The 258,453-nt window shown below is 47.3% G+C and overlaps 4 protein-coding genes across 7 annotated transcripts; 1 reads left to right on the top strand and 3 right to left on the bottom strand.

The window, feature by feature from the left end:
- Positions 1-66,439: 66,439 nt before the first annotated feature.
- Positions 66,440-71,086, bottom strand: SOCS1 (suppressor of cytokine signaling 1). Its single transcript, XM_079954054.1, has 2 exons — positions 70,853-71,086; positions 66,440-67,645 (listed from the first exon to the last, which is right to left on the bottom strand). The coding sequence occupies exon 2, from the start codon at positions 67,568-67,570 to the stop codon at positions 66,953-66,955; it is 618 nt and encodes a 205-aa protein (XP_079810180.1). The 5' UTR covers positions 67,571-67,645; positions 70,853-71,086; the 3' UTR covers positions 66,440-66,952.
- Positions 71,087-110,883: 39,797 nt separating this feature from the next.
- Positions 110,884-135,293, top strand: NDE1 (nudE neurodevelopment protein 1). The gene is given in 10 exon segments (XM_079954104.1): positions 110,884-111,044; positions 119,097-119,207; positions 120,451-120,604; positions 127,053-127,201; positions 127,463-127,599; positions 128,817-128,993; positions 130,399-130,490; positions 131,636-131,759; positions 131,762-131,763; positions 135,040-135,293. Coding segments are annotated over 9 exon segments (1,014 nt in total). The 5' UTR covers positions 110,884-111,044; positions 119,097-119,121; the 3' UTR covers positions 135,133-135,293.
- Positions 135,294-137,664: 2,371 nt separating this feature from the next.
- On the bottom strand, positions 137,665-236,945 carry MYH11 (myosin heavy chain 11). Of its 4 annotated transcripts, XM_079953658.1 has the most exons (42): positions 233,326-233,447; positions 227,732-228,093; positions 221,623-221,779; positions 209,541-209,568; positions 200,447-200,549; positions 198,912-198,932; positions 196,299-196,391; positions 195,095-195,158; positions 190,931-191,029; positions 189,733-189,876; positions 185,633-185,728; positions 184,566-184,684; positions 184,253-184,405; positions 182,705-182,878; positions 181,129-181,302; positions 180,183-180,297; positions 179,868-180,061; positions 176,991-177,112; positions 176,108-176,177; positions 175,527-175,687; positions 173,588-173,696; positions 172,486-172,617; positions 171,374-171,580; positions 165,745-165,882; positions 164,135-164,430; positions 161,816-162,028; positions 160,550-160,694; positions 157,665-157,871; positions 157,127-157,231; positions 156,883-157,035; positions 155,564-155,812; positions 154,171-154,383; positions 153,241-153,453; positions 151,394-151,555; positions 149,613-149,741; positions 147,929-148,017; positions 147,055-147,178; positions 145,665-145,873; positions 144,925-145,033; positions 142,757-142,929; positions 141,135-141,167; positions 138,246-138,410 (listed from the first exon to the last, which is right to left on the bottom strand). In XM_079953658.1, exons 2-41 carry the CDS (start codon positions 228,074-228,076, stop codon positions 141,143-141,145), a joined length of 5,832 nt encoding a protein of 1,943 aa, XP_079809784.1. In that variant the 5' UTR covers positions 228,077-228,093; positions 233,326-233,447; the 3' UTR covers positions 138,246-138,410; positions 141,135-141,142. The 4 variants fall into 4 exon arrangements, with proteins under 4 accessions (XP_079809782.1, XP_079809781.1, XP_079809783.1 ...); XM_079953656.1 differs by lacking the exons at positions 141,135-141,167; positions 233,326-233,447 and adding an exon at positions 236,930-236,945 and having other exon boundaries at positions 137,665-138,410; XM_079953655.1 differs by lacking the exon at positions 141,135-141,167 and having other exon boundaries at positions 137,665-138,410.
- A 4,742-nt stretch (positions 236,946-241,687) lies between these two features.
- On the bottom strand, positions 241,688-246,295 carry CEP20 (centrosomal protein 20). Its single transcript, XM_079954087.1, has 5 exons — positions 246,170-246,295; positions 244,981-245,178; positions 244,193-244,277; positions 243,374-243,494; positions 241,688-241,787 (listed from the first exon to the last, which is right to left on the bottom strand). The coding sequence occupies exons 1-5, from the start codon at positions 246,195-246,197 to the stop codon at positions 241,761-241,763; spliced, it is 459 nt and encodes a 152-aa protein (XP_079810213.1). The 5' UTR covers positions 246,198-246,295; the 3' UTR covers positions 241,688-241,760.
- Positions 246,296-258,453: the final 12,158 nt, after the last annotated feature.

The raw sequence follows: 258,453 nt of genomic DNA, 5'->3' as shown, positions 1-258,453 counted from the left end.
TGGATTAGATATAAAGATCTGCTGGAAAGTAAAACCCCCAGGTGGGTGTCACCAATGGAAGCCAGGGAAGTAAAAAAGCTTAATATGGACTCTAAATGGCCAAAATATCATGAGATTCTAGAATATGATGGTGAAAGGGTGAAACTTCAGAGTTATGAGAAACTAAAGCCTAAGGTTCGAGATTGGTTGCATTACCATCAGATAAATGAGACATTTAAACAGGACAGGAAAATAGGATTTCAGAAAGAGAAGTCAAAACTAGAAACAGAACTGTTGGAACCCAATACTAAGAACTTATCAAAAATGTATAACTTGCTGTTGAAATGGAATACACAGGATGAAACGGTGAAATCAGCAATGATTAAATGGGCACAAGATATTGGTCATGATATTATGTTTGCTGACTGGGAACAGTTATGGACCACCGGTATTAAATTTACTGCATGTAATGCTTTAAAAGAAAATATTATGAAAATGATCTATCGGTGGTACATGACCCCAGTCAAGCTTGCAAAAATTTACCATTTGCCTAATAATAAGTGTTGGAAATGTAATGAGACTGAAGGCACTTTCTACCACCTTTGGTGGACCTGCCCAAAGGTTAAAGCTTTCTGGGAAATGATCTATAATGAAATTAAGAAGGTCCTTAAGTGGACTTTTCCTAAGAAACCAGAGGCTTTCCTCTTGGGCATGGTTGGCCAAGTGGTGTTAAGGAAGGATAGGATTTTCTTTATGTACGCCACTACAGCAGCAAGAATTCTACTGGCAAAGTATTGGAAGACGCAAGAACTACCTACTCTGGAAGAATGGCAAACAAAGGTGATTGACTTTATGGGACTGGCCGAGATGACGGGCAGAATCCGTGACGAGGGGAAAGAGACAGTGGAAGAGGACTGGAAGAAATTTAAAATATATCTTAAAAATAATTGTAAAATTGAGGAATGTTAAGATGTCAGGGGGTAAGAGGTAAAGAATTGCAGCAGTAATCAAAAAAACTAAAGGAATCTTTATGAAAGGGAATTAAGATAATGGACCTAAGGGTTGCTAAAGAACCATCAAACAAGGATGCAGGGATGGGGAGGTATGGGGAAGTCAAAAGAAAGAAGGGTATGAAATGATGAGTTTGAAGTTATATTGTTTTGTATTGTTTTTGTTATCTGTTTGAAAAACGAATAAAAATTATTAAAAACAAAAACAAAAAAAACATCAGACATTAAAAACTTCCCTAATAATATAAACTAGAGGGGATGCTAAACTGTGGCCTTCAAGACCTTGCTGGGCTACACCTCCCATCAGCCTCCAGCCAGCATGGCTGATAATCTGGGATGGTGGGAGTTGTAGTTCAGTGACACCCAGAGGGACACATGTTTCGTACCTCTGTTTTAAATACACATTAAATGGTGCCAGAGCCAGGCTCTGCAATTGAGGCTTACAGATCCATTTGTCCTGGGTCTGGAGTGGGCGGCGGGCAGCAACCTTGCTACCTAGCTTAGCAGTGTGGTTAAGGCCAGAGATGCAAGGACACATATTTTGATGGGGAAGAGTCCAGCTCTCTCAGACTTCACCCAGAGGTTGTTGTTGTTGTTTAGTCATTTAGTGGTGTCCGACTCTTCGTGACCCCATGGACCAGAGCCCGCCAGGCACTCCTGTCTTCCACTGCCTCCCGCAGTTTGATCAAACTCATGCTGGTAGCTTCAAGAACACTGTCCAACCATCTCGTCCTCTGTTGTCCTCTTCTCCTTGTGCCCTCCATCTTTCCCAACATCTGGGTCTTTTCCAGGGAGTCTTCTCTTCTTATGAGGTGGCCAAAATGTTGGAGCCTCAGCTTCAGGATCTGTCCTTCCAGTGAGCACTCAGGGCTGATTTCCTTCAGAATGGATAGGTTTGATCTTCTTGCAGTCCATGGGACTCTCAAGAGTCTCCTCCAGCACCATAATTGTACTCCAGCACCATAATTCAAATTCACCCAGAGGTAGCAGAAGGGAAATACCTTCCCCCTGAGTCATTTGCAGTGTCCAGTTTCTGAGTGTTTTCTCGTTGGCAATTCTTAGCTTTCGTTTGCTCCGAAAACTTTGGTGAGTAAGATTGCTGGAGAGAAGGGGGAGGGGGAGAAGAAATTTGGCTGGTTTGAACACCGCAAAACGGAGCCTGCTTAGCTTTCTTTTTCCTGGAAAAGGGGAGTCAGTAAGCAAACTCAAAAGCCTGTGGTCAACTTCAAGAGCAAAGGACTGTCAGCTGTGCCCCAGCTGACGGAGGGTTTAGGGTCTCGGTAGAGATGGCAGGATCTCTCAGTTTCGATTCTTTTGCTTTCTCGTTTTCCCAACCTTGATTTCTCCAGCAACTAGAGATTCCCTTTTAAAGCCCTGGCAATAATTCATCAGTGTTTCAACACAGGCTTCTCTGAATGTGCCCATTGTTACGAAGTAACTGCCCCAGCACCCCCTTAGATAATGCATTTTGGGAAGTTGTTTCCACTAAACCATGCATTTATATGCACAATTTTCTGTGGCGTGTGCATTTGAATACCCATGACTCTTCTGGAGAACTGCGCTGCAAAAATTAGGAGAAGTGCAAATTTCAAAGTACAGCTGTGTTTCGATCTGAACGCTGTTTCAAATTTGCAAAGTGCAAATTATAGAAATAATCATTTGAATGCGAACTGGGTTGTTTTCTTAAAAAAAAAAAAAAACTTTCATGAAAATTATTCAGCGTTTCAATATGAATTTCTCCTAATAAATTTATCACAGGATCTGGGGCAGTTCATATGGGGAGAGATGGTCTTTGAGGTATTGGGGCCCTGAGCCGCAGAAGGCTTAATGTTAAATCTAACCTTAAATTTTGTTCTCGCCATCTCCCGCTCAGTAGGTGATTTCAAAAAGAAAAGAAAAGAAAAGAAAAGAAAAGAAAAGAAAAGAAAAGAAAAGAAAAGAAAAGAAAAGAAAAGAAAAGACTGCATGAACATTCATGTTTATTTCCCTATGCAATCTCGCCTAGTGCCCACAATTCTTTGGCAAGAAAGTCCCCCTAAGAAAATGCATGCTTGTGCATTATTTTCAGGAACAAGAGAAACTGCCTTATCCTTAGTCAGACCAATGACCTGTCCAGCTCATGTTTGTGTGCGCTGACTAGCTAGAGATGTCAGGAAATGAACCTGGGCAGGGTCATAGTGGGAGGGGGATGGGACGATGGCCCTAGGCATATTTTTCTGGAGTGCTGCTCACACCTTCCTGCCATCCCTGCAAATTATTCAGATCAGATCCCAGTATTGCAAAGCAAAGCAGCTGAGGGCTGGCATCACTCTGGTGGCACCGGCAGCAAGGACCGGGCTGGCACAGTGGGCTCCTTTCACCCTCCATGCCCTGTCCCTCTAGCACATGCACGCACCCACCCCGGGCACTAGCAAACCACGCTACGCCACTGAACCCGGGACCTCCTGCATTTCAAGCAGATCCTCCCTGGCCCTTCTCACGAATGCACACACTTTTTTGTGCACTCTTTATTTGGGGAATGCATTTTTTTTTGCTTGGAGAACTGCATAGCAACATTTGGAGAAGTGCAAATATCCAAAGGCTAGTTGGGTTTCAGTCCATACATTGTGGTGCCGACGAGACAGGTTTGCATATGGATGGGGACCAAACGAATTTCTTCCTCTTGTGACCTGCTGTGCCAGGAGGTGAGCAAGCTAGCTTATGGGGGTCTCAGGGGTAGCTGCTGCCCTGCTTTCCCCCATCACCTGCTGTCAGAGCCGGGTGTCAGTCATGCCCAAGCAGCCTTAAGCAACTTAGATTTCTCAAGTGTGGGCTTGCATCCAGCATTCTATGCACGAGACACTTCACACGCAGCTTTCGTTTCCCTTCAAGTCTCCCCAGCCCCCAACGGTCTCTTCTGTTTTGAAATTTTAGGCTGGCAAATGCACAAGGGGGTGTGTACGAACAGCTCCAATCCCCGGACTTAGCTAGGATGGGCAAGTCACCTCCTCAACAAATCCTGTTATGCCAAAGGCTCTGTTCTCTACGAGCCTGGGAACTTCTGCGAACACGTTAAGTTTCACTTTCAGGTTCCTGGAATTCCTTGCGTTGGACAACCGCAGCTTATAAGGACAAAACAGCTGCCGGGACAAAGATATCTGTGGCATTCCCTTTCAAATGGTGCACGGCTACCAAGATCTGCAGGGAAAACACTGATCTCCTTTAAATAGGAGATCATAGAACTATGCTATGAACTCCAACATGGTTCATCCTCATCCCTTCTTTTAATCGTTTGGCAAAAACACTGCTGCATTTTGAGCACGCGTTTCTCTTAAAATACACATTTTGCTGTGCAATGTTTTTGCAAGCACTTTCCTCTAACTTGATGCAACCTTGTATTTTTTTTTTAATGCACATATGCATTTTTGCACGTGCCTTTGAAAATGATAATTTCCTTTAATTTTGATAAAATATGAACCGAACCAAATTTCTTCCTCATTCCCTCCATCCATCTAATGGAAAAGGACTAGGAAAACTTTGCTCTCCTTTTCTGCGCTTTTGGCAGGATCTTATAAGCTCGCATTTAGCTTGCAGGATTTCATCTGGCGGCCTTCAACCGCTTACAGGTGAAATCTTGCCAGTTAAATGCACGTAAGATGCGATTGTGCTGTATCTATTGGTGGTTTGCCTTTCTGTCCAAGTGTACGCTACAGGTTCAGCCGCCTCTTGAGATCTCATTGCCGAATTTGGCACGAGGGTCCCTGAGGTGGGTGCGGCAATTTTCATCATTGCTGGGATGCTCAGCAGTGAGTTGGCTTGAAGCTCCAGGTGGGCAATGTACGCAGCTTGTGCATACAGCTTGCATGCGTCAACCTAGCAAGAGCTGGCTGCAAATTACAGTCATACCTCGAGTTGAATGTGCTTCGGGTTGAGCGCATTCAAATTGTGCTCCGCGGCAACCCGGAAGTAATGGAGCGCATTACTTCCGGGTTTCACCGCTCGCACATGCACAGATGCTCAAAATGACATGCGCATGTGCGGCAGTGGCAAGACGTGACCCGCGCATGCGCAGACACGCTGTTGCATCTTGCGTTCCGTTCGGGATGCGAACGGGTCTCTGGAATGGATCCCGTTTGCATCCCAAGGTACCACTGTATAGCATGCACAACTGGGGGGCAGAAATCTGCCTTCCTCCCCTCTCCCAATTAACCTCCATCTCCAGGGGCTGCCCCATGACATCATCAGGAGGCATCCCTAGGTCTCAGGTTTGGGCCCTGAAATCTCAGGGTCTAGGGTGCTCCTGACCTGACAACCCTAAGCATGTCTACTGTGCCCCCCCCTTTTTACCACTGTTTCTTAAACTGATGCACATTTGGGCAGGCATAAAAATTGGCTGTGTTGGGGGCACATCAAGCCCTCTGGGCATGGGGTTAGCCACCTCTGTTCTTTTGGATCAGGGCCTTACTCAAACATTAAAAACTGCACAATGAAGGATTGCAACATTTGCTTAAGTTTGGGGCAAAGATGAGAGGGAGCCACCCTTTTGCCCTTCGCTGGAATTCTATTTTGAAACCGTTCTTGCTTAAACCTGCCTGGGTATACAGTGGGCATGGGCTTTGGGGTGTGCCCCAAACAGCGGGAGTTGAGGGCAACTCCCTGGCCCTCTGTGCCCACATCTCTGCGTGGTTATAAATAACCCCACAATTTCTGTGAAAAGGAAATGTTTGTTTTTCTTTTTGCTCTCTGGCAGAAGGCCATACAGAGACACACACCCTTCTGGCTGACGACCAACTTCCCTTAGACATCCTTGAGATCCGATTCAGGGATTGGCGATGGGCATAAAGGCAAGATTGTGCTTGGCATTCTGGGTAGGAAAGAAAACGGAAAAGAACCAGGGAGCCAAAAAAAAAAAGCTAAAGGAAGAAACAAGATAAGCCAGAAACAAGATAAGCTGAAGATATCAAAGTGGGGTGAGGCATGGATGAAAGATTCAATACAGTTTGCAAAGGCAAAAATACCTGATCTGCACCTTCTGAAACAACCTGCAAGCCAAAATGCACCCACACTCTGGCATTTCAACTTCTCTGAATTTTGCAGTGATGCTCTTCAGCCAAGCACTGCATGCAAAAATGCACCACGCACTGGGGTAAATTGTGCATCAAAATGCATATTCTGATGCAATGCAATTTGCAAAGCTGTGTTATATGGAGGAAAATATGCTTTACAAAAAGGTGCCAAAATGCACACACAAGTGTGTACACATTTGGGGAAATTTGCAGCAAAATGCAGGTGAATTTTCATGGGGATTATACACACACACATACACACAGACATATATATATATATATATTGAACGGATGTGAAAATGTGGAGAACTGAAGAGTGGGGGGAAATAAGAAATCAGGCAAAACAGATTTGCCCATGCCTATGGCTAAAAGCAAAGGGGGAGCAGATTCCACCCCAATTCACTTCCTCTTGCACTCAGTTGTAGGTCAGTTCCATCCCATCCCATGCAGATTTTCCAAATGAATGCACAGAATGTTGCATTTAAGTCATATGCCTGATTACAAGCATTTTATTGTGTTTGTGTATTTCTTTAAATAGAGATCCCCCCCCAAAAAAATTGTTGTACTCTATGTGCATTATAAAAAATGATATCTGTCAGAGCTGCCCCTAGGTCCCAGCTCACAGAGGACCAACGCCAGGCTGTCGTTATGTACAAAAGTCTTTATTGAGGTTCATTTTCTATTTCAAAGCCGCAGCGCGTAGCTCTACGTCTTAAACCCTAGACCGGCGAAGTCCCGTCTGAATCTCCTCCCCTCTGACACCAGTTTAAGATCCTAGCCCTGCTCCACCTTTTCCGCTGCTCTCTTCTCCTCTGGGTCCTCCTGCCCGCTGGGGCATCCCCCTTTCTGGACTCCTCAGACGCTGAGTCGCTTAGCTCCTCCCCCTGCCTCCGGCGGGCTTTAGGACCCGGTTCCCAATCCTCATTCTCTGCTGTCCCACGCTCCTGTACATTTGAACTTGCCTCTCGCGCCAACCCAGTGACCTTCCTCCTGACCGTTACACTACTTCTGTCACTGCTTCCCTCTTCCGGGATACTGGCCGGATCTGACCTCCCCTCCGTTGCCTGACTCTCTGATGGAGGCGTGGTCAGCCCTGACTCCTCTCCTCTCCCTGCTGGGGGAGACGCTACTCCCGATACCTGTGACTCTTCCCCCCCACTATGCTCTGGTGGGGAAGCTGGTCCTGATTTCCAACTGCTGCTCTGGGAGTCCCCGCTGGCCCCTTGCTTCTGGGGTGTCCCCCTTGGGACCCCCCTTGCCCTGGCCACCGGCGGCCCCTTCTGTGAATCTTCCGATTCGCTGGAGAGGCTCATGGAATCTCTCGGGCCACTGTCATCTTCTCCTACGCTGCCCTCAGATTCTTCCCCTTCGCTCTCCATCTCCCCTCTTCCCTGTGCTTCTGCTCCTGAACCCCTGACAATATCCAATAAAACAAATTTGTTGTTGTTGAGTCGTTTAGTCGTGTCCGACTCTTCGTGATCCCATGGACCAGAGCACACCAGGCACTCCTCTCTTCCACTGCCTCCTACAGTTTGGTCAGACTCATGTTTGTAGCTTCGTGAACACTGTCCAACCATCTCGTCCTCTGTCGCCCCCTTCTCCTTGTGCCCTCCATCTTTCCCAATATCAGGGTCTTTCCCAGGAAGTCTTCTCTTCTCATGAGGTGGCCAAAGTGTTGGAGCCTCAGCTTCAGGATCTGTCCTTCCAGTGAGCACTCAGGGCTGATTTCCTTCAGAATGGAGAGGTTTGATCTTCTTGCAGTCCATGGGACTCTCAAGAGTCTCCTCCAGCACCATAATTCAAAAGCATCAATTCTTCAGAGATCAGCCTTCTTTATGGTCCAGCTCTCACTTCCATACATCATTACTGGGAAAACCATGGCTTAAACTATATGAACCTAAAATCAACAAAACAGCATTATAAAAGCTTATTCTTCGCCGCCTCCATTGCATCTGCAAAAAACAGCAGCAGGAGACTTTTTCAGGTGGTTCGCAGTTTATCGGAACCACCTGTACCACCGGGGCCTGGTAGGGACCCCAAGATCTCCTGCAATGCTTTTGCAAAGTTTTTTGCAGATAAAATCGCTCAGATTCAGAAGGAAGTAGACTCCACAGTGGGAGCAGGGCCAGGGCGGGAGAGTGCTAGAGTTCTGTCTGGTCCTGTTATATGGGATCAATTCCAATCTGTTACCTCCGAGGATGTGGACAGGCTGCTTGGACGAGTGAAACCGACCACCTGTCTTCTTGATCCTTGCCCATCCTGGCTGATAAAAGCGAGCCGGGAAGGGCTGGGCGATGGGCTTTGCGGGGTGGTGAATGCTTCCCTCTGTGAGGGAGCCTTCCCAGACCCGCTGAAAGAGGCGGTCATTAAACCGCTTCTTAAAAAAACATTTTTAGACCCGGCCAATTTGGCCAACTATCGCCCAGTCTCAAATCTTCCATTCTTGGGCAAGGTGATTGAGCGGGTGGTTGCTGAACAACTCCAAGCACGCCTGGAGGAAACGGACCATTTGGATCCCTTCCAATCGGGATTCAGGCCTCACCATGGGACTGAAACTGCCTTGGTCGCGCTGGTTGATGATCTCCGGCGGGCTAGGGACAAAGGTGAGAGCTGTTTCCTAGTTCTGCTGGATCTCTCAGCGGCCTTTGACACCATCGACCATAACATCCTTCTGGACCGTCTAGAGGGGCTGGGAGCTGGGGGCACTGTTATACAGTGGTTCCGCTCCTTCCTCCTGGGCCGTGTTCAGAAAGTGGTGGTGGGGGATGAGTGTTCAGACCCTTGGGCCCTCACTTGTGGGGTACCTCAGGGTTCCGTCCTCTCCCCCATGCTTTTTAACATCTATATGAAGCCGCTGGGAGAGATCATCAGGGGGTTTGGACTGGGTGTTCATCAGTATGCAGATGACACCCAGCTCTACCTCTCCTTTAAATCAGAACCAGTGAAGGCGGTGAAGGTCCTGTGTGAGTGCCTGGAGGCGGTTGGAGGTTGGATGGCGGCTAACAGATTGAGGTTGAATCCTGACAAGACAGAAGTACTGTTTTTGGGGGACAGGAGGCGGGCAGGTGTGGAGGATTCCCTGGTCCTGAATGGGGTAACTGTGCCCCTGAAGGACCAGGTGCGCAGCCTGGGAGTCATTTTGGACTCACAGCTGTCCATGGAGGCGCAGGTTAACTCTGTGTCCAGGGCAGCTGTCTACCAGCTCCACCTGGTACGCAGGCTAAGACCCTACCTTCCCGCGGACTGTCTCGCCAGAGTGGTGCATGCTCTGGTTATCTCACGCTTGGACTACTGCAACGCGCTCTACGTGGGGCTACCTTTGAAGGTGACCCGGAAACTGCAATTAATCCAGAATGCGGCAGCTAGACTGGTGACTGGGAGTGGCCGCCGGGACCACATAACACCGGTTCTGAGAGATCTGCACTGGCTCCCAGTACGTTTCCGAGCACGATTCAAAGTGTTGGTGCTGACCTTTAAAGCCCTAAACGGCCTCGGTCCTGTATACCTGAAGGAGCATCTCCACCCCCATCGTTCAGCCCGGACACTGAGATCCAGCGCCGAGGGCCTTCTGGCGGTTCCCTCATTGCGAGAAGTGAGGCTACAGGGAACCAGGCAGAGGGCCTTCTCGGTAGTGGCGCCCGACCTGTGGAACGCCCTCCCATCAGATGTCAAAGAGATAAAGAATTACCTGTCATTCAGAAGACATCTTAAGGCAGCCCTGTTCAGGGAAGTTTTTAATATGTAATGCTGTATTGTTTTTAACACTGATTGGGAGCCGCCCAGAGTGGCTGGGGAAACTCAGCCAGATGGGCGGGGTATAAATAATAAATTATTATTATTATTATTATATAAGCAAAACAACATCAAAGATTGGGAGATTCTCTAAGACATTAAATCAGGCTCCAATCTTAAGGGCCAGGAAAAGCCTGGGGAAAAAGATACGCCTTTACAAGACGTTTGAACTCTGAAGCAACTGATTGGATTTCTGCTTGATGTATTGCAGAGAGCAGGGTCTTCCACAATGCTGGGTAAGAATAGAAAATGTCTATTGCCCCAAGTTCCCCCAAATATGCATTTTCAATGTGTTTCAATGCCTTGCCATTGAGCATACAGTTTGCATATGCACTTAAGCAGTTGAAATAAAATTTATGCCCCAAAAACCTTTGGCACAAAGTCCAGTTTCTTTCCATTTCCGTTAGCAAGTTCTGGACGACTGACCTGAGTCAGTCCACTGTGAAAAGCAGACCCAATGAATTTCTCCTCTTTTCCTGCTGAGAACAACCTGTCTTTCTCCTTCTGTTTATAGAGAAGTTTTGGAATAGCTTGACTTCGCTTCCACAGAATAGTTTAATACACAGACAGAACGTCGGAGGAATCCCAGCCAAGTGATACTAAACCCGTCTTTCCTGAGGCTAAGCAGATTTGGGATCTGGTCAGTGTCTGCATAAGAGGCCGCCTAAGCAATCCAGACCAAGTTGTTGCCTTGGAATTCCATGGAAATGGCAGGAGGGCAAGATGTGATTGCAATATCATAAATAAGGCGAGCTGTCAGTCAGCCATCGTCACCTTGATTTGACTAGCCTAGGGTTTTGCAGCTTATCAAGTTGTCATCAAGCCAAACCTGAATTCTTAGGAACTGAGATGAAACAAAACTTAATTGGTTAAATTATTTAAGTCGTGGTTTAAAAAGTGAAACTGCACCTGAGAATCCTAATATACAGTGGTACCTTAGCTCCCGAACGGCTTGGCTTCCAAACAAATCGGCTCCCGAATGCCACAAACCCGGAAGTAAGTGTTCCGGTTTGCGGATGTTTTTTGGAAGCCGGATGTCCGTTTTGGCTATCGCCATTGCTTCTGGAGCCAATCAGGCAATCGGAAGTCGCGTCTTGGTTTGCGAATGTTTTGGAAGTCAAACGGACTTCCAGAACGGATTGAGTTTGGGAACCAAGGTACCACTGTATTGTGGAATCATCTTACTAAATGCAGAGGTTCTTCACTGGCAATGGAGGTGCCCTCTGCCCATGCCCACGACCTTGATTTCTAAAATTTGCAGTGCAGTTTTTCACTCCGTAAGAATCTTTCCCACCCTTTTTGGGCTCCCTTTTGACCTCCACCCTAGACCTTTATTCACTCTCAGCACAGTCCCATCAGGCCCAGGGGGTCATAAATACACAAGAAAAGCACTGCAGGATCAGGTCTAGTGGAGCATCGTGTTCTTGCACCGTCCGGACCTAATGCTCCAACGTGAAACTAGCCAGCAGGACCTGAGCCCAAGAACCCTCTCGCCTCCTGTGGTCTCCAGCAACTGTGGAAAGCTGGCTTCAGGCATCAGACCAACTCTGCATTGCAAAGATGCCTGCAAACAAGAGAGGAAGGCTGGCAACATCAACACTGCCACGTGAGAATCTCTTGCAGACAACCACAATGCTGGGAGACAGGCAGTCACGTTGTGCATCCATAGCAGTGACAAGAGAAGGAATGACAGCTGAAAGGAGTATAGAGAGAAGACGCTCCGTGATGCATCTGCAGCAACATACATTCCAACATTTCTCCGATGAAAATACGTGGTGAAAGATGGAGGGCGCAAGGAGAAGGGGACGACAGAGGACGAGATGGTTGGACAGTGTTCTGGAAGCTACAAACATGAGCCTGACCAAACTGCAGGAGGCAGTGGAAGACAGGAGTGCCTGGCGTGCTCTGCTCCATGGGGTCACAAAGAATCGGACACAACTAAACGACTAAACAACAACAACAACAACAAACGGTCAGGGGTCCCTTTTTATCTAGCTGCTATACTCAGGGTAGACCGACTGAACTGGACGGACCTGAGTAACTGAAGTCCACCGACTTCTGTGGCTGCACTCTGCAAGTTGTGTATATTCCATATTTGCCATTCTTCTTTGGATGGGACCTCGCTCATTTTCCATGCTGCTCCCAGCTCTTGACCTGATGGTACAATTCTCTATTTCTCAAAATCAATTCAACAACAACAACAACAACAACCCTCCTAACACAAAAATCCATTACAGTTACTACCACCCTGAAAACTTCATTCATTTCAGCAACATAATGGGGGAACTGCTGTTATACAATTTTAAACAGTTTTGTCAGTGATAAATCCTGGCTGATCTTCAAATTTCCCAGACATCTGAGGCTGGATCCCAATCTGCCCCCCCCCCCTGCCCTGCATTAACTATCCCAGATTATATTTCAATTTCTCCAAGTTCCTTTGCAGCATCAGCATAGAAGGCTTTTCTATTGGACGCCGGGGGGGAGGAGGACGCAAGCATTCTTGATTGGAACAAGATGTTAAAGGCTAAACAAACCGTTTCGCAATAATGTTCCCCTTTCAGTTACACACTCCATCTGGCTCAAGTTACAAAAATATCACTGGGAGAGGGGAACCTGTTTGCATTCGTCACACCGACATCGCAAGAGGCATGATTTGAAAGAGTCGTTCAAGAGGGGCAGCACCGTGTAGTGGTTAGAGCGCTAGACTAGGACCTAGGAGACCGAGCTTCAGCCATGAAGCTTACTTGGGTGATCCTGGGCCAGCCACTCACTCTCAGCTTAGCCTGTCTCACAGGGTTTTTCTGAGGGTAAAATTGGGTGGGGTGGAGCACTATGCATGCCACCTAGAGCTTTCCTTGGAAGAAAGGTGGAACATAAATGCAGGCTCACATCCCTCAGAGGCGGACATGGAGTTGGTGTTATTTACAATGTGCTGAAAGGGGCATTGTTGCTTTCGTACGAGGCTCAACCGCTCAGGGACTTCTCCAATTCCCATTACACAGAAATGAAAACATTGGCACAAGGCTGGTGAAGTTGGCCGGGGGCCTTAGCCAGAGCTGCTTGATGGGCAGGCAGTGATTCAAGCACATTGCAAAAGCATTTCCTGACCCCTTTTCCTTGGCTTTTCCTGTGGGTCAGCTGCAGGGCACACTCGTTGCATAACGGGGATGCCTTCCTGCCTTATGAAACGGCCGTACCTCGCATCCATTTAACACCTGAAGGGTTGCAAAGCCTCTGCGAAGCTTACCACGGCCTCGGCATTCAGCAGCAGCCATGTGAAGGGAACTCCGTACGGGTGGAGAAGCGTTTTTGACTCAAGGGGTGCATTCCCTTATAAGCAGCCTTTTGGAAGTGCAACAGCAGGGATCATTCAGTTTGCAACTTAAGGGTTAATTCTCCTATAACCCTGCAATGGGGAAACAGAAGCAGGAGAGTGGAATGAGGGAGGCCAAGAAGCATGAGATGAGTCTGGCTGGTGAAGATTCACGGGTGTCTCCCTCTACTGCTGCGACAAGCTCCCTTCCCTCCTGGTCCCCCAGAACCAGAAGAGGCATGAAAAGGGCGGAGGAAAGGTTAGCTGCATGCAGGCATAGTCTCCTATTGCCTGGGAAAAGCCCTGGAGAAGAGGGGGCTTAAATAGCTGTGAGGAAGCGGGGACCTTCAATCTCAGCAACTGATTTCATGAAGAAAGACCCACCAGGTCTGTGAAGATCGTGTTTTTGCTAACCAAGTGTTAACTCCAGCTTTGAGCAGTGTGATTTACTGCCGGCTCGCTCTTTGACTCCAAAGCTGGACCCATAACAGCTAGCCAAAAGCTCTCAAAGAGAGCAAGAAGCAAGGACAGTGAGGACTGTGGCCTGGTGACAGTTCCAAGGGCCAGATATATAAGCCTAAGGGGCCACATTCAGCTCCTGGGGGCCAAAGTTCCCTACCCCTGATACAGCCCTTGGGCCTAATCCAGAGCAGCAAATCTTGTTCTGGGATACTCTTTAGGGGCTTTGGTTGGCAGAGGAGGTTGTTGTTGTTGCTGCTGTTAGTTTTTTGTATCTTCGTTTTGGATCTTATGATTCATGTGGACATTGTTCAGTTTGGTTGTGATTTTTCTGGATGTTTTGTCTATGACTACTTTTATTATGTTTGTAGTTATGTATTTTTTTTCTGTCACGAGCCGCCTTGAGCATGGTTTTAAAAATGCTCCCAGGCAACTTCCTTGGAAGAGCTTAAAGAGGTTGTCTCTACCCATTAAACAGTTCAGTAACTTTGGACAGCCATTAAATGTTCTGAGGAAAGAACACGGATATAAAACAGGGGCTGGGCCATGTGCCCTTCCTGCCCGTGGCTCATGTCAGCGCATGTTGAGCTCTCCAGCTCTGAAACCATTTATTAGATTCCACCATTCCTGTAAGGCCCCATCTTGAATTCCCAGAGGATTCTGGGAACTCTGACAGACCTCAGCGCCCTTCACAAACTACACTTCCCATAATCCTTTTGGGGAAAAACAAAATAAAAAAAATCCTTCCAGTAGCACCTTAAAGACCAACTAAGTTAGTTCTTGGTATGAGCTTTCGTGTGCATGCACACTTCTTCAGATACACTGAAACAGAAGTCACCAGACCCTTCTATATAGTGAGAAGGTGGAGAGGGGTATTACTCAGAAGGGTGGGGAAGCCGTGGCTGTTTAAGGTGGTATGGCGTCCAGATGGGGCCTGAGTCACAACCCCTCCAGCAACAGCCAGGGTGGAGAACCTTTTCTGAGGGCCTTATGCCAGAAGTGGGTGTGGTCAAAGTGGGCATGGCCAACACACATACCTACATACTCAACCCAGATATAGAGTAGACACTGGCAGAGGAAGAGGAGTGCGGGGGGAGCACACCACCCCGGCAGTGCGATCCTGGTGGGGTGCCATTGCGGCTGCCCCCCGCCCGTATTGGGCACCACGCCCCTGCAGGCTGCACACCCCGCCCCCGCCTGCTCTCCACACACACACACACACCCCGGTGCCGGAGCTTGAAGCTCCGCTACTGAGTGGACATCCCAACACTGGAGGTGTTGCCTAGCAACCAGTCAGAACGGCACAGCCCTTGCTGAGGCAACTAGTGCTCTGATTGGCTGTGTAGTCCTGAGGAAATTTCCCCCTGTACGCTTGGTTGTTGCGTCTTTCCCTGCTATGAACAAGTCCTGACCTAAGGAAGAAAGGCAAAACCTCATGGTTTGTTTCTCAAGTTATGCGCTGTTCTTGTTCATTTTGCTGAGCAAAATATTATCAGTTTCTTTTCTCTCTGGACCGCATCCATGCTATCAAAGCGACTTCTCTAATGACAAGCTTGCTTAAGTGACCATTTCACCTTTATCTTCTGCGGACCTTCAGTTACAGGGCTAAGATGAAGGGGTTCTGCTAACCGCACTCCAGCCTCTGCAATCAATACAATGAGTGTCAGTGGCTGGTGGTTGCTATAAGCTCTAAAGCCTGTGCAATAGGTCTGTCCTAACTGAGAAACACCTCTGGACACTGGGCAGTCAGCCACCCCACTAAAGCTGCAGCAATCAAAAAAGGTGAATTCATTGCTGCCATCCCCGATAGCCACTCCACTGAAAATTAGAAGGGCGATCCATACTGTACTTGGACTGAACAAAACCCAACACTATTGAGAAGGCCTATAGCAGGGGTCAGCAAACTTTTTCAGCAGAGGGCCGGTCCACTGTCCCTCAGACCTTGTGGGGGGCCGGACTATATACTTTTTGGGGGGGGGGATGAATGAATTCCCGCAAATAACCCAGAGATGCATTTTAAATATAAGGACACATTCTACTAATGTAAAAACACGCTGATTCCCAGATCGTCCGTGGGCTGGATTTAGAAGGCGATTGGGCCGGATCCGGCCCCTGGGCCTTAGTTTGCCTACCCATGGCTCAGTCCCAAGGTGACGTGCTGAAACAACATCCATATCCTGCCTCCAGCTTAAGCTTTGAATGGAGCTGTCCAGGGCGCTTAGACCTCTTTCCTAGCTGGAACCCAGACCAAGGTTGTCTAGCTGATGGCCTTCCAGGTGCTATTGTATGCCCCACTCCCATCAGCATCTCCAATGGTCAGGGACGATGGGAGTTGTAGTTCATCAGTCTATGGAGGGCCACAGGTGTGGCTGCTGCTCAGGTGTGCACCTCTTGGGAAAAGGTACATGCACAATCTGCAATAAGTGATCCAGAGCCCATCCAAATACTGAAGGGATTTGAGGAGGCGGGTGTCTCAGGGTGCCCCATTATCTCCCGGAGCCAACGCTTGGCTGGCTTGAGCTTCTGCGCTGGCGCTGAGCACCCAGACCGTCTGGAGCCAAGTCAACCTGCTTTATCAGCTGGGATCTCGTGTTAGCCTAAAACTCCACGCTCTCTATCTGAAGCTGTCACAGACATTAGTTTGTTCTGCAGCTTACTAAGCAGGTTGGTGGCGGTTTGCTTCAGGTGCGCGACGGATTCTGGCTCCAGCTACTCCTCAAACATTGTTTTCCTTGGCAAAGCTGCCAAATTGCTTCATCTGCTGTTTCCAGCTATGTTTACCTCCGTTTTCTTTCGATAATCACTTTCTTTTCTTTTGAGGTATTAGCCCTGCACCAGGAGGGAGGGGAGGGGGAAATAGGATCCGTTTGGTATTGTTTACATTGGCTGCGGCACGCAATGTGAGCCACGCTGACATTCGCTTGAGCTTGCCAAACTTGCATCGCCTGTCCTAGAGGTCTTGCGCCGACTTGCAAGGCCCTGAGCACAGCTGATATGAGCATTTGTGGAAAAGGTTTCTCTTTTGCTTGGAGAAAAGAGGAAGGAAGGAATAGGGGACGTGACAGTTCTGCAAAACTGGGTGGATAAAGAGAACATTTTTTCCTAGGGAATTGAACATAGGATCTTCTGCACGCAGAACAGATGGTTTGCAACCCAACTATGGCCCTTTCCATCTGCTGAGGGCTGGACCAGATGAGCAAGGTGTGATTAGCTCTGTGCATGGACAGACGTTAACTAAAGCAGTTGTCCTTTTTGTTTGCGGATATATTTGAAACACACCATTGCTATAATTGTGCAACGCACAACATTGGTTGGCACCTTGTTGCAGACTGCAATGGTGCAGTTCCTCCTGGAGCAACAACTTTGCGCCACAGTGATCCTATATTATTATTTTTTCCTTGCTTGCAATCAAAATAATTCACAGGGCAGTTGTTATGGAGAATAAATCCTCCCAGGAAAGGTTGCAGGAACACAGCATGTTTAACTAGGAGAAGAGAGCGAGAAGACAGGATAGCAACCTTTAAATCAAATGTGGGGAACCTTTCGCCTTCCAGACATTGTTGAACTATAACTCCCATGAGCAATGGCCAGGGGTTATGAGAGCTGTAGTTCCTCACACCTGCTTTAAACGTCTCAAAGGACGTAAAGGTAAAGGTAAAGGTACCCCTGCCCGTACGGGCCAGTCTTGACAGACTCTGGGGTTGTGCGCCCATCTCACTTAAGAGGCCAGGGGCCAGTGCTGTCCGGAGACACTTCCGGGTCACGTGGCCAGCGTGACATTGCTGCTCTGGCGAGCCAGAGCCGCACATGGAAACACCGTTTACCTTCCCGCTGGTAAGCGGTCCCTATTTATCTACTTGCACCCGGAGGTGCTTTCGAACTGCTAGGTTGGCAGGCGCTGGGACCGAGCAGCGGGAGCGCATCCCGCCGCAGGGATTCGAACCGCCGACCTTACGATCGGCAAGTCCTAGGCGCTGAGGCTTTAAACCATAGCGCCACCAGCGTCCCTCTCAAAGGACGTAGAAGAGGGCAAAGACTTGTTGTCCGCTCCCCCAGAAGGCAGGATGAGATCGAATGGGTTTACACTACAGGAGAATAGATTTGGGTCAAATATATTTTGTACATGTAATGGTTCTAGGGGTTGTTCCTGTGTAAGTCGTCACCACACCTGGCTGAGTTACCTGGGTGAACCCTATTCTGTCCAGACATCCACTCACCCGTGGCTGTCTCAGTCGCTGGCAGAATCCGTCAGTGGGCGTTTCTTGAACTTCTTCCAGCAAAGAAGCTCTTTGACCCCTAGTCTCCGCCTACTCTCCCTGCACGGAAGCCTTCTGCGCAGGGAGGGTGTGGGCAGCGGAGGACCCGTGCTCTCCCCACTGGTCTCCGGCGAGGAGTCATGGAGCCACCTCGCCGATTCCCCCATCTGCCCCCCTTCTCCACTGGTGCTACGCTGATTTCCCTCCCCAAAAGATGGGCTGCTTCTCTCCCTCCCGGGACGCTCTCCGGAATCCCTCTGGGGCCCTCCCTCTCCCTCTGGCTCTGATGGCAGTTCCCTGACAGTACAGGAGCACAAATTTGGGGTGAACATTAGGAGACAAGATCGACAAGGCTGGGTAAGGGTGAAAAGGGTAGCTTACTGCTGCTAAAATACTGTAAATAAATGAACTTTTGTGCCATGAGGGAGAAACCCTACCCAGTTCTCACTGCACAGAATAAAACACAGCCATCCTTCGGAGTTCTGGATTCTGCCATGCAGCTCTCTCACCAAGCAGTGTGCACAAAAACACATATACTAAGGGAAGATATGCAACGAAATGCATTTGTTAGTTAAAATAGCATCCAAAAATGCATTACAGTCATACCTTGGGTTACAGATGCTTCAGGTTGTGTTTTTTCGGGTTACGGACCTGCCAAAACCCGGAAGTACTGGAATGGGTTACTTCCGGGTTTGGGGGGTCACGCATGTGCAGAAGCACTAAATTGCACTTTGTGCATGCGCAGAAGCACCGAATTGCAACCCGCGCATGCACAGACGTGGTGCTGTGGGTTGCGGATGCTGCGGATTGTGAACGTGCATCCCTCATGGATCACGTTCGCAACCTGAGCGTCCACTGTATCTGAATGTCCATGAGGACTTGGAAGGAAGGAAGGAAGGAAGGAAGGAAGGAAGGAAGGAAGGAAGGAAGGAAGGAAGGAGAAGAAGAAGAAAAAGAAGAAGAAGAAGAAGAAGAAGAAGAAGAAGAAGAAGAAGAAGAAGAAGAAGAAGAAGAATTAGAATTCAAAGACTGATATAGAAATATGGAAAATTGAGCTCCGGGTTGGAAAAAGGAGAAACTAAATTGGATATCTGTAGCAACCACACCATGATTTCACCCAGCTTCTGGGTCTGCAGAAAACAGTCGAGACCACATCCCGTAGGCCCCTGAGCAACCCTGACTCGCAATTAATTTTTCTTCAGAGTTTCTCAGGGACCCTTAAGAACCATAAAACACTTTCATTACAGGGCGGGGGAGGAGGATGTGGGGAAGGATGAAGCGAAAACGGGGCTGACCAATATTTTCCACACAGCTCTGAATGCAAACGGTGCCTGAGGGTCTTCTTCCCACTTGGTAAGAAAATATCTGACTGTATCTGTGAACGTGTGGTGCAGGGTTTGCAGAACGGGGAGGGGGGAGTCTGCCGCTGGGAAGCCTTTCAACACAGCAGATTCCTGGTGCAGCTAGCCATTCGCACAACCCTACATGTGTTGTGGTTTGTGCTGTTTCCAACGTGGTGGGTTCCTCCGGATGTTGGGGAGGGAGATCATTCAGTCTGCAATCCCCTTTAGATCTTTCCGTGCGCAGTGGGACTTACTTCTGAGTGAAAATGTGTCGAAACAAATTATACATTTCAAGGAGTATCCTATCATTGCTTCCCCCCAAAGGATCCTGGGAAGTTTCATTTCCTATCATTGCTTCCCCCCAAAGGATCCTGGGAAGTTTCATTTCCTTAAGGGTGCTGAAATTTATTAGGAGATTCCCAGTGCTTTTTTTCTGAGGGTACACAGGGGTACACATACCCCTAAACATTTGGGGAATCTAAGTTTAGCCTCGTTGAGGGGCAGTATTTCAATATGAGTAGGAAAATGAGAGTACCCCAAACATTTTTTTTTTTAGAAAAAAGCGCTGGTTATTCCCTTCACAGGGCTACAAATCACAGGGCGGATTATGAAACCACACAGGGAATTATATGCCTGTGAGGGGAACTGGGGTCTCTAACAACTCTCAGCACCTTCAGAAAACTGCAGTTCCCAGGATTCTTTGGGGGAAGCTATGGCTGTTAAAGTGGTGTAAGGGTGCTTCAAATGCATAGAGAGGATGTGGCCTGTATCTGGTCAGAATACGGAATGGGAGTGGGGCACCATCTTGTCCTTTGCCTCAGGTGATGAAAAGTCTTGGCCCTGAGGAAAAGGAGGGTGAAAAGGCAGAGGCCATTGAGGAGAGGGTGGCCTGAGGAGAAAATAGAAGTAAAAAATAGAATCTGAGGGCCAGATAGAAGCCCAAAGGCCCACACTGAGCCATTGAGGTTCTCCATCTCCGCTGGACAGGATGAGATAATCTCAAAAGCTTTGTCGTCCTCAGAAATGGTTTATTTGTATGAAATTGTTACAAAAACCAAAAGGCATAGGGTGCGGCAGAGAAATTGGAAAGCAGGAACATGTCCCAAAAAAGGAATCACGCAAAAAGTAATGGTGATGATATTTAGGGGTGCTCAAGAAGCTTCACATTAGCTCAGCAATCCATGCAACAGTCCTAGAAGGAAGGGCAGAAATAACAACCTCCACATCCATTTCGTGTTTCTCCACATTTCTGGGGCACATTGTGGTGAGAGCCAGGATGGTGTAGCTCACTGTGTATAACCTCAGGGCCAGTTTCTGCGTTTCTCAGCCTAACCTACCTCACAGGGGTAAATGAGGAGGGGGAAGAACCACGCATGCCACCTCGAGCTTCTTGGAGAAAAAAGCGGGATAGAAATGCAGTAAAAATAATAAAGATATTTAAAACACAGAAGGGCAAAGACGTCCCTTTCCATGTTCTCTTCTCCCTTTTTAATGGGATCAGTTCTGATGCAGAAAAAACTTCCAAGGAAATAGCTGTGCGAAGCAACTTCAGAATAAACAAGGGAGGTTTAAGCAGCCTGGGAAAAGTTAGAATCCTTGTACGAGCTGATGAAACACCAGCCGGTTCTTTGTGGTGGTGAGGCAAGATTTGGCCACCCAGCAGAATGGGCTAATTTCTGGGCAGGGCGAGCTTTTCCAGCGAATTTTCGCAGAGCCTCTTAATTGACAAGAAGCCATTTTATCTGTTTACCTATGCAGAACAGGGCCAAGGGCATCTCACCTGCCAACACCTGGGTATTTAATATTGGCTTTCTGTGTGAAGCTCATTGTGGCCCATCCCATCCCAGAGGTCACATAGGGCGGCAGTTTGTTTACAGGCATTGGTGCGCATAGTAGGGAGCATGGAAAAAGGGATATCTAATTCAGCACACTGTTCTCAACAGTGGCCAGCCTGTAGGAATCGGGAGGCCCCCAAAACACCACTGGCGTCAACACACCATTTGAATAGCAATGCCCATCACCTTTCGGGGGGCCTAGTAAGGTAAAGGTAAAGGGCCCCCTGACCATTAGGTCCAGTCACAAACGACTCTGGGGTTGCGGCACTCATCTTGCTTTACTGGCCGAGGGAGCCGGCGTACAGCTTCCAGGTCATGTGGCCAGCATGACTAAGCCGCTTCTGGCGAACCAGAGCAGCACACAGAAACGCCATTTACCTTCCCGCTGGAGTGGTACCTATTAATCTACTTGCACTTTGATGTGCTTTCGAACTGCTAGGTTGGCAGGAGCAAGGACCGAGCAACAGGCGCTCATGCCATCACAGAGATTTGAACCGCCAACCTTTTTCTTCTTCCTCTTACTTACCTATTCTTTAAAACAGCCTTCCTCGGCCTTGGGTCCCCAGATGTCGTTGGACTACAACTCCCATCATCCCTAGCTAGCAGGACCAGCTGTCAGGGATGATAGGAGTTGTAGTCCGGCCACATCTGGGGGCCCAAGGTTGAGAGAGGCTGCTCTAAGCTAACACACACTCACATTACAAAGAACTCATAATCCACTTACCCCCAGCAGCTAGCAGTGTTTTAACTAGACATTGGGGGGGGGGGACCTATCAGGAGTGGACCCGTAGGTGTAGCATGGGAGGGCCACAGGGGCGTTTGTCCCAGGCACAAAATTGTTAGGGGATCAAAATTTCAACCACCGGTGCTGCCTCAATGCAGCTGTGTGCTTCCATCACTGGGCTCTGTTGAAAATGGCTCCTCTATGCGAACTAGGAAGTGACCTCTCCAGACAATGGAATGACTCTTCTTTTCTTATCTTTGTAGCTATGATCTCCTGGGTGTCACAGACACCGTTAGGCATCTGAATGTGTGTGTGTACTCCATCCATTTCCCTCCCTCCCACCCCCTCCGCACAGCCCCTGGGCTCTGGCAACTCATGCTACACCACTGACTGCCACTCTACTAGAAAAGACATGGGTGGCGCTGTGGTCTAAACCGCTGAGCCTCTTGAGCTTGCTGATCAGAAGGTCAGCGGTTCAAATCCCTACGACGGGGTGAGCTCCCGTTGCTCTGTCCCAGCTCCTGCCAACCTAGCACTTCGAAAGCATACCAGTGCAAGTAGATAAATAGGTACCCATGTGACGGGAAGATAAATGTCGTTTCCATGCACTCTGGTGTTTTGTTGCACCAGAAGCGGTTTAGTCATGCTGGCCACATGACCCGGAAAGCTGTCTGTGGAAAAACGCTGGCTCCCTCAGCCTGAAAGTGAGATGAGCGCCGCAACCCCAAAGTCACCTTTGACTGGACTTAACTGTCCAGGGGTCCTTTACCTTTTTGCTAGAAAAGCTAACAAACAAACTGAAAATAGCACAGGGTCAAACAAAGGAGGATGCCTTCGCCCTGATATGACTCCCCTTTTATTTACATATACTGGCTTATAAAACAATTACCAATTCGTCCCAACAGCATACGAATCGATGAGGCTAATCTGACTCAATAATAACCCCCACTCTCACACTGCAACCAACCATGCCTTGGGCCCTCTGGCCTCTTGCACCACCAGCAAAATCAAGATTCCTATTCACGCAATGCTGGCACAGAAAGCTCTGCTCACACTCTGTGTAAATGATTGTTTACTGTCTCCCTCCCGCTTCTTCTTCCTCCCCTCTGTCCCCCCACTTCTCTTTTCCCACCCAATCCTGCATACAGCAGCAATGTCTCACACTAGAGAAAGGACTCTATGATCTGTAAACAGAGGCACTGTATGTACTTTTGTTACCCCAAAAAATCTTCTAATAAAAACATGGTTTTCATATTATTATTATTTTAAACAAAGCACCAAATGCTGCAACCTTTCCTTCTAGAGTTGTTCCATCCCCATGATCATTCCGGCTGCCCATTTCCTGAAGCCTTGGGAAAGACTAAAGCATTTCCCATAAATCCCTTAGTTCAAATCCTTTTTTTAAACTCCTTGGTGATTACTTGCAGCCATTGTTTCCCCTCTTTGTTGACTTTCATACAGCTGGAATTGAGCCTCCTGTACAAAAGTAAGATTACTCCTTAATCCATTACTCCTTAACTCCCTTTGTGGTGGGCATGTGGCCCCCAAAAGTCCCCTGAGGAAGGAATGTGGCCCTCACTCTGCTCCCGGACCCTGGGATAAATGCACAAGAGGAGCCCAGCTGTGTTGTTCCAAATACGCCCAACTCATTGCCCCTGGAAAGCTCCAAAAACCTCCTACTTTCTTTGTTCCTTGGCAACTGATAATTGAGGTAGATGATGTTTGAACGTGGAGGCTCCATTCAGTCATAGTGGGGCAGTGCCCAGTTTGCCCTAATGGACTGTCCCCCACTGCTCTGAATGTAGCAATGCTGGGAACACCCAGCTGCAAACACCAGCACTCGCACGACAACTTTTTTTGTCGCTGCTGCATGGGGAAAGGATCGTCTGGGGTGATCACACCCACTTTTGGCCGCAGCCACCAATAGCACATAGCTTCCAGAAGGTTGCCCATGAGCAGAACACAGCCCTCAAGTTAATTTTTTTTAAAAAAGTTATTGCTATATGAATAGAAATGTAAGGCTGTCGTCACGCAGCCGCCGTCGGAGGACTTGCTGTGCCGCATCGCAACTGGGGATTTGCATGAAATCAAAGCACAGCCCCACCGTTGGAGAACTTGCGGTGCCGCACCACAATCCTGGATTCTCATGAAGTCAGGGGACGGGAGCGAAAGAGATGGCAGGTTTCGAAATGGCAGTTTTAAACAACAGCAGATAAACAGGAATGTTTAAGTGAAGCAGGAATGGAGAGGCACAGAGGGGCTATGGGTGTGCTGAAAGAGTTGTGAGGATATGGGTGGGTCTTGAAGCAGCTGAGGGGGCTTCGGTGCAGTGTGAATGGAGGAGGTGGGGGTTGGCATGGAGGGGTGAAGGTAGGCAGGGTTGATGAGCAACACAAGCAGCGGTGGGAGCGCCTAGTCGGCGTCACTGAACTAAATGGACAAAGTGCCAAACTCCGCTGCCTATGACTCTGTGGCTTCCTGGCTTATTTCCTAGAAAGGAGCCCCTTGCAGAGAAAACACAGCGCCCTGCTCCAGAGATGAGAGATTAGATGGCCTTCCCAGAATGCTTTTCTTTCGGAGAAAGGGGCTATGAAACCCTTATCTGGTTAGAACACAGAAGGGAGGGGGAGAAGGTTTGATAAACAAAAAAGCTAAATGGGGACAGGTTGCGGCGGGTGACTAGGAGGGAGCACAGAGGAGAAAGCGAAAGCTACGGAGGGGAGGAGAAAAGGGACCATTTACAGCAAACAGCTGCAGAGTGAAACAGAAAGCGACCTTGTCCTGCAGTCACTCTCACACACAAACACAGAGGTCATCTCAAGGAGAGTCGCATTTGAGTCCATTCAAGGGAGAAGCGAGCAGCAAAACTCTTTTTATTTTTTAATGCATTTGTGGAGGAACTGCAGGAAAAGCAAAGGAAGGAAGGAAGGAAGGAAGGAAGGAAGGAAGGAAGGAAGGAAGGAAGGAAGGAAGGAAGGAAAGAAGGAGCGAGCCCACATCGTTGTCCAAAGAGTTCTGCTGGTTTAAATGGCTTGGCCACGCCAACCATTTCCATGTTACTGCTTGAAATTATTTATCTGATTGCAAGTTCCCTGAGTAGCTTATCTGACCGGCCGGCCTGTGATATATCTCCATTGTGAAATACCACATATTGATTTCAAGAAACACCCTCCCCCCATTTTCCCAGTTTGCTTGTCAATAGAGGCTCTTGCCCTGTGATGCTTTGGGAGGGGAAATGTGGACGTGAAGACAGAGCTGAATAGCTATTATTGAGGTTTTATTTGCTCCTGGGAATGCTGTTGTGGCTGACATCACTTTCTGGAACATGGGCTGGAGGAGCCTCAGTGTCTGGTTTTCTGGGAAATGGGCTGTGTTTCACCCCTTGATCCCTGGGATGGGGGTTCAGTGGCCAGGAGTGCCCACCTTATTGAGCGCATCCAAGCAGGGAGACGGGACCCATTAGTCCCATTTATTATAATTTAGTGCTCGCTCTTGATCTTTCCCCTTCTGATGTATAAAACTCACATAATGCCAATGGAGCAAAGAAACAAGGCAAGCGATAAAATCACTGGAACCAAGTCGTGCAACACAGAAGAAACAGCGGGCCTAAAATTAAAATTAAAAAAATATAAGACGCAAGTGATGAAGGAGATAAGAAATGGAAAAGGGAGAGCAAGTTCCCGGAAGGACGAACTCAGAGATGTGAAGGACGGTGGTGAACGGCCAGATTACTCCAAAAAAAAGACCTTGTACAGCATAACTCCATCCCCTTCGACATTTCTCCAGTGAAAGTAGAGACATTCTAAGGTGAAGTGGGACACTCCAGGATCAAATCACAAAAACTGGGACGGCTTCTGAAAATCTGGGACTGTAAATCTGGGACTCGGGGGGGTCTGGCTGTGAAACTCTGATCTGGTTAGAATGCAAAAGGGAGGGGAAAAGGTTTGATAAAGCAAAAAAGCTAACTGGGGGGGCAGGTCGTGGTGGGTCACACAGAGGAGAAAGCAAAAGCCGTCAAAGGGGCTGTTTATAGCAAACAGCTGCAGAGTGGAACAGAAAGCTACAATGTCTTACAGTCACACACACATACACACACACACACAGGTTATCTCAAGGAGAGTCGTATTTGAGTCCATTCAAGAGAGCAGCTAGCAGCAAAATTCTTTTTAATTCTTTTTTTTTAACGCCACCCTTATGACATCTTTTGCCTAACAATAGGAGCGGCCCTGCGTGTTTATGAACCAACCCAGAGACTGCAGTTATCATCTGAGGCCCTTGCTTCCTCCATGAGACGTCCAGAGGGTGGCAACACAACAACAGGGCCTTTCCTGCAGTGGCTCCCCATTTGTGGAATGCCTTCCCCTGGGAGACTCACCTGCTGCCTTCGCTACATATCTTTGGGTGCTAGGCAAAAATGACCAGGAAGGCCTCTGGCCTTTAACTACCTGTGGCTTTTAGAAGTGGGCTGGGTTTCCTTACTGTATTTCTATTTTCCTTTCGATTTTAATGTATTTTGGGGGATGGGGGTTGTCTGTCTGTTGTAAGCTGCTTTGGGTTGCCCTGGGCAAGATAAAGTGACTAGCAAATAATATTAATATTAATATGTAGAAAGGATGTGAGAGTGTTGAAAATCCCCTGCCGTTCCACACGTAACCTATAGCTGACGCAACAGCAGCAAATGGCTATTACTGGAATTCAGCGGATTGAAAATATGATGGATTATAGCAAAAGGGCCCTTTGCCGATCTGCCTTTGGAACGAACCTGGCCGGTTTTGAGTTATAATCAGATTTTTTTGAGTCCTTCGGGGCAGGAGAGTGGAGCGTTGCTGCTCAAAACAGCCTCCTACACTTGGCCAGGTCCACCCCCAGTTTCTAAGAATACTTTGTGGTACTTTCAGCTTTTCCGTCTCTGTCTCTCCAGGAAATATTTTGGTGGCTTAATACACCAGCCAACATCTTTGAAGTGTGAATCTCTCGTCAAAAGGTGTCTCTTTCTCTGTGACGCCTCGGAGGGCAAGGCCTCACAAACGCAAAAAATAGCATTAGCCATGAGAGATGCCGTTTCACCTCAAGATTACACTTCACCCCACACCACCTCACTCATTTCGGGATTCTCTTTCTCCCCTTTATCTGACAGCTGCAGCCTTCTCTAATGCTTTGCCCAGAGAGACAGTGTGGTGCAGTGGTTAGAGTGTCAGGCTAGGACCTGGAAGAGGCCAGGGTTCGAATCCCCACTGGGTGGCCTTGGGAGACCAACCACTGCTTTTCTCAGCCTAACCTACCTCACAGGGTTGTGGCGGCGATTGAATGCAGAGGGGGGGAACCATATGCAACACCTCAAACTTCTTGGAGGAAAAGGTGAGATACAAATGCAATAAATAAAACAAAAATAACATTCTAAAGCACTGTTCCTCAGCCTGGTGCCCTGCAGACGTTTTGACTCTGCCAGTTTTGGTTTCTCTCACATCCCCCCCCCCCATCTTAACTTTAATTCTCCACCTTTCCTCACCAATTCAGCCAAATAAGCACATTTTTGCAAATCAATTTCCCCTCATATAGTGCGCGGTTACATGCTTATTTTACTAATATAATATGAACAGTTTTGTACACGTTGCTTGGCTGGAGAAGGGCACTGTAAAATTCAGAGACCCGTGAATCTTGAAGGATGGCTCTGTTTCGGTTTGCTTCTTGTTTCAGAAAGTGAGACTTAGTACAGTGGTACCTCAGGTTACATACACTTCAGGTTACATACGCTTCAGGTTACAGACTCTGCTAACCCAGAAGTAGTGCTTCAGGTTAAGAACTTTGCTTCAGGATGAGGACAGAAATTGTGCGGTGCGGCAGCAGCAGCAGGAGGCCCCGTTAGCTAAAGTGGTGCTTCAGGTTAAGAACAGTTTCAGGTTAAGAACAGACCTCCGGAACGAATTAAGTACTTAACCCGAGGTACCACTGTAAAGGCTAACTGAATAAACTTTCTCCTCCCTCGCTAACTACAGCACTCATCAGCCCCAGCCCCACACATCTTGCCGTGTGCTTGTGTGTTATCCTGGGCACATTCTCCAGGGTTTCCTCCAAGTAATCGGAGACTGTGCCTGCATTTAGCCAACCTCTCCTCTGCCCTTTTCATGCCTCTTCTGGTTCTGGGAGACAAGCAGAGAGGGGAGCTTGTCGCAGCAAGAGGGAGAGACACCTGTGACTCTTCACCAGCCTGACTCCTCTCTGCCTCTGGACCTCCCTCCTCTCCTGCTTCAGCTTCTGCCTCTGATTTTGGACTGCTCTCTGCCACAGACTCTCCCTGCTCATTTAGTCCTGTTATCCCTTCAGCTTCCGACACATCGTCCTCCCGGTCTTCTCCCTCTGACCACTCGCCATCGTCCCACCACCAATCCCCGGGCTCTGAGCCTGTTACCATTGGGGGTTCACCAGCTGGTTCCCCCCACTATTCCTCTGCGTCCAACCAGTCCATGACAGATGAGAGGTGGGCGGAGGGGGATTTGAGCATTACACGGGGCATCACTGAAATTTGAGCCACCAAGGTCCACCATTGCTAGACAGGCCCAATGGCCTGGCTCAGTATAAGACAGCTTCCTATGTTCCTAGTATTTGTTGTTGTTGTTTAGTCATTTATTCGTGTCCGACTCTCCGTGACCCCATGGACCAGAGCACGCCAGACACTCCTGTCTTTCACTGCCTCCCGCAGTTTCATCAAATTCATGTTGGTCACTTCTACAATACTGTCCAACCATCTCGTCCTCTGTCATCCCCTTCTCCTTGTGCCCTCCATCCTTCCCAACATCAGGGTCTTTTCCAGGGAGTCTTCTCTTCTCACGAGGTGGCCAAAGTATTGGAGCCTCAGCTTCAGGATCTGTCCTTCCAGTGAGCTCTCAGGGCTGATTTGCTTAAGAACGGATACGTTTGATCTTCTTGCAGTCCATGGGACTCTCAAGAGTCTCCTCCAGCACCGTAATTCAAAAGCAGCAATTCTTCGGCGATCAGCCTTCTTTATGGTCCAGCTCTCACTTCCATACATCACTACTGGGAAAACCATAGCTTTAACTATACGGACCTTTGTTGGCAAGGTGATGTCTCTGCTTTTTAAGATGCGGTCTAGGTTTGTCATTGCTTCTCCCCAAGAAGCAGGCGTCTTTTAATTTCGTGACTGCTGTCACCATCTGCAGTGATCATGGAGCTCAAGAAAGTAAAATATCTCACTGCCTCCATTTCTTCCCCTTCTGTTTGCCAGGAGGTGATGGGACCAGTGGCTGTGATCTTAGTTTTTTGTTCCTAGTATAGGACAGGGTCATCGTTCAGTGGCAGAGCATCTCTCTACAGGCAGAGCTTTGCTGTGTCCTGGCTTGTGAAGAAAGATGGAAATGATCCCACTTTACAGTCAGGAAGATTGTGGCGCATAGATAACGTGTTGACCCAAGGACACGCACAGCAAGTCCATGGCAGAAGTGAGGTCAGCACTTTCCCCAACTCCCCAGCCATCTTTGCCCATCTGCTACATTACAACCTCTGGAATTTACCGAAGAAGGAAGTGTGATTCTTGCTAGCCAAAGAATCAGAGAAGTGAAGTTGAGTTAGTAATAGTAGCCAGACAATTCATTGCAAAAGAAGAATTTGGGAGAAGTGAGGTAGGGAGTTTCCACCTTTTGCTTTCTTCCCGTCTGGTCAATGTGATACAACCATCAATGGTGTATTCATTAGAAAATGGATGTTTCCCCCCACTCCTATTGTTCCTTTAACAGTAAAAGAGAAATGAAAGGCTGAACCAGACCCATTTCTGGCTAAAGGGGTGTTATTTTTAAAAGGAAACCAACCGATTTGGTTGAATTTTGAGATCCTCTAAGTCACTGCCACCTCAAGATGTGTGACCCTCAGCATGTGTCTGGGGTGGAGGGTGTTCTGACTCCCAGGCCTTCGTCTTGGGACAAGAGTGCCGCAGGCTGAGTCGTATCAGGCCCAAAGCAAAGGCTGCTTTCTAAGCTTGGAGACAGAGCTTTCCTGTCAAGAACATGAAATGTCATTGTTTGGGGAAGGGCTGTGGCTCTGTGGAAGATTATCCACTTTCCTTTCTGTGTGTGTGTGTGTGTGTGTGTGTGTGTGTGTGTGTGTGTTTAGATCTTCATTGGTTTTAAAAATACATCACATCCTTCTCCATCCAAAATATACACAAAAGAAATACTGAAGTGTTGGAAATAAAGTAAAGTTGTACAGTGGTACCTCGGGTTAAGAACTTAATTCATTCCGGAGGTCCGTTCTTAACCTGAAACTGTTCTTAACCTGAGGTACCACTTTAGCTAATGGGGCCTCCCGCTGCTGCCGCGCCGCCGCCATGTGATTTCTGTTCTCATCCTGAAGCAAAGTTCTTAACCCAAGTTACTATTTCTGGGTTAGCGGAGTCTGTAACCTGAAGCGTCTGCAACCCAAGGTACCACTGTGTAATGAAGTATTGAGGTTTCCCTCCAGCCCCACATGGGTCCTCTGCATTTCTGTATTAACTGCATATTGAATAATACCTAGTTTATATTTATCCGTTATTTCCATAAGTTGTGTCACAATGCAGGAGTCATTCAAGACCTGCCCGAGATTTCAGGTGTTTACAGTGATCTTCTAGGTATTGTCTATATTCATCCCACTCTCTGTTTCCATGCTGAAAGTCCCAGGTTCAATCCCCGCTGTCTCTCGGTAGATTTCCTGGCAGAATCCCTGTCTCAAATCCTGGAGAGCTGCTGTCAAATCCCGGAGAGCCAGTGTGGTGTAGTGGTTAAGAGCGGTGGACTCATAATCTGGTGAACCGGGTTTGCTTCCCCGCTCCTCCACATGCAGCTGCTGGGTGACCTTGGGCTAGTCACACTTCTCTGAAGTCTCTCAGCCCCACTCACCTCACAGAGTGTTTGTTGTGGGGGAGGAAGGGAAAGGAGATTGTGAGCCGCTTTGAGACTCCTTAGGGTAGTGATAAAGCGGGATATCAAATCCAATCTCTTCTTCTTCTCTTCTTCTGTCAGATGACACTGAACTGTGTGGGCTGGTGGCCTGACTTGTGCTAAGGCAGTTTCTGACAGTACGAACCATTCAGCACTGAAATGGACCCCTTAAGAACGTGGCGGACTCTTCCTCAGTGGACGTTTTTGGCCAGAGGTTGCATGGCCAGCTGTCACCGGTGTTTTCATTGAGATTCCTGCAATTCAGGGGGGGTTGGACTAGATGACCCTCGGGACCCCATCCAAACTTGACAGTTATATGATTCTGTGTTGTCATACCACATCATTCCCTAGCCATACGTCAAGCTGTCTGAAGCTGATAGGACTTCTAATGACACCAGGAAGGTCACGGGTTGCCAACTTCTGGCTTATTGTGTTGGATATTTTGCTTCAAATCTCCACTCAGCCACAGAGTTTCATGGGTGGCCTGTCCTATTTCACAAGGTTGTTGCAAGGATAAGGTAAAGGTAAAGGGACCCCTGACCATTAGGTCCAGACGCAGACGTCTCTGGGGTTGCAGCGCTCATCTCACTCTATAGGCCGAGGGAGCCGGCATCCAGCTTCCAGGTCATGTGGCCAGCATACTAAGCCACTTCTGGCGAACCAGAGCAGCGCACGGAAACGCCGTTTACCTTCCCGTCGGAGCGGTGCCTATTTATCTACTTGCACTTTGACGTGCTTTCGAACTGCTAGGTGGCAGGAGCAGGGACCGAACAACGGGAGCTCACCCCGTTCCGGGGATTCGAACCGCCGACCTTCTGATCAGCAAGCCCAAGAGGCTCAGTAGTTTAACCCACAACACCACCCGCGTCCTGTTGCAAGGATACTAAAAATAATTTATTATTGATACCCATCCTGTCTGACTTGGTTTCCCCAGCTACTCTGGGCAGCTCCCAACAGAATATTAAAAACATGATAAAACATCAAACATCAAAAACTTCCTTAAACAGGGCTGCCTTCAGATGTCTTCTAAAAGTCAGGTGGTTGTTTATTTCCTGGACATCTGATGAGAGGGTGCTCCACAGGGTGGGTGCCACCACCGAGAAGGCCCTCTACCTGGTTCCCTGCAGCCTCACTTCTCGCAGGGAGGGAACCGCCAGAAGGCCCTCGGAGCTGGACCTCAATGATTGGGGTGGAAACGCTCCTTCTGGATTGAGGGTGATTAGGGCTTTAAAGGTTAGTGCCAACACTTTGAATTGAGCTCAGAAGCATACTGGGAGCCTGTTATGTACTGAGTCGAATAGGATTCAAACTGCAGCAGTCTGATTGGTCCTAGAACAATAGGATTCAGAATGCAGCAGTCTGATTGGTCCTAGAACAATGCAGCAGTATGATTGGTTGGCAGGAACCACCCAATCATGCTCCAGATAGAAGTGAATCCACAACCTGATTGGCTTACAGTAGAATTCCGGAATTAGCCAATCATGTGCAGCCCATTGTGTAAATAATGTATATAAAGCAGATACTTTGAGGGGACTTTCATTCATTCCTCCTCACCACTGTGAGCTGAATAAAGAGCATGAAATCACCTTGCGACTCTGAGTATATTTCAGAGCCAATGTAGGTCTTTCAGGCCGGTGTTATAAGAATGCAATAAGAGCCGGCTGCATCAGGCCAGTGGCCAACTGAGTCTGGCACCCTGCCCTCCCAGTGGCCAGCAAGTTGCCCATTGCGAAGCCCAAAATCAGGACTTAGCAGCCTCTTCAACTGTGATTCCTAGACATTCAGAGGCTTCTTGCCCTGGAAAGAGGATAAAATGGGAAGAGGGAGAAGGGCAGTTGGCCACGAGTGTTTTCTTCTGTTGCTATTTTTTAAAAAACCTAATACTGTTTCAACAAGATGGGGGCAGCGAGTGCTTATTCAACTTATTGCCAGTTTCCGTTTTGGTGGCTGACCTCCTGTCATGAGAGGGAGAGGCGGAAACCCCTCTGCTCATGGGATTCTTTGACAAGGGAAAGTGGAAGATCCAAGTCTGAGCACCTTTCTCCAAAGATGAGGAAATAAGCTCAACAAGGGGAAGCCTACTTTTCCGGGAAAGTCTTGCAGCCCAGCGGTAGAGCAGATGTTGAAGTTCCTGGGTTCAGTCTCCAGCATCACCAGTGTTGTGTACTGAGTTGAATAGAATCCAAAAGGCAGCAGTCTGATTGGTCCTAGAACAATAGGATTCAGAATGTAGCAGTCTGATTGGTCCACAGGAGCCACCCAATCCAGCTCCAGGTGGAAGTGAATCCGCAACCTGATTGGCCTACAGGTGAATCCCGGAATTAGCCAATCACGTGGGGCCCATTGTGTAAATAATGTATATAAAGCAGACATTCTGGGGAAACTTCCATTCCTCCTCACCACTATGAGCTGAATAAAGAGCATGAAATCCACTCTCAATTCCGAGTATATTTCAACCAGTTAAAAAGAGCAGGTAGCATAAGGCAGTGAGCCTCAGGCCTGGGTGGACCCAATGAGGCCACTCCAAGTCTCCCTTTCTGGCCCTCGGGACTCTCCCCACCCCATACCCTTCACTGGCCCTCCACCGCTCCCTCCTTGAATGTTTATGCCTAGCTGCAATGTGTCCTTGAGCTCTGATAACACCTCTTGCTTGCCTAAACGGAACATCAGGGAAAGTGTGTGTGAAAGGGAAGCCACCACAAAAAAGCCCCCGTTCTCGTGTTGACATACTGGTGTCGGACTGTTTCCTCAACTTATTTCTGGATCATGTTTTGCAGCTCGGCTGATTCTGTGTACTTGACTTTGGGTTGAATGCTCCTCTCTTGGGGGGGAGGGGGGAACTTCCTCACCTTGGAAGAGAACGATCCAGTTTGCTTGGAGACCCTGAAGCCCTGCCACCAATCAGAAGAGACAACACTGGGCCAGACAGGCCAATGGCAGTTTCCCATGTGTTCTCTCCAGCTAGGCCCTATGCAGGGTAGACCCACTGAAACCAATGAGCCCAACTTAGTCATGCCTGTTAACTTCAATAGGTCTACTCTGAGTAGGGCTAACATTAGATAACAGCACTACCGTTCAGTTTCTCGACACCCTACGGTGCACAAAAGCTTCCAACCTTTCCTTGGCACGAAAATTCCTTTCATCGTTTCTCTTTCTCTTTTCAGAACTTTGGCCACTTCTCTTAAATCCGTATCTGAGAGCCAAATTACGCAATAGTCTAAAGTGTGTGGTGGCAATCAGCGTGTCTTGGTTCTTTTATTGCTTTTATTTTTATACAACAGTCCTGCTGTGCAGGTTTCTAACCTCCTTCTGTCTCGCCAGGACTGCAGCCCCAACTAAAAAACAACACACACACAAACACACACACACAAATACACTCCTGCTCTTTGCAATGGGGGGGCGGGAATCCTAATGGCCCCAGTCCCCCGACCCCAGGGAAGAAAACAGGAGCAAAACACTAAGGGGCGGTGATTTAGCAGGACTAAGAAACAAAGAATCAGAGCTAATGATTTTGGTGTCAATAAAATGTACCGTATTTTTCTGTGTATAAGACGATGCTTTTTGCTATTAAAAAAAAATACGCAAAAATTGGGTGTCGTCTTATACACGGGTAGTGAATGCAGAGGGGGGAAATGTGTGATTAATGGCAGCAGCAAGCAGGAAATTGGCAGCAGCGATTGGACGGGTGATTGGTGGCTGCGGCAATTGAGCAGGCGATTGGCGGCTGTGGCGAGGCAGGCAGGTGATTGGCGGCTGAGGCAAGGTGTGCGATCTGCAGTGGCTGTGGCAAGCAATCAGCAGTGGCAGGCAGGCGGGTGAGCGATTGGTGGAAGTGACCTCCCCCACCCCCCCAAAAAGCTAAACAACTTAATTTGGGGTTTAAAAAAATAAGGGTCATCTTATACATGGGGGTGTCTTATACACGGAAAAATACGGTAATTTGCAGATTGTCTTTAAGACACTTTGAAAAGCCCTGGGTCAGAAAAAGACCGTTTGTTGTTGATTTAAGATGACAATGCAAAGTAAACAGCAGAGCTGGGTAGAAAGCGAAAATGACTGTTTTACTGGAAAACATTAAGGGTTTTTCCAGCCGTATGGACTTTTGTGGCAAGGAGATACCAGAGATACCGGAGCCCAAAAGCCTGGTTAGGGGGTGTAGGACAGCACAGCAGGGTTTTGCTTTTGGCGGAGTTGCCAGATGACCGTAATCTGAGCAAATTGGGCCGAGGTCATAGCTGTCAACTTTTCCCTTTTCTTGAGAGGAATCCTATCAGAAGAACTGAATTTCCCTTAAAAAAGGGGAAAACGTTGATAGCTATGGTCGAGGTTGGTTTCCACGTTTTCCAAACGGGACGAGCGATTGTCAAGATGCGAAAAGGCTATAGAAGAAGAACGAGAATTTGGGCAGAAAGCCTGCAGTGAGGAACCATGTTTCTTGCAGGCCTGGTCAGGGGCGGGAAAGCTTTACACCCCAGCCAGAGTGAATGGAGATTGTAGAGAGGACATGAAGAGAAAGGGAATTAGCAACAGATATCTATCTATCTAAGGGACGCAGGTGGCGCTGTGGGTTAAAGCCTCAGCGCCTAGGACTTGCCGATCAAAAGGTCGGCGGTTCGAATCCCTGCGGCGGGGTGCGCTCCCGCTGCTCGGTCCCAGCGCCTGCCAACCTAGCAGTTCGAAAGCACCTCCGGGTGCAAGTAGATAAATAGGGACCGCTTACCAGCGGGAAGGTAAACGGCGTTTCCGTGTGCGGCTCTGGCTCGCCAGAGCAGCGATGTCACGCTGGCCACGTGACCCGGAAGTGTCTCCGGACAGCGCTGGCCCCTGGCCTCTTAAGTGAGATGGGCGCACAACCCCAGAGTCTGTCAAGACTGGCCCGTACGGGAAGGGGTACCTTTACCTTATCTATCTATCTATCTATCTATCTATCTATCTATCTATCTATCTGTTATGTAGTGAAGTTTCACCCTGGGCCAGCAGGGGGATACTGTAGATAGTTTTCACTCAGGTCTGTAGATAGTTTTCACTCAGGTCCACATCAGTTATTTTAGGCGGGAAACTCTGGGTTATTGTTGCTACAATGTTGACAGCCGGCTGCCTATAAAAGCAGGCCGGCTGAGCTGTTTGCTAGTCAGTTCTATTCCAGCTTACAAAATAAAGAACTGCTTTGGAGAAATCGCTGTGTCGTCTGCTATGTTCGCCCACAACTTAACACTATCTATCTATCTATCCATTCAGGGTTCGTGTAAAAGCTGCCAAAATTGTCACAACAACCTTCCCTTCCTCTGGAGTTGTGGAGGGATGTGCAACCTCAGAGGTGAAATATGCCCTCCTCGTGAATGTCGAATATGTGGGGATGTTTAGGGAGGCAGGAGAGGATATATTATTTTATGATATCCTTCCTAACTATGTCAGCAAGTTCTATGACTCAGCAGAGTTGTTAAACAATCCCCCTTTTAAATTACACAGCGGTTAACTAGTTGCAGGCTCGTCTCACTATTTAGGATTCCTGCTTTCCCTTTTTATATCCCTCCTAAAAGAATAGACACGACCTTCTGGTTAAAGTTAACATAAAACTAGTTTACTTATAATCCTCCAGTTCACAACAAGGTCCCTGAAGGCGGACTTAATTTACAGAAGAACATATAACTGTGTGAACTGTGCCATAAGGGAAATAGTCTCAAGTGACTGCAGCTCAGCAGTCACTTCTCCTAACTCTCAGGAACACAAAATGGAGAACAGACAGAGCAGAACATGGAGGCCATGTGCTCCTCTGTCCAAGAAGAGGCCATACCCACATTAAATCACCTGCAAATGAAGTCTGTCCCAGGAGGAACTAGGAAATTTTCTCCTGAGTGATACAAATCATTCCCCAGCACGTGCATTGTATTTTATTTTTTAAAAATAATCTTTATTACTTTTCAAACTTACGGCAGACAAGAAAAAAGAACAAAAGAAAAAACAATACAATAAACAATACAAAACACAACCTTAACACTAAATTAAACAAAACAAAGCAACAACAACATATAGCATACCATTTCATTAGTCTATCTTTCATTCCCTTATTTCATCGACTTCCTCTCACCTCCCTTTTTGTATTCCACTTCTGTTACTTGTTTCAGCAAATCCTTTCCATCTTTCTCTATTTTTATCATTATGAATGTCTTAACATATTTTTAACCTTATTTTCCATTAATACTAAAGTACTTATTTATACTTAACTCCTTATAGCATTTCTGCTAAAGCCATAAAGTTTCATTCCAACAATTTTCAAACACTCATTAATTTTACAATATTTCTATGTACAAACTTTAAACTTTCCCAGTCTTCTACCACCATCTCTTCTCCCTGGTTCCAGCACGTGCATTGTAGGATTGTTGTATTTGACTGCAATGCATATTTACACCCCACAGGATAAGCTCCCAGAATGATGTTCTCCACACCATTCCTGTCTCTACTGGGTGGGGAGAGGTGTCCACAACTGCCAATAGCCATGTATTTGCTAACCGTATCACAGAGATGGGGGATAGAAATTTTGTTCCTTGGGATGTTGAAAGAGTTGTGCTGGAAATATAGCAAGAGGAGGAGGAAGGGGATACTCTGCATTTATGAAACACAGGGGCAGAAGGTGGGGAGAAGGGGCAGAAGGTTGGGCCCATGTAGGGGGGCCAGAGGTGGTCCACCATTTTTCCTGCGTTCCAAGGGTCACGGTTTAGTTATGGGGGCTCAGGAAAACGTACATGGGACACACGCAGCTCTGTCCTCCAACGGAAGGATATAGGAGGAGGAGCCAAGGCGGTGCCCCAGCATCTGCCACCTGAGGAAGTCACCTCAAGCTGCCCAATGGTAGGGCTAGGCCATGCATTAAAGAGTTGGGTGGATCCTCTGTTTTAACTCCGCTTCCAGTTAAAATTGCCTGAGGAGCAAGGGCTGGGTGGAAATGTACAGTACGTCAGAGGTTGCTGAGCTGTTTGGGCCACTGGGCAGATGTGGAATTTTGAGGCAGCTTCGTGGGCGCCAGCCGCAAAATGGCTGCTGCAGGGTCTGTGGCACGGTACAAAATGGCCGCCACATCTAAAAGAGTGGAAGCAGAGTAAGGACCACGGATTGGTGCATTGGCATGTTCCTTGCATCAGCCCACCCCCCCCCCCCCCCCCCGTGGGGCAGGGGGAATCAACTGTGTTAGGCACGGCCATCCTCACACGTTGAACTTCTGGCCTACTCAGAACCAGAAAGAAGAAGGATGCCGAGTCCTGTCACACAGTGAAATGTGGGCATGTTTATAGGGATGCATTTGATGCAGAAGAGACCAAGACACTGCAAGCAGTAGCCAAGCAGGAAGACCCATGCATGGTGGATTTTTGAGCGGTTATTTACTCATGGTACTGGTAGATACATTGAATGCATGTGGGCACCACATTGCCAACCCCTGTCGGGCCTAGTAAACCTCCTGGATTCCCCGCAACAGAAGTGGAACTGCAATGCATAAATAAAGAAGTGCTTTTTTGAGTGAAACGAAAAATTCTTTGGAAAGACCAGGGGAGGGAATGTGTTAGAAGCGGTTCCAGAGAAACCATGATGCTTTCTGCTTTATTTATGCAGTATGGCTTCTGTTCTCCTCTGGCCAGCGTACAAACAGGATCTGGCACACATCCTACAGCTGCCTTCTTCTTCCCCCGACATGCCAAAGTCAATGAAAGGAATTTCCTTCTACCAGAAAAGGAAAACAGTTTCAGGAACAGATTGCTGTGCAAACCGGAATGAGTGAACAGCCACAGCTCAGGGGCTGGCTGGTGCCCATTGAGATGGGCAGGGCAGAAGGAGGTGGCTCTGGAACCAAGGGAAGGCAAAGCTGGGATGAGACCAAGAAGGAGGAAGCTGGCAGTCAGTGGGCCAAGGCTCTACTAAGAAGTAGGGTTGTCACGCCAGCAGCATCCCAGACCCTGAGATTTCAGAGCCCAAACTTGAGACTCTGGGGAGGCCCCTGGTGATGTTATGGATAAATCCCCTGGAGACAGAGGTTAATTGGGAGAGGGGAGTGTAAGAGGGCAGAACCCACTCTGGAGGGTCTATGCTATAATTTGCAGCTGGCTCCTGCCAGGCTGAAGCATGCAAGCTGCATGCACAGTCTTCTGAATAATTCTTAAAAGGCTCCCTCGGCCACCTAGAGATTCAAGCCTTCTACCCGTCACCTGGAGGGGGCCATGCAGGTCAGACCTAGAGGTCCGACAGTCCTAGTGGGAAGGCAGATAGGTGGGGGCTGACTGAGGACCAGCTGAAGCAACTCCTACTAGTTATAGGACCAACTCCTACTGGTTATAGGACCAACTCCTACTAGTTATAGGCCAGGGCTGGGGAATCTGGTGGCTTCCAGATGTCGGATGCCTCCACCAACCCATCAGTCCCTCCCCAGCCAGCATGGCCAATGGTCAGGGATGATGGGAGTTGTAGTCCTGTGGAGCTTTCCATCAAAATTGATAATCCAAGGTTCCCTGAACAGCAGACGGCTTGTTTGTCTCCGGGGATACCGTCTATGGAAAAGTCACTTTGCCGAAACTGTGAGCTTTCAAACAACGCATCGGTGCAAGCGAGCAATTAAAGCCCTCTACAAATCACTGCTTTATTCCCTTATTTGTTTATTTTTAAGCATAACGTTTATTGATTTTCAAAAAAAACCCAGCATGCAAACAATAAAGAAGCAAAGCACGACAACTGTGTGGAGCACATTATGGCAGCTGGAATAAAACGAACAGAAGGTTTGGTTCGCTTCTGCAACCGTCATAATAAAACAGAGTTTTGTAAGTCAGAGCACATATCAATAAGGTAGCATCGCCACATAGAGGCAGGTGTTGTTGGGGGCCTATGAAGTGTGTGGTTTTTATTTATGAAGCATGCAAATGGGTATCAAAATGGTCTTGTTTTCAAACACCACCATGAAGTTTCCTGTGAAGCTCAGTCGAATGGTCAGCCAAGGCCATGCCCCACACTAACCCAAACCATCCATCCCTAGAAGAGCTTGATACGGGCTTCCAACTAGAGGGGCCAACTTGCAGAGAAGATTGGGGGGGGACAATGTTGTTGGGGTGTTGTGCAGCGTCAGGGTCTTGGGAGGAGCCAGAGCCAAATGTGGCGGCAGCAGCGCTTCGGCAGCTCATCGCCCCCCAGAAAAATTGGGGGGCAAAAGAGCTGGTCCCCTAGGAGCTGGTGCCTTTGCTTCCATCATTAGGCAATGTTGCACCTGACATAGAAGGGTTTCCAAGAGACGCCTGAAGGTCAAAAGTGACAATGCCTATCTGTTGCACAGTCCTCTTGTACTCATACAAAATCCTGCAGAGGTGGGAATATAGCCAGTCTAGCTGAGCAGATTGTTCTGATTTGTTTGTGGGGAAGGTTATAGGAGGATAAAATCCTGCAGTCGTCCTGATTTCCCAATGGGATGTTTATACTGTACACCGCCCCATTAATTATTCCTTCATTCCTCACTTTCCTAACTGCAAACACACCCTGTTTCTTTGTTTAAGTAGATTTGTTGCAACGAGGTGTCAGGCCGCTTTAATTGCACAAACCTAAATTTCATGATATGTGCTTGAATCCCTCCCGCACAATGCAGACAGACCACGTTGTTTCCAAAAGCATACACTGCAGCAGGTGTTTCCTTTGTGGCACAGTGAAGAAGACGCGGAAATCAAGTGTGCCAGAAGTGCTGTAAGAAAGGGATTGACTCAGCGAGGGCCTACCCTACCATTAGGCAAAGGGAGGCAGCTGCTTCAGGCGGCAAACTATTTGCGGCAGGGAGAGTTGGCGAAACCTTGGAGGACAGAGCTGGGTGGCCGCCCATTCTGTTCTGCACTTCCTAAGCTAGCCTGCTGGCTTCACGTGTGGCTGAAGCCACCAGCGTGAAAGTGAAGCCCCATCTGTAACAGAAAGCCCCATCTATAACTTCAAACCAGTATGGTTTTCCTCCAAGGAATTCTGGGAACTGTAGTTTCTAAAGGGTGCTGAGGCTTGTTAGGAGACCCCTATTTCCCTCATGGGAATAGGAGTCTCCTAATAGCTCTCAGCACTCTTAACAAACTACAGTTCCCAGAATCCTTTGGGGGAAGCCATTGCTGTTTAAAGTGGTGTGACTCTGCTTTAAATCTGGAGCGCAGATGGGGCCTAGGATTCGACAGCCAATCTGACTGGCTTCTGTACACAGAACTGGGGATTGGAGTGGGGCGACTTCTTGTCCCTTGTCTCGGGCAGCAAAATGTCTTGAGCAGCTGCCAGTCAGTGTCAACAAAACTAAGGTAGATTCCTTTGTCAGATCCGGCCCATTATGCAGGCATAACTAAATCAGAGAGCCAGCATTCACCTTCTTGGCCATTTTCCCATTTGCTGTTGGCAGGTTGTCTCCCCTTGGAAAGCTCAGAAGCTAGTCTGGAGGTTTATTAATCGAAGAACTGGGTCAAACTCCAGATTTATCTGGATCACTCTCTGAAAGGGGCTATGAGGTAAAATCTCTCTGAAAGCATAAAAAGGAAGGAAAGAATTGCCTTCTTAAAACAGCCTGAGCCCTTTCACTCTCATCACATCTGGGCTCGCCATTAAACAAATGATTTTTTGTTACAGCTGAAATAACCCGTCCCAGATTTCATTTGTCAGAGAAGTTCTTTGGGGTTATTTTTTCCTCCTGCCAATGCAGAGCAACAGTGAGATTGAAGCAATGTGATTTCAAGACCAGGAACCGTTTCATCAAGGGACCGTGGGCCTTGGTACACAGGGCCTGATCCTGCTAATGTTCAGAACCTGCTAATGTTCAGAACTTCTAAGGCTGGCTGTGGTCGCAGCCACACAACACCTTTGAAACACTCTTATACCATTATAGAACTTTACGCAGTCATGGATTCCTCCAAGGAACGGCTAGCAGTGGGAATCATTAGATTCAGGGTCAGTGCACAGTGACATTCGCACCACCCTCTCAACAGCATGATGGTGCCACCTTAAACAACCATAGTTTCTCCCAAAGAATTATGGGAGCTGCAAAGGTCTGGTTGGGCGCTGGGAGCTAGTGTTAGGAAGCAGCTAGGAAACCAGCAAGGGAAGAAGGCTCAAATTCCAAAGAGAGGTGGTGGGACAATGAGGAGCGGTCAGAGGGAGAAGACTAGGAGGAGGAGGTGTTGGAAACAGAAGAGGTAACAGGGTTTAGCGGGCAGGGAGAGTCTATGGCAGAGAGCAGTCCAGAATCAGAGGCAGAAGCTGAAGCAGGAAAGGAGGGAGGCCAAGAGGCAGAGATGAGTCTGGCGGGTGAAAAGTCACTGGCGTTTCCACCATCTCCCCTACCTGCTGCTCTCCCAGAACCAGAAGAGGTCTGAAACCAGTGGAGCAGACTGCACATAGGCACAGTCTCTGATTGCTTGGGGAAATCCCTAGCGAGGAGGGGAGTTAGGCAGCTGGGGGGAGGCAGGGACCTTCAGTCTCAGCAACGGCTTCATGGGGGCAAGACCTACTTGAAGCAGAGGATCCTGTGCAGAAGAAGAGGATCCTGTGCAGATCCTGTATTTGCTAATAAGCAGCTACTTCCACAGTGTGATTTACTGCTGGCTCACTCCTGTCAGATGCTGTGTTAGGAGACCCCTATTCCCCCCACACAGCGGCAGTTCCTAGAGTCCCCTGGGAAGAGGGGTTGATTTCTTAAACCACTCTGGGAAGGAGGAAAGGGGTCTCCTGGCAACTCTCAGCACCCTTAATGAACTACAGTTCCCAGGGTTCTTTGCGGTGGAACCCAAGCCTCCTGAAAGTGGTATAATGGCGCTGTTAAATGTATAGTGCAGATGGGACTTGCATGTCTCCTCTTTTTAGCACACTCAGTGCTCCTAGGTTGCACTTCTGACATAGGTTGCTTCCAGACCTGTTTATTGAGCCTTCGCCCAGATTTGTTTGCACAAAGTTAGCTAGGAGGTGAGCTGGTGTTACATGAAGCCAATGTTGTCCTGTATCTTCCTGTCACTTTCCTTACTGCAAGGGGTCTATTGCTGCTGTTGGTTCGGAGTGCTGGTAGAATGGGTTTGCTGCACAAGATCTCCACATCCATTTGAATTGCGCAACCTAATTGAATTCTACTGAAAATAGCAACTGTCTGGGGAGGCCTCATAATCATACTGACATTTCCTGGCTGCCAAATTGCAACATTTAGTTGTTGTTGGAGAAGGGCAATTGCTGAGAGTCCCCTGCCCTGTCTGTGGTGCTACCCTTGGCGCTGGGTGAAAGGTGATTGACTTAGGATAGCCTTCGTCCGGAGGACACTGAGGACAACGACTTGCATCAGTCCCAGGCAGCACAACCATCAAGGCTTTGTGGGTCCTGTTTCTCAACCCCCTTCCCAAGTGCCACTTGGTAAAACTCTTGAAAACTGTAGGCATTTATATATACTTTACCTTCTTCGGCTCCATGATCACTGCAGATGGTGACAGCAGTCACAAAATTAAAAGACGCCTGCTTCTTGGGAGAAAAGCAATGACAAACCTAGACAGCATCTTAAAAAGCAGAGACATCACCTTGCCAACAAAGGTCTGTATAGTTAAAGCAATGGTTTTCCCAGTAGTGATGTATGGAAGTGAGAGCTGGACCATAAAGAAGGCTGAACGCCGAAGAACTGCTGCTTTTGAATTATGGTGCTAGAGGAGACTCTTGAGAGTCCCATGGACTGCAAGAAGATCAAACCTATCCATTCTTAAGGAAATCAGCCCTGAGCGCTCACTGGAAGGACAGATCCTGAAGCTGAGGCGCCAATACTCTGGCCACCTTATAAGAAGAGAAGACTCCCTGGAAAAGACCCTGATGTTGGGAAAGATGGAGGGCACAAGGAGAAGGGGACGACAGAGGATGAGATGGTTGGACAGTGTTCTTGACCTTAGACCCATTTATCAAGGAATTGCATAATCTGTTCTTGGAGAATCGCTTCATGCAGCCAAGAGTGAAGATCCAATGTTGGCTAATGTAAACAGAAGTTACCTAAAGCAGGAAGTAAAAAATAAATAAATGTAATAAACGGTTCATCACTTCTTATAAAACACCATGTTATCGATTCGTTTCCTATTCTCCGGTTCAGGGGAAATTGCAATTTAGCAATTTCCTTGGGAATAACCCTACCAAAGATTCCTGCTCGCTTTGGGTTAATCCATTCGTCTACAACAGTTCCTGTTAACAGTGATGAAGATGTCAATTTTCAAGGCCAAGGTTTCAACATGACAGCCCTCACACCAACTGGCTTTAGCCAGCTAAGTTGTACTCAGAGTAGACCCATTGAACATCCATCAGAAAGTGAGCAGAAATTCCCAGTTTAATTCACACCAATTAATACGAGCAGCAATTCCTTTCATTCACTATTGTGCCAGCGAGATGGTCTTACACCAACTCGGATGTACAGAACCAGGATTCCTACAGATGTAACTTATCTGTTTCATGTTTATAATAAACCAATTTTTGTGTTTTGCAGCATCTGGAACTTGCTGCCTGTTGATAGATAAGTAAACAGGTGCCTTCCCTGTCATTTTTTCAGCATCTGCTAAAAACATTTTTGCTTAGGCAAGTCTACCCAAATATCTAGAATGTTGCTGGATGTTTTCATCTGGGTGTTTTAAGCATATCGTTGATTTTGTTTTTGTATGTTTTGTTTTTAAGGTTGTTGGTTTCCCCCCTCCCCCAATTATTTTATTATTTTATTCTTTTTTGTGAAAGGAGGGTTTTAATATGTTTTTAGTTTGCAGCTGCTTTTAATTTTCTTTAAAAAGTCTTAAATAGTTGTATGGAATGTTTTATTACTTCATTCTTTTTGTAAGCAGTTGTGTGTGTGTGTGTGTGTGGCTGAAATATACTCGGAGTCGAGAGTGGATTTCATGCTCTTTATTCAGCTCATAGTGGTGAGGAGGAATGGAAGTTCCCCCAGAATGTCTGCTTTATATACATTATTTACACAATGGGCCCCACGTGATTGGCTAATTCTGGGATTCGCCTGTAGGCCAATCAGGTTGCTGATTCACTTCCACCTGGAGCTGAATTGGGTGGCTCCTGTGGACCAATCAGACTGCTGCATTCTGAATCCTATTCTAGGACCAATCAGACTGCTGCCTTTTGGATCCTATTAAACTCAGTACATAACAGTGGCAATCAAATTTTATGAGAGGAATGAAATACTATTCGGCTTCTTAAAGTCTACAATGTCAGTGTTTGAAAAAGGAAAAAGGCTCTTGCTTCCTTTGCCTGGTCCTTGGACCCTAGTCGGCACAAAGAAAGAAAGACTACTTTGCAAAATGCTGCTTTTATTCTTAAAATCTTCTCCAACAACGACCAACAGCTTTTACACACACCAAACTCAGCCAACTTCCAACCATCCCAACCCACACACAGTCAATGACCACTCTATGTCAGGTATATGTAAGTAAAAGGTTGCATGAGTCATGCAGGCTTTACCAATTAATTGTAGGCCGCTGACTCATGCTGACTCAGTTCCTTTTGTATTAAAGAAACAGCAGCTAATTTTAAGCTGTGATACCCCTTATGTTTCTTAAATGCAGAAACATATACAGTCATATCTCTTGTTGCATTTGCTTTACGTTGCGGCTTTTCGGGTTGCGAACACGGCAAACCCGGAAGTGTATACTTCTGGGTTTCGCCGCGCACGCATGCGCAGAAGTGTTCTACACGCTTCGTGCATGCGCAGAAGTGTTCTACACGCTTCGTGCATGCGCAGAAGTGCTCTATCGCGCTCCGTGCTTGCGCAGAAGCACCACTCTAGTTGCGGACTTTTCAGGGTGCAAACGGCACCCCGAAACGGATCATGTCCGCAACTAGAGGTACCACTGTATACACTATTTACCTGAAACCAATTTTGTCATCAGTTCATTATGACATGTTGCTGACAAAGGCTTGATAAACAAATCAGCTATATTATCTTGTGATTGACAATACTCCAGTTTGATTACCCCATTCTGTACACAATCTCTAACATTTGCATGACGAATAGCAATATGTTTTGATGCGGATTTCATTATTTCTGAGCTCGCTAATGCAGTGCACGATTGACTATCTTCATACACTTGGATGGGCAAATCTACTTTACAATCTAGGTCTTTTAGTATCTGGACAAGCCACATGATTTCATTACATGCTAGCGACAGACTCCCATATTCTGCCTCACAGGATGAGGTTGCGACAAATCCTGTTTCTTTGACCTCCATCCTATTGGCAAACATCATTACCATTCCGCTTGTGGATTTTCTGCTTGCTACGCAGCTCTCCCAGTCCGCATCAACAAATACTTCTAGCCTCACATCTTGTGTACTAGATATCTTTAAACATACACTTAATGTCCCTTTTAGATATCTGATAAGCCTTTTCATAGCACACCAATCGGCAGTACTGGGTTTAGATACACGTTGGCTCAGAACATTTGTAGCACACGCAATGTCTGGCCTTGACCACTGGCTCAAATACAACTGTGATCCTATTTTTGAGTGGTACAACGTAAATTATTACGTTATTTTCTGCATTGTTTCTGACTTTCCTTTCACTGAAATTAATTATGTCATTAACTGCGGTTGCAATCGGGCATAAGCAGACAGCCAGACAAAAAGCATGGGGTTTAACAGAAGCCGAACTGCTATCTGCCCACAGACTGTCTTGCCAGAGTGGTGCATGCTCTGGTTATCTCCCGCTTGGACTACTGCAATGCGCTCTACATGGGGCTACCTTTGAAGGTGACCTGGAAACTACAACTAATTCAGAATGCGGAAGCTAGACTGGTGACTGGGAGTGGCCGCCGAGACCACATAACACCGGTCTTGAAAGACCTACATTGGCTCCCAGTACGTTTCCAAGCACAATTCAAAGTGTTGGTGCTGACCTTTAAAGCCCTAAATGGCCTCGGTCCAGTATATCTGAAGGAGCGTCTCCGCCCCCATTGTTCTACCCGGACACTGAGGTCTAGCACTGAGGGCCTTCTGGCGGTTCCCTCACTGTGAGAAGCCAAGTTACAGGGAACCAGGCAGAAGGCCTTCTCGGTAGTGGCACCCGCCCTGTGGAACGCCCTCCCATCAGATGTCAAAGAGAACAACAACTACAACAACTTTTAGAAGACATCTGAAGGCAGCCCTATTTAGGGAAGCTTTTAATGTTTGATGCATTACTGTATTTTAATATTTTGTTGGAAGCCGCCCAGAGTGGCTGGGGAACCCCAGCCAGATGGGCAGGGTATAAATAATAAATTATTATTATTATTATTATTATTATTATTATTATTATTATTAGTTAACTCCATTCTTTGAATTGTGTGATTGCTGGCTGGCACGCTCCTGTGACAGCAATCTCATTACACATTTTTATATGCACTAATAAGACAATCAGTGGGTCCAGTAGCAAGCCAGTGCCTGAAATTTTCTTAATTTCAGTCCCAAGAGAGGCCCACGTTAGGCAGGAGTGTGTTTGCGTGTGTGCAAGTGTGTCTTAAACACCAGGTGCTTGGACGAACCCTGTTGCCCCAGGAAAACCCATCGTTCCACCCGGGTGCCTAAACAGAGAGACGCTTCCTCCATTTACATACCACACCAGGAAGACTTGTCATAACCCTCTTAGAAATTGATTTTTGTGTAAATGCAAACAGCTGGGGGATTGCTAATGAGGATGCACATTCAGCAGCAGCTCTGACTAAGCAGCAGGTGGTTTGGATGAACTGAACCATGCAGATCTGGGAAACCGAAAGTACACAGCACGGAGAGGAAGGTCTGGGCTGCATTCAGACAGCACTTAATTTCCCTGACATTTAAGGACCTGGCGATTCCTGTGTTTTGTGTGACCCTTCTTCGTGGGACGCAAAAAAAAGCCACTTCTGGAAACTCAGCGGAATGTCGTTGAAATTTGGCGCTCCTTTCCATGTTATTTGCTTCTGGGAAAAGAAATCCGTTTGCAACGCTGTCAGTCCGAAAAACCGCAGGGAGTTTTGTGTTGCAATTTCATGTTGTGAAATTTGGACCGGTATCCTAGCAGACGGTCCTTTCCTGCCATTTTTATTTTGGTGTGATGAGGCGGTGTATCGATCAAAAAAGCCACAGTTCCGTAATGCAACTGGTAAAGCCATATTACCAGTTATCATTTGGGGTTATAATCAGGAAATCCCATGCAGTAATCCCCACATCTGAATGCACCGCTAAAGTCAGCCCCTTCCATCCTTGCAATGTGGCTTCTAGCCATGATGGCTATGGTCTGCCCCGATGATCAGAGCCAGTGTGGTGTAGTGGTTAAGAGCGGTGGACTCGTAATCTGGTGAACCAGGTTCGATTCCCCGCTCCTCCACATGCAGCTGCTGGGTGACCTTGGGCTAGTCACACTTCTCTGACGTCTCTCAGCCTCACTCACCTCACAGAGTGTTTGTTGTGGGGGAGGAAGGGAAAGGAGAATGTTAGCCGCTTTGAGACTCCCTAGGGTAGTGATAAAGCGGGATATCAAATCCAAACTCTTCTTCCTCTTCTTCTGAATACTGGTTGCTAGGAACCATGGGAGGGCAGAGAGCTCTTCTGCTCAGATCCTACTTGCGAGTTCCTCACAGGCATCTAGTTGGCCACTGTGAGATCAGGATAGGTGGGCCATTGCCCTGATCCATCAGACCTCTCCTTGTGCTCTTAGGATCCTAGTTTCTTTTCCCATTCGAACGGTGCAGCAATAGCTCAAATTACGTTCAAGCGTTTTGGAAGAATCCAGCTCTTCCATTTCACACGGGATCTCAGTGGTCTAGAGAAAGCTGCACACAGCACTGTGCAGATGGTTTTGTAATTACAACACCAGAAAGACAGGCAATGCTTCCCCCTCTCCCCTTGTTTACTGGGATGGCTTGTGGTCAGAGTGAGGAAAACACACCTTTTTTTTTTTTTTAACGAGACGATTCTCTGCTGCCAGCGAAGCTCTGAGAAAGATCTGAATTCTAACACTGGTGGAACAATAGGTGTGTGTGCGTGCGTGCGTGCAGAATTGTTCTGGAGCCTCCCTCTCTCTCTCTCTCTCTCTCTCTCTCACACACACACACACACACACACACACTGCATCAGTTGCTTCCCGGTTCACAACAATTCAGATAATACGTGTTATGTTTGGGCTGAAAGACAGGGTAAGGATGTCAGCACAGTAACAGAGACTGCTGCCTTCTCCTGAGTCAGAGCATTGGTCGGCTAGCTCAATATTAGTCTACATTGCCTGTCCCCAGATCTTTGGAATTTCAGGCACGGAACATTTCCAGCCCAGAGAAACCAGGGATTGAACCTGAGGCCTCCCCTATGCAAGGCAGATGCTGTACCACTGAGCTACAGGACGCGCTTCAAAATCCATGTTACACGTAGCAAGAGGGGCTGGTTGGGACGGAAGGTTGTATCTAATGCTAGTCCTACTCAGAGGAGGCCCGTTGAAATGAATGGGCATGGCTAACTTATCTCCATTCATTTCAGTGTAGGATTCGCGCTGGATACAACCCAGAGTCGTCTTCTCTGTAGGGTAAACATGAGATGGAGTTGGGGGCTTGAATTGGGGTTCTAAGAAGCCAGGTTCTGACCTCCTGCAAGCCATGCGCCAAGCCTACCAGACTGAACTCTATGGTTGGGGTGGTATCACCTAGGCTGCAGTGGCTACTTGAACATTCTGTCAGCTGATTCCCAAGAGCCAATCCCTGCCCACTAGGCTCTATAAAACCCCAACCTCATCCCTTGCTCTTCAGTTTGAGGAGCTCATCTCTGGTGTGAGGTCACTGCCTAAACTCTTGCAGTGCTGATGTGGCACCTCTGGGTGCCATGGTGCTGTTGACATTTCCCACAAAGCCATTTTATATATATATATAAAAAACCCTGCCAACACACATGCACCACCTGCTTAGTCACGAGTTGGTGAGGGTGGTGGTGTTTCACCTCCTCTCTTAAAAACTACATAAAGTTGAAGAAGGAAGTTGGAAGTGTGACTTTCTTCCTCTTCCAGCCCTATGTGCTTTTCGGGGCTCAGATTAGCTCTGCGAGGTCCAACTTGTACCCAGATCCCTTGAAAATGCAAAATGTGTGCACAGGCAGCAACCTTTCTCAGTCTCTTGAGGTGATGGAGACGTGACCAGACAAGGTGGCACCCACAATACTCCTTCAGAAATCCAAACATGCCTGTAGGGCCGTGGAGGAGGACTCCTGCTTTAGTGAATTGCTGGCGTGGAGTTTAACCCCCCAGAGGCAGATTTAAGAGAGTGCAGCCGGTTCTTCCGCACTGGGCGCTGAGCCAAGAAGGTGCCCACAGGTGACACTTTGACACACACTGATGCAGAACGGAAGGCGGCAGGTTGCGGGGGCACCAAATTTTGGCATCACACAGGGCGCAGCTGAAATTTGAAGGGCCAAAGTCTGCCACTGCTGACTCCTGCCTGCCTGGTTTTACTTGATTTGATTTCTTTTCTTTACTTCATAACCTGCCTCCACTCCACTAGGATGGACTTTCGACTCCAAGATCCTACGGCCTGGAGCTTGGCTCCGACTGAGGCCTGATGTTCTGCTGGGGAAGCATCTTTTCAGCAACAACCTCTGGGCAGCGTAAGGAGGGAGGGCATCCTGGGAGGAAGGCAGCAAAGCCAGTCCCTTCCCCCACCCACCCCTCATCACATATACTCCCCCTTCACCCCTCAGCTGTCTCTCGCTTCTCAGAAATGTTTATAGTTACTTATCTCCTTGGTTTGAGGGAATAACATAACTCCATCCCCTCTGGCATTTCTCCGATGAAAATAGGGATGCCCTAACATACCCTCCAAAATTTCACTGATGAAGATAGGGACGCGGGTGGCGCTGTGGGTTAAACCACAGAGCCTAGGGCTTGCTGATCAGATGGTCGGCGGTTCAAATCCCCATGACGGTGTGAGTTCCCGTTGCTCGGTCCCTGCTCCTGCCAACCTAGCAGTTCGAAAGCACGCCAGTGCAAGTAGATAAATAGGTATAGCTCCGGCGGGAAGGTAAACGGCGTTTTCATGCGCTGCTCTGGTTCGCCAGAAGCGGCTTAGTCATGCTGGCCACATGACCTTGAAGCTGTACATCGGCTCCCTCGGCCAATAAAGCGAGATGAGCGCCACAACCGCAGAGTCATCAGCGACTGGTCCCTAATGGTCAGGGGTCCCTTTACCTTTTTACCATACCCTCCAAAATTTCACTGATGAAGATAGGGACGTCCTAAGCAAAAAGGGGACATTCAGTTTCTGAGAAGTGAGAAACGGCAGAGGGGTGAATGGGGAGAGCATTTGTGTTGAATTCAGGGCCATTTGGAAAGGGGACTAGCATAAACTGCCTCTGCCCACGTATGGAGGGGATCCGGGGGGGTTATCAATGCCGTCGGTGGCAGATGCTTTTAAGGTACATGCTGGCGTTTTCGATTACCGCAAGTGGGCTGAAAACCAGAACGTACGGGATGTGAGTGAATTGAGAAAGGATTAAATACTTGCTGACGGGTATTGATGGCTAGGTACGGTCAGTGTGTGTGTGTGTGTGCGCGCGCGCGCGCAGCGCGCGCATGTACTGTCTGACAGAATGTGCTTCTCTCTCTAGTTTAACTAGCGAAAGAAAGAAAGAAAGAAAGAAAGAAAGAAAGAAAGAAAGAAAGAAAGAAAGAAAGAAAGAAAGAACAGCAGCATCATTCGCAGGAACTGCAAACTCAATTCTTGTAAATGACCTCAGTCATAACAGGATTACTAAGACCACAGGTTTGAACCAGCAAGGGAAACTCATTTTCTTTGCACAGCAGCTTTTATGAGGGATGCGAAACTGCCATGGTTTGGCTGAGGACAGAGGTGGCCAACGGGTGGCCCACAAGGACCACCTCCATTTCCCCCTTTCTCCTTTCGTCACCTCCCCGCAGGCAGGGCTGACACCCTCAAGTGGTTGCTTGTTTTCTTCCCTAGTGAGGATCCTATGACAACCGCAGGCAGAAGTTTGACGGGCAAAAGGTTCTCCATGGCTGTGCCTCTGTGCTTGCAAAAGCTTTCCTTGCTGAATTCCTGCCTTCCACGGAGCCTTGGTGGACACGGGCATCTTGCCAGGGGAGCAAAACGTGATAGTTGTATCAGAGATGTTCCCCACGCTTAACACTAAATATGGCACATGGTTTCAAGAGTGCAAAGGTCACAGGGTCAGCCTGGAGATCAGTTATAGAGAGGCTTTTTCAGTGTGGGTGGGGCCAGAGACAAAAGTGGGTGGAGAAATTAATGTAAATTCTACCTTTGTAGAGTAGGCTAGTTTCTGCACATATCCACACACCCCTTTCTAGCCTCCAAAGCAAAGAATATGCATTCTTATTCTGATTACCACTACTACTATTATTTCATTTCCCACATAAAATTGAATTGAATTTTATTATTACGGTCACAGACCAGTTACAATATCAGGAAAATCATAAAACACAACAGGAATACATTGAATTGTAATTGGGTATATAGCGGCAGTTAAAAATATATATTAAATCTTGATCACTAAAATATAACCTAAAATTGCCATTTAAAACCTTAATCATTTTGGTAGTACAGCTTGTTCCCTGAGTTTTATGGCAGTCGCATAGAATTTGGCCACCCTTAGCGTGATCTCTAGATCCTTGTCCTCTACCAGGAGTTTTAGACATAAAATGGTTGTTTTTATCTTTATCATCTTTATCTTTATACCACACCTGTCTGGCTGGGTTGCCCAGCTACTCTTGGGGGCTTCCAACACATATAAAAGCATAATATACTGTATTTTTCCATGTATAAGATGCATCTGACAGGCGGGCATTCTACAGGGCGGGCGCCACCACCGAGAAGGCCCTCTGCCTGGTTCCCTGTAACCTCACTTCTCGCAGCGAGAGAACCACCAGAAGGCCCTTGGCACTGGAACTCAGTGTCCGGGCTGAACGATGGGGGTTCAGAGGCTCCTTCAGGTATATAATTCCCATTATCTCTGGCCTTTGGGCAAGGGCTGATGGGAGAAGTCTAATGATGGAGGACTGCAGGTGGGAATGGGGTAGAGATTTGATCCCGTTCACATTCAAAGGTGACCGTTCCCCATTCGCACTTTGCAAAACAATGCGAAACGTGAGTCGTCTTTCAAAATTTCACACTTCTCCAAATTTTGCAATGGAGTTCTTCAGCCAGTTGATGTACACAGAAATCCATACACAGGGGGTAAAGCATGCATTGAAATGCATATGGAAAATAACATAGAAAAATGCAATGTATTGGGGACAGTTGTTGCAACAACAACAAAAAGTGTATATTAGGCCAAATTGCATACACAAATATGCAATTTGTATTAGGAGAATTTTGTACCCAAATGCTGATGAATTTTTGTGAGTTGTAATCAAATAGCATCCAATAACAACCTTCAAATATCTCAAGGGCTTTCACATGGAAGAGGGAGCCAGGGGCGTACGAAGTGGGGTGCGGAGGGGGCGATCTGCCCGGGTGCCACTTGGAGGGGGTGACAAGATGGGCCCTGCCTCCCCCAGCTGTAGAGCAGCCAAGGGTGCATGCAGTCACTATGGGCGCCATTTGCGGGGCATCCGTACAGGCTGCCACTTTTGCACACCGTCCATATGGGCTGCCTCTCACACAATGACCATACGGGCTGCTGCGTGTGCACACTCTTTACAGGATGCCGCACATGCGCAGTCCGTACGGATGTCGTGTAAGTAGTAGCCCGTACGGACGTCGCATGTGGGCCACTGGGCGATTCGCCCCGCCCTTCAGTGTCCTTCCCTTGGTGCCAGAGTGGGTTCCTCTGCCACTGGAGGTAACAAGCTTGTCTTCTCCTGCTCTGGTGGATAGGATACAAACCAATGGAGTCAAATGGTAAGAAAGAAGTTACAGTGGTTCCTCTGGTTGCGAACGGGATCTGTTCTGGAGGCCCATTCACAACATGAAAAGTCTGCAACCTGAAGCGCCGTATCTGCGCAGGTGTGCAGTGTGATTTGGCGCTTGTGCGCATGTGCAAAGCACGATTTAGTGCTACGGCACATGCGCGAGCAGCGAAACCGGGAAGTAACCCTTTCCGGGTCGCCGCGGGATGCAACCTGAAAAAACGTAACATGAGGCATGACTGTAGACATTTGGAAGAAATATCTGACAGAGCTGTTAGACAGTGTAACGGTCTCCCTCAGAAGTAGGTGGACTCTGCTTCCTTGGAGGTTTTTAAGCAGAGTTTGGATGGCCATCTGCCGTTGATGCTTTAGCTGTGATTCCTGCGTTGAAGGGGGTTGGACTAGATGACTCTGTGGGTCCCTTCCAACTCTACAATTCTATGATGCTTTGGTTCTACTTGGGAGTCATAAGCAGGGCAGCCAGGGAAGTGAAGGGCGAATTGCATTTGGCCCTGTTCTGTTCTCTTCCAAACTTCCCGAAGTTCTGATTTAGCTTCCCCAGCTCGGTGTGAACCAAAAAGGTTGGGGGGGGAGGAGGGGGGTTAATCCATACCAGTGGCAATGCACAGTTTTGCAATTAGGCTAATATACTGAACATGGTGGAAGAGGGCACTGCGATTAAGTAGACTCCCAGGGAAGGAAGTGGCTTTTTATCACCTAGATCAGAATATTTATGAACCCTTCTTCGCTTCTCATGAGGTTATTGTATCTCAGGTAAGGCGAAAAGTAAGGCTCGCTTTCCCGACCATGATTTATAAGAAGGATGGGAGGGGTTTCCATGTCGCTGGCGGAGCAGGCCTTGCCTCTGCCAGAGGAAACATCCTTACAGTTCGGGAGGGGTCAGACGCGCACGTGGAACAAAGGAAGCTGAATCAGACCATCAGACTTCAGTGCCAGGCAGTGTCTCTCCAAGGCAGGAGACTCTCCAAGCCATGGCTGCAGTTGCTGGAGACTGAGCCTGGGATCATCTGAGAAGATGCTCCACCACCTTCATCTAAAATTAAAGTATTTTTCGCTCAATGGGATGCACCTGACCATAAGACGCACCTTGTTTTTAGAGGGGGAATGCAAGAAAAAAAAAAATTAGGGGAGCGCTGAGCAGAGCCCGTATGCATCCCAGGCTCTGCTCAGCGCTCCCTTTCACGAGCCGCGTGGAGCGTGTGTGCGGCGCTTGCAGGCTTTCCCCCGAGGAGGCTTTTGGGGGTTTTTCCGGGAAGTGGGAGAAGGGACTGAGGGGCTAAGCCAGAAGCTAGAACAGCAAGAGGGAGCGCTGTGCAGCGATCCCTCTCACTGTTCTGGCTTCTGGGATAGCTGCGCAGCCTGCATTCGCTCCATAAGACGCACACACATTTCTCCTTACTTTTTAGGAGGGGAAAAGTGCGTCTTATAGAGCGAAAAATACGGTAAGGTTCTAGTCCTCATGGTTCTGTGTAAACAGCTACATTTGACAAGGCTACAGAGAGCTGCTTTGCTCCGAAGTCAGACTGTTGGATCCATATTAGCTCAGTATTGTCAACACTGACCGGCAGCGTCTCTCCAGGGTTTTGAGCAGGAAATCTTTTCCAGCCCTACCTGGAGTTGCCATTGGGGATTCAAACCTGGGACCTTCTGTACACAACCTCCAGAGGGAGACCGTTGGCTTCAAAGGAACCGACAGCGCAGGTGGACTCACTCCATCAGACTGGGCTTCACTGCTAAAGAAATTTTAGGTTTTCACCAAACCTCTTTAATATATATATATATATATATATATATATATTCATTTTTCTTTTTCATTCATTACATACATCTCAAATTCTTAACATTTACTATATATTCCTCCCTCCCTCCCCTCCGAGGCTTCCCCCAACTGGTTTGTTTCTCTTTTCACCCATTTTGGTATCTCTTAACAGAAAAAGTTATTACAGTGGTACCTTGGGTTACATACGCTTCAGGTTACGTACGCTTCAGGTTACAGACTCCGCTAACCCAGAAATAGTACCTCGGGTTAAGAACTTTGCTTCAGGATGAGAACAGAAATCGTGCTACCGTGGCGCAGCGGCAGCGGGAGGCCCGATTAGCTAAAGCGGTGCTTTAGGTTAACAACAGTTTCAGGTTAAGAACGGACCTCCAGATTGAATTAATTACTTAACCAGAGGTACCACTGTAATAACATAGATGCTCCAATACTTTGGCCACCTCCTGAGAAGAGAAGACTCCCTAGAAAAGACCCTGATGTTGGGAAAGATGGAGGGCACAAGGAGAAGGGGACGACAGAGGACGAGATGGTTGGACAGTGTTCTCAAACTACCAGCATGAGTTTGACCAAACTGCGGGAGGCAGTGGAAGACAGGAGTGCCTGGTGTGCTCTGGTCCAGGGGGTCACGAGGAGTCGGACACGACTAAACAACTCGACAACAACAACAACAAAACCTAAAGACATTAAAATAACAGTAAATACACCATCATCTTTCACTATCTTCTAAACATTTTCTGATGCTAATAATGTGAATGGTACTGGGCACGGAGTCCTCAGAGGATGAATTGGACTCCCTACAGGTTGAGGATTTTGAGGAGCTGGCAGTCAGAGGCGGAGCTAGCTGCTCTGGCACCCGGAGTGGCACACATGCTGTGCACCCCGGGGCTGGGCGAGCTGCCCGCAGGGGCAGGACTAGCCACCCACGGGGGGCATGGCAAGCGTCCCAGGGGGCGACTCCCATGGCAAGCATCCCAGAGGGGTGGGGCAACGATGACACCCAGGGCGGACTGCACCTCCCGCATCCCCTCCCTCCGCCAGTGGGCAGTATCCTCTGGAACCTGTGCTTAAAATCCCCTTCAGGATACCTCTGGCTGGCAGGAAACCTGACAAAGAATGCTTGGAGTTGTGGAGCCACCACCACCCAGACCCCGAGAACAGTAACGCTCAAAGGTCTGGGTTGAAGAGTGATGAGATGGCGTGCATCGAGAAACCCAGTTTATGAGTAAAGGGCCTCCTCAAGAGTAAGGGCAGGGCCTAGGGCCAGCCTTCCTCAACCTTGGATCTGAAGCTATGGTTGGACTACAACTCCCAACATCCGTAGCTGGCAGCTTAGGGGTGATGGGAGTTGTAGTCTGACAATAGCTACAGATCCAAGGTTGAGAGTCCTACATTGGTGGGGGTGGGGCTGGATGACCTTTGGGGTCCCTCCCAACAGGCCTGGAAGACTAGAGTAGTGGCACCCTCCCTGTGGAATGCCCTCCCACCAGATGTCAAAGAGAACAACAACTACCAGACTTTTAGAAGACATCTGAAGGTGGCCCTGTTTAGGGAGGCTTTTAATGTTTGATGTACTACAGTATTTTAATATATTTTTTGGAAGCCGCCCAGAGTGGCTGGGGAAGCCCAGCCAGATGGGCGGGGTATAAATAATAAATAATAATAATAATAATAATAATTAAAAAGGTAAAGGTACCCCTGCCCGTACGGGCCAGTCTTGACAGACTCTGGGGTTGTGCGCCCATCTCACTTAAGAGGCCAGGGGCCAGCGCTGTCCGGAGACACTTCCGGGTCACGTGGCCAGCGTGACATCGCTGCTCTGGCGAGCCAGAGCCGCACACGGAAACACCGTTTACCTTCCCGCTGGTAAGCGGTCCCTATTTATCTACTTGCACCCGGAGGTGCTTTCGAACTGCTAGGTTGGCAGGCGCTGGGACCGAGCAGCGGGAGCGCACCCCGCCGCAGGGATTCGAACCGCCGACCTTTCGATCGGCAAGTCCTAGGCGCTGAGGCTTTAACCCACAGCGCCACCTGTGTCCCATATTATTATTATTATTATTATTATTATTATTATTAGTTCATAAGTTCTCCTTCAGGAGCTATTTAGTTGTGGGAAACATCAGACGTAATCAAACCCCACTGAGACACGATACAGATGAATTGATTAATAACCAATGAATAGATAAATGAGTAACAACGCTGCTCTTTAGCCCATCTTTGTGAACCCAGAATGTTTGCGCAGGAAGGAACAGGAGGCACACATTAGCGATCTCCAGCCCTGGACTTTTCCAGCTCCAGGGTCTTTGGCTCCCGGGTAACTCATTGAGCAGAATTCCTAGGAAATGTTGCATAATAGAAAGTTGAAGGGCATTCGTTGTCTCCAGATCTCATTATAGTTGGCTGGTGCAAGGCAGTGTGGGGTGGGGTAGATCATAATGTTTATTTTGTTAAAAGGCTGGCTGTGGTCCCAGTGGGGCTTATGGAAGAAAAGGGGGAAACCTCCTGGTATTTCATTTTATGCTTTTGCTATTGGAACATGGGAAGCAGCTTCAAATGGAGCCAAACCATTGGTCTATTGAGATGAGTGTTGCCTTATAGGTGGGTCTTCAGGTTGTTGGGACGTGGGTGGTGCTGTGGGTTAAACCACAGAGCCTAGGACTTGCCAATCAGAAGGTTGGCGGTTCGAATCCCCGCGACGGATTGAGCTCCCATTGCTTGGTCCCTGCTCCTGCCAACCTAGCAGTTCAAAAGCACATCAAAGTGCAAGTAGATCAATAGGTACCACTCCGGCGGGATGGTAAACGGCGTTTCCGTGCGCTGCTCTGGTTTGCCAGAAGCAGCTTAGTCTTGCTGGCCACATGACCTGGAAGCTGTACGCCAGCTCCCACGGCCAATAAAGCGAGATGAGCGCCACAACCCCAGAGTCGGCCATGACTGGACCTAATGGTCAGGGGTCCCTTTACCTTTACCTTTACCTTACCTGGTGATGCCAGAGGTCAAATCTGGGACATTCTGCATGCAAAGCAGGTGCTCTACTACTGAACTACACCTCTGCTGTGATGGCAGTTTTGTTTCTCCCATCGTTTCAGAAGATGCAGATTTGACAGGTGCGCCTTTAAATGCAAGCTGAATTGAATATCTCCTCTTGAAGCCCTCTTCTTCCAAAACAAGCAGCAGAGGGAAAATTTAGCAGGATTTTAGACATATTGGAAAAGGAAGTTTCAGATTTGAATGGTACACTGGCTGGGACAATGGAGGCAGGAATTCTGACTGTAGCCTTGCAGGTGAGACCTGCCAGCAAAGAAACTGGTGATGGTTTGGAGGTGCAGTGGTACCTCGGGTTAAGTACAGTGGTGCCTTCCAAGACGAAATTAATCCGTTCCGCGAGTCTCTTCGTCTAGCAGTTTTTTCGTCTTGCGAAGCAAGCCCATTGACGGCTTAGCGGATTAGCGCTATTAGCGCTATTAGCAGCTTTTAGCGGCTTATCGGCTTAGCGGATAAGCAGATAAGCAGCTTAGCGGCTTAGAAAAGGGGGGGGGACCCGCAGGAACTCGCAAGACATTTTCGTCTTGCGAAGCAAGCCCATAGGAAATTCATTTTGCGAAGGACCTCCAAAACGGAAAACCCTTTCGTCTAGCGGGTTTTCCGTCTTGCAAGGCATTCGTCTTGCGCGGCACCACTGTACTTAATTCGTTCCGGAGGTCTGTTCTTAACCTGAAACTGTTCTTAACTTTAGCTAATGGGACCTCCCACTGCCACCACACGATTTCTGATCTCCTCCTGAAGCAAAGTTCTTAAACTGAGGTAATATTTCTGGGTTAGCGAAGTCTGGAACCTGAAGTGTATGTAACCTGATGCATATGGAACCTGAGGTACCACTGTACATCAAGACAGTGGTAGGTCTGAACTTGCAAAGTTCCCGTCAGATTCGGTAGCTAAACAATTAAATGGCATCTATCAAGGTTGGAAATTGAACTCAAGTCCTCCTTTCACACCAGTACGGATGCTCATTTCACATTCGTGACATAGGCTTCAGATCCAAGGCTACTAATGGATATGCCGATAATCTGCTTGCTACCTTCCAAGGAATTGATCTTGGGTGTGCATGGACTGGGGGGGACCCTGTATCCCCCTTTGCTGTTCCCCAATTAACTCCTTGACCCTGAACTATTGCTACACAGGGAGCTAGCTGCCTGTGTTGCCTCTTGGGCCGGACCAGCACTAAGTTAAAAGCCAGTGAGTTATGAGGCTGGCAAGCCAACAGACTCTCTGGAAGTGGGATGCGGAAAGCAAAATGACCCAAAGGCTACAATGCACTCACCAATTCCGGTGCTTTCAGTTGTGTGTGGAACAAAGTGCAGGAAGCCAACATCTCTGCTTATTTGTTACTTTTTGCATGCCGACTGTCCTCCAAAGACATTTGGAGCAGCAAACAGGGCCTTCTGCTACCTGCACGTCAACCCTGCGAGGTAGGTAAGGCTGAGAGGAGGCAACAGCCCCCCCTGGTCGTGCAGAAGGTTTTTCAAGCAGGGATTCAGACCTGGGCAGTGTGAGTGGCGATCCTGGTCTGCCCATCTTGGCCTCGCTGATATGGTCCAAAGCAAAGCAGAGCAAGATGTTTGGCACCACCTTGGCTGCAGGAGTTGCTGGGATGATGATGATGATAATAATAATAATAATAATAATAATAATAATAATAATAATAATAATAAATTTATTATTTATACCCCGCCCATCTGGCTGGGTTTCCCCAGCCACTCTGGGCGGCTTTCAACAGAATATTAAAACACGGTGGTCTGTTAAACATTAAAAGCTTCCCTATGCCGCTAGGATTCTCGTGGCCCAGAAATGGAAAACCCAGGAGATTCCAACTGTAATGGAGTGGCAGACGAAATTGTTTGAATATGTAGAACTGGCGAAAATGACTTACAAAATTCGATACCAAAAAGTAACAAAGTTTGAAGAGGAGTGGAGTAAATTTGTTGTGTACATACGGAATAGCTGCAGAAGTTTAAAAACTGTAGCAGGGCTAATATAAATCTTGTGACGTGGATAGTGTATAAATAAGAATCTGTAAGAGAGGATGTAAATTGTGAAAACCGAAGCGGGGAAGGAAGGAAGTCTGGGCGGTAATTGCGCAGGGTAAATAAGAAGATACAAAAATGTTGAATGTATAAGTTTACGTTTGATTTATTTTTGTTTTAGAAAATCAATAAAAAGCATTATGTAAAAAAATAAAACATTAAAAGCTTCCCTAAACAGGGCTGCCTTCAGATGTCTTCTAAAAGTCTGGTAGTCACCGGCAGAATCCGGGACCAAGGAGAAGAGTCAGTGGAAGAAGATTGGAAAAAATTTAAAGCATATCTTCAAAAATATTGTAAAATTAAGGAATGTTAGAAAGATGTTGGAAAAAGAAAATTAGGTGGTTTTGGTAGAAATAATATAAAGGGTTAAGTAAAAATGAGTTGATGAACTTGATGAAAGAGAGGACGTTAAATTATAATATAATAAATTAAATTACTTAAATGAAAATAAGGTTGGAAGGATTTGCTGAAATAACGATTTGAACTAGAATACAAAATTGGGAGGTGAGGGGAGGTCAAGGAAATAAGTAAAGGAAGAAAGTTATGTAAAGGTTTAATCAGTTCTTTTTATATTTTTAAGTGAATGTATTTTTCATTTTCATTTTTATTTTTATTTCTTTGTCGTTGTTGTATTCTTTTGTATTTTGTATTGTTCTTTTTTCTATTTGTAACTTTTAAACTCTGAATAAATATCACTAAAAGTCCGGTAGTCACCACCCCACAGCCTCTCCATCCTTTATCCAAGCAAGCAAGGGGCATTAACACAGTTCAAGCACACCTTCCAGCCAAGATGGAGCATGAGAATGCAGAGGTGTGTCTTGCAGAGAATCCGGGGGGGGGGGGGGCAGCATTTGACACACACACACACACCCCAAATCTGAGACTCCCCACTCCTGGATAAGGTGGTGCAACCGCTTATTCTCCCTCCCTCCCACCCCCAGTGCGTCAGAATGGAAGCCACAGGCTGTTAATTCATTGCTGGGAAGTTAATCTGCTCTGTGGTTTCGGCTGCCCTTATTCTTTAAATGCACAGCTGACGACGGTGCAGTTCTGTGCATTTTGCAGCCCATGTGCTTATGTCCATGTTAATGGGCAGAGAAACCTAAGCAGCTGCCTAATACCGAACCAGGCTACTGGTCCATCCAGTCCAGGATTGCTTGCACCGACTGGCAGCCTCTCTCTACCTGGAGATGCCCAGGATTCGATCTCAGGATCTTTTACGTGCAAAGCAAGTGTTATTCCCAGCTGCGTAGGTGGGCAGTGCAGCAGAGCTCACTGGTTCTGAAACAGGCAACCTGTCTCCACCAGGTAGATGAGGGGAGATTCAGCCTTTCCTCCTCCTGGACCCTACGTAAATTTCCATTTGGTTTGTCCTTATGCTTTTAAAAAAACAAAAATACACTTTGGTGTGCTGCTATTTTCTTCTTTTTTACTTTGCATTCGTTGCATTTTGTTGATCAGCCAGCTTCTCTTAGCCACTCCGAGCATCTCTGTAAAAGGTGAATTTTGTATTTATAAAATAAAAATAATTATAGAGAGAGGTTTGCAAGGCTGCACACAGAGAGACAAGCACAAATGCCGTGGATCAGTGAGAGACCTTCTAAGCAGGAGCACTGTAGGCCTGGAATGTTTGCAGGTTCTAGACTGCAGGCTGCTCCCCATGTTTTTTGCTTTGTGCAACCTGTGGCTTTCCAGGTGGTTTTGGACTACACCTCCCATGAGCCCTTGCCAGTGGTCCGGGATGATGTCAGCAGAGCAGGTTCCTCGCCCCTGGTGCAGTGGAAGGACGGCCAGCCCCTTTCCCTTGTCCTCTGCAGCTTGAACTGGCAAATGTCTGTTCCCAACAGCCTCTGCCCTGAGCCACGCCCTGCCTGTCTCCTTGGAAAGCCATCCAAGGTTGCAATCCTGACCCCACTTATCTGAGAGTATGTCCCACTGAATGCAACAGTACTTCTGAGTAGATGTGGCCAGGCTTGCGCGGTAAGCTACTAAAAGTCACTGCGTCCAGTGGCAGTGAGTTCCGCAGGTGAACGGTGTGAACGTGTCCTTCCTGGGGGAAGGGGCAGTAGCTCAGAGGTTAGACAATCTGCTTTGCCTGCAGAAAGTCGCAAGTTCAATCCCTGGCATCTCCAAGTAGTGGCTGGGAAAGATTTCATGATTAAAAGCCTGAAGATCTGCTGTGAGTCAGTGTAGACAATACTGAGCTAGGTGGACCCAACTGTCTGATTTGCAGTGTCCTTATTAATTTTTGCCTTTTACACAGAGCCATGGGGACTAGAATCTTACTTTGATTTTAGGGGAAGGACCATAGTGCAATGACAGAGCACCTATCTGCTTTCCAGGCAGAAGGTTCCCCAGTGGCATTCCCACATAGGGCCTGAAGTCCCGGGGAGCTGCTGCCATTCAGTACGGCCAGCTCCACGCTGGGTGAAGCAATGGTCTGTTCCTTTGTTCCTCTGTAACATCAATCATGGGGGCTGCCCTAGTTTCCCTGCATCTTTTCCAGCTGTGCGTTGTGCAGTGACTATTCGCAGTATTCCTAGCGCAGCCACAGCACGGATTTATATAACAGCACAGCGATACTGGCAAGTTTTATTTCCCACCCCTTCCTTAAGGATTCCTAATATGGCCTTCGCCTGTTACAGGGCTGAGTCAACAATTCCCTTTCCTGGCCAATGACCATCAGGTCAGACCCCCCCCCCCCCAGCAGTGTACATACCAAGTTAGGCAAATTTGGGTTTCGTTTCGTTTCTCCCTTCTTCTCCATCCACAGAGTTTGGAGGGGGTGGAAACCAAGCCTTTTGGAGCAGACTGCAGCCAGCTTGGAGTTTCAAAACACCCACTTCTCGAATGGGTGAAAACTCAGGAGGCTTAGGGAAGCTTTTAATGTTTGATGTTTTATCGCTTTTTTATTATTAATAATATTCTGTTGGGTGCCGCCCAGAGTGGCTGGGGAAACCCGGCCAGATAAGCGGAGTATAAATAAATCATCATCACCATCATCATTATCTTACAAAGAGCCCTAAGGGGGGTCTCTCTTTTTCTCTCTCTAAAGTGAGTATATAGGGAACAAAAACTTAATATAGGGAAAATAGGGAACAATTCTTAATCTTTTGTTGGAAGCCGCCTAGAGTGGCTGGCGAAACCCAGCCAGATGGGCGGGGTATAAATAATAAATTTATTAGTATTAGTATTAGTATTAGTATTAGTATTAGTATTAGTATTAGTATTAGAACAACAGCTCCAAATGAACCTAGGAATCTGCCTTGTACTGACTCAACTGATGCCACAATCCTCATGCTAACGTCCACTGCATGCTGACTTTTTGCCCAGAGGGTCCCCAGCCTTTGCCCTCTGGAACTGTATGCTCAGCGCAAAAGCGCACACATGGATTTATCCCGCTGCCAAGTTCCTCGCTCTCTTCCCGAGACTGAGCATGCCCAGCCAGCCACAGCAGAGGCCATGCACCCTGCGACAGATGGGGCCGTTGGAAGCCGTTTTGCTCCAAGCCAGGTGGTTCATCCATCCAACTCAGCTGGCAGCAGCAGAGGCAGCTCTTTCCTACCCCTTGGGCTTCTGGTCCTTTGAAATGGAGAGGAACCAAGGGCCTTCTGCAAGTGAAGCAGGTGTCCTGCCACTGAACTAAGAGCCCTCCTCCCCTCCTAGCTTCGCACAGGGTCTTTCCAGCACTGTTAGCGCAATTCTACAACTGGAGGTGTCAAGAATTGGACCTGGGAATCTTCCGCATTCTGGGCTCTTATTGTACGTTAGGCGTGGGGAACCTTTGGCCCGCCGGATGTTGCTGAACTACAACTCCCATCAGCCCCAACGAGCCCAGCCAATGGCAAGGCATGATGAGAGCTGTGGTTCAGAAACATCCCATGGGCCAAACCTTTGACCCCCAACTCCTTTGGGTGCTCTGAACTTTGTCTCTTTGAATCAACCTTCTCCACCAAAACGTGGTTAGACAACACCTCGCATCACCCCTGAGCATCCGTCACAGCGCTTGTGAGCGATGGGAGCTGGAACCCAAAATACCCAGCAGACACACCGGGTCAGGAAAAGCCTCTCTAAATATTTTGCATCGCCAGGTCTTCACCAGAGGGGAGACGATGGTGTCAAGATACACCTTGAGATCTGCGTCTGCAAACCCACATCCTGCCAGCTTGAGACTGTTGGGGAAACTAGCTACATAAAAAGGACCCTCAGGTTGTTTTGTTATGCGTTCTACCATTCGCACATCCCCAAATGGGAATTTATTAGCATTCCACGTTGTTGTTGTTTTTGCAAAGAGTGGGAAGGAAGACCTGAAAGTTCAATGGACATGTGGAAAAGCTGCTGCATCTATCTGTGCCCAGGACCTCTGGGGACATTCTCCACAAGGTGGATGTAGGACTGAGAAGCTGCCCCCAGGAGACATTGTGTTTGTCCTTCAGACCATGGCCAACCTGCTCTCTGCTTGTTATTTGCCATAGATGATCTGGACAGAAGACTTCCAGGTCTCCACCAAACATTACCCTTCCAATACATGGAGAGAGCAGGCAATGGAATGTCAACATGGCTCTGTACTGCAGTGTCAGCCATGAATTTAGAAGGAGCCTCACTGTAGAGCAGAGCTTCCCAACCTTGGGTTTCCAGCTGTTTTGGGACTACAACTCCCATCACCCCTGACCACTGGTCCTGCTAGCTAGGGATGATGGGAGTTGTAACAGCTGGAGACTTAAGTTTGGGAAACTCTTGCTTTAGAGTACAGGTTGTTAAGAGAACTACATGGGGCCACCATAGCTTTCAGAGCACCGTCTCCTTTTTGAGACCACACTGACCACCAAACAATGTCCTGCAAGGAGTTCTGTTCTTTGAGGAAGCGAGATACACCTAGTACATTCTGCCTGAAGCCGAGATAGGGCGGCTACCTAGCAGGGATGCTGTAGAAGTGGTTTGACTTCACCCCCAGAGGCACACTCCATTGTCTCTTGAGACAGATGGATGTCAACAAGTAGCAGCTTTCAAGCATTGGTTGCGGGTTGGACTAGATGAGGGATTTTCAGGACCCACTATTGACCCAAACATGCATTTGGGGACCCATTTCTTAATCTCTTGCCATCTATTTCCATGGTGGCAGTGCTCCTGGCTTCACTGTTGCTCCTGTTAAACCACCTTGGACTTACTCATGGATCCCATCCCACGAATTGAAGACCAGTAGACTAGATTACCTGGGAGGTCCCTTCTCTCTCTAGGATTTTTGTTATCCACAAGCAGGGCCTTATCTCCAGGGACTTGGACAAGATCCAGTTGGCTGGGTCCAATTTCAACTTTCAGAAAAGACCTTTGGCAGCTTTCTAACACCTCCATGCAGAGTCAGTGGACCTTATTATAGAATCATAGATAATGGTTGAGTTAGAAGAGAGCCCCCAAGGGTCATCTAGCCCCAAACCCATGTAACACAGGATCTTTTGCCCAGCATGGGGCTCGAACACACAACCCGGAGATTAAGAGGCTCACGCTCTACCGACTGAGCTACATCCCAGGCCTTGTTCATTTCAGAGGTCAATGTATTATGCTTCTTTAAGGTGAAACTCTCAAGAAAGTGACTTGATATTATCTCCAGGAGGGGGGTATTGCTCTGTGCCCAAAGGAGAGTCACAAATGAAGCCAGAAGCAGATAATGAAGCCCTAGAGCAGTGTTTCCCAACCTTGGGTCTCCAGCTGTTTTTGGACTACAACTCCCATCAACCTTAGCTAGTAAGACCAGTGGTCAGGGATGATGGGAATTGTAGTCCGAAAACAGCTGGAGGCCCAAGGTTGGGAAACACTGCCCTAGAGAACCTCTGGTCCCCAGAAGTTGCTGAACCACAACTCCCAACATTCCCGGCCATTGGTCATGCTGGTTAGGGCTGAGGGAAACTAACTCAGCGACGATGGGAGGGCCAAAAGTTCCCCAAATCCTGCCCAAGTCTGTGGCCTTGCAAAAACTAAATATCCACAGCCCACAAAGAGACTAGAGTTCTGGGTTTTTTTGCAAAAACTTTTAGAATAAGGTTTATTACCCCGTTTAAAAAAATAGATATAAAATAACAGCACGTTCTGCCCAGCAGAAAACATTATTGTCAAGACTTTCCCGTAGCCTCGCTTTGTGCAAACAGTTTTTCAGTTATGAGTTATGTAAACATTAGAAGTCAAGTGTTCAAGTTCCACCCCTCCTCCACATACAGTAGAACTGCTACAAAAATAGATATGTTCATGACTGACACGTTTCCAAAAATCCCGACATCCGCCTGCATCGCTGCAATCCGCACAGCCCAACAGTCACTGCGCCAAAGCTATTCCAAGCTTTCCGTCACAACCGCCTCTTCGCCCTGAACAGGGCTCTCCGGGAGCGAGCGGATCGCTTCCGGCCGGCCCTCAAGGTCATAGCTGCGCGCTATTTTAAAAGCGGCAACAGACGAGAGCGACCTCTGGGGACTTGGTTTCCTCTCCCGTCATCGCCTTCTCCCAGCCGCACTGGCCGATTTAATGCAAGCCCCTTACAACTTGAAAGGGAACGATTCCAAGTAATCCTTTAAGACCGGGTTGAGAGGGATGTGCCTTAAGTTCTCTCTGCCGTACGTCGCCACGATGTTTTTCCGACAGAGTTCCTGCAAGGACCGCATGCGCTCCTTGCGCAGCGGGGCGACCAGGGCTTTCCGCGGGGAGCTGACATAATGCTCCAACAGCTGGAAGAGACAGTCAAACACTTCTTTGCTGCCGTCCAGGCTGAAGCGGCCAGCCTGGAAGACCACGCGGATGCTCGTGGGTCCGGTGGCAGTCTTAACGCTAATGGTGAAGAAACAGTTCTTCTGCCGGCTGTCCCGGATGAGGAAGGTCCCCAGCGGCTCGCCTTTGAGTTTCTCATGGGCCGCGTTGACCGACAACGGTCCCCAATAAAACCCGCACTCATCCAGCAAGGCGCTGGTGCGAATGATGGTGCTGAAGTCCGCCTGCGAGCGAAAGGTGTGGAAGTGGGTGTCCCGGGGCGCGGCGCTGGCACAGCCGAGAGCGTGAGGGACTCGGGCTTGCAGGGCGTCCCGCAGCGGGGGCTCAAGTCGACACCTCAGGCCTGTGGCGATCCCATTCTCAGGCGTGACGCTGCTATGTGCTACCATCCTACAGACTTGGCCCGCCGGTGTGGTCTTCCATAGCCTCCGGGGCCTGGGAAGCGCTACTGCGACGGGGCTCTCCTGCAAGGCAAAAGAAAGAAGCCACAAATCAGGAGAAGGTCTACCAGGAAGGAACAGCCTCTTGAGAAAAACCACAAAGCTTTGGCTGATCTGCCCTAAGTAAAGACAACACTCAGGTCTGAGCGAGCTCATTCATGTCCTTCTCTCTCTCTCTCTCTCTCTCTCGTTTGAAAAGGGAAAAATGAGCACCAGGCTAAGTAACATTTACACATGCTCGCAAGTGGTTTCCTCTCCTCAGCCACAGAATGCATCAGAGGCCCACTGATGGGAACCGCCGGTTCAGAAGCCCGCCTTTCCCATCAGTTGATTAAACCCGATAGCGCTGTTACTTACACAGCGCTAGAATTTATCTCCGAGGCTGCTCTCCGGCCAGGAACAAACTCACCCCACACACAAAAAAGGTGTCACTTCTGAGTAAATTATTTCACCCCTCCTGCCCCACCGTAGTAAGATGATGTAGTCCACGCTCTCCCTTTTTTTTTTCCAGACCCTCCCCCCTTGGTTTTGCTCTGAATGTTTATGAAGAGAAGGAGGAGGAGTTTTCAGAGAATTTTATATATGTCTCTTTCTGAATGAATAAATGCAGGGCTCTAGAACAGCAGTTCTCAACCTGTGGGTCCCCTGTTGGACTACAACTCCCATCATCCCTGAGCTCTGGTCTTGCTAGCTAGGGGTGATGGGAGTTGTAGTTCAACATCATCTGGGGACCCACAGGTTGAGAAAGGCTGCTCTAGAAGAAGAGGCTGTGGCTTACTGGGGCAGCTGTATGCTGCAGTGGGGAGGGGAGTTGGAATCATGTAATTGTTGCAAGGACACCCCAGGGTCATCTAGTCCAACCCCCTGCAACACAGGAATAAATGTGGAGTTGTGCAAGAGAATCATGCCCCACCATTTCTGCTCTTGCAGCAACCTTTGCTGGCCTGGGACTCCCCCCTCCAGATGTTTCTGCAGCGCATCTCCCATCCGCACTGCTCTGCTGGCTGAGGCTGGTGGGGGTTGCTAGCTCCAAACATCTGGAAGCCCCCAGGTCAGCAAAGGGTGCTCCACTTCTGTGTTTCAAAGCATGGGAACTCAGGAAAGAGTGGGATTTCTCCAGTTTGGGATCAAATCCCCCAGAGCAGAACACAGCTTGCCAATATGAATAGATTCCTTTGTGCAAACCAAAAATAATAATAACGTGTGGTTTGCCTGCTTGCCAAATCACTGAGTAATCCTAGATCGCCCTCTAGGAGAAGTGCTTCCCCTCCCTCCTGCTTCGCAGTGCCCCCCCCCCAATCTCATGGGATCTTAAGGCTATAATCTCCCCATGCACACACAAATCAACCCCTGTGAACTTGTAAAGCATTATTCCACTTGCTCTTAGACTCTCTCTCTCTCTCTCTCCCTCTTTTTTAAAAAGAATTGCTTGCACTTTAAGTGGTCCAGTTTAAATGGCTTCCTATTATTGATATATCTTCGGCATCCACCGGTGGGGAGGCAGGCAAAGCCTTTGCCCAGCCGAAACTGCTCGTAACTGCCAGGGATGAGTTCCTAGCTCCCAGCATCCACTAACCCCTGACAGCTCACGGGTCGATACATCTCCTTCACCTGCCTTGACCTTCCTGGCAAGCATAGATTTTAGGATTTATCCCCCCCGGTCAGTTTATAGATCTCGGTTGGCACGTCACTGAGAATGCACAATGCATTCTCAGAAATCGAGCCTCCCAGTTACGCCTGGAGGTCTGCAGCCGGTCAGATTCTGAGTCGTCCGCAACGTGACACAGACTCTCTAATTGCTTCCAAGTTGAGGGGAAGCAACAGCTGGCATCTGTAGAGGCTCCATAAAGTGCAGGATTCGGATCTCGCTGCAAGACCGGTGTCAGCAACTACCACTGCCAGGCAGTGATGAATAATATTAGGAGTCATGAAAATTTTACGGGACCTCACGAACGGGAAATGACTGATCTGACAAGGCGCTGAGCTGGCAGCTGGTTGCCGGGACCACCGTAGGCTCAAATAGGATGGAGCAGGAAAAGAATTATCTCAACCCTCTCCACCTCACTTTTCGGCACCCAACATGCTATCACAAGAAAAGCGGTCTGGACCATGTGGTATGATGCTACCACGAAGGTCTCCCATCCATGCCCTCCAATTCTGCAACATTCTTTCTCCTCCAAAGTGCCTTGTGCCACTCCAAAGCTTGCTTCCCTTAACCTGCCCACAAAGGAGCCCTGTGTCACTCAAAAGCTTGCTACTTTGCTCCTGGAAACGGCCTGTGTGGTTTTATTTTATTATATAGCATTGCAATAAATCTGTAAAAGGCCTTGCCTTTGAAAGAGGGCACAGGGAATATTTGGGGCAAGGCAAACAAGGACAGATTATACTGCAGTAGGTGGTTCTTATGCATGACAGGTACATCACTGTAACCCAAATACTAATCCTTTTCTGGACAAGTGTGGAAGGCAACATTTAACTGCCATGTAGTTCATTTACATACAGAGGATGAGGTACAGCCTGTTTCTCCAGAATTTTAAGGGTTTTGGGAGGGAGGGGGGAAGGCTGAAAGGAGCGAGCTATATCTACCAACACTTCATTAAATCTGCAATAAGACTTCTAAAGAAGTTTGGCACAAACTTCCTAAAGGAGGAAATCTTCAGGCGAAGGGGCAAAGGAAAGCAGTTGGGGAAGAGCTTAGTTTTCATAAATGCAAACAAAGGCGCCCTCCCCAAAAGACCTCTCTCTCTCTCTCTCTCTCTCCTTTCCCCACCAACCTCCGTTTGGGAGGCACCGCGGGCCGCTTGCGTTTCAAAGCGGTCACCCTAACGCAAGAGAGGCGACCGAAAAAGAGACGTTTCAAGGCGGCGCCTCTTGAAGCGGCGCTCCAGATCTCCGCGGCTGCTCCGCTCCACATTTGCTAAAGGTCGCTGCGATCCGTTTCGGGTTGTGTGTGTGTGTGTGTGTTTTAAGTGCGCCTGGGGTTTTTTCCTCTCCAAGCTGCAATCCTGCGCTTTGGGGAGAGGGGCGCGTTTCCTTCCAAGCAAAGCAAGCTCGGCTTTTTATTTTCTATTTTTTTTGTCCCCGCTCCCTAAAATACCCCGCTCCCTAACTTCGCCCTCCCCGCACCAAAATGGCTCCAGAATCCTGCTCTGCCTCTCCCCCCCCCGGGGGGGGGGGTTGGAGAAGAGAATCGGCATCTCTACCTGGCGCAACCCGGAGTGTCTGCCTTACCTCGGGGACGCGCCGCTGCTTCTTAACCCGAGGGGACCGGCACTCCGGAGAAGGGTGGCCGTCGCCCCCGCCGCTGCAGTCGCTGCTGCCGCCTCCCAGCCTCCGCTCGGAGCTGCTGCTGCTGCTGCCCTGCCGGGGCTCGGCAGCCGCATCATCCGCTCGGGCCGCCGCGAAGCCACGTCGAGGGGCGCTGCTGCGCGGGACCGAGGCTGCTGTTCCTGTCGAGGCCGCGGCCGTCTCTCCTGATCGCCGCAGCTGATGGCTTTTTAACCCGCCTCCCTCCTCCTCGGTGCTAGCACCGCCCTCCCTGCCTCCCTCCCTCCCGCGGTTCTGCGAAAACACGTGCCTGCGCCTCTTCGCCGAACACTTTCGCTTTCCGTCCTGGCCACATCAAAGGCGCCTCGGGAGGGGAGGGAGCTGGAGGTGGCGCGGACGCGCCCTCTGCGCCCCTTCGCTCGCTGCGCGCAGGGGGCCGGGGCAGGGCTCCAACCCACCTTTACCTGCAATTGCCGGATTTACGGATGAGCTATGCATGCTATAGCTTAGAGCCCCACTCTCTTGGCCCCCCCCCAAAAAAAAAAATTAAAGGAAAAAAAGAACTGGACGTACCTTTCCAAAATATAAGATAAAAAACAAAGTAAAACCTGCAAATGGCTTACCTATTAGGTCCATAAAACGCCATATATAGCATATATTCAACACAAAAAACAGAGGCAGTTTGTTGTTGGCAAAGAACAGCTGGACATATAAAGGGCCCCATAACCTTCACTAGTTTATGGCCTCCCCAAACCTAAATGCGGCCCTGCCTGCAACCCCAGAGGTGCAAACCTTAAGGAAATTTGGTGCGGGGGAGCAGGGCAGGTAAGCCCTGCCCCACACAATCGATCGCATATCGCACTATTTGAATGGCAATGCCCATCGACAGAGTTGGCTCCCATGCGCCCCCCCCCAACTCCTGTTTCTCCCCGGCGCGCCCAGCCCAGAATTCGGGATCCGGCGCAAGGGCTCCTGAGCGCGTGCAGAGTGCATTCCCTCACCTCAGCGGAGAAGCCGCTGCAAGCGGGATGGCACCTCCGGCATGGCACCGGTCCATGGCACGCGCGAATCCCCGCAGCCCTTTCCCGTCCCCAGAGAGGTGCGCACTTACTCGGGAGTAATCCCCGTTGCACTCGGCGAGACATGCCTCGGCTGGATTTGTCGTGTTTGCTTAGTAGGGGGCTCCGAGCTGCGACTGCAGCCCTCAGAAGAGGGAACAGGTTCTCCTGGCCGAGAGGGGGACTTGCTCCCGAGTAAAACCTACTCCGGGTTTGGGCTCCCCGGGTTATAAATAGAGGGCGTTTTCAGCGACGCCCGTGCGCATCTTTCTGGGGTTGTGCTGCATAAGAACAGGTTGAGCGGGGCTCTGAGCACGTGCAGAGTGCATTCCTTGCATTCAGAGAGCTGCAGCCGCTCTTCCAGGGAAGCTTGCGCCGGGGAAGTGTAATAGAAATGCACTGAAATGTGCAGGAGAAATGAATGGTGGCCTAGATGCATGACAGCTCAGTTGGTTAGAACGCAGTGCAGATAATGTCAAGGTTGCAAGTTTGATTCCCCTATGGGACAGCTGCATATTTGGGTTGGACTGAGATGATCCTCAGGGTCCCTTCCAATTCTATGAATAAAGAGAGGCACCATCTGACCTCCACGTAAGCAAATCAGGAGGACGAATGTTCAATAAATAAATTTGATATAATCTTTTAAAAATGTTATGGAAAGAGATTGTTTTTAATTTCTATAAAAGGAGGGTCTCCTGCAGAAGGCAGCTTTCTGTTTGAATCTGGAAGTTCTCCCGGTTAGGGAAGGACTTCTCTGCAGTTTTCAAGGAGCAAGAGGAAATGCACTTTGCACATGCATAGAGGTCCTTTCAAGTGTTCATTCAAAATACGTGTGTGTGTTGTTGTTGTTGTCCTTGAAGAGAAAACTACTCCAGGGTGGTTTCTAGAAAAGCACAAGCCATAATAAAATATCACCAGGCTAGCGATTAATAATATAAATGGCCTGAGATTACTAACGCCTGGCAAAACCAGCCTCTGAGCAAGTGATGTGCAAGACAATGAAAGGAGTCTGTTGTCTTCATGGCCCAAAGTGGACCATCAATTCTGCTGGGCTGGGATTCAGAAGCAGGCCGCCCACGATGCTCCAGTTAGCCCTCATGAGGACTACTAGTAGCAGTTTATATATTTTTCTCATAGCGTTTTTATTAGGTCTCCAACAATATTTCAAAGCATTTCTCATCATGTACAATTTTTTAAGCATACAATTTTCTTGACATCCCATCCTACCTTTCCTGACATTTTTGCTCCTTTTTATCAGCTGATTTATAACATATAAAAGGTAAAGGACCCCCTGGACGGTTAAGCACAGTCGAGTTTGACTGTGGGGTGTGGCGCTCATCTCCACTTTCAGGCCGAGGGAGCCGGTGTGTCTGCAGACAGCTTTCTGGGTCATGTGGACAGCATAGCTAAACCATTTCTGGAGCAACGGGATACTGTGACGGAAGCTATAGTGCACGGAAACGTCGTTTACCTTCCCACCACAGCAGTACCCATTTATCTACTTGCACTGGCGTGCTTTCGAACTGCTAGGTTGGCAGGAGCTGGGGCAGAGCAACAGGAGCTCGCCCTGTTGTGCAGATTCGAACCGCTGACCTTCCGATCGGCAAGCCCAAGAGACTCGGTGGTTTAGACCACAGCATGCATTTTTATTATCTAAACCCCGCTAATGTTAAATCTTTCAGTAATCAACTACTTATATTTCAAATCCTGCCTGCAACTTCATATGTTGGCGATAATTGGGTGGGTAATCCATCTGCATTCCTCCTTAAACACTTCGTCATTTTGCCCTCTTAATTTGGCAGCTAATTTCGCCATTACAGCATATTCCATCCATTTCATAAGCCATTCCTCCTTAGTTGGTAATCCTTTCTATTTCCACTCGACAAGTAGACATTTATAGACCTTGTGGTCGGCATCCGTCTGTCTCGAGAGACAATGGAGTGTGCCTCCATGGATGAAGCCAAACGGCTGTGTTAGCAGCATCGAAGTGACCTGCCTGGGGCACAAGCCTGGGCAGTGTGTCTGGAGCTCTTAGGGTCCCCCCAGGACAAGACCCCCCTCTCGGCCTCACCGATGGCAGGCAGCATCAGAGGAAATCAGAGCAATGGATTTGGCCCCAGCTGGGGTGCAGGAGTTGCCAGAAGAAAGCGTACAAGACACCATCCAGTTGTCTTAGGCACACACTGGAAAATTAAAAAGGTAAAGGTAAAGGACCCATGAAAGTTGAGTTCAGTCATGAACAACTCTGGGGTTGCGGTGCTCATCTCACTTTACTGGCCAAGGGAGCCGGCATTTCTCTGCAGACAGTTTTTCCAGGTCACGGCAAAACAAGAGCAGTGCACGGAAACGCTGTTTACCTTCCCGCCAAAGCGGTACCTATTTATCTACTTGCACTTTGACATGCTAGGTTGGCAGCAGCAGGGACCGAGCAACAGGAGCTCACCCCGTCGCAGGGATTCGAACTGCTGACCTTCTGATCGGCAAACCCTAGGATCAGTGGTTTAGCAACTAAGGTTGGTGCGATTAACATGGATTTTTACATGTTCCATTTTCCTAGTGCAACAAATCTGCTTAGTGGAAAGTGGGGGGAGATCTGCCCTTTGCTCTCTAATTGTGCCACTCAGGCATCACTTTCTGTTCTTCAGAACTAAGGACCCAGTAAGTCCAATATAGATCCAAGAAACTAGACAGAGGCAAGGGAAAGGAACGGAAAGAGAAACCAGGTCAATTTATGCTCAGAACTGCAGATTCTTGGAAAGCTTTGAGCCATTCAAAACTATCATATCAGTCCCTGCTGACAAATGTCATTATATTTCTGTTTTTAATTTTTTTTCTCTTTCTGTTCATGCAGGAGCACCAGCTTGGTCCCACGACTGTGGGTGACCAGGGCCGTGGGTGCCAGGCAGCGTGCATGGCCCTGGTGCCGCAATTTGTGGGTGCCTGGCCCCTTCATGGGGAATTTTGTGGGTGCTTGGGCACCCAGGGCCCCAGCACCTATGTATTCATGCATTATTTTTCCTTGGCAGTGAGAGAGGTTGCAGGCAAGGGCACTGTCAGTTGTCTTTATCTGACTGCAGTGAGAGTTGTTTGCGTGTGAGAGGGGGGAGAAAATGTTGGGTCAAGTTAGCCATATTGATTTGTATGTTTTCAGTGGGTCCTTGTTGTTCTCCTGTCAGGCTGCGTATGCAATAAAAGGGAACTACACTGGGGTGAAGGAATCTTCTTTTATATGTCCCCGTATCAGTTTCAGTCTGTTGATTAGATTATTTAGCAAGGCTGTTTCCCATATGATTTGGTACCAGTGATATGTCTGTCAGGGGTGGGAGAATGTTTGTACAGTGGTACCTCGGGTTAAGTTCGAAAGTAATACCTCGGGCAGTTCGAAAGCACATCAAAGTGCAAGTAGATAAATAGGTACCGCTCGGGCGGGAAGGTAAACAGCGTTTCCGTGCGCTGCTCTGGTTCACCAAAAGCAGCTTAGTCATGCTGGCCACATGACCTGGAAGCTGTACACCGGCTCCCTCAGCCAGTAAAGCGAGATGAGCGCCGCAACCCCAGAGTCGGTCACGACTGGACCTAATGGTCAGGGGTCCCTTTACCTTTACCTTTACTACCTCGGGTTAAGTACTTAATTCGTTCCGAAGGTCTGTTCTTAACCTGAAACTGTTCTTAACCTGAAGCACCACTTTAGCTAACACGGCCTCCCGCTGCTGCCACACCGCTGGAGCACAATTTCTGTTCTCATCCTGAAGCAAAGTTCTTAACCCTAGGTAATATTTCTGGGTTAGCGGAGTCTGTAACCTGAAGCGTCTGTAACCCGAGGTACCACTGTATTATTCTTAGTCCTGCTGAAAAAGCAACACTTTCTAGGGCAGCGGGTGGCCTGACAGCATGAGCTGTGTGTTCGGCCATTTATCAAATGCAAAAAAAGGGTGTTTGGCTATTTTAGTAGCCTAAGCAAATCGGCTTCTGCTTCTTCTTTAGAAGCAAGTTCCTAGTCCATAAGGATGCCCAGATAGGCTTGTAAATCTGTGAGCTTTGCTTGGAGAAGAAAAATCGAGAGCGAAGGACTTAGCAGCACGGTGTTCATTGACCGGGTAACCTGAATGCCCCACATAGCTCTCCTGCGGGACAAGTTATGCAACGAAAACCTAATATCTAAATCTGGATGTCAGTCCCTCAAATAGCCAACTCAGAAAGCGAGTGCTGGCCGCTGGTGGTGCAAGCACTGAGCCGCTGAGAAACAAAACCCAAACTGTGGAGTCGGTAATGAAACAAGGGGCAAAAAGGAGAAGGTGAGGGTTCGCTGCAGCTTTGTGTTGCAGTTTGCACTTTCTGTTACTGCCGCAGGCCACAGAACTTGACTTCTCTGCATGCAGAAGAAGGGCTGCCTCCCAGGGCTTATAGAAAAAGAGGGTCTGGCGCAGCAGTGTGGCTCCAATGAAACAAAACACCTGAGAATTATTTCCTGGGTGTCCCATAGCACGGCCTGTGTGTAACTAGTGTATATGGTCCAGAATAGCACTTTCCATCTTTGGAAGCCTAACCACTTGCCAGCTCCTTTGAACAGTTTGATCTGACCATCAGATGCCTTACTGGGAAGAGCGAATCGGGGAACAGAGAGCTGCGTCGCAGATCCTGTTAAGAGAGTATGCACTGGTGAGAACATCTTGGTAACCATAAAATGCTCAGATGTAGACAGACACCATGTCCGCTGAGATCAGGTGTGCCAAGCAGAAACTGAGATTGAAAGTGTTTCTGCTAAGAGAGTTTAGATGAGAGGAAATGTGCTTCAGCAGATGAGAAGTGAGGCCATTCATTCCCAGAACATGCTGCGTTGAATCCTAGAAGAGAAAATGAGAGAAAGGCATTGAGTGGGGAACCTCAAGCTCAGTAGCATAAAATCATAAAATTGTAGTCCAACCCCTTGCAATGCATTAATCTCAGGTAAAGCTGTCATCATCGCCCTTGAGCCAGTGTCACCAACTGGACTCATGCACTTCAACCCCGACTGGGCTAGGCGAGCTGGGTAGCACTTCCAGAGACCACCAGGTCAAAGTGCTGTGGACTCACAGCTTAGAGTTGTGAGCACCGGATTCACTTCCACAATACAATCGTCGCACAGCAGAGTATAGCAGAGTCTAGCAGTGTATAAACAACTTGGAGAGCAGCTCTGTAGAATATCTTCTTTTATTCTATAACTACAGCTATAATACAAAACTATAAAGGTAAAGGTAAAGGTACCCCTGCCCGTACGGGCCAGTCTTGACAGACTCTGGGGTTGTGCGCCCATCTCACTCAAGAGGCCAGGGGCCAGCGCTGTCCGGAGACACTTCCGGGTCACGTGGCCAGCGTGACAAAGCTGCATCTGGCGAGCCAGCGCAGCACACGGAAACGCCGTTTACCTTCCCGCTGGTAAGCGGTCCCTATTTATCTACTTGCACCCGGAGGTGCTTTCGAACTGCTAGGTTGGCAGGCGCTGGGACCGAGCAGCAGGAGCGCACCCCGCCGCAGGGATTCGAACCGCCGACCTTTCGATCTGCAAGTCCTAGGCGCTGAGGCTTTAACCCACGGCACCACCTGCGTCCCTCTAAGCATAAGTGAATGCTGCACTGAGTGTCTGCAGCTGCTCTTAGCAGCAACCTTATCTCTACGCACGATCTCTAACACTCAGTGTCTCTCTCTCTCTCCGACACACTGACTGACTGACGGACTGACTGACTGACTTGGTGCTGGAGCTGAATAAGTAGAAAGCAGTACACTGCTCCTCCTCTCTGGAGACTCAGCAGACTCGTCAGGAGATTCTTGGATATGGGAGGGGTGAAATCTCCTCAAAAGCATCCTTGACAGATGGCCTTCCAACCTCTGTTTAATTATCTTTTTTAGGATTTTTCCTGGCATCAGCATCAGGTTGACTGGTCAGCAGTAACCTAGGTCTTCTTCCCCCCCCCCTTTTGAAGATAACATTTGACCGCCTTCAGTCTGCAGGCACCTCACCTGTTCTCCAATAATTCTCAGAAGCTCTGAGATTACATCTGCAAGCTCTTTTAGCCTGGATGCAGCTCGTCAGGCCCTGGAGATCTAAATTCATTTAAAGTAGCCAGGTGTCCGTCCCTGTCCCCCCACCATTTTTCCTTACCTTGGGCTCCTTGCATCATTTATTCTGTTATCACCAGGTTGAGCACTGCTTTTGGGTGAAGGCAAAGGCAAAGGTAGGTGTTCTCTGTCCCTCAGTAGCACTTATCCATCTTCTCCACGCACAGGACCTACCACTTTGTTCTTCCTCTTGCTTCGAACGTAGCCAAAGAAACCTGTTGTTATTACAGTGGTACCTCAGGTTAAGAACTTAATTCATTCTGGAGGTCTGTTCTTAACCTGAAACTGTTCTTAACCAGAAGCACTGCTTTAGCTAATGGGGCCTCCTGCTGCCGCCGCGCCACTGGAGAACGATTTCTGTTCTCATCCTGAAGCAAAGTTTTTAACCCGAGGTATTATTTCTGGGTTAGCGGAGTCTGTAACCTGAAGCGTCTGTAACCTGAAGCGTATGTAACCTGAGGTACCACTGTATTTCTAACTTCTCTTGCAAGCCTGAGCTCATTCTGAGCTTTATTATTATTATTTTTTTTAATAATATTTATTGAACATTTTCAAATATAACAGAAAAAAGAAAAGAAATAAAACATCCATTTTATAACCTTATTTCCATTGGCATCTTTCCAGGACTTCCCCACCCCACCCCCTCTTGTATTCCAATTCCTTCAAATAGATTCAACAAGTTCTTACCCCAAATTTTAAACTTATTATAATTAACCCAATGTTAAAAATGTTTTTCCATCCCCTAAAATCGACCCCGCTCCCTTCCACGAGTTCCCCTCTTTAATATGCAGAACAGATTAAAATAAAAGAAAATAGAAAATAGAATAAAATATAATTTAACACCCTTTGGATTCCAAATTTCCCTCCCCCCTTTCCCGGTTGCGTTCCCCAATGTCCATCAATGCCTGTTGTCATCCTGGAGATCCCACATCTAGGCTGAAATCCTTCACAGGTCCACTTTGCCGTCTTTTTAATAGTCTTTGCCGTCTTTTTAATCATCTTTAGTTTCGAGCGTCCAATCTCAGAAAAACTCTATCTCAAAAAGGTCCATTTTTTCCATCCAGATCTCTGTATTTAAGAGTAAAACTCCAATTTTGTTTCTTTAAACCTTTCAAATCTGGATGTCCCAAATGTTCCCACTTCCAACTTTATCCAATTCTTGTTGTTCATGTTGTTCTTATTATTCTCTCTCCTCACTTTCCTCTAGTTTCTTTTCCTGCTCTCCTGCAAAAATGTTCCAATTCCAAAAGCTTCTAAATCCCCTACAGAGGCTTTGTTATTCAGGAACAAAACTTTACGTCAAGTCCCTTCCATTCTTCAATAGATAAATCTATTGTCTCCTTTAGTGTAGAGACCTCTGTAGACAAAATAGTGTTCCATTTCTGCAGTTTCCCAGGAGATAAAAAGTCCAATTCAAATTCCATGCCAACAATACTTGTAGTGTCCCACAGCCCCTCTAGAGGGATTATAGTAACTCAGTTTCCTTCCAGATCACACCCAACAGTCAAAGTAATTTGTTATTCCTTGTTTTAAACAATTTATATCTAATTTGTAACAAATGTAACCGGCAAAGTCCTCATAACAAAATTCTCTTTTTATTCTTCAGCTTTGACAGCTCCTTTGACAGCTGTCAAAGCCTCTGTTTCTCCTCTCCCGGCGCTCTCGCAGATCGCTCCTGGTTCCCAGGGGGGGGGGTTGCATTTTAGCTCACGTTCTACTTTTCTCCTCCAGCCCAGTCTTATAATTTTCCATCGTGAAATTAGTAACTTTATCAAACCAAGGTAGCACTCGATCTTAGTTGTTAAATCCTTTGCTTTAAATCCTCTATGACAGGGGGGAGACGGACTTCCTCTTTGCACCTCCCCCGCTCGCTCCAAACTTAATTTTTTCCCCCTTTTTAAGTCCAGTTTCCAATTACTCACGGGTTATTCTTTTTAATCCGAATTTTCAATGGAAGAAGTCAGCGCTCTCCGCCAAATGGCATGCGGCTTCGCTCGGCAGGGGAAGTGAAGGACTCATAGCACCACACCCCCCCTGGCACCCGCTCCGTAGCCTTTAAAAAGGCTCCTTCGCGGGTCGGGGGGGCGCAAATGGTGCCCGCCGAGTCACCATGCCCATGGGTTTCAGCGCCCATGGTTTTTGAGGGTCCCCGCGATGCCGACGCGGTAGAACCCAACCCCTGCCGAGCAGGCTCCCTCCGGAGCTCGGAGGGAGTCCGCCATTCGGCGATGGCGCCAACCCGGAAGTTCTCCATTCTGAGCTTTAGCCCCCCTGACCTTCTCCCTGCAACTGTTGGCTACTCGTGTATACTCCTCCTTTGTGATTTCCCCTTTCTTCCATTTCTTATACCTGCCATTCTTAAATCTCAGCTCATCTACAAGCTCCTTATGCAGCCACACTGGTTTCCTTAGATGCCTCCTGCTTTTCTTTCATGTTGGTATTGTCTGCATTTGGGCCTTCAATAGTCCACTGTCAAGAAACTCTCTTCCATCTTTGACCCCCATCTTTTTGGGTGTTTCTGACCGTGAGATCTCTCCCAGTAGCTCCTCAAGCTTTTTGAAACCAGCTTCCTTAAAGTCCAGAGTGCACGTTCGACTGCACTCAGCTTTCCCTTGCCTCTGCGTCATGAAACCCAAGAAGTGTGGTACTAAATTCAGAAGTGATGGGTCCCTTCTAAGATTATGCCACCTTCTTAGATTATACAGTGCTGTTATAATTATACAGTTATGCAGTAATAATAATTATGGATGCTTGACTCATGCACATCTTCATGTCTTGCCTTTCAGCTAGATCTTTTCTCTCTCTCTCTCTCTCTCTCTCTCTCACACACACACACACACACACACAGTTTTATTGCAGTCCATAGACTCAAAATACACAGTAAATTCATTCATTCATTCATTCATTCATTCAACAGTATATATCAACAGTTATTAAGGTGCAAGAACGGGCTAGCTAGCGGACAGAGGAGCATAAGCCTAGGTATAGGTAAAGGTAAAGGGACCCCTGACCATTAGGTCCAGTCATGACCGACTCTGGGGTTGCAGCGCTCATCTCGCTTTATTGGCCAAGAGAGCCGGCGTACAGCTTCCGGGTCATGTGGCCGGCATGACTAAGCCGCTTCTGGAGAACCAGAGCAGCACACAGAAACACCATTTACCTTCCTGCTGGAGCGGTACCTATTTATCTACTTGCACTTTGACGTGCTTTTGAACTGCTAGGTTGGCAGGAGCAGGGACCGAGCAACTGGAGCTCACCCCGTCGCGTGGATTCAAACCACCGACCTTCTGATCAGCAAGTCCTAGGCTCGTGGGTGGCGCTGTGGGTTAAACCACAGTGCATAAGCCTAGGGTTGCCATATTTCAAAAAGTAAAAACCAGGACACCCCCAAAAGTTGTTTTTTTAGACAAATCCCAAAATTGTTGAGCTTTTCCCCCCAAAAAAATGCAAACCCCCCTTTTTCTATTTTTCTATTGACCTGCCAAAGATCCAAGACAAGGTGCCGCCTTTCGGAAATTCCCCCCCGGATGTCAATTCCGCCATTCAAATCCCGGTAATTTCCGGGGAAATGTATGGCCACCCTACTTTAGCCTGTACATGTTGGTTTCTGATTCTGACTGCCTCTGAGAGGAATTTTGCGGCAGCCAGTATCGATCTAATTCTCAAGAAGAACATGGTCAAATGACTTGGTGCGTTTCAACATCTATCGGAGTGATTTGTGCCTTCTGTGAAACTTCATGGTCCATAGCAGAACTTGCATGCCATTCTCTTGAAACTTGAAGCATTTTGTGTTTTTAAGTGTTCCTAAATGCTTGAACAAACTCCTTCTCCACAGTGACCCTAGGAGCCCATCCTCAGTGACTGACTCGCCTCTATTCACCCTGATTGTCGGGATACTTCTCAATGGCTAAAAGGCTCCCATTTGAGAGCCAGTGTGGCGTAGTGGTTAAGAGCGGTGGACTCGTAATCTGGTGAACCGGGTTCGCGTCCCCGCTCCTCCACATGCAGCTGCTGGGTGGCCTTGGGCTAGTCACATGTCTCTGAAGTCTCTCAGCCTCACTCACCTCACAGAGTGTTTGTTGTGGGGGAGGAAGGGAAAGGAGAATGTTAGCCGCTTTGAGACTCCTTAGGGTAGTGATAAAGCGGGATATCAAATCCAAACTACTGCTACTACTCCTACTCCTCCTCCTTCTTCTTCTTCTATGCTCTCAGATGCTGGAGGCAGGGACACTGATGCAAAAATGATAATGGGACTTTGAGCCCCCACACCTGTGGACCTCTACACCACTGTTCTCCAGTCCACAACCCTCTCCCCAGCCCACACCCCTCACCATCCTTGCTTCCCATCCTCTCCAAGTGGATTTTCCTGGCTGGAATGGTTCCTTGAGCTCTGATAATGACTCTTGCTTGCCTGAATAGAGGGCAGGAAGCAGGGTGTGGAGTAGAAACTTAGCCTGCTATGCAATTTACGTTATTGGTTACTGCACCCACCTTTGTCACTGACCCCCACCCACCTCTTCTGTGTGGCCCCCCGGAAGGGTCTGTGGCCCTTGACGCAGAACATTGGGCGACGGAAGCATCGTAGCCAGACACTGGAGAGACCTGTCAGGAGTAAGCATGGACCAAAGGTACCAAATAGTATGGGAAACAGCCCTACTACAAAAATTAACCAATAAACTGAAACTGACACGGGGACAAATAGAAGAAGACACCTTCACCCCGGTATGGCTCCCCTTTATCACATACACAGTCCAACAAGACAACGACAAAAATCCACCAACAGCATACAAATCAATATGGCTAACCTGATCCAAAACACCCACCCACCCCACTCACACACCAAAACAAAGATCACCACAGCCAACCACAAATGAATAACCACACCCTAGGCCAACCCCAATCTCTCTCACAACCAAAGGAACACAAGCGAACAGCAGAGAACCTGCACAAGCAACGCTGACACCAAACCCTACATACACTAAACATAATAGAAACATCGCCACCCGACCCCCACCCCCATCCATCTTCCCCCCTCCACCTCTTTCCCCCCTTTTCTTCCTAATGTCTCAACAAATGAAACTGATTTGTAAAAATGTTACATGGGGGGGGATACGAGAGAGAGACATTGCAAACACTTTTGTAAATCAAGAAAATCTTTAAAAAAGAAAAGAAATGCGTGGCATCGTTGCACTGGTGGAAGAGGAACCGCTGTTTCGATCGGAAAAACAGCAAACAGCGAATGGGAGGAAGGCAAGGCAAAAACAGGTGAGTTGATAAGCGAGTGGGACTTTTCAAAACTTCTGGCAACGAGATAAGATACTGGGCAGGGCATAGGCACTAGCTGAGCTGGAATGGCTATAAGGAACATGTCAAAATCTCGGGGGGAAGAGGGAAAAACCTCAGGGCATAGGCACGATCCTGGCATCTGAGTCATGGGATCTAAGCTCTTCCCAGGTGCAATCGAGTTCCACCCTCTTAGGTATTTTTGCAGGGGACTCCCCCATCTCGTAATTGTCCTTTGCGACACTTGCTGAGTCAATCAACTTATCTGAATCAGCTTGACCAAAACTGAGGGCTTGGTTTATCTGATCTATCGCTTATCTGGCTGGGGAAGGGCCCAGGGCTCAGAGTCCAAGCTCCGAATGCAGGTCCTGCCCCCAGCCAGCAGGTGAGAGTCTCAAAACTCTCTTAATCAACGTTTGTCTTGTTTTGTAAGCTAAAGGGACACATCCTGGCTGCAAATCTCCAGTGGGGGGCTGGCATGGAGGCAAGGGGTGCAATTTCCTCCCTGATGGATTTACATTTCCAAAACGCCCCACCGCCCAGATGTTTTTAGTCCCATGACTATTGATGGAAGAATCTCTCGATTTGTGCTCTCTCAGTTTCTCATGTTCCCAATCTTAAATTCACTTCTCCATGTGTTGCAGAAATCTATAATATTAAAAAACCTTGCAATAATCCTTCTGCATTTAGTGTAGATTTCTCCAAATAAACATAATTTTATGTGCATTTTTGACGTAATGCATGCATTTCGGCAAGCAATTCCCCTGAATAAAATGCATGTTTTGCATGGTGTTTTGCATGGTGTTTTTAACCTAATATCTTTATTTTAATGCACATTATCCCCAATATATTCATTTCTGAAAACATTTTTTGGCGGTGGCAGGGGGGGACTCCTCTATTGCAAAATCCATGTAATAGTGAATTTTGGAGGAAAGCTGTTTTTCAGTTCTCATACTATGGAGCTACCTTTGAAGGTGACTGAGAAACTAATTCAGGATGCAGCAGCTAGACTGGTGACTGGAAGTGACCTCTGGCACCATATAACATCGGTCCGGAAGGAACTACATTGGCTCCCAGTACGTTTCTGAGCACAATTCAAAGTGTTGGTGCTGACCTTTAAAGCCCTGAACGGCCTTGGCCCTGTACACCTGAAGGAGCATCTCCACCCCCATCTTTCAGCCCCGACACTGAGGTCCAGCTCCGAGGGCCTTCTGGCAGTTCCCTCCCTGTGAGAAGTGAGGTTACAGGGAACCAGGCAGAGGGCCTTCTCAGTAGTAGTAGTAGTACAGTGGTGCCCCGCAAGACGAATGCTTCGCTGTAGCACCCTGCTTGTGGTTAACGCTTAGCTGGAATGAAATATTCAACGCAGCAATAGAGAAATTAAAATAATAATTTATTTGTTGGACAAATAAATATGAGGCACAGTGGTATATGGTTACCAAGCTCTGGCCTGGCCTCCTGCCATTCTGGCCAGCACTTATATTTCCTTAATCCAGCCCCCTTGCTCCTCCTGTGGCTGCCTCTGTCCAATCAGCCTGGTTGAAATTCCTATTGGCTGTTTGCTAGAACCAATCACAAAAGATACACCCATTTCCTCTTGCCTTTTATGGGAAACAAAAAGCTATATATTCTTCTATCTATAAATGACAAATAAGTAGTCATTTATCTTACATTTGTCTCAACAAGGAACCTTAATTACCAGGTCACCTCTTGCCCTCCTTGCCCTATTGCCCTCCAAAACAAATGGTTAATCTTAAATTTTTATCTTAAACAGATGTCAAGGATCTTGAGTTCACATCATCATTGAAAGATCTCCTTCTTTTGGAGGTCTTTAAACAAAGGCCTGACAACCATATGTGTGCTCTAATGATGTTTCCTGCTTGGCAGGGGGGCTGGGCTGATGGCCCCTGTGGTCTCTTCCAACTATATGAAATAAGAATCTAGCATAAGGATTTAACATTTCTTGGTTTCTAAATCCTTTGCATAATTACATTTAAGCTAATATATTTCATACATTATCATAGATAGCCTTTTAGGAGAATAAACCTTCTCAAAGTAAAAAAGGAAGGAACATTTTACAGCCTCAAAATAAAATAGAAAGAAAACCTTTTCTTCTCTTTACACTCCCCTTCTCCAGCCAAGCCAGTCTATTTGTTCTTGGCCTTTTAACCTTAGGAAAATATGGCTCAAGTTTAATGGGAGGCACATGGTTTTATTTTACTATTTATCAACTCTTAATTATGTTTATCTCTTTTTTTTATCTTCTGTAATATGTAGGGTCAGTGTAACCTTGGCTGTCAGCCTGTAATTCCCTTTTTACGACTTTGAGAATTGTTTTCTGCTATAAATCAGGGGGCCCCCTTGTCCAGGAGGATAAACATCTTGCCAAGGTTCTTAGGCAGCTGGTCTTCTGCCTGGCATTTAACATTTGAAAATCTTTAAGCTCATTTTAAAATGCAGGCCCTGATCAAGCCTTAATAAAAATGCAGGCTATGATTAGATGCCTCATCGCAAGATGAAAAACTCGCTAGATGAAAGGGTTTTCCGTTTTTTTGAGGTGCTTCGCAAGATGAATTTCCCTATGGGCTTGCTTCGCAAGACGAAAACGTCTTGCGGGTTTTCTTCCTTTTTCGTAAAACCGTTAATACCCGGGGAATCCGCGCTCCGCAAGACGAAAAAATCGCAAGACTAAGCAACTCGTGGAACGAATTAATTTCGTCTTGCGAGGCACCACTGTAGTAGTAAATTTATTTATACATACATACATACATACATACATACATACATACTTACATACCCTGCCCATCTGGCTGCGTTTCCCCAGCCACTCTAGGTGGTGTTCAACAAAATACTAAAATACAATAGTGGCGCCTGCCCTGTAGAACGCCCTTTTGTCAGATATCAAGGAGATAAAAAACTATTTGACTTTCAGAAGACATCTGAAGGTAGCCCTCTGTTGAGAAGTGTTGAATGTTTTACTGTGGTTTTATAATTTGTTGGAAGCGGTCCAGAGTGGCTGGGGCAAACCAGTCAGATGGGTGGGGTACAAATAATAAAACTGCTGTTGTTGTTGTTATATGCATAGGCAATCACATCTATAGAGGACAAATTCATACCACCTTTACTCCAGGCAAGAGAGGCCTGGGCTTCCCTATACATTTAGGTCCTCAAGCCTAAGATTCCCCACTGCTGGTTTAAAAAGAAAGATCTCCAAGGAGGCTTTGACATTGCCCACCAGCAGCTTGCATCTGTATAGTGAACTAAGCAGGCCGACGGGTCACCTGCTGGCAGCCTTCCACGCGATGGCAAGACGCACTGCATGTCGACATGTGCAAACATCATGCAAATCTGCACCTTCATTTGCCCTCCGTCTTGGGGGTGGGTAACTTGGCCACTTCAGTGGGGCCGGTCTCCTGACCTTGCATAAAGCACCTCCGTATGCTGAGCCCTCTGCCCCCCCCCTCCAGCTACCAAAGGTCGTTTCCTATTAATGTGCCCTGTGCTCAGCAAAAGGTTCAGATCTGTTTACGGCTGGCACCTTGCAATTCCCAGAAAGCATGTGCTCTTGTTGCACCGGTTCAATCTCTGCAAAGGTTTCACTTTTGCTTTCCGCCTGAGCTCTCAAAAGGACAAGCGAAGATTTCACAGGCGGCATTTAACAGCAAAGATGGCACGAGCTGCGTTTTCCCCATCTGACACCTGGCAGCAGCTGTTCATTCCCTTGAACTGCAGCAAGAGGCAAAAAGAAGTCCATAGCATCAGCTCTCAGCTCTCCCTCTCCTTGAACTGTTTCCATCCTGGCTTCTTATTAAGAACTCAACTCAACTTTAAGAAGCGACGCCTGGTTTGGCTGCTTTTCCTCTTCCCTCCCCCTCCCTTTTTTCCTTTCATGCTGTGCCTTTTAGATTGTATTCCTGAAGGCAGAGTCTCGTCTTGTTTTCAACAGATCTTACATAAGCGTCTCTGGGAGGGCTTTTTGGCTAAAGAGCTCACATTTGCGTGTGTTGGTGCTTCAAATAAATAAACACCCCCTCGGTCAAAGAGCTGGGTGCTAAGATTCACACCATCTGCCTGCCACCGTTAGACCCTCCCTGCCAGCAGCAGAAATTGAAAGATGCCCTTATAAAAGGGAGAACATCCAGGATTTTAGCACAGCTTGCTCTTGTCGTTATCTTTTCTTATCGGGTGCCCTTTGCGGCTCTTCAAACCGAGAGGCGCAGGAGTACACCCATCTCTTTTTGGGGAGTTGACCTCAGATGCCCTCCGTTGCCCTCGATGTTTCCAAGGAAGATGGTTTGTTAACAGTGCAAACAACTGGCCAGCAGGTTACTCAACCGTTCTGAGGAATCTGGATCTCTTCCTTTCTAAGAACAACGTGTTGCGTTGACTAAAAGATGCCGTTGCACCCTCCCCAAACACCCTCCCACCTTTGCACCCAACATAATGTCATAATTTATTTGGGCTGTCCTAGAGTTTTGTAAGGACCTATTGGCTAGCGCCAGTAACATCACAGGTGAACAGCAGCACTCCTCTCCATAGGCCTGCTCCCTACTGATGACCTTTTTTTGTGCAAGAAGCTGTTGGGGGAAGGCACATCCTCAGCTTCTGTCCTTGAGATCAATGGCCACTGAAACAAACCAGAAATCCAGCTGCAGGCGGAAATCTCTTTCCAGAGACATGTTTCTTGAGCAGCCGTTCTGATTTGTTCAAATGCAAATGGGCGCTTTTCTGAAGAACTGTTTCCCAAGAGGCGCCTCTGGTAAAAGAGACTGCAGAAAACCAGCTTCCCCCTCGACCAGTTACAAAGAATGGGTAGGCCTGGAATCCAAAAGTCCTTTATCAACTGCTGTGCATGGTATCAGTTCCAGATCGCTGTCACCATCTTGAATTCTAACGAAAGCCCTTTTTGGGTGGAAACGGCTTATCAAAAAGCCCAGGGAGATGCAGAGTGATAGATCATTTGAGAAGGAAAGGGGAGGGTGTTGGTTCTTGTGGTCCTTCCTGAAAGAAGGTTTCTCCATCTGCAGGTCTGAGCACTCCTGCTGGGAAGAAAGGCCCCGTTGAACCCTGCAGGACTCCTTTCCAAGCAGTCGTGCACCAGCTCTTTCATCTTCAAAGAGGGCTTGTTCCAGGCAGCCCCGGCAGATATGGACCTGATTCCCTGTGCAAAACGGGCAGCTGAGCTCTCAGCCCTTCTAGGTTAAGACAGGAAGGATTTCAACAGGTCGTCTCTTCCAGGCATTGATGCAACTTGCATTCTGAGAAATCTCAGGCCATAACAGCCCAGCAGGATCAGGCCTAGTCCAGCATCCTGTTTTCGCAGCGAGCACAAAGATGTCCCAATGGGAAACCCACAAGCAAAATCTGAGTGCAACAGCACTGTCCCCACTTGCGATTTGCACCAACTGATATTCAGAGCATGCTGCCTTTGTGTTATCCTCTTTTAAAGCCATCCAAGATGGCGGCAAACCGGCGGCTGTTTGGAGCGAATTGGACAACGCTGGGTTTCGGGGTGATAGCAGCACCCGCGGTTTTAATATCAATTGCTCCATTTGTGGGGTGCTGCAAAACGTGGGGTTTCCACTGCAAAACTCTTGCCAAACTTTGGACGCTCTTGTGTTTGGGGGCATCAACTACGAACCCCGGGTTTGAGGTATCAGTTGCTCGGTTTGTGGGGCGTTGCAAAACACGGGGTTTTTGCTGCAAATTGCTGAAAAACCATCCCTAACATGGAATATACCTTTCTGCAGCTGCCACACACTGGGTCAATAACTTAACTGAGCAATCCACTGCAACCCCAAAGTCTCGTTCCCAGTCAGCTACCACCAGCTCAGCCACTATGAGCCTATATGTGCGAAATTAGGATTTTGTGTCCCAGTATGCAACGCTGCACACCTCTCTACACTGCTGACGTAGTGTAGCGGTTAGAGCAGGGGTTGGCAACCTAAGGCCCATGGGCTGGATGCAGCCCAATCGCCTTCTCAATCCAGCCCGCACGCGGTCCGGGAGTCAGCGTGTTTTTACATGAGTAGAATGTGTCCTTTTATTTAAAATGCATCACTGAGTTATTTGTGGGGCCTGCCTGGTGTTTTTACAGGAGTAGAATGTGTGCTTTTATTTAAAACGCATCTCTGGGTTATTTGTGGGGCATAGGAATTCATTCATTCTCTCCCCCCAATATATATATATATATATATATATATATATATATATATATATATATAGTCCAGCCCACCACATGGTCTGAGGGACGGTGGACGGGCCCACGGATGACAAAGGTTGCTGACCCCTGGGTTAGACCCCTGGGCTGCGGCCTGGGAGACCAGGGTTCAAATCCCCACTCAACTATGAAGCTCACTGGTTGACCTTGGACCAGTCCCTCACTCTCAGACTAACCTACCTCACAGGGTTGTTGTGGGAAGAGAGAGCCATGTACACTTCCTTGAGCTTCTGGAATGAATAGGTGAAATATAAATAACGATAGTGATTCATCATAATATGGAATAACCGGCTCTTGGCAGCCATTGATGAGATCGCGCCTAAGCGCCCTCTGCGACCCCGTCGAAACCAGGCCCCTTGGTTTACTGAGGAGCTCCAGAAAAGGAAGCGGGATCTCAGACGGCTAGAGCGAGTATGGCGACGGACTCGTGACGGAGCCTCAAGAACATCTTATAGGACGCTTATGAAAGCCTATGAGATGGCTTTGAAAGCTGCTAAGAAATCTTACTTTGCAGCTTCCATTGCATCCGCTAGCTCTCGCCCGGCACAACTTTTTAGAATAATTAGGTCAATAACGTCCTTAGGAGGACAACCAAATTTAAGCACAAATTCGACCCACAGCTGTGAGGCATTCGCGAACTTTTTTGCGGAGAAAGTCCTGTTGCTCCGCCGTGACCTCCCTGCCAATTTAGATACAGTGACTGAACTGGAGGCCCCTCGCCTCGACTGACTTCAGGTCCAGTGTTGGACCATTTCGATCGGATACTCCCTGCTGATGTGGATAGATTCCTCCAAGTTGGTAGGCCCACCACCTGCCTCCTTGATCCGTGCCCATCTTGGCTGATTAGGGAGTGTCCAGATGTTGCGCGGACCCCCCTGGTTGAAATTATCAATTTGTCCCTTGACACAGGGACATTCCCAGGGGAACTGAAGGAAGCAGTAGTGTGTCCACTCTTAAAGAAAACTTCATTAGATCCCTTAGACCTATCCAATTACCGCCCAGTTTCAAATCTTCCATACCTGGGTAAGGTAATTGAGAGAGCGGTTGCTGAACAGCTTGGTAGGTTTCTGGAGGAAACATCGGTTTTGGGACAGAGACGGCTCTGGTTGCCTTAACAGATGATCTCCGTAGACAACTGGATCGAGGCGGGTCAGGACTGCTGATCCTTTTAGATTTGTCAGCAGCCTTTGACATGGTCGATCATGATCTTCTGGACCACCGCCTCGCAGACGTGGGGATACAGGGCATAGCCCGTAACTGGCTGTGCTCTTTTATCTCTGGTCGGGGACAGAGGGTGGCACTAGGGAGGGAAATGTCGTCATGCCACTCCTTGGTGTGTGGAGTGCCGCAGGGCGCAATTCTCTCCCCGATGCTTTTTAACATCTTTATGCACCCCCTTGCCCAGATTATCCGGAGCTTTGGGCTGGGCTGTCACCAGTATGCTGATGACACTCAGCTCTATCTGCTGATGGATGGCCACACCGACTCGGCCCCGAACACACTGACCAGATGCTTGGAAGCTGTGGCTACATGGTTTCATGGGAGCCGATTGAAACTAAATCCTTCAAAGACAGAGGTCCTATGGCTGGGTCGGGATGGCATGGGGATGAGGGACCAACTCCCTTCTCTTGCGGGGGCCCAATTAGTGCCATTGCCTTCCGTTAAGAGTTTGGGTGTAATCCTTGACGCCTCCCTTTCCATGGAGGCGCAGGTTACAGCAACAGCCAAGGCGACATTTTTCCACCTTCGCCGCATCAAGCAGTTGGTCCCTTACCTTTCCCGCCCCGACTTGGCCACAGTGATCCATGCGACGGTCATCTCCAGGCTTGACTACTGTAATTCACTCTACGCGGGGCTGCCCTTGAAGCTGTCCCAAAAACTCCAGCGGGTATAGAATGCTGCAGCGAGGCTCCTCACGGGGTCTCTGCCATGGGAGCATATTCACCCAGTGCTTTTCAAGCTGCACTGGCTCCCGGTGGAGTACAGGGTCAGATTTAAGGTGCTGCTTTTGACCTTTAAAGCCCTTCACGGCCTAGGACCCTCGTACCTACAGGACCGCCTCTCCCGGTATGCCCCACGGAGAGCCTCAAGGTCCATAAATAGCAACACCCTAGTGGTCCTGGGCCCTAAGGAAGTTAGATTGGCTTCAACCAGAGCCAGGGCCTTTTCAACACTGGCTCCGGCCTGGTGGAACGCTCTGCCTCATGAGACCAGGGCCCTGCAGGATCTGATTTCTTTCCGCAGGGCCTGTAAGACAGAGTTGTTCCGCCTGGCCTTTGGCTTGGAGCCAATTTGATTCCCTCCCTCCCTCCCTCTTTCTCTTTTTTTCTTTCCTTCTCCTCCTGCGTTGAGGCTACATTTTATTTTAATGTTGTAATATTTTAATGTTGTATTTTAATTTTGTTTTTAAGTTGTAATCCTTCAACTTGTTTTTATTATTGCTTGTAGCCACTCTGAGCCCGGCCTTGGCTGGGGAGGGCGGGGGCGGGGTATAAATAAATTATTATTATTATTATTATTATTATTATTATTATTATTATTATTATTACAATGCTACAGCTCATTCGCCTAATTTGGAGAAATCTGTTGGGAGCTCCCCACAATCACTTTTTGTTTCAACCGTCCAGAAACCAGCACCTGTCGAATTTTTGCCTGCTCTGCAGATGTTGTCGACGCAGAGCCCCTGCCCGCAGATAGGCGCCGGAAGATCAGGGACAGATTGTTCCAATGCAGCAGACCAGATCGCGGTGCAGGTTTTCTGGCCGCTGACTGGCTGCAGGCGGTTGTGTGTTCTTTCCTCCGACGTATCGACTCCTTTTTTGTCGAGGGAGGTGTGCTTAATAAATATCTCTACTTCCAGTGACTCTTGCCATCAAAGCTGTTTCCTGAACTAGGTTTCTGATCCTCTTGAGAGATTGAAACTGTGGTTTCTGACTTTTTCTGAAAAAGCTGATTTCGGGGAAATTGAACCACACGCATATGAAACTGTAGAATATCAGCTCTGCCCATGGACCGCCGAGAGGGGTCCCTGATTCCTTCCAACTCCCAGTTTCTCAGCAGAGACAGAGACGGGAACAACTTGCTCATGTTCTGTTGATGCAGTTGCTTAGGGTTAAAGCAGCTCAAAGGAAAGTCTAGGTCTCTGTTGGGTATCCCCTGAGATAACATCATAACACTCATTTAAATCACTCTTACATCACTTTTAACAGTCATGAATCCCCCCCCCCCCAAGAATGCTGGGAATGGTAGTTTGTTAAAGGTGCTGGCATACAATTGTAATAAATAAAATAAAATAAAATAAGACTGCAAAGCGATGGCGGCCAATAGCCATTGGGGCTGGTAGGGTTAAGCAGTGTTAGAAACTGAGATATGCATGTTAGGCACCAAACGGCTCCTTAAACCAGGGTTATAGTCACCAAAACTGAATCCCTGGTTGCCATTTTGGGGCCAGGCGGCTAAAAAGTTGTATTTTTCAATATAACTTTTTGGTTCCCGATATTTCTTCTGATTGCTCAGATAAAATATCACGGATAGAATTCTACAGGATGTGTTGCTGGCGGGTGAAAACAGTCAAGGTCCAAGGATCCCCGGTTGGTGGGGATATCGGGCACCATCCTGGCACCCGGGCATATTCACTGGGTCGCAAGTTGCCCATAAAAGGTAAAGGGACCCCTGACCGTTAGGTCCAGTCGTGGCCGACTCTGGTGTTGCGGCGCTCATCTCGCTTTACTGGCCGAGGGAGCCGGCGTACAGCTTCCAGGTCATGTGGCCAGCATGACTAAACCGCTTCTGGTGAACCAGAGCAGTGCACGGAACTGCCGTTTACCTTCCCACCGGAGCGGTATCTATTTATCTACTTGCACTTTGATGTGCTTTCAAACTGCTAGGTGGGCAGGAACAGGGACCGAGCAATGGGAGCTCAACCTGTCGCAGGGATTCGAACTGCCAACCTTCTGATCGGCAAGCACTAGGCTCTGGGTTTAGACCACAGAGCCACCCACGCCCCCAAGTTGCCCATAGCCAGGTGCAAAATGCGCCTGGCAAATTTCGAACACTGTCCATAAATCACTGACCCCTGAACATCCTGTGCCACACACTCCTCAGAGCCCTACCAACCCCTGGCTGGACGCAAGGAAGAAGATAGGCGTGTGGGGGCTGCTTGAGAGCAAACAGAGGTGCATAGTGCATTGCCCATTTGCTGTAATAGACCAGCCTCCCCTGCCATCAAGCACTTTGCAAATTATATCTCATAAATGTTTTGGGGGAGTAGGGGCAGACTGAACATCCGCCGAACACACAGCCATAGGTAAAGGGACCCCTGACCATTAGGTCCAGTCATGGCCAACTCTGGGGTTGCGGCGCTCAATTGGACTCTGGGGTTGCGGCTTTATTGGCCGAGGGAGCCAGCATACAGCTTCCGGGTCATGTGGCCAGCATGACTAAGCCACTTCTGGCAAACCAGAGCAGCGCACGGAAAGGCCATTTACCTTCCCGCCAGAGTGGTACCTATTTATCTACTTGCACTTTGACGTGCTTTCGAACTGCTAGGTTGGCAGGAACAGGGACCGAGCAACGGGAGCTCACCCCATCGCGGGGATTCGAACCACCGACCTTCTGATTGGCAAGTCCTAGGCTCTGTGGTTTAACCCACAGTGCCACCTGCGTCCCTACACACAGTCATAGGGTTGCCATATTTCAAAAAGTGAAATTCCAGACACTAAAGTTGTTGAGCTTTCTCTCTCTCTCTCCCCCTTCTCGCCCAAGTTATTTTTTGAGCTATTTTTTTTAGGAAATTTGCCCACAAAAGCAACACTTCCGACTTGGGTTGCCCTACACCCCAATTTCCCCAGACATTTTAACCGGTTTGTGGAAATTCCACCCGCACGCTGTTTCTGGCGGATGACTTCCAGATATGTCCAGGAGATTCTGGGTGTATGGCAGCCCTACACAACCATAGTTTAGCCTGTTTTTGGAATTCTCTGCCTGGGCAGAAGCAAAACCCACGCTGCCCTAAACCGACGCAGATTCGACAGGAAGAGCTCGATACAGTGGTGCCTCGGGTTACATACGCTTCAGGTTACAGACTCTGCTAACCCAGAAATAGTGCCTCGGGTTAAGAACTTTGCTTCAGGATGAGAAGAAAAATCATGCGGCAGTGGCACGGCGGCAGCGGGAGGCCCCATTAGCTAAAGTGGTGCTTCAGGTTAAGAACAGTTTCAGGTTAAGAACAGACCTCCGGAACGAATTAAGTTCTTAACCTGAGGTACCACTGTACTAACATGGCTCAAATTGTTAGAGCACGAGGGTCTTCACCTCAGGGTCGTGGGTTTGAGCCCCACACTGGGCAAAAAATCCCTGCATTGCAGGGGGTTCAGCTAGATGACCCCTAGGGTCCCTTCCAGCTCTACACTTCTATGATTCTGTTATTCTACTCTTGTGTGTGTTGTGCCCCAATGAAGCAGGCAAGCGGGTTGCGCACGCATGCACAAGCACACAGCTGCAGCTGTTGCACCACATACAAATGTGGGGAGCGCCGGCAGTTGCAAATCACCTTTGCCACACATTTTTTACCCAGCCGAGCGACAGCCTGTGCAGTCATCACGGCAGACATATGCAAAGTGAGTGTGATGAGCGATGCGGCAGAGATTTCCTCCCCTGGCTTTGCCCTCACCCTGCCCCCCCCCCCCCCCCCCGCTTGGGAAACAGAGAAGCAGCCCATCTGAATCGATTTGCTTATTTCTGGGGCTTGTCTTCCGAGGAAGCGCCGCTTTTATCTGCAGTGCTTTGCCAAAGTTCCCATAATTAGATACTTGGGTATTACTCAGCTTCCAAAGAAACACACACAGACACATGGTTTTGTAAGAAGTGGCAGGCAAAGGAGGCCTGTTCACCTCTTGCCATCTGCTGGACAAAAGTCTCGTACGCCAGAAGTTCGCTTTTTCTAAAAAGAGAGGAGTGCGGGGAATGAAATGCTACTTCAAGAGAAGGGAACAGTTTTATAAATAGAGTTAACATTCCCTCAGTTTCCCAGGAAGAGGAGTTGGTTGCTAAACCACTCTGAGCATTGTAGCTCTGGGAGGGGAAACAGGGGTCTCCCAATAGCTCTCAGCATCCTTAACAAACTTCGGTTTCCAGGACCCACAGCAGCCAAGTCCTGGTTGGCATCTGTCAGTCTTGAGAGACAATGGAGTGCACCTCTGGGAGTAAAGTCAAACCACTGTGTTCGCAGAACCAAACTGACCTCCCCAGGGCACAAGCCTGGGCAGTGGTCAGGGATGAGGGGAGTTGTAGTCCAGCCTCTGGGGTTCTGCAGGTTCCTCAGCCCCAGTCGACCCTCGACTGGTCAGAAGCTGGTAAATGCTTTGATGTCGTTTAGTCGTTTAGTTGTGTCCGACTTTTCGTGACCCCATGGACCAGAGCACGCCCAGGCACTCCTGTCTTCCACTGCCTCCCACAGTTTGGTCAAACTCATGCTGGTAGCTTCGAGAACACTGTCCAGCCATCTCATCCTCTGTCATCCCCTTCTCCTTGTGCCCTCCATCTTTCCCAACATCAGGGTCTTTTCCAGGGAGTCTTCTCTTCTCATGAGGTGGCCAAAGTATTGGAGCCTCGGCTTCAGGATCTGTCCTTCCAGTGAGCACTCAGGGCTGATTTCCTTAGGAATGGATAGGTTTGATCTTCTTGCAGTCCATGGGACTCACAAGAGTCTCCTCCAGCACCAGAATTCAAAAGCATCAATTCTTCGGCAATGATCCTTCTTTATGGTCCAGCTCTCATTTCCATACATCACTACTGGGAAAACCATAGCTTTAACTATACGGACCTTTGTTGGCAAGGCAATGTCTCTACTTTTTAAGATGCTGTGTAGGTTTGTCATTGCTTTCCTCCCAAGAAGCAGGTGTCTTTTAATTTCGTGGCTGCTGTCACCATCTGCAGTGATCATGGAGCCCAAGAAAGTAAAATCTCTCACTGCCTCCATTTCTTCCCCTTCTATTTGCCAGGAGGTGATGGGCCCAGTGGCCATGATCTTCGGTTTTTTGATGTTGAGCTTCAGACCATACTTTGTGCTCTCCTCTTCCACCCTCATTAAAAGGTTCTTTAATTCCTCCTCACTTTCTGCCATCAAGGTTGTGTCATCTGCATATCTGAGGTTGTTGATATTTCTTCCGGCAATCTTAAATCTGGCTTGGGATTCATCCAGCCCAGCCTTTCGCATGATGAATTCTGCATATAAGTTAAACAAGCAGGGAGTCAATATACAGCCTTGTTGTACTCCTTTCCCAATTTTGTGATCCGCAATAATAGTGGGCACGATGAACATGTGTAATCTGTTGCTTTCAGTTCCTCTCATTTCCCCACATTTCCACATCGGTTTGCAATGATTAAAAATAACAAAGCCCTCATGAAAGTTCATCAGCATTTATTTGCTATATATATACATACATACTATGCTTGACCCACACATTTTTGCAAAGCAATTTCCCCATACACCAATATACATTTTTATGCACACTTTACTCTATCCACTGCATTTTTTGCACACATGACACGGGCTGGAGAACTGTGCTGCAAAATTCAGACGTGCGTGCATTTCAAATGATGGCTGTGTTTCGGCTCACATACTTGTTTGGGGAGCTGCTCGCAGAGAGGATACTTCGAACAATCCCCAGTGCGCTCAAACACCCCTAAGCTGTAGAGATTCTCCATAGGTTGGCTCCCACACCTGTAGCGTCTCCTTGTGCTGGCGAGGGGGCACTCCAGGCTGCGCACTGCATTGGCCCTGGTCCACAAAAACACACACACTGTTTTGAGTGTGTTTTTGTGGCCGGAACAAGTTCCTGAATTGTGCTTATGCATCTTGGCGGCCTGGATGGAGAGATGGGGCACGCACAGCTGTGTATTGAAACCTCTGGCTTTTGAGCGCTCGAAAGTGATTTGCCCAAAGATGGAAGGAAGAAAAGGTCCCAACGAAAAAGGAATTGCAACAGGTACAATTGGACTATGCAGAAATGACGGAGCTTACCAGAAGAAAAGGAAATCGTTTATTGACTACAGTCATACCTCAGGATAAATACGCTTCAGGTTGAGCGCTTTCGGGTTGCGCTCTGTGGCAACCCAGAAGTAACGGAGTGCATTACTTCTGGGTTTCGCCACTTGTGCATGCGCAGACGGTCAAAATGATGTCACGCGCATGCGCGGAAGTGGCGAAACACAGCCCACGCATGCGCAGACGAGCTGTCGCATCTCGCATTCCATTCGGGATGCGAACGGGGCTCCGGAACGGATCCCGTTCGCATCCCGAGGTAGCACTGTATTTACAAACGTCTTGCAAACAGATTAAGACATTGGCAGGATTGATGTAAAGACATGCAGTGATATTAAACAACAGCTGATTATATGTGTTAAATAAGAAATAGGTTCAATTTGAAAATGCAGTAAAAATATTATATATATGTATAAGTAACTGCAGAAAGAAGGGGTGAGGAGTCGAAATATGATATAGTGGTACCTTCGTTCTCGAACATAATCCATTCTGGAAGTCAGTTCAACTTCCGAAATGTTCCAAAACCAAGGTGTGGCTTCCGATTCGCACAGCCGCTCGGGAAACAATAGCCCACAACCAATTGGGCGTTCGGCTTCCAAAAAATGTCCAAAAACTGGAATACTTACGTCTGGATTTATGGCGTTTGGGAGCTGGAATGTTTGAGTACCAAGACGTTCAAGTTTTGTTGTTGTTTTTTGCTATTTCTTTGTTGTAAAATGAAAATTATAAATAAAATTATGATTATTATATATATATATATATATATATATATATATATATATATATATATGAAACCTCTGGCTTCTTATCATGGAATGCATCCCTTTTGTGCAAAGGTAAGAGGCAAGTATGGGTCGCGGGTGGCGCTGTGGGTTAAACCACAGAGCCTAGGACTTGCTCATCAGAAGGTCGCCGTTTCGAATCCCCGCGACAGGGTGAGCTCCCGTTGCTCGGTCCCTGCTCCTGCTAACCTAGCAGTTCGAAAGCACGTCAAAGTGCGAGTAGATCAATAGGTACCGCTCCGGTGGGAAGGTAAACAGTGTTTCCGTGCGCTGCTCTGGTTCACCAGAAGCGGCTTAGTCATGCTGGCCACATGACCTGGAAGCTGTATGCCGGCTCCCTCGGCCAATAAAGCGAGATGAGCGCCGCAACCCCAGAGTCGGCCACGACTGGACCTCATGGTCAGGGGTCCCTTTACCTTTAAGAGGCAAGTTTGTTGCTTTGCCTGTTCTGCCTCTGGCACAGTCCACCCCTGGCATGTGCCCAAGTTAACCATTCCCACCCTCCGAACCGAAGGACAAGGCAACGGCAGTGATGAATGGTGGCAGTTAAGGTTGTCGGCGAAATATTCTATGTCCTCCCCCCTTGCTTTTCAGTTGCCAATGAAAACAGAGCGACGCCTGAAAGATCCTGAGAGCTCAAGGCAAAGTCCTGCAGTTGCAAAAAGGTGACTTTTATTATTTTTGCACAGTTACCTTTTGCAAAGATGCAAAAATCCATCTGTGGGGGAGAAAAAATCAAAACGAAAAACAACCCCAGCTGTGACATTTGGGGGGGGGGGGCGTCCTGCAAAATTCTGCACTGTTTGAAAAATTGTTCAAAGTGCCTTGTTAAATTAAGCTCTGAAAAAGAGAAAGAGGGAGGATGGTTGAGACTCATGAGTGGGCTTCATGCTAATAAATCCATTTTTAAGTGTTTTAACGTAATTATATTTCAGGCAGGGATGTGAACTCATTAAAGTTGCCTGTAATATACTGTGAGAACAGTGTGTATCCTCCAGAGGTTAAATGAGCATTTAATCTTAATTACAACTTCCATTGAAGGGTAAAATTAGAGAGGGTTTAGCTCTGTGCAATGTGGAAAAGCAGGCTAGGATTCTAAGACATGGAGCATGGGCTGTTTGAACTGGGCATCGCCCTCTTAAATTGTTTTCAAACACAATCTGTTACCTTTTTTGTTTCAGCCCACCAGAATGTGTTGTCTGTGAGTCCCTGAATGTTCAAAACTCTGTCCTAGCCTCTGGGCTGTCTCATTGCTGGGTTTCTTCAGAAATCGTAGAATCGTATTTACACTTCCCAAAAGGTAACACAAGCCAGCCACTGAAATTCACTCTCCTCCAAACTTTGTGATTTAGTTCTCTGGCAAGATAGCGCATATAAAAATGCACAAACAGTTGTGCCTTGGTTCTCAAATAGAATGTGTTCCGGGAGTCAGTTCGACTTCTGGAACTGTTCAAAAACCAAGACGCAACTTCCGATTGGCTGCAGGAAAACTGTTTGAAAATGCTCACTACGAGTTCCAATGAGTATGAAACTGCTGGCAAATTTTCATGGGCACCCTTTATTTAAATAAATAAATCAATAAATAAATAAATAATAAATGATGATTAAAAAATTATAATTGTGTCTCCGCTTTCAATTCACAGAGTCTTTTTCACGGTTTGTTGACATTCGGTATGAATTCGGTTTACATTCAGTCATAGACATTGGGGAGGAAAGAGAGGAGGGATAATGATCTCCCCTCATTTTTAAAACAAATTCTCTTTATTAAAGAATTTTGGGGTGACAAAGGTACATACAAGCATTCCTGCTGTCAGTTCATTGAGTTCTTTCTGCAGATCTTTCATATTCAATGTGAGGCACTAATGTTAGAGACAGAATAAAGTTGTGGAGAGAACAAAGTGATGGGGGGGGGAGAGAAGGGGGAGGAACTATAAGAGCTTCATTAAAGTACCAAGGGTATTAAAATCCAAGGCCATTAAAATGAAAAGTTGTGCTTGGGCGCCTCCTCTCTGCAATACCATGAACTGCATTGGGAAAGGGAAAGAAAACAGGACCGTGCTGAATGTAAAAGAAGAAACAGGCCTCAAAATAGAGCTTTCCAAACTGTGTGCCGCAACACGGTAGTGTGTGGGCTGCAGTTTGTAGGTGCATCTCATGAACGCTCCTCCTGGGGCTGGAAAGGGGTTAGTTTAACCTCCGGTTTGACAGTAAAGCTGGATTACTGTGTCGCTGCATGTCTAAAAAGTGCGTCACCAGCATGAAAAGTTTGGAAAGCTCTGCCTTTAAAGCTCCCTGGTTCCTTTAGGGATGAGTAGAATCTGTGGCTCTCAATATATTGTTGGACTCCGATTCCCATAATCCCTTCTCATTGTTCATGCTGGCTGGGGCTGAAGGGAGCTGAAGTCACAAGAACATCTGCAAGGCCACAGATTCCTCACCCGGCAACTTAGCTTTACAGTTTCCAAGAGCCTTTCAAGCCTGAATTTTTAGTGCTGTTGCAGGAATTTATGTATAGGTTGGGGGGGGTTGCCCCTCCAGCAGATATCATGCACATGCAGCCCACTACCAAAATCAGCACAATCACTTTTGTGACTTTTGTGATTTGTCCCCACAAAACACTTCATCACAGTTTCTTCCTATCTATTCAAAGGGCCTTTGATACCAAATGAAAAGAATTCACTGATAGATGTATCTATGTACTGGCTCACTGGGAAAACTTCAGAAATTCATATAGACATGTGAGCTCAGCTCCTCAGCAGCCCCTCTGCCTGAGTGATAATCCCTGGCATCCTGATACCTGAGTGCTAGATAGGTAGCCATTTCAGAAATAACAAACCCAGTTGAAGACAAAAGGGTGTGATTAACTTGGCTGGGAAACAGGGAAATGTTAAGATCTCTTTTGTTACACTTGATGGGTGTTTGGTGGAGGGCAAGGGGAACCATGGGGCAGAGTCCAGGATGCTCAGATTACTGCCACCAGACCTCCCCTTTCATGATGTAACCATGATGCATTAGTGATGTAGTTTGGGGGGTATAACATGGGGATTAAAGGTAAAGGTAAAGGTACCCCTGCCCGTACGGGCCAGTCTTGACAGACTCTGGGGTTGTGCGCCCATCTCACTTAAGAGGCCAGGGGCCAGCGCTGTCCGGAGACACTTCCGGGTCACGTGGCCAGCGTGACAAAGCTGCATCTGGCGAGCCAGAGCTGCACACGGAAACGCTGTTTACCTTCCCGCTGGTAAGCGGTCCCTATTTATCTACTTGCACCCGGAGGTGCTTTCGAACTGCTAGGTTGGCAGGCGCTGGGACCGAGCAGTGGGAGCGCACCCCGCCGCAGGGATTCGAACCGCCGACCTTTCAATCGGCAAGTCCTAGGCGCTGAGGCTTTAACCCACAGCGCCACCTGCGTCCCAACATGGGGATTAGCGGCTAATAAAAGTTTGGGTTCTCTTTTGTTTGGGGCTTCCATCTTGTTCCACCTTGTGGCAGGTGGGAGTCCTGTCGTGACAGTCTCCAATAAAGACCAAGCCTATCGGCTGCTGTTTTGCTCTGGTATTCCTGGCTGGTGTCCTTGGGTTTTTTTTGTCCAAGGGAGCCCTCAGATTTCTCCGTTAACAGTGCACACAAGATGTGCCGAGGCAGCATGGTCCAGCTGAGCTAGAAACCATTAGATGGATCCAGAGGGTAGCCTGCTGATTTTTGCATGAAGGGCGTTATACAAATTTCATAGAATCTTAGAAGAAGCGGAAGGTACCCAAGGCTCATCTAGTCCAACCCCCTGCAGTGCAGGAAAATTTGATAAATTTAATAAATAAAAAATAAAATAGAGCATGTCAAGGTATGGCTGGGAATATCCCCTTCCTCAAACCCTGGAGATCCTTTGCCAGTCAGTGTTGACGATACTGGCCAGCTGGACCAATGGTGTTGTAGGGCAGCTTACGATGTTATTAAGGCTGCGTACAAAGCATAACTTTGCAGCACAGTCTTTCTCTCAAAGAATTATGGGTACTGTAGTTTGTTAAGGGGAAACGGGTGGTGCTGTGGGTTAAACCACAGAGCCTTAGACTTGCCGATCAGAAGGTCGGCAGTTCGAATCCCCATGACAGGGCGAGCTCCTGTTGCTCGGTCTCTGCTCCTTCCAACATAGCAGTTCAAAAGCACGTCAAAGTGCAAGTAGATAAATAGGTACCTCTCTGGCAGGAAGGTAAACAGTGTTTCTGTGAGCTGCTCTGGTTCGCCAGAAGCAGCTTAGTCCTGCTGGCCACATGACCCGGAAGCTGTACGCCAGAGTCGGCCATGACTGGACCTAATGGTCAGGGGTCCCTTTACCTTTACCTAGTTTGTCTAGGGGTCAACTTTCCTTTTCTCCCTCTGCTGCGGTCTGGGGGGGGGGTGAAAGACTTCTCCCAGAACTTCAGTATCTTTTAGTAATATCCACTCTTTCATCCAACTCCAGCTTGCTGCTTCAAAATATCTTTTTAAGTCTGGGTCTGCAAATCCCCCAATTTTTTTTGTTTTTTTTTTTTGTTTTTTAAATAATATTTATTGAAAATTTTAAGGGTTACAAAAAGCAAAAGTAAAAACACCATATTAAACAAAAACAAAACAACACATCACAATAAGGAAAAAAGAAGAAAAGAAAAAAACAACAACTAATATTCCCATAACTTATCTTTCATTTGCTTGTTTCCTTGACCTCCTCACACCTCCCTTTTTTGTATTCTAATTCGGTTAACTATTTCAGCAAATCCTTTCCATCTTTTCCAATTTTTGTTCTGTAATTTATCTCAATATGATGTAACTTTACTTTCCCTCCTTTCACCAATTAACAGTCTATTTTTTCCTAAACCCTTATAACATTTCTGCTAAAACCACATAACTTCATTCCAACATCCTTCTAACATTCATTAATTTTACAATGTTTCTGTAAATAGTCTTTAAATTTCTTCCAATCTTCCTCCACCGACTCTTCTCCCTGGTCTCGGATTCTGCCAAATCCCCCAATTTCAAATCCCGGGTGTCAGGTGAGGGGAAAGAGGCCCTATGGAAGCCTTAAACAGCAGCATGAGTCTTGCGTAGCATGGGGGGGCGGACACAGGGGGCGGGTTGCCCCAGGCGCAAAATTTGTCAGGGGCGCAAAATTTCAGCGCCTGGTACTGCCACAATCCAGCTGCACGCTTCCATCACTGGGCTCCGCTGAATAATGCAGCAGTGAGTTCCGCAGGCTTAGGTTGGAAGGTAAAAGTTGGAAGGTTCCCCACAACACCCTTAGTAAAACATCACACTTTTGTCTTCACTGTGTCATAAATTGGGAGGGGTTTTCTGGCAGAAACCTGAGCACCAGGCTTGTCCTGTCCCTCACAAGACCGCCACCTTCCAATCTTCAGGTGAAACAAAAGTATTTGCATGTTCCTGTTTTCCCAGCCAAGTTAAGCACACCCTTTTGTCTTGACGGAGACCCCAATCCACTGAGGTTGGGTTTGGGATTCTTCTTGGAATGACTACCTGTCTGGCATTCAGGTGCCAGGATGCTAGTGGTGATCACCCAGGCAGTGGGGTTGCTGAGTACAGTGGCGTCACACTTTGGGGATTACGGATGCCCCTACCCATGTCCCAATCTCCTCCCCTGCTAGCCATTTTCCTTCTGAGTAGAACAATGTTGGAATGGTGTAAATCCGTCGCTGGAGTGATTTTATATGAATTTCTAAAGTTTTCCCCTTGAGCCAGTACGTAGATACACTTATCAGCTATTTGCTACATTTGGTAATCGAGGGTGGCACTGTGGTCTAAACCACTGAGCCTCTTGGACGTGCGGTTTGAGCTCCCATTGCTCTGTCTCAACTCCTACCAACCTAGCAGTGTGACAGCACACCAGTGCAAGTAGATAAATAGGTACCACTGCGACGGGAAGGTAAACATTGTTTCCGTTCGCTCTGGCTTCTGTCACAGTATTCCGTTGTGCCAGAAGCGATTTAGTCCTGCTGGCCACATGACCCGGAAAGCTGTCTGTGGACAAACGCCGGCTCCCTCGGCCTGAAAGCGAGATGAGCGCCGCAACCCCATAGTCACCTTTGACTGAACTTTACCGTCCAGGGTCCTTTACCTTTACTTTAATTGCCACATTTGGTAATCGAGGCTCTTTGTCTTTGCCTCATAGTGTGGAGAGGCAAGGCTTGTGGGGCACGGGGTGGGTAGGTCTCTCACTCCCCTTCCAATTTTCTGGTAACAATATGGCTTCTCCATGCTAACCAGGAAGTGATCTCTCCAGCCAACAGAACAAATCTTTTTATCTCTGCAGCTGTGATCTCCTGGGTAACACAGATGCCGATAGGCAGTTGAATGCGCATGCATACAGTGGTACCTCGGGTTAAGAACTTAATTCATTCCGGAAGTCCGTTCTTAACCTGAAACTGTTCTTAACCTGAAGCACCACTTTAGCTAATGGGGCCTTCCGCTGCCGCCGCACAATTTCTGTTCTCATGCTGAAGCAAAGTTATTAACCCGAGGTACTATTTCTGGGTTAGCGGAGTCTGTAACCTGAAGCGTATGTAACCCAAGGTACCACTGTAATAATAATAATAATAATTATTATTATTATTATTATTATTATTATTATTATTATTTATACCACACCCATCTGGCTGGACTTCCCCAGCCACTCCAACAAAATATTAAAATACAGTAATGCATCAGACATTAAAAGCTGTACTCCGGTACCACTGTACTCCGCTGCCCTCCTTCCCAACCACCATTAGTGGCCTTCCCCTCCATAACTCTGTCCATTCCTTTTTTGAAATCATCCAAGTTGGTGTTTCATGTTCTATGGCGGATTTCTCCAGGTAAGCCTCTCTCTCTCTCTCTCTCGCATCTCTTCTTACCACCCACAATTTTAACATTATAATTTAAGACAACAAAGGCTGTCACTAGGTGTGTCCGGCACCTGCTTCCTGAATTAGATGCCCACATGAGCACAAATTACTAGCTTTGAAGCATGAGCCACCTGCCTCTAATGAATGGGGGAAAGCTGTCATTGGCCACCGCATAGCCTTGTTATCAGTCATTTGCCTTCTCCCTCATGCAAATCAGCCGGTCGGACGAGATGCTCCCAGGATAGATACTCCTGGCAGGAATTCTGAGATTGCCAGGAAGCTCCCGCTAATCTGTATGACGCAGAATTGATCACGGGAGTGCCATCCAGGGTCATGCAACTTAACACCAATCAAAAGGTGATGAATTGCTTTCCTTTGAATCAATCAAATCTAAGCAAACACTTGCATTAGCAGACAGTCAAATGTATTTATTTTGCCCCACGTTGGGCAAAAGATCCCTGGTTGGACCAGACCTTCGTGATCCTTTCCAATTTTACAATTCTATGATTCTGTGAAGTTTTTGATTCTAACAACAGCATCATTTTATTATTTATACCTCGCCCATCTGACTAGCTTGCCCCAGCCACTCTGGCCAGCTTCCAACACATAAAAAAACATAATAAAACATCAAAAATTGTCCCGATACATGGCTGCCTTCAGATGTCTTCTAAAAGTTGTGTAGGAGCCCAGGGCAGCAGGTACACTAGCAATAAAACATCTAAAAATAATTTTAATGCTGGTGCAGACTGGGAAAGGTCTGCTCTTAAGAGACTGATTGAAAGAGGAAAGTCTTCAGGAACCATTGAAATACAAGATAAATTGTTTTTGTCTAATATTCCAGAAGAAGGCATTCCACAGGCTTGAGGTGCCACAACACTAAATTCCCAGTTCCCATATTGTGGGGAACAGACATCTTGATAAGATGGTATCTATAAGAGACCCTCACCTGCAGAGCACAGGGACATATAGAAGACAGAGATTATATTTCAGCTGTGTATATATATATATTGATTGTTAGGCAGGGTTGCCAAAATCTGCACTTCTGATGTGGGTTGCCATTCGTCCAGATTTCTCAGACATTTCAGTGATTTCCGCCTGGACATTGTTTCCAGTGGTCGAATCCTGGCAATGTCTGGGAAATTCCAGACATATGGTAACCCTATTGTAAGGAGTTTAAGGGCTCAGTCTGGGTTATTCGTCATCATCGTCATCATCATCATCACCATCATAATTTATTATTTATACCCCGCCCATCTGGCTGGGCAGCTTCCAACAGAATATTAAAATACAATAATCTATTAAACATTAATAGTCTGGTAGTTGTTTTCCTCTTTGACATCCGGTGGGAGGGCGTTCCACAGGGCGGGTGCCACCACCGAAAAGGCCCTGTTTAGTCTTTAGGTCCCTTCCATCCTGTATCTCTGAGAGTGGAATGTTTAGGAGTGAGCCTGAGGAACCAGTCAAGCTAGTTCCTTTGTTAAGATAATGGTTTTGGCTGGCTAGTTAAGTGCCCTGATTTAACATATCCAAAGGAGCTGCTCTGTTGCCGTGGAGACAAATGGGAGGACCTTTCCCCACCTCACCTGGCACCCTAGAGTGCAGAACGAAAGGCCAAGGGATAGCTGGGTTCGGGAGAGTTGTGTGTGTGTTGGGCTGAAGCTGGAAGCTTGAGAGACAGAGACTGACGGCTGCCCCACCAACTTGTAACTAGATGTACCTGAAATATAATCTCCCCTTTATTCCTACTCGCCTTTTCTCTGAACAGAAGGGTTCCAAAGGCTGCAACTTTCCCAGCGTCCCTCTGTCCCTGCCTTCAGCAAGCAACCCATTTCTCTCAGACTCCTTCCCGTTCATTGATAAGTGATTGGTTCACTGTGTTGCTGCAATGGCCGGATAAAGTATGTGAAGTTCTCTACTGGCAAAAGGTTATATTCCCCTTGCCTCCTTTTGCTCAGGAATCTGTTTACAAAAACAACTAAAGACAGTTGAAATGCGAGCATTGCCTCTATTATTTTAACAATTCCGAAGTGCCGTGTAAGTGCTAAATGGTGGAATCTACGAACATATAAGAAATGCTGTGAAAATGCTTTTTAAAAAAAAGTTTTGAAAAATAAAATGAATTTCGCATAGCTCACTGTCGCCATCTTGTGTCACATTTGCATATTGCACTTCACAACACATTTAAAACATTTTATTTGCAGCTGTATATCTGAGTCCCTTGTTTTTGCTATGGCTTCTGTGACTTCATTGCTGTAGTTGAGAATGACAAGTGCTGTCATTGAGTCAAGCACCATTGTTGGTAAATGAGCGAAAGTGCTTTAGTGAAACAGTAGGTATACATTTTGGTAATACCTAGGTATATAATAATAATAATAATAATAATAATAATAATAATAATAATAATTTATTTGTACCCCGCCCATCCGGCTGGGTTTCCCCAGCCATTCTGGGCAGCTTCCAACAAAGATTAAAAATACATTAAAATGTCACACATTAAAAACTTGCCTGAACAGGGCTGCCTTCAGATGTCTTCGAAAAGTCAGGTAGTTGTTTATATCTTTGACATCTGATGGGAGGGCGTTCCACAGGGCGGGCGCCACCACCGAGAAGGCCCTCTGCCTGGTTCCCTGTAACCTCACTTCTCGCAATGAGGGAACTGCCAGAAGACCCTTGGAGCTGGACCTCAAGTGTCCGGGCAGAACGATGGGGGTGGAGACGCTCCTTCAGGTATACTGGGCCGAGGCCATTTAGGGCTTTCAAGGTCAGCACCAACACTTTGAATTGTGCTCGGAAACGTACTGGGAGCCAATGTAGGTCTTTCAAGATGGTGTTATGTGGTCTTGGCGGCCGCCCCCAGTCACCAGTCTAGCTGCCGCATTCTGGATTAGTTGTAGTTTCTGGGTCACCTTCAAAGGTAGCCCCACGTAGAGCGCAATGCAGTAGTCCAAGCAGGAGATAACTAGAGCATGCACCACTCTGGCAAGACAGTCTGCAAGCAGGTAAGGTCTCAGCCTACGTACCAGGTGGAGTTGGTAGACAGCTGCCCTGGATACAGCATTGACCTGTGCCTCCATGGACAGCTGTGAGTCCAAAATGACTCCCAGACTGCGTACCTGGTCCTTCAGGGGCACAGTTACCCCATTCAGGACCAACCAGGGAGTCCTCCACATCAGCCTGTCCCCTGTCCCCCAAGAACAGCACTTCTGTTTTGTCAGGATTCAACCTCAATCCATTAGCCGCCATCCATCCTCCAACCGCCTCCAGACACTCACAGGACCTTCACCGCCTTCACTGGTTCTGATTTGAAAGAGAGGTAGAGCTGGGCATCATCTGCATATTGATATTGATATATATGTATTTTGTGATTCTAGCTTGATCAAAATTATTTATTATTTCATAACAGGTAGATATTTAAGAGCTTAGGCAGCTTCAGCAGCGGGTGCCGGGCGCCCCCTCAAATTCGGCACCCAGTGCCCCACACCCCTTGCACCCCCAGGTAAAGACGGCCCTGGATACGGAACAGTGAGACAAAAACACTCGTGGAGGGTGAAGGCAAAACTAGTAAGGGGTGTGGCCTGAGAAAAGGTTGTGTGTGTATTATACTTATGATTTGTATTATACTTATGATTTGTGGAGTGGATATAATATGTGTAAGTTATGTAATGGATTTTGTATATGTTTATATGTATATATGTGTAATATTAATAAAAATTTATCGTAAAAAAAAGAGAGAGAAAAAAGGTTGTGTGTGGCTGGAGAGGTTCACAAGGGCTGGATAATAAAGGCTTGGCTCCTGCACCCGAGGTTCCCCACCCTGGAATAAATGATACCACACTCCCTTATTATATAAATAGCCAGAGGCTCTTAGGCCTTAGGCAGTACACAAACCATACATCTAAGGTGCATGACATTTCCCCAAATAATCCTGGGGACTGTAGTTTAAGGGTGCTGGGAACTGTAGTTCTGTGTGGTTGCCAGGATTCTCTGGGGGAAAGTCAAGTGCCATAACGAAGATTAAATCTGTGTGTGCCGCCTTATATACAAGAGCAATTAGGGTTTTTAAAAATAAATGGCTTCTGTAATATTCTGAAACAATATATAAGTTTATGGATATTAATTGGAGGGGGGACAGATAAGGCTACATCTGCAATAATGTGCAAAGGACCAGCCCAAGACATCTTGCATCTCAGTGTGGTGTAGTGGTTAAGAGCAGTGGACTCGTAATCTGGTGAACCGGGTTCGATTCCCCGCTCCTCCACATGCAGCTGCTGGGTGACCTTGGGCTAGTCACACTTCTCTGAAGTCTCTTGGCCTCACTCACCTCACAGAGTGTTTGTTGTGGGGGAGGAAGGGAAAGGAGATTGTGAGCCGCTTTGAGACTTCTTAGGGTAGTGATAAAGCAGGATATCAAATCCAAACTCCTCTTCTCTTCTTCACCCAAGACTGATCAAGTTACTTATTTTACCTGAGGCAGAAATTGCCATATGCGGCCTCCCTGGCAGTAAAAATGCTGTGGTGATAAATTGAATGACTAACAATTTGCTTTTATTTTGTGACATCTAAAAGCAGCTGCCTGAGGGAGCCCAACTGCCTAATGACAGGGCAGACCCTGAATAGAGGCCTATCTTTCAGGGTTGTTGTAAGGCTTCTTGAATCCTTGTGGAGTTTTTCTTTTTATGCAAAATACTGTTGTGAGTTGCGGGTGTGTGTATGTGTAGCCTACATGATGCCCGAGTCCCTTCTAATTCCTGCGGCCCTAGATCCAGCAAGGCTTAAAATCAACGCCGGTCCTGAACACGTTTACTCAGAATTAAGGCCTGCAATGTTCAATGAGGCTTGTTGTTGTTGTTTAGTCGTTTTGTCGTGTCCGACTCTTCGGGACCCCCTGGACCAGAGCATGCCAGGCACTCCTGTCTTCCACTGCCTCCCGCAGTTTGGTCAGGCTCATGTTTGTAGCTTCGAGAACACTGTCCAACCATCTCGTCCTCTGTCATCCCCTTCTCCTTGTGCCCTCCATCTTTCCCAGCATCAGGGTCTTTTCCAGGGAGTCTTCTCTTCTCATGAGGTGGCCAAAGTATTGGAGCCTCAGCTTCAGGATCTGTCCTTCCAGTGAGCACTCAGGGCTGATTTCCTTCAGAATGGATGGGTTTGATCTTCCTGCAGTCCATGGGGCTCTCAAGAGTCTCCTCCATCACCATAATTCAAAACCATCAATTCTTCGGCGATCAGCCTTCTTTGTGGTCAATGAGGCTTACTCCCGTGTAACTGCGTTGAAGTGTGCGCAGCCAAGCTGGGCTGGAAGTCATTCGCATTCTGTCGGGTACACAACGCTTTAGAACCGCTCAACTAACACCAGCACTTTTGAACCAGAAAAGTAAGGCGTGAAAAGGACAGAATTCGGATTGTACCGCCCCGATTCCTCCTGCTCTTTTCTTCAATGGTCTGGGCCGTTCCCCAAATCCCGCCCCCCCCTACGTCATTCAAAACATTCCATTGAGAGGGAGGGAAGGAGGGAGGAATCAAAAGGGAAGAGAAGAGACACAAAACTTTCAACGTTCCAAGAGCCGCGTTCCACCGGCGCTGATTGGAGGAGCCCTGCGGAGCCGCGTGACCCGGCAGCCAATGGGAGTCCGCGCAGAGCCTGGTTGTAATGTTTCGGATCGGGCAAACGGGGCGAGCCGGTGCGAGGACTTTGCAGCCTGGGTTTTTTTTTTGATCCGGAGCGGAACCGGAGCAGGAAGGCGGGCGGAGGCTGTTGCTGCCGGCGCGACTCTGCTTAAGTAGAAAAAAAGAGAAAATACAAGGTGAGCCAAGGGCTGGTTGGAGCTTTTGCCCGCAATCACTTGGACAACCGCCCCCCCCGAAAGAGCAGGCGAAAAGGGAAGTTGAGAAGGGAACAGAAACCCCGCGGGGGGGGGGGTCCCTTAAAGATCGAGAGGAAGCCAGCAGATCTCTCCGCCCCCCCGCCGCCTTTCACTATGGATCCACTTTCTGAGCCACTCTTGTAGCCTCTGAGAGCTCCCAGTTGTTGTTTTTTGTAGCCTCGCTTTCACCCCCTCCCCTGCGCCCCCACCTCCGGGGGGGGGCCTTTCCCCACTGCCATTTGTACGCCCCGCTGGACTGAATTACGTACTGGATTCTTAATTTTTTTGCATTTATATCTCACCATTCCCCCCCCCCTTCCAAGAAGCCCAAGGGTGGCGTACGTGATCCCTCCCCCCCCCAATATGTATTCCCCACAACAGCCCTGCGAGGTAGGTGAGGCTGAGAAGCAGGTGCTGCCCCCCCCCCCAAGGTCACAACCTAGGGAGAGCTTCATGGCCAAGGAAGATTCGGACCCTGAGGAGTCCCATTCTCTAACCCAGCCTTTCTCAACCTTGAATCCCCAGATGGGTTTTTTGGTCTACAGTTTCCATCATGACCTAGTGAGAGGAGCCAGCAGTCAGGGATGATGGGAGTTGTAGTCCCAACAACATCTGGGGACTCCGGGTGGAGAAAGACTGCTCTAACCACTACACCATACTGCTGTAGAGCAGCTTTCTCTGTGGTCATTTGCACTTGGAGAGGATCGGCACACTGCCTCTCCCCATAAGTGTGTAGTTTTTCATGTGAACATAGTTTGGATGCAATTGTATGTGAGATTAAAATGTTCATTTCTAATAATTTCTTTTACTCTTCTCCTTCTCCTAATAATAATAATAAATAATTTATCACTATCCCAGAAATAGCTTTGATTGGTGCATAAGTTAAAATAGGGGCTCTTACCTCCCACCAAAAAAAAACACCTCCCCAGTTATGTCTAGCAAAAGGTTCTGTACAACTGGGGAGTCTTTACATTGGAGACATCCATCCACAGATGTCAACAATATCCTCCCCAGAGCATCTTTTATTTATTTTTTATTTTAAATAGATATTTATTAAAGTTTTAGCAAAATACAACAGAAAAGAAAAAACACAAAACAGGAAAATACACATAATACAAAAAAATAATTAAAAAGAAAAATAGCAAAAAGAAAAAAAACATTATTCTTTTGCTAACTTTATAACTCATATCCTTCTTTTCCTGACCTCCTCGCACCTTCCCTTTTTGTATTCCCATTTACATAATCAGATCAGCAAATCCTTACCCTCTTTTGTTTATCTTAACTCTGTATCTTAACGTGTCAAAATTCTATGTTTTCACCCATTATCAATTCACTTATTGCATACTCTTTTCAACTTTGTTGCTAATACCACTTGTTTTCAATCCAACATCATTTTAACATTCATTAATTTTATAATGTTTCTGCAGGCAGTCTTTAAATTTCTTCCAATCTTCTTCCACCAACTCTTCTCCGAGGTCTCGGATTCTGCCAGTCATTTCCGCTAATTCCATATAGTCCATCACCTTCATCTGCCAACCCCAGAGCATCTTTTAATATTGCATGCTGGGCTTCCTCTGATGAAGTGCAGAGTAGATTTTCGGCCTTGTCTGCCCTGTATGTTTAAAGCAGTATCATTTTAAGCAGCCCGGGCATCCCCCAAAGGATTGTGGGAGCTGTAGTTTGTTATGGGTGCTGGAAGTTGAGAGACACTTGTTCCCCTACAAGAGTTTCCTAGGAAAAGGAATGGACTGGGAGTTGTAGTTTTGGAAAGGGAACAGGGGTCTCCTAACAACCCTCAGCATCCATACCAAACTACAGTTCCCAAGATTATTATTTGGGGGAGACGGACAGCCACAAGTGTTTAAAGTGGTATGATACTATTTTGCATATATGGAGGCATTAAAGTAAAAGTGGGCCACATTTTGGGAGTGACGACAAGGGACCCCATAACCTGTTGGTGGGCTTCTGAATGAAAATTATTATAGGCTACCCTTTTAAGCACCTCACAGGGATTGAAGCTGACAGATTTACAAGAAAATGCAAACCTCCTCACAGTGCAAAACTGCCCCACACTGCTGGAGGCCTCTAAATATCACTTTTGGGGATAGCAGGTGAGAGAGATTCTGCGCTCTGCTTGCAGACTTCCAGTGGGAGAACAGAATGCTTGGCCTGATGGGCCGCTGGCCTGATCCAGAATTCAGTCTCTTCTTATGTTCTTAACGCCATTGTTAAATTGCAAATTGGTTTCATAGAACTGTAGATGCACTCTACGTTGGGCTACCTTTGAAGGTGACCCGGAAACTGCAATTAATCCAGAATGCGGCAGCTAGACTGGTGACTGGGGGCGGCCACCGAGACCATATAACACCGGTCCTGAAAGATCTTCATTGGCTCCCAGGACGTTTCCGAGCACAATTCAAAGTGTTGGTGCTGACCTTTAAAGCCCTAAATGGCCTCAGCCCAGTATACCTGAAGGAGCGTCTCCACCCCCATTGCTCTGCCCAGACACAGGTCCAGCTCCGAGGGCCTTCTGGCGGTTCCCTCATTGCGAGAAGCCAAGTTACAGGGAACCAGGCAGAGGGCCTTCTTGGTAGTGGCACCCACCCTGTGGAACGCCCTCCCATCAGATGTCAAGGAAATAAACAACTACAGTGGTACCTTGGGTTAAGTACTTAATTCGTTCCGGAGGTCTGTTCTTAACCTGAAACTGTTCTTAACCTGAGGTACCACTTTAGCTAATGGGGCCTCCCATTGCTGCCACACCACGATTTCTGTTCTCATCCTGAAGCAAAGTTCTTAACCCAAGGTACTATTTCTGGGTTAGCGGAGTCTGTAACCTGAAGCCTCTGTAACCCGAGGTACCACTGTATTTTACTTTTAAAAGACAACTGAAGTCGGCCCTATTTAGGGAAGTTTTTAATGTCTGATGCTGTATTGTTTTTAATATTCGGTTGGAAGCTGCCCAGAGTGCCTGGGGAAACCCAGCCAGATAGGTGGGGTATAAATAAATTATTATTATTATTATTATTATTATTATTATTATTATTATTAAGAGTTGAAGGGGACTCCTGGGGTCCTCTAGACCAAGCCGCTACAATACAGGAATCTCCATTAAAGTATCCATGGCAGACAGCCATCCAGCGTCTGCTTAAAAATCTCCAAGAAAGGAGAGTTCACAACCTCTCGGGGGAGACCGTTCCACTGTCAAACAGCTCTTGCTGCCAGAAAGTCCTTCCTGATGTTTCGACAGAATCTTCTTTCTTCTAACTTGAAACTATTGGCTTGGGTCCTACTCTCCAGAGCAGGAGAAAACAACCTTGCTCCATCTTCTTCTTTGTTTTTCTTAAATTTTATTTATTTCAATTTTTATAAGCAATACAAATTGAAAGAAATCAAACAAATAATACGAAAATAAAGAAGAAAGAGGAAAAGAAGGAAGAAAAGAAAAGAAAAAGAAAGAAAATAAGAAGGCAAACAATATTGTTTTTCTTATTGCTTTCTCCTTCTTCCACGTGACATCCTTTTAGATTTTAGAAGATGGCTATCATCTCTCCTCTTGTCCCAGCTAAACATACCCAACTCTCTCGACTGTTCCTCATATGGTTTGCTTTCCAGACCCTTGATCATCTAGGTCGCCGTCCTCTTAACACCTTCCAGTGAGCCAGTGTGGTGTAGTGGTTAAGAGAGGTAGTCTCATAATCTGGGGAACCGGGTTCGCGTCTCTGCTCCTCCACATGCAACTGCTGGGTGACCTTGGGCCAGTCACACTTCTGTGAAGTCTCTCAGCCCCACTCACCTCACAGAGTGTTTGTTGTGGGGGAGGAAGGGAAAGGAGAATGTTAGCCGCTTTGAGACTCCTTAAAGGGAGTGAAAGGCGGGATATCAAATCCAAACTCTTCTTCTCTTCTTCTTCTTCCAGCTCGTCAATATCTTCCTTAAAATAGAACTGGACATAGTATTCCAGGTTTGGTCTGGCTAAGACAGAATAGAGCGATACTATTACTTCCCTTGATCTGCATGCTATACTTCTATTGATGCAACCTAGAACAGTATTAGCTTTTTTGGGTGCTGCATCACACTGTTGACTCATGTTGAGCTTGTGGTTTGCTAAAACACCTAGATCAGGCACCCCCAGCCTGCAGGCCTCCAGATGTTTTGGCCTACAACTCCCATGATCCCTAGCTAACAGGACCAATGGTCAGGGATGATAGGAATTGTAGTCCAAAACATCTGGAGGGCCGAAGGATGGGGATGCCTGACCAAGATCCTGTTCACATGTACTACTTGCAGCTGGTTCTGCCTGCCTAACTGTGGAACCTCGCCTTTGTCCCTGTTGAAATGGATTTTGCTCGTTTGGGCCCAGTTTGAAATTCAGAAGGGATGAGAAGGGACTCTGGAGCAGCGAGGTCCATTTTAAACCGGCAACAGTTCCTGAGCCAGAGTCCTTCACCTGCTGCAGCTGTATGCTGTTATTTTCATCTGCCTATCTTAAGGAAGTACAGGTCATCCTATTAAATTAAGAAAATTCTGAGCAATTTACACACTAACAAGGACATGGGTAGGCAAACTGGATCCGGCCCAATCGCCTTCTAAATCCAGCCCGCAGATGGAATCAGCGTGTTTTTACATGAGTAGAATGTGTCCTTTTATTTAAAATGCATCTCTGGGTTATTTGTGGGGCATAGGAATTCGTTCATATTTTTTTCCAAAATATAGTCTGGCCCCCCACAGGTTCTGAGGGACAGTGGACCGGCCCCCTGCTGAAAAAGTTTGCTGACCCCTGAACTAGGAATATACAGGTAGAAACAAATAACAGACTTTTAAAAATGTTGGGGTGGGATTTGCTGTTCCGATGACGTCCGTCGCCAGTTTCCCCCAACTACGACTCGGACCAGACCCTGGAATTTAATGAGCCTAAGTTGATTATGTTCATTAGCTGCAATGGGTCTACAGTGAGTAGGGCTAGCATTGGTTCCAATCCTGAACATCTCTGCAACTGTTGCGTAGGGCGCTTTTGAAAAGCGCTCCGCAATTTTTAAAAAATTAATTGTTTTGGAGAGGAAGTTGGTTTGGAGAAGTCCAGAATTGCTTATTGGGATGTAGAAAGCAAGCTGACATTCCTTCTCTCCCTGCACCTTCTGACTTGCGGTCTCCACCCACCAAAACTTCCAGTTCCTCTGTGACTCAGGCTTTGTTTTGTAATGTTTATGACCAGCTGTTCTACTTAAAGGAAGGAAGCTCCTCCTAGCTGTCTGCCTCCTGGATCAGTCTGTGTCTGAGTCTTTTTACGTTGGTGTCAATAGCAGAAGTTACTTGGTGTTTGTTGTGGGTCGATTGCCATTTTTATTTGGAACATTTTGTCACATTTACACCATACAGAGGTACCGTATTTTTCGCCCTATAGGACGCACTTTTTCCCCTCCAAAAATGAAGGGGATATGTGTGTGCGTCCTATGGGGCGAATGCAGGCTTTCGCTGAAGCCTGGAGAGCGAGAGGGGTCGGTGCGCACCGACCCCTCTCGCTCTCCAGGCTTCGCAGACCTCTCCACAAGCAGCAGGAGCGCTCCCGCTGCTTGCGGAGAGTTGCCTGCATGCAGAAGCCTGCGCGCGCTGAGCTCAGCGCTCCAGGCTTCACGGACCTCTCCGCAAGCAGCGGGAGCCAGCGCTGGGCTCCCACGGCTTGCAGAGAGCTGCCTGTTTGGGGGCTGGGGCGGGGGAAGCTCGGGCCTCCCCCGCCCCAGCCCCGCACCTGGGAGAAAAATAATTTTTTCCCCTTTATTTCCCCCCAAAAAAACTAGGTGCGCCTTATGGGACGGTGCGTCCTATAGGGCGAAAAATACAGTAGTTTGTTTCTCAAACGCCTTGGTACTCAAACAACTTGGAACCCAAACACTGCAAACCCAGAAGTAAGTGTTCCAGTTTGTGAACTTTTTTTGGAAGCCGAATGTGCTCTGTTTTGTGTGTTACGCTTCCAATTTGAGTGCCACACTTCCGTTTTGAGTGTTACACTGAGGTCTGTCTGTTTTTGCTATTTATTTTGCGTTTTTGTGGCTTTTTTCTTTGTTTATGTGACTGTGGGGAACCCAGTTCAGCTATTGATTGATTCATTGATTCATTGATTGATTGAGTGGCTGCAGTACATTGTTTATTGCTTTCATTTTTATGGTCTCGTTAGATAGTAAAATTCATGTTAAATTGCTGTTTTAGGGATTGTTTTTAAAAGTCTGGAACGGATTAATCCAGTTTGCATTACTTTCTATGGGAAAGTAATGTCAACTAAATTGCAAAGGGAGCTTGCAATTGGATTTGCCAGAGTCCATGGCTTGCCAGCACTGCTGGGTTGGCGTTGGTAGAGTTGGGCGCTTCGCACGCTCTCCGTGGTCCTTCTGCCTGTCTGTGGCAGCCACATGTTCTTGCTTTCTATTTTTAACCTATGGTGTTTATTTTAAGTGTTGTTGGGAAAAAAAGTTTTATTTTTAGAAATATCCAAGACGTCCTTTAATCTTGCAAGGCAGCGACTTTGGGCAGGGAGGGGCATATTGTTACTCTCTTTGTTATTGTGGTATGTGTTCTGCTTTTTTATGCTGCGATCCTCAGGATATAAATTTAATAAATAAAATGACTATATAGATAAGGTTAAATGGCCAAAAGTGAATGAGCGAGAGAGTGCGTGTGCTTTTTATTAGTTTTCTTACTTAAGAAACACACACAATGAATTAACAAAAATAACAAAATATTAACAACAGAAAAAACATACATGCATCCATAAATCCCTTCAGCCTTTCTCAACCTGTGGGTCCCCAGATGTTGTTGAACTACAACTCCCATCACCCCTAGCTAGCAAGGCCAGAGCTCAGGGATGATGAGAGTTGTAGTCCAACAACATCTGGGGTCCCACAGTTTGAGAACCATGGCAAGTTAAATGGCCAAAAATGAATTTAGTTTAGTGGCTTTTTTTCTCCACTCTGAAGTTTATTCGGAAATAACATAGCTATACAGGGGTAGCTCAGTCGGTAGAGCATGTGACTCTTAATCTCAGGATCATGGGTTCAAGCCCCAAGTTGGGCAAAAGATTCCAGCATTGCAGGGGTTGGACTGGATGACCCTCAGAGGTCCCTTCCAGTGCTACTCTTCTGTGATTTTATAGCAACAGAGGAAGCTGCTTTATATAGAGGCAGATCACTGGTCCATCAGATTGGTGTCAGACCGAAGTCTCTCCCAGCCCAACTTCGAGATGTCGGGGATTTGAACCTGGGGGCTTTCGCATGCAAGGCAGATTCTCTGCCGCTGAGCTACGGATCTCCCCCAAGAAGTCTCATTCAGTTCTGTAGGTCTTGCTCCTTTTGGGATTGCTGTGTAAAGCTCTGCAATGATTATCTACATGCATAAATAAAATAATAATAATAATAATAATAATAATAATAATAATAATAATAATAATTAATAATAATTAATACAGTGGTACCTCAGATTACATACGCTTCAGGTTACATACCCTTCAGGTTACAGACTCCACTAACCCAGAAATATTACCTCGGGTTAAGAACTTTGCTTCAGGATGAGAAGAGAAATCGTGCTCCGGTGGCGTGGCGGCAGCAGGAGGCCCCATTAGCTAAAGTGGTGCTTCAGGTTAAGAACAGTTTCAGCTTAAGAACAGACCTCTGGAACGAATTAAGTACGTAACCAGAGGTACCACTGTAATAATAATAATAATTATAATTTTTTATTTATACCCCGCCCTTTAACAACAAATTTAAAACATTTAATTGTAAAAGCAGCATAAAATACATTATAAAAACATGAATAAGAATAAAATTAAAAATTCAGAAATCAATTTAGGGGAAATAAGCATTAGATAATCCCCAGGCCCAGCATCTTTCGTTTATGCCGGCAACTGGGCATTGCATGAAGATTCGGTCAGCTATAGAAAAGTCTTTGGGTAGGGAAAAAAATTCTCATTCCTGGCTTCTACCCCTGCACCCCCCTTTGTAGGAAACGATGCTAGAGAGCCTCTACGATGAACGACGCTGAAAGGAAACAGTTTGGCTCAGTGGAAGAAGAAAGGAACCACTGGAAGGAGCTGGCTGCGAAATACAAGCAGTGGTAAAGCATTTAGATGTCCTTCTGTGATATGGGCAAGGTGGGGGGCTTTGCAACCCTGAAATGCTCACTTCTGTGCCATTGTAAGCCCCTCGAGGCAGGGACCAGTTTCATTATTATCACCTGATTCCCTGACCGCAGCAGCCTAGGCCCCAACTGCATTATACATTTATTATACCGCTTTAAGCGGTCATGGCTTCCCGCATAGAATTTTGGGAACTGTAGTTTGCTGAGGGTGCAAAGAGTTGCTAGGAGAACCCCTGTTTCTCCTCATAGTGCTACAGTTCCCGGAATGGTTAGCGATCAATCCCTCTTTTCCAGGCCAATGGCTGGAACCAAACTGAACTTGGCTTGCCTGTACGTCAGGAAACCAGAGGGGAAGTGATTCCTTTAAATTTGAAATTAGCAAGTTCTCCCCCCCCCCAGTGGAAATAAAGATACATGACACAATTAAGGTTAATGGGCTAAATAAGTCCACAACTTTATTGGTTACAGGTGATGAGCGTTATTGGCTTAGGCATTGGTCCTAACCAACTATATCCGGCTTCAGCCTGTCTGCTAGAAGTCTGGGAAGGGTTAACCACCAGTAGGGGGAGTCCTGCTGATGCACATCAACTAGGAACTCCCCTGGGGTCACCGCTAGGGGGCGTGCCTTAGGCCCTCACCTCCCTAGGCTTCGGACAGGGCCACGCCCCCCAGAATCCTTTATCGGACTACCCTTCAATATGTAGGGCAGGTGATGGCGCTACCTCCCCTCTTCCATCTACAGAACAATACCAATGCCTAATACCCAGAAATGCCAATACCCAGAAAGTTGTGACGATTTGCTACGAGGTAGGCGAAAACCAAGTGGCTGGGGCCAATTTGCCGAGTGGGAAAATTCCTACCAGACCCCTCAACGGCGACCAATCAAGGTCCATAGCAAGGTCCAAGAGCGAAAACCTTATAGGACGGGAGGGTGGGGAAAGCAGGAACAGATGGCAGGTGGGAAAGAGGGAGATCCCTGGCCATGTCCTGGTTTAAATAGGGCAGGCCACACCCCCAGAGCCAGCCGATTGGCTGGCCAGGAGGTGACACGACCAGGAATCCCCCCCAATCGCGTGTTGGCTGGGTTTCAGCCGTCGCGCGCGTGGTGGGGCCCTGACGCCCGCAATCCCACCTCCTCTGCAGGGCGGAAGTGGCTTTGCGGAATTTGTGGCGGTGGGGAGGGTGCTGACTCTGAGCCTGGCTTTGTCGCCCCCTTCAGTGCTGAGAACGTCCAGGAGGAGCTTCGCGAGTTTCAGGAAGGGAGCCGTGAATATGAGGCCGAACTGGAGGCGCAGCTGCAGCAGGTGGAGTCGCGGAACAAAGACCTCCTCTCGGAAAACAGCAGGCTGAGGATGGAGATCGAGTTGGTCAAGGTGAGGCGTCGGAGCCTCCAGGCTCAGCGGCAGTTATACCACTGCGTACCGGTTTTCTGGGGGGCAGAAACCACGAGGGTGTGTGTGTGTGTGTGTGTGGATTCCTGCCTTCCTGCGGACGTCCGGCTGGCATCAGATTTTGTTCTATAGTGGGGAGCATGATGCTGATCTAGCCAGACCTTCAGTCTTGAGTTCTGTTAGCTCAGTTGGTTAGCGCATGATGCTGATAGTGGCAAGGTTGCAGGTTTGAGCCCACCTTGGATCAAATCTACGCTTCCAGGTGCCATAAGAAAGCTGCAGAGATAGTGCAGAATAATACGCACCCCAGAAATGATCTCTTTCAGCTTCTGCCTTCTGGAAGAAGGTACAGGGCTATAAAGACTAGAACTAGCCGCCTGAGAAACAGTATCTATTCAAATGCAATTTTGGTTTTAAATGCAGTGTAAGGTAGTCTCTATGGGAATATATTGTATTTAATTATGGGGTATCAGAGTTTCTAGGGGGCTAACCAAGCTGGGATAGCAGGCCTGTTGGTTTTTGAATGTCTGATGTAGATTTTTTCAATTTTGTTGTTCTGTATGGGACAATGACAATAATAATAATAATAATAATAATAATAATAATAATAATAATAATTTATTATTTATACCCCGCCCATCTGGCTGGGCCTCCCCAGCCACTCTGGGCGGCTTCCACAGAAAGCAAAAATACAATAAAATATCACACGTTAAAAACTTCCCTGAACAGGGCTGCCTTAAGATGTCTCGCTTTGACATCTGCTGGAAGGGCGTTCCACAGGGCGGGCGCCACTACCGAGAAGGCCCTCTGTCTGGTTCCCTGTAGCTTTACTTCTCGCAGTGAGGGAACCGCCAGAAGGCCCTCGGCGCTAGACCTCAGCGTCCGGGCAGAATGATGGGGGTGGAGACGCTCCTTCAGGTATACTGGACCGAGGCCGTTTAGGGCTTTAAAGGTCAGCACCAACACTTTGAATTGTGCTCGGAAACGTACTGGGAGCCAATGTAGGTCTTTCAAGACCGGTGTTATATGGTCTCGGCGGCCGCTCCCAGTCACCAGTCTAGCTGCCGCATTCTGGATTAGTTGTAGTTTCCGAGTCACCTTCAAAGGTAGCCCCACGTAGAGTGCATTGCAGTAGTCCAAGCGGGAGATAACCAGAGCATGCACCACTCTGGCGAGACAGTCCACAGGCAGATAGGGTCTCAGCCTACGTACCAGATGGAGCTGGTAAACAGCTGCCCTGGACACAGATTTGATCTGTGCCTCCATGGACAGCTGTGAGTCCAAAATGACTCCCAGGCTGCGCACCTGGTCCTTCAGGGGCACAGTTACCCCATTCAGGACCAGGGAATTCTCCACACCTGCCCGCCTCCTGTCCCCCAAAAACAGCACTTCTGTCTTGTCAGGATTCAACCTCAATCTGTTAGCCGCCATCCATCCTCCAACCGCCTCCAGACACTCACACAGGACCTCCACCGCCTTCACTGGTTCTGATTTAAAGGAGAGGTAGAGCTGGGTATCATCCGCATACTGATGAACACCCAGCCCAAACCTCCTGATGATCTCTCCCAGCGGCTGCATGTAAATGTTGAAAAGCATGGGGGAGAGGACAGAACCCTGAGGCACCCCACAAGTGAGAGCCCAGGGGTCTGAACACTCATCCCCCACCACCACTTTCTGAACACGGCCCAGGAGGAAGGAGCGGAACCACTGTATGACAGTGCCCCTAGCTCCCAGCCCCTTAAGACAGTCCAGAAGGATGTTATGGTCGATGGTATCAAACGCCGCTGAGAGATCCAGCAGAACTAGGAAACAGCTCTCACCTTTGTCCCTAGCCCGCCGAAGATCATCAACCAGTGCGACCAAGGCAGTTTCAGTCCCATGATGAGGCCTGAATCCCGACTGGAAGGGATCCAAATGGTCCGCTTCTTCCAGGCGTGCCTGGAGTTGTTCGGCCACCGCTCGCTCAATCACCTTGCCCAAGAATGGAAGATTTGAAACTGGGCGATAGTTGGCCATCGTGGCCGCATCTAAAGATGGTTTTTTAAGAAGCGGTTTAATAACCGCCTCTTTCAGCGGGTCTGGGAAGGCTCCCTCACGGAGGGAAGCATTCACCACCCCACGAAGCCCATCGCCCAGTCCTTCCCGGCTAGCTTTTATAAGCCAGGATGGGCAAGGATCCAGGAGACAGGTGGTTGGCTTCACTCGTCCAAGCAGCCTGTCCACATCCTCGGAGGTAACAGATTGGAATTGATCCCACTCAACTTGACTAGACAGAACTCTAGCACTCTCCCGCCCCGGCCCTGCTCCCACGGTGGAGTCTACTTCTTCCCGAATCTGAGCGATTTTATCTGCAAAAAACTTTGCAAAATCATTGCAGGAGAACATGTGGCCCGTACTGGGCCCCGATGTTGCAGGTGGTTCCACTAAATTGTGAACCACCTGAAAAAGTCTCCTGCTGCTGTTTTCTGCAGATGCAATAGAGGCGGTGAAGAAATTCTTCTTCGCCGTCGCTATCGCCACTTGGTAGGCTCGACGTTGAGCTCTAACCTGTGTCCGGTCAGATTCGGAATGAGTTATCCGCCACCGGCGCTCTAGCCGTCTCAACGATTGTTTCATTGCCCTCAGATCCGTGGAAAACCACGGGGCTCTCCGGGCTCCATGCAATTGGAGAGGGCGCTTCGGAGCCAAACAGTCAATAGCCCTGGTTAACTCCACATTCCAGCGGGCCACCAGGGAATCGGCTGAAAGGCCATCAACATGGGATAAAGCATCCCCTACCACTCTCTGGAAACCATTTGGATCCATTAAGTGGCGGGGGCGGACCATCCGAATTGGTCCCACCTCCCTGCAGAGGGGATGGGTCGCAGAGAAGTCCAGTTGCACCAGGAAGTGATCTGACCATGGCACTTCTTTCGTTTCGCTTTTACTTAGTGTCAGATCACCAACATCCATAGAGGTAAACACCAGGTCCAAGGCATGTCCGCGACTATGGGTTGGGCCAGACTTATTCAGGGACAGCCCCATGGAGGCCATGCTTTCCACGAAGTCCCGAGCAGCCCCTTGTAAGGTCGTGTCGGCATGGATGTTAAAATCCCCTAGGACGACCAAGCTAGGTGTCTCCAGGAGAACATCCGCCACGACCTGAAGCAGCTCGGGCAGGGAATCCTTGGTGCAGCGGGGAGGTCGGTACACCAAAAGGAATCCTGTACTGCCCCTATTGCCCAACTTCCAGAACATGCACTCAGAAAACTGGGTCTTCCCAATAGGACGCCTGGTGCAAACTAATGACTTCCTAAAAATCACTGCAACCCCCCCTCCCCGCCCACATGACCTGGGTTGCTGTGCGTAAGAGAAACCTGGTGGACAAGCAGCGGCAAGGACAGGCCCATCTGCTTCATCCAACCAAGTCTCTGTCACACATGCCAGGTCAAGTCCTCCATCCATGATCAAGTCATGGATGGCAGTGGTCTTATGAATCATTGACCTGGCATTGCACAGCAACACTTTCAGGTCATGTGGGTATCCCTTGCTGATTCTAGTATTCATCCGGTCAGGGCCAGACCCGGAGGCAGGGATAGTCCTCAGACAACGACTAAACCTGCCTCCTCTGTAATGACATGGTCTGGTCTTAGCGTAACTCCTCCTCCTACCCATGATCACTGAGATCGGTTGTCCCAGTGCATCCCCCCCTGTGGAACATGCCCCAGCCATTTTGTGGGCTGGGGCCCACTCCCCGGCAGCCCTGAACCCTCCCCCTAAGAACAAATTAGATTATTGTATCATATTGATGGTCCTCAGGGTCCCTTTCAACTCTAGATTTCCATGAGTCTATGATCCTGCAAAGGGACGCAGGTGGTGCTGTGGGTTAAACCACAGAGCCTAGGGCTTGCCAAACAGAAGGTTGGCGGTTCGAATCCCTGCGACGGGATGCGCTCCTGTTGCTCGGTCCCTGCTCCTGCCAACGTAGCAGTTCAAAAGCACGTCAAAGTGCAAGTAGATAAATAGGTACCACTCTGGCGGGAAGGTAAATGGCGTTCTGTGCGCTGCTCTGGTTCGCCAGAAGCGGCTTAGTCATGCTGGCCACGTGACCCAGAAGCTGTACGCCGACTCTCTCGGCCAATAAAGCGAGATGAGCGCCGCAACCCCAGAGTCGGCCATGACTGGACCTAATGGTCAGGGGTCCCTTTACCTTTAGTGAATGCAGATATTTTTTAGGGGGGCTGAGCTCTGTGTGGGGTTCGGAGTGTGAGTTTGGTCCTGCCAGGTCCCTGACCCTCCTGCTTTGGGGCCGACCTGCTATAAAAAGAGACAGACATTACAGCGTAGGGGTTAGAGCGTTGGACTAGGACCCAGGAGAGACCAGGGTTCAAATTCTCTCTTAGCCTCGGGCCAGTCGCTGCCTCTCAGCCTGACCTACCGCGCAGGGTTGCTCTTTGGGTAAATCCTGCACATCCTCTTGAATTCATCAGAGAAAAACAGTGGGGCAGGAATGCAATAAATAAACGAAAGCCTAGGGTGGGGTGGGGCTGAATGGATGTGGTTTATCCCTGCCTTGCCCCAAGGCAGAAATGCTTTTCCACGGGAGGCGAAACTCTCCTGACAATTGGCTCATTCATTCATCCGAGCCAAAGAACAGCATCATCGCCCAGGAAGGGAAAGGACAGAGGGGCTATTGATGCTCCGACCAGCTGGTGGCCGGTTCCAGCTGGGTGGCAGAGCAGGCCAGGTGCCGGGTGCGAATTCTGTATTCAAGGGTCGGCCTTCTCCAGCAACGGGCTCCGAGGACGCGAGCCAGAATCTGGGTAGCCACCCGAGAGCTTGCCAGGCCACCCAAGTGTGTGTGTTTCTCAGGACTGACCGCAGAGTTTGTAGCAAGAGGAGTCGGGCAAAGGAGCATTTTTCCTGCAGAAATCCCCATTTCATCATGCAGGGACTCGCTGTTGGGCAGGGCTGAGCCAACTCCAAAAACTGCATCAGTCGGGCCCAAAACAGAGAGCCTTCCCCACTTTGTTTTTTTTATGTGTTTCTGTGAAGTTGAGGGTTTGGGGCTTTTTGTCTTAGAAGAGACTGTAAATTCCTTTTTGGCGATAAAATTAATTTGCCCGTTGCTCATTACCTTCCATTTCTTACCAATAAAGCACGATGGGTTGAAAATGCTGTCAACATTAAGATACTTTTAACAGTGTAAATAAGTTTTGATGGATGTAATAATGGAACACCAAATAGTTCAGTTTAGTAAAATACAGTGGTACCGTTCCGGAAGTCCGTTCTTAAACCAGAACCGTTCTTAAACCAAGGTGCCCTTTCCCTAAAGAGGCCTCCCGCCGCCGGTGCGCTTCCACCGTTCAGATTCCATTCTTAGGTAAAGGTAAAGGTACCCCTGCCCGTACGGGCCAGTCTTGACAGACTCTGGGGTTGTGCGCCCATCTCACTTAAGAGGCCAGGGGCCAGCGCTGTCCGGAGACACTTCCGGGTCACGTGGCCAGCGTGACATCGCTGCTCTGGCCAGAGCCAGAGCCAGAGCCGCACACGGAAACGCCGTTTACCTTCCCGCTGGTAAGCGGTCCCTATTTATCTACTTGCACCCGGAGGTGCTTTCGAACTGCTAGGTTGGCAGGCGCTGGGACCGAGCAGCGGGAGCGCACCCCGCCGCAGGGATTCGAACCGCCGACCTTTCGATCGGCAAGCCCTAGGCGCTGAGGCTTTAACCCACAGCGCCACCTGCGTCCCTGATTCCATTCTTAGACTGAGGTAAAGTTCGCAAACCAAGACACTACTTCGGGTTTTGCGGAGTTCGTAAACCGAATCGTTCGTAAACAGGACTGTTCTTAAACCGAGGTACCACTGTATCCAGGGATTTATGAAATGTAAAATAAGAAGGGAAGTCATTGATGTATAAAGGAGTGCAGTGGTACCTTTGGTTGCGAACGGGATCCATTCCGGAGGCCCGTTCGCAACATGAGAAGCCTGCAACCTGAAGCGCCATATCTGCGCAGGTGCACGGCGTGATTTGGTGCTTGTGCGCATGCACGATGCACAATCTAATGCTTCTGCGCATGTGCAAGTGGCGAAACCCGGAAGTAACCCTTTCCGGTACCTGAAAAAACGTAACATGAAGCAAACATAACACGAGGTATGACTGTACTTTCAATTGTAAAACAGAAAATACAATAAAAAACTATCTGTCTGTCTATCTATCTATGAAATTCCCTCTGCATTTTCCTGCAGAGGGCTTTCTGGGAGCTAGCAAGGGCCGCGCTGGAGCCCAGGTTCCCACAGTGCTCTTGGATTTGCTAAAGCTAAGCAGGGTCCGGCGTGGTTTCAGATTGGAAGGGGGACCCACGCGTTGAGATTCCTGCATTGCGGGGGGTTGGGCTAGATGACCCTCAGACCCCTCCCAACTGTGCCAACTCTGTGATTCCGCAATTAGGAGAAGATCACGACCCAGCACTCCGAAGGCTACCAGCAGATCTCCACCCTGGAGGAAGAGCTCGCCCAGACAAGGGCTGTCAAAGACCAGCTGCAGAAATACATCCGGGAGCTGGAGCAAGCCAATGACGACCTGGAAAGAGCCAAGAGGTACTGACCCAAAGGGGGTTGTTCCCTTGTGGTGGGTGGCGAAGCCCAGCCCCCCAGGGTTTGGACAGGACCTTTCTAAGCCCGGGGGCCGTATTCCCTTGTCAGGGAGTTTCTGGGGGCCGGGTGCGAGGTGGTTCAAAGCAAAAGCTGGCAGCTTGCCGGCTTGGAATTTGAACCCAAGTCTACTCAGCCCTGACCTCGGTTCCTTTATTAGGTTGCTGAGTTTGCCCATTCTAGCGCCGTCTTTCTCCTCCTCTGCAGAGCCACAATAATGTCTCTGGAAGACTTTGAGCAGCGCATGAACCAGGCCATTGAACGCAACGCCTTCCTGGAGAGCGAGCTAGACGAGAAGGAAAACCTCTTGGAATCAGTGCAGAGGCTGAAGGATGAAGCCAGAGGTTAGGAAAGGGCTGGGTGGTCGTTCGCCTCCTCTTTTTTTTTTTCTTTTCTTTTTAAATGAAATTTATTTGGTTTTTCAGATTGAAGTTTTGCAATCACATATCCAGCATACAACATAAAAACTAGATTCCAAAGAATCTCCTGAAGTTCCCTCCTCTGCTTTGTGGGTCCTAACTGTTAATCATTTCCTCCTGCATCTTTTATAATACAGTGGTACCTCGGGTTACAGACGCTTCAGGTTACAGACTCCGCTAACCCAGAAATAGTGCCTCGGGTTAAGAACTTTTTCTTCAGGATGAGAACAGAAATCATGCTCCGGTGGTGCGGCGGCAGCAGGAGGCCCCATTAGCTAAAGTGGTGCTTCAGGCAAAGAACAGTTTCAGGTTAAGAACGGACCTCTGGAACAAATTTAAGTACTTAACCCGAGGTACCACTGTAATCCAGATCTTTTCTCTCTGCATTGTACCCAAGATTCACCCTTAAGCCACAAGTGATATTCCAACCCTACTAACAATTTTAATGGTTTACAATGGTCTTTAGGATAAGTTATAAGTTTTCCCCAACCCTCTCCTTGGCTTAAGGCAAAAAAATTCATCGCAAACCGTTTTCTCCCGAGTTGCACCATTGGTCTGTCCAGCTCAGGGTTGCCTGCACTGACTCGCAACCCTCTCTCCCGGGTTCCAGGCCGGGAGTCTCTTCCCAGCGTTGCTGGGAGTTAAACCCACTGCCTGCGAAGCTGACTCGGCCTGCGCTTCCATTTTTATCCCATCTTTTCGTGCTGCCAAGGAGCACAAGGGGGCGGCCGTGGGTCTCCCCTACCCACCCCATCCCTGTTTCATCATCGCAACAACGCTGTGAGGCAGGTTAGGCTGAGAGACTGTGGCGGCCCAAGGTCACACGGCGACCTGCGCAGCTGAACGGGGATTCGAACCCAGGTCCTAGTCCGACACTTGAACCCTTTGCTGGCTCTCTTTTGCGCTTGGGAGGGAAGAGGCTCCTAGGGAACCCCTTCCACCCTAGAGGGATGGATCCCTCGAAAAGAACTGCCGTTGCTGTTCATTCCCCCCCCCCCCCACAAGAGAGAAAAGCCTTCAGGTGCAACCATCAGATTTCTGATTTAGGGGTGTCCCCCTTTTTTAACCTAACTGTGTCAAACGAATGGGAAGAGAACAGCGGCTATCGCTGTCCGTCATGCTCTTCTCCCCTCCCCTTCCAGACTTACGCCAGGAGCTGGCTGTGCAGCAGAAGGAGAAACCGCGGGCCTCTGTAGAAGATTCGCTGGAAGTAGATCGGATGGACACAGCAGTCCAGGCCACTTCCTCTGTGCCTTCCACCCCTGTAGGCCATCGGGGGCTCAGCACTGGAATGAGCACCCCAGGAACACCCAGAAGAGGTATGTCTTATTTTTATTATTTAATTTATATACCCAGTTTTAAGACGTAACTCCCTTTTCAGCCACCTAATATCAGGCCCGGGTTGTGCAACAGCTCCCCCTTGTGGGCACTTAAAGCAGCGGCTGCACAGTGCGTTTCACTATACTTGAATGCGGCCCAATTCACTCTACAGTCGTGCCTTGGAAGTCGAACGGAATCCGTTCCGGAAGTCCGTTCGACTTCCAAAACGTTCGGAAACCAAAGCTCGGCTTCCGATTGGCTGCAGGAAGCTCTTGCAGCCAACCTGAAGCCGCGCAGGACATTCGGAAAATCGATCGGAAACCAGAGTGCTTGCTTCTGGGTTTCGATCATTCAGGAACCGATTTGTTTGGGAGCCCAAGGAGTTTGAGATCCAAGGTATGACTGTAATAAGGCTGGGAATTAGGCCAGGGTGTGTAAAGTGAAGAAGCACTGCAGGTTGGGGAGTGGAAAGGAAGTAAGAATTTACCTGGATCCGTTCCTTCAACTCCTTCTAAGCCGGGGGATGTTGTGGCCCTCCAGATTCTGTTGGGGGTCCAATGGTGCGTTCACATCTTCTGAAAAGAGGATTCTTGGTGTGTTAGCTGTCAGCAAGAGGAGAATGGCTTCTGAGAATGGCTTCTGAGCCTATACTTGAAAACCTATACCTGTACACCCTTGTGCAAATTAATTGACCTTGCAAGACGAAATTAATCCGTTCCGCGAGTCTCTTCGTCTAGCGAGTTTTTCGTCTTGCGAGGCATTCGTCTTGCGGGGCAGCACTGTATATGTATATTAATAACGGATATGACCTCCGCTGTTTTTAAGCAACATTTGAACACAGTTTGGCATGGAGTCTACTAGTTTTGAACAGTCACTGTTGATTTTTGGATCCCTGTACCACACTTGAATCAGCGCCTGAATGAGCTTCTCCATAGTCGTACAGTCTGCAGCACAGAGGCGACTTTTGTATATAGCCCGCAAATTCTCAATGGGAAATCCCTCCGTCCGGGGAAATCCCCGGCCAATCAAGTACCTGTACCTGCTGCTCTGTCATGAATTTCTTCACCACTTTTGATGTGTGACGGGGCTAGGTCCTGCTGCAATATCCCAGTACCGTCAGGGTACCTCTTTTCCAGCTCTGGAATAACTCTCTTTCGTAGAACCTCAATATATTGTGGCGAGTGCATCATTCCTTCTGTTGGCTGCCGGCTTCCGACACCATAATAATCAACTGACTTTCCGTGTTTGTTTTGAGTACGGGATTGCTATGTTTCAGTTAATTTTCACAAGGGTGTAGCGTTGAGGGCTAGTCACTTGCTGAGTCAGCTTACGTTCCAAGGGTGCAGAATTTCTGCCTGGCTCTTTTTGTACTATTTGTGTGAATGAAGATATCCTTTCCTAAAGGTCTTGAGGACAGCTACAGCGCAACTCCGCTTACACCAGCTGCCCGAATATCCGTGCTAAACATTGTGGGAGATCTCCTCCGGAAAGTTGGGGTGAGTACTTGGGGCCTGTTTGCCCTGGCCCCGTTTGGAATACAGGGCCAGTTGAAAGCTGTAGGATGAAGGACATTTTAAGAAATCAATTCGGCCCTTCCAAGATCACTGTGTAATTATTTTTGACAATTATACCCCACCTTTTATGCCATCAAGGGAGCTCAAGGTAGCACACTTATTGCCTCTATAGCCCTGGTCAGCAACTAGATTTGAATCGACAGCTTTTTTTGCCTTAATAATAATAATTTATTATTTATACCCCACCCATCTGGCTGGGTTTCACCAGCCATTCTGGGCAGCTCCCAACAGAATATTAAAATAACCTAAACTTTAAAAGCTTCCCTGAACAGGACTGCCTTCAGATGTCTTCTAAAAGTCTGGTAGTTGTATTTCTCTTTGACATCTGGTAGGAGGGCGTTCCACAGGGCGGGTGCCACTACCGAGAAGGCCCTCTGCCTGGTTCCCTATAACTTGGCTTCTCGCAGCGAGGGAACCGCCAGAAGGCCCTCAGAGCTGGACCTCAGTGTCTGGGCAGAACGATGGGGGTGGAAACACTCCTTCATGTATACTGGACTGAGGCTGTTTAGAGCTTTAAAGGTCAGAACCAACACTTTGAATTGTGCTCGGAAACGTACTGGGAGCCAATTTAGGTCTTTCAAGACCAGTGTTATATGGTCTTGGCTGCCGCCTCCAATCACCAGTCTAGCTGCCGCATTCTGGATTAGTTGTAGCTTCCAGGTCACCTTAAAAAATGAGAATGTTGCTGGGACCGCCACGGGTCTGTTTTGTGGGGCGAAAGCTGGCAGATCTGTCCCCCCCCCCCAGTGTGAGTTTCCCATGTACTCTCCTTCCATGTACCCCCTCCGCAAAAAAAACCTCCAGTGTGCTCGGATAGCTCAGTTGAGGGTTCAAGCCCCACTTTGGGCAAAAGATTCCTTCATTGTCAGGGGTTGGAGTCGGTGATGCTTAGAGTCCCTTCCAACTATGCAGTTCTGTGAAAACTGATCTGCTCACGAGCCATTAAGACCTGGAACACTGTTTCCCCACCTGACCTGGTCCATGCCAAATAACGGATATGCTCTCTGCTTCCCCATCTCTCTTTCCTGGGGCTTCCGAACTGAAACTAACTTTGCCTTTGCTTCTAGGCCCTGGAATCCAAGCTGGCTTCATGTCAGAACTTGGTGTACGACCGGGCTCCGTACCGAAGCCCCGCGCCCCCCCAGGTCCACATGGTACATGATAGGCGGCTGAGCGGCCCCTACGGACCCCCGGGGTGAGTGTTTGCTTTCACGTCTTCAGAGAATCTTAAGTCAGGGCTTGACGGGGGGTGGCGGGTTCGAGAGAGATGGTCAAGGTGATTTGTCTGGTTGCAGCGTCGAGGTTACAGGGAAACGGCCGAGAGCTCGATGAGCTGGGAGGGAAAGACCTTGGGAGGTTCAAGACAGGCAGAAGGAAGTCCTCTGTGCAGCGTGGAGTTTAGCTGTGGAACTCCCTGCCACAGGAAGCTGCAAGGGCCGTCAACCTAGATGGCTTGAGAAGAGGATTAGGCAGATGAACGGCAGGAAGGCTGAAAGTTACTACTGGGCACAGAGACTATGCTGTTCATCTGTTGCTGGAGGCAGCGGTGCTCCTGATTATCAGTTGCTAGAAGCCACAGGAACAGGAGAGAGCTCCTGCATTCAAATCCTGCTTGCCTAGGCTAGATGGGTGGGATCCAACAGGCTCTTTTTAAGTTCCTAGGGTTTAGCAGAGCATCTATTGTGTTCACGAGTGGAGGCTGGCACCCATTAGGGACCAGTAAGGTGGCAGGCGGGGATGCCCTGGTCTCCCAGTTCTCCCAGTACACGGCAACCACACTGGTGCTCACTTAGGGGAGAGAGAAAAGGGAAGGCTGTGTTTTCAGCCAGTCTGCCCATAGGCTATCGAAAGCCCTTTTAAATGTGTTGTGGAAGGGGGAATTAATTGGGTTGCTTTTATTTTTATTTTGTCTTTTGTCTTTTGTATATTGTCATTTTATGTTGTGAACTGTCCTGAGATTTACAGGCATAGGGTGCAGAATACAAAATTTAATAATAATAATAATAATAATAATAATAATAATAATAATAATATGCTGTGGAAGTGCCAAATATGGTAGCTGGTGAGATAAATCTGTACCTTGGAGGTGTGTTTGCTGTGGCAGCTTATTCCTAGAATTACCTCTACAGAGGGTTGTGCGTCATCTGGTGTTTGAGCTTTAGCCAGCAATAGTTTAGTACAGTGGTGCCTCGCAAGACGAAAAGAATCCGTTCCGCGAGTCTCTTCGTCTAGCAGTTTTTTCGTCTTGTGAAGCATCCCTATTAGCAGCTTAGCGGTTTAGAAAAAGGGGGGGGGAGGGGAAAAACTCGCAAGACGTTTTCGTCTTGCGAAGCAAGCCCATAGGGAAATTCGTCTTGCGAAGCGCCTCGAAAAACGGAAAACCCTTTCGTCTAGCGGGTTTTTCGTCTTGCGGGGCACCACTGTATTTTAACTTGCTTTCGGATGAGCTGCGGTTTACAGCTGTGGCCCCCTTGGCTCAGGTGGGGAGGGGAATATACCATGCGGAGGATTCTGGGACAGGTTGCCTCTCCTTCTCTGCAGCTGGAATTTGGAAGTGTTAAACCAAAAAGCTTTAAACTTGCTTGCTTGCCTTCGCATAATTTTCACTCTTCCCGGTGCAAGCCTTGGGCCTGGATCTGTCCAGCAGAGGGTATCCATCTAGGTGATACAGGCTGAGAGTTGCTTGTTTTGCTCGCTTGCTCATTATGTCAGCGGAAGAGAAGGCAGCGTTATGTAACTGGGCTGGGCCCGTTTTTAAATGTTACATAACCTAAATTGCCCAAGCTTCCTCTCCAGTTTGGCTGAAGTCTCCAACACATCTACTTGTCTGAATACTTGGTGGCGCTGTGGGTTAAACCACAGAGCCTAGGGCTTGCCGATCAGAAGGTTGGTGGTTCGAATCCCCGCGACGGGGTGAGCTCCCGTTACTCGGTCCCTGCTCCTGCCCACCTAGCAGTTCGAAAGCACGTTGAAGTGCAAGTAGATAAATAGGTACCGGTACGGCTAGAAGGCAAACAGCGTTTCCGTGCGCTGCTCTGGTTTGCCAGAAGCGGCTTAGTCATGCTGGCCACATGACCTGGAAGCTGCACGCCGGCTCCCTCGGCCAATAAAGCGAGATGAGCGCCACAACCCCAGAGTCGGTCACGACTGGACCCAATGGTCCGTTTACCTTTACCTAGGCAAGGGGTTCGGATGGCACCTGTGGGTGCAACGACGCCTTTGAGGTCTTCTCCTGGTACACCTAACACATTTGGTGCCCCTGCCCCTTTGGCCATGGGGTGGCAAGCTTGTGAGGACCCCTTTTCCCCCTTGGAAAGGACATAGAGCCAAAGGAGGGAGTTTGAAGAGAGACGCTCTTTCCCACTTCCTTTTTCAGCTCTATGCCCTTGTCGAAGTTCAGTTTGCTTCTCCCAGATTCAACTTTCCCCCAGATTCCTTGGGGAAGCCGAGTGTGTTTTTTCTCTTTCTGATTCTTGGGGAAAGGAGAGAGGAAAGTGATCCGAGACAGCCCACAGCACTCACTCAAAAATCCAAATGTGCCCATAGACCTAAAAGGGTTGGTGGTGACCCCTGACCTGGCCAATTCCAACATTTAATATTGGACATTTAATATTAGCTAATTGGAGCCTCCATGTTGGCGTGCAGTCTACCTGCAAAAGAGCAAACCTGTTGGTACACACAGCAGAGGTGGAGGCTCTTTCCTTCAGGTTCTGCCTGGTGGTGGTTGGAAAAGCTAGATTAGATGGGACCTCCGATGAAGCTGAGCCTTTCCCAGGCTGTCCCCCTCCAAATATTTTGTGGATGACACTTCCCATCATTGCTGACCACTGGCTACGCGGGCTGCCGTTTCTGGGACTTGGAAGTCCAAAATATCTGGCGGTCCACAGATTGGGAAGAGTTGCTGGGCTGCTTTAGTACAGTGGTGCCTCGCAAGACGAACGCCTCGCAAGACAGAAAACCCGCTAGACGAAAGGGTTTTCCGTTTTGGAGGCGCTTCGCAAAACGAATTTCCCTATGGGCTTGCTTCGCAAGACGAAAATGTCTTGCGAGTTCCTGCAGGGGTTTTCCCCTTTTCCCCTTTTCCTAAGCCCTAAGCCGCTTATCAGCTGATCCGCTAAAAGCCGCTAATAGCGCTAATCCGCTAAGCTGTCAATGGGCTTGCTTCGCAAGACAAAAAAACCGCTATACGAAGAGCCTCACGGAACGGATTAATTTCGTCTTGCGAGGCACCACTGTATTGTGTGTGTTTGTGAAGCAAGGCTAAAACCCATTCCTGCTTGATCAGTCACTGTTGGCATCAAAACAATGAGGACTACCAGCTTGGCTGTTGAAACCTAATATTTCCTCCTACCCTTCACAAATTCTGGTGCTTCCTTTCTGTGTTTTTCCCGGCTGCCATAAGTCATAACCCCTCTTGCATTTGTATGCTTAATGCCTATTCCTTCCCTCCACCCCAGCCCTGTTTCAACAGATGGTTAAGAGGCTGGATTTAGGGACGCGGCCGTCAAATCTAGCAAGGCCATTGGGCCTTCCTTCGCAAGGAGTAGTTCAGATGCTTCTCTGAGGAACCGCCAGCCCAGAGTGCTTTCCTCTTGTGTGGTGGAAACTTTGGTTTCTTTTCCTGCCTTTAATGGGAATACTAACACTCGCTTTTGGCCACTCACTTCAGATAGGAGACTTGTAGAAATGCAGTTGTATCCAGAGACCATTAACTGCATCTTGTTCCACCAGACTGGGGCTCGTCCCCACCCCACAAGCCTGGCGGTTTCTGTGATGCAGGAGATCCACACACAGAAGACTTGCTTGGAAGATCCATCGCAAAGACCTGCCTTGAGGCCCTGGCTGGGATGAATGACACCAGGAACTGTAAGGCCCAGAACGTTGGATGGAGCCATGTCCCATTGCGCCGATGGAAAGATGAACTGAACTCCTTCAAGCTAGCACATAATGCTGTGTCTTCTGCTAGAAGATGATGGATGGTATCCATGTCGCATCAGAGCCAATCTTCCACCGGAACGCAGCATTGCTGGGCCATAAATCTTAATAACAAATCCAGCCGGTGAAGGAAAACGGCTGCTTGGGAGAAGATTTCTGAAGGGGGCAAGATGTTTCCCTTCCTTTTTGTCTGCCCATACTTGGTCCTGAATTAATGTGAGGCTGTGCTTAGCTGGGAGAGTCCCACCAAGAACCATTTTCCTTGCCTAGAGGATTTTATTTATTTTTTTTTTTTTTATAATGATTTTTATTAATTTTCCACACATAAAATGAAAAACAATGTAACACAGTATTACTTCATAATCATCAGTTCATAGCCTTTTTTCTTTGACTTCCCCATACCTCCCTATCCCTGCATCCTTGTTTAAAATTCTTTAGCAACCCTTAAGTCCATTGTCTTAGTTCTTTTTCATAAATATTTCTTAAGTTTTTTTTTTTTTTGTTTACTGCTGCAATTCTTTACTTCTTACCCCCTGACATCTTAACATTCCTCAATTTTACAATTATTTTTAAGATATATCTTGAAGTTCTTCCAGTCCTCTTCCACTGTCTCTTTCCCCTGGTCCCGGATTCTGCCCGTCATCTCAGCCAGTCCCATAAAGTCAATCACCTTTGTTTGCCATTCTTCCAGAGTAGGTAGTTCTTGCGTCTTCCAATACTTTGCCAGTAGAATTCTTGCTGCTGTAGTGGCATACATAAAGAATGTCCTATCCTTCCTTAACACCACTTGGCCCACCATACCCAAGAGGAAAGCCTCTGGTTTCTTAGGAAAAGTCCACTTAAGAACCTTCTTAATTTCATTATAGATCATTTCCCAGAAAGCTTTAACCTTTGGGCAGGTCCACCAAAGGTGGTAGAAAGTGCCTTCAGTCTCATTACATTTCCAACACTTATTATTAGGCAAATGATAAATTTTTGCAAGCTTGACTGGGGTCATGTACCACCGGTAGATCATTTTCATAATATTTTCTTTTAAAGCATTACATGCAGTAAATTTAATACCGGTGGTCCATAACTGTTCCCAGTCAGCAAACATAATATCATGACCTATGTCTTGTGCCCATTTAATCATAGCTGATTTCACCGTTTCATCCTGTGTATTCCATTTTAACAGCAAGTTATACATTCTTGTATACCTTGCCTAGAGGATTTTAAGCTTGGTTTGGCAGCTGAGTCATCTCAGCTCGTCAAACGCCTTTTGTTAAGTGCTTTCTGCAATTGGAGCAAAGTCACACCACCTCTTACTTTGCCAGTGGTGGTTGGGGACGGTGGTATTTTTAAAAAACACACCCGCACACAGCCCTTAAAGCCAGCTGCACATTTGGAAGAGGAAATAAGAGGTCCTGCATTTTTAGGGGGGAAATGTGCTTAAGAATTTGAAATCTCATGCATTGATGTTGCATCGTTGTTTATAAAGTTTTGGAATTCAAGGTCCCAATTGTGTTTGTAAAGCAGCAGTGTTTTCATTGCATGGAATCTGGGAGGGACCGACATGGTTGGGTTAAAATTTCCCATTAGTCTTTGGTCCACTAACTGAACTCGTCGACATGTGTGCAACCCACATCTTTTCAGGAGCCTTGGGATTTGGGGCTGTGGAGAGAAATCTCAGATTCTACCCTTGAAATATGCAGTATTGTTGACTGCAGAATTTAAACATGTTGGAAAGTCCTTTGGGTGGTGGGAACTGGCTGCATGAGGAGATGGTGTTTTATGCCATTGGAGGGGTAAAAATTTAACAACTTACTGTTCCTTTTCATTTTGCCCTCTGTGTGTTCCCAACCCTCCCTGCTTATGGCATTCCACCACCAGTTAGAGCCTCTTAATCTTCTGGAAACTTACTTTTGGAAATTGTTATTTTTTGTTCCTTTGAAGGAGATTGAGTACACATTTTACAGTTTAGTGTTCAGTTGGCAACACTACGTGTCAGAAGCTCACCCGAAAAACACCAGTCAGAATTAGGAGCACGCTTGCCCCATGAGGTTTCCTGTGACTGTTTTAAAACTGTTTTAAAGCTGGGGAACTCTGCTTAAACCTAATACCTAAAACCTAATACCGTTCCCTCTGCTCACATCAGCCCAACAAAACTCGAGAGCAGCCCCAGTGATTTTATAAACCTTTATTAGTGTGTATTTAAGCACAAAATCCATCTAGAACAATAACAGTTGATTTAGTACTCTTCATTCCCGCCCCCCCCCCCAAAAAAAAGTGATGAAGAAAGGCACTTGGATCTTGTGAACTGGGTGGAGGGAGTTGGAAGGGGGGGTGCACAATCTGGGTGGGTACCTGAAACTTTACCAAGGAGAAGAAAGGAACGGGTAGCGAGATTAGGGAAGAGGCCAGAGGCCCAATAGATTTTTGCCTTGCTGTTGTTCTATAATAAAAGGGGGGGTGTTTTTGGTCGCCCCGCCCTGTTGCGTTAGTCCCTCGGTGAAGTACATTCGCTCTGGAATGATGCCCGGCAGCGGGCAAAAAGAACAGCGATTCTGCAACAGCTAGGAGGGTTGGTGTGTACATTGGAGTAAAAGGCAGCTGTGCTCTCATCAAGGCCTCAAGGGAGGTGTCAGTATGTCTTTGGGATCAATAAAGCAGCATACAGTGCTACAATTACCCCTCTTTTATACCCCCCCTGTTTTGTTTTTTTGGTGCAGAGTTAAAATCAGCAAGCGTGTTTTTTAAAACAAATTTTTAACAAATCATTATTATTCACTGGCTTTTGTTCCGTTGAAATCCCCATCCCGGGCATCCGCTTCATCTTCCGACCCTTCGGCGTTTTCGATCACACGACGGCCGCCGCCGCCACCCCCAGATCGGCGCGAGGGGGCAAAGGAGGACGGCTCGTTCCCACGCCTGCGGTTAAAGGAATGCGAAAAAAGAAGGGAGGAAGAAATGGGAATCTAGCAGCTCATTGAACTTTTCCACCACCCCGGCTCTTAGAAGCAGGGAAAGGTTGAAGGTATAAGCCAGGGGTTGCCAACCTGGTGCCCATGCGCGAACAAGATGTCTGCAAGATTGCCCTCCCTCTCCCCGGCCCCCTGTAATGATGCTTGAAAGCAGCAGTCTGTGATGGTGTGTTTCCCCCGGTTTGCAAAGGCACCCCAAAAGGTTGGCAACCCCTGCTTTTAGCAGGCTGTAGTTTGCAAAGCAGCTCTACCCACTAGGTCAGTCTGCTCCCTGGTGGGGGGGGGGTGGGGGGTTAGTTGGTTGGCTGCGAACAGGGTTAAAAAGCATCGTTCTTGGATCAGGTGTGGGGCTACATGCTCAGCTTTTATTCTGACATAGAGGGGTGGGGTGCAGGTACAAGTGATTTAGGTTGTTATAAAAGACCATGAGGACAATCAGCTTTCTGCTTGGAGTGATGATGCCAGAGGACTAGGCGAAGCTGAGAATGGGGTGCGGTGGGGGCTGAAGGCAAGACTATACCTTTGCTTTCTGATGGCAGGCCACCTTCTAACCTTTCTCAGCTTCGAAACAAAGCTGCCCCCCAACATCTCTTGGGGGTTTTTAAGCAGTGGTTGAACGGCCATTTGTCATGGATGCTTTAGTTAAGATACCTGCAATGCAGGGGGTTGGAAGGGACCCCCCCCTCCAATTCTGCCATCTTGCAGCAGACAGTTCCATAAATCCATTATGCGTTATGTGAATCTACCGCAAGCCAGTTTAATTTAGATGACCCACGCTGTTCTAGCATTGCTCTTTTATCTGCTTTCTCCCAGATATTCCTCATTCTTTAAAACCTCCACTGAGTTACCCCTTTGTCAACCTCCCCCCACTGCAAAAAAAAAACAACCCTACAGAACCCCAAATGTTACATAGCCTGTTCTTAGGTTGGGGCAAGTTTTCCAATGCCATCAGCATTTCAGTTAGCGTATTTTTCGCTCTATAGGACGCACTTTCCCCCCTCCAAAAATTAAGGAGAAATGTGTGTGCGGCCTATAGACCAAATGCAGGCTGCGCGGCTAAGCCCAAAGCCAGAACAGGGAGACAGAGCACTGCGCAGTGCTCTGTCTTGCTGTTCTAGCTTGAGGATGGCTGCGCAAAACCTCCACAGGGTGTCTTCACCCCGCTGCCCTGCGGAGGCTACAAAGGCTGTCCCCGAAGCCTCAAGCCTTTGGAGTGCAGCGCGAGGTCCCGCTGCATTCCAAAGGCTTCAGGGATCTTTGAGGCTGGCGGTGGGGGAAAGCAGCACTTCCCCCCACCGCCAGCCCCACAAGCTCGGGGGGCAGCGGCAAGGCTGCGCACAGCCTTTGCGCTGTTCCCCGACCTGCTCTTTGGGGCTGGCGGTGGGGGAAAGCGGCGCTTCCCCCCCGCCAGTCCCAAAGAGCAAGTTGAAAGGAACCTGAAGCCTCCGGAGCCCAGCGGGAACTCCCGCCATGCTCCAGAGGCTTCGGGTTGCCTTCACTGAAGCCTGGAGAGCGAGAGGGGTCAGTGCGCACAACCCCTCTCGCTCTCCAGGCTTCCAAGGTAGCCGCCTGAAGCCTCCAGAGTGCAGCGGGAGGCTTTGGGTGAATGCACCCTGAACGCACCTTGTTTTAGAGGGGGAGAACAAGAAAAAAATTATTTTTCCCCTGTTCTCCCCCTCTTATAGTCCGGTGCATCCTATAGAGCGAAAAATACGGTACATTTTGTCCCAGTCCTGCAATATATACAGGGAGGGTGGTATGGGTGTGAATGAATGGTTATGTCCACACCCCTGTGCCTACCAGGAAGAGGAAGAGGACAGGGACCAGAATCTGTGTAGCAACAGCTAAGCAAAGCACGATTGGTTTCCTTGCAAAAAGAGTACCTACAAATATTACAGAATGCAAGTGGTTTTCCCGGGCTGTCCGTCAATGATTGGCAGAGGAAGGAGCTCAGGACACCTGAGCAAGTTCCAGCATTGAGCAATTGAGCGGATCAATACTGCTAAGACAGTCCCTAGTTGTGGTTGGGGGTGTGCATATCCGTAGCTCAGTGCTTCGCCGTTTTCCGTGCAGAAAGGGTGCAGGTGACATACAACACACAACTCAGCAGTGAGTTTCTAGCCTTCAAGGCAGGACAGTGCATTTTGTTTTGGTGCCAAGTGAATGCACACAGCGGACAGTTAACAGGACTGCACCCCCAAATTCTCAGGCAATTCCTAGAGAAAAGCAGCCCAGAGGCAGGATGCCCAGGCATCGTGATACATGTCTATGCCTGGAATGCAGTGCACCATTCTGCTCACACAACGGCAGATGGCTGGTGCTTGTAGTTTTTTTGCAAAGGCAGTGAGCATTCAACATGATTGTCTGAGAGAGGAGAAAGTAGGGAAGGGAGGCTAGGCCAAACCTCTTAGCATTTTGTGAAACAGAGCACAGATTCGCAGATGTTCACGAAAGAAGGGAGGGAGGCAACGAAGCAAAAATCTGTAATATTTGTCTCTTTTGCTACAAGACATTGACATCTAGATATCCAAGCCTTCAGAGTTTGCAGAAATCTCACATGGGTTTTATTTGGGACAAAAAGAAAAAGAGGGTGGGGGAACTGGGATTTGATTTGATTTGATTATTTTTTTTTACAAAACACAAGGGGACTGCAAAGATGAAGGCATGGTACCTGCTCAGTCACTGCGAAGGTTCTGGGTTCCCTCTGAAAGAGAGAAGGTATCCCAAGCAGTTAGCTGAAGGAGACACTAAACATCTGTTTGCAGGAAGGGTTATTTCCAAGTCATTTATTGGTTTTTGGTTTTTTTAAAAAAAAAACACTGTTCATGCTCTGCCAGAACAGCAGTCGGGAGCCTCTGGTCCACAGGCCTAATTAGCCTTATTAGGAATCCTAGTTTGGACCTCTCCTGGCCACCCCTACCCATCCCACGTCATATGAAGTCATGTGAGGGTCACGTGAAGAGACAGGTGCAAAGGAGCAAGCAGGGGTCTTAAAAGGCACTCCCAATTTGTCCTGGGAAGCGGAGTTTGTATGCAGGGCCATTTAAATAGGAATTTGCTCCTGTGTGGAGCTGATCCCTGCTGCTTTGGAGCCCAGCCGATCAGTTCTAACCTCGAGCTGCGCTCAGAGCAGCTGAGATCTTCCTTTGCACCAAGGCTTAAGCTCAAGGAATGCTACTATGGAGAAGAAGTTCACCTGGCGTCAAGGTGATTGGCAGGGGCCACACGGCCACATTAAAGTGACTTAATTGAGAGCTTAGGAATCTAGCCTGCTGCCTGCAAAAGGTTTCTCCATCCCAATGCTAGATGGTAAACCTTTCTGTGTGTTTTGTGTGCTACTCTCTTAATTGCAGGAGGGGGTGGAAGGATCTGCCCATTTTGGTTCTCCCACTTTCTCATTTTTCTCCAATCTTAAACTCGGTGCTGCACATTTTGCAGCAATTTCCATTTTATTAAAACCTCGTGAAAACTCATCAGCGTTCAAGCACAAATTTCTCCTAATAAACACGTTTTAAATATGAAATTTTGACAAGCTGTCTCCCTTAATATAATCAATTTCCCCTGCTACCTTCGTTTTTACGCATGCTTCCCTCTAATAGATGCATTTGGGGTAAATGTTGCATTGCAAAATTCGGATACGTGCAAATTTTGAAGGCTAGCTGTGTTCCGGTTTGCATGCTGCTTCAGAAAATGCAGACTGGGTAGATTCAGCTCTGAAGGTACGGTACATAGAATTGGATTTCTCCTTGCTAAATGCAAGAAAAAATGGGCAGTGGAGAGGAAAAAGGTAGCTGGGGCCCTAGGATGCTTCCTTCCACCGAATCAGACAACCGGTTTGCAGAGGCTTGCTGAGCTCACAGGTTGATGTCTTTCACAGCCTTGCCTGAAAATGCTCGGGACTGAACCTATGACTTTTTGCAAAACGGGAGCCTGACCCCTGAGCTATGGCCCTTCATAAATGACCCCCAACTGCTCCCACAGCCAGGGCAGAGAGGAGCCACAAGCTATGGCAGCGATGGCATCCTAACTGAGCCTTACAGACCAGCTCTCTCATATGTTCTAAGTTCCATCTGTGGGCAGGGAACAGAACATACAGAGGAGCGTTGACACTCCTAAGTGGGCGATTCCATACACCAGAGTTGACACTCATCAGAGAGGCAGGACCTTATTCAGGCAGAGGGCTGCGTTCTCACATGCGCAACCTTCGGGGGGGGTGTATGTCAATGGTGCATTCTCCCCTCTGCTTTATGGCACTACAACAAACGGGAGGAGGTTGTGGCAGAGAGCACTCACCTGAGTTTGTTCTTCAAGGCGGTCACCTCCCGCCCCATGGCCTCGTTGCTCTCAGTGGCTTCGTCCAGCTCCCGCTGCAGCTTCCTGCGGTTTGCGTTGATGCGCTGGGACTCCTCCTCGGCCTCCTCCAGCTGCCTTTTCAGCTGCTTGACGCGAGTGCTGGCCTTGTCAGCCTAAAGGAAGACAGCAAGACAAGAAGGGCGTTGGGATGGGAGCCCAGAGTTGGCGCCCTCAGCCAGCCTTTTGGCTGCTCAAGCTTTCCTGGATACCTGAAGCCCTAGGACCCATGTACCTACGGGACCGCCTCTCCTGGTATGCCCCGCGGAGGACCTTAAGGTCCACAAATGACAACACTTTGGAGGTCTCAAGCCGCAAGGTGGTTAGATTGCTCTCAACCAGGGCCAGGGCTTTTTCAGCTCTGGCCCTGACTTGGTGGAACGCTCTGTCACAAGAGACCAGGGCCCTGCGGGACTTGACATCTTTCTGCAGGGCCTGCAAGACAGAGCTGTTCACCTGGCCTTTGGTTTCGACTCAGTCTGACCCTTAAGTTTTCCCTCCCCTTACGGTTTTGATCCATGGGCTACTTTTAAAATGAGGCTGCATTTTAAATTGCATTTTAACCTGCATTTTAAATTGTTCCCCCCCTCCTCCCCATTATGTTTTTATTTTAAGTTTACTGGTGTTAGCCGCCCTGAACCCGGCTCTGGCCAGGGAGGGCGGGGTATAAATAAAATTTTATTATTATTATTGTTTATTATATACCTGAAGGAGCATCTCCACCCCCGTCATTCAGCCCTGATGCTGAGGTCCAGCTCCGAGGGCCTTCTGGCAGTTCCCTCCCTGTGAGAAGTGAGGTTACAGGCAGAAGGCCATCTCGGTGGCTCCCATCAGATGTCAAGCAGATAAACAACTATAATGACTTTCAGAAGACATCTGAAAGCAGCCGTGTATCAGGAAGTTTTTAAGGGCTGGTCTTTTACCATGTTTTTTCTGCTGGAAGCTGCCCAGAGTGGCTGGGGCCACATAGTCAGATGGCTAGGGTACAAATAATAACATTTATCATCATCATCATCACCATCATATTTGCTCTAATGTAATGTGCACCTTTTGGGGCCAAATTACGTTGTGGAAATTAGGGTGCATTTACACTTGCCAGAAAATTATTTATTTTTTTTGGTTTCAGGGTTTTGGAAATTGAGATGTGCTTGGATTGATATAAAAGATGCAGGAGGAAAAGGTTAATTTATAAGGACCCACAAAGGGGACGAGGGAAGTTCAGGAGGTTCTTTGGAATCTTGTTTTTATGGTGGTTGTTGGATAATTGATTGTAAATTTTTAAAGCCTGAAAAACTCAATTTTCAAAAAGAAGAAAGAAAGAAAATTGAGATGTGCATGAGATTTGATGGTGCATTAGATTCGCAAAAATATGGTATTGTTCTCTTTCTTTCTTTCTTTCTTTCTTTCTTTCTTTGCCCCCCCCCCCCAATAATCTTTATTAGTTTTCCGGTTGCATACTTCACATACACATAATGTGTTGCATTTTACATTTACAGTATGCTTTCTCTTAAGTGCTGACTTCCTCCTTCCTTCTTCTGGTTTTTTATATCACATATAATTTTATTGCATTATTTTCATCCATTTTGTATATTGTTATTCATTTTCCATATTTGTCCATAGTATATCCATAAACAAATAAATCCTCCTGTTTATACAATTCTTGTTGTCTGTCTGTATTCATTTACAATGACTGTTAGTTATATTACTCTCCTTATACATTTTGCTTCTTATTATTTTCACTATCCATCACTTTCCCCTTATGAGGTTTATTTCCAATTCTACTGGTTTCACTATTTCATCTTATCTTTCCTATATACGACATAAATTTTTCCCATTCTTTTTGAAATGTTTCCTCGCCCTGTTGTCTAATTTTCCCTGTTAATTTGGCAATTTCTGCATATTCCATTACCTTCTGTCGCCATTCTTCTACTGTTGGTATTTGCTGTTGTTTCCAGACCTGGGCTGGCAGTAACCTCGCTGCTGTTGTTGCATATAAAAACAATTCGTTCCCTTTCAACCTTCCAGCAAATCCTTCATATCAAGCCCTCTTCCCACACTGCCTTCTGGTTTGACTTCTCGGCTAGCCCACGCCACGTGACACATCAACACACCTGGTCTTTGTACTGTTCTGCTTGCTTCCTTTCATCCTCAACCTGCAGCAGGACTTCCTTGAGCTTCTTGTCTTTCTGGCGCAGGGTCTTTGCTGCTGTTTGCTTTTCTCTGTGGAGCAACAGAATTGAACGGGAAGGTTAAAGGTACTAGTCCCCATGGAGGAAAGTTGTGGCTGGGAAGATGCTCATGTGGTGAAGGGAGTCAGAGGGAAGCTGAGCAGGATTCAAGGGCAGAAAAATGCAGTTCTGTTAAAATCTTTCCAGCTTCCCTAAGAGATGAAATTGCTTTGGATTTCAGCTTGGACACGGGAATATCAGTAACTGATTCTGCAAATGAGCCGGGCACACCACAATTTGCACTCCTGAAGGAATATTTTTAAAATAATAAATAATAATAATAATAATAATAATAATAATAATAATAATAATAAATGGTGAAAAAAACCCAGAAAGTATGTTTATGTATGTGTGCGCACACATATATGGTAATGCACAAAGAATTTCTTTTTTAACCATTTTGGATATATTTATAAAATCATTCAAAAGTATTTCCCAGAAGTTAAGGCAGTTTGTGTTGTTTAAAAGCACTCTGCTTATATTTGCATAGAACTGTTTCTTTTAAATTTCATGCAGATGTTCACAAGCACACCTCCTGAGCAATGACAGATTATGACATATTTATGTCCAATTCCAGCACGCACCCCTCCTTTCAGCACGTGGGCACCCCCAGCTACGAGTACCTGGATTCCTGTTCCAGCTGTTCCTCCAGCTGCGCAATCTTGGCTTCCAGGGCTGTGATGGTGGCCTTGAACTTGGATTTGACGGCTCCCTCCATCTCCTGCAGTTTGGATTTCAGCTCCTTGTTCTGCCTCTCCAGCTGCTGCCGGGCGCTTTCGTTCTTCTGTGCCGCGGTGCGCTCGGAGGTCAGCTCGTTGTTCAGCTGCTCGGACTGGAACCAACAGATGGGAAAGATCAATCAAAGCAGGGCGGGGAAAACAAGTCTGATTAGGGCTGGCCAAGCCTGTCCTGTTCAGTTGCTCTCTGGCCCCGTCTGCGCCAAACATTTAAAGCAGGATCACAGCACTTCAAGCAGCCATCAAAGAACTATGGGAACTGTAGTTTGTTAAAGGTGCAGAGAGACATTAGGAGGCGCTCCCAGAACTACAGTTCCCAAACTTCCCAGGGAAAAGGGATTGTCTGAGAACTGTAACTGTGTGGGGAATAACAACTCTCAGCGCCCTTCAAAAAACTACATCTCCCAGGATTCCTAGAGGGGAAACCATGGCTGCTTAAAGTGGTATGGTAAAGGTAAAGGACCCCTGACCATTAGATCCAGTTGTGGCCGACTCTGGGGTTGTGGCGCTCATCTCGCTTTATTGGCTGAGGGAGCCGGCGTACAGCTTCCGGGTCATGTGGCCAGCATGACTAATCCGCTTCTGGCGAACCAGAGCAGTGCACAGAAACACCGTTTACCTTCCCGCCGGAGCAGTACCTATTTATGTACTTGCACTTTGATGTGCTTTCGAACTGCTAGGTTGGCAGGAGCTGGGACCGAGCAATGGGAGCTCACCCCATCGCGGGGATTCGAACCGCCAACCTTCTGATCAGCAAGTCCTAGGCTCTGTGGTTTAACCCACAGTGCCTCCCTTATATCATTAACCCCAGTTGGTGCATGTACAGGCATACCCTGGGAGATCATTGCCTGTTCAGTTCCAGCCCGCTGCAATAAAGCGAACAATGCAACAAACCGAGTCGCATAATTCTTTGGGTTTCCCAGTGCATAATCAAAGTTATGTTTGTGCTATACTATAGCCTGTTAACCCGCATCCTCACAAGGAGCAATATCTGTGGGGTGCAATAAAGCAAAGTGCAATAAAACAGGGTATGCTTTCTTCTCCTATGTGCTTTATTAAAGTATGCATTCTTTTAGATGGAGAAATGCATTGCAAAATGTGCAGAGAAGCATGGATTTTGAAGGACAGCTGCATTTTGGTTTGGGAAGTTGCTGAGTGGGGAATCTGTTCTATTTCTCATTTGAAGGAGCTGCAGATAGCAAGCGAAATTATTTTTTGCTTTACTTTTCTTGCAACTCCCATCCTCCTTGCAGAAATCAAGATGTCTGCAACGTACCTGCTGGACAGCCTTGCGGAAGCGGTCGCTCATAGCTTCCATGTTGCTCTGCTCCTCTTCCAGCTCCTCCTCTAGCTGGGAGATCCTTGCTTCAAGGCGCCGCTTCTCATCCTGGAGGCTGGTCCTACAATCACACGGTGTCAGGGGCTGGTCAGAATCGGACTGCCAGAGACTGCTCTGACTCCAAAGATGGGGGAATGCAGACACAGACAGAGGATGGAGAATTTGCCCCCCCTGTCCTTCAATGTTCCCAGCAGCCGATTCAAAGGCAGGCTGCACAGTCAGGGGAAGAGTTGGACAGCTATGAGATAGTAGCTAGGCAACCAGGAGGGAGGGAGCGTTTGAGAGACTCTTCATTCAAGAGTGGTGGGTAATTCCCTCCCTCCCCTCGAACTCAGAGGTCTGAAAGGGTTAAGGAACAACAGAAGCACAGGGGAGGGAGAGCTGGCCGTTGGTGTGCTTCTTGCAGCGGAAGGAGAGGTGATTCAGAGTGAACAGCTGATATCCTGATGGAGGGTGGCCCAAGGCTGCACTCTGTATATCGTTGTAAATAAAGGACTATAAACCCGTCAGAAGCTCGTTAATTCTTATCGGAAGCTCCCAGAGAGAAGGGGAAACTCCCGTACCTGCCAAAAGATGCACCAAGTCCTCTATTTAATTTTCATTTCTTTGAAATTTTGACACCAACTTTTCATCCCCAAAGACCTAGTCAAATGAGCAGGGTATAATAATCATCATCATCATCACCACTGTCATCTTTGGCGAGGGTACTGTGTAAGGCACCTTTTATACTTCTTGTTTGGACAAAATAGCAGCAGTGAGTGGAATTGGGCACATGGTTCTAGTAGCCTCCGAATCCCAGCTGGGAACTTACCTCCCAGAAGCAGAACTTGCCAGCTCTTCAGCCAGATCGTCCTTCTCCTGCTCGGCTTGTTTCCGTGCCCGTTCCGCAGCTGCCAAATCCTGCCAAAGGAGGCAAAATTGAGCCCCTCACTCAACAAAGCAAACATGGCTACTCTAGGTTCCAAGGCTGGGCGGAAGTTGGATCTGGGAGATTTGCAGTAGATCGGCAAGAGTTTCCAACTTGCAAATAGCGACTAGCAATAGCAAAAACTAAAATAAGTTCTACCCATATTAGATTAAAGGTAAAGGGACCCCTGACCGTTAAGTCCAGTTGCAAACGACTCTGGGGTTGCAACGCTCATCTCGCTTTACTGACCAAGGGAGCCGGCGTTTGTCCGCAGACAGGTCATGTGGCCAGCATGACTAAGCCACTTCTGGCGAACCAGAGCAGCGCACGGAAACACTGTTTATCTTCCCGCCTGAGCAGTACCTATTTATCTACTTGCACTTTGATGTGCTTTCAAACTGCTAGGTTGGCAGGAGCAGGGACTGAGCAACGGGAGCTCACCCTGCCGCGGGGATGCAAACCGCCGACCTTCTGATCAGCAAGCCCTAGGCTCTATGGTTTAGAACACTTGGTGGGGGACAGAAACCAGGAGTGGCTTTTTATCATGGTACGGGTCACAATTCCCTGGCTGAACAAGTGCTTCCCTGTTCCTTAGAGCAGGAGAGGTCACACATGCAACAATTGGTTGTCCTCATAACTTGGTTGTTTTTTTTACATGTGGTGAACTCTGGCTGAACGCATGAAACACAGTTCCTTGGGCCGCATCAAATGTTCTCTGTCCACTAGCACAAGGGCCCGTCTACCATCATATGGCAGTGCTTAAATGTTTGCAACAAAGAAATCCAGCGCAACAGTTGTGTTAGTGGAAGTCTGCTGGTTGTGCAATCTGTTGCACAACCTTCGGTAAGGCACTTGTGTTTTCCCTCGTGCAACAACCTTCCGCAAGCGCAAGTTTAAAGGGCCTTTAACTTAGCAGAATGTGGCATTTGCCCTCATGTGTGTGACATCATACTGGGTTCATAAGGAAAGTCATTGTAAAATGACTAACCAGTGGGAACCCAGGGAGCAGAGTTAACTGTGTATAAGGTTGAAGCACAGAGGGTTTTTTCAGGAGAGTTAGAGTTGTTGAGAAGACAGACTGGGGTTAGAAGAGACAGATAAGATAAGTCTGTGGGTTGGGCTAGTCCGGGGGGAGAGAGTAAGAGAACTTGTTAAGAGAAGCCAGTCAAACAGTTGAGATAATCAGTCAGAAGGTATTAGGAAGGTATAGGCCAGTAAAGAAAATAAAGTTAAGATATTGACAGGAATAATAATAGAAAAAAGATATTGACAGGAATATTATCTGAGTAACCATAAACTTGTTAATGTTTGTGAAATAAACTTGTTGTTTTTGGTTCACTTTTAACAACTGACTGGACTCAGTGTTTTACCAGAGAGTAACTGGTTGGTGGCAGCAGGGAAGTGATCACAGTGGTGGCACGGGGATCAACAGACCGTTAAACGTCCAGGGACCCTGTGTGATCGCCACACAGAGCTACATTAGATACATGCCATGTTTTGAGAGTATACCCTTAACTGTAGCACTTGGGCGGATGCTGAGCTACGCCATCCCTCAAGTTCTAGCCAGGACCCAGATTCTCCAGTTTACCTCTTGAACCTGCATCAGCTCAGCCTCCAGATTTTTGGCTTTCTTCTCGTTTTCTCGGGCTGTTGCAAAGACTTCTTCCCGGGCAGCCCGGGCATCGTCCAGTTCACGCTGGAAGTCCTTCATCTGAGCCTGAGTGAGAAGAGACACTGATTTAGGATGGAGCTTCATCCACATTCAGGTTCAACTCTTTCTCTCCACCTGATGGGATGTTTCAAGGATCAAAGAAGAGAGTCTGAAGTTTAAGAAATAGGTGATTAGGGTGCGGGAGGGGCATGATAATAGTTTATAAAAGGATGTGCGGTGTTGAGTGGGAATCACACCAATCTATCCAGTTCTCAATTTCTGTAGAAATATGCAATTAAAAAAAAAAAGTCCTCATGAAAATTCAGCATTTTGGATACGATTTCTTTTAAAATATGCATTTGTGTGCTATTTCCCCTCCAGATCTACACATTTGTCGCAAAGGGATCTACCGGTAATATAACACTTTTTTAGTACAGTCATACCTCGGATCCTGAACGCCTTGACTCTTGAACAAATCGGCTCCCGAACGGTTGAAACCCAGAAGTGAGTGTTCCGGTTTTTGAACGATTTTCGGAAGCTGAACGTCTGACGCGGCTTCCGATTGCTACCAAAAGCCGCGCTTTGGTTTCCAAGTGTTTTGGAAGTTGAACGGACTTCCGGAACGGATTCCGTTCGACTTCCAAGTTACGACCATACATTATTTCTACTAATATGTGCATTTTGATGCACACTTAATCCTAGCACATGCATTTGTGGCACACATTACTTGGCCGAAGAACTGCATTGCAAAAATTTGGAGAAATGAAAATTTCAAAGGGTGGCTGTGTTTCGGTCCATGCATCATTTTGGAAAGCAAGAATTATACACGGCTTGATTTTGAAGGCAAACCGAACTGAATTTCTCCCCCATCTCACTAGGTTTGGAAGGCCCTTGGGCAAGAAACCCTCCAGCCCACCCCTCTGCCTCAGAGAGTCTCTCCCTCCTAACTGCAGTGGATCTAGGAGGCTCTTGTTCTTTGGGCAAGTGTATCCACCCCTAACGTTCTGCCCAGACACTGAGGTCCAGTTCCGAGGGCCTTCTGGCGGTTCCCTCATTTCGAGAAGCAAAGCTACAGGGAACCAGGCAGAGGGCCTTCTCGGTAGTGGCACCCGCCCTGTGGAACGCCCTCCCACCAGATGTCAAAGAGATAAACAACTACAGTGGTGCCTTGCAAGACGAAATTAATCCGTTCTGTGAGGCTCTTCGTATAGCGGTATTTTCGTCTTGCGAAGCAAGCCCATTCACAGCTTAGTGGTTTAGCGGCTTTTAGCGGATCAGCTGTTAAGCGGCTTATCAACGGATCAGCTGATAAGCGGCTTAGCGGCTGAGGAAAAGGGAAAAAGAAAAAAAAACCCGCAGGAACTCGCAAGACATTTTCGTCTTGCGAAGCAAGCCCATAGGGAAATTCGTTTTGCGAAGCACCTCCAAAACGGAAAACCCTTTCGTCTAGCGGGTTTTCCGTCTTGCGAGGCGTTCGTCTTGCGGGGCACCACTGTACCTGACATTCAGAAGACATCTGAAGGCAGCCCTGTTCAGGGAAGTTTTTAATGTGTGACATTTTAGTGTATTTTTAATCTTTGTTGGAAGTTGCGCAGAGTGGCTGGAGAAACCCAGCCAGATGGGCAGGGTACAAATAATAAATTATTACTATTATTATTATTATTAGGCCCCTGGCAGACGCCCAACCCTCCTGGGTGAAAGCAAGCGAAAGCCCTGACCTGGAGCTTCCGCAGCTGCTTGATGGCTTCGTCCCGGGACTTGTTGGCGAAGTCCAGCTGGCCCTCCATGTCCTTGATGTCCACCTCCAGTTTCTTCTTGGCGGCGGCGGCCAAGCCCCGTTGCTTGCGCTCGTCTTCCAGTTCCACTTCCATCTCGTGGAGCTAAGTAGCAGCAGGGAAGCAATTGGAAAAAGTTTAGACATGCGCCGTGGGTTGGGCTAGATGACCCTCAGGGTCCCTTCCCGCTCTGCAGTTCTATGATTGTGTGAAAGGCATTGCTCAGGGACTCGCGGCTAAATGTGTGGAAGGCTCGCAGCGCTTCCTCAAATGGTAAACACGCTGCAGGGGAGAGCAGAGCAGACTTTGACAAGGTCCTATTCTTCAACTACTTTTCAGGAATATCTAATCTATTTAAGAGCTGTACAATGGAGAGGTGGTTGCGAGCGATTAGTAAAAAGGTAAAGGGACCCCTGACCATTAGGTCCAGTCATGGCCGACTCTGGGCTTGCAGCGCTCATCTCGCTCTATAGGCCGAGGGAGCCGGTGTACAGCTTCCAGGTCATGTGGCCAGCATGACTAAGCCACTTCTGGCGAACCAGAGCAGTGCACGGAAACACCGTTTACCTTCCCGCCAGAGCAGTACCTATTTATCTACTTGCACTTTGACGCGCTTTCGAACTGCTAGGTGGGCAGGAGCAGGGACTGAGCAATGGGAGCTCACCCCATCGCGGGGATTCGAACCGCTAACCTTCTGATCAGCAAGTCCTAGGCTCTGTGATTTAACCCACAGTGCCACCCTTGCGAGCAATTAGGTTTCCCCAAAAGGCCTTTGGGTTGTAGTTGCTGTCCAGCTAAGTTCATTCATTCATTCGATCTTTCAAAGCATTTATAACATGCTCTTTAGCCAGAAAAGCTCACAAGCAGTTTACAGATCAAGAGAAAAATAACATGGTCCTTGCCCTCAGGTCTACATCTGAAAAAGGGAGACTGCACAAAAGGAAACAAGGATGGGGAGAGAAGAGGAAACAAGCACAGACAGGCCCCAAATATCTTAATATTTAAGCTAAGGTTACCAGATTTTTTTCAGTGAATCTGGGGACACTTTTCAACTTCAATAGAAATGATAAGATTTTGTCAGGGGACTGATTTGTAAATCCAGGGACTGTCCCCAGGAAACGGGGACGTCTGCTAACCTTAATTTAAGCGGCTTTTATAATGCTGAGCTTGGATGGAAACAGTTTTTTTAAAAGCAGTTCATAGGAGCTGCAAAACTGCAGCCACCTGTTTGTTTTGCTGGTTAAGTCCATGCTGCAAAACTATGTTGTCCTCCCCTGTCCACACACACTTCCATATTGAGTTCTGCTCAGTAGGTAGTAGCTATCTGTTAAGTTGTGGGTGAACATATCAGACGACACAGTGATTCTTCACAGCTCTTGTTTATTCACAGGCCAGGACAGAACTGAACTGAAGGGCTCAGTCAGCCTGCTTATATAGAGCTCCAGTACAATGTAACTGTAACAATTTTCTAAAACTATCCAATCACTGAACATCACTTTTGATCCCTTATTTGCATAACTATCTACAGTATCCCCCTGCTGGCCCAGGGTGAGAACTTCAGTACATAACACTATCAGAAGCCATTCATGTTCAGATATCTTCCAGCCATCAACTGGAGGAGGCATGTTTAGGTTTTGGACAGCCCAACGCCTAGATTCCATGCTAGTCTTCCTCAAGCTGGTGCTCTCCAGTTGTGGTCCAAAACTCTAGAATACCCCTGGCCCTGTGGGGAAAGGTCTCCTTACTCTCTGAGGCTACGAGAAGATAGGTGGTGAAATGGAAGCACATACCTGCTTCTGCAGCTGCCTCCTCTTCTCTTCGTTCTGCTCATCCCTGGCTTGCAGGTCTCTTTCGAACTGTCCTTTCAGTGCTTGCATGTTCACCTCCAGCCTCAGCTTTGCATCCTCCGTCGCCTGGAGCTCGTCCTCCAGCTCCTCCAACTGGGTCTTCATCTCTTCCACCTGTTGCTCCAAGGCCCGTTTGGATTTCTCCAGGTCATGGACCTGTTTGGAGCAGGAGGCAAAAAGGCAGGCCGAGTGACGAGAGAGGATCAAGGGGGGAAACTCACCAGCGGTGAATGAATAAATAAGGCAAAAGCAAAACCTGGAAATGTGATGATTGGGCTCACTTGGAAAGAAAAGTCACTGCAAACTGATAATCCACTGGCAAATATATACGCACGTGTGTTTTTACAAGATGCATGTACAGTATTTTTCACTCCATAAGACACACTTTTTTCCTCCTAAAAAGTAAGGGGAAATGTCTGTGCGTCTTATGGAGCGAATGTGTGGTCGATCGCTGGCTCCCTTTCCGGCCCCGCCCCCTTGCCCAGGCCTCCATTGTTGAATGTTCTGCAGACAGAGGCTGTTTGTTTCCCCAGTGACATGTGACTGGCTGATTAGATTATCTGTCTGGAAACTGTAGAAATGGCTCCCTTTCCTAAAGAAGCTGCAGAACTGTGAGTTGAACCCCATAAAAACAGGATTTCTCCCCTTTGCAAAGTAAGCTCAACAACTTTGAGCTGATCCTCAAAAAAATGAGCTTTTCTGCTTTGCAAAAGAAGCTGCACAACTGTGAGCTGAACCCCCCAAAAATGGGGCTTTCCCCCTTTCCTCCTCTAAAAACTAGGTGCATCTTATGGTCAGGTGCGTCTTATGGAGCGAAAAATATGGTAAGTGAATTGTTTCAGGCAGATCAGGAGACCCTTCGAGGGAACTTACGTTCTTGCCGACATCATCTTTGGAGCTCACGAGATCTTCCATCTCCGCTTTCAGCAGCTTGTTGGTTCGCTCAAGTTCTTCCTTGGCTTCCAGGGCCTCCTCCAGAGCCCGGGAAAGAGACAGGGCCTTTGTCTCCTTCTCCCGAGCTTCAGCCTCTGCACGGTCTCTTTCTTCGGCGTATTTGGAAGAGATGTTCTTCTCCTCTGCTAGCATCTGCCAAGGAACAAGATGCTGGTGAGCTTCGGGTCTCAGCAAGGAGGCCGTCGCTTTGATTCAGGGGCAAGAGGCCTTTCCAACAGCAAAACAGCTCAGAGAAGTTGACTGCTTAAGGGGTAATATAAAGAAGGAAATCATCATCAAAGCCCAAGATGCACTGGACAGGAAGCAATAAAGGAAAGCTGCCAGGAGGAAGCATTTAATTAACATTGCAGGGGGGATTTCCTAAACAGGACCTATTTGTTAAGTGAGTAACATGGAAGGGTTTGTTGTCTTGGGAACAGGCACTGCTGGCTAAGATAGCACTATATTAAGTGCTGTGCAAAACCTCAGTAAGCAATAAAGGAAACAAAAGCTGCAAGGAGGAAGCATTTAATTAATATTGCAGGGGTCCCTTTCCTAAACAGGACTTGCTTGTGAGTGAACAATATGGGAGGGATTTTGCCGTGGGAAAGGTTATTGCTGGATAAGGGGCACATCGATGGCAACCCAATCCTATTAACGTTTTGGTCACTCTGGGCACAGTGGACAGCACAGAAAGAGAGCATGCAGGGAGCTGGGCTGTGATGGCCTGGGAATCTGATTCAGAAGCTGAACCTGAGGAGTCCCAGCCTGCACAGGGGTCCCTGCCTCCAGGGCCAGCTGAGCCGGGGCAGGGGCTTGGATCTGAAGGGCCTGCACCTGTGCCGGATCCTCAGGAGCAGACACCAGATGTATCCACTCTGGCTCCGGAGGTGATTGAGGACCCATTGCCTGCAGGTGCGCCTCTCCCAGCCCTGTCAGGGGAAGGTGTGCCTCCCCCTGGGTCCAGTAACCCTCCAGCCTCTCCTGAGCTGCAGAGGCTCAGGGCAGAGAGGCAGAGGGAACTAAGTTCTCTCAGGAGGAGTGCTCGCCTTAAGGCCAGGAGAGGCGGGTCACCTGTGGGCCGGGACCGCCCCTGGCCTCAGAGGAGATAAAGGCCAGTCAGCCCAGTCCCAGGTTGTGGGAGCAACAACGTTGGAAACCTGTTTCTGCCAGCACCCAGACCTGTTCTTCCAGAGTTCCTGACCATGCCTGGCTTCTTACTTTGGACCCCGCTTCCCCCTTGGTGGACAGTCTCCAGACCCTCAGCCCAAGACTGGACTTTGACCACGCCTCACGGTACCCCCCCCCCCAGGACCAGCACATGGGCTCTTGCCTGGTCGAACTTCTTCTGCTTCTTCTCCAAGTTGGAGACCAGCTGGCGCTGGTTGTCCAAGTCGACCACAAGGTCGTCCAGCTCCTGCTGAAGCCGGTTCTTTGTTTTTTCCAGTTTGTCGTACGAAGCTGCTTTCTCCTCGAACTGCTGCGTCAGGCCTTCGATTTCCTTCTGGAGCTTCTTCTTCCCTTCCTCCATGCCCTCGATGGTGCTGACGTACTCCTGGAGCTTCCGCTTGGAGTCGGAGAGCTGCAGTTTGGGGTTCAGAGAAAGGTAAGCCTCCTGACACCCAGCGCCCCAACCAACGCAGGTGCAAGCAACTTCCCTGTGAATGTGCGGAATCAGCTGATCCAACAGCATTGTGGGAATGTAGAGATGGGTCCATGTACCCTTCCAGCTCCCTCCTACTGGCCCTCTGTTTGGGGTTTCTAACAAAGATGGGCAAGCTGTGGCTCTCCAGAAGTTGTTGAACTACAATTCCCATCATCCCTGATCACTGGGCTCCCATTATCCCTGAAAGCATGGATCCTGGTTGTCGTCGTCAGGGGCATACCTAGGAGTTTGGCAATGAGCGACGTGAATGTGAGCCCAACCTTGCCTTGGGTTTTCTGGGCAAGCAAGCCGTGATCGTTCAACCTGGAAAATGGGAATTTAAAACAGTCTGCCTCACAGCGGGTGTGCACAGTAAGAAACCAAAGGGGTTCTGTTTTTCTTTTTAACACCCAAAGTGGATAAATTCAGTGTAACTACTGCAATGCGCTCTACGTGGGGCAACCTTTGAAAGTGACCCGGAAACTACAACTAATCCAGAATGCAGCAGCTAGACTGGTGACTGGGAGCGGCCACCGAGACCACATAACACTGGCCTTGAAAGACCTACATTGGCTCCCAGTACGTTTCCGAGCAAAATTCAAAATGTTGGTGCTGACCTTTAAAGCCCTAAATGGCCTTTGTCCAGAATACCTGAAGGAGCGTCTCCACCCCCATTGTTCGGCCCGGACGCTGAGGTCCAGCGCCGAGGGCCTTCTGGCAGTTCCCTCACTGCGAGAAGCCAAGTTACAGGGAATCAGGCAGAGGGCCTTCTCGGTAGTGCCGCGTGCCCCGTGGAACGCCCACCCCCCAGATGTCAAAGAGAACAACAACTACCAGACTTTTAGAAGACATCTGAAGGCAGCCCTCTTTAGGTAAGCTTTTAATATTTGATGTATTACGGTATTTTAATATTTTGTTGGAAGCCGCCCAGAGTGGCTGGGGAAGCCCAGCCAGATGGGTGGGGTATAAACAATAAATTATTATTATTATGTAGTAATGGTCAGAACCTGCACGGTCAACGTTGAAATGTGCCTCTCCAGGTTCTGCTTCACTTCCATCTCTTCCTCCAGCTGGTCCTGGATGCTGTTCTTCTCGTCCTCCATCTGGCGAAGCTTTGTGGACAAGTTGAGCTTCTGGCGGGTTTCCTCCTGGAGCAACTCCTGGGGGCAGCAAGAAAGCAGAAGCCTTTGCTGGTGAGTCTTCCCCAAGAACCTCCCTGAAAACCTCAGTTTGGCTTGCGGTGGTACTTACCTGAGTGTCCTGCAGCTGAGACCCCAGAGTCGCCACGTCCTTCGTCAGCTTGATGGTCTTGCTCTCTGCTTCGTTCAGCAGCCCCGTCACATTCTCAACCTCCACCTGGAAGGGAGGTAAAGATAAAGGTAAAGAGACCCCTGACCATTAGGTCCAGTCATGACTGACTCTGGGGTTGCGGTGCTCATCTCGCTTTACTGGCCGAGGGAGCCGGTGTACAGTTTCCGGGTCATGTGGCCAGCATGACTAAGCCGCTTCTGGCGAACCAGAGCAGCGCATGGAAACGCCGTTTACCTTCCCGCTGGAGCGGTACCTATTTATCTACTTGCACTTTGACATGCTTTTGAACTGCTAGGTTGGCAGGAGCAGGGACCGAGCAACGGGAGCTCACCCCATCGCAGGGATTCGAACCACTGACCTTCTGATCAGCAAGTCCTAGGCTTGCTAGGCTCCTGCATCCTTTAATTTGCTAGGCTCCTGCATCCTTTTTAATTTTCTAAAAAACTACAGAAATGAAAATGGGACACTGCATTGTTACCTGCAGCTTGTGGACTTTTTCGTTCAGCTCTGTCCGGACGCGCTCCCCATCTGAAAACTTGGATTGCAGCTCCTGCAGCTGCACTTCCAGCTTCTTCTTCTTGTTCTCCACCTCCTGCTTGGCCTGGTTGAGTGACCGGACCTCACTGCTCAGGTCGGCGTTGTCCTTCTCCAGAGTCTGCTTGGTCTTGTCCAGGTTGGCTTTGGCCTGAAAGCACAGAGGACGTTCAGTGTTTACGTAAGCAAGAAGGGACCCAGGGTTGGCAAGTCTTCCAGCAATGTGGCAGCCATTGATCTCTTGGATACATCAATTTCACCACCATTCGATCACACTTCTTTAATCTGACCTTGGACACACTGGGTCAGTGCATCTAGCTATAAAACAGAAGGTTGCTGGTTCAAGTCCATCCTATGGGCAGGATTCTTGCAGGGGTCCCTTCAAACGCTACAATTCTATGATTCTATGATTTTATGAATGTTCTGGAGACCCGTCCTATTCTTGTGACCGGGGTTTGTTTTAGACTGTTTAAATACAGTCATACCTTGGTTCTGGAATGCCTTGTGGCTCAAACATTTTGGCTTCCAAACACTGCAAACTCAGAAATGAGTGTTCTGGTTTGTGAGGGTTTTCTGGAAGCCAAATTTCCGACGCGGCTTACGCAGCTTCTCTTTGAGTGCAGGAAGCTCCTGCAGCCAATCAGAAGCCACACCTTGGTTTTTGAACATTTTCAGAAGTCGAACAGACTTCTGTTTTTTTAATATATTTTTTATTAAGTTTTAAAGACGACAACAACAAAAAGAAAAACAAGTACACAAAAATAAAATACATTAAAAAAAGAAAAATAGTTTCAAAAAAGAAAAGAAAAAACACATTTAAAAAGAAAAAAAAATCCCTCTTTTTACTTCTCATCTTTGATTCACTTATTTTCTTGACTTCCTCACATCTCCCTTTTTTGTATCCCTGTTAAAGATTTATTCAGCAAATTCATATCCAATTAATTTGTCTAATTATCCATCCAATCTTATTTTTAGCCTTGTTGCTAGAACCCCTTCAATTCATTTCAATGCCATTAGCATTCAAAAATTTTACAATATTTCTGTAAGTAAATTTTAAATTTCTTCCAATCTTCTTCCACCAACTCTTCTCCCTGGTCTCGGATTCTGCCAGTCATTTCCGCCATCTCCATATATTCCACTACTTGCATCTGCCATTCTTCCAGAGTGGGTAGATCTTGTGTCTTCCAATGCTTTGCGATGAGTATTCTTGCTGCTGCTGTTGCATACATAAAAAAGATTCTATCCTCCTTTAACACCAATTGGCCGACTATGCCCAGGAGAAAGGCCTCTGGTTTCTTAGGGAAGGTGTACTTAAGTACCTTTTTTAGTTCATAATATATCATCTCCCAGAAAGCCTTAATCCTTGGGCACGTCCACCAAAGGTGAAAGAATGTACCTTCTGTTTCTTTACATTTCCAACATTTATTATCAGGCAAATGATATATTTTTGCAAGCTTGACTGGGGTCATGTACCACCTATACATCATTTTCATAATATTCTCTCTTAAGGCATTACATGCCGTAAATTTAATCCCGGTGGTCCACAACTTCTCCCAGTCAGCAAACATAATGTTATATCCTACATCTTGTGCCCATTTTATCATAGCAGATTTTACCATTTTTTCCTCAGTATTCCATTTCAACAGCAAATTGTACATTCTTGATATCTTAGCATTGGGTTCTAACAATTCAGTCTCTAACTTTGATTTTTCCACCTGGAAACCCACTTTTTTATCCTGGTTATAAGCCTCTCTTATTTGAAAATAATGTAGCCAGTCTCGCACCTTATCTTTAAGCTTCTCATAACTCTGCAATTTCAATTTGTCACCTTCCTGTTCCAAAATTTCCCAATATTTTGGCCATTTGGCCTCCATATTAAGTTTTTTCAAAGTTTTCGCTTCCATAGGTGAAAGCCACCTTGGGGTTGTTAAACAGACTTCTGAAACGGATACCGTTCAAGAACCAAGGTATGACTGTATTGTGTTTTAAATTGTTCAAACCTTCCTGGGGATTATATGGCAAAGAAAATGTTATGTACTGAAGTTCTCACCATGGGCCAGCAGGGGGATACTGTAGATAGTTATGCAAATGAAGGATCGAAAGTGACGTTCAGTGATTGGAAAGTTTTAGAAAGTTGCTACAGTAACGTTGTACTGGAGCTCTATATAAGCAGGCTGACTGAGCCCTTCAGTTCAGTTCTGTTCTGGCCTCTGAATAAACAAGAGCTGTTTGAAGAATCCCTGTGTCGTCTGATATGTTCACCCACAACTTAACAGAAAGGGCATGGAATAATAGCAGCAGCAGCTTTTCATTATTTTCTACTATTTGACATCCAATATAATTAACGCTCACACCTGAGACAAAAACATGCAATGTAAAGTAAAGTTAAGCTAAGCATGCATAGATTGTGTTGTTATCAAACCCATGACCAGAAACGTTTAGGAATTTTGTCTGCCTGCCTATTCATTCTGTCTGTCCTGACTTCTGCAACATTCAGGCCACTTCTGCATTTAAAGCACTGAGCCCAGAATGCCTAGATTGCAGTGGGTGCTGAGAGTTGTTAGGAGACACATGCCCACACCCCTCACAGAACTACAATTCCCAGAGTTCCATGGGAAGAAGGGTTGATTGCTCAACCACTCTGGGTTGATTGCTCAACCACTCTAAAAATGCACAGCATGAGTGTGAGCTCTGTTGCATTGGCTGGCCCCGAGTTCTAGTCTCCTTGCAGGAGTCCCAGCAGTTCGCGAATTCTGGCTCTGAAAGGGCACAGCCACCCCCAAAGCAATGCCCCGAGTTTGTTTATATATTCGCTCGCTTGCTTGTTACCCGTTTGAATTGTTCCAGCTGCTCCGTCAGCTCCTCCACAGCCTGCGTGTGCTTCTGCCTCATCTCCTGGACCTGAGCCTCGTGGGTGCGGGTCTCCTCGTCCAAGGCTCTCTTCAGGATGGTGACCTCCTGCTCCCGCTTTGCTCTGAAAACAACAGCACAGACATGATTTTTTTTTGCCATCCCAAACCACATTATTTGGGGATACAGCCGGCTCTGCCGTCGCCTCCAGGCTAGGAGCGTTGCAAATGCATTCCAGGAAATTTAAAGAGGATTTGAAGTGTTCTTGCGCCCTATTGCAAGACGAACCATACACGGCCCTCAAGTCCTTTCTATGTGGCCCTCGGAACATCCCCCTGGCTACACACGTCGCTGGCCTCACTTTGCACCTAGAATGGTGAGTCATTTTGGACTCACAGCTGTCCAGGGAGGCACAGGTCAATTCTGTATCCAGGTGTCTACCAGCTCCATCTGGTATGCAGGATGAGACCCTACCTGCCGGCAGACTGTCTCACCAGAGTGGTGCATGCTCTGGTTATCTCCCGCTTGGACTACTGCAATGCGCTCTACATGGTGCTACCTTTGAAGGTGACCCGGAAACTGCAATTAATCAAGAAAGTGGCAGCTAGACTGGTGACTGGGAGTAGCCGCTCCATAGGACGCACACACATTTTCCCTTGCTTTTTAGGAGGGGAAAAGTGCGTCCTATGGTGCGAAAAATACGGTACATTGGCTCCCAGTACGTTTCCGAGCACAATTCAAAGTGTTGGTGCTGACCTTTAAAGCCCTAAACGGCCTCGACCCAGTAGACCTGAAGGAGCCTCTCCACTCCCATTGTTCAGCCCAGAGGTCCTGAGGAGCAACCCCGGGGGCCTTCTGGCGGTTCCCTTCCTGCGAGAAGTGAGATTCCAGGGAACCAGGCAGAGGGCCTTCTCGGTGGTGGTGCCCACCCTGTGGAACGCCCTCCCTTCAGATGTCAAGGAAATAAACAACTATCTGACTTTTAGAAGACATCTGAAGGCAGCCCTGATTAGGGAAGTTTTTAATGTTTGATGTTTTGTTATGTTTTTAAAATTCTGTTGGGAGCTGCCCAAAGTGGCTGGGGAAACCCAGTCAGATGGGAAGGGTATCAATAATATATTATTATGATTATTATGAGCTGGCAGAAGGCAGACAAAACTTGGTGGGACAGCACCCGTTGCCCTGCCATGTACCAGCCTCCACCACAGGGGTGGTGTCCACTTTCCGCTCCTCTCCCGTCCTCACCTGAGCTCCTGCTGGGTGGCAGTGCTGTCCAGGGTGTCTTCCAGCTCTGTCTTGAGAGCCTCTAGCTCCTCGCCCAAGTCCCGCTTCTGCTTCTCGGCTTTGTTCCTTGCGGCGCGCTCGGAATCCAGGTCCTCCTGGAGGTCAGAGATGTGCGCTTCCAGCTCGCGGATTTTCTTCAGGGCGTTGTTTTTCTGGCCCGTTTCATCTTCAAGCCTGGGAGGGTGGGATTTTTAGAAGACTTTTTTTAAAACAAAAAATTAAAGTAACCAACTTACTTAGTGGTACATAGTTTGTCATTAAAGGCACAGATTGCTCAATACAGTCGCTACAAACTCCCCCATCCCCACATATCTCCCAGAACCAGAAGAGGCATGAAAAGGGCAGAGAAGAGGTTGGCAATGTGCAGGCCCAGTCTCCAATTGCCGGGGGGGGGAGGGACGTGGAGAGGAAGGGACTTAGGCAGCTGTGGGGAGGCAGGAACCTTCAGTCTCAGCAACTGATTAAAGGGGCAAGACCTACCAGAGATGAGTTGCTGTGCTCATTAGGCCTGACACTCATGTACAGAACATGTTTTTGCCAATACAGTGGTACCTTGGTTCTCAAATGCCTTGGTACTCAAACAACTTGGAACCCAAATACAGTACTGCAAACCCGGTTTGCTAACTTTTTTCGGAAGCTGAACATGCTCTGTTTTCAGCACTATGCTTCCGATTTGAGTGTTACGCTGAGGTCTGTCTGTTTTTGTTATTTATTTTGTGTTTTTGTACTTGCGGCTCTTTTTGTTTTGTTATTGTGACTGTGCGGAACCCAGTTCAGCTGCCGATTGATTGAATGTGTGACTGCAGTACACTGTTTATTGCTTTCATTTTATGGATCCATGGTCTCATTCGAGAGTAAAATTCATGTTAAATTCCTGTTTTAGGGGTTGTTTTCCAAAGTCTGGACCAGATTGATCCATTTTGCATTACTTTCTATGGGAAAGCGAACCTTGGTTTTGGAAGGCTTTGGTTTTGGAACGGACTTGAGAACCAAGGTACCACTGTAAAGAGTTAACTCCAACTTGCACGGTGTGATTTACTGCTGGCTTGCTCCTGACAATGCGGCCTTCGGGATGAATAGATTTCCCACCCCAGGTTTAACTACAGACACCAGCGGTCTAACCTGGGACTTTATAGATACAAAGGAGATGCTCCGCTACCCTTGAGCTATTGCAGGAGTGTGAATCATGCTCCTGGGGGATCGTTTTGGTTTTCCCCAGGAGGGCAAGAAAAGCACGCAGTGGTTTCAGCAGAGAGGATAGTGTGTCCCACTAGCAACAGCAAATCCTTTGTCATGCAAATATGATCCACGAAGAAATAAAGAAAATATTAAGAATATCATATAGTAAAAGGCCAGAGGCATTCCTTTTAGGAATTTTAAATGACGATATTCCAAAAGACAAAACTAATTTTTTCTTATACGCAACGTCTGCAGCAAGAATCCTGGTGGCTAAGTGCTGGAAAGCGAATCAGTTACCCGCTAGGGGAGAGTGGCTATGTAAGCTCTCTGAATACTTAGAATTAGCCAAATTGGCAGACATAATAAGACAAAAACCAAAAAGTGAAGTAAAAAAAGAATGGGAGCGCCTAAATGAATACCTCAAAAGTCAAGGTTCGAGGGCAGAAATTTGGCTGAGTCTGGAATAACCTTGTGAAGTGAAAGGATATGAAAGAAGGATTTATATCTAGATGTTAGGATAGAGATGATAAAGAAAACAGGAAAACAGGAAGACACAATGAGAGATAAAGGAGGTGCTGTGGGATTGGTGGAAGTCAATGTCTTGTTGTTGTTTTAGTGTTTATATTATTAACTTGTAAGATATGGATTATTTGTTATTGTTGTTGTTTTCGAATGTTGATTTTTGTGTGTTGTGTATTGTTATTTTTTGATATCTTTCGTGTTGTTGTTGTTGTGTGGAAAATACTAATAAAATTCATTTAATTAATTAAAAAAAAATCCTTTGTCATGCAACCATAGTCCTAAATTACAGTGGTGCCCCGCAAGACGAATGCCTCGCAAGACGAAAAACTCGCTAGACGAAAGAGTTTTCCGTTTTTTGAGGTGCTTCGCAAGACGAATTTCCCTATGGGCTTGCTTTGCGAGTTTGTTTCCTTTTTCTTAAAGCTGCTAAGCCGTTAATAGCCGCTAAGCCGTTAATAGCCGTGCTTCGCAAGACGAAAAAACCGCAAGACGAAGAGACTCGTGGAATGGATTAATTTCGACTTGCGAGGCACCACTGTACCAGCCATCATCTGGGGTCCCTCAAGGACTTGTCCCCACCTGGCCAGGGCCGCCTGGAGCTCCTCTTCCTTTTTGGCCAGCTGCATCTTCAGCTCCGCAATCTGGGCTTGGAGATCTGCGATCTGCTCGTGGAGGTCGCTCGAGTCGCCCTCCAGCTTCCTCTTCATCTTCTCCAGTTCCTGCCGGCACTTCTCTTCTTTCTTCAGACGGACTTCCAGTTCCGAGATCATGGACTCGTGCTTGTTCTTCAACTTGGTCAGGTTCTTCGCTTTCTCTTCCTCTTCTGCAAGGTTGGTGGTCAAGTCGCTTATCCTCTCCTCAAGAAGTTTCCTTTCCTATGGAGGAGAAGAGAGGGACGCACACACACAAAAACCAACAATCAGAAATTGCATTTAGTTTGCATGAACTTACTAAGGAAAAAACTGGCATTGCTAAATGTGCCACATAATACTCATTCTGCATTTGTGAGAATTCACTGCCTATTAACCTCAGACAGCCACTTCTGCTGTACTCTTTTCAGCACCACCTTAAAACCATTTTGTTTAGGCAAGTCTATCCAGACATGGATGCCTCTATCCATCCATTAGACCTCCCAGTACGTTTCCGAGCACAATTCAAAGTGTTGGTGTTGACCTTGAAAGCCCTAAACGGCCTGGGCCCAGTATATCTGAAGGAGCGTCTCCACCCCCATCGTTCTGCCCAGACACTGAGGTCCAGCGCTGAGGGCCTCCTGGTGGTTCCCTCATTGTGAGAAGCAAAGCTACAGGGCACCAGGCAGAGGGCCTTCTCGGTAGTGGCACCCGCCCTGTGGAACACCCTCCCATCGGATGTCAAAGAGATAAACAACTGCCTGACATTCAGAAGACATCTTAAGGCAGCCCTATTCAGGGAAGTTTTTAATGTGTGACATTTTGATGTATTTTTAATCTTTGTTGGAAGCCGCCCAGAGTGGCTGGGGAAACCCAGCTAGATGAGTGGGGTACAAATAATAAATTATTATACTTTTATTTATTTATTTATTTAAGCTATTGTCTCACTCGCCTTCACCACAAAATCCCAGGGTGGGTTGCAACCAGACATATCGCACAATATGAAAACTGCCATTTCAATCAAACCAAACGACATTGTGTCAGACAGCAGAGGTGATCTCGCAAAAACGACACGCAAATCTTAAATCGTCGAAGGCCAAAGAGGAGCTTCTTCAGCAAAAGGGCGGGAACTATGGGTGGTATTCAACGAATCTGTACTTCTGGTTGTGCGACAAAACATCGCCGCCTTCTCCTCCCCACCTAAATCTTCTCTCAAAGGTTGGGGGGAACCCTCTACAAATTTAGGAGATGCACAGTGAAGGGGAGTACTGCTGGGCAGCCCAGAGTGCTTGCACTTGCAGAACCTTTTAGCTGGATACAGCTCTTTGTAATGAAGGCGCCAGGCGAGCCACTGCGGGGAGGGAGTTCCACATTTTGGGAGCTGGCACAGTGAATGCCCTCTCCCAGTCTGCCAGCCCCCATGTTTCTGTGACTGGCAGAACCACCAAGAGGGCACCCTCTGCCCCTCTCAGTTGCTTACGATTTCAGCAGGTCTTTCCCTCACCACCACCTTAGCACTGACTCTGAAGAGCAGGGCGTGGTTTGCTCAGCAGCACGGACCTTTGTGAGTTTGTTGTTCTGGTCGTCCATCACCAGGATGTCGTCTTCCATCTTTTTGATCTTGGCCTCCGCAGTTACTTTCTCCAGCTGCAGCTTCTGCCTGGCAGCTTCCTCTTCTTCCAGCTGATCCTCAAGTTCCTGTTTGGGGGTTCATGGAAGGTGGAAGGTAAAAAAAGGGGGGATGTGAAGTTTATGCATTCATTTGCTTCTTCAGATACAGTGGTATCTCGGGTTAAGAACTTAATTCGTTCTGGAGGTCCGTTCTTAACCTGAAACTGTTCTTAACCTGAGGTACCACTTTAACTAATGGGGCCTCCCACTGCTGCTGCACGATTTCTGTTCTCATCCTGAAGCGAAGTTCTTAACCCAAGGTACTATTTCTGGGTTAGCGGAGTCTGTAACCTGAAGCATCTGTAACCTGAAGTGTCTGTAACCTGAGGTACCACTGTATTTTAAGCACCACCTGTTAGGCTAGCATGTGAACCGTATGGCAACTGGGGCTGGATTAAGACCCTTATATTGAAAATATTATATATGGTGAGTGTTTTAAAAGAAGCCCCATGGAACATGTGTACTCTGTATCCACAGGACTTCTTTTAAAGGACTCACTGTGTGTGTGTGTGTGTGTGTGTGTGTGTGTGTGTATTATGCTGAAATTAAAAATTAAAAGTAGCTTCTTTCTAGATTTGCTAGACGACTACTTGGATGGGTTGGGTTTTTATATGAAATATCAAAATCTTTCTATAATTTTTTTTTGCGTGTGTCCCTGCTTTACTAGAGCTTAGTCTGCCTATTGGGTCATCCAGCCCTGAAAGTACTACCATAAAATCCAGCACACACACACACACACACACACACACACAATATATCAACAGAATTAGAATCAAGCCCAGCAAGTAGTTGTCCAGTCAAGGACTTGGCACAGCATTGAGGGGAAAGCAAGCTTCTAGTCCTCATTGGTGTGAAAATGAATTTGCAAGTGTGCCTTCACCGTATACGGAAGGGACTCTCTCCAGGCCACCCTTCCACTCAGTGGGTAGAGAGGATGAGACTCTTAATCTCAAGGTGGTGGGTTTCAGCCCCATGCTGGGCAAAAAGACTCCTGCGTCAGAGGGGGTTGGACTAGGTGACCCTCATGTTCCCTTCCAATACTACAATTCTATAATTCTACTATAATTATATTCTATATATATTTTTTAAATAATATTTATTAAAAAAATTTCCAGAATAAAAAGGAAAGATAGCAAGAAAGAAAGAAAAAACAGATATGATTTACACTTGGTTTCAGTGGCATCTTTCCCGGACTTCCCCCCCCCTCCCCCTCTTGTATTCCATTTCCCTTAAATTGATTCCACAGATTCTTACCCCAAATTTTAAAACCTTATTTGTAATTTTAAATAACCCATTTATTCCAAATTAATTTATCTTATTTATCTTAATGAACCATTTCTCCTTATATTTTATATAATTCCCTAAGATCGACCCCATTTCCCTTCCACGAATTCCCCTATTTTCAAACAACAGACATGAAAAAAAGAAAAGAAAGAAATAATATATAATTTTACAGCCTTTGGATTCCAAATCTCCCCCCCCCCATTCCCCGGTTCCAATCCCCAAAGTTCATCCATTGTCTACTGCCAGCCTGGTGTATCCACGTCTATATCTCAACTCCACTTTGCCGTCTTTTGATAGCTTTTAATTTCAGAAATCCCCTTCATCGATCACTGCCTTGCCGTGGCGAAGGGGCTTGAAGAACTCAGAGAAGCTATGAACTATGCCGAGCAGGGCACCCAAGATGAACAGGTCATAGTGGAGAGTTTTGACCAAACGTGATCCACCTGGAGGAGGAACCGGCAAGCCACTCCAGTATCCCTGCCAAGAAAACTCCATGGACAAAGACAACAGGCATATAAAAGTTATGACGCTGGAAGATGAGCCCCTCAGGTCGGAAGGCGTCCAACATGCTACTGGGGAAGAGCGGAGGGCAAGTACAAGTAGATCCAGAGCTGATGAAGCGGCTGGGCCAAAGCTGAAAGGACGCTCAGTTGCGGATATGCCTGGAAGCGAAAGGAAAGTCCAATTCTGTAAAGAAAAATATTGCATAGGAACCTGGAATGTAAGAACCATGAACATGGGTAAGTTGGAGGTGGTCAAAAATGAGATGGCAAGAATAAATATTGACATCCTGGGCATCAGTGAACTAAAATGGACGGGAATGGGTGAATTCAGTTCGGATGACCATCATATCTACTACTGTGGGCAAGAAACCCGTAAAAGAAATGGAGTGGCCCTCATAGTCAACAAAAGAGTGGCAAAAGCTGTACTGGGATGCAATCTCAAAAATGATAGAATGATCTCGATACGAATCCAAGGCAGACCTTTTAACATCACAGTAATCCAAGTTTATGCACCAACTACTGGTGCTGAAGAAACTGAAATTGACCAATTCTATGAAGACTTACAACAACTTATAGAAGTGACACCAAAGAAGGATGTTCTTCTCATTATAGGGGATTGGAATGCTAAAGTAGGGAGTCAAGAGATAAAAGGAACAACTGGCAAGTTTGGCCTTGGAGATCAAAACGAAGCAGGGCAAAGGCTAATAGAGTTCTGTCAAGAGAACAAGCTTGTCATCACAAACACGCTTTTCCAACAACACAAGAGACGACTCTACATATGGACATCACCAGATGGGCAGCATCGAAATCAGATTGATTATATTCTCTGCAGCCAAAGATGGAGAAGCTCTATACAGTCAGCAAAAACAAGACCTGGAGCTGACTTTGGCTCAGATCATCAGCTTCTTATAGCAAAATTCAAGCTTAAACTGAAGAAAGTAGGAAAAACCACTGGGCCGGTAAGATACAATCTAAGTCAAATCCCTTATGAATACACAGTGGAAGTGAGGAACAGGTTTAAGGATTTAGATTTGGTGGACAGAGTGCCTGAAGAACTATGGATGGAGGCTCGTAACATTATACAGGAGGCAGCAACGAAAACCATCCCAATGAAAAGGAAATGCAAGAAAGCAAAGTGGCTGTCCAATGAGGCCTTACAAATAGCGGGGGAGAGAAGGCAAGCAAAATGCAAGGGAGATCGTGAAACATACAGGAAATTGAATGCAGATTTCCAAAGAATAGCAAGGAGAGACAAGAAGACCTTCTTAAACAAGCAATGCAAAGAAATAGAGGAAAGCAATAGAATGGGAAGAACCAGAGATCTGTTCAAGAAAATTGGAGATATGAAAGGAACATTTCGTACAAAGATTTCCATAATAAAGGACAAAAGTGGAAAGGACCTAACAGAAGCAGAAGACATCAAGAAGAGGTGGCAAGAATACACAGAGGAATTATACCAGAAAGAAACGGATGTCTCATATACCCCAGGTAGTGTGGTTGCTGACCTTGAGCCAGACATCCTGGAGAGTGAAGTCAAATGGGCCTTAGAAAGCACTGCAAATAACAAGGCCAGTGGAAGTGATGGTATTCCAGCTGAACTATTTAAAATTTTAAAAGATGATGCTGTTAAGGTGCTACACTCAATATGCCAGCAAGTTTGGAAAACTCAGCAGTGGCCAGAAGATTGGAGAAGATCAGTCTACATCCCAATCCCAAAGATGGGCAGTGCCAAAGAATGCTCCAACTATCGCACAATTGCACTAATTTCTCACGCTAGCAAGGTTATGCTTAAAATTCTACAAGGAAGGCTCAAGCAGTATGTGGACCGAGAACTCCCAGAAGTGCAAGCTGGATTTAGAAGAGGCAGAGGAACCAGAGACCAAATTGCAAACATGCGCTGGATTATGGAGAAAGCTAGAGAGTTCCAGAAAGACATTTACTTCTGCTTCATTGACTATGCAAAAGCCTTTGACTGTGTCGACCATGGCAAACTATGGCAAGTTCTTAAAGAAATGGGAGTGCCTGATCACCTCATCTGTCTCCTGAGAAATCTCTATGTGGGACAAGAAGCTACAGTTAGAACTGGATATGGAACAACTGACTGGTTCAAAATTGGGAAAGGAGTACGACAAGGCTGCATTTTGTCTCCCTGCTTATTTAACTTATATGCAGAATTCATCATGCGAAAGGCTGGGCTGGATGAATCCCTAGCCGGAATTAAGATTGCCGGAAGAAATATCAACAACCTCAGATATGCAGATGACACAACCTTGATGGCAGAAAGTGAGGAGGAATTAAAGAGATAACAGATCCTGCTCAAATTCATAGTATTTTTCCACTTGCTGCTACTGTTGCAATGTCCCAGCCTCCCTCTAGAGGGAATATGGTAACTTAATTTCTTTCAAAATCAGACCCAAAAGTCAAATAACTTGTTGCCTTTATTTCCAATAATTTATGTCCAAATTGTAACAAATCTAACCAGCAAAGCCATCGTAACAAAGTTCTCTTTTATTTTCCTGCTTTGACAGCTGTCAAAGTTTCTGTGTCTCTTCACCAGTCTCTCATAGCGGATCGTTCCCGGTTCCCAGGGGGGTTGCACTTTAGTTCCCACAAATCAGTCTTCTCCTCCAGCACAATTATTGTAATTTCCCTTCGTGAAGTTAAAAAATTTTTTCAGGTAAACAAGTTCATCTCTCGATCTTAGTTGTCAAATCCTTGCGTTGAGCCATCTACAACAGGGGGGGGTGGACTTCCTTTTTGCACTCCCCCCGCTCGCTCCAAATTCAAAGATCAAATTTCCCTTTTAAGTCCAATCAATTTACTCACGGGTTGTTCCTTTTAGTCCAAATCCGAAATTTTCAAAGAAGAAGTCGTTGCTCTCCGCCGAATGGCATGCGGCTTCGCTGGGCAGGGGGAGCATTGGACTCACAGCACCACACCCCCCGTCACCCGCTCCGCAGCTTTTAAAAAGGCTCCTTCGCGGGTCGGGGGGCGCAAACGGTGCCCGCCGAGTCACCATGGTTTTTGAGGGTCCCCGCGTCGCCGGCATGGCAGGACCCGACCCCTACCCAGCCGACTCCCTCCGGAGCTCGGAGGGAGTCCGCCATTCGGCGATGGCGCCGACCCGGAAGTCCCTATAATTATATTCTATAATTCTACTATTAATCTCTCCCTTCCCTGCCCCTCAGCAGCCCACTCTTCCTCTCCATTCTCCAGCCAAGCCCATTTCTTTGGAGCAATGCTTTTAAGTCTCCCTCTGATCTCCCAACAGGAGAACCCAGTGGTAGTGTAATGGTTAGAGTGCCAGACTAGGGCCTGGGAGAGACCAGGGTTCAAATCCCTGCTCAATTCAGTCACTACAAACTCACTCCTCGCAACATGTCTCCCAGAGCCAGAAGAGACAAGAAAAGGGCGGAGGTTGGCAGTGAGCAGGCCAAGTCTCCAATTGTTGGGTGTGTGTGGAGAAGAGGGGACTTAGGCAGCTGTGGGGAGGTGGGGACCTTCAGTCTCGGCAACCGATTAATAGGACAGTTTTAATCCTTTCACTTGGCCATGAAGCTCACCAGATGACCTTGAGGGCCAACCTACCTCACAGGGTTGTTGTGGGGGATTAAATGAGGAGGGGAGGTCCATGCATACCACCCTTGAGCTCCTTGGAAAGGGGGAAAGGTGTGATATAAATAAATATATAAATGGTGATGATGATGATCATAAATTTAAAGCTTGGGTACCAGCATTTGCTGCTGCATTTTCTTCTTCTCGGCCTGCAGCTGCTGCCCGCGTTCTTCCTCCTCCTCGATCCTGGCCTCCATCTCATGGAGAATCTCCTCCAGCTCCTGCTTCTTGGCGGCCAGTCGGATACGCATCTCCTCGGCTTCTGCGTAGAGCTCCGTCTCGGCCTGGAGCTGCTCCTGAAGTTGGTTCTTTTCTTCAGACAGCTGGCAAAGGACAACAGCAAATGTTAAATTCAGGCAAAGTGGTTTCTTTACCCGAGGGCAAACTCGTTTTTATCCCAAACTAGCAGTTATGCACCCAGCATTGCTCGGGAATTTGAAGGGGAGGAAAAAATTAGCAGAGTTTTGAAATAAGTGGTTGAAATTGGTGCAGTTTTGAAAGCCTCAGTCTTGCTTCAAAACGGCTATCCAGGAATAGCCAAAAATGGCTCCTTGATCTCAGAAACCATCACACACCATTGGGCTGAAATCAGGGCAGGTGTAAAAGGTTCAACCCATCATCATCTTGATTCAAACCTCTGCTTGCATTTGCCTGTCCTAGGGAGCAAACACCAGTTCTGGGCACCACAATTTAAGAAGGATATTGATAAACTGGAATGGGAGCAGAGGAGGGCGGCCAAGAAAATCAAAGGTCTGCAAACCAAGCCTTACGATGGACAGCCTAGGGAGTCGGGTTTGTTCAGTCTGGATAAGAGGAGACTGAGAGCAGGTATGTTAGGCATCTTCAAACATCTAAAGGGCTGTCACAAGGAAGATAGAGCAAGCTTGTTTTCTCCTGCTCTGGAGGGTAGAATCAGAACCAATGGCTTCATGTTACAAGGAAGGTGATTCCAACTCAACATCTAGAAGAACTTTGGGACAGTAGGAGCTGTTTGACAGGGGAACGGTCTCCCTCAGAAGGTGGCGGATTCTCCTTCCTTGGAGGTTTTTAAGCAGAAGTTGGATGGCCATCTGTCATGGATGCTTTGGCTGAGATTCCTGCATTACAGGGGGTTGGACTAGATGAACCTTGGAGTCCCTTCCAACACTATGATTATATGAGCACCTAACCTGACAAGGAAGGATCCGGGCGCTTTGGGTGGAAAGGTCAAGGCACCCTGCAAGCTCACCTGGCTGTGCTTTTGTTCCAGTTCTTTCAACTCGCTCTCGGCTTTGATCTGCCTTTCCTTCACTGCCTTGAGCTCTTCATCTTTCGCCTGCATCTCTTCCTCTTGGCGGGTGACCTGTAGCAGCGGCTTCACCTGAAAGAAGAGAATTTCTATGGTCACTTCGGGAAACACGCTGCCTGACCCCTCAACACACCACCCCCACCCCCCGAAAAAGAACATAGCCGCCTTTCCTAGTCTTTCCCCCAGGGAACCTTTTAATGGGAGCAGACTGGGAGATATAGTCCTCAGAGAGCAGCCTTTGGGAGGAAGGCTGTTGCGTGGCGAGTCCCCCCCCCCCCCCGTGGAAATAATTACACATGACACAATTATTAAGGTTAATGGGCTAAATAAGGCCAAAACTTTATTGGTTACAGGTGATGAGCGGTATTGGCTTAGGCATTGGTCCTAACCAACTATATCCGGCTTCAGCCTGTCCGCTTGAAGTCCCGGAAGGGTTAACCACCAGTAGGGGGAGTCCTGCTGATGCACATCAACTAGGAACTCCCCTGGGGTCACCGCTAGGGGGCGTGCCTTAGGCCCTCACCACCCTAGGCTTCGGACAGGGCCACGCCCCCCAGAGTCCTTTATCACACTACCTTTCAATATGCGGGGCAAGTGATGACTCTACCTCCCCTCTTCCATCTACAGAACAATACCAATGCCTAACCGCCAATACCAAGAACGTTGTGATGATTTGCTATGAGGTAGGCGAAAACCAAGTGGCTGGTGCCAATTTGCAAAGTGGGGAAATTCCTACCAGGCCCCTCAACGGCGACCAACCAAGGTCTATAGCAAGGTCAAGGAACGAAAAACTTATAGGGCAGGAGAGTGGGAAAAACAGGAACAGCTGGCAGGCAGCAAAGAGGGAGATCTCCGGCCGTGTCCTGGTTTAAATAGGGCAGGCCACACACCCAGAGCCAACCGATTGGCTGGCCAGGAGGTGACGCGACCGGGAATCCCCCCAATCGCACGTTGGCTGGGTTCCAGCTGCCGCGCGCGTGGTGGGGCCGCAACTCCACCTCCTCCAATGCCCTAGGTAGGGGCAGCCAAGGAAGGCACCTACTTTGGTGAAGAGTCTCCACCACTGCCAGTTCCTCAGCTTCAGGTAAGCAGCACAATTCCTTTGGATGACCTTCATGGCAGTTAACTGCTGCTGCCTCTTGGCAAAAGCCCTGACCAGAAAGAGAGAAAAATACAGTCAAATCTCGGTTTTTGAACGTATCCACTGACATACATTCCGGGTTTCGAACATCGCAAACCCGGAAATGCTTTGGTTTTCAAACATTTTTCAGAACCCGAACATGCGAGGCGGCTTCCGCTGATCTCAGGAGCTTCCGCCAAGTTCAAGATCCCATGCCTAGCTGGGCACCGTGCCACGGAGGTGATATTTAGGCTTGTTTGGGCTAGCTTTTTTGGTTTTATTTTGGTTTATTTGGAGTTCTCTTGCAACCAATTTGATTTTGTGACTGTGCGGAAGCCAGCGCTGAGTGAAATGGATAAAAGCTGCAAAGCCAAGAGAATGGTTAACATAATAATAATAACATAATTGGTGGCTTCCAACAAAATATTAAAATACAGTGGTCTGTTAAACATTAAAAGCTTCCCTAAACAGGGTTGCCTTCAGATGTCTTCTAAAAGCCTGGTAGTTGTTCTTCTCTTTGACATCTGATAGGAGGGCATTCCATAAGGCAGGTGCCACTACCGGGAAGGCCCTCTGCCTGGTTCCCTGTAAGTTCACTTCTTGCAGGGAGGGAACCACCAGAAGGCCCTCAGAGCTGGACCTCAGTGTCTGGGCAGAACGATGGGGGTGGACCAAGGCCGTTTAGGGCTTTAAAGGTCAGCACCAACACTTTGAATTGTGCTCAGAAACATACTGGGAACCAACGTAGATCTTTCAAGACCAGTGTCATGTGGTCTCAGCGGCCGCTCCCAGAACAACATTAGATAGTATCATTAGATAGTAAAAATTATGTCAAATTGCTCTTTTAGGGCTTGGTTTTAAAGGCCTGGAACCAATTAATCCATTTTGCATTACTTTCTATGGGAAATCGCGCCTCAGCAACTGGTACAACACATGCATGCCAGATATCTGTTATACCCTCACAAAAGCATGTTGGCATGGGACAGTCTTAGTGTTGTGTCCAATGCCATCCTGCTCAAATGTCCATTCATTTCAGTGGGTCTGCTCTGAAGATGACTAGCCTTGAATACAACCCTTTCTCCATCCGGGTAGAACACCCCACCCAGCTGCGTATAGGGAAGAGCAATTTTGATCAGCAAAATGTCCAGTAAAGGGGACTTTATTTGGGGCTTCTGGTTACAGGAACACACCCATCAGGTGTCTGCAAATGCATACTGCAAATAGTCTGCCCTGGAGCAGGAGCTGAAGTGGGAGGAGCCTGGTAGTTTTGCAGACTCTCCCTTCTGACAATGCCCTGCCCCTTGCAGACTGGCTTGCTTGCATGAGCTGTTCAAAAGCTCTCTATCCTTTCGGTGGGCCCATTACACAGGGCACCTAAAGGTAAAGGTAAAGGTACCCCTGCCCGTACGGGCCAGTCTTGACAGACTCTGGGGTTGTGCGCCCATCTCACTCAAGAGGCTGGGGGCCAGCGCTGTCTGGAGACACTTCCGGGTCACGTGGCCAGCATGACATCGCTGCTCTGGCGAGTCAGAGCCGCACACGGAAACGCCGTTTACCTTCCCGCTGGTAAGCGGTCCCTATTTATCTACTTGCACCCGGGGGTGCTTTCGAACTGCTAGGTTGGCAGGCGCTGGGACCGAACAACGGGAGCGCACCCCGCCGCGGGGATTCGAACCGCCGACTTTTCGATCGGCAAGCCCTAGGCGCTGAGGCTTTTACCCACAGCGCCACCCGGCACCTGGTCCAGCAAAATCACACCACTTGTGGGAGTGACCATGCTTGATGCTTGTGATTCTGCACCTCCCACCCATCCTAAGGTTTTGTTTTGTTTTTTTGGTTGCTCCTTGGGAAACAACCGTACTTTCTTGCCAAGTAGCCTCGGGATTGAGCCTGGAAAGTGATGATGACGTCTGTGATCTTCAGGTCCCTCTCCTCTTCCAAATGAGCCAAGACACCGGTTCTGAAGAAGATCTTGCTCTGCCCAATCCTATACAGGTTGGGGTCAAGTTCCAAGGCTTTGATCTATAGGGGTGGGAGGAGACAACAACTTGTAGTGTTCAATTAAAAACCAGACATAAGCTAACCCTCCACATAAGCTTTGTGCGAGCAAATCGGGACGGATGCTCAATAAACGGATCAGTGTGTGTGTGTTTTTACACGGCATGTATTTATTTATACAGCATTAGAGCACCACTGTATAAATGAATTCTGGAATACAGGGTGTATTTAAAAGATACGTCCCAAAACACAGAGTTGGCCCAGAGTGGAGAAAATGAAACATCTTAAGGGAAACCCTGGAATGCAGAGAAAAAGAAGGAAGAAAACAAAGGAGAAGAGGTGAAAGGAAATCCAGTCATGTTGGAATGTGGAGCAGGAAAGTAACAGAAGACAAGAGTCATGCAAACAGGGACATATAGCAAAGGGTGAAAAGGCTTTGCTCACCATAAGTATACATGCTTGCTTTCCATCCATAAATCCTTTCGGAATGGCATTTGCAGCAAGAATTTCATAGCTATGGGCAAAGCACATTGAAAATAGCACTGAATTCTGCAACATCTGAATACAGGCGTGATCCAAATCATGTAAATCCTTGGGTATGAAACATGTACCATGGAATAAAATGTATAGTGTCTCTCGCGTCTGAATTACAATTTATCCGTGAAGCTATTATTGTCCATCTTTATTTATTTATTTATTTATTTATTTGCACATTTTTGGGGAGAATCCCTGCTAATTTACTTCTTCCATTAGTTTGCGGTTTATCTAATTTGGGTTTTGCAACTCCATTCATATATCCAGCTGATATAAGAGAAATGCAGATTAGGTAAAAAGTTAATCAAAGTATATCAGACAAAAATGGGTAAACTGGGAGAAAAGCACACTAAAATGCTGATGAATTCTTCGTAAAATAAAAAAAAAGGATAAACGTGGAGAACTGAAGATTGGGAAAAGGAGAAATTGAGGGAAACAAAAACTGACAGATTTGCCTGTTCCTAATTAAACCCTTCGATAACAATCCTGAGTTCCGATCCATGGAACAAACTGATAGCAACAGTGTTCTTGCACAATTCCCATTCCTTTCAAAAGAGTTGATCTTGGTGAATTGGAGCCTACAGTTTCATTTTGAGACCATCCATACTCCTGTAGTTTTGTCATGCTGCAGGAACCCAAGCAATTTGCTCCTGCTCATGTTCAAGTCATGCAGCCCAGTCACTGAGATGCCTAGACCCAGGTCTGATTTGGGAAACTCTTGCACAACATCTCCCCCCCCCCCAAAAAAAAAAACAAACAACAAAATCCTTATCGCTCCTTGCAAGCCTCTTACCGCTGGCGGAATTCCTGGAAGACGATTCTGTTAGGGAAACCCTGGCGACAGATTCGGATCCCTTCCAAAACACCATTGCACCTCAGTTGCTCCAAGACCAAGTGAGCATCTAGCTTTCCGGCCTGTAAAACAGGGAGACGTTCTTTTATAATTCCATCACCCAGCATAGGAAAGGGGGCAGGAGGGGTTTGCAAAATGCCCATTTTTACACTTCTGGAATATATAAGTGAATAAGCTTCAAAGCCAGAGCAGAGAATTCTGTCTAGAGGCTTTTCTACACTAAAAACTAGTGGTTCTGAAGGAGCAATTATGTGAACCATAGTTTGGCAAAATGATGGGATTCCTCCATTAAAGATTCTCAGCTTTCCACATGCACAGTGGAAACTAGTCCATTAGGGCAGGGGTGGGGAATGTCTGGCCACGAGGCTGTTCTCCCTAAACCGCACACTTGTTCCGCACCTGGCATCATATGTGGCATCGAGTGCGTGAGCTCCTGACTGTTCCTGTCCTAGAGTAAGACATGCTTGCTGATGGGCAAGAATTGCTTTGTTCCAATAGCAACAATTTGTTTCCAACTGGAACTGCTACTAAAGTGGAGAGTAAAGTAAAGTAAAGTAAAGTAAAGCAGATGATACCCAGTTCTACTGCTCTTTTAAATCAGAACCAGTGAAGGCGGTGAAGGTCCTGTGTGAGTGTCTGGAGGCGGTTGGAGGATGGATGGCGGCTAACAGATTGAGGTTGAATCCTGACAAGACAGAAGTACTGTTTTTGGGGGACAGGAGGCGGGCAGGTGTGGAGGATTCCCTGGTCCTGAATGGGGTAACTGTGCCCCTGAAGGACCAGGTGCGCAGCCTGGGATTCATTTTGGACTCACAGCTGTCCATGGAGGCACAGGTCAAATCTGTGTCCAGGGCAGCTGTTTACCAGCTCCATCTGGTACGTAGGCTGAGACCCTATCTGCCTGCAGACTGTCTCGCCAGAGTGGTGCATGCTCTGGTTATGTCCCGCTTGGACTACTGCATTGCACTCTACGTGGGGCTACCTTTGAAGGTGACTCGGAAACTACAACTAATCCAGAATGCGGCAGCTAGACTGGTGACTGGGGGCGGCCGCCGAGACCATATAACACCGGTCTTGAAAGACCTACATTGGCTCCCAGTATGTTTCCGAGCACAATTCAAAGTGTTGGTGCTGACCTTTAAAGCCCTAAACGGCCTCGGTCCAGTATACCTGAAGGAGCGTCTCCACCCCCATCATTCTGCCCAGACGCTGAGGTCCAGCGCCGAGGACCTTCTGGCAGTTCCCTCATTGCGAGAAGCAAAGCTACAGGGAACCAGGCAGAGGGCCTTCTCGGCAGTGGCGCCCGCCCTGTGGAACGCCCTTCCAGCAGATGTCAAAGCGATAAACAACTACCTGACATTCAGAAGACATCTTAAGGCAGCCCTGTTCAGGGAAGTTTTTAACGTGTGATATTTTACTGTATTTTTGGTTTCTGTGGAAGCCGCCCAGAGTGGCTGGGGAGGCCCAGCCAGATGGGCGGGGTATAAATAATAAATTATTATTATTATTATTATTATTATTATTATTATTATTATTATTACTCCCCAGGTCTCTCCCAGACAAGGTTCCCGACTCCAAAGGCCACATCCTCTCACTGGTCCTAATCTGTACCCTCCCCTCAAGTGGGGAAACCCAGCCAGATGGATTGGGTATTCTTCTTCTTATTAGGCTTCAGGTTTCATTTTTATTTTGGCGAATTACATGGCTGCTTTCTAGTTGCTGTCTTTTCGATTTTGAAAACAGTTTGGTTTAATATTATCGTTGTGGTTTCAGTTTCTTGTTCTCAAATTGCTCTGGGGGCTTTTCTTTTTTAAAAAATTGCTTTTTATTAAACTTTTCACAAACAAAAATAAAACAAAATAAAACAATCTTTTACAGTCATCATTTTATGTCATGTTATTTACACTGCGTATATTCACGCCCAGACTTCCTTCCTTCCCGCTTCGGTTTTCTTAATATATGTCTTCTCTTGTAGATTCTTATTCACCTTCCATACACATCACAGAATTTATATCAACCCTACTGTAGTCTTTAAACTTCTACAGTTAGATCTTATATATGCCACAAATTTACCCCACTCTTCTTCAAACTTTGCCCCTTTTTGGTCTCGAATTCTGTAGGTCATTTTAGCTAATTCTGTATACTCAAAAAATTTAGCCTGCCGTTCCATAATTGTTGGGGTCTCCTTTAGTTTCCATTTTTGAACTACCAGTATTCTAGCTGCTGTAGTAGCATATTGGAATAGTTTATGGTCCTGCTCTGGGGGCTTTTCTGAAGCATAAACAAATACAGTGATACCTCTGTTTTCGAATGTCTCCGTTGATGAACATTTCGGTTTTTGAACGGCGTAAGCCCAGAAGTAAATGCTTTGGTTTTTGTACACACTTCAGAAGTCGGACATGCCACATGGCTTCTGCTGAGTGCAAGATCCTGAGGCCTAGCTGTTGGCTATTGAGTTTTCAGTTTTCAAACATTTCAGAACTCCAATGGTCTTCCAGAATGGATTACAGTGGTGCCTTGGTTCTCGAACTTAATCTGTTCCAGGATTCCCAAAACCTCTTGAAAACCAAGGCATGGCTTCCGATTGGCTGCAGGAGCTTCCTGCACTCAAGTGGAAGCCATGTCAGATGTTCAGCTTCCAAAAAACGTTTGCAAACCAGAGCACTCACTTCCGGGTTTGTGGCGTTCAGGAGCTGATTTGTTCAGGAGCCAAGCCGTTCGAGTACCAAGGTACCACTGTACATTCGAAAACCGAGGTAGCACTGTACTTGGAAAAGGAGTGGATGTGCTCACTCTCGGTGCCAGCAGAGTACTGACCCTTTTTTCGTGATTCGGGATGATGCAGCGGACGAAGTTGGGGCTGGTGTTCCTCAAGGTGGTCATGAGCTTTGTCAGCTGCTCCTTGTACAGCTGCCCAACCGTTCGGAACATGCCCTTCTTCGTCTTGGAAGCGCTCGGGAGGGAACTCTCCGTCATCTTGGCCATCTGGTCCAGCCCCACAATGCGGTCCACTGAAACAAAGCCGAGACTATACATTCAGCCTTTAGAGGAAGCCTTTAGGGGCAAAGGAGCTGCTTGACGTGAAGAAGGGGCTATGCTCAATGGACGTTGTTGCACGCTTCATGCCCTTACCATCTTTCCAGAGATCTGCCACAAACTTCTCGGAGGACTGGTTCAGTAAGGACGTCACGTTGTCATTCAAGGGATCCATGTTCTTGGTGAGCCAGGCGGTGGCATTGTAGTTAACCTTCCAGGAAAAACAAAAACCCAGCATGTGTGAGTCACTGCAAGTTGTCACTTGGCAACTTCCAGCAGGGGTAGATCTGGGTAATATGGCACCCTGTAAAAGGCGAAAATTTGATGTTTCCCGCAGCCCTACCTCAGAGGTCAGCAACCTAAGGCCCATGGGCCAGAAGCAGCCCATGAGAGTCACTTAACCGGCCCATGAGCCTGTTGACATTTCCATTCCACCTTAAGGAACAGGCATGAGATTGTTGCATGTCACATGTCTGTTTACATTCCAGCACAGTATGCTGGGAACTTCCGTTTGTGTATAGCTTTTGCTGTTCTCTCTGTATCAGTACATGTTAAAAGGTAAAAGGTAAAGGTACCCCTGCCCATACGGGCCAGTCTTGACAGACTCTGGGGTTGTGCGCCCATCTCACTTAAGAAGCCAGGGGCCAGCGCTGTCCGGAGACACTTCCGGGTCACGTGGCCAGCGTGACATCGCTGCTCTGGCGAGCCAGAGCCGCACACGGAAACGCCGTTTACCTTCCCGCTGGTAAGCGGTCCCTATTTATCTACTTGCACCCGGGGGTGCTTTCGAACTGCTAGGTTGGCAGGCGCTGGGACCGAGCAGCGGGAGCGCACCCCGCCGCAGGGATTCGAACCGCCGACCTTTCGATCGGCAAGTCCTAGGCGCTGAGGCTTTAACCCACAGCGCCACCTGCGTCCCAGTACATGTTAGTTTATTTTATTTCCATTTTTTGTATCATTTATTAAGAATAAATAAATAAATATTTTTTTTAAAAAAAAAGAAAGAAATTGTCTATTCGGATGCCCCTGTCCCGCTCCTTACCTTTCCTGCGTAATGAATGATAGAGAACTCTGTTTTGTCCTTGAGTTGCTTCTGCTTTTGGAACTTGGGGTGGTTGCCTTGTTCATTACCCAGCTTCTCCACGAAGGAGGTGTCCGTGGCCTTGGGGAACCAGCACTCCTCGTCCAGCAGGGCCAGGACACCAGGAGGGTTATTCTGAAATGGAAGAGAACAGAACATCATCAGATCACCTCTCGGAAGAGACCTTTCCAACATACTGGGCGTTGACTGCTGAAATTTACTGTTGTGCCGGTGTCCATTTGGTAAAGAGCTGGAAAGAAAACAGTGCTCATTTGTTTAGAGGAGGAGTGGGAAGTCTTGGAGGGGGGTGGAAACAGATCATTGTCTCCTCAAGCCCTAGCAGGTCAAATTTGACAGGTTGGCAGGGTTGCCATCTATCACTCATATCAGGTGAAGCTGCGCTTTGAAGCCCCGATTGTTGAGACCTCAAAGTGCAATGTAGGGCTGTTTGAAAGCCCTTTTGCAAACAGTCCTGCACTGCTCTTTGAACCTCCTAAACCAGCTGGTTTTAGGATGGTTAAATAGCAGCGTGGGGTTGTTTGCAAAAGGGCTTTCAAACAGGCCCACACTGGGCCTAGAAACTCCAGTTTTAGAGGTTCAAAGAGCAGCATAGGGCTGTTAGAAAGTCCTTTTGCAAACAGCCCTGCGCTGCTCTGTTAATTCGTGGCCACAGAGATGAAAATTAACGTAGGAAATTAAGAGCAGCCCTCCTGGGTCAGGTGAAAGGCCCATCTAGTCCAGCATTCTGTTCTCACCACTGCCAAACAGATGACTCTGGAAAATTTGCCATAACTGATTAAAATTAGCCTCTGGTTGCCAAACGCTTCCATTGATCAATTGATGGATTATACCCAAGGAAGCCAATCCTCTGTGATACAATGCTAAGGTGTCAGTGTGGTGTAGTGGTTAGAGGGGTGGACTGGTGCCTGGAGAGCAGCACTGTTCCTTAGCGCAACCTACCTCAAAGGGCTGTTGTGAGGACAAAATGGGGAGAGGGGAAAAACCTTGTATCCCACCTAAAGCACCTTGAGGGGCAGGTGGGATATACATTTTGTGTGTGTGTGTGTGTGTGTGTGTGTGTGTGTGTGTGTTAAAAATAAGAAGTCAGAATTTAATACTGAGAAATTTAGCAAGTCACACTTAATGCAATAGTTTAAATTTAAAGAATTGCTTAATTTAATTTAATTTAATTTAATTTAGACCTAACCAGAAGCCTGACCAGACTGTAAGAAATTCTGAAGAGTTTGGATTTGATATCCCGCTTTATCGCTACCCGAAGGAGTCTCAAAGTGGCTCACAACCTCCTTTCCCTTCCTCCCCGACAACAGACACTCTGTGAGGTGAGTGGGGCTGAGAGACTTCAGAGAAGTGTGACTAGCCCAAGGTCACCCAGCAGCTGCATGTGGAGGAGCGGGGAAGCGAACCCGGTTCACCAGATTACGAGTCCACCGCTCTTAACCACTACACCATACTGGCTCTGTGAAGATGGTTGTAATGGGTGAATGTCAATCAGATGTTCTAGACAAAGCAATCTTACTGGTCTTTCGATCAGCTCAATGCAGGGCTGCAGGTCCAGTCCAAAATCAATGAAGTTCCACTCGATGCCCTCCCTCTGGTACTCTTCTTGCTCAAGGATGAACATTGTGTGGTTGAAGAGCTGCTGCAGCTTCTCGTTGGTGTAATTGATGCACAGCTGCTCAAAAGAATTGACCTGCGGGGGGAGGGGGTGGGGAGAAAGCAGGGGTGAGGAAGCAGCCATATACAGGGTTAATCTTCTTAAATCAAGGTAAGAACAAAACAATTGGGGCTTTTAAAACTTAATAAACGAGGACTACTCGTCTCTTTATAAACCTACAAGTTCATAAAGTTTATAAAACCGACAAGCTTATAAACCTACAAACGGTATGGACCAGGACCAGCCCTATCATTAGGCAGAGTGAGGCACGTGCCTCAGAGTTGCTGGAGGACGGCAGTGAAGTGTTGGAGGGCAGAGCGGATTATGCTGAACAGTCTGCCTGCCCCCTCTGAGTGAAGCCCACCACCATCATCTGCGCCAGAGGATGCTGCCCCATTGGACCAGTATCAAACAAGATTCAGCGCCAGTCCAGCTGGCTTCTGTACAGGGAACTGGGGACAATGCACCATGCCCTTCACGTCAGTCAGCAAAATGCCTTGGACCACGGACAGGGCCAGATTTAGGTTTGATGAGGCCCTAAGTAACTGAAGGTAATGGGGCCCTTTATATGTCCAGCTGTCCTTTGTCAACAACAAATTGTCACTGTTTTTTGTATCGAATATATGCTATATATGCTTTTGAATTATGGTGCTGGAGAAGACTCTTGAGAGTCCCATGGACTGCAAGAAGATCAAACCGATCCATTCTGAAGGAAATCAGCCCTGAGTGCTCACTGGAAGGACAGATCCTGAAGCTGAGGCTCCAATACTTTGGCCACCTCATGAGAAGAGAAGACTCCCCGGAAAAGACCCTGATGTTGGGAAAGATGGAGGGCACAAGGAGAAGAGGACGAGATGGTTGGACAGTGTTCTTGAAGCTACCAACATATGTTTGACCAAACTGCAGGAGGCAGTGGAAGACAGGAGTGCCTGGCATGTTCTGGTCCATGGGGTCACAAAGAGTCGGACACGACTAAACGACTAAACAACAATAATGCTATATGGTAATTTGTGGCCCTAATAGGTATCTAAAGCCATTTGCACATGTGGCCATGCTACCAGTGCATGCAGAATATAGGCACCCTATATATAGAAATGAGCAAACCAGTGATAATTTAGGGAGCAGGCTAGCAGGCAGGGCCCATTACTTATAGGAGCCTACACAACACAAAACACTGTTGCTGTATGTAGGTTTTATTCTATTTGTTTTTTATGTTATATTTTGGAAATGTACATCCAGGTGTGTTTTTTCTTTAAAATTTTGGGAGGCCCCCAAGAGAGTGGGGCCCAAAGCTATAGCTTGTTTAGCTTATATGTAAATCCGGCACTGACCACGGAACACAAGAAAATGAGCTGGCCTTGATTGAGGTCAGCTGCTCCAGTTACCTTGGGCTGAATAAAGGGGGCATACCTCAAAAATCTCAAACCCAGCAATGTCAAGGATTCCCAGGAAGGATGCTCCCTGTCTCTTGGTCTTGTCCAGGGCTTTGTTCACCCGGCTCAGAATCCAAAGGAAGAGGCGTTCATACGTTGCTTTGGCTAAGGCCTCTATTGCAAAATCAGCCTATTGAAAAAGTTAAACGGAAGCAAGACTAAAATCAATGAAGGAACCACAGCCAGCTTTTATTGGTGTCTGGGCTTGGGGAAATTCCCATTGTCTGGGTGTTGGATCTTTTGAAGACCATGACCAGAACTGAGGAAAACAAGGGAAAGAAGGCCATTACCTGTTCCTTGGTCTGAGCTTTCTGAACAACATCTCGGCCAACTTTGATTCTTGGGGTGAGTATTGACCGGGTGAAATCTGTCACATTGATACCCATAAGGTGGCACACTTTTTGTGCAGCTGGAACAGAAGAAGAAGAAAAGTTTGGATTTGATATCCCACTTTATCACTACCCGAAGGAGTCTCAAAGCGGCTAACATTCTCCTTTCCCTTCCTCCCCCACAACAAACACTCTGTGAGGCGAGTGAGGCTGAGAGACTTCAGAGAAGTGTAACTAGCCCAAGGCAGCTGCATGTGGAGGAGCAGGGACGCAAACCCGGTTCACCAGATTACGAGTCCACCACTCTTAACCACTACACCACACTGGCTCTCAGAAGAGAATTGAAATGTTGTTTTATACTAGGGTTGCATGGAGAAATTCAATTTTGGTTGCATTTGAACAAGAAGCTACCTAATTTGCACTTTTCGAACCAACATGGGGACGAAAACACAACTATCCTTCAAAATCCACCAGGCCCTGAATTTTGCAATGCAGTCCCTCCAACCAACGTGTACAAAAAAAATGCACATATTGATGAAAACAACATACCAAGATGCATTATATTCGGAAAACATGTTTGTGAAAATGTGTAGGTCGGCCAAAACTCCATACAAAAATGTGTTTGTTAGGGAAAGTTCTCACCCAAATGCTGGTGAATTTTTAGGAAGGTTCTTTATAAACAAAACCCCCCACACCAAAACAGCTGCAGAAATGTGGAGAAAGGAATTTAAGACTGGGGGGGGGGGGGAATGGGAAACGTGGAGAAACCAAAACTGACTGATTTGTGCATCCAATATTTCATAAAGCATCTTCCCCACATTTGAGTCACAAGTAAGAGATGTCAGATGTACCATCAGAAAGGCAGATTTTCATTTTTCATGAGCAGCTGAATATTGATATACAAGTTTCTGCTGTTAGGTCCTGGCCATGTGTGCATGGCTGCTTGTAAGCTATACATGGTCCATTTTTGCAGGGGGGTGGGACTCACGAGGGTAGAAATCTGAATCCTGCACAGTTCTCTGTCATACCTGTGTTGTCTGGCATTGAAGCTTGGTCTGTGTTCCTCTCTTTCTTGAATACAATATTACCAAGCTGGAGAACGGATGAGACGACTCTCAGCATCGCTGCGCAGGTGTAAAGGAGACATCTTTAAGAAGCTTAAACATATATACAGATTCATACTCCGCTCAGTCAACAAGGGGGCTCAGAAAAGAGTTTTAGCCCCACCACAGTCTGATGGAAAGGTCTGCTTTACATTTCGTAGCCAGGATGAATCCCTAAGATTCCAAGTCCCAAAGATGAGCGAGAGCCAATTGGGTACATCTCATACTCAGAATTCCAGGTTACAACCCTATGGCTTGTTAAATGCTGGGCATTATGTTTTTATTATTATACTGCCTAAATTATGTTCATAATGTTGTACACCACCCTGGAATCTTTGGATAAAGGGTGGTATATAACTGAATAAATACTTATGAATAATACAAATAATACTATGTTTACACGTAAAATTAGTTTATATTTGGGTTGCTCTATTTCAAAAAGTAAAAACCAGGACACCCCAAAAGTTGTTGAATTTTCTTTAGACAACCCCCAAATTTGTTGAGCTTAAGCCCAGAGTTCGCCCTGCCCACAATTTATTTCTGAGTTGTCTTTTATCTCAAGATCAGTTGCACACACTTTAAAATCTGTCTGGAGGATACTGCAGACAGCAATAAAATTTCTGGGCCAGTAGGTGTCACCAGACTGAAAAACTACAGACACAGTGTTCCCTTAGGCACCAAATACAGTTAGAGAGCCTTAAAGAAAAGAGGAAGAGTATTTGGAAAAACAACCACGGCAAACAATTCATCTGACTGATGTCTCCTCTTCTTCCAGTCATAAAACATTTTCAACACAGCTGCCGCTTCTCTTTATTTACAAAAATAAAAAAATAAATCCCAATCTGAACTCCCATGTCCCGATCTCCTTGCAGCTCTCTGCTTGGACGTCAGTGCTTGGAGGCCCCCTAAATCCTAGCTTTAAATGGTCATCTGTCTGGTACTTCCTGGCTGAAGTTCAAATCCCTTCTGCTGAGTTTGTGCAGAGTCCTGTCACAGGAATGCTTAAAAAGTTTATCTTTCGCTCGCTGCATCTCAAACATTCAGAGCCCAGGTTTCCAGCTACTGCTCTGTGCTGAAAAATTTATCAACGGTGTTGAATCTGCAGAAACACTGCCTTTGAAAAACAACGACAATTCTAATTCATTCTTGATGGTGATCGTACATGATCCAGGTAGGGCTGGGAGAGGCCCAACCCTGCAGAGCTGATGCCAGTCTGTGTAAAGGTAAAGGCACCCCTGACTATTAGGTCCAGTCGTGACCAACTCTGGGGTTGCGGCGCTCATCTCGCTTTATTGGCCGAGGGAGCCGGCATACAGCTTCCGGGTCATGTGGCCAGCATGACAAAGCCGCTTCTGGCAAACCAGAGCAGCGCACGGAAACGCCGTTTACCTTCCCGCTGGAGCGGTACCTATTTATCTACTTACACTTTGATGTGCTTTCGAACTGCTAGGTTGACAGGAGCAAGGACCGAGCAACGGGAGCTCACCCCGTTGCGGGTATTTGAACCGCTGACCTTCTGATCGGCAAGTCCTAGGCTCTGTGGTTTAACCCACAGCACCACCCGCGTCCCTTACCAGTCTGTGTAGACAATACCAAGTTAGATGGATCAACAGTCCGACATGTTCTGTGGCAGCGTCCTATATTCAAAAAACGCATTCATTCGGCACAAGTTACTGATCAGACCTGCGCAAATGATCAGTGGTAGATGAGAAATCGATGGCAATTGAATTTGTTTCTCATTTGCAATCTAATAATAATAATAATAATAATAATAATAATAATAATAATTTATTATTTATTATTTATACCCCACCCATCTGGCTGGGTTTCCTCAGCCACTTTGGGTGGCTTCCAACAAAATATTAAAATACAATAGTCTGTAATAGTAATAGTCTGTAATGTAATCTAATGCACAGATGCAGATCATAAGTTTCTGATGTGACTGAGTGGTAACGGAAACAGTTTCTGAGTTCTAGACATTTGAAGCTTGGCGCTGTGGTCTAAACCACTGAGCATCTTGGGCTTGCTAATCGAAAGGTCAGAGGTTCGAATCCCCGCAATGGGGTGAGCTCCTGTCCCAGCTTCTGCGAACCTAGCAGTTTGAAAGCACGCCAGTGCAAGTAGATAAATAAGTACCACTGCGACACAGAGATAAGTGGTGTTTCCGTGTGCTCTGGCACTCGTCACAGTCCTCCATCCTCCAGTAGCGGTTTAGTATTGCTAGCCACATGACCCAGAAAACTGTCTGTGGACAAACGGCAGCTCCCTCGGCCCAAAAGTGAGATGAGCGCCGCAACCCCATAGTCGGCTTTGACTGGACTTAACTGTCATGGGGTCCTTTATCTTTTACCTTACCTTGACCAGGTCAGGCCATCAGTTCATCTAACGCAGGGATGGGGAATGGGGTAGTTGTCTAGACCAGTGGCATAGCACGGGGGAGAAGGAGCGGTTGCCTGAGGCACAAAATTTCAATGCCTAGTGCTGCCTCAATACAGCTGCGTGCTTATGTCTCTGGGCTCCATTGAAAATGGCTTCTCCATACGAACCAGGAAATGACCTCTCCAGACGATGGAACAACTCTTATTTTCTTACCTCTGTGGCTGTGATCTCTTGGGTGATGCAGACGCCATTAGGCGGTTGAATGCACATGCATTCTGTTTCCCTCCCACACGGCCCTGAGTGCTGGTAACCCCTGCTATGACACTGCTCCAGATATTGTTGACCTTCAGCTACCATCAACCCCAGCCAGCATCGTGGATAGATGGGGATGATGGGAGTTGTGTCTGACAACATCTGGAAAGCCACGTACTTCCCATCCCTGATCTAACCCAGTATTTTCTGTGCCAGATATAGCCAACCTGGTGCCCTCCCAATGTTACTGGACCACAAGTCCTATCCCTGCCCCCTGGCCTTTGGCCATGCTCGCAGGAGCTGTAGTTCAACAATGTCTAAAAGGCACTATGTCTTTGGTCCTCAAGCCTTGGGTCGAAACCCACTGATATGAGCTGGGTTGTGACTATCACCAAGCGAATAGATGGTAAAATATAGAGAAGCCAGTTTCCAGATCTGGGTTAAAGCTGGGTCTCATATCTGAAAAGGACAAGGTCTAGGCTGACTAGTAGCACCTCTTCAGGAGAAGTCTTTAAAATCACTACTTAAAACGTTTTCAGCTTTTGCAAGGAGCATATGTCTGCCGAGGCAATTCCCCTTCTGCTTTCAGCTTCTTGCAACAGGCCTTTCTGCAGAAGGTTCTGCCATTGCACACTTCATACATCATCTATGCCCTTTCCCCTTCCTTCTAAATAGTGGATAATCAGGAAGAAGAAGAAACCAAGAGGCTCTGTGGAATCTAGTTGCAGACCCCACCCATTTGTGGGTTGGTGGTTCCTCCCCTCCCTAATCTAGGCCTCCATTAACAAAATAATCTCCCATATTGCACACACCATCCAATTCCATGCTACCCGCAAGCCATCCAACATTTCACAGGTGAAAACAGGGACGTGGTTATAATAGAGAAGGCAGTAAATTGCAAGTATAATTCTGGTTAACAAAAATCCCCCCAACAGTTACTAGAATAGTTGCTAAAATAAACACTCTCAGGCATTGAAGAAGTGCAGAGGAAGCTTGAGAAGGTAAAAATAAATACTACAAACCTAACATTGGAAATCACAATCCTTTCTCTTCAATTTTTCTTCAAGGTATCTGAAACTAATCCTACAGGAAAGCTAATTTAAGCCTGGAAGCTCAATGCATATAACTGGACCGCTCTCAATATCAGCTTTGCTGAAAGGCTCTTTTCAAATACCTTCATGCAAAAAACCTGCATCCAAATGCCACTATTCCTATGAAATAGAAGACCAAAAAAAGAGAGAGATGCAGTTCACCAGACTAAATCAGGATAGTTTTAAACATCCATCACCACTCACTTAAATATCCATCCTGCACTGGGTGACAGATTGTTGTTTTCGGGATACAGAAAGAAAAGAAATGGATAGAGCACATTTGCTTTTTGCTTTCTTCCTTACCAACTTGCTCTTCCTCATTGAAGCCCATAATACCCATAGCTTCCAGGGTCTCCTGGAACATCTCATCGTCTTGCTGAGAGGGAATGGGCACGTAGCCATTAGACAGGAAAGTGTAGTTGTTGAAACCTTCGAGCAGCAGGTCATCTAGAGAGTGAACAGTAGCAGAATTGAGACGAGCCAGCGCTATAAAAGAAAACTGCAGGCTTTTATGCCTCTTATAACAAATTCTGCACGTTTTAATGTAATTTATGTCCTCCCCTTCATACTGCAAGCGGCTTTGTGTGGGTTATAACCTCAAAAGGCAGCCCATGAAGTACATGCAGAAATGAAGGGTTGTAGCCAACTCAGTCCTGCTCAGAGTAGAGCCATTGAAATGAATGAACCTAACATGGTCCCTTTGGCCATATACCATATTTTTGCTCTATAAGACACACTTTTTCCCTTCTAAAAAGTAAGGGGAGATGTGTGCGCGTCTTATGGAGCGAATGCAGGCTGCGCGGCTAAGCCAGAAGCCAGAACAGCAAGAGGGAAGGCTGTGCAGCACTCCATCTCGTTGTTCTAGCTTCGGGGTTAGCTGCGCAAAGCGTCCACAGGGCGGGGGATGAAGGCACTCCGCTGCCCTGCGGAGGCTTTGCGCAAAGCTAGACCAGCTATCCCAGCCGCTATCCCATAAGCCAGAACAGGAAGAGGCTATCCCAGAAGCCAGATCCCTCTTGCTGTTCTGGCTTCTGGGATTCAGATTTTTTTTTCTTGTTTCCTCCCCCCCAAACTAGGTGTGTCTTATAGAGCGAAGAATATGGTATATGCTCCTGTAACATTCACCCTCTAGCCCAACCTTTCCCAACCAGGTAGCCCCCACCCCAAAGCCCACCCTGCCCCATTATGCCCTTGCCCTGCCCCCTTTCCCAGCCACTTCTGGGTTGCTGCAATGCGCGCATGTGCGGTTTCACGTCAATTGCATGCGCGTTAATCAGGCGTTGCCTGCACCAAGTCAGAACCAATCTTCCACCCATCTCAGTATTTTCTGCACTGACTGGCAGAGTCTCTCCAGGGGTTCAGGCAGGGAGTTTTCCCCTGTCTTGCTTATGGATGCCACTTGGAACTTCTACATGCAAAGGAGAAGGTCTACTACCAAGCTACAGCCCCTGCCCTGCTCCCCGACGGTTCGAAACAGAAGCTGTCACTGCCAGTGCCTTACTCTTCATTTGTTCCGTGGCTCCAGCGAGCAGGTAATAAAATATGTGGAAGGTCCTTTCATCTCGGGCTTGCCGGATGGCCCGGGACTTTTCCAGCAAATCTGTCGGCAAACGTTAAGTAAGCAAGCAAGAAAGCGAAACTTTGGGTGCTTTTAAATATTGGCTCTGATGTTTTCACTACTTGGCGTAGTATCTCTTGCATAGGTTCTAAATGGTTTTAAATGTGCACTATTGCTTTGTTGTCATTGTCAGATCGCCACCTTAAGTGCTAATTTAATACAGTGGTACCTTGGTTCTCAAACTTAATCCGTTCTGGAAGTCCGTTCCAAAACCAAAGTGTTCCAAAACCAAGGTGCGCTTTCCCATAGAAAGTAACGCAAAATGGATTAATCCGTTCCAGACTTTTGAAAACAACCCTAAAACAGCAATTTAACATGATTTTTACTATCTAACGAGACCATTGATCCATAAAATGAAAGCAATAAACAATGTACTGCAGTCACACAACCAATCAATCAGTAGCTGAACTGCACAGTCACAAAAACAAAACAAAAAGAGCCGCAAAAACAAAAACGCAAAATAAATAACAAAAACAGACAGACCTCAGCGTAACACTCAAAACGGAAGTTTAACACTCAAAATGGAGCACATTCAGCTTTTGAAAAACGTTCACAACTGAAACACTTACGGGTTTGCAGTGTTTGGGTTCCAAGTTGTTTGAGTACCAAGACGTTTGAGAGCCAGGTACCACTGTGGTGGAAAGCTGGGATATGTAACCTAATAAAGTTGTTTTAATAAAGAGCCCCATCATAGGCGAGCTGCATTTGGCCTCGTCTCCCCTCAGTCGTCAACTGGGGGCAGCCATTACATCAGACCATCTCAATGGGAGAGATGGGAAGCAGAAAACTCACTCCATCACTTTCCCCCCAAAAGCCCATCTCCATCTGGCACATCCCGGTCCCTGAACTGTGACAGCTATGTAATTATAAGAACTGCTTTAAGAATTGATGCCTGAGTTTGATTTCTCCACCTCCTCTTTCCTCCCTTACCCCTTTCCTTGTGCATCATGTTTATTTAGACCAGGGTTTTCCCATACTTGGGTCTCCAGCTGTTTGGGGACTACAGCTCCCATCATCCCTAGGTAGCAGGACCAGTGGTCAGGGATGATGGGAACTGTAGTCCAAAAATAGTCAAAGACCCAAGTTTGGGAAACCCTGGTCTAGACTGTGGGCGAGGACTGTATTAATGGGTTGTATGTGGGAGCTCCTTTTGACTCAAGAGCAAGGTATAAATGCTCTCTAATATATATTATGGTGCTGGAGGAGACTCTTGAAAGTCCCATGGACTAAAAGAAGATCAAACCTCTCCATTCTGAAGGAAATCAGCCCTGAGTGCTCACTGGAAGGACAGATCCTGAAGCTGAGGCTCCAATACTTTGACCACCTCATGAGAAGAGAAGACTCCCTGGAAAAGATCCTGATGTTGGGAAAGATGGAGGGCACAAGGAGAAGGGGACAACAGAGGACGAGATGGCTAGACAGTGTTCTCGAAGCTACCAGCATGAGTTTGACCAAACTGCGGGAGGCAGTGGAAGACAGGAGTGCCTGGCGTGCTGTGGTCCAGGGGGTCACGAAGAGTCGGACATGACTAAACGACTAAACAACATCAACAACAACAACATGTGGGAGCTCCTTTGGACTCAAGAGCAAGGTATAAATGCTTTCTAATATATATATATTATAGCAGCATCTTTCAGAATCTAAGCCAGAGAGAGATATTTCCCATTCGTGCCAACCTAAATTTAATTTAATTGAATGTCCCGGGGGCTGAACACAGGACCACCTGTATGGGAAGAGGGAGCCATTCCCCTGTGACATTATCCCTCCATTTCCAAACACATACCCTGCGTGGAATTAAAAGGAAGACCACTTAAAAGTCCTTTCTGGGGATATCATTGGCAGGAGTGGAGAACCTCGAAATATGGCCCTTGGGACTTGCCCAAAGCCATATCCCTCATCAACTCTGCTCCACGCTCTCCTTAAGCACTTTTGACTTGCTGAGATGTGCCTCTTTCTTGCCAAGATAGTGGATGGAGAGGGTGGGGGTGAGCTTATCTGGTTTTTACATGGCTGGAGTCTCATCTACTGACCTCCTACATTTGTCTCTGGCCATGCCCAGCACCCATAAGTTTCCCCATGACAGAATGCAGCCCTCGGGTCCCCTGGTCTATGGCAACATCTTGTAGCAATGAGTTCCACAGGTGAGATGTTGGTCCTGCTTCTGGCTTTCTGCTTCGCTTCAGCTGCGATGAAGTTAATGAGTTTCTCCCCGATGTTCCTCCTTTTCTTCCGTCTCCCCCCTGCAGATATTTAAGCCTTCCTGTGTAAGGGAGATGCTCCTTTCTTGTGTCTCCTCCAGCTCCACAGAAGTTTCGGCTTTGCCAACGGCTTCACGCATTTGCTTTCGATATTTATGCAGAGGATGACTACGGGGTTGAATCTGCTCATTTGTTTGTTTCTCTGTTTAAACAAAGCGCTTTTGCACAAACACCGCACCAAGGAAAAACGCTGCTGGCAGCTGCTCCTGCACGAAAAGCAAATTTTTGCTGGAAATGTTGACATTTCAGCTTGGTGACTGGGAGCAACCGCCGAGACCACATAACACTGGTCTTGAAAGACCTACATTGGCTCCCAGTACATTTCCGAGCAGGGACGCAGGTGGCGCTGTGGGTTAAAGCCTCAGCGCCTAGGACTTGCCGATCGAAAGGTCGGCGGTTCAAATCCCTGCGGCGGGGTGCGCTCCCGCTGCTCGGTCCCAGCGCCTGCCAACCTAGCAGTTCGAAAGCACCTCCGGGTGCAAGTAGATAAATAGGGACCGCTTACCAGCGGGAAGGTAAACGGCGTTTCCGTGTGCGGCTCTGGCTCGCCAGAGCAGCGATGTCACGCTGGCCATGTGACCCGGAAGTGTCTCCGGACAGCGCTGGCCCCTGGCCTCTTAAGTGAGATGGGCGCACAACCCCAGAGTCTGTCAAGACTGGCCCGTACGGGCAGGGGTACCTTTACCTTTACCTTTACCTTTACCTTTACCTTTACCTTTACATTTCCGAGCACAATTCAAAGTGTTGCTGCTGACCTTGAAAGCCCTAAACCAGGGGTCAGCAACCTAAGGTCCATGGGCCACAAGCAGCCCATGGGGGTCGTTTAACCGGCCCATGGACCCCTGCCGCCCACTCAGCTCTCATGCACCATGCTAAATCAGCACGGAGAAGAGCAGGAACCGCCTTCTGGATCAGGCCCAATTGCCTTTTGGATCCAGCCCGCGGACGGTCCAGGAATCGCCACGTGGATCGCCAATGCGCACGTTCTTTACCTCTCCCTCCCTCGGCGGTGGTGGCAGCGCCTCCTCCCTCCCTCCTCCTGGCTTCTCCCCGCCCTGCCTAGAGGAGGAAGGGGGCTGGGCTTTGTTGGTGCCAGCAGCAGCAGCGCTCGAGCAGCCGCCATTTTAAGCAGCCCCTCTCTGGAGCCCTTTTGTGAGCCGCTCCTCCTCCTCCGCCGCCGCCAGCCCCTGCTGCTCACAAGACACAGGTAAGCAGCCACCGGGGCTCCTAGGCTCTTGCATCATTTTCCCCCAAAAATATAGTCGTCCCCCCCACAAGGTCTGAGGGACAGCGGACCGGGCCCCTGCTGAAAAAGTTTGCTAACCCCTGTCCTAGCCTATTCTCTCCTGTGGCTTAGTGCCCCCACTCTGGGTGGCCAGAAGGAGCTATTGCTGCTCCTCTGGAGTCAGCTGACTTGAGGAACCACACTGAGTCCAACACCTGGGCCTAGAAATCTGCTGCTTCTGGAGTGCCTCTTCTTCCTGATCCGGGGACGAGGAAGAAATTAGGCGTTTTGATTCACCCTTTCATGAGAACCTAGCTAATTCTTGCCCTCCCCAAAGAAGCGCACAAACTCAACCGGCAGCCATTCGAGATCTGCACCATGAACGAAGGCAGCAAAGCTGCCAGGATCAACCCCAAACAGAGACAACCACATCAGATCAGCCTCCTACCTCCTTTCCCCACCTGGCCTTGGAAATGTTTGCCTTTCTCAGGCACAACTCTGAGCTCTGAGTACAACTTTCTCGCACTCCTCCAATTCCATCCCACGTGCAAAAAAAAAGGATACAGGTTTCTATGTTTGCTCCCACGATGTAGCCGGTTACATCAAAGTTGATGCGGATGAATTTGCCCTGTCGGTGATAAGAGAAGACGGCTTTTGATACCTGCTAGCACAACCTGAGAATTATAGGCTTCCCCAGGCTAACTTAACCAGAATGGAATTGGGATGGGGTTAGCTTGAAGGGATTCTGCACAGAGATATACAGTGGTACCTTTGGTTGTGAACGGGATCCGTTCCGGAGGCCCGTTTGCAACCTGAAAAGAACACAACCCACAGCGGTGCCTCTGTGCACATGCGGTTTGCGATTCACCACTTCTGTGCATGCGTGTGACGTCATTTTGCGCTTCTGCGCATGTGCGAGCGGCAAAACCCGGAAGTAACCCTTTCTGGTACTTCCGGGTCGCCGCAGGATGCAACCTGAAAAAACGTAACATGAAGCAAATGTAACATGATGTATGACTGTAGTTCCAAAACCATTTTTGGACACATGGGCAGATCTGAATTTTTGAGGGCCACCCCCTCTGGTCACTCCGCTTGCCCTCTCCTAGATCAGCTCCCCCAGCTGCCCAGATAGAGAGAACGTGTGCGCATGCAGAGTTCGGTTTTCCCCGAGGGATCTGCGTAAAAGTTGGATCCAGTGGAACTGAGCCTCAAAAATTACATAGAGCTGAAAGAGGAAGAGAATTCTGCCGATTCTCCCTTCAGCTCTATGTACTTTCTGAGCAAGAAATGGGTAACTCTCACCACCTCATGACCAAGAGGGCACTGAAGGCCCCTCCCCCCCCCCCCGGTTTTGTGGGTACCAGAGGAAGACCTTAAGGGGGCCATTGCACTGGGGGGTCACACTGGTAACCCCTCGCTTGGCTGATGAGAATTGTGATTGCCATTGTTTTTCTTGATTCAAGCAGGAGATCTCCAGCTCCAATTGTGCCTATTTTCCAGAGGCTGTCCCAGATTTACAGAAGCCATCCCAATTTCTGATTTGACACAGGAACGTCCAGCTTTTACTTATGCCTATTTTCATCGGATAAATGCCGGAAGGTATGGGACAAGCACTGTGTCATTGAGATCCATACACCTTGTAGCTAAGTCTCCCAGAAGCAAATGAATGTGCTGGGCCCAGTGCATTCTTGTTGGCACCCCATAGCTCATAGTCAAGTCCCACTTGGTCTATAACATTCAAAGCAGTATTATATCACTTCCAACTTACGAATCGGGAAGAGTTGTCGTTCTTCACGGTTTTGGCATTCCCAAAAGCTTCGAGGATGGGGTTCGCCTGCAGCAGCTGTTTCTCCAGCTCACCCTAAAACGTATTCAAACACCATTATCATCAGAAAGAGGACAAGTCTCTCCGCTGTAAACAGATACACACAAGATGCATACAGAGGCTTCGGCCAAGGCAGGTCCAGCCTTGATTCCCTCCCCTGCAGATAATCTCTTATTTTTTTTAAAAAATGCATGTATATTGTAATGCACGCCGGGCAGGGCTTTCTTTTGCTATGGGCACCCCAGTCAGCATTCTACTACAACACACACAGCGTAAAGAGGTGGGAACCACAGCACTGGGTATTTTATACTAGTCTAGCCCTCCATACATTGCTGGACTCCAACTCCCATCATCCCTGGCTATTGGGGCTGATGAGAGTTGGAGTCCAAGAACATCTGGGGAGGCCATGGGTGTCCTGTGCTTTGCACATTCCAGTCTACAAGCATTTTGGAGATTATCTCTGCAAGGGATGGGAATGAGAAGCCTGAAGCAGCCTGCCGTAAATGTTGAGCTCTCTGTTTCTTCCTGCTCCTTGTTTAGCCCGGCGCTGTCCACCGAGCCTCCTCTGCATGGACAAGGCAGCTGGTTGCTGCAGATGAAATCCTTTATTCGGATGGCCGCAATAAAGGGCAACACATCTCTTTTCACTGTGTGTCCAATGCTCCATCAAAGGCTGGTCGTGATATTTCTGGAACGGCCTGCTAAGAACTCCTCCCTCCCCCTCAAACCCCGGACCTAGAGTGTTGAAGCATTTACTCAGCAAGGGGACAATGCTGTAAATTAGGCAAGGGGGAAAAATGGCCAAAAAATAAAAACCTGTAAGGTAATGCAGCACAAAGCAGATTACGCCGCATCTATTAATCATGTTAAATGCAGGGCTTTTGAGAAGGTTGAATATGACAATGCATTATTTTGGGGTTTTTTAAATATCCAGATTCCCCAACCCCTGTGCAAATGCATGCATGCAGTTACACACAGATGATGATGATGAACACACACACACACACAAGCCATGCAATGCCAGGCAAACGCTAATTAAGCAAATTCTGAAAGCAATGACAACAGGCCAGTTAACAGATTTAGGTCAAAGAAAGAGGAAGGCGAAATATCGGAGGCGAATATCTTTCCAAAAGAGGCAGACTTTGCTTTGGGCTTCTAAACGGTCTCCTCCACTCATCACCTGTGGTGATTATGAATCAGCTCCAGGTGACTAGATAGCAAAACTCCTGTGAACTGGAAAACTCCCGTGAACTGGAAGAGAACAGTTTCCTTTTTTTTCCTTTCAAGCTGTCAATATGGGCAAATAACTACGTTCCATTTCTTCGCCACTAGGCCAGTTGTTTGGGGAGGAGTGGACAGAGGGACAAGTAACATCTGTAGACTTAGCTGCCAAGCTATGCTGTGCAGAACAGCTGTTCAATTGGCACTTCGCTTCTGTTGTTTTAGTCAAGTCATTCTCTGCCAAGAGCTGAAGGAATACTGGATCATTCCTGAAACCAGAACTGAACTTTCAAAATTATTGATGGACAAGGAGCCCCACATGTGAGGTTTCCATTGTCCTTGGGGGGGGGGTGCTTTGTGAAAGCATCAATCAAAAAGAAGAAAAGGTCTCTGAAACCTTGGAGATCAGAACTAGGGCTGTGTCCACACCATACATTTAAAGCACACACATTTTCCCAAAAAGAATTCAGGGAACTGTAGTTTGTTGAGGATGCAAAGAGCTACTATTGCCAGAACCCTTAACAGACTACCATTCTCAGGGTTCTTTTGCAGGGGAGGGAATGCACTTCAAATGTGCCCTAAATGTATGGTTTGTACACAAGCTAGAGGTCTCTGCCATGTCTCACTCAGCTACTCTTTCCCACATAACTGGCACCTATCGCTGCTGCAAAACTCCCAAGTCTGTATTAAATAAATTCCCAAAGTTTAAAGCTTAATTCTTTTGCATGGCGATTGTTATAACCTGGCCACTTTGAAGGCATGCGGAAGGAGGTTTGTTGCAGGTGTAGCAGAGGGCAGGCAGCAAACAATGTCAAAAAACGAACAGCGTGCAAGCAGACCGGGATCATGTCAATCAACTACCACACTGTGATCCTTGGGGAGAGTAAGGCACTCTTTCAAAAGTGGTCCAGTTTGAAGCACATCACTGCTTGGGGCTGTTTCCTCTCGAAACGACACTTCTTTTGCTCTTCCGAGATGTGTTGGAAAGAGGAAACGATTCCAGTGTGCAAAACCGAGCAGTGCTACTGGGAAAAGCAACTCTCGTGGCCTCAGTTCTCATGAAGATGGTGATCCCAAGCACACTTTTTCTGGGAGCAAGACCTGCTGAAACCCGGACCACTAACTCTGACGATGGTGCATTTGAGATCAGGACATTGGGAGAACATACACGTGAACCCTGGGTGCTATTGTTGCCCTGGGCCATGTGGGATCTTGTCACATCGAACCATTGGGTGATTTCTTCTAGAAGGTGGAGTGCAAAAACACCATGCAGATCTACACTCCGTGCCTTTGTATATATACACACACACACACCAAATAATCCAGGTTACTCACGTAAGCAAAAGATGGACCTTGCTGCAGTCAGATAACACGGCATAAAACAGTTGTCAGTATCATTCCCATCACATCCCAAAGTACTTTTTTTTTTTTAAAAAAAGGTGTTTTTCCACCTGAATTCACCTGAATGGAAGGTGTTTATATGTATGTATGCATGCATATTATATATGCATACAGACACACAACACACCTCCTCAAGGAAAATAAAGGCAGAAGGACCAACCTGTGGATCTGCACTGGTACCTTTAGATACGACCTAAATCCAAACTAAATGTTTTGCTCGGGGGGGGGGGAGAGATAGGTGATAGATTAGTCTTAAACTGAGCTCTCCACTTTTTCACATCAACCTGCCATTTTTCTTTTAAGTCATCATGAAAATTCATCAGAATCTGAGTGCAGATTTCTTTGAACAGGTGCATTTTAAAAATAAATAAATACACTTCTGCCAAATACAACATATGCTGGAATCTTACTGTCACCAATATAGGCATGTATTGCATGTTTTACATTTATAGAATGCATTGCTGCACACAGGAGCTGGCTAGAGAGCCACACTGCAAAAATTTGGGGAAGTGCGGATTTCGGAGGGCGTACGGTTCGCATCTTGTTTCGGAAAGGGAAGATTGGGCAGGTTAAAAGACGCAAGCTGAATTGAATTTCTACCCTGTCCCTAACTCCCACATCCCCTGACCATTGGCCATATTGGGAGGTGGAGTCCCACATCATCCCGAGAGCCACAGATCCCCCCACAGGCCTGATGGAAGGAAAGGATCCAGCCCTGTCTCACCCATAAGCTTTAAAGATGGGGAGCGGACTTCCACATTTCCCCAGCATCAGCAGCTCCCCAGAGGAGGAGCCGCCGCATATGGAAAGCTATGCACTCTTCTCCCACTTGCCTGCGCTTAAGGAGGGGATGTCAAACAAAGAGCCCTTTTTCCATAAACACACAGGGGTTGTGACATAACTGCGTCCTCTCAGTAATATGTCAGCAATTTGGCAACGAAAGGGATGCAGAAAACGGCCTGAGCTGCAAAGCGGCCGGCCTGGTCCAAGTACCATTGTTAAAGGTAAAGGTAAAGGTACCCCTGCCCGTACGGGCCAGTCTTGACAGACTCTGGGGTTGTGTGCCCATCTCACTTAAGAGGCCAGGGGCCAGCGCTGTCCGGAGACACTTCCGGGTCATGTGGCCAGCGTGACATCGCTGCTCTGGCGAGCCAGAGCCGCACACGGAAACGCCGTTTACCTTCCCGCTGGTAAGCGGTCCCTATTTATCTACTTGCACCCGGAGGTGCTTTCGAACTGCTAGGTTGGCAGGCGCTGGGACCGAGCAGCGGGAGCGCACCCCGCCGCAGGGATTCGAACCGCCGACCTTTCGATCGGCAAGCCCTAGGCGCTGAGACTTTAACCCACAGCGCCACCTGCGTCCCATGCGCCACCTGCATTAGCTAAAGACTATCCCGGTGCTCCCCTAGGAGACATTCGCGTTGTTTTTGTTTGTCGAGACAGAAGAGGCTGCTCCAGAGAATGCTTACCGTGATGCTGGTGTCTTTCTTGCCCTTGTGAGAGGAGGCCACGACAGCCAGATACTGAATGACTTTCTTGGTATTTTCCGTTTTGCCGGCACCAGATTCCCCTCTAAGGAGGAAAGGAGAGGAGAGAGGGAAGGTAGCATTGCATTTCTCTCCCACCACTCAGCAATCAGGGAAAGGGAAAAGGTAAAGGACCCCTAGACGGTTAAGTCCAGTCAAAGGCGACTATGGGATTGCGGCGCTCATCTCGCTTTCAGGCCAAGGGAGCTGGCGTTTGTCCACAGACAGCTTTCCTGGTCATGTGGCCAGCAAGGCTAAACCAATTATGGTGTAACGGAACACTGTGATGGAAGCCAGAGTGCACAGAAACACCATTTACCTTCCCGCCATGGCGGTACCTATTTATCTACTTGCACAGGTGTGCTTTTGAACTGCTAGGTTGGCTGCAGCAGGGACCGAGCAACGGGAGCTCACCCAGTCACGGGGATTCGAACTGCCAAACTTTTGATCGGCAAGCCCAAGAGGCTCAGTGGTTTAGACCACAATGCCACAAGCTGAGTGCTATTCTGCTTCCACTAGGGGAGAGGGAAGGAGAGAGGGAGGGAGAGACAGATCCAGCCAAGATGAAGCCCATTCATTCTGGCCTCTGCTGGCCCCCAGAGAATGACCGCTGCCCACATTAAATGGGGGGCGCCCTTTGCGTGGTCGCGCAGCCCCCTGGACTCTATGCAGGACCATTAGCACAGGCTTGGCTTCGCCTTCCCCTGGAGGTCTCCACCTACCTCAGCCAGTTGCCCAATCCCGCCTGGGGAGGCGTTGCCAAGGTGATCAGGCCAGGTAGGGGGAGGGACCACCTGCCCACACAATAGGGGGAGGATCTTACCTGGGCATCCTCAGTTGGCTCCAGAGCTTCTCCCACCCTACCCACCCTCAGTTATTTTGCAGGTTAACCTTTTCTCCACAGGGACGCGGGTGCTGCTACGTCAAGATCGCTGTTGAAGGGCTGGAACCTGCATTGGCAGGTTTGCCTTTCCCGTTGCAAGACGTCACAACTTTGGTGGTATCAGGCCTTGGGTGGAATCCTTAGTCTATCTTCCGCAAATGGGGGTGGGCGTGTAGCGGTGACCCATGCCCCCCTCCTCTTTGTGGTGGCGATACCAGGGTTCCTTATTAAAGGGGTTGTTTAGAGGGGAGGCTTGGGCCGTATGCCTAGAGGTTGTCATTGCTCTCCCCTGCGATGGCGGCATAACGGGAGCGGGCTCTCTCTGCTTGAACATATGTTCTCCAGAGCCAGCCCATCCCCCCCACACTAGATAACCCTGGTGTTCCCCAGATCCCCGGCGGGGGACTGGGAGGGATAAACGCCAGTGCCTGAGCCAAGGTCTACCCACATCTGAAACATAATAAAGTTCTGGCCAATTTTAATCCCATAGCACAGTGTTTCTCAACCTGTGGGTCCCCAGATGTTGTTGGACTGCAACTCCCATCATTCCTAGCCAGCATGATCAGCGGTCAGGGATGATGGGAGTTGTAGTCCAACACCATCTGGGGACCCACAGGTTGAGAACCACTGCATAGCACGTTGTCTTGAGTCGTTATTCCACACGGGGGGCCGCCCAGGGTTTTGGGGGACTCCGCCTGTCCACCCAAATACTGGATTAAACTTCCTACAACATACTCCAACAACAATGGATCTACTGCCTTTCCGCTCTGCCTCTGAGAATTCATGCGACACCATGCACACCAAACTGTGAGACCTAGCAACAAACCGTTCTAGGTCCCTTGCAACATGTGTGTGGGAGTTCAGGCCCATGTGCAGAAACTGCCTTCTTGACTATTGGACCCACTTTTGGTCTCGTCCGCTCACTCTGCCAGAACCTGTCAAGTCCCCAACTCATTGAGGGTTTGAGACCCATCAGCTACCCTCACCTGGTTCAGCCGGCCAGTCGAAGCCGTTTCCTGGGGTTGTGGCTGCTATCACCTGCTGACAGCTTCTAGGAGCCACAGGTGAGAGCTAAGTGTAACGTTCCACTCCACCATTTGTCCAAGGAGCTCAAGCAACACTTCTGCTGCTCTCCATTTTATCCTCTCAGCAACCCTGTGAGGTAGGTTAGACTGAGAAACAACAGCTGCCCCAGAGTCACCCAGTGGACTTTGTGGCTAAGCAGGGATTTGAACCCTGGTCTCCCAGGACCTAGTTTGGCACTCTAACCACTATTCCACACGGGCTTTCATACTGATTGCCACTTATCCAATATTAAACTGAGAGGAGTCAGGAGTCCTAAAGGGCTGGAGAGCTTTTTGCCTTGGTTCCAAGTTCCTTCAGTCTTGAATGCACATCTTTAAAAGTATTGGGGGAAGGATGTGGAAACAACACGAAAAGATAGATAGCTATCGCAGGCGTGCATAACCAAGCCTTAAAGCTTACTCATTTGTCTGGGATGTCGTCCAGGGGTTTGGAAATATCCACAGCTGAGTGTTTGGGCTTTAAACTTTCAAATGTTATTTCGCATTATCTCCAACCTGGCCCTCAGTCCCTGTCTGGCCCTTGATTCTCTCCCTAGTGCTACATACCCTTCACCGGCCCTGCTCTGCACCTTCCTTGAATGTTTTTGCCGGACTGGAATGTGCCCTTCAAACTCTGAAAATATATTTTGCTTGCCTGGACGGAGGACTGAGGTGACAGGGTATATAGAAACCAGCCAACTATACAAAGGCAACATTTACATCTGTTGCTCTCCTTCAGGGGTAGGCAACCTAAGGCCCATGGGCCCACGGGGGTTGTTTAACCGGCCCATGAGCCACCCCCGAACCAAGCTACCGGCTCGGTGAGTCCCCGTGCACTGCGCCAAACTGGCGCAGCACGGCACGGGGACTCGCTTCCGCGGCGCCGGAAATAGCATCTGCGCAGACGCCGGAAATCACAGGGAGTGAACCGGCCCAGGTGAGGTAAACCTTGCCAACCCCTGAGTCTCCTTGCTCCTGCCTCGGACCCCACCCACCATTGCCATGTGGCCCCCAGAAGCTTTCACAGAAGGGTTCGTGGCCCTCATTCTGGAAAAAAGTTCCCCGTTCCCGTCGCAACAGTAACTAAAAGCAGGGGAAAGATGGTTGAATCCGGGTTAATGGCCCCCAATATATTTGCCTCCCCAACATCCTCTTGTATTTCTGAAGTGAAGACACAAACACATCAAGGAAGTATTTCTTTTTTTAAAAAAGGAAGGACATTTGCAGAGGAGTGAAGAGTGGATCTGCCTGAGGTTCCTTTGATCTTGGAGCTGTTCCACCAACTCCGCTCTGCTCAATTCCTTTTCCTAATTAGGAGGTGCCTCTTCTCAAACGCCGGCCCACAGATAAATGTCCATGCGACAGCCCCACATGCACACCCGAGAGGAGGAAGGTAGGAGGGTGCTTTGTGTTGGCACCAAGCCTTAAGAAGGCTAGACGCTGTTTCTTCCTAGGGTGCTGTTCCGTGGGGGAAGCCACGACTGTTTAAAGTGCTACAAGACTACTTTAAGAGCAGTTTGTTAAGGGTGCCGGAAGTTGTCAGGAAACCCTTCATAGAGCTACAATTCCCAGAGCTCCCAGGAAAGAAGGGCTGACAGTTAAACCACTGTGGGAATTGTAGCTCTGTAGAAAACTACAGTCCCTAGTAGGAAAGCTGTGACTTCTAAATATATGGTGAGTATACTGTATAGATATAGAAGTCACAGCTTTCCTACTAGGGACTGTAGTTTGCTACAGAGGTACAATTCCCACAGTGGTTTAACCACAATGGTTTACTATATGGTGAGTATGTTGCTTAACTGGGACGCGGGTGGCGCTGTGGGTTAAACCACAGAGCCTAGGACTTGCCAATCAGAAGGTTGGCGGTTTGAATCCCCGCAACGGGGTGAGCTCCAATTGCTCGGTCCCTGCTCCTGCCAACCTAGCAGTTCGAAAGCACATCAAAGTGCAAGGAGATAAATAGGTAGCGCTCCGGCGGGAAGATAAACGGTGTTTCCGTGCGCTGCTCTGGTTTGCCAGAAGCGGCTTAGTCATGCTGGCCACATGACCCGGAAGCTGTACGCCGCCTCCCTCGGCCAATAAAGCGAAATGAGCGCCGCAACCCCAGAGTTGGCCACGACTGGACCTAATGGTCAGGGGTCCCTTTACCTTTATGTTGCTTAACTGGTGCCTGGCTACAGCATACCCATTCCTCCCAAACAAACTACGGAAAACCCCCACAACACTAAACAGGTTCACACAGACCATGCTTAAAGCATGGAAAGGAAAAGTAGGTAAACTGTCCCCAACCCCATCCCCACTAATTCCCCTGGCACACCACCCACTATTCCACCACGCAGCACAAAACCTCCTAATAAAAACCTGGCAAGCCAAAGGCTTATACAGTGGACGCTCGGGTTGCAAACGTGATCCGCGTGGGAGGCGCGTTCGCAACCTGCAGCGTTCGCAACCTGCAGCGCGCGTCCGCGCACACGCAGGTTGTGATTCAGCACTTCTGCGCATGCGCAAATATGATTTAGCGCTTCTGCGCATGCGTGAGCGCCGAAACCTGGAAGAAACCCCTTCCAGTACTTCCGGGTTCAGCGCTGTGCGCAACCCGAAGACGGCAACCTGAAGCTTCTGTAACCCGAGGTATGACTGTACAGTGGTACCTCGGGTTAAGTACTTAATTCGTTCCGGAGGTCCGTTCTTAACCTGAAACTGTTCTTAACCTGAAGCACCACTTTAGCTAATGGGGCCTCCTACTGCTGCCGCGCCGCCGGAGCACAATTTCTGTTCTCATCCTGAAGCAAAGTACTTAACCCGAGGTAATATTTCTGGGTTAGCGGAGTCTGTAACCTGAAGCGTATGTAACCTGAAGTGTATGTAAGCTGAGGTACCACTGTACTGCCTGGCAGACTTCTACAAAAATAACAAAGCCATATCAACACATCACCGAAGAATTGATGCTTTTGAATTCTGGTGCTGGAGGAGACTCTTGAGAGTCCCATGAACTGCAAGAAGATCAAACCGATCCATTCTTAAGGAAATCAGCCCTGAGTGCTCACTGGAAGGACAGATCGTGAAGCTGAGGCTCCAAGACTTTGGCCACCTCATGAGAAAAGAAGCCTGGAGAAGACCCTGATGGTGGGAAAGATGGAGGGCACAAGGAGAAGAGGACGACAGAGAACGAGATGGTTGGACAGTGTCCTCGAAGCTACCAGCATGAGTTTGACCCAACTGCGGGAGGCAGTGGAAGACAGGAGTGCCTGGCGTGCTCTGGTCCATGGGGTCACAAAGAGTTGGACATGACTAAACGACTAAACAACAACAACAACAACATCAACACAAAGAGATACCAGACAAACTAGGGGGCACCCAAATGCCCTGGCTAACACACCACCAACTGGTGCCTGGCTGTCGCTGAGGCCAGAAGGACCATCGGTCAGATCCAGCAAGGCAATGCTCCTGTGTTCTTAAGGGAGGACGTGTGAGCTCTCTGTCCAAGCCCCTCTGAAGTGAACAGCTCTGGAGCAGGATAAACTCTGCCTAATGACCCAGCCTCTTTCTTCAAATGGTTTCTTTTGGGGGGGGGGGGGATGATGAACCCTGATCTCGCACAGTTTCAAGTCTGCCTGCAGCTTCACATGGGGCCTGAAGCTGAAATATGTGCATGTTTTATTGATAAAAATTAAGTGTTCTGGGAACGGCTCCAGACTAAACATGCCAGTTTGAAGACATTTGCGTAAAAGGCTTTCACATAAATCTACTTTACATCCTTGCCTTTGGGAAGACCAAAAACATGCTTAAAAAAAAAAATGCATTAACTTCACTTATTATACTTTAGCCATCCTTCCTCTTCCACTGAATTTCCTTTGCCCGAGGGCAGGAACAGTTTGCTGGAGACCCTATTTCCCCCCCTCCCCAGTTTTGAAATCAGAAAAACTGCCTACCCTGTGGCATCACAGCAAGGATCCTCCTGCAAGTGCACATCTAATCCAGTATCCTGTTTCTTAAGGGGTGGGGGGGGGTGGGCATCAACTAGATACCTCTAGGAAAGCCAACAAGCACGGCATGAGAGCATGTATTTTAATATTCTGCTGGAAGCTGTCCAGAGTGGCTGGGGAAACCGAGCCAGATGGGCGGGGTATAAATAAAAAATTATATTATTATTATTATTATTATTATTATTATTATTATTATTATTGCCAGCCAAGCAACTGCTGCTCAGATATACACTGCCTTTAAACATGGAGGCTCCATAGCCAATCCTTTCTGCTGTGTCATGGGGGGGGGGGTGTCTTGGCTGCCTGACCTCGCAGACTACGCAGTTTGGAAGGGCGTCAAACGTGGGTGCTTACAGACCGCTGCTATTTCCGAGTGACAGTCAGTCGCATAATGGCCTATTCAAATTGAACAATCATGGCTGACAAGCCAACATTCCCACTCCCCCCACAACCTAGACTTTTTGCAGTAAGGAAAGTGATGCAGAAAATGCACTAGAATGTATGGAATGGGGCTTACTTTGCACAGTGCCCTCCAGCCTCCCAGCAAACAAATCAAGGTGAATGCTTAGCAAACAGGTAACCTGGAAGAGGCTGGTATCTTAAAATCTCCATGCGGTTAGCCCCCACCCCCCACCCCCAGGCTGCCAATAATATTTAAATATTGCATCGTTAATGTTACAGTTCTGTGCCATCGCCCAGACTTTGCATGAAAAAGATTTCCAGTCTGATCCTCGGCATCTGCATTGAAAAGGGCAGGTAGAAGTTGATGCTACCGGAGAGCTGGGAAGATCTGCTGCCCATCAGTCGGCAGTATAGGACTTAACAGACAACTAACCTGCTCTAAAGCAACTTCCTCCATTCCTAAGTAAATTAACTGAAGTGTTCTGTGAGCCCAAAGTAGCCACTTGCTAGAGAGGTTGGCCACTGCCCCTCTGAGTGAGTCAGTACTCTGGCCTACCCAAAAGCACACCCAGACTCAGTGCTTCTTTTCTGGGGGTACGCATACCCCTAAACATTTTGTGAATCTTTGTCCATTTACTGTATTATTTTTTCCCAATTTGAACTATAAAACAGGAATTTTCTTGAGTACAGTGGTACCTCAGGTTACATACGCTTCAGGTTACATACGCTTCAGGTTACAGACTCCGCTAATCCAGAAATAGTGCTTCAGGTTAAGAACTTTGCTTCAGGATGAGAACAGAGATCGTGCTCCAGCGGCACGGCGGGAGCAGGAGCCCCATTAGTTAAAGTGGTGCTTCATGTTATGAACAGTTTCAGGTTAAGTACGGACCTCCGGAACGAATTAAGTACTTAACCTGAGGTACCACTGTACCTCTAAACATTTTTTTCTAGAAAAAAAAGCACTGCCCAGACTGCAGACTCACAGAGAAAACACTCCTTTGAAAGCAGATGTTTCCTTTAAAACAAAAACAAAAGAAAACCCAACCTGCTACTACTACTGAATCTACTTTTAGCTGCAAGAGTGAGGAGGTGGAGGTGTCTCCCATTTTAGTTCCCAAACATCAAAGCGCCTTGGAGTTTGGGGCAGCTGGCGCTGAGCATTCCTGGCAAGCTACAGCTGGAGCTTGTGGTCAACTGCTTGGCAGCAAAGGCTTTGCTATCCAACATGTAATAAAATCTTTCCTTGCTCACTGATATTGCCCCAGACCGCAGCGTCACCCTGCACACCTCCCGTTCACAGTCCACTAAAACGGAAGGTAAACACAGGGCACGGGTGAATCTGTCAATACTGGCTTCTCAGTTTTTCAGTCTTAAATTCAGTTTTCCACATTTCCACATCAGCTTGCATTTTTAAAATAAAGAAAGTCACCATGAAAATTCATCAAAGTCTTAGTGGGATTTTCTCCTAATATCTTCCTATAGACATAAAAACGTAATGCTGTCATCAGGCAGCCTGCCCTGGAGGATATGTAGTGCCACATCAGTCTTGGATTAGCATGAAGTCAGAGCACAGCCCCCTTTGGAGGATTTGTAATGTACCGTAGTTCCCAGAGTTTTTTAACAGTTAATCCCTCTCCCCACGGAACTCTGGGAATTGTAGCTCAGTGATGGGGAATAGGGGTCTCCTGACAACTCAGCGCACCCTGAACAAACTACAGCTCCCAGTACCCTTTGGGAGAAGCCATAGCTGCCCAAAGTAAGGTTACCAGACATTCCCATTTCCCAGGGACAGACAAATCAGTCCCCTGACAAAATCCATCTATCTAGTAGAAAGTTGAAATGTGTCCCCGGATTCATTGAAAAAAAATCTGGTAACCTTAGTCTAAAGTGGCCTGATACTTTGAACGTATAGTGCAAATACACACACTGCACACATATTTTGCAGAGGGCCTTCTCGGTAGTGGCACCCGCCCTGTGGAACGCCCTCCCACCAGATGTCAAAGAGAAAAATAACTACCAAACTTTTAGAAGACATCTGAAGGCAGCCATTTTTAGGGAAGCTTTTCATGTTTAATAGGTTATTGTATGTTAGTGTTTTATTGGAAGCCCCCCAGAGTGGCTGGGGAAACCCAGCCAGATGGGTGGGGTATAAATAAATTATCATTATATCATTATCATTATCATCCATCCAGGCAAGCAGGGGGCAATATCACAGTTCGATGACAAATTCCAGCCAGGGAAAAAGTATTCAAGGATGGCGAGAAGTGCCTGGGAGTGGTTGTAGCCTGGGGAACATCCTGATGGCGAGTCAGAGAAGATGGGAGGACAATGTTTGGTAACTGACCTGCAGTTCCCCACCTCTGTTTTAGTGCCATCAGAGTGCACAGTGCCCCACACTTAGCAGCTATGCAAAAAAAAGGAAGCAATTTTTCAAAAGTATGGAGGGTGGGAATTAACAAGCTCCCACAAAATGGAGCTTACAAGCTTAAAATGGGAAAGACAACAAAGGGAGGTGGGTTGTGTAGACGGACAGCCCAGGGCTGCCTTTAAAAACAATTCCGAACCTACAGGTTTTGGTCCAGAACATGCTATTCAGTCTAAGAGCTACACATATGCCAACTGATAATATCAATTGTACTGTCCGCAAGCGAAAATGTGAGCAGAAATCGAAAGGTGTGCATGATCAAACTGGTTCTACTTACGTGCAAAGAATGGACTGGTCTTCTCGATCTGTAGATAAAGAGAAAACAGGTATTAAGTCTGGGATATTCAAGAGTATGGTAAGTTCACTGGGCTTGGTGTATACGGTACCTACCATTTCATATAGAAACAAGATCTGAATCACAGTAATGCAGGAATCTTCAAAAGAGTTTATTAAACATCTACCAGCAACTTCATACTGGGCATTGCTTAGGAATTCAAAGGAACTTTTTTAAAAAGTGCATTTTTGAAAGGTTCAGCCCACCATCTCCATTCAAAATGGCACCCCGCTGTATCCAAGCACAGGCCAAATCCTGCTCCTTGAGCTCAAGAGCCACCACGCCAAACTTGACGGCAATGTGCCAAAATGTGTAGCAAGCAAACACTTTTCCAAAATATACCGCTGGTTATTTATTACAGAAGCAGGAAGAAAGCCATTTTGGCCAAACCATGCCCACGTGCCCTATATGCAACATCACATACGATGAGAGATGTGGTGCAGGTAAAAAGACAGCGGGGCTAAAGAGATTTACAGGCACACACCAATCAGCTGGTTTCTGGCACTTTAAAAAACCGCCCTGCGCTGCGCTTTATAAACAACAATCAACTGAGTGCCCATGATGTCATTGTGGCATCTGGTGATTGGCTTGTGGGCAGCCACGCCCACCTGTCAAACTTGGCCCAGGGGGGGGACAGATAGGAGAGATAAGGATTCCGATCCAATCCCCCACCCCTGTGCTAACTGGAGATGCCAGCAGCGGAACTGAAGACCTTCTAGCACCCATTGGGACTATTAGGGCAAAAAGCAGGGAGGTCAACAGTAGGTGGCACCAGAGAGCCCATGACAAACAGAGCTGTCTGATTCTAGTTCTGTTCCCATCCTCCTCTCTGCTGAGTTCTACAAGTGGCAACACTGAGACTAAAGAGGAAGAGGAGGAAGCTGAGAAGCAGGGGCACTCGCTGGACCAGTTGGAAGTCGGGTGGCAGGCAAAAGGGAGCTTTTGGTGAGTGACACATTTGTCCTAATGCACCAGCCATCACGGGCAAAGCCAGTGACCTAGCACTGAGTTTCTGCTTCTCATGACTTCTGAGCATCCAGACAAGTCTCTGTATCACTTGCCAATCCTGTGCATCGGGTTATCAGCAGAAAATCAGAGGCGCCCACAATGCACACACAATACTTTTATTTTTATCACACTCCCTAGGTTAGCAACAATGGACATCTTGGTTTTTGTCCTCTGGGACAACATTGAGACAAAAGGTTAAAGATTCAAGTTGTTTCTATTTCAAAAATAGAAAAGGGCAAGTTCCCAATAGAACGGTGGTTCTTTAAACTGGGGTCCACAATGGATGTGATGTTTTTGGACAGTTCCCGGGGCTGCCACAAAAAGCAAGAGAGAGGAAACTGACGTAACAGTGATGTAGGCCAGACCGCAATCCCTCTCTCCTTCTACACTCTATACACCATACGTTTAAAGCACATTCTCCCCTGCCCCCAAGGATCCTGGGAACTGTAGTTTACCTCTCATACAATCCACAGCATCTTCATTTTAAAAAACCTACAGTTCCCTGGATTCTTTGCAGGTGAGCAGGTGTGTTCTAAAAGTATGCAGCTGGAATGGCCAAGAACGGAACACAGAGCAAAAGGGGAAGCGTCGTTTTGTAGCAGAAAGGTGTTTACTGCATCTATCAACTGACAAACCTCATAAGAGCATGGAGCACACACAGATCTGGTTATATATCTTCAGGACACATCCGAAGCTCTGTATGCTTCTGGAAGGAAATCTCTGTGATCAAACAACAGTCGTACCTTGGTTTTCGAACAGCTTAGTTCTCAAACATTTTGGCTCCCAAATGCAGCAAACCCAGAAGTGACTGTTTGCGAACTATTTTTGGAAGCCAAACATCTGACGGGGCTTCCGCAGCTTCCGATTGGCTGCAGGAGCTTCCTGCAGCCAATCCGAAGCTGTGCTTTGGTTTCTGAATGTTTCGGAAGTCGAACAGACTTCCAGAACAGATTCCGTTTGACTTCCAAGGTATGACTGTACAGTGGTACCTCTGGTTACGAACGGGATCCATTCCGGAGCCTCGTTCGCAACCTGAGCAGAACGCAACCCGCGTCTGCGCATGCGCAGGTCACAATTCGCTACTTCTGCGCATGACATCATTTTGAGCGCATGCGAGAGTGGCGAAACCTGGAAATAACCTGTTCCGTTACATCCAGGTTGCCATGGGACGCAACCTTAAAACGCTCAACCTGAAGCAAACACAACATGAGGTATGATTGTACAGTGGTACCTCAGGTTAAGTACTTAATTCGTTCCGGAGGTCCGTTCTTAACCTGAAACTGTACTTAACCTGAAGCACCACTTTAGCTAATGGAGCCTCCCGCTGCTGCTGCGCGATTTCTGTTCTCATCCTGAGGCAAAGTTCTTAACCCGAGGTAATATTTCTGGGTTAGCGGAGTCTGTAACCTGAAGCGTATGTAACCCGAGGTACCACTGTATAAGTTTTTGCACATGCTTGAATTTACCCCAGCTGGCAGCCTCCGAGAGAGTCCTCATTTAAGCTTTTCCTCAGTTCCAGGCTCAAAGTTCTGCTCCCTCCTTTTAATCCTGCTAATCACCCTTGCTGACAAATTTAATTGGGTGCACTTAGCAGAGAACGAATTCCACTCAGGCTGAGCTACGCCAACAGTCAACACTAGAAAGGAGAACGGCCCAGGAAATTAAACAGGGGCATGTCAAAAGTTCTGACAACACGGTTGGGGGACAGGGACAAAAGGCATGGCAGTCTCTTCTCCTCCACGGTCTCATTCCCGGGTGCCCCCTGAGCGTTTTATGCACCCAGGATCTGCTTGCTGCTTGCTCCATCATGTGACATTTTTGGGTAGACATTTGAGGGGGGGGGTCCTGGGCTGGACCTCAGCCCCAAATGGCTATCTATACAGCAGAGGAGACATCCAGCGCAGCTTCTTTTTCCTCCCCAGGTGATGACTGGGTTAAACGGTACCACTTTGAAAGCACAAGCTTTCCGCCAGCATCCCACGCTTCCTTCTTCGAAAACAACATCGTTCTTTTGGAACCCCCCCTTCCTCCTCCTCCTCCGGCCTCTGTTTGCGCCCCCGCTTCCCTCCCGGAGGACCAGCTTGCTCTGCTTAATCGCAGCCTTGAATCGGATGGTTTATCACAAGGAAGCGACTCTGAGCTGGCAGCTTGACCATAAAAGGAGAAAGCAACAGAATCGGGCATCCTGGCCTGCAGCTTCTTGACATTTTATTATGGGCTGGTCTCACTGAAGGGTTTCTGCATGTTTCCAGCGCAGTCGGGGAAAGAGAGAGAGAGGACGGCAGGAAGAAGACCGCTTACGGCTGCTGCCATTTGACTACCAACCAGGGATAGATGGACCCGTCAATTTCAGGCCCTATCAGCCTCTCCGATCTTAAGTTTGGTTCTCCACGCTTCCCCAGTTAGCAGCTTTTGCATTTTGTGAAAAGTCGTTACGAAAAATTCATGAGCATTTAGTCAAATTTATCCAAATGTGCAGACGTTTGTAAACAACTTTGTCTCATATACAAATGCATGCAAAGCCATTTTACCAGCCCCAATGCATTTAAATTTTTTTTTTTTGGTACGTTACCTTTGCTAATATATGCATTTTTAGACACACTTCACTGCAGGATGTGCACTTTGTTACATCCCTTACTTGGCCGGAGAGCCACATTAGAACGTTCAGAAAAGTGTCCATTTCGAAGGATAGCTATTTCTTGAGTCCACATATTGTTTTGTGAAGTGCAATTAGGTCAGGTTCACCTTTAAATTGAATTTCTGCCGCATCCTGACTTACCATGTCAACAGTAGGATGGAGAGGGAAGAAGGAAAGGGACAGGAGCACAAGGGAGTCTCCAGGCTCTTTTTGTTTTCAAGTGGGATTCAACCACACAGCAGCATTTCAGGTTGCCCAATAAAAGCTGAGTGGTGCTCTTGAGCAAAAATTCCACTTCCCCTCCCCACCCTCTCCCAAAAATAATTTTTCCCCCAATAAAGAAAGTGATGGGAAAATGCACTAGGAAGCAGGTGGTCGCAACCGTGCGGCACAACGTCATATAATTTTCTTGCAAACAAATCAGAATGAATGCTCCATAGATAGCCAAAGTTGTCTAATCTTCCAAACAACTCTAGGCAAATGAATCAGGATGAGCAGGCCATCACTGTATGAGCCCACCAGTCTGATATTTTTATGGGAGGGAAATACGTCTATACATAAATAAATCTGGAAGGCCATCTGAAATAGTCCTAAAAGCATTGGGCAGTGGCTGGGGCCAGGGTTCAAGGGCGTACCATAAATTTTGGGTTGGGCAATTAAAATCTGTGCTCTTTTGAGCCTGTATGACAAATCCACCTTGTTGTGGTTTGGAAAGTGACAGGTATAGGCATTGCAAAGCATGGCATGGAAACAGAAAGACGTATTAACTCTGTGCAAGCAAATTGGGACGAAGGTTTGTTGTTGCATGACGTCCCCGGAAAGAAATCTGAATAAATAAAGGCCATAGTCTAACTTATGCATAAGCTTTGTGCAGGAGAATCAGGATGAGCCCTGAATAAACAATCTGCCTGGAAGAAAGACAGCCTCTATAAATTCGTCTAATCCCCTCTTAAAGCCGTTTGAATTGTTGGCATTCAAAACATTTTGTGAGAGCAAATCCCATAGTTTAACTACATGCTGGGTGAAGATGTCTGTCCCAAGTCTCCCATCATTCTGCTCCCATTGGATGGTCCCATTGGGTACTGGGATTATGAGAGAGGGAGTTTCTGGAGGTGGTTGGAGGATGGATGGAGGCTAACAGATTGAGGTTGAATCCTGATAAAACAGAAGTACTGCTATTGGGGGACAGGGGGCAGGCAGGTGTGGAGGACTCCCTGGTCCTGAATAGGGTAACTATGCCCCTGAAGGACCAGGTGTGCAGCCCAGGAGTCATTCTGGACTCACAGCTGTCCATGGAGGTGCAGGTCAATTCTGCAACCAGGGAAGCTGTCTACCAGCTCCATTTGGTACGCTGGCTGAGACCCTACCTACCTGCAGACTGTCTTGCCAGAGTGGTGCATGCTCTGGTTATCTCCAGCTTGAACTACTGCAATGCGCTCTATGTGGGGTTACCATTGAAGGTGACCTGGAAACTACAACTAATCCAGAATGCAGCAGCTAGACCGGTGACTGGGAGTGGCCGCCAAGACCATATAACACCGGTCCTAAAGGATCTTCACTGGCTCCCAGTACTAGATTCAGGTAGGTAGCCGTGTTGGTCTGACAACATTTGTAAAAAACATTTAAAAATTGTCCAGTAGCACCTTAGAGACCAACTAAGTTTGTTCTTTGTATGAACTTTCGTGTGTATGCACACTTCTTCAGATATATTTCTACTGGCTCCCAGTACGTTTCTGAGCACAATTCAAAGTGTTGGTGCTGACCTTTAAAACCCTAAACAGCCTCTGCCCAGTATACCCGAAGGAGCGTCTCCACCCCCATCGTTCAGCCCAGACACTGGGGTCCAGCTCTGAGGGCCTTCTGGTGGTTCCCTCACTGTGAGAAATGAGGTTACAGGGAACCAGACAGAGGGCCTTCTTGGTAGTGGCACCCTCCCTGTGGAACGCCATCCCTTCAGATGTCAAGGAGATAAAGAACTATGCAACTTTTAGAAGACATCTGAAGGCAGCCCTGTATCAGGAGGTTTTCAACACTTGGTGTTTTTATTATATTTTTAGATATGCTTTAAGCTGCCCAGAGTGGCTGGGGAAACCCAACCAGTTGGGCGGGGTATAATTATCATCCTCATCATTTCCCTTTCCCTGTCCCTTTTCTCCACACCTAAGATAATTTTAGACACCTCTACCATGTCCATAACCATTGCTCACTCCCCCCCCAAAAAAACTTTAAAAAACCCCCAAGTGATTTCCTCATAAGGCAGCTGTTCTAGACCAGTGGCATAGCATGGGGTGGGTGGGTCACACAGGCCACGCTACGCCACTTCTCCAGACCCTGATCTAAGCATTTCCTGCATTCTACAGCATCCTTTTCTGAGCAGAACTGTACCCAGTATTCCAAATGTGGTCACATCATATAGGTAAAAAGGTAGAGGACACCTGGACGGTTAAGTCCAGTCAAAGGCAACTATGAGGTTATGGCGCTCAATTTGCTTTCAGGTTGAGGGAGCCGGCGTTTGTCCATGTGGCCAGCAGGACTAAACCACTTCTGGCGCAACAGAACACCATGACACAAACCAGAGCACATGGAAACGCCGTTTACCTTCCCGCCACAGCGGTACATACTTATCTACTTGCACTGGTGTGCTTTTGAACTGCTAGGTTGGTAGGAGCTGGGACAGAGCAACGGGAGCTCACCCCGTCACAGGGATTCAAACTGCCGACCTTCCGATCAACAAGTCCAAGTGGCTCAGTGGTTTAGACCACAGCGCCACTTGCATTCCATCATATATTACATCCAGGGAAATAGTCCCCATTTGCCTGGATCCCATCCTTCCTGCAATTTCATATTAAGAACATGCAGATATAGAAAGCTGCCTTATGCTTGTCCAGGTCATTGGTCAATTTAACTTAGTACTGTTTACACTGACTGGCAGCAATGGCTGCCCAGGGTTTCAGGCAGGGGACGTTCCCAATCCTATTTGGAGATGTTGGGGACTGAACCTGGAACATGCAAGGAGGATGATCTACTGTTAAGATACACTCCTCCCCCAACTGCTCTCTGGAGACAAAGAGGCTGCATTCAACCCACAAACTCCAGATACCACTTTAACTAGTAGGAAGTTATATGTTTACTCACGGAGCAGCTACATTTGCCGCGTCTGAACAAAAGGACGTAACTTTAAGCAATGCTTCTGAGCATCATGCTGGAGACTCACACAGCTGTATATTTTTAGCTGCTTAATTAGACTTCTCTGTTTTATACGCATTCGGATCCTTTAAAACCTTCCAGTTGTATATAGCAGTTGTTAGTATATCTTGGCAGTCAATCTATGTGAAGGATAGCAGCCGAAACAAAACAAAAAATTAAACCGAGTGAAAATTACAACCGTAATTCAGACACATGGGTTGGAGCGAGGCAGAGGAAGCAAAACAGCCCCAGTTCGGAAGCTCAAATGTGCTCAACCTGTTTGTCTGTTTTGAAGCGCCCAAATGCTGACAAATGATGAAACAATCCAGATGTAGACAGGGAAAGAAGGGACAAAGCAGAGAGGATGGGGGGGGGAGTGGAAGATGGAGATGGAAAGGCAGAAGCAAAACAGAGACTGCCCATTTTTTGGCAAGCTTATTTCCTCTTGGCCAAATCAAGACCCATTCTAGAGGACCAAGTTTCCCAAACATCCCAAAGATGAAATGCATTTGCTGTTGTGAAAGCTGCCTGCACTCGGAGGTGGGATTGGGGGAGAAATACGGTTTCGATTGCATTTTAATGAGAAATGGCCTAATTTGCACTTCTTGAACCAATACATGAACCGAAACACAGCTCTTCTTTGACATTCACAATTCTCCAGCCAAACAACGTGCATTATATTGGGGGGGGGGGGAGTATGTATAAAAATGCATGGGTTAGTGAAGGTGACACAGAGATGCATTAGGGGAAATTCGCTGCAAAACACACACTCACACCCCCAAGTATCTCAGTTAAAATTGCATGCAATGTCTTCATCAGGAGAAACTTGCGAGAAAACTCTGACTATTTTTCATGAAGATGTTTTCGATTTTTAAAAACAAATTGCACACTGCTGCAGAAATGTGGAGAACTAAATTTAAGGTGGGGGTGGTGGAAATGAGAGAAACTGAAATGGACAGCTTCATCCTTCCCCAGCTGGAGGGGGGAATTACTTGCAGAAATATGTACATTAGTCAAAACAGCATAGGAGAAATTTGCCATTTTTCTAAACTGAAAAAGCCCCATATGCTGTAGCACAGGGAAGGCAACCTAAGTCCCATGCGCCGAATGCGGCCCAATTGCCTTCTAAATCCGGCCCGCAGACAGTCTGGGAATCAGCGTGTTTTTACATGAGTAGAATGTGTGCTTTTATTTAAAATGCATCTCTGGGTTATTTGTGGGGCATAGGAATTTATTCATATTTTTTTTCAAAATATAGTCCGGCCCCCCCACAAGGTCTGAGGGACGGTGGACCGGCCCATGGCTGAAAAAGGTTGCTGACCCCTGTGTGTAGCATTTTCTCGATGGGAAGTGGCTCCACCCCCACCCCACCAATCATTTGGGCTGCCCTTTTCCAAACATTATTCCAGCTCTGCAGCATCCCTTCTGAGATGAGGCCGTATGCAGCGCTCTAAATGTGGCCATGCGATAGATTTGTACAGGAGGGTGGCAACGTTCAACTATATATACTTAGGTGCAATTTGAGTAAAAGGTAAAGGGACCCCTGACCATTAGGTCCAGTCATGACCGACTCTGGGGTTGCGGTGCTCATCTCGCTTTATTGGCCGAGGGAGCCGGCGTACAGCTTCCGGGTCATGACTAAGCCGCTTCTGGTGAACCAGAGCAGCGCATGGAAACGCCGTTTACCTTCCCCCCGGAGCGGTACCTATTTATCTACTTGCACTTTGACGTGCTTTCGAACTGCTAGGTTGGCAGGAGCAGGGACCGAGCAACGGGAGCTCACCCCGTCGCGGGGATTCGAACCGCCGACCTTCTGATCGGCAAGTCCTAGGCTCTGTGGTTTAACCCACAGCGCCACCCGCATCCTGCAGATTGAGTAAAGGGCTCCAAAAGAATTTCTGAAGAGATCCTTACAAAAGATTCGGCTGCATTTTAAATTATAAACCCCTTCGCAGATGAGCACCACCGAAAGGGAAACATTTCTGTATGCACAAAGGCTACAGTCTCATCTGCACCATTTATTTAAAGCAGAATCATACCTGCTTCAAGCAGTTTTATGGCTTCTGCCAAAGCATTCTGGAAACTGAAGTTTGTTAAGTAGGTGCTGAAAGCTGTTTGGAGACCCCCTCTTCCCCTCAAAGAGCTATGGTCCTCAGAGTGGTAAAACAGTCAATCCGTTCCAGTGGAAAAAACAACACAATCCCAACAAAGGATGAATGGCTATTTAAAATAAGAAAATATCTTGAATTGGCAAAACTAACAGAAATAGTAAGAAATCAACCAAGTGAAAAAATCAGGAGAGTATGGTACGTTTTTACAAATTATATGAAGAAGGTCAGCTCCCCAAATTATGGTGATGACCGGCTTAGTCTAGATTAAAACTCCATAGGTAAACAAATTGCATCTCCACAAAGTTCAAAATGCTTACAGATAACCAAAGACATAAGAATATAAGAATTGTAAAGTAGTCGAAGGAAGTCAATCTTTTTTTCTTTTCTTTTTCTCTTTGATATTCTAACTCATGGGTAGGCAAACTAAGGCCCAGGGACCAGATCCGGACCAATCACTGTCTAAATCCAGCCCACGGATGGTCCAGAAATCAGCATGTTTTTGCTATTTATTTTGTGCTTTTGTTTTTGAGACTTTTTCGGTTCATTTGTTTTTGTGACTGTGTGGAACCCAGTTCAGCTACTGATTGATTGATTGTGTGACTGCAGAAATGGATAAAAGCCCCCCATCCAAACAATGACTATCATCAGTGCAGGGAAGAAAAACATTAAATTTTCATTTTTATCACAATACTGTCTTATTTATTTTATAGTACAGCACATTGATCATTGCTTTCATTTTATGGATCAATGGTCTCGTTAGGTAGTGAAATTCATGTTAAATTGCTGTTTTGGGGGTTGTTTTTAAAAGTCTGGAACCGATTAATTCATTTTGCATTACTGTCTATGGGAGAGCACGCCTTGGTTTTGGAATGCTTTGGTTTTGGAACGGACTTTCGGAACAGATTAAGTTTGTGAACCAAGGTACCACTGTATAGCAAGTCTCATTGAAAGCCTTTCTGGCTAAAGGGTAGGAGTGTAAACTCAGTAAATAAAAAAATAAATAAAATAACTTTTGCAATGCATCAGGAAGTCACATAAGGAGGAAACACTCTCTTGGGAACCTCAGCAGCAACCCGGGCGCCAGATGCTACAGTCCCGATAGCTCAAGTTCTGGACTTTGTCATCCCTGCAGCCCAGCACTGGCAGTTCTGACTGGCAGCAGCTGCCTTATATGTTGGGCAGGAGTCTAGAAAGATGAAATTCACAAATGCACCAGAGGCGAGGCCGACAAACGTGAGTATTCTGCAGACTTCTAGCTACTGGGAAAGGCCAGTTCAGTGACAGAGCATCTGGTTAGCATGCAGAAGATTCCAGGTTCAGTCCCCGACACCTTTGGTCTGAAACCCCGGATAATTGCTGCCAGTCAGGGTGGACTATATGGAGCTTGATGGGCCAATGGTCTTGACTCAATATAAGGCAGCATCTGATACTCCCATGTTCCCAGATGGCGGAGCGGCTGCCCCCACCAGTCCACGGGGAGCACCTCTCCATGCCCCTATTTGCCAAAAGTATTTGCAAAGCATTCGACCCTGCCCACACGCCTGGCCCAGACGGGCAAAGGGAGAGGAGCGTTCCCTTTTTGAGTCAGATTGTGGATGGCAGACAGTGCCAAAGGATTCCTAGGAATGTTTTTGCAAGCCCGCCTTGCCCCCAAGTCATGAAGCAAAGACAGGAGCTAGCGCTGGCCCCTTACGGTGCTCTGGGTGCAAAAGGCAAACCTCAGGAACTGGCGCAAGGACTAGGGATAGATGGATCTGGCAATTTCAGTTTCTCCATTTTCCAGTCCTAAATTCAGTTCTCCACATTGCTACACCTGCTTTCAGTTTCTTTTTTTATAAAAAAAAACCTCAGGAAAAATTTTCAGCATTCACGTTTTCTCTAATATTCAGATTTTTGCAAGCAATTTCTGCTAATATAGTGCATTTCCTGGGTTACTATCAATGATACATGCACTTTCCAAGAATATACACATTTTGCTCACTTTACCAGTACAGTCGGACCTTGGAAGCTGAATGGAATCCGTTCCGGAAGTCTATTCGACTTCCAGAACGTTTGAAAACCAAATTGCGGCATCTGATTGGCTGCAGGAAGCTCCTGCAACCAGTCAGAAGCAACGGAAGCCCTGTTGGACGTTCGGGTTCCAAAAGAACGTTCGCAAACCGGAACAATCACTTCCGGATTTGCAGCATTCGGGAGCCAAAACATCCAAGTTCAAGGGCGTTCAGGATCCAAGCTATGACTGTATTGTTTGCTCCAATTGGCAACAGGCTGAGAGAGATCCTTTCCAACTCTGCCACCTCCTGAGATCCCTTTCAATGTGATCATCGGCAGAGGCCCTTCCCCATGTGCTACCTCCAAGGGAGGCCTGGAGGGTGGAAATTTGTGCATGGGCTTTTTAGTGGTGGCTCCCCATTTGTGGATTGCTCTTTCCAGGGAAGCATACCTGCCACCATCATAGTCAGCTTTTAGGGATGAAACTAAGACATTCTTGTCTGTCCAGGCTTTTCCTCCTTAACTTGGAGGAAAACAGGTGTGATTTCTGGCCTGTTTTGTGGCAGTTATCTTTACCCGAGCGCAGGATTTGTCCTTGTTATGGTTGGATGAGCACTTTTTAGGAAATTTGCTGTGCTATATTTTCCTGATGTATTTCGAGGTTCTTTTTTTATTAATGATTGGCAAGCTGTTTCGTATTCCGTGGGCTCGTAAGTCCCTTTGAGCCATCATCTTGCAGAAAGCGAGCAATAAATGCAAATAATCATGGAACCTGGAACTTTCTGAATGTAAGGCATGTTCTCTATGACTACGCTATGGGTCCATTGGTGTCAGAGACCTTATACTACAGCCAGACCACTGCCCCATGTAGCCCAGCGCTGTCTGCTCTGACTGGCAGCGTCTCCCCTAGAGAGAAGGACCTCTAGCGATGCCAAAAACCGAACCCAAGACCCTCTCCGCAGGGGCTCCTCCAAAGTGCTATATCACCCATCATTTTCTTTGGCCTACTTTTGGCCAGAGAAAGTTGGCACAACATTTTCCACGTGGTATTTATTTTTGTGACTCTTAGAAGCAAGTTACCCAGTCTTACCTTGCATCATACTCCTGTAGGCTGTGTCGGCAATGGCATAAATATGTGGGGGCATCTCGTGACGTTTCTTCCCTTTGTACATGTCGATAATCTTCTCTGAATAGATCGGCAGTTGCTTGTATGGGTTTACCACCACACAAAAGAGACCTGAGTAAGTCTGTAAAGGGAGTAAACGTACCAACAATGTGACATGGGTTTTGTTTTTTTAGAAGCTCCATACATTCCCTTACTGGGACGCGGGTGGTCCTATGACCTAAACCACTGAGCCTAGGGCTTGCCGATTGGAAGGTCGGCGGTTTGAATCCCCGTGACGGAGTGAGCTCCCGTTGCTCGGTCCCAGCTCCTGCCAACCTAGCAGTTCGAAAGCACACCAGTGCAAGTAGATAAACAGGTACCGCTCCGGTGGGAAGGTAAATGATGTTTCCATGTGCTGCTCTGGTTTCTCCAGAAGCAGCTTAGTCATGCTGGCCACATGACCCAGAAAAATTGTCTCCGGACAAACACCAGCTCCCTCGGCCACTAAAGTGAGATGAGCGCCGCAACCCCAGAGTCGTTCGCAACTGGACTTAACTGTCAGGGGTCCTTTTACCTTTACCCTTTACATTTCCTTTTCCCCAGAACAGAGCTGCAGTTGTGTGAGGGGAGGTAAAAAATCGCTAGCAACATTCTCAAACAAATTACAGTACTCAGAATCCTTTGGGGGGAAGCCATGACAGTTCTGGGGATATGAAACTGGTCTAAGGTAAGAGTGTGTGGGGTCAACCAAAATGATCAAGAGGATGGAACAAGGCTCCCCTACAAACGAAGGTTGCAGTGTTGGGGACGTTTTAGTTTAGAGGAAAGGTATGTAAGATGTAACATGAAAGCAGACCCTCCAAGTGTCCCTATTTTCCAGGGACATTCCTGGATGTATAGAAGCTGTCCCAGTTTCTGATTTGACCTCAGAATGTTCATTTTTACTTCGGACGTCCCTATTTTCATCGGAGAAATGATGGAGGGTATGGAGTTATGCAACCCCCGAGCCAAGGAGATAGGTAACTCTACAACTTTTAGGAGACATCCGAAGGCAGCCCTGTTTAGGGAAGTTTCTTAATGTTTAATATCTTACTGTGTTTTTATATATGTTGGAAGCCGCCCAGAGTGGCTGCGGCAATCCAGTCAGATGGGAGGGGAAGAAGAAGAAAGAAGAAAGAAGGAAGAAGGAAGAAGGAAGAAGAAAGAAGGAAGAAGAAGAAGAAGAAGAAGAAGAAGAAGAAGAAGAAGAAGAAGAAGAAGAAGAAGTCCCTATTTTCGTCAGAGAAACATTGGAAGGAACGTTATAGAAATTTATAAAATTACGCATGATGCAAAGAAAAGAAAGTTTTCTCTTTCATAACACTAGGACCCAGGGGCATCCAATAATGCAGAAAGTTGGAAGTTTCGGGACAGACAAAAAGTACTTTTTCACACACTTCATAGTTAAACGATGGTGGGGTTGCCATATGCCTGGGAAAACCTGATCATGTCCTCTTTTGGGGAGGCAACATGCCCATCCAGATGGATTTTTACATTTGAAAGGAAATGTCCGTTTTGGGGGGCTCAGGCTCGGCCTGCGCAGCCGCACCTACATCCACATGCCTTTTTCCACAGCTCAAGCTAGCAGCAGCTGGGGCTGTCCTATTTTTTGCTCTTCAAGATAGGGCAACCCTATTTATGGAACTCTCACCTGCAGGAGGCAACAAGGGCCACGAACCTGGCTGACTTTTAAAAAGGATTGGACAAATTTGCAGAGAATAAGCAATCGGTGGCTGGTAGCCAGTTTGGCTAAACTTTGCCTCGACCAACAGAGGTGTGATGCTTCTGAATAGCAGTTGTTGAAAACCACAGGAGGGGAGACTTCATCTTGTGTTCGAATCCTGCATGTGGGTTTCCCACGGACATCTGCTTGGCCAGTGTGGGAACAAGATGCTGGAACAAATGGGCCATTGGCCTGATCCAGGAGACCTCTCCATGTGTGTGTATTTGACTGAGTTGACAGCCATATTGTCGCAGTTCAGTCAGCAAAGGACTCTTGCAGGAGGAAGCTGAATAAACCTCTTTCATTTTTTTCGCAGCAATTATGCACAGCGGCAAACAACTTGATACCTCCACCTACAAGATATATGGGTAGCCAAGCAGTGGCCCCTCCAAAAGTTCTTGGGCTCGAACTCCCAGCAACTCCAGCCAGCAGTGTCAATGGTCAGGGATGATGGGAACCGTAGCCTAACAATATCTTGAGTGCACAGGTTAGCCAACAATGCTGAAGAACATAACAAAGGCCTGTCCCGTTCCCCTCGATGGCCAACCATTCAAGCAGAATGTGAAGGCCACAGTTCTCTTTTCCCATGGCTCCGTTTAGACATCACGGCTAGCCTTGCCCTCTGTAAATTTGTCTGATCCCCCTACTAATACGGGCTGCCGCCATCACTATTTCTTGTGGCAGTGAGTTCCATAGTTCAACTACATGAAGCGGTGTCCGTCCTGAATTTCCTATCGTTCAACTTCGTTGGAGGAGCCCAGTGGGTTCCAGGGAGGGAGTTCAATCATGTCTTTCTCCCACAGTAGAATTTTACCATCACACATGTCAGGAACAACACAGGCCTGTGTCTCAGCGTGGGGTGCTTAAGATCATTGCCAACAGTAAGAGCACGGATACTGTTCTAGGATAACCATGCAGGTTTTTTATTATGCACTACTTCACACATTTTTTCCAGGGGTGACCCCTGCCATTTCTTCCTTCCCCCCCCCCCCCCGCCATCTTCCTCCCTTCTCCCTCTCTTCTTCCCCAAGCATGTGTGCAAAATTAGGGATCAAGGCACCTGGTTCAGGCACCCACCGATGGCATTTCTGCAACAACTCCAATTCTCTCCACCGCCACCCCCAGTTTTCTAATCTCTTATTAAAGCTCCCAAGTATGTAATTATACAAAAACCATTCGAGGCTGACCTTTTAAATCAACTCACTATGTCCTTCAGCACAGATTTGAAGCCTGGGGTTTCCCTTTCTTGACCATATTAGGAGACGGCCCAAACTTTTCACACAAACTAAACACTTTATATGGCATGAAAGCAAATGCAGAAATATCTGTTGGCAGCGCTGAGGACCAGAAAAGCTCAGATGCCCTGGGCTGAACTGCATAGGTTCAGTAAGTCCGTAGCAACTCATTCTTCAGGGCTCTGTTTTGGCTCTGAAGGGGGGTTTGTTTTTTCTTCTTCTCCAGAAGAGCAGAGTACATCCTACCTTCAAGGGCTGTGAGCCTACGCTGGGCCTGTTTACTGAATCAATCCAGCCTGGGCAATTGTCACAGCTAAATTCAGAATGGCAGGTGATGAGGGCTTTAGCTCGCCTTACTTGCAAGCATCCCAGAAATATCTTGCTGGCTGCTCCGACCACACTAGACAGACCTCTTGGTCCAATCCACAGGGGGATGATCCTCAGGACCCTTCCAGCTCTACAATTCTGTGATGGTTGGATACTCCTATTCTATGTGTACATTCTATGTGTATAATAATAAATTATTAGACAGCATCTTAAAAAGCAGAGACATCACCTTGCCAACAAAGGTCCGTATAGTTAAAGTTATGGTTTTCCCAGTGGTGATGTATGGAAGTGAGAGCTGGACCATAAAGAAGGCTGATCACCAAATAATTGATGCTTTTGAATTATGGTGCTGGAGGAGATTCTTGACAGTCCCATGGACTGCAAGAAGATCAAACCTCTCCATTCTGAAGGAAATCAGCCCTGAGTGCTCACTGGAAGGACAGATCCAGAAGCTGAGGCTCCAATACTTTGGCCACCTCATGAGAAGAGAAGACTCCCTGGAAAAGACCCTGATGTTGGGAAAGATGGAGGGCACAAGGAGAAGGGATGACAAGAGGACGAGATGGCTGGACAGTGTTCTCGAAGCTATGAACTTGAGTTTGACTAAACTGCGGGAGGCAGTGGAAGACAGGCGTGCCTGGCGTGCTCTGGTCCATGGGGTCACGAAGAGTCGGACACGACTAAACGACTCAACAACAACAAATTGTTATTATTATTGCACAGCCTCAGTCTGGCCTCAGGCAGTTTTAGCACTGAAACATACTTGTTTGCCCTGCCTGGTGACCTTAACAGGGAGAGAGACAGGGTTGCACAGTGGCTGTTAACACTACTGAACATTGCAGGTTTTGAATGTTGTTTGTGTGTTTGTTTGTTTGTTTGTGTGTGTGTGTGTGTGTGTGTGTGTGTGTGTGTGTAATTTAACTGCTTTGCTGTTTGCCGCCCGGAGGAAGGGCATGATAGGTGTTTAATAAATAAATAAAACAAAACCCAGCAGCTCCCAGTCACCAACTGAAAGGCAAAAGCCTTTGGATCCAATTCAGGGTGCTCACTTTAGTATTTAGAGCCCTATACGACTCAGGCACCAAATATGTGAAACAGCACTCCTTTCTCTACAGACCCTCTTGGTTGCTAATGCTGGTCAAGAGGTACTTCCACCGGCCTCCGAAACTCAGAGTAGGGTGGCCTGGGAAAAGTTAATTCTCTGTGGCAGCCCTTAAGATATGACAGCCATCTTCAAATACCTCAAGAGCCGTCACACAGAAGAGGGGGAAAGTTTTGTTTTCTCCTTCTCTGAAGGGTAGGGCTCGAACCAATGACTTCAAATTATGAGGAAGGCGATTCCGACTCAACATCAGGAATAACTTTCTGACAGTAAGAACTGTCCGACAGTGGAACTATCTCCCTCAGGAGGTTGTGGGCTCTCCTTCCTTGGAGGTCTCCAAGCAGAGGTTGGGTGGCCATCTGTCATGGATGCTTTGGTTTAAATTCCTGCATTGCAGGGGGCTGGACTGGATAACCCTTGGGATCCCTTCAAACCCTACGAACCCTAAGGCCTTCTCGGTGGTGGCACCCGCCCTGTGGAACGCCCTCCCACCAGATGTCAAAGAGAACAACAACTACCAAACAACTACAAGATGGGTGACACCTGGCTTGAGAGCAGTACATGTGAAAAGGATCTAGGAGTCTTGGTTGACCACAAACTTGACATGAGCCAACAGTGTGACGCGGCAGCTAAAAAAGCCAATGCAATTCTGGGCTGCATCAATAGGAGTATAGCATCTAGATCAAGGGAAGTAATAGTGCCACTGTATTCTGCTCTGGTCAGACCTCACCTGGAGTACTGTGTCCAGTTCTGGGCACCACAGTTCAAGAAGGACACTGACAAACTGGAACGTGTCCAGAGGAGGGCAACCAAAATGGTCAAAGGCCTGGAAACGATGCCTTATGAGGAACGGCTAAGGGAGCTGGGCATGTTTAGCCTGGAGAAGAGGAGGTTAAGGGGTGATATGATAGCCATGTTCAAATATATAAAAGGATGTCACATAGAGGAGGGAGAAAGGTTGTTTTCTGCTGCTCCAGAGAAGCGGACACAGAGCAATGGTTCCAAACTACAAGAAAGAAGATTCCACCTAAACATTAGGAAGAACTTCCTGACAGTAAGAGCTGTTCGACAGTGGAATTTGCTGCCAAGGAGTGTGGTGGAGTCTCCTTCTTTGGAGGTCTTTAAGCAGAGGCTTGACAACCATATGTCAGGAGTGCTCTGATGGTGTTTCCTGCTTGGCAGGGGGTTGGACTCGATGGCCCTTATGGTCTCTTCCAACTCTATGATTCTATGATTCTATGATTAAACTTTTAGAAGACATCTGAAGGCAGCCCTGTTTAGGGAAGCTTTTAATGTTTGATGTATGACTGTATTTTAATATTTGGTTGGAAGCTGCCCAGAGTGGCTGGGGAAGCCCAGCCAGATGGCCGGGGTATAAATAATAAATTATCATTATTATTACGATTCTGGGATTCTATTATTGTAAGCTTTGGGTTCCCTCCCCAGAGAAGTCTTCCTGGCACCTTCACTACACATCTTCTGGCGACTGGGTGAAGACACACCTCTTTTTGACACTTGAGATCTGTATTTTCAGGACCCACCTCACCGTTATGATTTAAAGCTGTTTTAAACTGCTTTAGATAACGTGTTGTGATGTTGTGACCTGCCTCAGGGTGAGTGACAAATTGCCACCACAATAGGTGGCGCATGGATCAAACCCAGACTTACGTAAATGAGGCCAGAGAAGTATCTCTCTCTGAGGTTGTGCAGGACGGAGGCTTCGTTGAGGCAGGTCAGCTCAGCCATGTCTTCCACTTTGGAGAACTTGGGGGGGTTCATCTTCTGAATATCATCCTTGCTGCAAGTCACCTTCTTCCCATTCTCCGCTAGCTCCACCAGAACCTCGTCCCCTTTCTCCTCCTTGATGCTCGCCGCCTCAAACCCATGCTTCTCGGATGGGATCCACACGAGCTTTTTGGCCGACCAGTCCGCCTGCGCCACCGTGCTGTTGAGGACGTTCTTGTCCACAAAGAGGAACTTCTCGTCATCGCTCAGCTGGCCTTTCTGTGCCATTTTGACTTAATGGGCACCTGAGAGAAATAAGAAATAGTTAAAAAAAAAAGTTTTAAAATTATTATTATTATTATTATTATTAATTGAATTTATATACAGTGGTACCTCAGGTTAAGTACTTAATTTAGGTACTTAAATCGTTCCGGAGGTCCGTTCTTAACCTGAAACTGTTCTTAACCTGAAGCACCACTTTAGCTAATGGGGCCTCCCGCTGCTGCCACGCCGCCGGAGCCCGATTTCTGTTCTTATCCTGAAGCAAAGTTCTTAACCTGAAGCACTATTTCTGGGTTAGCGGAGTGTGCAACCTGAAGCGTATGTAGCCTGAAGCGTATGTAACCCGAGGTACCACTGTACCTCAGGGGTCTCAGGGCAGTTCACAGAATAAAATCAAGATATAAAACCACAAAATACATAATGAAAAGAAAAACGACAACCCAATAGAACCCCCCGCAAAAAATTTTTTTTAAAGGGCATAGGATGTAAATCGGATCAACCAAAGGCCTGGTTAAAAAGGAATGTTTTTGCCTGGGGCCTAAAGGTGTATAATGAAGGCACCAGGTGAACTTCCCTGGGGAGAGCATTTCACAGACAGGGAGCCAATGCAGAAAAGGCCCCGTTCTCGTGTTGCCACCCTCTGGACCTCTCGAGGAGGAGACACATGAAGGAGGACCTCAGAAGATGATCTCAAGGGCTGGGTAGGTTCATATGGGAAGAGGCGGTCCTTGAGGTATGGCGGCCCTGAGCCGTTTAAGGCTTTATAGGTCAAAACCAGCACTTTGAATTGGGCCCGGAAACTAAGTGGTAGCCAGTGCAGTCGGACCAGGATCGGTGCAATATGCTCAAACCGTCTTGCTCCGTCAACAAAAAATAATTTTGCACAACTTAGTTCACCAACCTGACACACCCTCTAGGTGCTTATGACTACAACTCCCATACTGTAGCTGGGATGGCTCAATCGGCAGAGCATGGGTCTCTTAATCTCAGGGTCGTGGGTTTGAGCCCTGTGTTGGGCAAAAGATTCCTGCATTACGGGGGGGGGGGGTTGGTCTAGATAACTCTGGTGGTCCCTTCCAATTCTATAATATTCTTCTTTTATGTTTATTAAGTGTTTGGGGGGAAACCTGATAAACTTTTCAGCCCATCGGGACTGAAAACAATCACAATGAACTATGGAGGAGCATTAAGCTATTTTACATGGAATAGCCTACCTATTTCAAACCATTCAATCTCTCCAAAGGTTTCTGTGTATTTGTGAGTTTGGTCCTCCCTGTACAAGAGGAAAAGGTTGCCAAGAGGCAACAGAAGGATAATGGGTCGAATTTCTCTTTGGCGGCACGTAAATGAGACGTCTGCTTTTCTGCTAGTCCAACAGTTCAAACACCGGCAGGCCCATCTTAAGTCTTTATGAGATACCCGCTTCTTTTTGAGATAGCAACACATTGTTGAGAGGGAGGGTGTCTTGCGCGATGTGGCCTTCACAGCCACAAGCGCCGCTTCAGCATATTTTGAAATTTATTTGCTTTATTAATTAAATCTGCAGCCTGCGCTTGGGGTTTTCTCTTTTGAAAGTAGGACCTACGCCACACAAACTGTCGCTGAACAAAGGGGGGGGGGGCGAAAGAGATCGCCCGACCGCCTTCCTTTTAAGCTGACGGAGCTTCAAAGGCAAACCCAGATCCCCGTAACTAAAGAGTCCAAGTCGTTTGCAAAGCTCTCTGGATCTGTTTGCAAGAGGTCCACGTAGGCTACCATATATGGGCATGTTCTGCTCATTACTAGCCGATCGGCCAAAAAAGAAAAAAAGGAAATCCAACGATAACAAGTTCAAAACAAATACCTTTTAGGGAATAACGAAGTCCTTTGCCATGTCGGACAATTAAAAAAATGGTACCGTTTGTGTCTGAGACAGCGTGGCTGATGAGCCTAATCAGACAAGTCGATATTTTGAGGAGGACGGGACCTGAGGGGGCCACCGTCAAGAAGACACTGGGAATTAACACGTCTCTCAAAACCTCGACTTGTTTGGTGCCGAGTTAGTGAAAAAGAGGCATTTTTCGGATGGATGGTTTTTGCCCTCAGAGTTTTTTGAGCTTCTTTTCTCTCACAGATCTGTCCTCCCTTGCAGGGTGGGTGTTGCCAGCCGCTTCAAGCAAGCACCCACAGGTGGGGGGCTCTCCTGAGGCAAATTTGCATATGCTATGGTATGCTAATTTGCCTCTGGGCAAATTAAGATGGCAGGCAGCTGGGGTTTTGCCAGCTTTGCAAGTGCGCCCGGATGCCCTGTAAACAAAGTAATAAAAAAGAGAGAGTTTTTACAAAAGAGAGGGGAAAGAGGAGAACATGCCTCTGAGGTACTCCCTGACAATGCTCCTGCTCTGAGGCACTGTTTAATAAAGGGCACATCGGCCATTATGCAACGTATTTAAAGGACTATCCTTGCATTTGAATAGTTATGGTTTCCTCAGCTCAAAGGATCCCGGGAACTGTAGTTTGTTGTGGGTGCTGAGAGTTGATCGGAGGCCCCATTCCACACACGTCCCAGCTACAAAATCCACAGTGTTTTCACAATTAATCCCTCTTCGAGGGGAACCCAGGGAACTGTAGCACTGTGGGAGGAATAGAAATCTCCCAAAAATTCTCAGCGCCCTTAACAAACTACAGCTCCCAGGTTTCTTTGTGGGAAGCCATGACGGTTAAAGGGGCATCACAGAGCTTCAAATGTTTCGTGTGGATGTGGCAGAGGATTACACAAAATGAATCTTTTAGGTGTGCTTCAGGTGCTACACTTTTCAAGTGCTCAACCTAAAAAAAAATTACCGTAATGAATGATGGAGAAAAACACACACCAGTTTGTTTCCGGCCCAATCCAAGGTGCTCACATTAGTGTTTAAAGCCCCAAGCAGCTCAGGCCCTGAATACCTGAAAGACATACCCTCCAACATTTCTCTGATGAAAATAGGGACGTCCCATTCCCTAATGATAATTTATACCCTGCACATCTTAATGGGTTGCCCCAAGCCACTCTGGGCAGCTTCAAACATATGTAAAGCATAAAACATAAACAACAACAACAACAACTTCCTTATACAGGGCTGCCTTCAGACGGCTCGGGGGTCGTATAACTCCACACCCTCCAACATTTCTCCAATGAAAATAGGGATGTCCTAAGGAAAAGCGGGACATTTTAGGATCAAATCAGAAACCGGGACGGCTTCTCTAAATCAGGGACGTCCCTGGAAAATAGGGATACTTGGAGGGTCTGCCTAAAAGACCACCTCCTTCCCTACAGACACCTGAAATGTATATTTTTAAGACCCACCCTAGTCCGATTGTAAATGACTTTATCTGATTTCAATCTTGCATTTTTACATTGCTGTAACCTGACTGTGGAGGAGGACGATGATGATGATGATGATGATGATGACAAGAATATAGCCACAGAGCTAAGAGGAAGACCAGAGTTCAAATCCCCACTCGGCCATGAAGCTCCCTGGGTGACCAGTCACCGTGCCTCGCAGCCTGTCCTGCCTGACAGGGTTGTTGTCGGAGGGGGAGAATCACATAGGCCATCTTGAGCAAAAGGAGAGCTATCAATGCTGTAAATATATAACAAAGAGTGGCTGCAGCTTCTTGTCAATGGGGACCTCAGCTGCAAGCCCTGCTGTGGCCATGTAACAGCATGTGGAAATGCTCTTGTGTCGAGCGCATAAAAGGCTTGTGAGCATCATCTGCTACGACCCCAAAGGCTGTTGCTTTCCTTTACTGCCATCTACTGACTTTCCCCTTCCTTTGATTTGAAGCTTTAAGACTTTCCTTTGCCTTATTTGTCCTTCTGAGGATGAAACAAAACAAACCAGTAACCAAATGTCACCAGAAAAAAAAGGACGCCCTTGGAGCTGCTTCAGCTCCTTCTGGACAGATCTGACTTTTTAACCTTTTAAAAACCAAAAGGAAAAAGAGAAAAAAAACAGGTTTTTGCTTGACTATAACCACCTCTCCTGTAAGGTAGGGCCTTAACACGCATGACAACGAAGGGATGGGGTGAAGGGGGGGGGGAGAAAGAAAGCCAATTCAGTTTACGTTTAAAGGCGACCTTGACAAATGCACATTTTCCTAAACCAAATGCAAACCGAGGGACTGCCACCAACCAAAACCCTCACCCTTCTGAGTTTTGCAGTGCAGTCTTCCAACCAAGCAGTGTTAGGATAAAGTATGCACATATTAGTGAATATTATGTGTATATTTGTCAACGCTGCATGCAAGAAATGTGTTTATTCTGAAAAATCAGCACTAAAACGCTGAGGATTTTTATTTTTATTTTTTTTTGGCTGCAAAGTGTTGCAGAGGCACAGAGAACTGAATTTAGGGGGGAAACGAGAAACTAAGAAAACTGAAAACTGATAGATACTCTCATGGCTGCCAACAGCCTTTCCCAACTTGTTGCCTGCCAGATTTTATTGGACTCCAACTCCCACCAGTCCCTGCCTTCATGTCCGATGGTTAAGGAGGCTGGGAGTTGTAGTCCAACAACCTCTGGAGAACGACAGGTCAAGGAAAAGCTGGTATTTATGCCGCAATCCAAGATCAAACGAGTAGATGGCTTGAGTACAGTTGCACCAAGATCTCCGATTCATTAGGGGAATTTGAACCATCTGTGGGACTCATTCATCACTGTAATAACTAGCAACAAATCCTTTCTCATGTCAGTAGCTTGTTAAAAGGCAATTTGCCAAGATGAAAAATGTCAAAATTCAGTTACCTGCCACGAATGATTTCTCAGCATATATTTTCTTTTTAAGAAAGCTGCAGCTGAATCTCTGCTTCTTAAAGCCTCGTATAACATAATTAACTCTGCAAAGATTTTCATTCTTAACCTTGTCCCTATACATGAAAGACACATTTTACACACCTTGCCTCTGAGTGGTTTGGGTAAGAAAAAATACTTAGCCATTTAAGAATATTACAGCGTTCCTCCTTACAAATTGCATTTAAAAAACAGACAAAACCCATCCTAAAAAAAAGCAGTAGCAAATCTCCAGGAAGCTCAGCACACTGAGCACACCCACCTGCTAAAGAAAGTTCTATATGCCAAGCCATGGCGGTTTCTACATCTGCCCCAAAGGAAACTTCCTAACTGCATCTTACAAAGAGGAGCAATTAATTTCAGGCTGATAGCAGGGCTCGCTTTGAACTCACAGCAGCGCTGTCTTAAGCAGGAGAATTCATTTGCTGTCAAAAAGAGTACTTACAGGGGTCCAATTGGGAAAGCAGAAAATGTCTTGGGAGAGTCCGGAACTGATACTGCTAACAGCTGGGGCAGACCAAGGCTGCTCTCCTTTTGCAACCTCCCTATATAGAGGCGGACTGACTCCCATGGGGAGGGTCCCCAGAGACCGCCCCCTGCTGGAAAACCCTGACATTACCTGGGGGGGCTAACAAATAAAGAAACTGTCTACACATTCTCAGGTTCAGTTTTAAGCTGTGGCCAAAACAGATCTCACTACCACCTCCCGATAAATTGGGGTTTCTGTCTTTTGTTCGTCATGGCTTGCGGGAGAAGTTTGTGTGATGTCTCAGAAATTATCAGACTCCTCTCTCATGCTCACTTTTTAATAAGCCATTTCCCAGAAATAATGGAGGGGGGTTATTTGGTCTGCAAAGCAGCAGTATGACCCTTCTTAACCCCTTCTCGATTTCTCATGTCTCTGGGTTTACAGCAAAAGTGGGAGAGGGAGAAAGAAAAAGAGAAGCATCAGTTAGGAAGGATTAAGAGTGGAGACTCCCAAATTTTCCCCCTTGCCATAAATACAGCGTTATCTCTCATCAGCCTTTTGATGTCCGGCTCAAAACATAAGAGCAAAGTATGTTCATTTCCATGAGAAGGGTCTCTTCCCTGGAAGTGGGAGGGGGAGACGAAAGTCCCTCTTCCCAAGCCAAGCCAAGCCCTGGAAGGAGAGGTCTCCCCACATCTCCCACGTGTTTATGTAACATTTGGGAACCTTGGGCCATTTTAAGCCCGGCCTGTCTCTGGGGAGAGAAAGGGTCGTTTTTTTCCCAGCTCCTGCCCCAACCAGCTCTCCGCCGAAGCGGCTGTTTTGCAGGGAATCCCAGCCTCCTGAGAAAGTACTGCACATAATTTATATATATAAATACCTCCCTCTGTCCTTAAATGGGAAAAGATAACTGTTAAATGGCTTGTGGCATTGGAGCGTGGGGAGGGGGGAAGCAGGGGGGAAAGAGGGAGGGAGGGAGGATGGAATGGGTGCTTCTGGTGTTGTGGAAAGAAGAAGAGGCAGGCAGGACCAGCTGGCAGAGAAGGAATGAAGGACAGAGGTGCCTGCAGCCAGCTTTGGGGAGGGAGGAATCTGGTCCTCATCAAGGCCGGCAGAAGTTTCAAAACAAAACAAAATTCTATGCATTCAGACTTCCAAATTCTCTCTCTCTCTCTCTCTCTCTCTCTCTGCATCTCCCTTGCCTGGGCCAGGGCTTCTCGGACATCCCAAAAAGGGAACGCGAGGATCCTCCAGGAATTCCCATCAACATACCGGATACAAAATGCCCCACATGCAGCAGCAGCAGCCTAAATATGGAGCCCCATGTCAAAAGAAGAGGACCGATGGACCGGGGTGGGCGGGCAAGGAAACGCAAAGAGCTTTGCAGGAACCAAAGGTGGAGGAGTTCTTGAGACGCAGCAAGGCTTGCTAACTTCTGCAGGAAGGTGCCGTGGACCACCAGGCCAGGACTGCGTCTGCACTGAGCAGAAACAGTTCCTGAGTTTTCACAGCAAAGGATCTTTCCCAAGTCCTACCTGTAGGTAATCCCTTGGTCCATCTGGGACAAGTCACTTGATCTATACTCACCTGGTCCCAAAGAAACACAACCGTCACCCTTCTCTTCCCCTTTTTGACCCTGACCTTCCTCTCAACATCACCACAGTGATCTTTTATTTAATAGCACAGCAATGTTATCGATAACCGCCGTGGTCCTATGCCTTTGCTTTTCTGTTAATGCCTTTGCAATATGTTTGTTTTGAAACTCTTCACAAAAATTATTTTGGAAAGAGTCCATCTAGCTCAGTACTGTCCACACGGACTGGCAGCAGCTCTCCAGGCAGAGAATCTTAGCCTCAGCAGGAGAGATCAGGGAATGAAATTGGTACCTTTGGCATGCAAAGCAGGAGCTCTGACACTCCCTCCCAAAACAAAGGAAGATTCTAGTCTTCCTTGTGCAGACTTAAATAGAGTTAAATAGGAATATAGCAGGAGCTATCTTTCATCAAGTTGGAACTTGGAGTCAAAGAGTTGTATAGTTGGAAGGGAACCCCGAGGGTCATCTAGTCCAATCCCCTGCAAGGCAGGAATCACGACTAAAGAATCCATGACACATAGCCATCCAACCTCTGCTTAAAAACCGCCAAGGGAGGAGAGTCCACCACCTCCTGTGAAACGGCGCTTACAGTCAGAAAGATGTTTAGTTGTAATCTCCTTTCTCCTTTCTTGCAACTTGAATCCATTGTTTTTCGGGTCCTACCCTGGTCCAGAGAGACCAGGGTTATGTAGACCTGGATTGGCAGTATGGTGCCTAGAGACACCACAGGTGTTCCCAGGGCCCCTTCCCCTCTACACATACACACGCTGAAATTAGGCATGGGATGAAAGCCTTCCATTGTCTCCAACTCAAGGCTTTTCTCAAGCCTAACAGATGCGGAGAGGTGAGACTGGCCTTCCTGCAATTCTCGCATTTCGCCTATGCTTTCCAAGTAGCTCATTCCCCCTCCCAACCTTAGGGTTTTGAAAACCACTTTTTCTAAACTCAATAGCTGGCCAGGGATGGAGTGTGAGCATGTACATGCTGCACATGAACGATGCCCATAACACTCCCCTTTGGTTTTCAGGTGTGTTCACGGGCCCCGCAAAAGGTTGAAGACCCCTAGTCCACACTGACCCACTTCAAGCCTCCGGGTTTTCCGACTGAGGTTTTTCCCTGGAGATGCCAGGGAGCATCTGGAGCCGATGTTCCCTGCTACTGAGCTATGGGCCATTCCGTTCCGTGGTGCTACCCTCAACGATGGCTAATGGAAGGTCCTTCCCAAGGCCAGAGAACTCTGCTGTCCTAGTCTTCTCTTCCTAAAAGATACCAGGTGTTTGGAGGTGATGGACATCACTGCTAAGACACACTGCCAGGAAGGATGTACGAAACTGGGCTGGGTGGAATCATACAGGAATATGCAGGTGGCTCATATGGGAATCGAACCCGTGACCTTGGGGTTATCAGCACCACGCTTTCACCAACTGAGCTAACAGGCTCCACACTGCATCTTCTGAAGCAGTTTTGGATGTCACAAAAGCCCAGAACTGCAAAGAGAAACGAGCGACTCAAAAAACAACAACAACCCTCCATTTATGCAAACTAGGAGAAAGCACCTTCTGGCCAAGTTTTCAAGTTATTGCTTTGTAAAGCTGAATGCCCCCTGCGAAAAAGCACGCAACCCGACTGTAGCAACCACCTAAAAAAAAAAGGCTGTGTGGTGCTCTCCCTGGAAGAGTTATAAAGCTTGTTTCATAACTATCTGCACCTCTCAATGGTCGTAGCTTAAAAAGGAGTGGAAATTCTTTCCCATTCTTTGCGTTCACGTACATCCAGAGGCTGCTGGCAGACAAGTGCGCCTAACAGAACAAAGAGTGGCAAATGATTTATAGGGCGATATGGAGCTGAGCTGGAAAGCTTGAGGACGATTCATTGCAGGGCAGGGGCTGAGGGCATGCAGGTCCACAATGAAAGAGAAGCGGAACGCAAGTGCGCTAAATAAAAAACAAGGCGTCCAGCCGTGGCCTGGAAGCAGAGCTCACTTACCTACGTGTGGACCGTCTAGTTGATGCTGGAGTCTACGGGACTAGGAAGGCTTCAAGTTTAAGTCGGGCAGCTTAGGGAGATGGCGAGCTGTGCCATCAGAGCAGAACACCAAGCAGAGCCGAGTAGCAATTGCCAAGGTCAAGCGATTCCGCCCTCAGATGCCAGCTCTGTTCAGATGAGCAGCTGAAAAGTGTGGCTGGGCGATTTGAAAGCATCACGTGTCAATGCTTTACTGAGCCTTGCCGAAATCTCTCAGAAGAGGGCCTCTCGCTGCTGGCATCAGAGGGGAAACCCCTTGCCCAGTTCTACAGACAAGATGGTGCAGAGAACAGGCTGGTGGTGTTCCTCCTCACCAGGTCTGCACAGACCCTAGATGGTGGGTGGGCAAGTACTAGGGGCTTCTGTAGACCAGTGTTCTTCAACAGATGCTGTTCGACTAAACCAGGCATAGGCAAACTCTGGCCCTCCAGATGTTTGGGACTATAATTCCCATCATCCCTAGCTAACAGGACCAGTGGTCAGGGATGGTGGGAATTGTTGTCCCAAACATCTGGAGGGCTGGAGTTTGCCTATGCCTGGACTAAACCAAAAGTATTGTTCTGCTTCCCTTTGGGCCACATCAGTCTTGTCATCTGGGTAGCCCAGGCCCTCCAGACACACTGCCCAGGCTTGCGCCCTGGGGAGGTCACTTCGGTGCTGCTAACACAGCGGTTTGACTTCACCCCTGGAGGTGCACTCCGCTGTCTCTCAAGACAGACAGATGCCAACAGCAATTCCCATCAGCCCCAGCCAGCTTGGCCATTGATGAGGGATGATGGGAGTTGTAGTCCAACATCATCTGACTGCAGACCCAAGGTTGAGGAACTCTAAAACTTAAAACCCCAACTACTCATGACATCAGCTACTATAGCATGGGGTGGCTCCTCCTGGCAATTATGACATTTATATCACATCCTTCCTCCAAGGCTGGCACACATTGTCCTTGTCCTTCCACCTGATTTTATCTTGCAACAAACCAGGGAGGTCAAGATACAGGGGAGCCTCCTGGGGAGATTCAGGGCCGAGTGAGGATTTGAATCCAGATCTCCCAGCTTGCAACGTGAGGCGAAAGACAAGGTACCTAATTCAATGTACGGAAGCCAGCCTGGCAGCTGAAACTTAACTTTTAACACTGGCAATAGGACAGTGTTCTACATTGCATCTGAGGGCAGCAGGCTAGCTTAGGGGGTAAGGGTGCAAGCACTGCAAAATGCACAGTTTCCCTCTGGCAGACAGGATCCACCAGGCCTCCTTTCCCTCAACAGCCATTCCATCAGACTGCTGGGGCCAGGGGAGAGAGAGATGGGAAGCAGAAGTCTTCTCCAGGCATCTCCTTACCCCTGCACTATGCAAGTTGGTTGTTATAGGAACCACCACTTAAGAATTGGTGCCCGAGTTTGCATTTCCCCCCTCCTCTTCCCTCCCTATCCCTTTTCCCTTGTGTGCCGTGGGTTGTTTTGGGTTTTTTAGATTGGAAGCCTGTATGCCACAGGCATCCACGGGATCAGAGCAGGCCCGAAGAAGAGCAAAGTGGAGCAGTCTCAAAGGAGGATTCCTAACGAAATGGAACAGCATCCTGAGCAGCTAGCTGAACTGGAGACAATCCCAGAGCAGTCTTGTTGCAGCTGGTAAAACACCTTGGCAGAAGACCGATCCAGAGAAGGAATGGGGCGGCAGGGGTGTCCAGTTATAGGAAAGAATATTCCTGATGAGTACAGTGGACGCTCGGGTTGCGAACGCGATCCGTGCAGGATGCACGTCTTCAACAGTGCACCTGCACACGCACGGGTTGCAATTCGGCGCTTTTGCGCATGTGCAACCGCCAAAACCCAGAAGTAACCCATTCCGGTACTTCCAGGTTTTGATGGTCTGCAACATGAAAAAAATGCAACCTGAAGGGTCTGTAACCTGAAGTATGACTGTATTAGCTCTGACACCAAAGGGTGCTCTCTTTAAAGAAAGGGCTGGGCAGAAGGAACAGTAAAACATCCATTCAAGTAGCAAGTTGTTACACACATAATCAATGCAAGTTTCCTGCCAGAGAGTGGCAGGGAGGTCACAAGCCGTTTCTGGAAAATCAGGACTTGCCATCAGCTGACTAAGGTGTTCCTCCTAGAGAAAGATGGAGAGGTTTCTCAGGAAATGAACGTTAATCCAATTCCTCAGGGGAGATGCTTGCTGGAGGCTGCCTCCACTCCTGTCTCAAGTTCATGAAGGCTAAATAAGGTTGTCTGCTTGCATTAGATATAGTTGGGAGTTCTGGAGACCAATTAGGCTTGCACCTATCAATCTGCATAATGGGGTCATGTTACTGTGAGGCCATTCCCCTGAACCGCAACTACTATGGGAGAGGATATTTGGCACGAACCAGTGAGGTTTCCTCTGACACTTAGGTTGAACTACAGTAGCTTTCTCCAATTCCTTGCAATGGTGCCACCCTCACTGCTTGAAGAAAAGCAAAAGCAAAATATCTTGGGGCATATGCAGAGTGCCAGTTGAAACACAGACTCTTGGTAAACACAAGGGGGGCTGGTGTTACCCACAACATAGAGAAACGACACCATTGCTAGCTGAGATTTGCAGCAATGCTTACACAAGACATAGTACTTTCCAGGCTCAAAGTGTAGAATCTAACCAGAGCTTCTGTGCCCCCGCCTCCCAGAAAATACAGCAGTGTCAAGTGGAATGCCTGCTTTACTTGTTCTGCAAAACAGACATCATAACTTTGTTGCAGGCTCAAGTTTCTATCTAGCCACTGAACTCCAACCATCTGAGCACTGAAGGTCAGTTTTCCCAGCCATTCAGACCCAAAAGCACATCTCATGAAAGGGGCTTTTGTAAAGCAATAAATGATATCGGGGGACAATCATCCTTCAGCCAGGCAAGCAGAAAAGAAGAAGAAGAAGGAAGGAAGATTACTACATGTTCAGTGTTATTGCTTAAAAGCAGACTGATGCAATATGAAATACAGTATGCCAACTTTCTAGCCTCTAAGGGAAAAAAAGTGTATGTGTAAGAAAAAGAAACTATTGTGCCTAAAACTGCACAGATGCTTGTGGGGCCAGGGAGGGGGCACACTTTCCTAGAAAGTAAGTGACAACATAGTTTTAGGCCTCAATCCTAGACAGCCATAGCCTGGGTGAGGAAAAGTATGTATGCAGGCAGAAGTTTTTTGCAAGTTCCAGCTTCATAGGAATGGCAAGCTGCTGTTCCATTTTGAAGCAGGTCAGCTTGATGATGATAAAATTATTATTATTATTATTATTATTATTATTATTATTATTATTATTATTATTAATCTGTACCCTGCCCATCTGACTGGGTTGCTCCAGCCACTCCAGCTTCAGTAAAAATCCATGAAATGCCCCTTCCGTTGTGTACAGAAAACTTCCCCTTGTCCAGAACTAGTCTGATACAGGTTTCCTTTGCATGTGTCTCTTAAAATTATTCCTGTGAGCATGCCAGATCAGATAGCTAAGCTAAGCACTTCACTAAAGCACAGGCAGCTGCAGCTACTGTAACTCACAATAGAACAGAAGAAATGTTATATATGGGTTGGATTTCATCTGGTTAGCCATCATTAATCTACACCCTGTCTGAGGGTGTTTCCTAACCCAACCTTACATTTTACTCCCCTCTAGAGTGACAAATCCCCCCAAAGAAGCCTGAATGTTTGTGAGCATTCCATGACATCGCAGCACTTGCTCAGCCAAGGGTGGCTTGGGAGAGCTGTAAGCTGAACACTGTAATCTTCCTATTTTACATACAGATCTTAATTTTTATCTTCATTTCTTATTGCTAATTTCTTCAAATGAGAGACCAGGGAGAGCAACCTGCCCTCAATCTTAACACTGCAGTGCTGCTCCAATGAGGAGAAGTAGCTAGGAGCTCAAGTCTTTTATCCTACTGCACTCAGAATTTCAATCTTGGCTTGTAGGCAGTGCTTAAACCAGAGTTTCCTAGTTTGGATGTCACAAGAAACTGTGGTTAGGAAATCAGGAAGTCTCTACTCAATCAGGGCATGTGAGAAGAGGAAGGAAAGGCAGAGCACATAAGCTCAACAGCATTACATCTGCACCATACCCATAACTTGGTCCTAAATCTATATAATATCCTTAGCTGAGGCTTAACACTGTTCTTTGCTGAACACTGGAAAACACTTCAGGCTTGCAGGGAAGGCCAAAACATTTCCTAAAATAACATGATCCCATTTCTATAATTGTTAACATCAATTATTGTGGAAAGTCCCTATTGTTGTTGTGAAAAGTCCCTACTTCCACCACATAAGGATTCAATTATCAGACACCCTCACAAGTCAAAGTTTAAGGCAAACTATCTTTTATTCATGTACAAAGAACCAAAAATAGAATTCAGTATGACACTGAGCTGAAACACTGGATGCTTTTAATTTTTAGATCCCGGACCCACCTATAGCCCAAATCTGCTCCCCCCCCCCTTTATTTACCATTTATCATACCACGAAAATAAATGGATTCTGACCCATCAAGAGAAGATTGATGCTGTAAAACTGTCACAGTTTCTTACGTTTCCACACTAACATATCCCTCCTTTTACCAACAATATACCTTGGACTAGAACTGTAGATGAAACCACAGCACAAATATGATTAGAAATGTCTCATCTACAAAATAGTCCTTACCCATTTTACCAATCAATCTTGAGAACTTTGCACAGTAACAAATAAACACCTGCTCTGCATTAAAGACACCTGATGGTATATTTCATCTGTTTAGGCCCCATGAACTCAACATATCTTCAAGCTTTGGGCTGGCTATGCATCCTGGCTCCGCAGCGGCGCCTGTGAATTAAAACAAAGATGTTGTGTAGCATTTCAACATGGACAGCGATGTGGCAGGAAGAAAGGTAAGTACAGTGTACCTCGCAAGACGAATGCCTCGTATAACGAAAAACTCGCAAAACGAAAGAGTTTTTCGTTTTTTGAGTTGCTTCGCAAGACGGATTTCCCTATGGGCTTGCTTCGCAAGACGAAAACGTCTTGCAAGTTTGTTTCCTTTGTCTTGCAAGTTTGTTTCCTTTTTCTTAAAACCGTGCATTCACTTCGAGGAGCAACTCATAGCACGCGGTGTGGTAGCCTTTTTTGAGGTTTTTGAAGACTTTGGTGATTTTTGAAGCTTTTCCAAAGTCCGTGCTTCGCAAGACGAAAAGATCGCAAGACGAAAAAACTCGCGGAACAAATTAATTTCGTCTTGCGAGGCACCACTGTAATGCCAGCTCTTGAGTGGATTGTTCACAGTAATCAGATTTTCTTATGAGATCTACTTGGGATGAGCTGAACCTACAGATCACATCAATGGCCAACTTGTTTTCCTTCATGGAGCCCAAAAACCTGCTTAGAAAATTGTTTTCAAATTGCAGAAGAGTCATACTATGTTCTTGCACAACTCCTACTCATTTAAGCTAGGCTTATGCAAGTTATCTTTCCAGTGAATGGCACCTCTCATCCACTGTTTCCAGACAGGATAATGGCAAGTTTTGTGCCTTTGCTTCTGCAGTCCTGTGCACACTTAATTGAAAACAAGTCCCACAGAATTCAGGAGGACTCACGTTGAGTATAGAATCACGCTGCCAGCAGCTCTTGCAATACTAATTTGGGTGAACCGCGTAGCAGATCTCCTCTGTGACCAATGTTACCCAAACATCCCAATCAATAATATGCCATTCTTGAATACAGATTCTCAGAACAGTTTCCAATATAAACAAGTAACTACAGCAGCAAGACACAACAGCAACCTGCACAGGTTAAAAGCCAAAGTAAGAGAAGAAATCCAGAATGCACTTAAAAGATAATAAACTCGGCACCAGGCAAACCACTCGAGGGAAGAAGTTGCAAAGCCCAGAAGGCTCTTTCTCTAATTGCCATTGCCATTGACTCCAACAATGATGGGAACCAGTTTTGAACTTCCAAAGCAAATCTTAACAACATGGCAATTCATGTAGGACTGGGGCATTTATGTCCCTCCATACATTGCTGGACTACAACTCCCATTGTCCTTTGCTGGCTGGGGCTGATGGGAGTGAAAATCCAACAACATCTGGAGAGCATCAGATTCTTCATCTTAATGCAGGAGGAAGTAGACCCCAAGGTGGCCAGGTTTTATGTTTGGTTATGTCTCAGTACCAATGACAATGTGTGCCAGTGTCAGAACAGTAACTTCTCTTTTCCTTGAAAGTAAAGTTTATTTGCAAGCCCCTCTCAGGAGTGGCAAACCTGTGGTTCAGAATTTTTTTGGTCTTCCAACTCCAATCAGACTTTGCTGGTACAGCCCAGGGATTATGGGAGTTGTAGTCCAACAACATTTGGAGGACCATAGGTTAAACACTCCTGCATTATATACACTCCCACACACCCTAACCAAGCCATACCCATTTGACTCCTTTCGTTGGTTGGTTCGAAACCTGTAACGAAGGTGCTCTGGGGAATGTATTGCAGACCTTTTCTTCATTACCGTGTAACAGCTGGTTTATAATTCCATACAGAAGTGGCCTGTTAAAAAATGGGGGGGGGGGATGTTGAGTAGAGAGAGCTGAAGAAACAAGGGGCAAAGGAACTTTAGCCTTTCCCATTTACTTCAGTGGAACTTGCACAGGGGGAATCTTTGCTGGACTATGCTTGCAGATTTTCAGCAAAGAACAAACAATTGCATACAGTGGTACCTTGGGTTACATACGCTTCAGGTTACAGACTCTGTTAACCCAGAAATAGTACCTCAGGTTAAGAACTTTGCTTCAGGATGTGAACAGAAATCGCAAGGCAGCTGTGCGGCAGCAGCGGGAGGCCCAATTAGCTAAAGTGGTGCTTCAGGTTAAGAACAGTTTCAGGTTAAGAACAGACCTCCGGAACAAATTAAGTACATAACCAGAGGTACCACTGTAACTCAGAAGCAAGGCCCTCTGGGTCCAAGGAAACTGACTTCTTTGTAAGCACTCTTTGGAGGCACACTTACAGCATAATCTTATCTACTCAGAAGTAGGCTTATTGAACTCCATGGGACTTTATTCCTAGGTAAGTATGTATAAGATTATAGCTTTAGTAATTTACCATAGAGCCCCTGAAGTGTAAGGAAAACATTATATGTGTCGTCCTGCACATATATGATTGAGAATGTATTCATCATATATCAACACTTAAGGCATTCAAAATCCAGAGGGCGTTTATAGAAGATATGGACTATGTCATCTTACACTGATCTGCTGTTTGGATCTTCAACTATATTTAATTCATTAACAAGAAATTCTCTGTCCAATGGAACTTCAGGCTGGCCAGACTCTGAAAAACAGAACATGTGAACATTAAGTCTTCCCAATCCTTTCTGAACTCAGATTCATAGAATCATAGAATTGTAAAAGTTAAAAGGGACCCCAAGGGTCACCTGGTCCAACCCCTTGCAATGCAGGAATTGTATGTACCTAGCTATTTTAGTAACCCCCATCACACATAGCTCGCAGACAAATCACTATTCACCAGCCACAAATCTCCATCCACCCAGAGACACATTTCTGTAGGACTGCAACTTCTGTGATTTCCATTTCCATATTCATTATTTATTGGACAGTATCCAGCAATGGAGGGACGCAGGTGGCGCTGTGGGTTAAAGCCTCAGCGCCTAGGGCTTGCCGATCGAAAGGTCGGCGGTTCGAATCCCTGCGGCGGGGTGCGCTCCCGCTGCTCGGTCCCAGCGCCTGCCAACCTAGCAGTTCGAAAGCACCTCCGGGTGCAAGTAGATAAATAGGGACCGCTTACCAGCGGGAAAGTAAACAGCGTTTCCGTGTGCAGCTCTGGCTCGCCAGAGCAGCGATGTCACGCTGGCCACGTGACCCAGAAGTGTCTCCGGACAGCGCTGGCCCCTGGCCTCTTAAGTGAGATGGGCGCACAACCCCAGAGTCTGTCAAGACTGGCCCGTACGGGCAGGGGTACCTTTACCTTTACCTTTATCCAGCAATGGAGAAAATGAAATAGGAAAAAGGATCACCTGCTGTTAGAACAGATGAAGCATATTTGTATTTGTTGAACTCCAAGTATTCACGGATCAGTTCGTTGATTAAAAGGTTCTCATGGGACAACGATGGCCGTGGTTCGCTTTGGTCATCCAGCGCATTGAAAACTTCAGCTCTGATCCTTGCTTTGATCTGTCCCAGCGTACCTCTCTTCTCCAGCGTGTCTGTTAAAACTAGGGAGTACAAATCCAGGCAGCTTTTCTATTAACTAGAAAACCAGCTGTAGCTGTTCCAAGTGCGAAAACAAACAAGCAAACACACACACACCCCAAAAAAGAGAACAACTGACAATAGCTAAGCCTTTAGTTCTCATAAGCTGCGTTGGACGGAAGCCAAGTTTCATTAGAAATGCTGGACATTTAAAAAATTGCAAATTAACAAAGAAGAATGAGATTTTCGTCTTTTTGTAAAGCAGACAGAATTAAATATGCTTCCAAAGTATTGGAAGACACCAGATCTACCCACTCTGGAAGAATGGCAGATGAAGATGATAGACTATATGGGACTGGCAGAGATGACTGGCAGAATCCGAGACCAGGACAAAGAGACAGTGAAAGAAGATTGGAAGAAGTTCAAAGATTATCTTAATAAACATTATAAAATTAATGAAGGCTAAAAAGATATGGGTTTAAAAATTAGGGGTTTGCAGGGGCGCTGATTAAGGAAAAGGAACAGAATCATCAAAAACTATGGGAAATAAGGGAATGGATTTGCTGATTCGATAATGAAATTGGAATACAGAAGGGGGAGGTGTGAGGAGGTCGGGGAAGTTAGGTTTAAGAAAATAAGGTCTGAAATTATACTTGTTTTCTGTTTTTTGTTTGTGTATGTTTTTATTGTTGTTTGTGTTTCTATGTTTTTATTGGAAACTTTAATAAATATCATTTAAAAAAAAAGAATTAAATATGCTTCCTTGTTGGCATGATAAAACGTATCCCCATCAAGTCCATGACGGGCAGCCAGGCAACAGGTGCAGCACCCCACAAGAGAATACCAGCTGCACCAGGTGAACTTCCACCTGCCATGGATCTCTTAAAGGCTTAGGAGCAGAGCTGGGGGAAGCCAGACACACACCCCCAGTGAAAAATAAGTTTAAAACAAGTGCCCCCCCCCCTCCTCCGCGCACCAAGACAAAGGAAAAAGAATATTCCCGCTTCCCCTTACCTGCTTTCAACTCTGTTATGGTCGCCATCTTGGAAGGGGCAACCGGAGGCGGAAGTGGGAAGGGAGAAACAACCGAAAGTTCCCGGATATAAACAAACTGGCTTCTCGGTCTCTAAGGCAACCTCAGGCGCAAAGCACGCGTGCGCATTAGGGACGGAGGAGCGCTCGCCTCCCTCCACCCGGCGGCGTTATCTGCGCTCCACAGGCTGCGCGCTCAGCCAATAAGGTCATCTGGAACCTTTAACCCTTTCCTTTCCTCGGGCTTGTACTTTTTCCTTGCTGGTTTACTAGTGAATGCTGATAAATTCTTCCCTCCTTTCCCAACAGCATCCGTTGCTGCATGGAAGGCAGATGCTCAACAGGTGATGCTGTGCCCACCTTCCTTGCAGTTCCACGCTGGAAATAAATTCTCTACCTGTTGGACTTCTTACTTGCCCTGCAACCATTAAGGCTTAGATGCCTTAATGCGTGTCCCGGTTTGCAACCTTTTTTTGGATTACAACCCATTTTTGGGGGGATTATGAACAATTTTTGGGGGGGAGGCCCCATTGGCGAAAGCGCGCCTTGGGTTACAAACTGTTTTGGTTGAAAAACGGACCTCCGGAATGGATTATAGTTGTAAACCAAGGTACCACTGTAGTGGGTCAAGACCCACCAGTTGATGAGTTTAATTATTAACTTTTGACAGTTCCCAGGTCACATCTACGTTAGATAGCCATAGGCCAGTGGTTTTCAACCAGTGCATCATGGCACCCTGGGGTGCCTTACATGATAGGGGTGCTGCAGGCAACACTGCCCTCGGTCCCTCTTTCCTTCCCTCCCTCCTCAGATGTCCTCTCGCATCTCTGCTTCCCCAAAGCTTTGTGCGGCTGCTTACTTCACGTTCACATTTGGGCAGTCGGGCCACTAAGTCTGGGGGCATCCTTTTTCCAGGTCCCTGTGTTGTCGGCAGCTGCTGCCTGGAGAGTTCCCAAGGAGAGGGGGAAGAGGAGAGGAGGCTGAGGGAACACTCCACAAGGGAGGGTGTTTTGCAGGCAAGGGGTGACATAGCTGGGATTCTGAGGCTTGGAGCACGTTTCCCCACAGGGGAGCCACAGAAAGGATGTATAGTTGGTCAAGGGAGCCGTGCACTCAAAGAGGTTGACAACCTCTGTCCTAGGCAGCTGTTTTCTATGTTGTACACTAGAGGGCAATGGTACATGCATGTGTTTATTATTGGCATGTTTTTATTGTTAGCCATAGTCTTGAACACCCCATCTTCTACCTGTAACTATTTCTTCTTCTTCTTCTTCTTCTTCTTCTTCTTCTTCTTCTTCTTCTTCGGCTGGCTTGCCAAATAAAAAAGAAAATCCCAAAATACAATCAATAAAATAATATTGGAAGGAAAAGAAGTAGAGAATCCGAAAGAAATTAGAAAAGTCTTTGTAAACGTTTATAAACAGTTATACAAAAAAGCTGAAAAGGAAAATATAGATAGAATAGAGGAATTTTTGAAGCAAAATGGAGTGAAACAAATTCCGACGGAAAAGAAAGAGCGACTGAATGAACTAATAGAAATGGAAGATACTCCGTTTATTTTATGTCAGGCAGGGGAATTACAAGAGCTCGGGACCAAAAAACGAGCATCCTAATTTAGATTAGGCAGGATGTTGGCGGGTATGCACTACAGTGTGATCCTAGGTAATCAATCAAACCTTTATTGCATTAGCATACAGCCATAGCAGGATAAAACAAAAATGCTATAGACAAGCAACCAAACAAAATTCAAAGCGATATTACTGGGGCTATGACATTTAAATTACCCTAAGACAATAATGTAAAAATTTAGTTGCCGGGGCCGGGAAACAAAAACGTGGATGTATATAAAGCATAAAATGGCCCCAAAATAGGCTCAGCACATTAGGTTAAAAAGGTAATGAGAGAATTAAAACAGGTCCAGGTCTAGGACACACTACCCAGTCAGAGTAGACCTGAGTTTCAAGGCCTGCACTATAAAGATTGCCACCCCACGTGAAACTTGGGGATTTGCGTCCACAAGAAGCGATTTCAAACAGTCTTCCTTAGATGTAATGGTGGGCGGGATCAAGCGGAGGAGCTTAGTTCTTATTAGCTCATAAATAGGGCAGTAGAAAAAGAAATGTATGAAGTCCTCTACTTCATTCATTGTGCATGGACATAGACGCTGAGTAATAGGGGTCTTAGAATAAATCCCCTGCAGGAAGGCCGTAGGTATAGAATGGAAACGGGCCATGGTGAACGCTCTTCTCAAATTGGGCTCCGTCAGGTCTATCAAGTAGTTGGCAAGTGATCTTACCACTTTCACTTTAGGGAGCCACATGGAGAGGCGAGCTGTGGTGGACTGTGCCCAGTCCATGGCCTCGTCTCTTGTAAGAATCCAGGCCCGGATTTTATGTTGGTCCCAAGCTGACAGCGTGTCGAGATCTGGAAGGGAGTAGCGTGCGGTAATAGTCTCCATGGCCTTGGACCATTTATTGCTGTGAGAACAAGTTAAAAAGGCTTGCCTGGCTAAAAGGGAACCTGGGGCTTTGATTAATTTACAATAAAAACTAGTAATTCTAATGTGGGCTCTCGCAACAATGGAGGGGAGGCCCAGTTCTGTTCTTAACTGCAGCAACCGATCCCTTGGGGAGACCCAGTAACTTTCGTGCAAAAGAGTTTTGAAGAATCTCTAGCCGTTGTAGTGTTTTTAAATTCCACCCCCAGATTTCAACCCCATACAGTAGCATCGGGAGGACTTTGCTGATAAATGCTTTTCTGATTGGTGGAACCAACTGGCCGCCTTTTGCATAGAAGAATTTCTCCAAGGCTTTGATGGTTCTATGGGCAGCCAGGATGGACATATTTAGATGAGCTGACCAGCTAAGCCCATGCTGAAAAGTGATACCCAAATACTTGAAAGCTGAACAATATTCAATAGAGTGGTCCTCAAAATTCCATAATGGCTTCCGAGTTTTCATGCCAAAAGTAAGAATTTTGGTTTTGGCGAAGTTGATTTTGAGGGAATTGGTATCACAATATGTCATGAGCCCTCTGAGCATGTTGTTTAAGCCCTGCTTGGTTAAAGACAGTATCACCATGTTGTCCGCATAGAGTAATATGGGGACCTTGAGCTGTTGTAAAGAGGGGGCAGATTGGTTTAGGGCCTTCATGGTTGTAACAATGTCATTGATGTAGAAATTAAATAGAAAAGGGGCCAAGAGGCAGCCCTGTTTGACCCCTTTATTCAGAGAGAAAGAATCAGAAAGGGCTCCCAGAGGGCCAAATTTTACTCTGGCCGATATATCATTATGAATTTCCATAAGAAGGTGGAGGAGTCTCTTATCTATGTTGGTGTAACTAAGCTTCTGCCATAGCCTATCTCTAGGGATGGAGTCAAAAGCGGAGGTCAGGTCCACAAAAGCCGCGTGTAGTTTGCAGTTGAACCTGTTTAGGTATTTATCAATCAGGGTAAATAGAACAAGATCCTAGGTAATGACAAAACAGCCTTGTCAACATCCTTCTTAAATTGTGGCGCCCAGGATTGGACAAACAACAAAGTCTTAGTCTCATGCCTAAAAGCTGACTATGATGGTGACATGTGTTCTTCCTGACAGCCCTGCTGAAGGGATGCAAAAGGTCACTTTGAGTGTAATCTTAAAGGTGTGCCAATATTTTTTTTTAAAAAATCCCTTTTAAAAGCTTATGGAGGTGCTACATTTTTTCTTTATTATGCCAATTTAGCAGGGGCAGCTTTTCCTACTTTTTCCTGCAGGCACCCCTGCATTAAGAATGCTTGCATGAGGACAGTTCAAGAAGCATCTGGGAAGCCTATGGTCCTCCAGAGATTGTTGGACTCCAGTTCCCATCATCCCTGCTCATTGGTGATACTGGTTGGGTTTGATGGGAGTTAGAGTTCTGGAGGGCCATGGGTTGCCCATCTCTGCCCTTATACCAAGAAACCTAGCAAATTGTCTTAGTTTAAGCAGGAGAGCTTCAGTTGTTTCCCTCAACTCATAGAATCATATCATCCTTTTATGATAGCCATGTTCAAATATATAAAAGGATGTCACATAGAGGAGGGAGAAAGGTTGTTTTCTGCTGCTCCTGAGAAGCGGACACGGAGCAATGGTTCCAAACTACAAGAAAGAAGATTCCACCTAAACATTAGGAAGAACTTCCTGACAGTAAGAGCTGTTTGACAGTGGAATTTGCTGCCAAGGAGTGTGGTGGAGTCTCCTTCTTTGGAGGTCCTTAAGCAGAGGCTTGACAACCATATGTCAGGAGTGCTCTGATGGTGTTTCCTGCTTGGCAGGGGGTTGGACTCGATGGCCCTTGTGGTCTCTTCCAACTCTATGATTCTATGATTCTATGATTCTATGATTCATAGAATTGAAGAGTTGGAAGGGATGCCAAGGGTCATTTAGTCCAATGCAGGAAACTACAGCATCCATGACAGGTGGCCAGCCAAGCTCTGCTTAAAATCCTCTAAGGAAGGAGAGTCCACAACCAACCAGGGTTGATGTAGTGGTTAAGAGCGGTGGACTCGTAATCTGGTGAACCGCGTTCGCTTCCCCGCTCCTCCACATGCAGCTGCTGGGTGACCTTGGGCTAGTCACACTTCTCTGAAGTCTCTCAGCCTCACTCACCTCACAGAGTGTTTGTTGTGGGAAAGGAAGGGAAAGGAGATTGTGAGCTGCTTTGAGACTTCTTAGGGTAGCGATAAAGCTGGATATCAAATCCAAACTACTCCTCCTCCTCCTCCTCTTCTTTTTCTTCTTCTTCTTCCTTCTCCCAAGGGAGACGGTTCCACTGTCAAACAGCTCTTACTGTTAGAGAGTTCTTCCTGATGTATAGTCGGAATCTCCTTTTTTGCAACTTTGGTTTGAGTCCTCTCCAGAGCAGGAGAAAACAAGCTTGTTCCATGTGACAGCCCTTGAGATATTTGAAGATGACTATCCTATCTCCTCTAAGTCTCCCTTTTTTCCAGGCTAAACATACCCAGCTCCTTCAACCGTTCCTCATAAGGCTTGGTTTCCAGATTTTTGATCATCTTGGTTGCCCCCCCCCCACACACACATTCCAGCTTGTCAACATCCTTCTTAAACGGTGGCGTCCAGGTTTGGACACAGTATTCCAGCAAATATGGAGTCACCAAGTCCAAATTTGCAGCGAGGGTATCTTTAAATGAAAAAGAAGGAAGTGATCATCTTGCATATGTCGAAGAGAGTGAAAGTTGCTGATTAACCACAAATGCAATTCTGGTTTGTCAGAAGCTGCCTTAACATCCGGGTTCAGATATGTAACATCTGTTACTAAGGTGAGGGGGGAGGAACATTAATATATGATACTGTTCCAAATCTGGGGTAGTAGAATTTGTGGGGTTCAAGGGCACCCATCACTGCAAGAGTTAGTGAAAGTTATAAATTAATACATGGTAGGGTTTAGATAATATTTGGGGGTAATGAAGGGGAAATGCCAGGCCAGTGAAAAATACAGGATGAACCAGTTCTCCTTTCAGGAGATCGCTTATCATGATGCAATTAAAAGCACAAGGAGAACAATTGACCATGCAAATGCTGCCCTTCCCTCCGACCAGCTCAGTATTAGTTAAAGGTAAAAGTAAAGGGACCCCTGACAAAGTAAAGGGAACAACTCTGGGGTTGCCTCACTCATCTCGCTTTACAGGCCGAGGGAGCCGGTGTTTGTCTGCTTCCGCAGTCAGCTTTTTCCAGGTCATGTGGCCAGCATGACTAAGCCACTTCTGGTGAACCAGAGCAGTGCACGGAAATACCGCTTACCTTCCCGCTGGAGCGGTACCTATTTATCTACTTGCACTTTTTTGGTGTGCTTTCGAACTGCTAGGTTGGCAGGAGCAGGGACCAAGCAACGGGAGCTCACCCCGTCGCAGGGATTCAAACTGCCGACCTTCTGATCGGCAAGCCCAAGCAGCACAGTGGTTAACAGAAGACAACAGCAGAATTGAGAGGGGGGTGGGGTTGCTAGGGTAATGGAGGGGCATGATGAAACACAGGAAGAAAATGTGCCCTTTGGAAATTTAGAGATTGGGGAAGAATGAGGATGATTGGATTAGCTGGTGAGGAGGCCAGAACCATCTTGGCAGGCTAGGACACTGGTATGGAAATGGTGCGCAGTTTGCCCTGGATTCCAGCGCCCCCCTGCTGTGGGGAACAAGCCCCTCTTAACAGGGGTGCCAACTTGAATACAATATTGGGGGGACCCAAGTAAGCTCTGCATAATCGATCAAATGGTGCACAGACACCATTTGAAAGGTGATGCTCATCAACTTTGAGGGGACAGCAGCCTCATCAAATTTTATACGGGGGACTGAAACCCCCTCTGTCGGCTCCTAATCCTCTTAAGATGTCATGCTCTGAACTCTCTCCAAAGTTAGACCCAGGTGTAAACACGGGTACAATAAATCATATTTATTAAAGACACTAGTCTCTGCAGTACCTTGATTTCCCAATGGAAACTCAACCCTTGGTGAGCACCTGGAACCCCCTGGAATCTTGCTACTCCTAGGCAGAGATCGGGGTGTTGTGCAACCTCTGTAACAATACTTAGTGAGCATGGAAACATGGTAGGAAAAATGAGCATTCCTTGTAAATTAATGGTGGACCAGCAGCCAAATCCAGGTGTCTCCCTCCCTCAGAAATCTCTCTAAGCCACACATACCTGCTAGCCCTGGGTTCTTTTCTTGGCTGAAATGTGTCTTTGAACTCTGCCAATGCCTCTTGCTTGCCTGGAAAGAGAGGGGTATTGGAGTGTAGAAACAAGCCTACTGTACAAAGATAACATCTGCATTCATTGTATTGCCCACTTTTGCCTCTGGCCCTTGGGCCCTAGAATATTGCCATATCAGGAGGAAATAAGCTTGCTCCCTCTTCCATGTGACAGCCCTTGAGATATCTGGGAGATGGCTATCATTTCTCCTCTGTGTTTCCTCGTTTCCAGGCTAAACATACCCAACTCCCTCAAGCGTTCTTCATAAGGCTTGGTTTCCAGGCCCTTGATCATCTTAGCCGCCCTCCTCTGCACATGTTTTGACTTGTCAATATCCTTCATAAATTGAGGCGCCCAGAACTGGACACCACATCCCCACAGTATTCCTGATGAGCCACAACCATTCCCCATTACTATTACTATCCATTTTAATTTGCTCAATCTCTTTTTAAAGCCATTGAAGCCAGTGGCCATCAACACACAAGATGTTCCATAGAGTAAACCTATGCCATGTCAAATGCTGTCTGCCCTGAATCTGGTGCCAAATAATTTCACTAAAGGATCCTAAGTTAGCATAGGGCAGAATGCTTTTCACACACATTTGTGTCTACACTGATCTCATCAGCATATGTTGCCTAATAATAGGGCTGGCTAGTGCCTTTTTTGGTAAAAAATGTGGTGCTGGTACTCCAATCTTGATAAAAGATATTGCCAAAATGGCTGCCATGGGCAACAAAAAAAGAGAGGACAGTACTTTGTACTGCTGAGTACCATCGAGGAAAAGAAACACAGGGGGTGGCATATTTTAATGGCTTGTCATGAATTCCAAGTCTGTGTTATTTTACTGGTATGCTGGAAATTGCTTTGTGATGAAAAGCTGCCAGAAAAATAAAACAAGCCACTCAAATCTCAAGAACTCTTTTCTGAGAACTTGCTGCTAAGGGGTGACACTTAGGAAACGTGTTGAGGATTGAGGCGACACCTAAAAAGCTGTTTTGTCTCCACCTCAGGAACCCAAAGCAGCGTACGAACGCCAGCCTGTGGAAAAATTATTTTCCCGTAAATGGTGCCCTGTGGAAACTCCGTGAGCTATGTGTGTTGGAAAATGTCAAAGAATGGATGGCTTTGTTTAGGAGTCTTGATCTGTTTGATGTTAATCGCCCTTGATCCATTCCCGCCGCTCTGACTCTGTTCCTCAGCTTTCCATTGGAAAAGCCGTTATTGTCCGTCAAGTTTATTGTTGAATTGGCAGCTGGCCTCTTTGGCGTAATGGTTTCCTTGTAAAACTTGTTTTCTGTGAGCACCGAGTTCATCCTCGGATTGAATTTGGCTTGTATAACTTATTGTATGGGCAGAGTTGGTAAGGTGAGGCAGAGGTGTGCCTCAGGCGGCCAATTTGGGGGAAAGAACTGGGTGGATAGAACTGGACTGCAAATGCAGGTGGCGGTTCTCCTCTGTAACCCCACAGATATGGATGAGAGATGTGCAAAAGGAAAACTGGGCTATATTCAACGTAGCTACACTGGAGCCTGCCAGCACTCCTGGCTGCAGTTAAAATTTTACCAAGCCTGTTTAGGGCTTTAGAAATTGGCGTATTATGGGGCACAATCCCCACTGAAACTAGGAGGATTCTGCTCTGTGTATCCATCTCCCACGTCACTGGCTTTAATGGTTCCCTGAGGTTTATTATGATGTTCATATTGTTCACCATCCTTCGATGATGCCTTCCTAGAGCAAATTACCAAACATTCAAAAAGGAGAGATATAGTAGTCATGGGAGACTTCAACTTCCCCAATATCTGCTGGAACTCAAACTCTGCCAAGGATGTAAGGTCCAACAAATTCCTCAGTTGCCTTGCTGACAATGTTATTTCCCAGAAGGTGGAAGAAGCAACAAGGGGATGGGTCATCTATCTTGGACCCGGTCCTCATCAACAGGAAAGAACTGATCAAAAAAAGTGGAAGCACAGTGGTCGCTTGGGATGCAAACATGATCTATGTGGGATGCACGTTCGCAACCTGCAGCGGCGCGTCTGCGCATGCTTGGGTTGCAATTCGGCGCTTCTGCGCATGCGCAAAGCATGATTTAGCATTTCTGCGCATGCGCGACCCCTGAAACCGAGAAGTAACCTGTTCCGGTATTTCCAGGTTTCAGCGGGTCCGTAACCTGAAAAAACGCGACCTGAACCTGTAACCCAAGGTATGACTGTACTCGGAGACTTGGGAGGAAGTGATCGTGTCTTCCTGGGTTTCATGATACAGAGGCAAGGGAAAGCTGAGTGTAGTCAGACATGCACTCTGGACTTTAAGAAGGGCAATTTCAAAAAGCTTAAGGAGCTACTGGGAGAGATCCCATGGTCAGAAATACTCAGAGAGAAGGGAGTGCAAAATGGATGAGAGTTCCTTAAACGTGAAATATTGAAGGCACAAATGCAGACATTTCCAACAAGAAGGAAGTGGCGTCTAAAAAAAGCAGTGTGGCTGCATAAGGAGCTTACAGATGAGCTGAGATTTAAGAAGGGAATGTATAAGAAATGGAAGAAAGGAGAAATCACAAAGGAGTATACACAAGTTGCAGGGAGAAGGTTAGGAGGGCTGAAGCTCAGAATGGGCTCAGGTTTGCAAGAGAGGTTAAAAATAAAAATAGAAATATTTATTTGGCTATGTTTGAAGCAAGAGAAGAACAGGCAAGTATTAGGTCCTCTGCATCAAGAAGATGGATAAATGCTACTGAGTGACAGAGAGAAGGCAGAACTACTCAACACCTGCTTTGCCTGCCTTTATCCAAAAAGAAAGCAGTGCTGAACTTGGTGATAACAAAATGAACCATGCAATGAGGGAGCTGTAGCTCAAGATAGGAAAAGAGGTTGTAAGGGAACACCTAGCTACTTCAAATTAATATAGATCTCCAGGGCCTGGTGAGCTACCCCCAAGAGTATGAAGGATCTTGCTGATGTAATCTCTTTTTATTTAATCCCCTGCACCCCAAGAATAACATTCAGTGCCACAAGATGCAGGGGATGCTTGGTTGAAACTTGATCTTCTAAGCACTCTTATTCAAGCAAGACCCAATAATTTCAATGACACTTTCAATCAGTGCTATTTTTCTAGAAAAATGGGTGTTGGAACTCACCATAAACACCCCCCCTTGTTCTCTTATAATAGAAATGGCATCCACCTGAGAGGTGCTGGAATTGAGTTCTGGTGAGTTCCAGCTGAAAAAAGCCATGCTTTCAAATATTATTATTAGTAGTAGTAGCGGTAGTGATAGTGATAGTAGCATTTTCATTCTACTTTCCCAGATGCATCTGAAACAGCTCACACAATACAAGTCATTGTATGCATACTTGGGAATAAGCCCTGTTGAACAAGATTTTTTAAAACTATTCTATTTCAATATAAACAGACATATCTGAGGATAAATGCAAAAAATGGATCGAAATATGTATAAAAGAGGGGTTGGAAATTAATGCTACTGTAGAAAGCAGAAGAACGATAAGGAAAGGAAGTGCAACCATTATTTGCAATTGACATATGGGGGTGTGTGAGCAATTTAATGGTGCCATAAACCAATAAAATAATTTCTTTATTGCTCTGTGCCTGTTAACTCAGAAAGCCCTATGGTGTCAGTGGAAGTTACTTGTTCCAAGCCAGTGTGGGTGGAATTGCTGCTTTAAAATGCAAATCTCTCAGCACCGTTCCTCAGAAGTCTAGCTCTGCATTCATTGGGGCTGCCTGCAGAAAAAAGTATTTTGAAATTGATTTAATATTACATTAATTTCCAAAGCATTTATATATCTCTTTTCAGCACAGTTTACCAACCTCTTATTACTGTGTTTATTGAGTTGTAATCTTAAAAGATTACAAAAGGGGTGGAGATAGGGAAGTGATGATCATGATGGTGTGGTTTGGCCAGTACAGTGGTACCTCGGATTACATACGCTTCAGGTTACAGACTTTGCTAACCCAGAAATAGTGCTTCAGGTTAAGAACTTTGCTTCAGGATGAGAACAGAAATTGTGCTCTGGCGGCGCGGCAGCAGCAGGAGGCCCCATTAGCTAAAGTGGTGCTTCAGGTTAAGAACAGTTTCAGGTTAAGTACGGACCTCCGGAACGAATTAAGTACTTAACCCGAGGTACCACTGTATTAACCTTATTTAGACAGCCTTTTGGTGCAGTGATTTAATTTCTTCTTTCCACCCTGCATTTGGGGTTGTTTCCCACTACAGATGGGTTGTATTTACCTAATTCTAAGACCTACTAAGCAACAGATGGTTGTTATTACGTCCTCAATATGTAAAACCACAGAATTCAAAGAGGGAGTACTTTCTCTTTACTGTGACTGTATACATATACATATGTATATGCATGTATACACGGTTTACATCCGTCTGTCTCAGGAGACATTGGAGGAGTGTGACCCTGGGGGCGAAGTCAAACTTTTGGAAGATTGCAGTGCCTGCTGAGGCTGTATACACTGACATATGCGGCTGATTAACGTATATATCATGTGCATCTATATGTTTGTGTAGGGTTGCTATATTTCAAAAAGTTACATTTCAAACACCCACAAAGTTATTGAGCTTTTTGGGGCGACAAGCTGTAGAGACTGAAATATGTGGCTGATAAATGTATATATCACATGCATATGTATGTATATACATCATCTGAAGAATTTTTATTTGCATCAGTCAATAAAATAAAATGTACTGAAGATAGAGGTAAAAACCTAACTATACAAAATGCATTCTGGACGTTTACATCAATAATCAAATAATAGATCTTATTCTAATTGCCCCTGCGAAAATGTTTGCAGTTTTTTTGCTGTCACCTGCTTATCTTGATCTGCTGGAAGAAAGGACACAGTAGCAATGGTTAAGCGACCTGGTATGAATAGAGGGGCAAGAACATCAAATCTTTATAAAGAGTGCAAGCTAGAAGCTCACCAGCTACTGATTCAATACTGCCATCTCCACATGGACAGAAGCATTTTCGTAGTGGGATTTTTTGAAACCGACCTTCAAGCACAGCTGAAGGCAGTCTATCCGATCCAGTCTAGCCAAGCGCATCTGTATTTTGGAATTGTTACAATTTTGCAAACGGGGCCGACGTGTCAAAATGACTAGATGGGAAATAATCATACCATGGGCAAAATGTCCTTATTATCGTGGCCAAATTAGTCTGTTGCTCGATATCTTATATAGGCGCTGTCTCATTGTATTATTATTATTGAATTATTATGCACACACATTTATATATTCAGTAAAGCAAATAATTCCATTAGACTGTGCCTATTATTATTGAATTATCACACACACACACACACATATGCACACACATTTATATATTCAGTAAAGCAAATAATTCAAACGCCTATTATTATTGAATTATTACACACACACACACACACACACACACATATATATGCACACACATTTATATATTCAGTAAAGCAAATAATTCAAACGCCTATTATTATTGAATTATTACACACACACACACACACACACACATATATATATGCACACACATTTATATACA

The sequence above is a fragment of the Podarcis cretensis genome, assembly GCF_951804945.1.
Source record: "Podarcis cretensis genome assembly, chromosome: 14".
NCBI classification, from domain to species: Eukaryota; Metazoa; Chordata; class Lepidosauria; order Squamata; family Lacertidae; genus Podarcis; species Podarcis cretensis.
Note: the sequence above shows the minus strand (reverse complement) of the source record. Positions and strands in the feature narration are given on the sequence as shown.

Excerpts from the sequence above, each read along its gene's own strand:
- SOCS1 (XM_079954054.1), bottom strand. The coding sequence starts at position 67,570 with ATGGTAGCACATAGCAGCGTCACGCCTGAGAATGGGATCGCCACAGGC.
- MYH11 (XM_079953656.1), bottom strand. The coding sequence starts at position 228,076 with ATGGCACAGAAAGGCCAGCTGAGCGATGACGAGAAGTTCCTCTTTGTG. Across the intron at positions 182,879-184,252 it reads CTGGGTTTGAGATTTTTGAG|GTCAATTCTTTTGAGCAGCT; the intron begins GTATGCCCCCTT and ends CTCCCCCCGCAG. Across the intron at positions 180,298-181,128 it reads TCATTCATTACGCAGGAAAG|GTTAACTACAATGCCACCGC; the intron begins GTAAGGAGCGGG and ends TTTTCCTGGAAG.
- CEP20 (XM_079954087.1), bottom strand. The coding sequence starts at position 246,197 with ATGGCGACCATAACAGAGTTGAAAGCAG. Across the intron at positions 245,179-246,169 it reads CATAACAGAGTTGAAAGCAG|TTTTAACAGACACGCTGGAG; the intron begins GTAAGGGGAAGC and ends TGTACTCCCTAG. Across the intron at positions 244,278-244,980 it reads TTCATCTGTTCTAACAGCAG|AGTCTGGCCAGCCTGAAGTT; the intron begins GTGATCCTTTTT and ends TCTGTTTTTCAG.